The 278,345-nt window shown below is 44.6% G+C and overlaps 2 protein-coding genes and 4 pseudogenes across 9 annotated transcripts; 3 read left to right on the forward strand and 3 right to left on the reverse strand.

Moving 5' to 3' along the window:
• Positions 1-22,501: 22,501 nt before the first annotated feature.
• Positions 22,502-165,759, reverse strand: St6gal1 (ST6 beta-galactoside alpha-2,6-sialyltransferase 1). 8 transcript variants are annotated; one of them, XM_057764497.1, is made up of 8 exons: positions 165,306-165,759; positions 136,814-136,957; positions 68,514-68,649; positions 63,248-63,881; positions 57,772-57,869; positions 28,891-28,989; positions 27,364-27,538; positions 22,502-25,285 (listed from the first exon to the last, which is right to left on the reverse strand). In XM_057764497.1, exons 4-8 carry the CDS (start codon positions 63,831-63,833, stop codon positions 25,044-25,046), a joined length of 1,200 nt encoding a protein of 399 aa, XP_057620480.1. In that variant the 5' UTR covers positions 63,834-63,881; positions 68,514-68,649; positions 136,814-136,957; positions 165,306-165,759; the 3' UTR covers positions 22,502-25,043. The 8 variants fall into 8 exon arrangements, with proteins under 8 accessions (XP_057620480.1, XP_057620482.1, XP_057620487.1 ...); XM_057764499.1 differs by lacking the exon at positions 165,306-165,759 and adding an exon at positions 164,381-164,573; XM_057764504.1 differs by lacking the exons at positions 136,814-136,957; positions 165,306-165,759 and adding an exon at positions 131,767-131,785.
• LOC130871187 (60S ribosomal protein L21-like) lies at positions 69,378-69,881 on the forward strand (annotated as a pseudogene).
• On the forward strand, positions 165,423-184,211 carry LOC130871188 (60S ribosomal protein L35-like; annotated as a pseudogene).
• A 4,047-nt stretch (positions 184,212-188,258) lies between these two features.
• Positions 188,259-191,810, reverse strand: LOC130871304 (mitochondrial import inner membrane translocase subunit Tim29-like; annotated as a pseudogene).
• A 129-nt stretch (positions 191,811-191,939) lies between these two features.
• On the forward strand, positions 191,940-193,568 carry LOC130871305 (L-lactate dehydrogenase A chain-like; annotated as a pseudogene).
• Positions 193,569-255,881: 62,313 nt separating this feature from the next.
• Positions 255,882-264,764, reverse strand: Adipoq (adiponectin, C1Q and collagen domain containing). Its single transcript, XM_057766094.1, has 3 exons — positions 264,664-264,764; positions 258,150-258,368; positions 255,882-256,791 (listed from the first exon to the last, which is right to left on the reverse strand). The coding sequence occupies exons 2-3, from the start codon at positions 258,358-258,360 to the stop codon at positions 256,271-256,273; spliced, it is 732 nt and encodes a 243-aa protein (XP_057622077.1). The 5' UTR covers positions 258,361-258,368; positions 264,664-264,764; the 3' UTR covers positions 255,882-256,270.
• Between the last annotated feature and the right edge of the window lie 13,581 nt (positions 264,765-278,345).

The following is a 278,345-nucleotide window of genomic DNA, read 5'->3' on the forward strand; positions in this document are numbered from 1 at the left end:
GTAGCAAAGGATTATCAGGTTGTAAACTACATTTCCCCCTAGAATATCTTCTCCCTTTGGAGAAATCAGCTGTGTGTTTAACTTTTCCTGGCTTCTCCAGTACTTATCTGTGTACACAAGGATCCTTTTGCCCTCTACAGGGGATTCAGTGCAAACTTCTACCAAAAGAATCAACACCAATACGCCTCATATTATTCCACAAAATAGAAACAGGAGGAGCACTGCTTCATTCTTTTTAAAAGGTCACAGTTATCCTGATACCATAAGTAAACAAGGAAGGAAGGAAGGAAGGAAGGAAGGAAGGAAGGAGGGAGGGAGGGAGGGAGGGAGGGAGGGAGGAAGGAAGGAAGGAAGGAAGGAAGGAAGGAAGGAAGGAAGGAAGGAAAAGAAATAAAATGACAAGCTAATTTCCCTTATGAACATAGGTTTTTTAAAAAATTCTCAATAAAATGCTTCCAAACTGAACACAAGAACAGAGCAAATAGATTATCCATCATGATCAAGTAGGCTTCATCCCAGAGATGCAAGGATGGTTCAGCATTTGTAAATCAATAAATGTAATCCACCACATAAACAAGCCAAAAGACAAAAACACCTGATTATTTTATTAGATGCAAAACAAACAAAAAAAAAGACTTTGACAAAATCCACACCTCTTCATGATAAAAGTCCTGTAGCAACTAGAGATACAAGAGACATACCTCAACAAAATACGTGGGATCTGCAGCAAGTCCATCATCATTAGCCAGCGTCAACCTAGATGGAGAGAAACACAAAGCATTTCTAGTCCAATCAGCAGCAAGGTAAAGTTGTCCTCTTTCCATACTTATTAGATATAGTATTTGAAGTCTTAGCTAGAGCAGCAGACAAAAGAAGGAGATCAAGAGGATTCAAATAGGAAAGGAAGAAGTCAAAGATCTTTATATGCAGATGATACGATCGTATACATAAGTGAAACTCTATCAGGAAACTTTTATAGCAAATAAAAACTTTCTTCAAAATAGCAGAATACAAAACTGGTGTGTGTGTGTGTGTGTGTGTGTGTGTGTGTGTGTGTGTGTGTGTGTGTGAAAGATTTGTATAATAGAAAACTGTATGACATTAAAGAAAGAAATTGAAGCTACCAGAAGATAAAAAAAAATTCCCCTGCTCATGGATCGGTTGGATTAATAAAGTAAAAACGGCCATGCTACCAAAAGCAATCTAAGATTCAATGTAATTCTCATCAAAATTTCAACACAATTCTTCATGGAAATTGAAAGAACAATTTTCAGGTTCATATGGAAACAAACAACAAAAAGCACAACAAGCAAACAAACAAAAACATAATAATTCAAACAATCCTGAATAATTAAAAAAAAAAAAACTGCTGGAGGTATCACCATTCCCAATCTCAAACTGTATTTCAGAGCTATAATACAAACAGCATGGTATTGGCATAAAACAGATATATTGATTAATGTAATCAAATTGAAAGTTCACATATCTATGGACATCTGATTTTTAATTTTAAAAAGGACCAGAAATAAATAGAAAAAAAAAGAAAGCATCTTCAACAAATGGAGCTGGTCAAACTGGACTGCTGCGTCTACAAAAATCCAGATAGATCCATATTTACCACCCTCCAAAAACCTCAACTCTAAATGGATCAAAGACTTCAACATAAGGCCAGAGAGACACCCTGAATCCAACAACAGAGAGAAGTGGGAGATGGTCTTCAACTCTGACACAGAAAAGTCTTCCAGACGGAACACAGATAGAACAGGCACTGCCTTACAGTTTCCATTGCTGTGAGAGACGCCATGACCACAGCAACTCTTACAAGGAAAACATTTCATTGGGGCTGACATGAAATCTCATTACAGGTTTAGCTTATTGTCATCATGGTAAGAAGCATAGTGGTGTGTGGGGAGATAGTTCTAAAGAAGGAGCTGAGAGTTCTATTTCTGGATTGGCAGCAGCAGGAAAAGAAAGAGCCACTGGGCCTGGCTTGGACATTTAAAACCCCAAAGCCCAGTCTCGGTGACATATTTCCTCCAACAAGGCCACACTTAATCCAACAAGACCACATGTCCAACCTAATCCTTTCAGTTAACACTACTCCCTATGTGTCTATGGTGCCATTTTCATTCCAACCACCACAGCACCCAACAGCCCAGGGAATGCCACTTCCCACAGCAAGCTGAGCTCTACCACATCAACCATCAATGAAGAATCTAAGCCACAGGTTTGCCTGCAGGCCAATCAGATGGGGGCACTTTCTTAACCAAGGTTTCTCTCTTTCAAATGATTCCAGTTTGATTCAAATTGACACATAACCCGTCAGCACAATTGATCCACAACCCGTCAGCACAACTGACCCCTCGTTAACACACACGCCACTGTTCAGCTAGAACCTTTCCTTTCTTGTCCTTTCCTTTGTCCCTGAAATGACTTGTCAATATTAATGTCACAATATAAAATATTCCAACTTTTAAAAGTCCCACAGTTTGCCGGGCGGTGGTGGCGCACGCCTTTAATCCCAGCACTCGGGAGGCAGAGGCAGGCGGATCTCTGTGAGTTCGAGACCAGCCTGGTCTACAAGAGCTAGTTCCAGGACAGGCTCCAAAACCACAGAGAAACCTTGTCTCGAAAAACCAAAAAAAAAAAAAGTCCCACAGTTTACAACTTCAAATACTTTAAAAGTTCAATCTCATAAAACATCCAAGGTCTCTTTAAAGTTTCTATAAAATACCCAGTTTCTCTGACACATCCTGTCTCTATAAAATTCCAAAGTGTCTTAACTGTGCTCCTGTTTAAAAAAAAAAAAAAAAAAAAAAAAAAGTTACTTTCTTATTTCAAGAAGAAAAAACCAGAACACAGACACAATCACTAAAATCAAACTCCAACTGTGTAAATCACTCAGCATCCAACGGGCCCCATAGGTTTGGACAGTTGCATTTTTCTCTCTGCTATTCAGAGCACCTGTATCTTGTCTCCTAGGCTCCGGCCAGCCCAACTCCACAGGGGCTGCTGTCCCTGGTGGTCATCCCAAGGCACTGGCATCTCCAAAATGTTGGTGTCTCCATTGAGCTGCACCTGACCGAAAGCCTCTCCTGGTCTCTCTTAAGGACTCTGAACCTGTCACATGGTGTCAGGCCTCAGCTTCTCTCCATGGCCCCTTCCAATCCTGAGGGTTTCACTGCTACCGAGGTTTGACTTTCGCCAGTGGTGGGGTCATCTTTCTATCTGTTGCTTTCATTGGTTAATTAATAAAGAAACTGTTTGGCCTCTGATAGGGTAGAATTTAGATAGGCGGAGTAAACAGAACAGAATGCTGGGAGAAAGAAGCTGAGTCAGTGAGTCGCCTTGATTCTCCCACTCCAGACAGACACAAGTTAAGATCTTTCCTGGTAAGCCAGCTTGTGGTGCTACATAGAATATTAGAAATGAGTTAGCTCAATATGTAAGAGCTAGCCAATAAGAGGCTAGAACTAATGGGCCAAGCAGTGTTTAAAAGAATACAGTTTCCGTGAAATTATTTCGGGTATAAAGCTAGCCTGGTGGCGGGGGGAAGCAGCCCTGACGCTCCTACAACACAGAGCCCCTGTATCTTGTCTCCTAGGCTCCGGCCAGCCCAACTCCACAGGGGCTGCTGTCCCTGGTGGTCATCCCAAGGCACTGGCATCTCCAAAATGTTGGTGTCTCCATTGAGCTGTACCTGACCGAAAGCCTTCTCCTGGTCTCTCTTAAGGACTCTGAACCTGTCACATGGTGTCAGGCCTCAGCTTCTCTCCATGGCCCCTTCCAATCCTGAGGGTTTCACTGCTACCGAGGTTTGACTTTCGCCAGTGGTCTCTCCTGGCCTCTCACAGTGCCAAGCCTCGGCTGTCATCCATGACTCTTTTGTGCCTACGAAACAAATACCACCTGGGAGACTCTTATTCATTCCCAAGTTCAGCTGTCATCATGGTCTCCTCTGGACTAGGGTTTCTGGGAAAACATTCTCCCAGAAGATTTCATCTCCGTGGAACTGGTTTCTCCTTAGCCATCTCTAATTTCTCAGCTCCAGCTAACCAACACTAATTGTTCCAGCAAAGCAAAGGTTTCGTTTTAGTGATTCTGGCTTCTTGTTATCACAGCTAAGTCATCAGTCCCAACTGACCAGAGCCACAGATTCTGACTTCATAATATTTAATGACCTTGATAGTGTGTTAAAGGGACTCTCAAAACTTCTCTCTGAAACTTTGCAAGCCAGGCCTCTACCATCTGCCTTGCTCTTGGTAGACTTACTTCCCAAGCTCCCACAGAGTAGCCCCCTGAACTCTAAGCCCTCTCTGGATTTTCCAGCCCAAAGGGCTCTCCAAAACACATGGCCATAGAGAAGCTAAATAAGAAGGTGAACCCAAAGAAAAACATATAAGCATCCCCCTGAATATTAACCTTCATCAGGCGATGAAAGAAGACAGAGACAGAGACCAACATTGGAGCACTGGACTGAAGTCTCACGATCCAAAGGAGGAGCAGAAGGAGAGTGAGCACGAGCAAGGAACTCAGGACTGCGAGGGGTGCACCCACACACTGAGGCAATGGGGATGTTCTATCGGGAACTCACCAAGGCCAGCTGGCCGGGGTCTGAAAAAGCATGGGACAAAACCGGTCTCACTGAACATAATGGACAATGAGGACTACTGAGAACTGAAGAACAATGGCAATGGGTTCTTGTTCCTATTGCACGTAATGGCTTTGTGGGAGCCCAGGTAGTTTGGAGGCTCACCTTAATAGACCTGGATGGAGGTGGGTGGTCCTTGGACCTCCCACAGGGCAGAGAAACCTGCTTGCTCTTTGGGCTGAGGAGGAAGGAAGACTTGATTTGGGGAGGGGGAGGGAATGGGAGGTGGTGGCGAGGAAGAGGCAGAAATCTTTAATAATTAAATAAATTAATTAATAAAAAAAAGAATACAAGAACACACACAAAAAAAAAAAACACATGGCCAGCTCTGTCACAGCTGTACCCCTCAACCTAATGCCAATTCCTGACTTTTTGGGGGTTTCTATTGATGTGATAAAACACCATGCTCATGAATGATGTCTTTAAGTTTGTACTAAACACCATGAATATCCTTTTCCCTGCATTCCTCATCACTAAAGCCTACATGGAAGGGTAGATGAAAGACAGCTGAAAACCCCGGCCAGGACTAGAGCACATAATCCCCCTTTGCCGGCCAGCTAAGAGCTCAGAATGAGGGGCCAGCAGGAAGGTTAGGAAATATGAACCTGTAATATGATGAAAAACTGCCACCTCTCCAATATTAATCTCTTCCTTACAGTAATACTTATTTTCCTCAGGGAAACTGCTATTTGTCCTGTCTGTAATTCTAGGTACTTCTTATTAGAGTATCTTGGGTCTAAGGATGTAGTTCAGTGGAAACAGTAGCCTAACATGTGAGGTTCTGAATCCTATCCCCAATAAAACACACACACACACACACACACACACACCTATTTCATAATTGAGGCCTGTATAATCATGGCAGTCCATTTTTCCAGCTGCAGTGATTGCATGGGAGACAGGTATTAATCATGCCAGATCCTCTCTGCAATTTTGTATGAGTCCCTAAGGGACAGGCTTTCCATTGTTTCTGGGTTATGAAGGTTATAAAAGTAGGAGGCTGCCATATACTTTGAGAAACACTGAGGTCAGTGATAGTCTTCATAGCATCTTAAGGGCACAGAAAACAAAAGAAAAAAAATTGACAATGGGATTACATCAAACTGAACAGTTTCTGCAAAGCAAACAAACACAGTGAAAAGACAACCTACAAAATGGGAAGAAATGTCTGCCAGCAATCATCTCACAAAGGATTAAATTCAGATACACAGAGACCTCAAAAGATTTCCTAATAACTAGTTATATAATTTTACAATGTGGACTTGATCTGAACAGATACTTGTAAAAAAATAAATAAATACAAATGGCCAACAAACGTGAAAAACATGTCCACTGTTATTAGCCCCCAGGGAGCTGCAAACTCTAACTCGATACCAACTCACCCTCGTCACAATGGCTTCATCAAGAAAAGAACAGAGAACAAACAATTCCCATTGTTTGAAGAGTTCCTTTCAAGAACTCCTGCTACAGATGTGTTGTCTTACTCTGGGCTTTCATTGCGGAGAAGAGACACCATGACCACAGCAACTCTTACAAAGAATACTTTTCACTGGGGTGGCTTGTTTAGAATTTCAGAGGTTGGGTCCATTATCATTATGGCAGGGAGCATGGCATGTTGCAGGAAGCCGCTTGATTTGTTCCCGGCTGCTCAGCCCTGAAATAACCACACAGAAGCTGTATTAATTAAAATACTGCTTAGCCCATTAGCTCTAACTTCTTATTGGCTAACTCTTACATCTTAATTTAACCCATTTCTAGTAATCTGTGCATCACCACAAGGTCATGGCCTACCAGCAAAGCTTCAGCACATCTGTCTCCGGTGGTTTCTCCGTTTCTCTGACTCTGCCCTTCTTCCTCCCAGCATTCAGCTTAGTTTTCCCCCCTGCCTGGCTCTGTTCTGCCCTATCAACAGGCCAAGGCAGTTTTCTTCATTCATTAATGGTAATCACAGAGGGAAATCCTATGTCAATGGCAGTGTGCAGGAAGACATGATGCTGGAGTAGCTGAGAAGCCTACATCTTGCAGGCAACAGGAAGTTGACTGAGACACTTGTTGGTATACTCAGTATAGGAAACCTCAAAGCCCCACCCCCATGGTGACACACTTCCCACTCATAGATTAACAAATCTATGAACAGGACCCATTTTGTAGGTCTTGAAATAAGATTACCCTAGGTCAGTGGTTCTCAACCTATGGGTTGCAACCTCTTTAGGGGTCAAATGACCCTTTCACAGGGGTCTCCTAAGACCATCTGGATATCAGACATTTACATTATAATTCAAAATAGTAGCAAAATTACAGTTATGAAGTAGCAATGAAAAGAATTTTATGGTTGGGGGGTCATCCCAGCATGAGGAACTATATTAAAGGGTCTCAGCATTAGGAAGGTGAGATCACTACCCTAGGTGATCTTGGTAAGCCCGAATTCCAACAGTAGGAGCTCACAAAAAATAGAAGAACAAATGGATAGGAGAGGAGCAGATAGGAAAATAAAGAAACACTCCAGAATGTAAATATTGGGAAGAGCGTCTAACTAGAATCTCAACAACACAGAAAATATCCCTGCAAATATGATTAATTTATTTAAAAATCTTCCAAATAGCAGAAGAAGCTCTCAGCGGTATGAGCAGACAGCCTGCTGAATGGAAGAAAATCTTTGTTTGCTATACTTCAGCCAAAAAGATTATTATCTAGAATATATAAAGAACTGCAAAAATTAAACACCAAGCACCCTAAAACCACCTACCAATAAATGGGCCAATAATTCTCCTAAGAAGAAATACAAATGCCCAATAAAAATTTTAAGAACTGATCAACATCCTTTTGTCACAGGAAAATGAAAATGAAAACTAACTTTGAGATCATACCTCTCTCAAGTCAAGAAGGCTATCATCAAGAAAACTCACAACAGTGAATACCCGTGCCGATGTGAAGAAAGAGGAATCCTTACTGCTGATGGGACTGTAAACTGGTGCAGCCGCTTTGGGACTCAGTATGGAAGTTTCTCCAAACACTAAAAACAGAACTCAACTACATCACCCTGCTATATCCATCCAGGACGTGCACCCAAAGAGCTCTACATCCTGCCTCAGAGGTACTTGTTTGTACACCATGTTTATTGCTGTTCTATTCACAACTGTAAGGAATTGGAACCAGCCTAAATGTTCATTAACAGATTAGCAGGTTATGAAACTATGGTGCACACACACACACAATAGAAATCTATTCTGTCATAAAAAAATGAGTTTAATAAATTTTCAAGAAAGTAGGTGAAACTGGAAAAACATTGTATTAAAAGAAAATTTAGGTTCAGAAGGACCATTGCCTCCATTAACTCTCACATATAATATATAATTTTCATATGTGCGCTTATGAGGTGGGTGTGGACAGAGCTCAGGAAACTAGACGGGGGAAGTGGCTCTAAGAGAGAAGGTTGAGGATTGTACTAATACACATGATTTGAATGTGAAAGGGGAAATCGTCTGGATGGGGATGGAGACCTGGGAGACAGGGGACAGGAGCAGGTGTAAGAGATTGACCAAAACTAGGCATATAGAAAAATGCCAAAAGGAACCTTGCTACTTTAAATACTATTTCAAAAATGAAGAGTAAAGTGTGCACATTAAAATAACAATAAATAAATAAAAATAAAACTCAGTAGCCATACCACATTTCAATTCCTTACTTTTATTTTTAATTTATTGTGTGTTATTTTAGTGTATGTACATGACTGTGTGTGTATGTGTGTGTGTGAAGACCAAAAGTATCTTCATGGATCATTCTCCACATTAGTGTTTGAGACAGGGTCTTTCTGTCCACTCTGCTAATGGTTCCTTTTGCTATTCTGAAGATTTTAAAATTTCAGTTAATCCTATTTGCATGGTTGCAAGCATGTGCCACTATCACAGCTTTTTAGACATGGGTCTGACCCAGGTCCTGTGCTTCCATGGCAAGCACTTCCCTGACTGAGCCCTCTCGTCACCCTTATCCTTTTTACACTGCAGATGTGTATGCACCCACAATTACAACCACACAATATTTTCCTTTCCGATTCCTTTCTAAATTTGTGCTTTTATGTTTGGTCACAGTATTAGCATATAACTGTCATAAGTTCTTTATTAGTCTGTGGGCTCTTGCTCCTAAACCTGCAAGTTAAATATAAGCTCAGCCATCTTACAAGATCTAATGCTTTTGCTGTTCTAACAGCCCGTGAGGAGGAGTTGAGAGGCACATCTCACAAGTGAAACGATATGTTCTCAGTCCTCAAAGATTTACGCATCCAGATTAAACTTCTGCCACATTCTACCGTAAACTTTAATGATCTTGGTTACCAGGTACCTGGAAATGAAAAGGTCTTACTGTTTCTGGTGCCCCATCTAGGTGTAACAATGTATGCTTGTGTGTGTGTTTATGAAGTTTACAGAAATCTAGACATACCTGGGAAGAAGAAATTTTAACTGAGAAAATGCCTATAGGCCAGAGAAAACTGAATTGTAGGCAAGTCTGTATGGCATTTTCTTGATTAATGATTGATGTGGAAATGCTCCACTCACTGTGGGTGGTACCATTCCTGGACCAGAGGTCCTGGATGGAATAAAAAAGTAGGCTGAGGAAGCCATGAGAGGCAAGTCAGTAAGCAATGTTCCTCAATGACCTCTTCTTCAGTTCCGGCCTCCAACTTCCTGCCATGAGTTTTCTGTCCTGACTTTCCTTCATGATGGAATATGACCTAGAAATGTAAGATAAAATAAGCCCTTTCCTCCTCTGGTTGCTTTTGGTTTGGATATTTTTGCTGCTGTTTTTGTTTTGTTTGTTTTTAGAGACTGGGTTTCTCTGTGTAGCTGTGCTGCCTGTCCTGGAACTAGCTCTTGTAGGCCAGGCTAGTGTTGAACCCACAGAGATCCACCTGCCTCTGCCTCCCGAGTGCTGGGATTAAAGGCCTGCACCACCACCACCCAGCTGGTCCAGGTGTCTTATCATAGCTATAGAAACTCAAAGACAGATTCGTTACTTATTAGTTTGACATCTTGAATGACAACACCCTCTTCCGGGTTTCTATTGAACGATGCCAACATAATCTACAAACTCGGCTCTTCTCATGTCCCCTTTAAATTTCATTAAGGAAGACTTTCAGTCCCTGAATAGGTACCAAATAAGTGACAGAAGATGTATTTTCAGCTTCATAAACCCTGAAGATTGAGAGATCAAAGTCACAGAGGTGGACAACGAGGCAGGATGGAAACGTAGGAAAAATCACAGGGATGTGAGAAGGAAAAGAAACCTTCCACGGCCGAGAATAAAGAACCCCAACACAACAATATGGGCTTAAGTTCCTTCTTCCTTCCCAGCTGTAGACCTGCAGTGTTCCAGGAATCTCACCTGAAACCCCACTGAGAGCAAAAGGACTCGTCCCAACCCTTGGTGTGCCCCAGTGGCTTCTGGTCTCATCTTTTTGATCACGACTCCATCCAGAGCCCCTCTGGCACCACCCCATGGCAGTTATTGAAAAGAGGCTTAGAGGTGTGGGGGGTTGTTCTTTTAATTTAGCTTTTAATTTTAGAAGGTTTTTCTTTTTTATTTTCATCCTGACTTCAAGCAGCATTCTTATTTCCGTTCTATTTCCTCTAAACCATTTATCATTTAATTTCTGATTAAAAGTAGCTTCCTGTATTTCCAAATATGTGTTTGAAGTTACTTGATTCAAGCCTTGTTTGCTTTCCTGGCTTCATTTATTTATTTTGTCTCTGTTCCTTGCTTGGGGTGCATTGAGTTGCCGGCTCCTTCTATTTAAATGGTCTTGCAATGACTTTTTTCTACCCAATTCTTTGTGGCGCTGGAATGAGTTACAGTATTCTTGGATTAGTGGTGCCCTCTTCTGTCAACACGGCGAAGAACAATGATTTGTAATGATTATGTTTTGGATGTTATCCTCTATGTGAATCTAAATCTGGGAAATACTGAATCATACAAAGCTCCAATCCACTGTGGTCAAAATCACTACTTAAACAATAGACTTTGTAGGGATGGGGGCATTGGTAGGGATGGGAGGGAGAGAAGAAGCCAGGGGAAAGGTGACCGGAATACATTATATAAGGTATGAAATGGTCAAAGAATACAATTATTCAACAAAAAAGTTACTGTCATTTCCCACTTGTGGAGTGTGTACTTCTTACCCCTCAAACTCATGTTCAGTGAGTCTAAAGCCCTATTTCCTAGAAGATATAATAATTCCATCTGAAGATGCATCAAGAATCACAGTAAACGTCAAGCTTGGTAGTTAACTGCTTACTACCTGTAGATCAAAAGATGCAGACAGCCGTACTAACAGTCGGTGACTCTCAGCATCATAGCATAGAGCTGTGCTGCATAGCGAAAGTGGGGAGAAGTGTGCTTAGGGATCAGACAGTTCGCTGGGAACTTCTCATGGCTAACATCAAGTATAAGTGGATGACCACAGCAGTCATGGGCTGGAAAAACATGGCAACCATGGCGTGGGAACTCCCAGTTCTAAGGTCTAACAACTTCGGATCCATCACTAGTAGCTAAGGACAAGGAGAAGTCTGAAACAGGCACGTGGAGGGTGTGTGTGTGGGGGGGGGGGGTAACAGAGGAGGAAATGACAGTTAAATACCAATCAAAGATCAGCTGTAATGGTGAGGCCCATGGTTTACACTATTAATATAATCCTTGTAAGTGTCTCCCCTCAATCTTTACCCAACTGGAATTTTGGAAAGCTGTGTGCAAAGGTAGAATGAACTGAGGATGGGGAGAAAACAGCTTGTGTGGGAGATACAAGACAAACCAGCGAACCACCGCAGGACCCTTTGTGTCTCCAGACCCTCACGCTACTGTCTTCAGCTCTGTGTACCCATGCTGCAACTCTGCATGTCTTACTTAAGATAGTAACAGGATTGATCTTTAGGCATAGGAACTTGTGATGGTTGATCTTGGCTGTCAAACTGTTTGGATCTGAGACAACTAGGAGACGGGCTTCTGGGAGGATCTGTGAGGGTTACTCCGAAAAGGATCAACTCAAGGGGGCAGACCCCCACCTAGAGTGGGCAATGTGGTGGTCCAGGTAAAAAGAGATCAGAAAGGAAAGTGACATCACCTGCTTATTCCACCTTCACTTTGTCCACCCTACTGCAGCCACCGTCCTCCGCTGGCGTCAGCACCCAGCATCTTTGACCTGCCAATATTGACTGAAGACTAGCATCCCTCCAGGAATCCTCCAGGCCTTCAGAGCCAGATGGGACTGCTAAGGTCTCCAGCCTGTAAACTGAGCAGCTCCTGCATTCTCAGTCTCTCCAGCACACTGCCAGCCACTGTTGGACTGCCCAGTCCACATTATGTAAGCCAGCCCAATAATCGCCCCTGTAACGTATTGATCCTGTTTCTCTAGACAGCCCCGACAAACACAGAACATTGAAGGCCTGTCCCATCACTCGACTCTCATACCCAAAGTACCTGGGTATTTCACACCTCCACAAACACAAGGGTCCTTGTGCCAGTTACTGGCTGATAGGGATTCAAAACCTCAGTTTCCTTGCTTCCAGACAGGTTAAGGTACAATTTCCACTCTTGTCTTCTCCTTAAGCTCAGGTTAAGACTGGAATCTCATCTGAGAGTGCCCCTTTGCTGGCACTTTAGGTCTCTATCAGGCATCCAATTCCTTTGCTGTTGTCGGTGTGTGTTGGGGAGGGGGGGTTGGAGGGCATTTTTTTGTTTTGTTTTGTTTTTTCGAGATAGGGTTTCTCTGTGTAACCAACTATTCTGGAACTCACTCTGTCAGCCAGGCTGGCCTACAACTCACAGAGATTAGCCTGCAAGTGCTGGGAATAAAGGCGTACAGCACCACCACACCCAGCATGCACCCAATCCTTATCGATCCCTTTGCATAGGTGTCCAACCTTTTTGCCTTGAGGCATGACATTCTAATCTACAAATGTACTGGGACACATTAGCAACTTTCCTGGGACAGGTACAGGCCACAGGCTGCAGGTTGGACAAGCTGTTTTGGAGGGTACTTCTTCAATCAGTTGCAACCACCCAGCTCCTTAGCATTGACTTTTGAAAGCACCTAAGACAAATTCCTTTGCTCCACTTGAAATCATCCTATGTCATTCATTTGTCAGGTTTGGGTTGATACTTGAACCTGACTGTGTGAACCTCAATGTACATAGTATTGGGCATCTGACTACTCTGTGAATGCCTTTGATGTCTAATTAATCGGTCTTTTTGTCTGTCCAATGATGACAGTGTCTTCTCACGGAGTTTAATAACTTCTGATAAGCTCACCAACTTCTCAATAGTTTCTGGCAAGTCCCATCCAAGATCCTGTCAAGGATGTTACCACTGATACTTTTGCAACTATATCTTGGGGTACCAGATCTGAGCACAATACAATATATGTAGACTAATATTTGCTGGTTGAATAAACGAATAGACAGAAAGATGCACGGGTGGATGGATGAATAGGCGAACACATTTAATACTGAAAAATGTTCCATGCCAAAGAGCTAGCATTCACTTCCATGTTTCATAATAGAAAAATGTGGAGTCCTTCTAGATGGCCATCGAAAAATGAGTAGATAAGGAAATATGATATATGGTGGGATGATGGTCCTCCCAGAAGCTATAACTATAGGTTCTTAAACAAAAGACCCAGTGCCATGTGTGAGATAGCTCCCTTGCCTTGCTGGTCAATGGAGCAGAAATTCCCAACACAATGGAAGCCACCAACATTGTTTTTTATGGGCCACCGGGACTTAATGGTAAGACTACCACATATTTGGATCACAGAAAGTAGAGAAATCAAGCAGCTACTGACCTGGAAGCGTCCCTCTTTCTAGCCAGCTTTCAGAGTGTTATGTAGGCTACCGTGGAAGATAAGTCATCAGCTGGCTCATCCAGCCGCAAATCCTGCGACATATAATGATGAGCTAGCAAGAGACACTCATCGGCGTGATAGCAGTCTGAATATTAATGGACAGCCATCGGCTTTCTAAATGGATATAAGGCCTCATATAAGGATGAGAAGTCATCCCTGGTACTTCAAACTTGTGGTTGGGGAGATCACAGACCCTAGAGGAGAAACTATGACTACCATTCTGTTGAAAGGACATAGTATCAGGGCACCTTCTAAATACTCACCCTGATGCCCGAAGGTTATTGCAGCTTCCCCCACCAGAGATGCTTCTTTCTGTAGTAAGTGATGGATAATGGAGAATCACAACTGGCTTCCTCATTCCTAAATGAGACATCTATATCACCCTCCCTTCTCACACAGCTCAGGAAGCGTTGAGGAAGAAGGGCAGCAAGGTTGTAAGAGCCAGAGGGAGTGGACAACTGCTGGGAAACAGGGTCCTCCAGACACCGCAGGGCTGATGCACTTAGGAGCTCTCAGCAGCTGTCTCCCTCCCTGCACAGTAGAGGAAGTCCTGAGCGGGTGCGTGTGTCATTAATACAAGCATGGCTATGTCAAGGTCCCCATGCTTCAGAGCCTTGGGAACGCCAAAGCCTTCCCCTGGTCCAAGAACAAAAGCAGACCGCGTGTACAGAAAGCATGTTTCCCCGGTATCCTCCTTCCAGATGCTGACAGAGACCTCGCACCAGGACTAGCTAGCCCCTCCTCCTTGGGCTGTACCTTAGAAATGCGCTGAGTACACGTTTAGTACATAGTAGGTGGCTTCTATCAGCGTGCAGCTCACCCGCTGCCAGCTGTTCTGTATGTGTGTCTGTCAGCGTCTGTCGTGTCTCCAGTCCCATGTAACTCCAGTCAGGTTTCCAGAAATACCTCCTGCAGGATGCTGCAGGCCAAGTCAGTCAGCATTCCGGCAGGGTGGTAGAGAGACACAGGAGGCTCTACCTTTAGCTGAAGAGATCTTGGCAGATGGCTGTGGGGTGGGGGAAGTCTGTTTCCTGAGGGGTAAGGCATTTGATAAATTGGTCATGCTTCAGTGAAACGGTCCTACACCTACACAGATATGGGAAGCACTAATCGGACTCAGAGGGTTGTAAAAATTAATCATTTGTTTTTAATTATTTTGAAAATAAGTTTTATTTTATTATTTTATGTGTATGGGTATTTTGCCCGAATATATATCTGTGTACCTCGTGCATACAGGGCCCACTGAGGTCAGAGGAGGGCATCGGGATCTCCTGAAGCTGGATTTGGAAACAGGTGTGAACTGCCATGTGAAATCGAACCTGGGTCCTCTGGAAGAGCATCCAGTTTGCTTAACCATTGAATCATCTCTCTAGCCCCCCAATTTTATTAATATATATTTAAGACATTGAGTGGGTGGTTCAGGAAGAGTTAGAGCAAGAGACATGGTGGTGGATATTATCTATAAACATTGTTGACATGTATGGCATTTCCAAAGAATAAGAAAAAAAATGTGGTCTATATACACACACTGGAATACTGTGTACTTATAAGAAAGAATGCACTCTTGTTTGCAGCCACTTAGATGGAACAGGAAAACACAATGTTAACTGAAATAATCCAGACCCAAAGAGACAAGTGCTGTGTTTATCTCCCATCCATGGTAGATAAAGAAAATTGGCCCGAATATAAGATTAGTCTTAGCTAGAGGCCAGGAAGGGAGGGGATTAGATTAGTTCCATGTGTACTGTATGCATGTACTGAAATACAGATCTGATCCCCATTGATATGCACAATCCATCAATACTAACCAATTATACAACCTTTAAAGCTCTAAAGGAAAAGGATGGGAAGGTATCTGGCAGTGGTGCGGATGCCATTATAAGAATTTAAAATGCACTTATGACTTTAATTAGGGTTGTAAGCCACTGAGGTAGGCAACAGTAAAGGTTCCCATGTGAGGGCAGATTTGGAAAGCCAGCATAGCTCTTGGGAAGCAGGGCTGTTGTTCTTTTAGCTGGTAAATGTGAAATAGAGCAAGCAGTGTGGCTTCTGACGGCATTTACCATGATCTGATAACGAAGTATTTCTACTGGGGTCAGAGTGGTTCCCAAAGCCTGCAACTTGCTTTTCTTCGGCATTGCTTGGGGTGCTGCATCCAAGCTTGGCTGGATTATCTCATTAGAAAAGGGTCTGCGCCGGGGGGTTCCCTGTGGACTGTTTTCACTGGGACTCCTATTGAATGCCACTTTAGAACATCACTTCTCCTGAGCAGTATGTTCCAGGAGTCAGGAATTTCGCGCTGGCATTGGGGTCCTCAACACAGCTTTAAAGGGGTTTTTCTGTTGACCTCCTTCAACAGAGTCACAAAGTTGCCATAGCCTTTCTCGTAGCCTGGGCTCTTGGGGTTAACCAGTTTCCTGCCATCTTCCCAGCCGTATGCTAGTGTATGAAGATTGCTTCTTTTCCATCCTGTAACCAGGACGCCACAGGCAGCGTAGCCAAGTGGTTTTCAGAGCTTCCTGAAGAATCTCATGTATCCTTTCCCCACCTGCTTTAAGGCTTTCACAATCCTCCTTTGGCAAAAGTTTCAAAGGGACCCCTGAGGAGGCACCATTGAGAGCCTCTGGCAATGCCAGGCCTTAGGCTTTTACTCCTGGTCCCAATTTATTCCGCCGAATTGTGGCTTTCCTCGGAGCCAAAATATGGCTAGAAACAAAACAAGTCCTCGTCACCACAGAGAAACAGCTTAGACATAACATCCAGGAAAAACTAAAGACTTAAAATTCACTTTTTCAAACCAACCACACCAACTTGTGGTCCAGCGCCCACCCTGTATCCTGTCCCCATCCTGGCTGACCTATTTGCGTGCAAACACAAGGAAACTCTATGCACTTCTCCGCGAGGAGCCATTTTCACTCCCCAAGGTCTTGCTCCTATGGCTGGAAATCCAGTCCTCTCAATTTTTGATGCAAATGTGGCCAAGAGCAAGGCTCAGTGAGGCTTTGCCTTCATGGCAGCCATTGTGTTCCTCGGTTTTTGTCTGTTTGTTTTGTTAACACTAATGCTAGACACCAGATATTTTTGTTTCTTCTCCATGCTACCATATTCTGTTATTGGTGCTGTTAGAATGGTCATGCTATGCTAGAATTTCAAATCCCACCAGTCTGAAGAATTAGAATTTATAGATCTTCTGTTTGCTCTATTCTCAGGATGGAGAGACCCAATACAGCTACCGTCGCCCCCCCCCCCCCCATTCTATAGTCTCTTGAAATTGAGCCAGGCGGGTTTGACTCCACCTTCTGGGCAAATGGCTAGAAAGTTCCTTACCGATAAGGCAAACAGATGCCCCAAATCCCTCCTTCCTGTCTCTGCTACAGATCCAAATGGCTGAAAGAACCAATTCCGCTGAAGAACACCGCCTGTAACGAAATTATGCTCTTCAGTTTCAAACGAAGACATTCAGAGGCCTGACTCTGTGGAAGGAGATTGGATTCTTCCCCTGAATGAAACACCCTGGTCAGACACCCAAAGCCAGGTAGTAAAACAACAATGATCTTTGAGAACCAGAAGGCCATAAGCCTGGAGTCAGTTTCTAGAGACAGCAAATGATTGCCAAGAGGCTTAGCTGTAATCCTAGAACAAAGTTGAAGACATTTATCAGAATCCAAAAGTACATAGTAGGCAAAAAGAAAATATTTCCAATGACTGGCATCCATTCAAAACCTACCAGGCAGACACATAAAGAATAAAGTTATGCTCTTTCCAGGAAAGAGAATACAGCTGGAGATGGTTACCGTAAGTGAATTAAACCAATTTCAGAAAGAAAAATAGTATGCTTTTCTCTCATTCTTGGTTCTTAGATTTCATATAGATACATAAAGTCATGCATGTATCTGTGACCTGAGAGTAGAGGGAAGACCTTCTAAGGGACAAAGGGACTAACGAGGAGGTGGGGGGCGGGGGGGGACAGGAAGGAGGTGGATATATGTAATAAATATACACCTATAAGAAAATATCCGTCTGTAGCACAGCACCACCCACTATGGAAGTTTCTGGAAGTTAGAATTTATCACATATGCTAAGAAACCAGAAAAATATTTTTCACAACCAGGAGGAAAATCACTTTAAGTTGACTAGAAAAGACACACTTGATAAAATCTGCAGTCAAAAATGTTTTTTTTTAAAGTGGCTAAAACTATGTTTTAAATATTCAAGAAGTCAAAGAAAAGATGAAATCCTCAGTAGCCCAAATGAAAAGTACTCAGTCTAGGACTAATGGTATATTTGACACTGCAGGGGGCGGGGGGGGGGAGACAAACGACACAGATTCTACAAACTACCCCATGTGAAATGGAAGGAAAGACAACTGAAAGCAGAAAGAACGATTGGGTGATGGGATAGCCTGGAGGTGATGTGCATGTAACTGTCCCACAAGGGGAACAGAAAACTAGAACATCTTTGAGGAAATGTCTTGGTTACTTTTCAACTGCTATGCTAAGACACCATGACAGAGGTAACATATAAAGGAATGGGTTTAATCTAAGCTCACCATTTCAGAGAATTAGGGTCCGTAATGGAACACTATAGGCATGGCAGCAGGAACAGCTGAGAGCTCACATTTAATCCACAAGCAGGAGACAAGAGAGAGGTAGGGAGGAGACATAATGGGAACGATGTTAAGTCTTTTGAAACCCCAATGACAGTCCTCCTCCAGACAGGCCTCACTGCCTAATCCCAAACAGTACCAGCACCTCAGGACCAAATATTCAAACATAGGAGTCTATGAGGGCCATTCTCCTTCAAACCACCATGGAAGATAATAGCCAAACCCCCAAACAAGGCAAAGATTTTCGCTTTGACTCAAAGATTAAAATATCCGCAAACAAAGGATAAAAGGGGCCATACCATTTTTACTGGGTTGCCTCTCTCCAAGCTGGTAACACTACCACACACAAACAATTCCTGGATACCTTGGTTATTACAGGGGAAGGAGAAAATTAGAGGCAGACCTCGGTTCTCTGCCATTCTTGGACCCTTCTGAGTGGCATGGTCTGGCCTTATGGATGCCAAGGCTCAGCTGGAGACAAAGAATAGGGTGGGCTCATGGAAACCAGCATGTCAATCTTGGCAGTCACTTTGCATTCGTATCAGCAGGGAGACTAGCCAGCAGCAGCAGCAGTAGCAGCAGCAGCAGCAGCAGCAGCACACTTTAAGAAGCAGTCAATGGTCTCCCTGGCTCACACCTGCCTGACTTCCACACGTAGCCTTAATGCTCACCTTGGAACCTCCCAGGCCAGGGATAGATAAAGCCAAGCTGATCTTTATTCACAAAGGGAGCCTCACTAGACTACAGAGCACAGCCCGTAGTTGAAGTCAGCCTCATACTGTAGGTTACAGCCCAGCTCAGCTGGGAGAACGCAGGAGTGAAGTCCGCAATAGCTAGGTTGTGGGCCACCAACTAGCACCGCAGAAACCGAAGGCGAGACCAAACAGTGAAGACCTACCAGGATCAAAGGGCACAGTGGAGGCTGGAAGGGGTCGCTGTTTGTTTCAGTGCACAGGTGCTTCTGACAGAACACAAAAGACAGGAAATAGAACATGGCAGAAAGAAATAATTAAGTTCTAAAAGATAAACTCTGAAGAAATGGAAATGCATGAAATGACCAACAATGAATTTGGAATAGCTGATTTGTTGAAATTTTTCATAATGTCAGGATACTGAATTGTTATTGAATGACCTAGTATTTCCATTTTGGCCAAAGATGTCCAACTCTGTGCTGAAAAGAAGTGCCAACCATGCTATTTTCTTCTGAGTCTGAATCTTGATGGAAAGGCTTTAACTATCTGCCACTGAGAAAAGTGTTAGCTGTAGGCTTTTTCTGAAAAAGCCTTTATTATGGGGGATGCAGTTTTCTGTATCTAATTTGTTGGGGGTTTTCATAATGAAAGGATATTTATTTTTAAGAAACATTTTATCCACATCTAATAAGAGAATAACATATTTTTAATTCACTAGAAATATAAAATTAAAGTGACAGAGATAAGGAAATTAGAGCCCCTAGAAATACAGAATACAATAACTGAGCTAAATATTTTAGTAGAAAACATCAGCCACAGACTAGTCAAATAGAAAAAGTATCAGTGGATGTAAAGATAGAATATTTGAAATTATACATTCAGATATGCGCAAAGGGTGCTGGGAGATGACTTCGTGGGTAAAGAGCTAGCTGTCTAAGCCCGACTTACAGTGTTCAATGTCAGAAATCCACATCAAAAGTTGGATTAGGTGGCACATATCTGTAGCCTCAGAATTCCTATAGCGGGACGGGAAGTTCCTGGGCCGGCTAGCCTGGTGAACAAGACAGTTCCTGCCTCCCTGAAGACAAGGCAATGAGAGGAAGGAATGATCGCACCTGTAATTCCAGCCCACCAGTGGAGGGGGAAGAAAGCGAGGGGGAGAGAAACTGAAGGAAAAGAGGAAGACCAGAGGGAAAGAAAGAGAGAGGAGAAAGAAGGAAAAAAGAAAGGAGAAATCCTGCTGTGTTTCAAAACCAGCATCCACTAGGGCTTCCCTGTTCCCACTGACGAGAGTTTCTCTGCTCTCCAGCCTCCTCTAGGAACTTCACCTGCACTGCCGTGTTTGCGCTGCGCTTGGTGTGCGTACGTGTTTTCTCCGGGGCAGTTATGAATGTGTGCTCAAGAGCACAGTACTGTTGTCCAGGTTATCATGGCTGAAAATAGCTATACCCCGGCCGGGCAGGCCTGTCTTTCCAGACTTCTGCTCCTCGGAGGGCAGAAGCCATGAGACACAGCCTTATCTGCCCGTGCCAGGCACACAGCTGGTGCCCATGTGCTCACTAGACTGAATCGCATTTCTCTGTCCATTTAAACTTGCTTCTTTCTGGGCAGTGATGATGGCTCATGTCTTTAATCCCAGCACTTGGGAGGCAGAGCCATGGGGAATCTCTGAGTTTGAGGTCAGCCTGGTCTACAGATTGGGTTCCAGGACAGCCAGGGCTACACAGAGAAACCCTGTCTCAAAAAAACAACAGCAACAAATATTTGTTTGTCAAGTAATCCCAAGGAAGACAGAATATGAGCATGTGAGCATTCTTTCCCCTCCTGAACTGATGCCAAGCTCCAGCCTATGGGACTCTTGTCTCCCATGAGAGGGGACACCCAGCCTAGAGCCGTACAGCGCATGGCAGCACATGCTAGACACTGTGCTGAGAGCCACAACACCTCATGGAGGACAAGGAGCTAAGAATAAAATAGTGACAGCCCCTGGGACCTGGCAAGCCCTTCCCCCGATTCCTGGCTTTTGGCTCGGGGTCAGATTTCGGTGTGAGTTCAGGGCACTAAAAGTTTGTGAGATGGCACAGGAGAACATTCTCTAAGACGCTGAGTGCTGGGCTGTCAGTGAAGAGAGCCCTATGGGTGGGGGGTGAGCACGGAGGTTCAGGTGAGCCTCTCTCTTATGGAGACATGCTTCTTCCTTCCTACAATTAACTAAGGAACTGAGGCCAGAATTTCCACACACACCCCGTCACTAACATGTATATCTGAAAAATAGAAAAATGGGATCCGAGAGTGAGGAAGAAGAGAAAGCAGCCTCCAGGCAGAGGGAGACCCACCCGCCGGCTCAGCAGCCCAGCGGGATGGTCCTCAGGCACACGGCCACTGGACATTGGGCCAAAGAGAAATATTTCTCTGTAACTTTTGCTTCCAACTCCCATCTAAACAATGCTTCCCTATCATTATGGAGAAGAACGAGGCCAAGGAGATGACAAAGCCAAATCACTGGATATAGTGTCAGAGATACACTTCAGGGTTCTCTGGCCAACCAGGAGGACTGGGTGGCTGCTGAGGTGCCTGTCTTCCTGAAGAAGAAGACCCAGAGCCTCAGCATTACGGCTGTATTCCCCAGAGTCCTGGCTGGATATCAGGCACCACCCTCGAACGACAGTCTGTGGGTCCTTTCCCATCCCAGCTCAGGAAGCCGCAGCTGGGAGTGACAAAGGCGGGGGTGTGGAGGGAAGAGGCATTAGGCTTGATTTGTTAAGGGCTATAATGTGTAAAGCACCTCAAAGTGTGTGGCTTTGACAACACAAGTGTATTGTCTCAAACTTCTAGAAGCCAGAACTCCTAGATCGAGGGGAGTCCCTCTGAGGACTGTGGGGGCAGAAATCTGTTCCAGGCGGCTTCCCCAGCTTCTGCCGAGTTTCTGGCAATCTTCGGCATTCCATGGCTTATACATCACCCCGACCTCAGCCTTCATCATTACATGGTGTTTTCTGTGTGCGCCTGTCTCTAGATTTCTCCTTTTTATGAGGACACTAGTCAGACTGGAGGAGGGGCCCACCCTGCTGCAGCATGACCTCATCTTAAATAATTAAATCTGCCTTGATCCATTTCCACAGAGGTCCATTCTAAGTCCTGGGGTTAGGAATTCAATATGAAGGCTTTGAGGAGACGCCCTTCTCTTGTAAGCAGGCGGTTCAGGGAAAAAGAAACCCCCTCCAAAGCCACGGCTCCTCTTCAATATTTTTCTCTGAGCACTCTTGGTGATTCCCTTGAAACGTGATTGCCCTAAGGATGGAAGGGTTCTAGAAGCCAGAGCAGGGGTTTCTCCTCCCATTCCAAGCCGTCCTCTCTCCTAAGGTGTAGGGGGGAGTAGATGCATCATTACCTGTGCTTAGCAAGAGTGAACAGGAGAAGAATCAATAAACCATCAACATTTCCAAGATTCTGCCCTTTGCAATAAATACGTAACCTGAATACCTTTTCCTGGAGTGTTGAAAGGGAGATTAAGGCCAGAGACTGCTGGAGGAATCCAGGGGCTTGGCATTTCAGATGGGTCTTTTTGGGACACAAGCGTGGATGACTGTTCATCCCCTTTAGCAGGTATGAAGAGAAGAGGCAGATTTTTGAAAAAAATGATTTATTTTAAAATGTGTATGGTCTTTGGATAATTTAGAATCAACAGGTATGCTGTTAAAGTCTCTGATACTCTCTCATACCCCGAACCAAGAGCAACAGAAGATCTGATTGGCAGAAGGAAGGGTCCTATGACTTAGGATGCACAGATGACTGGTAAAGTCAATGCCCAGGTAGACAGAGGCTTTCAAAATCACACATTTTGAAACTGCCTGTCTCAAATATTAAACATATCAGCAAACACCACCACCACCCACATCCACACCATGATCTACTTTACTCAGGCCTCCACATTTACGGAGCACAGAGAAAGTTTTACAGACGCCAGAATCATATTACACTTAAATTAATTTATTCCCTCACGTTAAGAACAGTTAAAAAACTAGAATCTACCCAGTGTTGCCCCCATCCCTACGTCGCCATGTACCACCTGCTGACAGGATATCAGCCTCCTTGGCACTCCACCCCAGTCCTGATGAGTTAGAATGGGCGTATGAGCAGAACTCGAAGGAAGCCAGAGATGCCCTCGCATCACCCCACACAGCCGCCAAGCAGCCCAATGCTCAGGTGCACCCTCGAGCAGAAACAGACCTGAGGTGCGGGCAGCCAGGAGGGGCAGGCTCCTGGGTGTTGCGAATGAGGCAGTTGCCTCACAATAAGATGGACTTCATGTTCCTCTTCACCGCCCTGCTCCCTTGCAGCAAGGGACATTTCCTACTTCCTATGCACCGTGGACAGAGTCCAGCCATAAGCCTTCCTGTGGTTCCCACATGGCCCTGTGAGGTAGGATTGTCACCCCCATTGTACAGATATGGAAACAAAGGCCCGAGGAAGAGACTTTGTGTGACGTGGCACAGTGAGTCAGTGGGGGTCAACCTGAAAACCCAGGGCTTTCCACTTCAGGCTTCCTACTGTCTGCTTGTGTAAGGCAAGGGGTCAGCAGTAAACAGGCATCTGAGTTCAAGAACCGTGGGTCTGAAGCTCAAACACTGGAGCCCTGTGAGCACACAGGGCCAGGCTTGGGAGGCCAGTGGACTGTGTCTTAGTGACCTTGCTTCGTTCACATTCATTTTATTTCATTTACCATAAACAAGTCACTGAGCTGCTCCACACAGGGGCCTGAGTAGGCCATTGTGGTTCCCCACCAGGTAGACAGGTCTCAGAAAATTCTTGTAAGAGTATGCTTGCCAAACTTCCTGCCCAGAGACCAATGCCACTCCCATGCTGGGAGCTGGTGGAGCACAGGACGATCAGCAACCACACACCTCACGCCTAGTGAGAATCAGGTATGATTAAGATGCTAACCTAAAGTCCTGGAAAACGTAGTCCCCACGCCCTGAGAGACCTTCCATGGAGGGCCCATGAGGTCAAAGAAGTTGGGGGTCAGGATAATTGTCAAACAGAAAAATGATTCAAAGTAATCCGGCAGGGAGAGACTGCTTTATGGGAGAGGAATGGTAGCAGAAGGTTAGAGAGTTGACATTTAAAAAAATAAAATAAACTATAAAACGAGCCCCAGTCTATCTGATTCCCCCGGTGTCCACTGTGGGGCAGCACTCGCTGCCAAAGTGGGTAGGGGCTTCCTAACAAAAATATCTTAGCTTCCATGTCCTAAGAGGCCTTAGAGAATGAGAAAGGAAGAAAGAACAACACAGCTCTTCTGAGTCGGGTGACATCCGCTCTGTTTGGCATGTGTCCCTTTCCCAATGTCACGGCTCTACGAGAACATGGTGCTCTGGCTCCTCCCGGGCATACAGACAGCAGGCCCCTCCTCTCCAAAGCCCAGTGCCCCAAGCACAGGGAATGTTTGCATTCTAGCTTCCTGTTGGGTGTCACCTCTTCTGTTCACCGGTGAACAGGGTTGAGGACAGGGACGGGAGGTCTCTGTACCTTTGGTCTCCACATGGAGAAGGAAAAGGGGCCACTCAAGAGCCTTTGCTCCAAAGCACCCAGGCTTAAGCATCGGCCTAGCCAGACAGGGTGACGACAGGACAGTGTCCCCAGGGGAGTGCCCTTGTGGACGATTTTGCTTTGGAGTAACTGAGCAGGGTTCCTGTACCAACGATTTGCTTTCACTTCCCCAAGCCACCCTGCATCTGGCACAAACCAAGCCTGGGAGAGTTTCTTGGAGATGTGAAATCGCTATCTATGTAGAAATAGTGATATCTATGTAGGGGGCGGGGGAGGGGGTGGGGGTACAGGGGGTGCTGGTTTGTGAGGTGACATCATTCAGTTGGGAAAAACAAAGTCTGGTTTTAACAAGCCTGATGAGAAATGTGTCTCTTTCCCCTGCCCGTGTGGAAGGGGAGGAGGGTGCTCTCTAGGAGGAATGTGTGTGGCAGGAATCTGAGCTCCTATCCTCTGTAGCTGCAGGGAAGATCGGGTCTGCCTCCTTTGCCATCAGGCTGCGGAAGCCCAGGAGTTCTTGCCAACAAAATTCCCTAGAGTGCAAGAAGCAGGCTTGGGCCTGTTGGGGAAAACAAACAACAAACCGGGGTAACCAGGAGACCAGCCACATAAACAACCTAAGGAGAAGAATCAGAGTGCCCGGCTAGAGACATGTGCTCAACACTTAATGTTCCGGAAGCCGGACAGCGTGGCTTTCCCAAACAAATAAATGTCTTCATCTGTCCCCTCGTTGAGATGCTTCACCAAGTTCTTCTCGAAGAGGAGCGGGTGGTAGGCACCCATTGTGCAGGCGCTGTCGAAGAAGCTCTGGTGGTAGTAGCACATGTCGGTCTTGCGCTTGGATGGAAGGAACTCATAAATATCTACCTGGTCGCAGAGCGTCATCATGATGATGATACCTAGAGAAGGAAGCAGAGGCGAGTCATGTCCAGTAACCGGAAGCAGCCCAGTGTTCTAGCTATTCCTGAGATTTTTAGCCTGGGTTCTTTGTTTGTTTGTTTGATGAGTCAAGACCAACAGACTGATCCATCTCATAGTGCTGTGTCCCCAGTACCAAGGTTACAGTCTGGTATGTGTAAATCTTCTGCCATTCTATAGGGTTAAAGGGCTCCCTCGGTGAAGTTTGGTTAGGAGACAGTCATGAAACAATGCCGACACTTGTACTTAGCACTTCCAAGAGTTACTACACCCAGCCAAAGCCTCATGGAGAGCAGTTAAGAAGACTGACTCAGAGAATACCCGTAGGACACAGTTCTGAGGACAGAAAACTTCTTACGAGACCAGAGGAAAGCAGAGCCAATGCACAGGAAGGTGGCGCAGTGGGATGCAAGCTCATCCAGGCACAGGGGACTCATGGCCACCCAGACTTGATCCCGACTGGCTGAGTTGTCTTGTACCGGAAGCCATGTCTCTATGTGTCTCACATCTGCTCTACGAAGGAGGCCTATGCAATGCTTCTACTGTGTAGGTTACTGTTAGGGTTCAGTAAGACCGCAACTGAAGGAGCTGTTTTCAGTCACTAGTAATAGAGGGTATCTTTAAAATGGAGCAGCTCTCAAATCAGGGGTGAAGCTACAGATTGTGGCAACAGCTCTGTTCTAGAAGAATCATGTGCTGGAAAAAACACTTCTGACCGCCAATGGCTCCTGGCTCAATGAGGAAGAAAAGTTAGCTCTGTGACGGACGTAGGCACTACAGGAGCACCCCTAGGAATGTCAGGAAGGGACACTTCTGCTCAGCAAGGCCTGAGAGCACTGGGGTGGGGTGGAGGGGCAGCGTATATAGAAGGAAGAACAGCCACAGCTGGGACAACCCGGTCAACAGCAGGGCAATGGGGTAACAGGAAGTGTGTTCCTCGGCGTGTCAACTGTGGTTGCTCTAAAGGCTCCAGGGAGAACACAGATGAACCTACACCTGAAGCGAGGTTAGGGAGGGGATGCCATACTGCAAGCACGCGCCCTAATTTCTTTTCATCTCTGCCCCGAATAGAAAAGTTACTCATTTACCCCAGGAATATTTACCAATGCCAATCTCACAAGGATAAGTAAAACGCAGTTAGTGCCCCAGTATGGGAAGCAGACAGATGAATTGCACAGGGGTGGGTCCCTGGAACCATCTGGCTCAGTGTTCCAGTACAGGTACCCATGGGAAGAGTGTCCATCCCTCTGCCCGGAGAGTCTGCACACTCAGGGAAATGTCCCAGGGGTCCACCCAGAGAGAAAGGGAAGAAAGGATAGATGGGTGGTAAGAACTGAAGGCATGGGAAGAGCTCAAGAAGAGAGCCTTTGACCAGAGTTCAGGACCCTAATGCCCAGGCCATCCCAATTCAGCTCAGAACTTCCTACACAACCCCACATAGGCAAGCTTGCCCATCTTCTCTTAGGGTTGTGATGAAGACATCCTCAAAGCAAGAGAGATACAATTGCCTCGGGTTCCAAACATCGTTCTGCAGAGTGGTGTTTCCACTTCTGTCGATATTTGAGTATGTAACATTTTGTTCTTTGTACTTTTTAGCATTGTGAATTTTGAAGACACTGAATATCTTGATTAATAGTTTTACTATAAGATTAATCATATTCCTTGGTTCATAGTTTTGGCATACTCTCTAAATTGTAAACCTAAGCCCAGAGTCTCACTTCATCTGAGGCCCTACTCTCTCACTTTCTCTTTGCTTGTGCATCTCATACACTATTGCTCCATGTTAAGCCCTCCTTCTCTCCTCCACAGAACTATCTCCGACTGTCTAGCTAGCAGGGTTCTTCTCTTCGACAATAGCAAGGCCACTCCTCAATGTGGCCTGAGATGCCTGACTGAACTCCCTCAGCAGACGTCCTAAGAAGAAAAATCACATTTTACTTGAGATAGAACTTAGTACAGTGTACAAGCTGAACAACTGTTCTGGTGAAGGAATGAGACCCAAGAAGAAAGTCAGCTTCTTCTAGAAAACAACGTAGGACTTCTCCAGGCCCGGACTCACCCAGCATGCCGGAGGATGGGGGGTTTGGCTGAATCCAGTCTGGAGAGATTTCCTGCATGATGTCCCACAGTTCCCATGGCATCTGAGGCCTGAGCATATAAAAGGGCTGGTTGGGGTACAGCTTGCGATAATTCTTATATGTTTCGAAGAAATTGTAGTCTGGCTTCTTATACCACTGGGGGGAAAAAAAGGAAGTGGTTGGGTCAGTGAAGAAATGTGCTTCTTGCACAAACACTCTTTCCAGAGCATCAGCCTTGTCTTGCAGCAGATCATAAACTTCTCCAAATCACAGCATTCGTGGGTGGTGGAGTAGGGACCAGGACGTAGTCTATGCTCACAGCACTGTTGGACTGGTGACCTTGGAAAGGCCTCAGGTTTCAGAACCACCAAGCTGGGAATGGTATCAGCTGAAAGGGGGTCTCTGCACCATCTAAAATAGCTTTTATTTGCTGTTCGTCTGTTTGTTTTTGAGCCACTCTCACTATTTTTGCAAAAAGGCTGTCCTGAGCTCCTGGTCTCAAGTGATCCTCCTGCCTCAGCTTCCCCAGTAGCTAGGACCAGCATACCAAGGTACTCTTACTATTGAAGGAGAGAAAATTGGGGCCCACGTTGTTGCATTTGTGGGTTCAAGAGTCGTCCTTCACCCGACCAGGCAGACTTGGTTATAACCGAGATCCCTGGAAAACTGGAGACTTCAGAAGCAAAGGCACTGGTGACTATCACAGCCGACTAGCTGTCGGTGGACATTTAAGGATTTGGTGTGCCAAGAGAAGTGCTTTCTGTCCTGCTTCTGGAAAGCCATTCTCCTGAGGCCACAACAGCCTATGACAAGAGAGGCTAACCTACATCTATAACACAAAATGAGGGGACAGGAAGCCTGAGAAGCCAGCAGGCCCGTGGCTCCGATCTTCTACCCTAAAACAACGGACAATGTAGATCTGTGCCGTTGAGTTAGGAAATCAGGTCCTGGCACGGGTTTCGCCTTTCTATGCTCAGCTTTCCCATCACACTTCCACCTACTTCTTTTTTTTTTTTTTTTTTTTTTTTTTTTTTTTTATTCTTTTTTAATTAAAATTTCCACCTGCTCCCCGTTTCCCCCACCTACTTCTTGATAGGGTTTCAAGAGTGAGACGAGAAGACTTCTCGACGCCGGAAGTGAGGCGCAGAAATGTGGCCTTACTGACAAGAGTGACAGTAACTGTTCTTTCCTCACCAGGATTCATCAGGAGTAGGTGGCCTTGATGAGCACAGTACGTAAGCACTGATAAACAGATCTTACTGCGGGTGACCACTGGCCCAGTCTCCAACACTCTCAATATGCACCTTCTCCAGAAAATATGCAAATGGCCTTCCAGGGAAGGCACCCAGAGGGGCTGGTTAGGACAGGGGGGATTCTGAGTTTGCTAGCTCCCGCCCCCACAACCGTGTAGAGGGCTGCCTACAACCCAAACAGCCAGGAATGGCTCAGTCAGGTATGACTTTAAAAACATAGAAACAAATCAAAAGGCAGATGGGCGGTCCACTTACACTTGGGATATCAGCATGGTACAGAGATGGGTCCCACACGATGAGGATTCCTTCGTGGTACAAGCTGTTCTTCAGGAACTGCTTTTCTGTGGTGATTAACTGCCCGGAGAAAGAGACAGGATGTGACATAAGCACCTGTGTGTAAATATTTGGTTCATAATTACAATTGATACATGACCAAGTTGGTACCGCCTGAGACCTAAGCTGGTTTAGCGCTTCCCTTCAATGGAAAGACAGGAACGATGCTCGCGAGAACTGTGTTTACAGCAAGCTGTTAGGCAGGGAGTAGAAAGGGTTCTGCTCAGACCCTGAATCTAAAGGGTCACAGTGAAAATGGCACAGCACCCTTGTCCTATAGCTATACAGTGCCAGGAGTAGAGAAACAAAAAAAATAATGGCCCATTTTTCAAAGATGCCACAGGCAAGCTTGGGCCCAGTTACAGATATACTGAGAATACTAAGTCCTGGCTAGCGTCTGCCAGTCCAGCTACAGACCCAGGCCAAATTACTAACAGCCAAGCTTGCCTAAGCACCAGGGACATGACAAGGTCAAACGCCTGATAAGTTTTAAATAAACACTCGACAAATGTCAACAAATTTAACAATGAACCTACCCACTATCTTTGGTAAGAAATAGATAAACATAAGTAGCAGAGGGAAAGACAAGCCAGATGATGTGGACACTCACTCTGGATCGCTCAGCGAGTGAGGAAAGGGAGGAAGAATCAGGCTATCTGAGCTCTAAGTCTGTTCTCTGAACTCAGTCAGTGTGCCTGTCACTCTGGGCTGATGCCTGGCCTTGCAAAATCATAAAGTAATAAACTATCTGCCTTGCTTTGGCCACCCTGGGTCTCCAGTGCTCATATTCTGAAGCGAGGGTCCTTGTGCCTCACAGGAGAAGTCAGAGTGGATTTTAAGTCCTTATTAAATGTAATTGAGGATCCAGGAAAATCCTTTTAACCACCCACAAAGTCTAGTCCAGTCTGATTGCATCATCTTTCATAGCGGCCAACGCAGATCATAGTTTCTCTGTTACCAAGACAAGGTCACTTGGCTGAACAATAGAAGTCAGCAGCTCACGTGAAGGGACCAAGTATACTTAAAAAATAAAATAAGCGCACTTCAGATGCAGGTTCTCAGCAGACTGAGAGACATTCATCTGCCATCTACTGTGAGAGTGTGTCTCCGAGTAACATCAGAAGTTCCATCCACCTGTGACATCTCACCAACAGGACTGCCCAAACATGAGCTGAACAAGGAAGACACCAACAGACTTGTCAGCCTGGACAGGGACAAGCCCAGGAGGCTTCAACCCTACAAGAACTACAGGTGATGGAAGAAAGCTGGGAACAGGGAAGAGTATTCCAGTTGGTTGCCCAGCACTAAACAGTAGTTCTGAAAACATGCATACAAGTAACATTATATGGACTGACTGGATATTGAGGAATATATGTGAATACACAAATACATAGGCACATACATAACAGACAGTGAAGAAAGAGATCATGAATTTGAAGGAGAGGGAGTAGGAGTGTATGAGAGGGCTCAAAGGGAGGGAAGGGAGAAATGTGATTAGATTATTATCTCAAAAATAAACACAAAAGAGGAACTGCTTTAAAAATCAGATGTGGAATATACTTATACAGGAAAGATTAGCCCTAAAGGCTTACTAATGAGGAGAGCTACATCCTTTTAAAAGACACACGCATGCACGCACTCGTACGCACACATAATATGAGATAGCTATCAAACACTCATTGTAAAGAATAGCTCAGGCATGAGGTTCCCAGGTTAAAAATGAGCGGTGCATGTGGTAAAAACCCAGACTGAGAAGGGACTGAAAATGAGAGGAACAAAATCACAACAATCCCTTCTTATCTCGGTCACCAGTGTTAGGGCAGAGACCCCACAGCATCGCTACAGAGTCTGGCAGTGACACTAAGGGAGATCTACATATGGTACAAAGAATAGCAATTTCACGAAATTCCTATCCCTTCCTACGGATGGAGGACCCCTGGAAGCCTGTAGATAGCATCTTCTGTGGAGCATGCTCTTCTGTGAGACAAGAGTTACGGTGGTGAGCTCATGCTGGCCAGGATTTGTATACTTAGATCAGTTGCTAAAGAGCCAAGGGTTGCACAGACCTTCAGGTGGTCACAGCCTGATAGAGAAGGTCAACAATGAAACAATGGCTAAACACACAATAGTATTATGACACCAGAGACAGGGTAAGGATGACAATGGGGTGTTTAATCATTAGGGCATGGTAAATATGAACATGCCACACCATGGGGGTCAAGGGAGCAAGAATGTTCCAAACACAGAGAACAAACGCAGATCGCTGATGCTAGAAGATGTGAGAGTCCAGAAAATGGAGAGCTGTCAACACGAGCCTCTTCTTTCTTCCTTCCTCGGTAACCTCGGATATTTATTTCACCGAGTGACAACCTAAAAGAGGCTATCCGAAATAAATACTTGTCAGCTTCTCTTGCAGCTAAATGGCCAAGTAACTAATTCTAACCAATAATAGGTAAAGAGTATGGCTTCCAAGAGGTGATCCTCTCCCTTCGGCTGCCTGAAATATGGATGTGACCTCTGGAGCTTGAGTGGCCATCATGATGCCGTAGGCTGACAACAACAGTGAAATAAAAAGTAGAAGGACCTGGAACCTTGTCACAGCAGATAATGTTAAAGTCAGAAATGTCTACCCTGAACTTTCAGAAGACAGAAGAGTGAATACATTTGGCCTATACTGGAAAGAACGAAGCTCCTGTACGTATGTAACAAGGCAGTATGAACTGTCAAAGGATCCTGATGGGAGAGCGGTGAGACCATGAAGAGACTCAATCATCCCTATAGCAACAGAGCTTAGAGAAACAGCTAGCAAGAAAAGGCTACTCCGGGGAGATAGGCATTGCTGCTCAAAAGCAACCTTGCCAACCACAAAGTAATAAATACTAATGTATAGAAAATAAGTGTAGAACACACACACATGCACGACGCATGCATGGGGTACTCATCTATGATTACACATGATTCTGCTGCTCAGACCTTACCTCTGACTAGTTCTAGCTGTCACTCTTTTCTTTCCAGACCACTTTCTCTCCATGTAGAGCTGTGCCCTATTCAAATGTTGAAAATCTGATTCACGGTGTGCCTGTATTTAGAGACAGGGCCTTTAGGGAGGAACTGAGGCCATAGGGTAGAGCTCTCATCCACTAAGTGTGATGACCTTGCTAGAAAAAGAGGCACCAGAGTCTCTGAGCATGCACTAAAAGAAAGGTGAAGGGAGGACACAGCAAGAAGCTTGCCATGAACACACACAAGCATGTGTGTGCCCTTATAAGTATGCATTGTGAGATATAAAAATATATCTGAACTTTATAGAAGGAATCTAAGTGCTTGAAGCTTTCAAAGATTAAGGCAAATATGTGTATACGGATGTATATACACACACCTATGTGTATATATGTGAACACATGCAAATATGCATATACTATATATTTTCATGTATATAAAACATATGTGTATATATGAACATGTGTAAACGTGCACATACTATATATCTGTGTGTATATAAAACACACATATATATATGAACGCGTGTATATATGTATATAATGTATGTGATGTATATGTGTGTGTATATATATGTGTTTGTGTGTGTGTTTCTACCTGTACAAAGCATGGAGAATCAAGACTACTCCATCAGGAGTCAGCACACCAGGGTCAGAGCTGGGTTACCAGAACCATTTTTCAATAAAGAGGACCTGTGAGATTAAAAGAGCCTTAGAAGAAAACAGAAGTCCCTCTGCAACCAAGACAAGAGAGGGAAAGAAAGCTTTTTGAATTTCAGTACTCCGGAAAAAAGCCCCATCTTCACCAGTCCTTCATGTGAGAATCAAATCTTTAGCTGTTTTCTGAATTCAGGGCTCTGCCTTGGTACAGACAGTACATTTCCTGACTGGTCCCCATGAGGCCAAAGGTCACAGCCCACAGTACATATCTAGGGGGAGCCCTCTGCGGCCAGAAGACTGAGGTCGGGGTTTTCCTTCGTCTTTACGTTTCAAGAGAGGCCTGTGAACTTCACTGCCAATGGTTTATTTACATAGGAGTGTGTGGAGCCTAATTCAGAAGCCCATTAAAAGGGCTGGGGCAGCCACACCTGGTGTTGACAAACAGGGAGAACAAAACCACTTTCGGGAAGTCCTTTCTGGGGCAGTGGCTGACTGATAATTGGGGACAACTAACCAGCCTTTGGTCACATCACCTTCAACAGCACAGACTTAGGCAAACAGGGTCAACTCATCTATTTACCTTTTCTTTAGAGGCAAGGTCACTCTGTGTTGCCTGCCCTGGCCTTGACTTCCTAGGTTTAAGGGATCCTTCTACCTCAATCTCCCACGGAGCTGGAACTCCAAGTGTTTACATCTGCCTGTCATTTTTCACTGTACAATATTTACTAAGGAACTTATTTCTGATATCAAGTGTATCTCGTGGGCACATTCACAACCAAATTAATATTTAAAGTCAAACAAATATCCTGGAACATTTCACTATTCTGGAAAGTACAAGAGTGCTAAAAATGAATGAAGGAAGGAATGAAGGAAGGAAGGAAGGAAGGAAGGAAGGAAGGAAGGAAGGAAGGAAGGGGGGTGCAGAAGAAGAAAATGTAAGGATGTATATGTCACGAGGAACAAGAAACACCACTGGCCAGATCTAGAATAATTTGCATCAAAAGGAATTCAGAACAGCAATGAATTATAAACCACTGAAAAAATAACAATCTGTGACTCCTTAACCAGAAGAAGGAAAGAATAGAGGGAGGAAGAAAAAGAAGGACGAAGGGAGGGAGAGAGGGAGCTGTTTAGCTTGTACTGTAACAACCCACTTCTTAACCTGTCTATCACAACCTCGCCTGGGGTCGCGTATCACTGTGGGGATTTAAAAAATGAACAAACAAAACAAAGCAAAAACAATGTGGCAACAGGAAAAGGCTTCAGAACACCCAACAACCAAGAAATAGTCCAAAAGTCAACGTGTAAGGAAGCAGAGGTGTTCTGGGAACCACTCACACACACTACATGAGAGAGCATCCTGTTGTTGTGGGTGGGAACCCAGGACACTTTCCATTGCTGGCTGCCATGCCGAGCAGTGCCACAAACGGCCTAAACCACCTAGGCTCACATGTGAAGCTACCGTGTGCTGTGCACTGCAGCGCAGAGACAAACAGCAGTTATATGGTGGGAGAGCAGGTGATACTGCATCTGGGAGAACAAACTAAAGTCCACAACACGGCGAGAAGGACACAGTCTCCTAGGTCCTTGTGCGCACTGACAAGCACTGTGGAAACCAGGAATGTTAAACCCGGAGGGTTGGCTCTGCAAACGGAGAGATGTAGAACCTGTTTTCCACCCAGAAGACTGGGGTGGGTAGGGTTAATAACCCAGTGACCTCTGTAAGCCCAAGCCACATTGCCCAAACCCCAACACCTTCATTGATCTCAGTCAATCTTTGGCGCTACTTTGAGCCTGCTTCTTAGTTAATCTATGGAACCTATCTTTATGGAAGATGTGTCTTGCACTTTACAAGAATTGTAATGCCTACTTAAATATGCCTAAAACTACCTAGTGTTAGATTCCTGAAGTTTGACTCAACACCTGGCTACTGGGTCATATTGAACCCTGAACTCAGCTTCCTTCTTGCCTCCCCCAGATCGACACTCTGCTGGCCTTGGTCATAGCAAACAACTGCCCCCTCCGGCCATGTGGTGACTTGGGTGAGGGAAAGACACCCTCTCCCTGCCCTTGCTACCTGCAGAGGGCTGGCCCAGAGTCAGGAGAATAGGGAACCAGTCCAGCTCCTCAGCGGCTGCAGCACACAGGAGAGCAGACCCTCCATCCCGCCTAGGGAGCACACTAGAGCCAACCCTGTTTTTTGGGGGGGCGGGGAGGTACAGGTGAGTCAGCCCCGAGGGAGGGTGTGAATGCAGAGGAGTTGTCGCTGATCCCCTCATATGCTCTCTACAGCAATAGGGAGAGTGGGCGCTGCACCTTGCCTGGGCACGACAATGGAACTGGCCCTGGTGGGGTGATCATGAGTGAGCCAGACCTGAAGACCCAAAAGCAAGGAAACGGGACCCACTATTTGCTGCAGGCTGCCAATGGGTGGGCTGGCAAAGACAGTGCTGTCACCCTTGTGGTGACAATGAGAGAAAGCTGGTGGGTTGGGCAACCCAGCTATCTGCCAGGCCCAGAACAAGGGCTACGGGTTGGCCTACTTCAATATTCTCCATATCTATGAACTGTTGAGCATGTGAAGGGGACGAACCTACAGATGCAAAACTGCAGGATCTCCATGACACAGAACAGCAACAGGGTAGCCAAGAGGAGCTCCAGTGAGAGCCCATCATCAATGGTGAATCAGAGGCCAGAACTTCCAGCCAGACCAATGACTTGTGGCCATGAGCACTTACTGACAAGTGCAGGTGAACGGACTGAAGAGTGAATTGCAGGACACACTACAGCTTCCATGAGGAGAGTCCCTTTTTCTTGTGTTATTTTGTTTTTGTTTGTTGGCTTTATTTGGTTTTTCTTTTAAATTTCGTTTTGTTCTGGGAGGGAGACCACAAGGGCGGAGGGTGGACTGGTGGGGGGAGATGGGTGGGACTGGGATACACGATATGAAATCGGCAAAGAACCAATAAAAGTATGAAGGATAATGAAACACAACTTTTAATAATATAAGTGAATAAAAAAGGGGAGGCTTTGAATATATTCGCATTAAATGAGATTAAATGGACAAAATTGTAGTATCTTTCTGAGTTAGTACTGTAAAGGAAAGATATCATAAAATTAACAAAACCAAGAGACAGAAAAATAAAAGAATGTCATTAATATGAACTGGCGCTTTCCTGCTTGGACATCACACACCAGTGTACTTAGGGACTGGTGTATATCAAACGTATAGCATGTTGATAATCACAGTACTCGGAAAAGCCTGTGGCAGGAAGGTGAGTTTGAGGTTAGCTGGGGCTATGCACATAGGAAGATTCTGTCTCAGAAAAAGAAAAAAAAATCAAATCGAATCTATCTGTCCCTCAATAAACGTATAAAGGAGCAGACCATCTAGCAAATACCATAAAAGGCTACTTATAACTGAGTCTTGAAAACAGCATACACAATCTTTGTCTGATATGGTCTTGTAATATTTGAAAGGTTTGAAGTATTTCCAGATAAAGTGTAAAAATAAGCAAAAGAAATCTAGTGTCAATCACAGAAGGTTATCTAGCAGCTAGTACTCCTGTGGTGGTGAACTTCATGACTTGGCTTGGAAAGTAACAGGGCATTAAAGAGTTACATGGTTTCCTTTGTCAGTGAGGGGGTTTCCAGACATATTTAACTTAAGAGGAAGCTCACTCTAAATGGGGCTGTCATGAGTCATGAGTGCCAGACTGAATTAAAAGGAGGGAATGGAGAAAGGCGGCTAGGGACTGGCACCTCCCCATCTTGGTTCTGGGCCACTGCCACAGACCACGCCATTCCTGCCACTATCCTTTCCCTGGGGTGACAGACTATGTTCCTCTGAACTGCAAGCCAAAATTAACTCTTTCATTTTAAGTTGCCTTCTAGTATAGTGATGTGAACAACAGAAACAAATAAATAACAACCTCGACTGGTGTTTCCCATACTGACTGGCTAACTAATGTCATTCTCGACACTTTGATATCGCAGTGAACAAAATGACAAAGTATCACTCTCACAGATCTTATCTTATAGTGGAAGAGGGAAGAAATGACGAAAATGGGTAAACAAAGTAAAGAATGAGGGAAAAGAACTTGAGGATGTCTTTAGAAAAGCAGGGGAGTGCCTTGAACCAGCTGTCTGTCAGAGGGGCTATGTCCTATGCAGACTTTGCTACTACTTTTGATGCAATCTCTGCAGGTCACCTACCCCCACTCCTGGTGTAGGAGGTCCTTCTGTATTTATGTTGCTTTCATTGGTTAATAAAGAAACTGCTTGGCCTGATAGGGCAGAACTTAGGTAGGCAGAATAGACAGAACTGAATGCTGGGAAGAAGGACAGACAGGCAGACACCACGGATCTCCTGCCTGGGACGGACACCAGTTAGAATCTTGCCAGTAAGCCACAGTCAGGTAGCAATACACAGATTAATGGAAACGGGTAAAATTAAGATGTTAAAATTAGTCAATAAGAAGTTAGAGCTAAGCCGGGTGGTGTTGGCGCACGCCTTTAATCCCAGTACTTGGGAGGCAGAGGCAGGCGGATCTCTGTAAGTTCGAGACCAGCCTGGTCTACAAGAGCTAGTTCCGGGACGGGCACCAAAAAGCTACAGAGAAACCCTGTCTCGAAAAAAAAAAAAAAAAAAAAAAGAAGTTAGAGCTAATGGGTCAGGCAGTGTTTAAATGAATACAGTTTCTGTGTGGTTATTTTGGGAGTTAAGCTATCTGGGCAGCTGGAACAAGGGACCCCACTCTCCTTTTAACACATTCCCCGCCCCCTTCCTTCTGGTCCTCATTTGTACAATGAAATGGTTGGGTAAAGCCTGGGTAGAAAGCTGCTATTTCTGTCTGACTGCCGTTTGCCGCTGAGCTTCAGTGCCCCTCACAACCTGCCTCAGAGAATGCGGTCCATAGCAACTTCTGAAATGAAGAAACTGCTTTCTACCTCCTCTGTCTTTTAAAGCTGTGATTTCCAATAACCATTTGACTCGCCTCGAAGGAACTGCCATCTCTAGAGACTTCATGAGCACTTACAACAGTGAGGAAATATGAGGAACAACTTCATGCCAATAAGTTAGCTAATTTAGAAGAAATATGCACACTCCTTAAAAGATACAAACTACCAATACTCAGACAAGATGTGCCACATATCAAAGAAACCAACTTTATTGCTGAAACGCTTTCTACAAAGAACAAAATAATACTTGGGGGGGGGGTTGCATGCCTTTAATATCAGCACTCAGGAGACAGAGGCAGGCGGATCTCTGAGTTCAAGGCAAGCCTGGTCTACAGAGCAAGTTCCAAAGCTACAGTCAATATCTCTTCATGATAAAGGTGTGAACTAAAGTTCTCAGAAAGAGGACATGTCTGTGTTGAACATTCCAGAACTTTGGTGATTGCGGGGACTTACAGATCCAGGCCCTAATTACAAATGATCTTGGATTTCTTGGCCTCCACTGTCCCTCTTTAAGTATGAAGCAACATCTTTGAAACAATTGGGTAGATCTTTCGGAATCTTTAAATGGACCCTCATGCCCACCAACCGATGGCATCTGAATCATATAGCAGAATTTTCTGCTTTTTGTTGTGACCTGCCTACCCGGTATTACAGCAATGTGTTAAAAACCATGCTGGTTTATGTCTTTCTTTGCTTTATTATTATACAGACTTCATGAAACTGTTTCCACATTGGAGTAGGAAATAAGTTTCTGGGCCATGGTCACCTCATATTGGCTCCAGAAAAAAACTTCTGTATCGTTTCATTTGAGGTGAAAGCAGTGTTTCTTACATTGACCAAACACAGAAGGAATGTATCTCAACATAATCAAGGCTACATATCGTACATCCATGCCAACATCATGAAAAATGGGAAAAACTCAACGAATTAGAACTAAAACCAGGAACAAGACAAGAATCCACTTTCTGTCCTTATTCGGTCTGCATGTCTACCTACGGATAAACAGACAATGAAATGTGATATTTGTACCCCATGGAACTTTATTCAGATGCAAAAATATGATATTTATTGGAAAGTAGATGGAAGTGGAAAATGTATTAAGTGGGGTGGCCCAGCTCAGAAAGACAAATGCGCATTCTTTCATCTGTGATCCTAGCGTGTCATGTTTCCCTCTGTGTATTTCTGTGGGAGTGAGTACATGCTGAGCCTGGGAAACCAGAAAGGAGCTAACAAGAAGGAGACACCTGACTTTTTAAAGGGAAGCGGTGGGAAAGGTAACAGAATACACAGGTTTTGAAAGAGAAGAAGAAATGCCAGGGGTAGAAGGGCTTAAGGAGGGGTGGGAAGTAGAGGCATGGGACAGAGCAAGAGTGGGGAAGGGCTCAACAAGGTGTTACAAAACTTCCATAAGGAAACCTGCTACCTTGTAAAATAAACGAAAAACTAAAAATGTCAACAATAAGCGAAAAGAGAGCTCACTCACCTTATGTTCACCTCAGCTCTGATCATACACGATGGAAATGCACACACATTGCCCCCACCAACACCTGTCTATCCACACCTTGGGAAAGAAAGCTGGCACTTAAAGAATGCCACAGAGGCAGGGAGATGGTTGCGATAGGCACCTTCTGGCACAGGAAGAAACCTCAGATCTGCTCCCAATGCTGTAAAACTAATAAACAAAAACACAAAAGCTGCTTTGGGGTTTCAGGTAGCACTGGGAAAGAGACCACATTCAACCCCACCGCTGCTCTCTCTTGCTTACTTGCTGAGCCTCTCGGAGTAACTCTTACAGCTTGAGCCTAAATGACCTTGGGTAACACAATGATCAAGCTTCATATGTCGTAAAAATCAGGTGAGCCAAGATGTGGAGCACCTTGGGTGATGTTTAGTAAATGGGGCTATTATTTAGGCTCAGCCCCAATAATTATCGGGGATGACCTGGATGAACCTGTCAGCACACTTGTGCCTCACCACAGGAACGAGGCTCTCTCCCTAGGGCTCCAGATGTTTCTAAAGAAGCCACTATATTCTCTTGTCCTGACATCTCTCCTTTCAGGTCCCCTGTGCACAACAGGCGCACAGTTGAGTTTCACAGAAACCATCTCAAACTGAGAGTTAAAACTGGGTCAATGTATGGACCCATATTTAATAGACCACTTTCCTGCCAAATCTTACCACATCTGGCACGGGGCAAAAATGGGTCAGCTGAACCAAAACTTTGAAGTATGACACTCTTTTCTATAAAAAGTCATTTTCTTAATGAGAAAGGCCCCAGTTTGTTTCCTGTGGCTTTGTCACAACCCAGCTGTGTCCAATGCTAGCCTCTGCCACAAAGATGTGAGACTGGAGGAAGCTCAAACAAGCACAGGCCCAGCTTTGAAGAGAACTGCCCCACATGGCCTGCGAACCCCGCCCTGTTCCTCACAGTTGCCAGATCCCCAGTTCCCCACCCTGCACACTGATGCTGTCGGACCTTTCCCCAGCCTCCTCTTCTGACGCCTTCTTGTTCTCAGGCCCCAGCATCTTCCCCTCAGGCTCCCTAGGAACACCTCCTGCTACTAGTGGTCCTCCCTTGGGCGAGCTGCCTCTGTCTCGGTACTCATTTGTCTGCTCCTTTTTCCAGTATATTCCAGGTCTCCCCCATTAGATAGTTTCTCCTCCAATGAGGAAAACGAAACAAGAACACTTTTCATTTGATGAAAATATGCATAGCATAACCTCATGTTAGCCATTTTTGAAATACCGAGCCCAGTGGCATTTGGGCCATCTTTAAAGTCCCAAGCTCAAGAACAATCACGTTTTTGTGCACTTATTAAAACAATCCACCTCCAGAACTGTTTACTCTTTGCGAACTGAAACACAGTACCCATTCCCCAGTAAGTCCCACTCCTTCCCTGCTACTTAGCAGGTTCACCAGTGACCGCTACATCTGCTCTGCTAAGTGCAACCACACAGTAGGGATCCCACTGCGGCCGTCTCCTCTGCTCACACCTTTTCTCATTTTTTTTTTTTTTTGCTTTGTTTCATGTTTTGAAGCAAGGTTTTCCCAGTGTGACCCAGGGTGGCCTCAAGCTTGCCTTCCTCTTAAGCTAGAGAGCTTTCCGATTTACTGCTAGGATTATGCCACCAAGCCCACTTCTTCCTTTTCAAGTGTTTCCTTTCTTTCCTTTTTTTATTTTAAATTTATCTAGAAACATTCGGAATGTCAACAGAGCAGCTGCATTTAGCTTTTGGGGTTGTTTTTGGAGGCGCTGCTGCTTAAGATTTTGTTTATTTGTTTTCTTTGCAATTTCAAGGTGATGTTCGGGTAACAGAACAATTTTTGTCATACAAGCTGCATCAGAGACAACTGAAGAAAAGTACTGGCCCCATACAGAAAGGAACTATACAAGAACAGCCCTCTTTAGAGTTAAATGCCAATTTCCAACCCCATTCTGTACCACCGAGGTCAGTGGCTATTACAAATACCAGCAGAACAGGGCTACTAAAGGCACACGTGATAGGGTGTTAGATGTACCAAAAAGACACTACACTGTTGAAAAACAAATCTTACACAGTTTTATATTTTGATGTTTTTGAAAGGGTGTGAGGGCTGGAGAGATGGCTCAGAAGTTAAGAGCACTGACTGCTCTTCCAGAGGTCCTGAGTTCAATTCCCAGCAACCACATGATGGCTCACAACCATCTGTAATGAGATCTGGTGCTCTCTTCTGGTGTGTGGGAAGCAGAATGATGTATACATAATAAATAAAGAAAAAAAAAAAAGAAAGGGTGTGAGTTTCATGGAGGGCCCGATTGGGTTTGCTCATTGTCTTAGTCAGGGTTACTACTGCTGGGATGAAACACCATGACTAAAAGCAAGCTGGGGAGAAAGGGGCTTGTTTGGCTGACACTTCCACATCATGGTCTATCAATGAAGGAAGTCAGAACAGAAACTCAAGTAGGGCAGCAACCTGGAGGCAGGAGCTGATGCAGAGGCCATGGAGGGGTGCTGCTTACTGACTTGCTCCTCATGGCTTGCTCAGCCTGCTTTCTTATAGAACCCAGAACCACCAGCCCAGAGGTGGCACCACCCACAATAGGCCGCATTCTCCCCCAGCAATCAAGAAAATACACTGTAGCCAGATCTTCTGGAGGTTATTTCTCAATTGAGATTCCCTCCCTTCAGATAGCTCTAGCTAGACTCAACTTGACATAAAACAATCCACACTCATTGTTGGCGTATGTTGTATAAAAGTTCAGCTGTTTTCTATGTGTAGAATTTGGCCTCTGTTATTTTACCAAACTAGTTGTTAGCTCTAAGGGAACTTTATGGGAGGGCTGGGTAAAATGTAGAGCTTTTAATGTATAAAATAATATTTGTAAACAGATGAAATTTTTACTTCTTGCTTTCCAACTTAGATTCATTTTTCATTTTTCTTCCCTATTTTTTTCTGGTCAGGTCTTGCAGTGATATTTAAATACAATAAGCACAAACAGGTACCCTTGTCTTGTTCTTGATTTTAATGGAAGGCTTTTGGACTTTCATTATTGAGTGTGTTTTTTGCCTGTTTTACATAAATGGCACTTCTTATGCTAAGTGGTTGCCTTCCACTTATAGTTTAGTGAGTATTTCTAATCATGAAAAAGAACTACAAGAGCTAGTTCCAGGACAGGCTCCAAAACCACAGAGAAACCCTGTCTCGAAAAACAAAAAAAAAAAAAAAAAAATTATCATTTTCCCCTCATCCTATTCATTTAGCACATTATGTTATCAACATTTTATGTCAAACCATCCTTGCATCCCAGAAACAAATTCCACTTGGTCATGGCTGTAATCCATAGTCTCGGCCATTTAATAAAGCTTGTTTCAAATTTGGCTCAAAAATTTTGGTAGAGGTCTTCTTCTCACCCAATGGGATTAACATTTTCTGGCAGCCTTCAGTGAGATCAGACTATCCACCCAAATCTAAAGCCAGGCCTTCTCTCTGGGACTCTGGAGCTGAAGGGCCACCTTGGGAGGTGTGCACCTTGAGACGGTCCAAGGCTTCAAGGTTTGCTTTCAGTTCTGCAGACTAAGAGGGAACTGCTGAGCTGGAAAATAGCAAGTGTCTACGAAGACCTCCCATGGTATGTCATGGTCATTTACTGTGACATCTGGTTCTGCTGGGACTCCAATCTGGGATGAGGAGGGGTTCGATGGGACCCAACATCCTCCCGCCCGGGGCAAAAAGGCAAGACATCGCCCCCTTCCTTCTTTCTAATTGTTTGGATACTGGAAGCCAGGACAGAAATTGGTTAGGCCCAGTTAAATGTCACAAAGCTTTGTCTGTCTGTTTTGCATAGGCAGGTGGGTATGTGTTTTCTGGTATGCAAACATGGAAACCTAGACAGAACTTGATCAGGCTCAGTTGAATGTATGAATGGTGGTAGCCACCACATGTTTTTTTTGTTAAAAATCTGTAAAATCTATAACAAAAACGCTCAATTTAAAACTTGAGAAACAGGGCATTGATAGTGAAAAATCTATGCATAGATAATTTAAAGGAACCATGTGGCATGATTCCATTTCGGGATATAAGCAACACATGGCTTGCCGACGTCATTAGACAACCACAGGGCTGGTTGCCCTCTTTGCTAGGGCTGGAAAAGACAGATACTCTGTGACTTCACCACCATCTTGATTAAAGGTGACCAGGTAGAATGAGCCTATCCAAGAGATAACAACAGGTCTCCAAGTCATTTTGGATTAGGATGGACTTTTGTCTGATGTTAAAATTTTTATATTATATTTGCTACAATTAGTGTATATGTGGTTCAACTCTTGTTTAGGAAAACATGTTTTAAATATTGATCACGTGACTCTCCTCCATCTCTTTCTCAGTACAGCAGTTCCCTCTTAGCCAGATTTGAAGCTTTATTAAATGGTCAGGACTATTGACACTAACCAGGTCTACACCTGAGGTTCCCAGTATTTGGCTGCCAATTAGTCAGAGGCTTATAAAGGCAAAACCCACACAACCCACAAGACTATGTACTTCTCTCCTTTATCCAATTAGAGGCAAGCACACATCTTGACATACTTCCTGCCTATATACCTCCTGTGTGATCAAGCATGTCTTGTGCAGTTGCGGCAAGCAAGCGTTTATACAGAAGCAAAGTCACGTGACTTGTAACCTTCCATGAAAAGCAATCCCCAGCATCCCAGGAAGCTATCTGTCCTTGGGCAAGTGGGACTTACAGGTTAGAGGCATTTGTGTTCTATAGATCTCTTAAGCACAGAAATTTAAACTTAAAACATAACGTCAGCCCTCCCAGTAGGTCACACAACTTACAATCTATCCGGGAAAACATCCCATTTGCCCTTGAGAAGAATGTACATATCTTGGTTGGAGGACATCTCCACATGCCTATTAGATCTAGCTAGCTTACTGTGTGATTCTCCACATGTCCTCATCTTCCGTGTGTTCTGTCCTTTACTGAGAGTGTAGTATTAAAATCTCCAACATTCCTTTACAGCTCTGGAAACCACACAGCCCACTCTAATGGATAAAAGAAATCGCGAAAGTGTTGTGGGGTACCTGCAGAGAAAATCTGCCGAGTTCAACAGAGTCTTAACCACTGGTGGGACTTTCCCAAACAGGTTAGTGGGACACAGCCTTAACCTCCGTTTGACTCAAAGTTGTGAAAAAACACACAATTGCGACATATACAGAATGGACATCTACAGCAAGCAAGCCTTGTTTACTGAAGCGGAGAGACAATAGGTAATCTTTAGCTCAGGGTCGTATTGCATAGGAATTTAGGGCTAGTCCCGGGACCAGTTTTACCAAGATTTACTTAGCACATAAAGTATTCTTAGGAATTCTTTTATGAAATGGCATAACTATAGTTCAGTAGCCCCTAACAAGGGAGATCAGAGGATACTTAGAAATGATTTAAAACACAATGAAGTATATAAAACTTACAAGATTCAGTTAAAGTATCAGAAAAGGGAAATTTTTACCTCTGCTTTCTTACATTAAAAGCTGAGAAGATCGCAAATTAACATAACTTTATAACGTAAGAAGAGATGCAAGCTAAATATGAAGCTAGCAGAAGGAATGAAATGATAAAGATGAGAGAGAGAGAGAGAGAGAGAGAGAGAGAGAGAGAGAGAGAGAACAGTAAAGGAAAACAAGGACCCAGAAGTTGGTTGTTTGCAAAATTCAACAATATTGATAAATCTTAGCTCAAGGAACAAAAGTAAAAAGAAGGAAGCTTTCCACTATTAAAACCAGAAATTATACATTACTACAATTCTGCAGAAACTTATAAAAAAGATTATAAAAGACTTTATTATGAACAGTTACAGCAATCAATAGAACAGCCTAGATGAAATAACTGAATTTCTAGAAACAAAACCTATGAAAACTAAACGAAACATACTTAAAAAATAATGAAACATACTTAAAACTAGTAACAAAACTGAATAAATATTTTTTTAATTCTAGACAAAGTTCAGGACTCCATGAATTCATAGAGAACTATACTGAATATTAAAGTGCTAACCGCATTCCTTTTCAAAAGTTTTCCCAAAGAATGAAGAGGAAGAAAGACTCTAACCAATTCTGTGAACATTTCCCTCATAGTCCAACCAGCAACGACATCAGAAGGAATAAAAGCTAGATCAGTGTATCTCATGGACTGTTCCAAAGTCCTCAGTAAAATGCCATCTTGGCTGGCGACCTCATCAGGATACAGGTGGCAGCCATCTGTACTGTAGTTAAAGAGCGCACATCATACGATGCTTCTTATTTCTACTGAGCTCGCTGTTCATCGCATCTCCTTTTAGACTAAGGAAGCACAAATCTCAAATACTTTGGATCGGTAAGAACGTCTGTATGATGATAGAAATGTAAGGTTATGTTTGCTACAGCATGCTGCATATGTGGTTTAGAATATACTCCATATGGCGATATAAACGTAAGGTTATAAAGGTCTGTTCAGATTAACCAAAGCTGGCTTAGAGTTTTACACCCAAGTACTTACATCTCTGCCAAGTGCTCAACACCAAGCTTCTGGAGAACTTAGACAAGTGGCAGCATATTCTGATAAATAATGTATCGATAAATAAGATCTGTGGACTCCTAAGGTCCACGCAGGTCCACAGTAGCATCTGTCTACCTTTGTCTTTGATCACTCTAAGCTTTAGCTGTTTGGATAAACTGAGCCATGTAAAAAACTGCAATATAATGCAAAATCTGTAATGCAAAAAATGCAAACTATAATGAAGTGTTTGGTCCCCAAGAGGGTCCTTTTCCCAGTGTTGGTCACTTGGACAGGGGCCCCCATTCCCTCAAGTGCTTTAGGAAAGTTTCTGTCACCAGGAGAGGAGTCACTCTCCTTGCATCTGGCTGGGGCCCTTCCATTAACGTGTGACTGTGGTGCCTGCTGGCTTGTCACGGGTGGCACTGGTCTCTGGGCTTCCTTAGTTCCTGCTCATGGGCCCCGCCCCACCCCACCTCACAGGCCCCTTGTATCCAGTTCCCATTTGGCGCCAGGGGTCTTTACCATGTCGCTTTTTCTTGCATTCTCAGGAGACAGCCTTGGCAGTTTGGAACAAACTTGTTTTCACCCACAGAACAGCTATTTTGGTTTCTTTACTAAGCCTATTATCTATGATTAAAAGTTTTATTTTGATACTAAAAAAAAGTCTTCAATTCAAAATTTGATTTTTTTTAAGCTAAATCTAACAGAGATGGAAAATGGAGTGTAAAGTCCTATTCTTATAAAAGCTACTAACTCACTGTAATCTGTTAAGGATACTTTTTTTAAAATGCAAGTTAATGGTCAGTCACATTGAACAGGATGGAATGTACAGTCCCAGTCTTTAAAAAGCTGCTTGTTGTAGACTGTCAAGGAACACAAGTGAACAGTCAGTCACCTCATAAAGGATCTAATTCTTTGACATGTCCAGAGTTAGCGTCTTATATATGTTTTCAAAGTTAAGCCTGAAATTAGTAACTAGAAACAAGCCATGTCTGTCTAGTTTAGATATACGTAACAGACAATGGTCCTCAAACGCTGCAGAGATCTGAGAATTTGGCATTTATGTTTAATAAAAAGAAGCCTTTCATGAGAGACATGCCAGCTCCTGGCAGCACACCTATCTCTTCAAAAGAAGATGATAGGCGCAGAAGAACCTCCACCTGGAGCTTGCTTTAAATGTGGCAAAGCTGGCCACTGAGCCAAAACAAAACAAAAGGCCCCCCATAAAACTGCCTTTCACCTCAACTGCTGCCAAGACCCTGTCCAGACTGTGGACAAACAGGACACCGGGGAGTTGGCTGCGCTGCTTTACCTAGACAAGGTAAGTCGTCATCCCTGCCCCCCGCCCCCTCCTACACACACACACACACACACACACACACACACGCGCGTGCGCGCGCGCGAGTTCCCATGCCACAGGAAAGTCTGTAGGCTCTTCTGGCCCTACAGACAAAGACTGGTGCTGCTCTTAGACCTCTGGCCCCAGCCACCACAGAGGAACCTGGCTGGTGTTGCTGTCTACGCAGCCAGTCCCTGTCATTCTTAACAGGTTTGAGCTGCTTGGTCTACACTTGTGCTCACTCGAGTGGAATCTACCCTCTGAACTCAAACGGTATCTGATAACTAGGCCAGTGATAGCTTTGTCCGTTTCACAACAGCAACCAAGGCTTCAGCTGCCTTCTCAGGTCTTTTTGTGTGAAGTCCAAGCCACAGGCCTCACCCTCTTAGAGCTACTACTAGGCTGAGACACAGCTTACTGCATTACCAGACATAGAAACGAGATTCAAAGCACTCACTCTACAATGACTGCCCTCAGCAGTCAACCACCTGTGTCTCCCGGTGACTGATTAGACAGAAAGAAGGTGTTTTAAGGTGTGAAGTTTGAGAGGACGCGAAAGCTCCAATTGTGACGAGAAAGTGACTTTAAAGGTGTGTAGATGCAAGTTGTAAAGATCCGAGGGCGTGTAAGCTTAAATGGTGATAAGAAAGTGATTTCGGGTCTCTAAAAGAATGAAGTTTGTTTCAGATTTCTTCCCGTCGCTATGCTAATGTGGAATTAAGACTTCAAATGCTTAGTTCGAGACCAGCCTGGTCTACAAGAGCTAGTTCCAGGACAGGCTCCAAAACCACAGAGAAACCCTGTCTCGAAAAACCAAAAACAAAAAAAACAAAAAACAAAAAAGACTTCAAATGCTTAATTTTAACTTTAGTCAAAGGCATTCTGATACGCTGTTAGTCTCGCTCTGGTAGAGCTCCACTACTGTTAGCTAAGTCACAAGCCCAAGATTTCCAATTTTGTTGGGTTGTTTTCTAAGTATAGATTTAAAGGTGTTCCTAGTTGTTTTGGGGAATGCTATTTTCAGGTGTGTGACTTTTGTTTAACTCTGAAGCTGTAAGCCTTTGCCTTTCTGAAACACCTCATGGTCCAATAGAGATGAACGGCCGCTAGTGAGGCAGGAGCAAAGATGGGTGGGGTTAGCAGGCAGAAAGAATAAATAGAAGGAGAAATCTGGGAGGAGAGAGAACAAGGAAAAAGAGAACAAGGAGAGGAGGACATCAGGCCCCAGCCACCCAGCCAGTCACGGAGTAAGAAGGAAAGAAAGGTATACAGAAATAGAGAAAGATAAAAGCCCAGAGGTAAAAGGTAGTCGGGATAATTTAAGTTAAGAAAAGCTGGCAAGAAACAAGCCAAGCTAAGGCCAGGCATTCCATAACTAAGAATAAGCCTCTGTGTGTGATTTATTTGGGAGCTGGGTGATGGGGCCCCCAGAAAAACCAAAAGAGCCAAAACAAGAGAATATCACTGTGCTAAAAACATCTGTATAATCTATACACATCTAGTCTTCTGGATAGAGGAAAGAATGTTAATACTTTTAATTAGAATCATTTTTGGGTCTCTATGACTCAAAGGTATGAGTTTATTGCCTTTTTTACAATGTGGATTTCAGTACAGATTACAAACAGTGGGAATGCTAATGTGTCTAACACTTATTTCTTTTTGTAAATGCAAAAATATTCTTATCAGTTTCAGGGAGTAGACTTGGTTCTACCTCAAACAGGTCAAATGGATCCCAGATAAGTACTGTCAATGAACAGTCTAAGTTTCCCTATCTATTGCCTGTCTTGAGGGTGGGATCTCCCCAAACTTTTCCTGGTCTTGGGACTCCCCTTCCTCAATTACCAGGACCTAAGGAAACCCCCCAAATACCTAACTTTATCTTCTGCTCCACTAGCAGCCTGGTCCTCTCAAAATCTGCATCCCAGACAGCTTCGAAACGGCTACCCCCAAGTTCTCACAGACTGCTTCAACTAGGCCCACACTTCCCTAGTGCCAGACTGTCCCACAGAGCCTGGAGGTGAGTGAAACAGCCAGCTATAAAAGGACTTGACCAGCATTCCAGCTATCTCAAGTCCCCCAAAGATGCTGATGCCCCCAAACAACAGGAAGCAGTCTAGAGAACGCAGTAACTCCATTCCCGCCTCAGTGGCTACCCGCTTCCTAGCTCCTCACCTTTTAATAATAAACAAAAGGGAGGAACGTTAGTTCGTGCCATGGCAGCCACCTGCCTCAGCCACCGAGGCAGTGAGTTACATCATCACCCATCATCATCTGTTGCCATGTGCACCCCTCAAAAGTGTCTGCCAGGCACAGCTCTCTCTCTCTCTCTCTCTCTCTCTCTCTCTCTCTCTCTCTCTCTCTCTCTCTCCTTGCCTGTTCGTTCCATCTGTCTGTCTGTCTGCCTGCCTGCCTGCCTCTCTCGTGCCCCCACTCTGAGCTGGCCTATCATTTTTTTCACTCTTCCTCCCCCACTCCTCCAATAAGCTTTTTTATTGATTTTTATTGACCTCTACATTTTTCTCTGCTCCCCTCCCTTCCTCTTCCCTCCCCTTCAACCCACCCCCAAAGTTCCCATGCTCCCAATTTACTCAGGAGATCTTGTCTTTTTCTACTTCCCATGTAGATTAGATCTATGTATGTCTCTCTTAGTGTCCTCATTGTTGCCCACTAAACTTCTTACACACACAAAAGAGCCTGCTTTGCAGTGATTGCGCTAGCCATAGCTACTCGTGGACCTGGTAAATGATTAGTTGGAAAGAGAGGGGCTTAAAGTTGCAAGGGTCTAAGAAGGGGATTTCTGAGGATGTGGAAGCTTAAGTAGTAAGTTCTGCAGGTCTAAGGAAGTTATCTAAGGGATGTGAAAAATGAGAAGAGCTTCAGACTTCTTTCCTTTCCACTATGCTATTATTATACTAGGATGTCAAAAGGTCGGAGCTTTAACATTGATCAGTGGGGTTCTGATAAGCTGGTACAGCACTGACGCTATGCTGTTTTCAGTCACAAGTTCAAGACTTCAGATTTCCTTTGGTTGTCTACTAAGTATAGACTTAGAGGCGCTGTTCACTGGGCTGAAAGCATCTCTGTCCAATCTATCTATCCAGCCCTCTGGACAGACAAAAGGATGTTCATGCTTTTTAACCCCGAGTCCTAGCTTTTGCTGCTAGGCGTGAGTCGACTCCTGCAGTTTCACGGCATCGTTAGCTGCTTTTCTACAATGTGGATTTCAGTACAGATCGCAAACAAGGATAATGCTAACATCTAAAAGACGTTATCTCTTTTTTGTAAACTAAAGAAATTCCTGGAGGCGCCCAGGAGTCACAATCCACCTCCAACAGCCTCCAGAGAAGAAAGCCCAAGTTTCCCCTCCTGCCTAGAAAACAAGAATGCCTCTAACACCTAACTGCTCTCTAATACTGCATTTGCAGTAGTAAGAAAAGCTGCTTAAAATGGCCCCTAAATTGTTTTGAAAGAACTAGTTGTCAATAACTGTCTCTTGAAAGGATAAACGGGGAGACGTGGACTTTAAAATCTCTCTGGTGGAAGCTGCTTTTAACAAAGAAGAGGAAGTATAATGATGACGGCCATCACCCAGTACCTGTATCTCTGTGATACGAAACCACAATTAGCAAGACTGGATCTCTATCTACGCTAATCTAGGACTGTGTACACAGCTGCCCATCCTGGGGCTTAAGGATGGGAGGTGGGTGCTTCTAAATGCTAACAGTAGTGACTGGCCTAACTCAACTACATCTTACCATCCAAACCTTTCCCTGAATCTCTAAGTCACCCAAGACTGGCAAGACCCAAAACAGTGGGCTTCTACAGTGAACACAGTGGTGATCTGGGGTGGGGGGCAAGTTTGGGGGTTCCTCCTGTGCACCTCCCGAGAAACTTCCCTTCCAAACCTGCACTGGCTTTTTTTCAGCTCCATCCCATCTACGACATGGGAAGAGTAAAAATGGCTGTGCCCTGCTCCAAGTTATTCTGTATTGTATAAAACGGTGGTTTATCACACTGGACACTGCCCCGAGAGAAGCCATTTGCAGGTAATTTTTTTTTTTTTTTTTTGGTTTTTCGAGACAGGGTTTCTCTGTGGTTTTGGAGCCTGTCCTGGAACTAGCTCTTGTAGACCAGGCTGGTCTCGAACTCACAGAGATCCGCCTGCCTCTGCCTCCCAAGTGCTGGGATTAAAGGCGTGCGCCACTGCAGGTAATTTTTGGTACCCATTTTAAAGGGGGAGGATGGCTCGGCATCAGTGTGGATATGCCCAGTGCCATGCACACAGCACAGGATTAATAACTGATTCATTCCTGGGAACAGAAAGGTGCCGCCCTGTCAATTTATTGGGGCGAATGGAGAATGATGCACACGGGCAGATGAAGGTCTCATCAGGTGACAAACCAGACCATAGTTAGGGAAACCTAACACTACAATGGCAGTAACCCCCACCAACCTGTCAGCTGGCCACCTAATATACATGCCAAGTAACCAAGTGGCGGAGAACTCCCCGCTGTTCCAGAAGCCGCAGCTTGACTCAGTCTTGCTTTGGATGCGGTCTCCTGGAACTGCCATCTCCCCACCCTCCTCCCGTTCGCTCACCTGGAACTGCCATCCACCCGTCTGTTCCTTCATCTTGAGCTGGTCCTGCCCTTTTGCCTGAACAGCTCCACTAAACGCTATAGCTCAGCTCTGGTCCCGAAGCCTAACACTGGTGGTTTCTCCCGCTTGGGTTTGTTTAGTTACCTCATCCCCTGCATTTCTGTCAGCTTCCCCTCTTTATGCTTCATAGACCTGCCGAACTTCACCGCAGCCACCTCTTAGCCCTGTCTGTCACTCTGCAACCTGTGCCTGTGTATGTGTGTGTGTGTGGATGGACAGATTTACTGTATGAAGTGAAATGTGTAATCTAAGAGTTAATGTCAGTAACTAAGATGAGAATAAAAGAGCCCATGTTTGCTTTGAAGGCGAGGGCTGCCAAGGAAAGCAGAAGCATCTGGTAAACTGTTGTCCCTGACACCACAATGGTTTATGAACTGTTATTCAATAAATCCTGACATTGTGCAAAGCCACTGTAGTAGGCTACTGAACTACAGTTATACCATTCATGAAAGTACTCTTAAGGAAAAAAAACTCTAATTGCTAAAATTATTTCTTTCCATTTACTGGCTTACAGGCAAGTACATTCCTTATAGAGGGGGATTTTCTCTGTTCGAAATTTCTTTCGGCAGACTTCCTTCTCTCCTACCTATACTACAGGATGTAAACTCATCTGGAATTTCTAACCATTCCCTTCTCTAGTCCCTCCAGGCCCTGCAACAGGTTCCTTAGCATGTCTGCAAAACTGTGGGAGAAACCCAGCCAAGAGACTGGGACCCAGCCTGGTGGCACTGTCTCGGTTAAAAGACACCATCCAAAGACCCTTGAGCCTCGCTGGAAGGGACCATACCCTGTGGTTCTCGGTTCTCACCACAGCCACAGTTGTCAGTGTTGCTGGGATTACTCCTAAATTCACCACACGCAACTCAAGGGAGCAGTAGACATTCCTGGCCAGCAAGTGGACCGTGACTCCTTGAGAATATCCTTTCAAGGTGAAATTCACCGGGCCCCCCAAGGTGGAGCCCAGTCCACAAGGTCTACGTAAGACACAAAAAACACTTGAATACTATCAAACCCGGCTCTCCTTTCCACTATGTCTTCTCTGCCTTGACTGTCCAATTCTAGGGCAAAAAGAAGTAGAAATAAAACCTAGGACAGCATTTCCATTATACCACCTGGGTAAAATTAGCTCACGGTGTAAGTGCTACTGACCTCTGTCTAAAAGAGAAGTTAAAGGCTGAACGTATGTTAGGCATTTGTCTTATACCCATTTGTAAACCTGTCAGGATATTGCTAACCTAACCAGGTTAACTCTTCAACAGGTATCCCAAAGCCTGTCCCATTCTAAAGATTCTTACAACTGGGGAAGACTTTCTAACGGCAAACACTAGACACAGTAGAACACCGTACTCCCTGTGTTACAGGACATCCAAACGGCATGCGTGCTAAAATATAAAACTGAACCCAGAAAAGTTACACACCCCCAAGAGACAAATAAAATTGTTCCCACGCCAAGGCCATCCTCTATGGGCCAGCCATATTTCTTTGCCTGAAGGACGCCTTTTCGCTTGTGAACAATCCACCTATAACTCTATTCCTGTTAACTTGTCTCACAATGCCCACTGATATTTAAGGAGACTATTATTTTTCCAACAGTCCAGGAAAAAACAGCCTGATAAGACACTGATGTCAGAGACAGAGCGAGCTCCTGACTGGATACTAATAAAAAAAATAGTTCTTGTCTCAAAACCTGAGACTGTGGCCATCACCCTCTCTGCAAGAGGTCTCCCCAGTCTGGCTGTCTACAATAACAAGGATGTATACAACAGCTGGGTGACCTGTCAAACAGCTAATGGTTTAAACTATACCCCCACAGAACAAAAAGAACAGGAACAGGCTATACTAATTAACAGGGCTGCTATTAATTCCCTATTGGTAATGCGCCAACAACGATGCTGAGAAGTTAGGGAAATGTGCTGTTTTCATCTGACAGTGGCAATTCAGTTAAAGAAAAAAAAATCAGTTACAAAAACTTGCAGAAAGAATTACTCAAGACACGGCCTGGGATCTGAGGTCCCAGATGCTCAAGTCCAGGCTCAGAGACACAAAGTTCTTTTTCCGCTCCCTGCAGACCAAGATGTAGAACTCTCCACTCCTTCTCCAGCACCATGTCTGCCTGTGTGCCACCATGCTTCCCACCGTGGCGATAATGGACTAAACCTCTGAACTGTAAGCCAGCCTTAATGTTGCTGGGGTCATCATGTCCCTTCACAGCAACAGAAACCCTAACTAAGACACACACAAAGTAGAATTCAGGTAAGGGAGCACCACCTCCAAGATACAGCCTGTACAAGCAGGATGCTAAAGAGGCCTGTCAGAGCAAAATTTAGGATGCAAAGATGTGAATGCTGTTTACCGGGCTTGACCGACCATTGACACGGCACTGACCGAACAACCGTCCATTAGGCCTGTTCTCATACCAAAGGCCATGCCTCTAACAGGCAGCTCAAAGGAGCAGTTCTCTTCTTGAGAAAAACAAAATTCTGCCAGGAAGGCAAGATGACCCTGAGTAGCAACTATGTGAAAGGAAATAACACTGTGTAAACAGAGACTGCTCATTTGTTTCCCCACTGCCCAGATCCAAATAAACACACAGAAACTATATTAATAACAACACTGTTTGGACAATGGCTTGGGCAGATTCCTAGTTAGCTCTTACATCTTAAATTAACTCATTTCTATTAATCTGTGTATCACCATGAGGGTGTGGCCAACCAGTAAGGTTCTGGCGTCCTTCTCTGGCAGCGACACGGGTGTCTGCTTGACTCCACTTACTCTCTCTATGTATCTCTGTTCGGATTTCCCACCTGGGTTTATTCTGCCCTGCCATAGGCTGAAGCAGCTTCTTTATTGACCAATGGTAATAAAACATATTAACAGCATACAGAGGAGAATCCCACATCTCACACCGTCCTACTTAAAAGAATTCTTGAATCTACGGAACCACCCAGCTCCCCCCAGCAGCTCTCGAATGCATTCTACTCTAGTGCACATGCTTTTACAGGCAGCAGGACCCTCCTAACTGTGTCCCTCAGACCAAATGGATGACCGTGAGTTACAAACTGCGCATGGGACCATGGCAGAACTGTTCGGTAGTCTCTCCCACGTCCTCAGCAGGCTCTCATACAGGATTTCACACAAGCTGTTTCCACATCCATCTCATTATTATTTGCTCTTCCCTGAATACACTGCTGAGTATCACCTCCCCCAGGAAGCCTTCCAGACTTACCTGGAGTGCAGGGACCCCCTAGGCAGGGCTTTCCTAGCTCCATGCTCCTCCCTCCCTCAGTCCCTCCCCCACACCTCTGAAGTTCTCTATTGCAACTTTAGGCTTCTTGGTGGGAGTACTTGGTTTTACAGGTGGTCAGAGAAGAGAGGGGGAGACTTCTGTGCAGGACTGCACTCTCTACTCCAGCTCACATCCGCAGATACAAATAGTAAAAGCAGCTGACAATTAGAGACCTACATGACAAGTACAGTCGGAAGTGTTAGGAACTGCCCACACTCCAGAGCCAGGTGAGGCCCCCTCAGCCTGCCTTCAGTGACCCAGCACCAGCAGCCACCAAATGCAACACATTTCCTCTGTCGCCATCAGTCCACGCCATCATGGCCCTCTCTCTGTCTCTTGTCCTCCCCTCCCCAGCTCAGAGGCAGCCTTTCATGCATGCCCCTCTCTCACGTGAGATCTGTTGCATAGTGTACTCTTTTGCAGCAAAACCCTAACACTACCTCCCACTTTTTCTCATCTGTATTTCACAATGACTCCACAAGGAAAATACTGTTATTCTTTTCATAGAGAGAACTTAGGAATGACGATTCTGCTAGTAAAATAAAGAGCTGTCCTCAGCCCTCAGGCAAGTTAACTGCAGAGGCCAAGAACTAACTGCTATTACATACCGAATATTCTAAACACTCGCTGAAAGAATGGATGCACGCCTGCATCGCGTGCTGGGTGAACAGATGCGTGCCTGCATTGCATGCTGGGTGAATAGATGCACACCTGCATCGCGTGCTGGATGAAAAGATGCATGCCTGCATTGCATGCTGGGTGAACGGATGCACACCCGCATCGCATGCTGGATGGATAGATGCATGTATGCACAGTTTTTAGTCCATCTCACATGGAAGCAGAGAACAAATATCAGTGCTCCCTAAGGTGCTCCCAGCTCAGGGCAGGAGAAGAAACATAAGGGAATCCTAACTCCATACCAGAATTTCCAGAGGTGTAAATCTGAGTAGCTGGGAAGCCCAAGCTCATCCCCCTCTACCAGGCAATAAGAAACCTGTCACCCTCTTCCTTCAGGCCAGCCCAAGCTCGGAAGAATCTCTCACTTCCTGTGTATCTCTGCCCTGTCAATCCCTCCTTCAGGCAGGCCTCCCTGTTGATATTTTTCCAAATCCAGCCCCTTTTAAAGTCAAGTTCAGAGACTCTTGTTAACCAACCCATTTCTTTAACATTTATCTCTTTCACTGTTTTTTAAAAAAAAAAAAGTGATATTAAAAACCCCAAAATCTAAGGCTAGCTAGGGAGATGATAAAGTGCTCGCTGGGTGTGCACAAGGACATACGGTTCATTCCTAGCACCCACAAGAAAAGACAAGAGCTTGCTCTTGTAACTTCAGTGCAGGGGAGGCATAGAGAGAACCCTGGGGTTTGTAAGTCAACAAGTGCAGTTAATTTGCAGCCCTGGGTCCCTGTGAAAGATCTGTCTCAGAAAAATAAAAGAAAACCCCCTAAGTAGAACAATAGAAACACAGAAAGTACCAGGACATTGGAGACAGCTGCCAGAACAGAAATTAAAAAGATAATAATACAAAGGGTTAAAACTAGGCATTGTGATTCAAGCAGATAACTCTCGGCACTAGAGAGAGGAGAATTAAAAGTTCAAGGTTAGGCTGGACAGCATAGCAAGATACTGTCCCCCAAAATAATTTTACAGGGAAAAACAAAAAAACAAGAAATAAGTTTGCACGCACAGCAGTTCTGTTCCTTGGCCCCCCTTCTTTCGACTGTGGGCCTCAAATAGAAAGAATGCTACACAGGAAGCAGTACAGGGCCAGCTGGATGGTCCTGCAAGTCAGAAAGCAAAGAGAAAGAGGTACACTTCTTTCCTTTGCTATGGACACATCACAAGGCTGGCCAAGGGATCGCCGTCCCTTCTTCAGTGACATATCTGGGACCCAGGAGATCAAGAAACTGATCAAGCTGGCAGTTTTGATGTGGACACACTCAGCACTGGGGCCCTGCTGCAGGAAAGAAAGCAGGTTCCACGCCAGCAAAGTGCCAGAGGGGCTTTTCTGATGCTATGCAGGCCCTGGAGTGCTAAGAGGCAAACAGAGATTACACACGTACAGAGAGGAACAGCTAAGGGACCCGCGTTTGCTCAGGAAAGAGCAAACCTCACTGCCAAGACTGGAGAGGTCCCAGCTCAGAATTTATTTATTTAGAGATGGCGTCTTAATCCTGTCTCAAATCTCCTGGGTGGCTGGGACCAAGGCTGGGACCACATGCACATAGCGCTGTGCCTGGCTATGGGCTGTGTGGAATTCAGCTTTTGTCACTATATTTAGTAACAGGACTTTTGGCAAGAGCATGTCTAAAGTTCCTGCTGGTGTTGGGAAAGCAGCATGTCTACTATTCAGAAATACTTTGGGGAAGGACTGAGGAAACTTATGAAGTAATGTGTGGATTCTGGTACACAGCCTAAAGACACCTGGGGCGCTGGGGCTGTGTCCTATGCTGAGCCGCGTTTTATAGCCCAGCTCGAGCTCAGGGTATATCCCTGCTTACTTTTCACAGCCTTTTTCCATCTCCTTCCTTCTCCCCTGGACAACCTGTGCTCCACTGTCTCTTGTCCAAAACTACAGGCATGATTACCTGGTTACAAGAAAAACCCGAACCCCATTTCCCTATATCCTAGGCAGCTCCATCAACACACACTATCAGAGTGGAAATTATCTTAAGGACACATCACAAGGCTGGTCATGGGATCATGGTCCTGTCTTTGGTGGCATATCTGCGACCCAGGAAGTCTAGAAACTTAATCAAACCGGCAGTTTTGATGTGGATGCCCTCGGCACTGGAGCCCACAAACTGCAGCCGTTTTCATCTGGTGCACTATCTGGAGGAACGAACTCTTACCTGAGGTGTACTATCTGCGGAAGAGAACTCTTACCTGAGAATTCATCAGGCGGATGGTGGTTTTCGTGCCCACATCCTGTTGGAAATTGTCTATAGGTGCCCCATTAAACCTCAGGACTGCATCATGATTATCTGTAAACCACAGGAAACGGAAAAAGGGGGGTGAGTGCTGGCAACATGTAGGAAGAGAGAGAAGGGGAAGGGAGGCATTGGGAAGATCAAAATATACGTCGTCTATCTCATGACGCACAGAGGAGGTCGGAATCGTGAGTCTGGTACCTGACTGCCAACCACTGCCGGAGCAACAACGTCCGGCCACTGATTATGAAGATCTTTCACTAGCACCAGTGTGCTGGGACACGGCAGAAAAATGAACAAGGCCAACGTGCTATACTCATCCGAGACTCCTTTCTCAACTGCCAAAGGACCAGACTACACACACCCTCGGCATCACCAGGAGATTGTGTTTCTAGCCCTGCCAGATTATGTTGATTCTGTCTCGTATGTGCGATGTAATCCTCGCACTCTGAAAAGTACACAATGCTTAGCACCTACAAGGGATTCGTTACGTCATCCAAGGACAGCCCTGAAGTACCTGTTCCGTTTAGGAACCTGAGGCCCACAAGTCTGGTGTGGTGGAAATGGTGGAAATAGTGCCGCTTAAATTCCCAAACTGCAGGGTTGTACTTTGCTCTTTAATTAAGTGCTTTGCTAGAAATCATATACTTCATTAACTCTAGTCAAGGTCAGACAGACCATCTCAAAAGCACACAGTTACTCCCTGGTCCCTGCCTTCTTTAAGCATGATTTGCCATGTTTGCGCAAGTCTCTGAATCTAACATTTGATTCATCTGATGGAGGTGACAAGCGATGGTTTTTAGGTACCATCCCCATCCCTAGCCTCTGCGATCCTATGAGAGCTCACGCCAACCTCACTTTCTCAAACAGGTTTGGGGTTTGTTAGTAAAACCTGCACCAGACTGGAGACCATCCATTGTTTGAGTATTTGGTTAGGGCTGCTCAATATTTACACAGGTCAGATGAGAAGAACAAAAGGCATTCAGTTCTATCGGAAATGACCTGTGAAGGAGAACGTCTCCAGAATTAAGCAACGCAAGTCCTTATCTTTATTGCAATTCTTCTATTTTTTTCTAACCCTCAGGAATCCAGACACCTTATTCATGGGAACAGCAGAACTCGGTTCCTAGACAACATGCCTTTGGAATGGTCTGGAAATGATACAGGATGAACATAGTCCAAATCTTATCAGCTTCCAGGCAGTGCTCTGCAGGGAGGGCGCAGGTCCACCTTACACAACACAGTCCAGATAGGTTCCCCAGAACCAGGCACGGGGTCGAAAGTAAGCAGTAGAACCCGCAGGAAAAGCAGACCTGTGAGAAACTGCGCAGCCTTCCCAGTCAGTTCCCAGGAGGAAGGCAAGTGCTGTTTACAAGGCTGAATTTGAGGAAACCAAACTAACACCTCGGGCTGCCTGCAGCTGTTTCTACCCCAAGGGATACCACAGCAGGAGGAGCTGAGGAAGATCACTGCCACCAGTTGTACCCTGCAGGAGAAGAGCACCCTTCTGCTAACATCCAGCCACCTTGGGAATCATCTCTCCTCTGCTTCATCCCCTGATCTCACAGGACTGGAGGGAAATGAAATCAAAAGCAGAGTTGGAAAGTCTCATCTGACAGGAGCTGAGACTTTCTGATCCCAGAAAACAACAGCCAGAAGTCATTGTGGGGGCACTAAGTGACCCTGAGCTGAGTCCTACCTTCTTCTTTCCCAGATACAAGCCAGTGTTCCCCTCAGCTGGTTCCAGACAAGCCACTGACACAGTTCAAGATTGCAACTGGTATTATTTTCGTGGCTACTTTATAACTGTAGTTTGCTGCTGCCACGAATCGTACTGTAAATATTTGTGTTTTCTGATGGTCTTAGGCCACCCCTGTGAAAGGGTCATTCCCTCCCCCGCCTGCCAAAGGGGTGGCGACTCATAGGTTGGGGACAGGGAAATGAAGAGAAGAAAAAAGGTGCACAGGTCAGCACAGAACAGCACAGGACAGGGGCATAAAGTCTAGATTTAAAAAAAAAAGACGAAAATCCAAAGTTCCAAAGTCCTTATTGAGTCTGTCACTTCTCACCACTGATTCCTGTGATTCCTGGAGCTCTTTCTGGCCTAACCCCCCCCCCTTCTCCACCCCCTGGCCCCCACAATCCAGCACACTCTACCCTTCTCCCTGCAGCTTTCATTTCTTGATTTTGCCTCAGGCAACATTGTTTTTCTTTCCACTGGGGAAGCAAGAAGAGATTAACCCAGCCAAATTCACTTGAGGCCAATATTGTTAGGAGGCGTAAGAGAAGAAGGACCAAGTAAGGTTATCTTTGGGTCATGTGACCACTTTCAATCCCTACTCTGTTGACAAGCAAGTTGTACAAATCTCTCAGGCCTCCACAGTTAACTCCCAGAAACTGTGAGGGGTCTAAGCCAGCAGGTACTGCACAAGACATAGCCAGTCCACGGCCCAGCTCGCGGGGATGGGGTGGGGAGTGTCCCTAGCTGAAAACCCGTGAAGAGCTCATGGCTCTTCTAGAGGAGAATGAGTCAGTTTTCTTTAAGGGTGTAGCCCCTAGTGGGTAGAAGCTGCAGTGGATGGCTGGCCCCACACCCATGAGCATGTGAGCAATACAAACTGGAACGCAGAGAGTTATTAAAACAAGAAGAGCATTAGAAGTTAGGAGGAGCCAGGGATGGATCTAGCGGGGGAGGGCGGGGTGTGAATATGTTCAAAATAAACTATGTGCATGTACGAAATTCTCAAAGCATGAACAAAAATATATTTTTGAAACTCAGGGGTTGGAGAGACGGCTCAGCAGTGAAGAACACTGAATGCCCTTCCAGAGGATCCAGGTCCCGTTTCCAGCATCCCCATGGCAGTCCACCACTATGTGTGCAACTTCAGTTCCGGGGATCTGATAGTCTCCAAGGGCACTAGTCATGTACATAGTGCATAGACATACATGTGGGCTAAACACCCAGACACAAAACTAAATTTAAAAAGAAGATAAAAAGCAGGTATGCCAAGCACACAGTGAGTACACAATGTATTATTTCTATTGGTGATAGTATGTTAAAAATATGCTGTTATTTGAAATAAAATTCTCAACTTACCTACATAACTTATACACATTAGTACACTATCAATAAATAATAATAATAAATAATAATAAAAAGGATCCAATGATTATGGAGCCACCATAGTCTGATTTGTGGGAGTACTGGAGGCCAAGACATTGAGGAGTCTCTCTAGTGAACAATTTTGTCATGAATGAAAAGAGAGCCACCCCTTTGGTGGCACTCAACCTTTCCAATGCCACAACTCTTTAATACAGTTCCTCATGATGTGATGACCCACCATAAAATTATTTTCATTACTACTTCATAACTGTAGTTTTGCTGCTATTATGAATTATAATGTAAATATCTGATCTGCAGAATATTTAATATGTGACCCTGCTGGGGGTCCCAACATGACAGAAATCAATCACATTTCGTTTCTAGAAGGCAGTCCAAAGAAACCAAAAGGGCAAAAGCTAAAGTTGGGGTGGGGCTGGCCATTTTAGGGACCTCATTAGAACCACTACAGACTGGGAGAAAATGTGATTTCACTTCTTGCTCTAGAGAATCCAGTTTGGGTCTGCATTCCTTCTTTGCAAGTTTGTGCCTGGCTTCAGGCCATTCTCCCTGGCAGTCACCAAAAGGAAATTAAAAGGAGTAAATGACCTCACTTTCTCCAGGACCCCAGCCTGATGGTGAGACTTTCTCTATAGCCAGAGTTCTCTCAGAATAACAGAAATAAATGGCTTTGCACAAATTGGTTAGCTCTCAGTTGCAGGTCTGCCAATATGAACAGACTTTGGCTCTTTATTAGCTGCTACGGGTTCATGAAGAGCAAGCCAGTGTATTTTGATCTGGGGTCTCTTTCCATCACAGAGACCTCTGAGAATCAGGCACAGGATTAGGAGAAGGCAGGCAGGCTTGCAAACACCTAACCGCTGGGTAGCTTTGTTGGTAACTTTCAAGAATCATGAAACATCTGGTGCTAGCCTATAACTTTAGGAGTTCCTGCTGGAAGGTCTACAAGGACTCATCAGCTAAAGGCACTCACTGCCCAAGTCTGGGAACCTGAGTTTGATCTGCAGAACACACATCGAGGTGACAGGAGAGAACTAACTCCACGAGGCTGTCTCCTGACCTCCACACCCACACCCAGTACAGACACACACGAATTGCTGCTGAGTTAATATACATTTTCCCTTTTTTCTTTTAAAGGTGAGACTTAAAGGAATTTACCACATAGCAGACTCATGACTCAGACAGCTCAGGGGGTAAAATGCAAGCATGCAGCCACGAGGCCAAACTCTCAGGACCCACCTGAAGCCAGACACAGAGACAGGAGATTCCCCAGTAGCTCACAGGCCAGCTAGCCTGGGATACCCAGCAGTGGTAGACCACAGAAAGACCCTGTCTGAAACAAGGTGCAAGGGGACGGCCAATGCTTGAGGCTGACCTCTGTGGTACATGGCTGCCCACTCTTCATGTGATTTTAAACACAGAGACATGAGCTTAAATACTGAAACCAAAGTTGAGTTGTATGCCTAAAGTATTTTGGGGGGTCAGCTGTAGGATCTTGCTTTTTGGCAACACTACAACTCTTTTTTTTAATGGAATACTCCATAGAGCACCAGTATTTAAAACAGATAAAAAAAAAATATTCTAATGGAGAAAGATACAGGAGACCTTCAAGTGATGTCAGGGAGGGGCTAGAAAGACTGTAAGCGCCAGAGGCCAGGGAGGACTAGGGCAAAACAGTGGCTTCTAGATATGACAGAATCATTGCACTGTCCACTCATGGCGGCTGCCGTTGCCTACCCAAGACCTATGTAAGCTCAGTAACCTCAAGTCAGCATGGGTGGGGGAGGGACACTTGAGATCCCACCCCAGGGTGGGGAAGTATCAATAACTGGTGGCTTCGGGGTGAAGGACTTGGTTTTCTTCAGCGGTATGGGAGCTGGTAGGTTGCCCATGCTATAACGGAGGACCGCACCCATGTGCCTATGGGCAGCACTCATCTGACTCAGGTTATAAAAGAAAAGGGGGAGAAAGGGAACACGGAGGTGGGAAGGGGATGTGGTGGGGAATCTAGGGAAAGGAAGAAGGAGGGAGTGGATTGAATATAGTTAAAAGAAATATACTGCGTACATGTGGGAAATTCTCAAAGAAGCAATTCTTAAAATTATATTAAAAGAAACAATGCTTAAGCCTTGGTCTCTTTCTTTTCCGATAGATCTTTGGGGACGTTTTTCACTTGAAGAATGACCACTGAAAACGCTATCCTGGGACAACTCTACCGGTCCTCTGAGCTATGCACAGGTTCTTGCTCTAGCGCTTTGAAATCCCCTAACCAGTCCCAGAGCATCAGGCGCTCAGAGGACGCTCGACATACCAATCTCTTTGCCCAGCTGGGAGGACTTCAGTGATCCCGCGGAGGAGACCACGGCACACCTGCGCCATGGCCCAGCCTTGGTCCGAATGTTCTCTTTGGGCAGGTAACCCTTCCATTCACTAGTGTTGAAGGGAAAATCTGTGGCCTCTACCATGGATACGTTCACGTGGTCTCGAAGGTGGCAGCGCAGGGTCTCTGCACTGAGCTTGACTCCCGGCCCTGGCCCCTTGTACGACACTTTATACTTGTTCATGTTTAGATAATTCTTCAGGATCTTTTGCAGCCTGGGGTTCAGGTTTTTGGCTGAGGAGTCCTTGTCCCACACCTGGTAGGAGGAAGGTGGTGATTTGACGTTGGCCGTGCCCCTGAGATGACGGAGGATGTGACTGTCCTGCTTAGGGTCTTGCTTGCTGCTTGTAGACATAGACTGGAAACCAGATCCCATGGCCAGTCTCGACTTCTGAAATTCCTTGGCTTGCAGTTTAAGAGCCTCATAGCTCCCTTTCCTCCACACACAGATGACTGCAAACAGGAGAAACACCAGGACGAAGTAGCTGAATTTTTTCTTCAGGTTGGTGTGAATCATAATGGAAGATAGAGCCAGGAAGGCCACCGTTCTGAGCAGGAGCCAAGCCTAAGAAAAGTAGAACAAGGGGAAGAACAATGATAGAGAGGATATCCAAAGCAGCATGCAGGGGGGTGATGAGCCAAGCAAAGGATCTAGCATAAACGGACTTGAAGCCCAGCTCCGATGGCCTCCCACCAATGATGCATCCTTGAGCAAGCCGGGAGGAGGGGCTCTGAATGTAGACAGTAGACAGCATTCCTCTGAACTCCTCCCTGAGCCCTGAGCATTTATACATCTTCCCCCGCCCCATTTAGTCTGTGCACTGTGACTCTGGAGCTCTGGTATTCTGCTCTAGCTCCTGTCGACCGCCTTGGCGAGTTACTCTGTCTAGGGTCTGTAACCCGCCTGGCTGGTCAGTTATTCCAGGGTCACGGAGAGGCACCACCTGAAAGACATAGGCTGATAGGAGGAAGGAGGCTAGGCAGATTTGTCGAAGCCTCCGTTTATTAGAGTCATGGTTGCAGCTTATATAGCCCCTGGATGAGGAGCTTGGGGGGCTGGGGCACGGGATCTTGCCATGTGGTCCAAGCCGGTCACATAGGCCAAGAGGTTACGATTGGTCAGGTCACGATTCCTTGGTCAGGAAGTCACAAGTTGACACACCTAGTTCTCTAGATAGTTTGGAATGTGAGGCGAGTTTCGCTAACAGCTCTCTATTAACAGTTAATTTGGGTGTGGGATAGGTTTTGTCAATAAGACTATTTTCAATACAATTGGGAAGTGGAGTCTTCTGCAAAACTCCTCACGGCGGTGATTCCTATAATAATTTTGGGGGGACATGGCTCCTGACATATCCCCCTTCCTTTTATAAAGGCAGGCATCTATCAAGTGGAGGGCACCAGGTCAGAGTCTAACCCTGGTGTCAGATCTAAATGGGAAGAGACTGGGACAAGGAGGGACCCTCCTCTCGAATGGTGGAGCAATTTACCTCTCCTGGGAACAGAGGGGTGCCTTATGAGTCTAAGGTCGAGTGGGGACCAGGTCTTTTTTCCCCCCTTACCCGTCCTCGGGTTCCCAGGACCTGTCTTAGGTTGGGGGAGGTTCTGCCACGAGTCGCCCATCCTTGGAGCTCCTCAAATAAAAGGTATCTAGCAAGACCTAAAGTAAGCAGATCTTTGACCACAGGGCACCCTGTCTTAGGCCATGTGGAGGGCGATCCTCGTGCCTGGCACCATGCCATGTTGAGCCGGTTTCTACAACCTCTGTATGGTGTGCTATTTAGGCGAGGGTCCACACTAACTCCCGTCATTGGGCCCCTGTGTCTATCATTAATGAAAAGACTGTGAGGAGCTCCTCAAATAAAAGATATAATGATATAATTTGGGCACCAATAGCTCTAAAGCTTAAACCAGACTCTAGTATCATTCCACTCCTGCAGCCCATGCTCTCTGTGAAACAAAGACGCAAATGCTTGACAGCCACAGTAACAAGAGAGCAGACTGTACACAAGACCCAGCCTCTCAGAAGTCCTACATCAGTTAAAAGAGCCAGAGAAATTCCCCCATGCACTTGCGATTCACTCCTGGAAGACCTACGATCTGGGGCTTCTAGACAAGAGTTAGCCTCACAGGCCAACACTCCATGTACCCGAGTAGCTAGATCATTTTTATTGCAGAGGATAGGAAATCTTGGTAAGATAGAAGAGAGTTCCCTTTCTATCTGGGTAAAGGGTTACTTTGTTTTCTCAAAATCCACTGTGTAACTAAATGGAAGACGGGAGCACTTTGAACTCAAACAAGGTCTGTATCCTTTGGAAAACACTAAATTCTTTCTTCTCCCGAGTTTACGCCCTGTGCTGAGTCAAAGCCATTGCCCCAGGGGCTTTGCTTGTACTGGGAGTCTGACGTCCTTTCCCACCAAGCTTGTTCCTAAGGATGCTTGAGATAAAGCAATAGAACTACTAGACGGGAAATTATTGAAACCTGGAGTCTTGATTTCTTTCTTAGGGACCTTGACTACATCAACACCTCTACCCCGGAGCATCTAAGGAATAGTCCTGTCTGCGCATCTCCTCTGTGGTGTGTGGGCAGTGTTAAAGGGTGTGCTAGCCCGCTGGCAGGTGGGCAGCAATGGGCTGAGTGAGAGGCAGAATGGGGGTTATTTTAGAAGCGATTAGAATGTGCTTAGAGGGAGATTTCAGATGCAACCTCATGACGTAAGAGACCAAAGGCTTGTTACACCTTTGAAAAAAAATTAAATTTCTCCAGACATTCACTAGCACTAGCATTAACCACGTGACCATATGACAGCTCAAAAGTCACTAGAGGAGAGATAGCATTTAAGAAATCCTACTACAGCTTAGCTGCGAGTGGTGGCTCACGCCTTTAGTCCCAGCACTAGGGAGGCGAGGCAGGTGGATCTCTGAGTTCGAGGCCAGCCTGGTCTACAGAGTGAGTTCCAAGACAGCCAGGGCTACACAGAGAAACCCTGTATTGAAATAAAATAAATAATAAATAATAAAAGAAAGGAAGGAAGGAAGGAAGAAAGAAACCCTATTACTCAAGCACTGTATCTGCAATGTCTCACCAAACAGACACTACAAAGTAAATTTTTCCAACTCTGTGGATGAATGAAGACTTTAATAGTCTTCTCCAGTGCCATCAGCTCACCACACTGCTAGAACAGGGATTCCAATTCAGGCCAGTCTGTTTCTAATGGTGAATAGCAGCGGTTCTCAACCTGTGGGTGGAAACCCCTTTGAGAGTCACATATCAGATACGCAGAGTATCAGCTGTTTACATTAGGATTCGTAACACTAGCAAATTCACAGTTATGAAGTAGCAACAAAATCATTTTATGGTTAGGGGATCACCACAACATGAGGAATTGTATTAAAGGGCCGCAGCTTTTGAAAGACTGAGAACCACTGGTTGATAGTCTTTACACTGAAGGAGAGAAATCTTCCATCAGGATCAGTAAACAGTAAGTGTTGACCATCAAACTCAGAAACTAGAGTACCCAAGGATGAAACTCTCAGGGCAAAGCATCCTGCATCAGGCACCATTGGTGGGCTCTTTCATATGAATTAAGTGTTATACTATTCAGGGTGGTGCTCCCATGGACTCCATGTGTAGGCTGGGTGAGCGATTCTGAACTCATGTGAATGGCATAGGAATGGTGAGCTGGAATGTGACTTACAATCCTAAGCAAGGGGTGAAGGCAGAGAGAGCCCCACTTCACTATTCTAAGGGTGGAGGCTCAAAGGAGGCTGCCATTCCCTTTTCCGGGATGTTTAGGAAAGAGGAGTTTCCACAGATGGTCATCTCAGAGCCCTCAGCTGGCCTGGGCTTTCATGGACTTACCACACTCATCTGGAACCTTCCATCAGTGCTTGTGTGGTCTCTCCATATTGTCTTCACCTAAGGTCAGCCGGGGTTTCCAGTATGGCCACTTCAAGCTGAAGGGTCCATTCTCACTTGCCTAGCTCTTTGAGCAAGACAGACACAGAAGAAGGCCTCGCCTAACACCTACCTCAGGGAAAAGAGAGGTGACTGAGCTTTTCTCCAAAGAGTTTTAAAAACCAGTATATGCCTTGATTTTTTTTTTCTATCGCCAGACTTATTCTGGAAGCTGCCAGGCTTTGCAGCCAATCAGTTCTCTGCCTTTGATTTTCAGCACAATTTCTACTTGTTAGGAAGTCATGTCTACAAAGCTTGGATGTTGAGCCTAGCCCTTATTCAGAGGAGAATGCTTCCTGGTATTGGGTCTGAATAATTGGCCCCAGAACTGACCCTGGAACAGTGCTGTGGGACAATGGTTTTACCCTGTAAGCATTTGTTTCTCGTACTTGTTTAATAAAATGCTGATTGGCCAGTAGTCAGGCAGGAGGTAAAGGTGGGTTGACCAATGAGAACAGGAGAATTCTGGGAAGAGGAATGAGTCAGTCTGCTGCCATCACCCAGACAGAGAAGAAGCAAGATGTTACTGCCTTGCCAAAAAAGGTACCAAGCCACGTGGCTAACACAGACAAGAATTATGGACTAATGTAAGTTATAAGAGTTATAAGAAGCCTGAGCTAATAAGCCAACCAGTTTATGATTAATGTAGACCTCTGTGTGTTTCTTTGGGGCTGAATGACTGCGGGACCCGGCAGGACAGAAACCCCAGTCAACAGAGTAGAGTCATGCTCAGTGAGGGATTAGTGAGCTCACAAAGCTGAATCCAATGAACCCTTATACCCGCAGGAGGCTTCTAGAAAAAAGAATACTGCAGCCATACACATCAGCACCTACAGAGACTACTATAAACATTAAAGATAAGCTCTGTACGCAGAGATTTCTGCCCCGTCTACTTTTTTTTTTTTTCTCGAGACAGGGTTTCTCTGTCCCATCTACTTCTTAAAGCATGTTTAATGTCATATGCAGTGCTTGGTCTATAAATGCTCTCATAAAAGGCTGTCAATTATACAACAATACAGACTTTATAACTGCAGCTCCTGGAATTGGGCAAGCCTGTTATGGCTACCTTCTTGGTCCTCACTGAACAAGTGCTTAGGAGAATAGAAAGAAACAGAGGGAAAGCAGTGAAGCTTGGTGGGACAAGGAAGACCTGAGTCGCTTGCCAGCTTAGCAGGGCCCACGTTGTTCCACTCAGGAAAGCCACCCCTCTACGTTTTTCAAACTTCTGGGAGCATCTTACCTGCTTCTGGCTAATCCCTCTGGGGCTGCAGGCCCTCCAGGTCCTCACGAGCCAGCACTATTCTCCATTGGAAAGAGGTTTACTTGATTAGGTCTGGAGGCCAGGGCTCATTTTTCTCAGGATGATCAAAAACCATCTTAAATGCAAACACAAAGGGGAGGTTAGAGTGATTTTTCTAGCAGGGTAGTGTTAAATATTAACAGGATGGATGGGCACTTCTGTAGCTGTGGGGTACGGCATATTCCAGGAAGCAGAGCACGCAGGAAAGGTAAAGACAGATTACAGAGGCAACATTCGATATCCGTGGACAGTGCAGAGAACCTAGAAAACAAATCGCGCCAGACAGGGATGCTTTAGAAAGATAAAGTGGACACTACAAAGCCATCGGGAAAGAAGCCCGTGATTAACACCTCCTCAAGAATAAATAGCAAAAAGCTTCACCCCCCCGCCAAAATGCTTCGGATAGATATTTTTAAAAATTATTTATTTTTACAGAATATTTAATGACATGGGGAAGGTCAATTCATATACTTTTAACACGGGTTATGGAACTGTGAATACTATTCAAGTTCAGAAATAATACTTTAGAAAGAAAAATCAAGCACCAGGAAAGAGTGGTGCCTTGGACTGTGGAATAAGGGACGTCTCCATCTTTGACGTTTTGTGTGCATGCACAAATATCTAAAATAGAGATGAATTACTCTTTAAGAAAAAGAATGAGCCAAGGAACAAAGCTAAGTGGTAGAGTATCTGTATGGTAAACTTACAGCTCTGGGCTTGACCCCCAGTGCATCAAAAGATAAAATCCAAGTTTTATATGGTTAGCATAACATATAAAACATGTCTAGCTTTCGGCTGCGGTAGCCATCTTTCAGTAACTCGCCAAAATGACAAACACAAAGGGAAAGAGGAGGGGCACTCGCTATATGTTCTCTAGGCCCTTTAGGAAACATGAAATTGTTCCTTTGGCCACGTACATGCGAATCTACAAGAAGGGCGATATTGTAGATACCAAGGGAATGGGCACTGTTCAAAAAGGAATGCCCCATAAATGTTACCGGCAAAACCGGAAGAGTCTACAGCGTCACCCAGCATGCTGTGGGCATCATTGTAAACAAGCAAGTTAAGGGCAAGATTCTTGCCAAGAGAATTAATGTGCGGATTGAACACATCAAGCACTCGAAGAGCAGAGACAGTCTCCTGAAGCGGGTGAAGGAGAATGACCAGAAGAAAAAGGAAGCCAAAGAGAAGGGCACCTGGGTTCAGCTGAAGTGCCAGCCTGCTCCACCCAGAGAATCACACTTTGTGAGGACTAACAGGAAGGAGCCTGAGCTCCTGGAGCCCATTCCCTATGAATTCATGGCCTGATGTACAAAAAGAAATAAAAGACCTGGACTGTAAAATAAATAAATAAATAAATAATAAATAAATAAATAAAACATTTTTAAAGCTAAAAACAGAACTCACTCTATATTTATTGAGTCTTTCTCATTTTATATATATATATATATATATATATATATATATCTCAACGGAAAATCTAAATGAATTTAATTGTAAGAAAATTAAAAAAATAAAAATAAAGAGGGCTAATATGGTAAAAAAAAAAGCCTCTCAAAAGGAAGAGGAGAGCAAGTAAGAGAGATAAATCATAAATTAAAACCAACAGTTGAGAAGCATACAATATTTAAGGTTGTTCTTAAGTGAGCATTAAAATAATAGTTTACAGACTTGTCAACACTTGGTGGTCTTGAAAACAGTCTTATGCACTCCTGGGTAAGCCACAGTGAAGTTTTCAGGCCACTGAAGGAGGAGGACGCAGCTGAACCCTTCTAGAAAAGTACTCAGGCTTTAAGATCTAGTAACTATTGATCAAACTGCCACAAATCTAGGGCTGAAAAAAACAAAAAAAGAAAAGAGGAAATGTGCTTTTCAGTCTCCTTAAATGTAAAATGAGTTCCTACCTCCTACCCCTGTGGGGATTAAAAGAAGATTAATGAGGAAAGAATGTGAACTCTGTAAAGCCATAAGTGTATAAAAAGAAGAGGGTTTTAATCTCAAACCTATGTATAACGGTGAAAACCTATTGACTTAACTTCTAAACACCCCTTAAAGTTATATCCACGTTTTGTAACTAGAGAAGAAAACACTTAAAATATTTTAATGGAAACACACAGAACATGCCATCTGTACACACATGATCTCAATTACAGGTCATATGCATGGTCAAGGGTCAGGCCTGGAAAGTTGGTGAAGAGCTGGCATTCTTTCTTTTTCTGACTCTGTTTGTTGGGTAACTAAGGCGAACTCTTGGGGACAATATTGAAAATACACTTCATCCTGTGCTTCAGTTGGCTGCATAATTCTGAGCTGGCCTAGAAGCGTATTTCAGGAGATCTAGCGTTGTAGACTATAACCTTGGGCTAAGGAGTCTCCTAAGACTTAGCTAGTTTTCCTGTAAAATGGAACCCAGAAGAGATCCTATCACAATGGACTAGCCACACCCACAGGGTTAACCTCGGTACCCTAACAACCAGCATTGCCAGCAAAATGGAGAAGATGCTCCGTTGAAGACTACGGGCTCTGGCTGTAAGAAGATGATACTGTCATGAGCAGGAGCAAGACAGAAGGCAGGCTCTAGGCATGGCAGGAGCACATGTGGAAGAAGCCATTTTGTCCTTTACCAAAGAGTGTGGTGGTGTTTTATTTGTGCTTTAGCAAATAAGCTTGCCTGAAGATCAGAGAAGCAGAGCTGCCAGCCATTAGTTCTTACCTCTACGAAATCCTCAGACTGAATGGGGTATCCTGTCTCAGCAAATCCTCAGACTGAATCCTGAGCTCCTGTCTCCTCCCACCTTATATTCCTCTCTCTGCCCAGCCATATCACTTCCTGTCTCCACCTCCCTCTCTGGGATTAAGGGTGTGAGCCAACACCTCTTGACTCTGTTTCTCTTTTAGACTGACTCAACCTTCTGTAGCCCAGGGTGACCTTGAACACACAGAGATCCATCTACCTCTGTCGGTCTCCCAAGTGCTGGGATTAAAAATGTGTGCCACCAATGCTTAGCTTCTATGGCTAACTGACATGGCTAGCTCCACACTCTGATCTTCAAGAAACCCGTATTTGTTATAGCACAAACAAAATATCACCACAAAAGAGTTCAGGACTGGGGTTGGGGATTTATTTAGCTCAGTGGTAGAGTGCTTATTTAGTAAGTCCAAAGCCCTGGGTTCAGTCCTCAGCTCAGGGGGAGGAAAAAAACATTCAGGGCTTTCTTTACCAATTCAGAGAATAACCGGATATGGAGCAGTCTCCTGAAAGAATCAGACAATGTCTCTGACAGTTCCCCCTCCATTCATAAGTTCCTTTGTGGTATCAGTATTTACCACTATATATGCATTCATATTCATTTTCTGGCTTCCTCTTTCCATTACAGTTATAAGAGACCTTGTTGGCTTTCTTTAATGCTATTATTATCAGTGAGTAACTCCAGACCCTTGGGGAGCGTTGAGCACATAGTAGGAGCTCAGCAAGTGTCTGCTGGATGAAGCAGGTCTTCAAACAGGTTTGCTTACTCCAGGCATTGTGGACGGAAGAGGCTCTTTCATAACCCCCTCAGAGAGCACTGACCCTTGGATGAACCTCTTGCCTACAGATGAAAGTTCCCTGCCAATCTTAACACACAAGCTGTTGGGACATGTGATTTCTGATTGGGTAACACCCTCAGACATCAGAAGTAGCCACCTACCCCAGTTCTTCCTTCTCCATGTCAACTGAATTTCCTCAGAAAGCCTTGCTTCCTAAAATGATTAAAAGCCAAACCTAACTTGATCCCAAAAAGTAAACCAGTTGAGGACGTCTATCCAGATCTATCATGGGTCAAGAAGGGGCTTCCAAAAGATTCACTGCCACTGATGAGATGGTGAGAGTCTGGTGATCTTCAGCCAACTGCAAAAGTGAGTTCAGGCCGGGCGGTGGTGGCGCACACCTTTAATCCCAGCACTCGGGAGGCAGAGGCAGGCGGATCTCTGTGAGTTCGAGGCCAGCCTGGTCTACAAGAGCTAGTTCCAGGACAGGCTCCAAAACCACAGAGAAACCCTGTCTCGAAAAACTAAAAAAAAAAGTGAGTCCAGGACCCTTGGCTCTGAACGACAAACCAACCACTGTGATAAGGACAGTGACAATTCATTTAGCATTGGGTACATGCTGAGCACTGACCCGAGTTTACTCAGAGCACATTCCTTGATATCGGTCTGATGGGGCGGGGGGGGGGGGGGGGGGGAGTCCATGCTCTGCCTCTCACCAGTCCAGTGATCTTGCTTAACTCAAGCCCCAAGACTTGGCTAGCACATGGTAAAGTGAGGATGGTGACTGATCCTATATCCCAGGCTTATTTTAAAAATCAAGTAAAATGAGAGGCCCCTAGGGACTGCAACAGCCACAGTGATAAGTGTGCGCACATCAGTTCACTGACATCACCAGTCCCTACTCTGTAGAGGCCAATACTATCCCAATGTTAGGGAAACAGACAAGAAAAAGAAATAATTTATCTAGAGAACTCAAGGAAAACTCTCAATGTTCCAGGCCCCTTTGACCTTTAACTTTCCTTCTGTGTAGACCTGTCTTTCATGTGGGCCATGCCTACTTCACCTTCTAACACCAACTCCTATCTTTTAAGTTTTCCTCATTCTTGGTTTTGTATGTTTTTGAGTCAGGGTTTCTCTGGGTAGCCTCGGCTGTCCTGGAACTTGCTCTGAAGACCAGGCTGGCCTTAAATTCATAGAGATCCACCTGCTTCTACCTCCTGAGTGCTAGAATTAAAGGCGTGCACCACCACCACCCGGCTCCTCATTCTCATAGAGACCAATGATTCTAATGTGCCTATTCCAGTCCTCTTCAAACTATGGAACAGCTCCCTGATTGCAGATCTGTTGACCACATAGAGAACTTCTCCCTTTCAGACATCTCTGCCTCCCTTCACCTAGCCAGTAACTATGAAAGACTCAGTCATTTTTAATGAAAATAAATTGCCTTTGGCACAGCCCCATCAACCCTTCCCAGGCTGTTGCTTCTCTCCATATCTCTCTTTGACTAGTGTTGCCCTAGCAGCTTCCTTTTCAGAGCCTGGGCATAGACCAACCAGCTGCATCCTTGTGTAGTATAGGTCAGTGGCAGGGGCAGGAAGCCCTGGGTTTGAGTCTCAGGACACAAAGCAACAAAAGAGCACCTGCAGTGCTTCTTAAATGCATACTGCTCATCCCCAGCACAGACTCCTTAGATCAGAATTATCTAGATTGCTAGAGTTCCCTTTCAAGCATTTTGCAGATGTGCTTTTAGTCTGTGGGTTATTCGAGATGACAGGAAGATTTCCACCTCTAGTGGTACATGGCTGTGCAAGCAGAAAGACTTGAACATGAAAGAAAAATCACCTTCCCGGTAAAAATACAGCCAGCGGCTTAAGCTCCGCTCTCTGAGCCATGTGAACTCAGAATGACAGCCACTGACACCTGCTCAGCACATGGACCTGAAGGCTGTGGGAAGAACCCTTTCATAACATCCTTGCAGCAAATACTCTGCATGGTCTATGCCATTGACTTCTGCATCCTACTTACTGTTGGCATCTTCTCTCTAATCCAGAAAAAGATGTTCCTTTTCAATCGGGAAAATTTTTTCTACTGACTCACTGTCATTTTCTCCAATACTTCGCCTGTCTTGACGCTCAGTGATATTCTTCGCTATCTGAACGTACCCTAGTCCCCAGGCCTCACAGTTCTTTAGTCTACTCTGCTGTAGTTGATTGAGATCTCAGCCACTCCCACTCAAGGACAAAACTCTGGTCTCATTATTTCCAAAGAAATCTACCTACCCAATAACCTCAGTTTAAGACATCCTCCTTCCAATCATCACTCCAGTCTTTGGAGCTTACTCTAATGATCACCTCAACCCCAATGATATTCTCTGGATGCCCTCCCTCTCCCTTCTAGTTCTCATGTCCTCCTGGCCACCTGAAATTCTAGGGTCAATCCTAGGATGTCTTTCCTACTGACTTTCATTACACACAGTTTGTTAAATTCCAATCCTGGCTAAATGAAACTCTCCTAGTCCACCCCAGCAGTCATGCAGCTGAACTGATGAGAAACATACACACAGAGACACATGGACACACACACACACACACACAGAGAGAGAGAGAGAGAGAGAGAGAGAGAGAGAGAGAGAGAGAGAGAGAGAGATTCATTTACTGATTTCATTTCACGTTATTGCTCACTGACAGCCAGTCTGTACTTAAGGCTGTCGGGAAATGATAGTCTTTTCCCAATATACTCATCTCCCACTCTGGTAGAGTTCTGCTTGATCACCCTTGCTAGTCTCACTCCACTCAGATAAACTTGCTGCTTATTTGTTAAAAAGGCAGAATGTTCCAGTACAGAACTTGCTCCCTGCAGTCACAGCCCTCATTATCTGACTTCACCCACATTCCTCTTGTTATTTCAAAAGAACTGGCCCGGCCTGACATTTACAGTGACTACGACTTATCCACTAGATTCTATATTTAAACCCCTCAAGCCACACGAGTGGCCAGACCCCTCCCCTGAGAACCTCTAATGACCAGGTTCCACCTGTAAGCATTGCAGCTTGGATTATTAGCACAGCAGTTTACAGCCCTGCTCCAGGGAACCCCAGTGTAGTAACTCTGTTCCGCAAGGGGAAGGTTCCCCCACCAAAAGGGTTACCTACAGATCTGCTCCGCTCCTGGCTCTGGTGAAAATTGTTACTTCTCTGCTCAGCTTCAGAAGAAAAAAAGGTCTCGCCCAAACCTCATTCAAGAGATTTATTGGGAGGGAAGAATCCAGGAGGGTGGCTGTCTCTGCCAGCATTGAAAAGGGCAGCCCAACAATTGAACAGGCGCAGGGCTTATATGAGGCTTCTTAGGGGTGGAGTTTTTCCAGGGTGAAGATTTTTCAGGGTAGGGATTGGCCAGATTTCAGTTGAGTTTGCACAACCTCAGAGATTGGCTGGATTTCATGCTCAGGGATTGGTTGATTTGGGGTTCAGGGATTGGTTGGTTTTTCTGCTCAGGGATTGGCTAGTTTTTGTGCTGAGTTGGTCAAAGGCAGAGTTTCTTGGCTCTGGTTTCAGGGTCAGTGAATTGTCTCTAGTCTCAAGATCAGCGTATTTTTCTTTGGATGGCCCTTTTCCTCTATACCACCCACAAATCACTCTAACTGCCCTAACTTCTGGACTCTGCTCCTACCATACATAGTAAAAATTCCAATCTCTGAACATGAAATCCCCTCCTTCCTGGAAAGCTCCATGGTGGAAAGTTCTACCCCCTTCCCAAGAAACTCTGTGTAAGTCTTGTATTCTGTTCGATTTGCTGCTGTTTCTAGCCTAAGCAGAGGCAGCCACCCCCTAGTTTTTCACCCTCCCAATGAATCTCTTGGGTGAGGTTTGTTGTGTGTTGCGACGTTGTGGTATTCCTTGCCTCCCAGCTGCCGAGATATCTTTCCATTTGAGCTGTAACGCTTATACTATATTCTCCTGCCTACTTAAGGAAATCGTTTCATGAGGTCCTCCCCTTTTCTTCCACACTGCTAAGTATCCCTTTCTCAAAGGTGACCCCATCTTTAGATAACTGCACTATTATTCTCCTATCAAAAAAAAAATACTAAACAACGCAAGTCATCTCTCATACAGTGGAGTCCTGACATCACTAACAGATGACCTCATTTGCCCCCAGTAGAAGACAACACAGAGAACATTCACTGCCTATGAACACCCTGACCACAGATGTTTAATCTATATTGTCAGGGCTTCAAATGAAATTCCAGTTATTAGGAAATTGGAGTGGGGGGGGACTTAAAATAGTAAATAGGGAAGTTCACAGACATTTCTTACCTACTAATTCAGAAAATAAGATTTCTATATGACAACCGAACTGGTTTTATCAGCCAATCAATAGACATATGAAAACTAAATATCTTTAAAGATATAATAATATACAATTAGACTGTGTTTGAACCTTAATTTGGACAAAAAAAAAGTTTTGAGGAAAAATGGGATTACTTGTAAATGTATATGCATATGTAGTGGGTGTTTTTTGTTTTTGTTTTACTTTAAAATGCTTCAGAAAAAACCAAACCATGGATAAAGCATACATGGGGAAAATATTTTTCAAATTTACTTGCATTACATTATATAAGGAACAAGACTGGTCCATAAACTCTTGACTAATGGCTATGATTTGGGAGTGGAATGAGTAAAAACTGGAAGGTTATAACAGGTAACAGTTTCTCTTTGGCTGAAGGAACTCACTGTAAGGTCAGATACAACTTTTTTATAAAATCCCACCATATGGTTCTAAATAAATTCAGTGTATGGCCTCTCTCCCTCTACCTCTCAACCCCATTGCACTTCTTAACTGTGGCTCTCTTATCCTCTGCAGTCAAACTCTCTGTTCCCCAATACCCATCTTCCCATTCTCACTTCATCCCCGGACTTCATGAACCTGCTCTTGTTAGTGGCACCATGACCTCCACGTTGCCAACCAGACAGTCTGCGCTCCGTGTTCCTTTCACTCACCCATCAACAATGCTCTGTGCATCTGTATATCCTCCTTCTTGCCACACAGCCTTCACCCCCCTTGGGTTTTCTCCACCTTATTGGTCCCACCACTCTGCCGCCCAACCAGCAGTCTGTAGTGAGCTTCTCCTCATCTCCCCCATCTCTAGGCTCTGAAATGCCCCTAGGTTATGTAGGCAATCTCCACTCGCTCTAAGCATCTCACAGTCTGATCTCCCTCTACCCAAAAGGCAGTTGGCACCCCAAACATGTTCACTAAAATACATCAAAGCAGGTTCTGGTGGAGAGAGGTGGAGGGGGATATGAAAATAAAGAGTGCGGACTGACAACAGGGGAGCAGGAACCAAATGTGGCAGCTTCTCTTGACCCTTTCATCTATTACCCACGGACGCAATAATACTGCAGAGAACTAGGAGTCTCCGGAAAGTTCGCAAAACGTCCTGTCAAAATGGAGCCTCCTACCTCCTTTTGTGATCATTGGGATCTAAAGAGTCCGTGCTGGGGATGAGAAGTGTGTGTTTAAGAAGCACCATGGGTGCTCTTTTGTTGCTTTGTGTCCTGGGACTCAAACACAGGGTCTCCTGCCCCTGCCACCGACCTATACTACACAAGGACGCGGGCTGGTCTGTCTATGCCCAGGCTCTGAGAAGGAAGCTGCTAGGGCAACACTAGTCAAAGAGAGGTGTGGAGAGAAGCAACAGCCTGAGAGGGCTTCAAAACATTTTATACCTGACTTACACAATAAGACTTTGGAAAATGGGACTAATATTCTGAATATCCTTTCTTTGTATATTTACTCTATAGGCTATGTTTTTAATTAAAAAAAAAAACTATGATACATGAGAAATAGGGATGCTAATTGCAATAGTACTTTATCGCAAATAGATAGAGATGCCACTCTGGAGAAAGCATTAGCTGGAGCTACGGTCTCAAAACTCCAGACTTAAATGCTGACTTTTCTACCTGTCCATTTAGGAAACCAAGTTCCGTAAGCCTTGCACTTCATCTGCAAGACACAGTTATACTTCGAAGTCACCTGTACCAGGTATGGTAACTATTCAATGACATGTTTATACCACACTGCCTCATATTCTCCAGACAACAATACTTGAGTGCTGTCTGTGTGCACTCTGTGTGCCTGCAACGTGGTGGGGCTCACGCAAGGACCACAACCACAGGAGTGCCTGAGGGAATACAATCAGCACCTGGGAATGTACTTCGGCTGTCCGATTCCAACACCCGAGCTCCTAAAGTTAGAAACCCACATGGGTCAAGATTAAAACTTTTCCTTAAGTGGAAGCCCGCGTGGGTCAAGATTAAGACCTTCCTCCGAAACACTTCGGACAAGTCACTGTTTTGCTAGCAAAGGCACATGATAAACAGCAAGAAAGTGAGTGATAGCTGGGAAATCTGAAAAATGAGTTTAGTTCTGAGCCATTTGCAATCGGAGGGGCAGCAGCCTTCGTAATGTTTACCCAAAGCCAAGCATAATAAAGCTAAGTGGGGGTAGGGGTGGGCAAATCCTGCCAAGACCAAAACTTTGAGGAAAAAAAAAAAAAGGAGCTTTCTAAAAGGTAGGTTCAGGCTTCTAAAGGGTTCTCTTACCAGAGATCTGATGTTTCTCTAGCCTGGCGGACAAAGACGGAAAAGATGCCAGAGTCTTCAGAAACACCCGGATCTATTCCCACAGAGATTGTCTGACAGCCTAGCAAACAGAACTCGTGGGAGAAGGGCACTGACCTCGTACCTGTAGTCCCTGACCAAAGCCAGTTAATCTGAACTGATAAAACACCTCCTGGCCATTTGCTGCCTTCAGCCTTGTACCCTGCAGGCAAATGTTTGCCAGTCTGTTGCACAGGTTCTTGATGAAAAGCTGCCCCTCGCGCCCCATTAGCCCTCCTTCTACAGAAGGCGTATCACCCACTCCCCAGGGCCAGCAGCAGATGCCATTCCCCCCAGAGGGCATCTCCCCCAGTCTTACCACACCAAAGACCGAGCTGCATTCTGCTCCATAATCAAAGGGATAAGCAGAGGAGGACGGCACAGAAAGAGCCCATAAAGAGGACTGAGCAAACACCATACTGCTAACACATCCACTTCTTTTTCTCCACTCCTCCCCTACACCACACCACACCCCTAAGCTGCAGGAAAGTAGAAAATTCCGGTCTGTCTTCGCACCAGGAAGAGGAACTGTTTCACTTCCTTCTAATCTTTACTGCCCCCACTGTGTGTGTGTATGCATGTATGTATGTATGTATATATTTTTCTTCTTCTCAAGTGCCTTAAGGTTTCATATCAGTTTCCCAACCCTACAGCTTTTATTGGCTGGGGTTCTATGAGGAGACTGAGTCCAAATAGCCCTAAACATTCTTTGTTTATAATATGTAAGGTCATATTATAACAGAGATCTAGAACGTATTAACTTCTTAAAGATGGCTCTCCCTGGCACTCCTCACATTCTTCTTGCTCTGAAATCCTCAAAACTGAGTGTCAGATTTCAGACCTTGAACTGATACCCAATTATTTTAAATTCAGCAGTTCTCATGTATTTCCTCATTGCTACTCACATTCTTCTGCTCTGAAATCCTCAAAACTGAGTGCCAGATTTCAGACCTTGAAATGATACCCAATTATTTTAAGTTCAGCAGTTCTTGTGGTTTTTCTCATTGTTGCTCTGGTTTTATGTCTAAAAGGATTTAAGTCCTACCATCTAGGAGCATAGAAGTAGGGAGTGGGGCAGCTTCTTCTACTTTGCTGTAGTCCAAAAGTGTGAAGGAAACATACGCCCAGTGCTCACAGTGGGCACGTTCAACCAAGAAAGATGGAGAGGAGGGAAATCCTAAAAGCCAGAGATTCCCATGCCTAACATTCGCCCTGTAGTTAGGGGGAAATAAAAAAAACAAAACAAACAAACAAAAAAAAAACAAGCAAATACATATGCAGGTAGAACTTTGAGACAAGATAACGCTTTTCTGCAGGCAATTAGAGTGGGCAAAGAGACAGAAATTGGCTGAGTGGACAATAAACTGGGTGTGTAAAAGCTCCCCCCCCCCGACAAAAGGGCATCTTCACAGACTGGCAGGAGGTGCAAGGAGGGGACCATGCAGTCTTCTCAGAGAAGAAGGTTCTACACGGAAAGAAGGATTCGCAGATAGGAACTAGGCTGTCATACTTCCACAACAATGCAAGGCCTGGAGCAGAGCGTGCATGCAGAGAGCTGGGTCCTGAGAGACGTCAGAGTCCGTGGGGCTTTAAAATGACATAAGACTTTTCGCTTGCCCTGGTTGACATGATGGAGGTTGTGGTGGTTATGATGGTGGTGGTGGTGGTGGTGGTGGTGGTGGTGGTGGTGGTGGTGGTGGTGGTGGTGGTGGTGGTGTTAAAGATGAGGGTGGGGAAGGGGAGGAGGAGCTACCACTGCAGCTCATAGACTGTAGCTCAAAGAAGACACATAGACTTCTTTACTGAGGTCCTACTGTGTGTTAGCTTTTTATGTTATCAAAATTGATCTTATCAGCCTAGGAGCAAGGGTATTGACAAAAGGTCAGGGTTTTCTTTAGTGAAGAAATGAGGTTCAGAGTTTACACCATCATTTTAAGATGTCTTTGTATATTATATAGCAGTTTCCTCCAAATTGGAACATTATCAACTCCCCCACCACTCCAACCCCAGGAAGAAGGGGGAGGCTCAGGAGATAAACATATCTGAGATGTCCCACTCCCCGGAACTACACAACGACCACTTGAACTGCTAATGGGAGGTCTTGAGCTGACAATGGGAGCATCTTGAGTTGCCAGGCTGGCCTTTTCAGTGACACTGCTACATGTGAGTCATCCTTGCTCCTGTAGATAGCCCCTCCCCCAAACTCCAGTTAGTAATCCTAATAAAAACTCTAAAGTTGAACTTTGGTGCAAGCATCCCTTTGGTCTGTTGTGGGCTCTCTTTCTGGAGTGAATAGATTCGTGTGCAGAGAAAAGCTCTCTCTCTCTCTCTCTCTCTCTCTCTCTCTCTCTCTCTCTCTCTCTCTCTCTCTCGCCAGGTGGTGGTGGCTGGTGGTGCAGGCCTTTAATCCCAACATTCTAGAGGCCGAGGCAGATTGATATCTGTGAGTTCAAGGCCAGCCTGATCTACAGAGAGAGTTCCAGGACAGTCAGGGCTACACAGAGAAACCCTGTCTCAAACAAACAAACAAACAAACAAAAACAAACCCCAAAACTCTCTCACAACACTATAGTAGCCCAAATGAAGTAAGCCACATTATTCTAACAGACGAACTGGCTGTGTTCCCATGCGTGCCTGTCATTGGGTGACCAAGTCATGACTGCTGCTGGCTACCGCCTTGTCCTGATTTGTCTCCTTAATCATTTCATTAGTTATCATCAAATGCTATACAAAACAAAACTGGTCACTTCTGGGTCAGGGTGATTTAGAAATCTGTTGTACCGACCATGTTGTCTCGTTAGTTTGTAGCAACAAGCATTACCCTGAGAGCCACCCAGCAGAAATGGCCTGGAGGTTTGTTGCTACTGATGTAAGAACCTGATGGACTGTGCAACTACTGATCGACTCTTCATGCTTCTGCCTTGCACACAGCATTTCACTAGAACCACAAACTAACAAGGCATTAGACAGAGCCAATGGCTCCTAAACCAATTCACGCCAAGTACTTTTGTATCTCGTTTTAGCCTGCTACAATCGCTAGAGTTTGACAGCTGTTGTTAACTAGGAATCTCAGTTCTTGGATGCTGTTAAATAAGCAAACATCGCTCCTGTAAGAGGTCTGCCAAGGAGATGTTCATCGTTAACAAATCGCAAATAAAAGTTCAGCGCCACACACAGAAACCCAGCTTCCTTGCTATGCAGATTTACTGTGGAATACAGTCCCCACCACGTTTCTTGTGATACTGGTTCCCAGGAGACCTTGTGCAAGGAATAGTGGTTTTCATAGCTCACTTTAAGTTTATCACCACTCTCTTATCTAGGACCACAGCACCTTGAATGCACTCAGTTTCGCTTTATGTAATGATAATTTCCAGCCCCCACAGTGGACATCAGCACACCTCCCAGAGAGCAGGTTTCCATAGTTGGATCAATGGTCAGCAGGCACTTAAATACCCCCAACTGCCCCTCAGTTGGCAGGGGTAATCCATTCTAAGTTTATCCAGAAGAAATAGAAAGAGTGCTTAGAAATCAGAGCATCAAGTTAAAACCAGGATTTTAGCGACTGCCTGACCAGACATGAGCCTCCCTCCCCAGCTCAGCACTCAGCGTGCAAATGCCTTGCAAGCAGCACCTATACCAAAAAGAGACCTCGTGTGGGAAGCTTTCAGCACCAGATCTATGCAAAGGGGGTTGCGGTAAAGACATTGCCAACAGGACTGGTTAAGGGGAAGATTTTTACTGTAGATAAGGGGGAGAAAACAGTCAGAGGCATCTGGGAGAGTTCAGAGCAGAGAGAGAAAGAAGTAGGCTGAACACGGCAGCAGACGGGACACGGTCAGGGTTACCTGCAGGACTAGGGAGAAGCAGTGGGGAGAGAACAGAGAGAGCACGGTGAGAACGGCAGGGGCCGAGAACAGTGAGAAAAGAATAGCCGGATTATAGGAAGGCTGAGTAGCTGCCGGAAGGGAAGCCCCTGAGCCTGGGGGAGTTTAGGCTAAAGGAGGAGATGAGAAGGACCAGGATGCTAGAATGGGCTTTGAAATGTAGAACAAGTACTTGTGAGTAGGGGGGTTTGGAGGCCAGCATGGACTTTGACACATTGATAGGAGTCACAGCTATGTGATATTTTGAGAGCCATGTATCCCTTTTGCCAGAAGTAAGGGAACGGACTCCTTTTGGCAAATGGCAAACAGCTTCACTAGTTCTTGAGAAGTTATTTAACTGCCAGGACTCCTCCTACAGCTCCTGTTGAGCTGGGTTCTGTTTTGGATGAGTCGGTGGGTCTGTCTTTTACTGGGGAGGAGATGCCCTTTGGGTCTGAGAGGCCTCCACTGTGGACAGTCAGCAGTGTAGTTACAACAAGCAGGGGAATGGGCTGCTGACAAGTCCCATATGCTAAATCGCAAGAGGGTCAGATGGCTGCAAAGTTAAAAAAAAAAAAAGAAAAAGAAAAAAGAAAAAAAGAAAGAAGGAAGAAAGGAAGTCAAACGTCAAGAATTTTCTCTTAAATCTTGGACATGTGTGATGGTATACAAAGCAATCCCAGAGGCAGAAAGAGGCAGAGGTAAGAGGATAAGAGTGAGAGGCCAGCCAGGGCCGCAGGGTGAGGCCAATGCCGCAGAGCAAGGTCCTGTCTCAGAATCAGAGTTCTCTCCTAAACCCGAGGTCATAAATTTCTCTGTTGGAACCTGAGTTTAACCGTGTCTTTTGTGAGAACGTTCACCTGGAAGCGTTGTCTTCAGCATCATTTCACCCAGAACGTCCACGTGCAGGGGTCATGTCAAGGGCTGTTGTTGCCTTCTATTGTGTCCTTGCCCATCTGTGCAAAAGGAAATCAAGGCCAGAATCCCCTGGTCTTGTGTTAAATTGTTTCGTGTGTATGGGTGTTTTGACTACATGTATACCTGAGAACCATGGGCATGCCTGGTGCCTATGGTGGTGAAAAGTGGGCATCTAGAAGGCTATGGATCCCTTGGGACTAGCATTATAGGCAGTTTTGAGTTGTGGATGTCGGGAATGGAGCCCAGGGTTGTCTGGAAGGGGAATCCATGGCTTTAACCTTGAAACCACACCTCCAGTGGACATTTCCTAGATGCCACAGTCCCTGAATACAGTTAACCTCCCCTTATGGTTTTGAGCTCTCATCTTGGTAAACTAATATCTTCCCTAGGACCAGGCTAAGCCCACACAGAGCACCATGCATGGAGAAAGGGGAAGTAAATTGGAAGGGGAAAGGCTTGCTCAAGTCTGCTCACAGTATCCGGGCAGCAGTGTTAACACTGGCGCCCAACATTACTCTCAGTGGAATCTGACTGAACTGATCAGAACCTATAGGCAGTAAAGCATGTTACAACTTACAATAGTGTGGCCTTCACAGATGGGATGAGGCCACAGCTTTCCCGAGAGGAGCAGGAGCAAGAGCAATACCAGCTCAGCCCTGGGCTAAGTAAATCCCTCGCCAGGCACTAATTACTACAGACTCTTCCAAAGGCTTTCCTGCCGGATCCACATAACAGTCCAGCTCTCTGGACTTCATGTCATTGACTCAGGGCATCCAGACACAATGGAGGCTGCTGCTTCAAAATCTGCACTCCGTCCTCACCACAGGACTGCAAAGTTGGTCTTTCCAGCCTGTTTCACGGGTCAGAAGGTCCTTGAAGGGTTTCTGCTGGTAAAGGGCGGAGCCAACACTTGAACCCAGGATCTTCTGAACTCAAAGCCTCTACTCTGTGGGTGTATTTGTTCTCATATTGAACTATTTTATTAGCTGCCATTTTCAGGTGTCTTTGAGTCACATGAATTTCTTTCAATAATTTAATACTATTTTTGTAAAGTTCTTTTTATTTAATTTAGCATTTTATATTTATTCTTTGTATGATCTGGGAAGTTGGCATATAAATAAATGAGTTTTGCCCCCCGACCCCACCTCCCATGATGCATAAATCCCATTCTCTTTTTTCAGCCCCATTTAGATCTCTTCCTCTTTGCTCTCTTGGCTTCCTTCCTTCTTTCCTTCCTTCCTTCCTTCCTTCCTTCCTTCCTTCCTTCCTTCCTTCCTTCCTTTCTTCCTTCCTTCATTCTTTCTTTAGTTTTTTGAGACAGAGCTTCTCTGTGTAACAGCCCTAGCTATCCTAGAACTAGATCTGTAGACCAGGTTCACCTCGAACTCACAGAGATCCACCTGCCTCTGCCTCCTGAGTGCTGGGATTAAAAGCGTGCGCCACACTGCCCTGCCCCTTCCTACTTTCATCTGAGACACACACACACACTTAGAAGCTGTATATAAGAGAAAAATGAAATTTGCCTGAGTCTGGCTTATTTCTTTCAGCACAGTGATCAGTGACTGTCGGTTCCACCTTGCTGTCTTTTCTTTACAGCTGAATCAAAGTCCACAGCATCTAGGTATGTCATTTTCTTTGTCCACTCATCGGCTGATGGACGTTTAAGCCGGTTCCATGTCTTGGCTACGACGCACAGTGCAGGACTATGCACAGACGTGCTGGAGCTACTGCAGCGTACTGACTTCCCATTCGCTGGCTCTGCACCCAGGTGTGGCCCAGCTGAGTCATACAGGAGTTCTATTTGTGGCCTTTTCAGGAACCGTCATATTCATTTCTGTAGAGTCTGAACCAAAATACATTCCCACCAGCAGTGAAGAAGGGCTCCTTTCCCACATCCTTGCCAGCTTCAGTTGATTGTTTTCTTGATAATAGCTATTATTGGTCACTCACTCTTATATCTTCTTTTGAGAACTATCTATTCAATTCATTAGCTCCTTTCTTGATTGAGTAGAGGGGGGGGGCACCTAATAGTTTTACTTCAAACACTTTAACAGCTCAGTCTCAACCATGCAAGTTCTCTCTAAAATATCCAGTTTAAAAAAATCCCCCAGTCTCTTAACTGTAAAATTCTGTAAAATCAAAACTAAATTAAATAATTTTGCCCCAAGAAGGAAGAGCCAGGGCACAGTTACAGTCCGAACAAGGTAAAACCAAACTGTAAGGGTAAATAACTCAGTGTCCAGTGTATGAGAGTCACTCATAGCCTTCTGGGTTCCAGAGCAAGCCAGACAGTCGCGTCTCTGGCTCTGCCATTCACAGCACACACAGTTTGTCTCGTAGGCTCAGGATGGCTGTCTTTGGCAGTCATCTAATGGTTTGGGTATCTTCAAAATACTCCAATAGCTTCTCCTGGGCTCTTTTCAAGGACTCTGACCCTGCCACATAGTGCCAAACTCAACATCTCTCCAAGACACCTTCCAACCTGGGGCTTCGACTACACCTGAGATTACAACTTCACCAATGACCTCTCCCCAGGGACTCCAGCCCGGCCACAGAGTGTCAAGCCTCAGCTGCTCTCTAGGACCCCTTCCTACTGTCAAAACTGGTACCACCCGGTGACTCTTGCACTACCAAGTTTGGCTGTCAGCATGAGGTACAACCTTGGCCGCCTCTGGACACAATTTCTGTGTGCTGAATGAGGAAACATTTCCCAGGTTTCACCTCAGGGATGCTGGTCTATTTTCTACAGTAGTTGATTGCTCAGCCCCAGCTGACCAGCATCCATTGTCCCAACAAAGCAAAGATTTCAGTTTCATTGGTCTCTTGTTATCACAGCCATTTCTTCAGTCCCAGTTCATCTGAACCACAGATATTTAATCCAAAGTAGCAAAGGCCTGGATAGATAGTCTTTAAGGGACTCCCAAACTTCCCACAGAGAGCCAGGTCCCATGATCTTCATGTCTCTCAGCACGCTTACCTTTCTGACTTCCACAAAACTGCCCGCTAAACTCAACGGACTCAATAGCTTTTCCCACCCAAAGTTTAAATGAAACTACAGTCCTCCCCAAACACGTAGTCAGGTCTGTCACAATTCCTCAAGACCTGGTACTAGTTTCTGTCTTTTGCTAAAATGAAACACCATGACGAGTTAGGGGAGGAAAGGATTTATTTCAGCTTCAACTCTTAAGTCACACCCCATCACTGAGGGAAGTCAGGGCAGGAACTAGAGGCAGGAACTGATACAGAGGCAATGGAGGAACACTGCTTTCTGGCTTGCTCCTTGTGGTTTACTTAGCCTGCTTTCTTATAGAACCCAGGACCACCATTCACAGGAGGCACCACCCACCATGAGCTAGGCCCTCCCACATCAATCACTAATCAAGAAAACATACTGCAGACTCAGCTACTGGCAGATATTATGGGGACATTTTCTCAGTTAAGATTCCCTCTTCCAAAGTAACTCTGGCTTGTGTTAAGCTGACATTAAAAAATTAGCTATCCAGTACAAAGCCCCAGCTCAGTGCATAGGGAGTTCACACTGTCAGACCAGGACCTAGGTTTTCAAGTTCTCCATAACCTCAGTGTAGCCAGAAGTGAAAAGTAACTGCTTATAACCCATGACTCCCAAGGACACCCAACAGCTTGTGTATGCTAAGGGTTTTTGTACTTGGGGGATGAATCTCATTCAACAGATAGAGACATTCCTACATCAGAACACCCCAGGATTTATTTTCTCCATTGTAAGATATATGCATGTGGAGCCCCAGCAAGTAGGTAGGAGTGACAGGAGCCCAGAACCTGGCTCAGCTGCTGTGGGGTAAGAAGTCTTCCTTTCTGAGATGAGATGGTATTTCTGGGAGTGCCATGAGTCAATATTTGCCTTTGGCTTAACCCAGGACCTAAATGTTCATCTCAACAAAACCAATATTTGCCCCCTCTTTAAATTTCTCCTGTTTCAAAAACTGCCCCACGACAGAGGAAACAGAACAGAACAGAACCCTTAGGGGAACCAGAGACAGAGTAGATGACGTTGAAGCCAAGAAAACTGAACAATAGAAAACTAGACACATATGTAGGCTGTGTTTGCTCCTGAATCAAAGCACAGTCTCCACATGCTCCTTCTGTGTCTACTTGGAAAGATGAAAAAGCCCCTATCTCACAGCTAAGAGCGGTACTCAGGAAGCTGAGTTCCTGAAGCCCAGGAACTCAAGGCAAGCCTGCCACAAACTGAGACCCACATCTTAGGTCTGTAATTCCAGCACTAAGGAACTAGGTAAGACAGTCATGAGTTCAAAGCCACCCCTTACTTATGTAGTGAGTCTCTGTCTCTCTGTTCTCTCTCCCCTCATTCTTTGTCTCACGTGCGTGTGTGCACACACATGCATAAAACCAAAATAGTAATAATACTCCCTATTCACATGAAACACAAAGGAAATAACAGACATCAGAGTATATCAGATTGACATGTGAAAGTTGTCTTACTTTAAATTTTTCCAGTCAGTGTGTCCAGAAGCCACAGACAACAAAATATAGACAAAGTTCTGTCCAGTTTCAAACTGGTCCATGCAGGAGACAGAGCACTGGAGGCTCCTTCCACAGCACTGGAGGGCTCCTTGCATTAATTAACACACTGGGTAATTGTGAACTGGGGCAAACACTGCTGGCAGAGTCACTTCTCTACCATAGGAGTCACTCACCATAAGAGAGTGTGACCTCTTTCACCCTGTTTGTGTGCCCACATCACGGCATGGAACAGAAGGTATGGCCCACTCACAACAGAAAAATACTGTGTAATTGTGTACCCAACTCCTCAGAGAAGAACCAATCAACTCACTCTGGATTTCTCCTTAGCTTAGAAATCAGAACAGTCACACCTCCACCATCCCCGCTTCCTTTAAGCTCCTGCCCAGGAATGTGTCCAGGAAGACACCAGACATCAGTGAGCTGACCCAGGGAGAAACCAAGAAGCCCAAGGCCTCTCAGTCCTGATTCCAGGAGAGTTCAGGGCAGGGTTGTAAGGCTGTTGACTCCACCACTCACTCTCCATCCAGATAATCTCAATGATACTTATTACCCTTAGTGATGCCCAAATCCTCACCAAGAGGTCTCTCTTGGTCTGCAAGCAGGCAAGTTAGAGGCAGCTCCATTTTTTTTCCAGTGTTTGCAATCTGCAAGTATGTACCTTTAACAAAAGCATGTTCACCCCTGAAACACCGAATCTGGGCACAGAAGAGCAAGGCAGGAGGAAGCTTATCAACTGAAGTAGGGGCTTTAGCTTGGCGGAGTTACCCTGCAAAGACCATGCTCCAGGGCTGAACCTTGCTCTAGTACATAAGGCAAGGCGCTGTCTCACAAACTCACCTGAAATCCTGCACTCCTCCACACCAATCACTGTGAAGGGTGTTCCTACTATTCCGAAGAGCCATCAGTGATCAGAATAAGTTCCCAGACCATCTAATTGACCAAGATGGATTTCCCCACCTCATGCCCAGGGGAAATGAAGGACCTAGGACTACCAGGTGGTGAAGAAAGAGAGGCGAAGAGGCAGTGCTCCAAATACCATTAGTGATTTTTGCAGGAGCCTTCCCTGCGAGAGGGAGACCAGTACTCAGGCAGCTATGGTGAGTCGGCATTGTTTATCCTGAGGCTTCAGCAGCAAGGACAAAACAGCTACCATTTCCATTCTGCTCACTGGCCACCAGGCTTACTCCCCATAAAATGCCCATAGAATTCTGCTGAACAATGGAGGAATGAAGTGAGAGGGTCTCCAAGCCTTGAATTTCACCTCAGTTCATTTAAAACCTGCAACAACCCTGACCCAACTGAAGAAGAATCATTGAACACGTGGACTATCCACAGGTGGAATATAATCAAACAATTACAACCCACATTTCTGAAGAGTCTTTCAAGTTTCCTTTAATGACAAGGCCACATGTATAAAGCAGAAGCCTACTGGCAACTGCTCATGGCTACCCTTGTCCCTCAGCACTGCCCACCGCAGGCAAGCTGAGCTGATCCTGGCACAGTGTCATCACGCCCACAAATGTCAGCAGGCCTCCTTGAAACATATAATAGAGTGCCATCCTCAAGTTTAAAAGTTTTAATGCATTAATAACTTTTGTTTTGTTTTTTGTTGTTGTTTGTTGTTTTACAAAATAAAAAAAATGCCCAGAATATAATGTAAATTAATGAAATAAACTCACAAACCCCTATAATCCTACTTGAAAGGAAATAAAAAATGGAAGAAAGGGGTCAGGAAGGTGGGTCCTCAGCTAAGAGCACTGACTACTGTTGCAGATGACCTGGTTTCAGCTCCTACCTATATCAGGTGGTCCATAACTACTGGTTCATAGCTCCAGTGGTTGCCATGCTGCCTTTGGCCTCTGCTGGCACTGCACATATGTTCTGCACAGATAGGCAAGCATACATATAGATAGATGATTGATAGATAGATAGATAGATAGATAGATAGATAGATAGATAGATAGATAGATTTTAAAGGGAAGAAATAGTGAGAGGAAGAGGAAGAAAGCAGAGGAGGAATGGAGGAAGAAAGAAATGAATGGATCAAACACCCAAGAGACAGACAGACATGTCTACTCAATGAGAAAAATGAATTGAAATGCACCCAGAAATATTGGCACTTCTCTGTGGTCATTGTGTACATAAGGTCACAGGCATTTTGCTTATTTTTATATGTGTTTACTAGGGAACATATCAGTTACATTTCTCTTTTTGTTCTATAAGTTCAAACTTCCCAGCACTCCCCTTTGTACTAAAGAGCTTTTAGAATTCAGTTAGGAACAAGCAGACTGACAACAGAGCCTTGGAGCTGGGTAGCAGTTTCTTTTAAAATTGGAAGACTGCCGGGCGTGGTGGCGCACGCCTTTAATCCCAGCACTCGGGAGGCAGAGGCAGGCGGATCTCTGTGAGTTCGAGACCAGCCTGGTCTACAGAGCTAGTTCCAGGACAGGCTCCAAAGCCACAGAGAAACCCTGTCTCGAAAAACCAAAAAAAAAAAAAAAAAAAATTGGAAGACTGGGCTCCCACAAAGCCATTACGTGCAATAGGATCTTCAGTTCTCAGTAGTCCTCATTGTCCGTTATGTTCAGCGAGACCGGTTTTGTCCCATGCTTTTTCAGACCCCGGCCAGCTGGCCTTGGTGAGTTCCCGATAGAACATCCCCATTGCCTCAGTGTGTGGGTGCACCCCTCGCGGTCCTGAGTTTCTTGCTCGTGCTCTCTCTCCTTCTGCTCCTCCTTTGGATCATGAGACTTCAGTCCAGTGCTCCAATGTTGAACTGAAGAACAATGGCAATGGGTTCTTGATCCTATTGCACGTAATGGCTTTGTGGGAGCCCAGGGAGTTTGGATGCTCACCTTAATAGAACTGGATGGAGGTGGGTGGTCCTTGGACCTCCCACAGGGCAGAGAAACCTGCTTGCTCTTTGGGCTGAGGAGGGAGGAAGACTTGATTGGGAGAGGGGGGGAATGGGAGGTGGGGGTGGGGAAGAGGCAGAAATCTTTAATAATTAAATAAATTAATTAATTAATAAAAAAATCAAATCTGAATAAAAAAATTGGAAGACTGAAGCATTCCATTCTTCACAAAAGCACCTTTGGACAGAAGGCAAACAACTTAGAACGGGCTCAGGAAGTTCCTGAAACTGACCAGATTTCCTAGGCTCTTCCCTCCCAAGAGTAAACAGTACAGACTGCTGAAGAGTCACTCTCTTTGTAGGAGCCAAGTGGCAAAGAAGAACCTCAAGCCAGGCCAGCCGCCTGGAAGAAGCAGAAGTCAATGAGCAGCCTTAATTATAAAGCAGCTCATTGACTTCACTCTCTTGGAATTACTGACAGAGTCTATAGTTTGTACATTTCTTTCTCTGCACTTGGGACATTTTTAGCCCTTTTTCAAGTATTTTCCCTACACCAATATCTTTATATTCAACTTCTAGAAGGGACTCCAACAACACAAATTTCCAATCTCTTGATATTATCTTATGAAATTCTGTTTCTATAATATTATTTCTACGAAACACTGTTTTTTCCAACTTTATTTGTCCTGTTTTCCATATGGTAAGATTTCTATCCATCTACCTTCCAGCTCACTGATTCCTTTATCTGTCATCTTCATTCTGCAGCTAAGCCGACCCAGTGAATGAGTTGCTTCCGAGGTCATTATTTTGGTTTAAAATGCCCATCTAGTTGTTCTGCACTGGTTTTGTTTCTCTGCTACGGAATTGGGTGGTTTTTCCATTTATCTCAAGACTGGAGAATGGATCCAAGGACTGTCCCAACACGGTCTGAGTCATCCCTGAGTCGGTTTTGCTTAATTGTCTTTCCTTTCAATACAGTTGGACTTTGTCTGTTTTTTTTTTTTAATATTGAGTAAACGCAAGCTGAATTATAGCCTGGACACTTTAACACTGTATTATGAGATGCTGGTACCTGTTGAAATCCTTTGAGAAATGTGGGTTCTGTCTGTTTTGGCAGGCAATGAAGCTGCTGACACTGCCCCTTCCCCTTTTACAAGTGGCAGCTGACATCAGTTCAGATTTCAAAACCTTGGCTACACTGTTCATATTTGCATATCAGGAAGCTGTCTAGGACTTGGTAGTGGTTAATACCACAATTGTATTGTCAAAACTTCTAGAGTCCATCTTTAGATCTGCTCCAAGAAGGCACATCCCTAGAGTGCCCAGGACCTCTCTGCCTCCATGCCCATCCCTAGAGTGACCAGGACCTCCCTGACTCCATGCCCATCCCTAGAGTGTGCAGGACCTCTGTGACTCCATGCCCATCCCTAGAGTGCCCAGGACCTCTCTGCCTCCATGCCCATCCCTAAAGTGACCAGGACCTCCCTGACTCCATGTTTGTCCCCAGAGTGCCCAGGACCTCTTTGCCTCCATGCCCATCCCTAGAGTGCCCAGGACCTCTCTGCCTCCATGCCCATCCCTAGAGTGCCCAGGACCTCTCTGCCTCCATGCCCGTCCCTAGAGTGACCAGGGCCTCTCTCACTCCATGCCCATCCCCAGAGTGACCAGGACCTCCCTGACTCCACGCAGAGGTTATGTTAGCAAGCTTCCTTCACCGTCTCTCTTCTCAGGCTGTCCTCAACACTTGCTGGTTTCCAGTGGCTTCTTTTCCAGGTCCCCAGAGCTAAAATGACAGTGGTTGTGTCACTGAAGTCCAGCCTCCCATGGTGTGATTCTTGGAGATGGGGTTGTCATAAGTTCACGTTCCGACTCCAGGACCCCATTCTGTCTGTTGTTTTCCGGCATTTCACATGTGACTGAGTTTTAAGAAGCTATGGCAGAAAGCCAAAGCTCCCAGTTTCTTCTTGTCTTTTTCATCACCGAAATGCTGCACAGATCTCCCTGCAGTCAACACGAGCAGTTCTACCACAGACATCAGGGAAGTGTCCTCTAATTCCGTTCACTCTGACAGCTGTCGGCCCTCAACCTTCTTAACCACCTTTATACTTACAGACTAGGCATCTAGTGAAGATGCGTGTGGGGAAGAGACTGCAGAGTTAGGCTGCCTGAATCCCAGCTCTGATAACTAGAGGATCTGTGACCTCAGGCAAGGCAACTACTTCTACAAAGTTCAGTTTCTATAAACTACAAATAAGGATGGTAGTAATACTTCCCAGAGTTTCGGGGGGGGGGGGGAGGGATATTAGATAAGTTATTGTCTAATCATCAGAAAGGACCTAGAAAAGTACCCCAGGTATATATCCTCTGGGTCTCAGAGGTCGCCACAGTTGACCCTGCAAAAGAGGGAGCCCTCTGTAGAGAAAGGGGCAAGAGCATGCAAAGAGTCCTTCATTCTCACTTCCTCCAGTTTGCTGAAAGTGAAAGTGACTTTTGTTTTGAAAAAGCCCACATTGTTTATCTGTGTGGATCTTCTGAAAAGTCCCCGTGGCAGAGGGGAGGAGGGCAATTATATAAGGCCGATCAAGAGATCTGTGGTCTGGCATGGTCCTCCTTGGTCTGAGCTGTCTGCTCTAAGTGGACACACAGACAGTGCACTCCATATACACGTAACTGACAGTGACCTTTAAAGTCCAGTGGGGCAGGGTCATTTCTCCATTTACCCTAAAACCCTAAGCAGAGAGAAAAAAAATCTCAGTCTTTAAATTATCTCATCGGACTTAACGTGATTTTTGCTCCTTTTGTTTGTACCCTCATTTTCTAAGGTCGCTCTCTTAACCCTCGCTTTCCACCATGCTGAACTAAGGTCAAGCTACCTGCTTCCCTCCTCACTGAGCTCAAATGGCTTTCCATGTGTCTCCCTTCCCGACAGGGCGCTTCTGAGACTTTTCCAGAGAAAGTGACCCTCCTGCCCCAATACTTCCACAGCCCGGGGTCACTTTACAGTGTGGGTGATTCTGTACAGCCCACGGTCACTTTACAGTGTGGGTGGTTCTGTACAGTCCACGGTCACTTTACAGTGTGAGTGGTTCTGTACAGCCCACGGTCACTTTACAGTGTGGGTGGTTCTGTATAGCCCACAGTCACTTTACAGTGTGGGTGGTTCTGTATAGCCCACGGTCACTTTACAGTGTGGGTGGTTCTGTACAGCCCACGGTCACTTTACAGTGTGGGTGGTTCTGTACAGCCCACGGTACACAGCCCAGGATCACTTTACAGTGTGGGTGGTTCTATGCAGCCCACAGTACACAGCCCATAGTCACTTTACAGTGTGGGTGGTTCTATATAACCCAGGGTACAAAGTCCACGGTCACTTTACAGTGTGGGTGGTACTGTACAGCCCACGGTACACAGCCCATAGTCACTTTACAGTGTAGGTGGTTCTGTACAGCCCACGGTACACAGTCCACGGTCACTTTACAGTGGGTGGAATCTCCTGGTCCATGAACTTTTGTCTCTATGCCGACACCAGCATTTTCCAAAACAGGTATCGTTTTACTATCTCAAAGTTAAGGTGGAGTACATGGCCACACCATCCTGATACACCTGATCTCGAGTCAAAATTATAGTATAATAACTGGTTTTATTTTTTTAAAAGAAAAAAAAGAAGCTATATGATTAAATATCAGAATTCACCAGATATAAGGACAAGCAGTGTTTCATGGAATTTTTTCTCCAGTAGATAATGAAAAAGATGGCGATGCATAGATGATCCTTAGAGAACTCCCATGGACCAAAGCCAGTGAGCAACTCACGGACATTCTTGTGTGCAGTCCTGTCTACTTCTGAGTCATCTAGCTTATTTTTAAACAAATCTCATGAGTTATTCCATTCACAGATACTTTTACTGTGTATGTCTTTAAAAACAAAGCTTTTGTTGGGTGTAGTCGAGCACGCCCTTCTCCCAGCACTTGGGAGTCAGAGGCAGGAGAATTTAATATGAGTTTGAAGTCAGCTTGGTCTACAGAGTGAGCTCTAGGACAGTCAGGACTACACAAAAAGAACCTGTCTCAAAAAAACAAAACAAAACACAAAAACTTTTTAAGGACAGGCTCCAAAACCACAGAGAAACCCTGTCTCGAAAAACCAAAAAAAAAAAAAAAAAAAAAAACTTTTTAAAAAGCAACCTTGTTGCTTATTGTTTGTAGAATTTAAAGTACAAAAGTTTGTATGACTTACAGCTCACCTATGTCTGCGTCCACGTGAGGAGAGTGATAGAAGTTGTAAAGGAGAAGAAAAATCAGTCTCTTCTCTTTTAGCTTTGACCATTTTGAATGTGCTACTGATAAATTTCTCAAAAGCAGAGAAATAAAATAAGCACCAGCTCATGTTTCTCAACCTCAACAAACCCCTGGATAGCTAAGGCTTTGGTACCTAATGGCTAAGCCTTGGGGTGCCTGCGACACTTGACATTGTTTGCAGCTCTGTTCACCACATAAAAGCATTTGTCCCTGCCTGACTCACTGCCCAGCAGGCCAACGGTGTCCCTGGCTTCCCTCCCTTTTCTAGGACTTAATAGATAACCCTTGACTGTACTTTCCCTCTCCACTACCTCCTTCTCTCCCTCCAGCATCGTCTGTGAAGGCCCAAGCTGGAGAGTCTCCACCAAGATGAAGCCCTTATGCTCAGTAACAGTCAGAGTCATCTCCATGGAGAGCGGCTTTGGTACAGGAGGAGGGCCTCTCTCAGGAAATGTTCTGGGTCCTAAGGCTGATGTTGCTCCTTGCTAAGTCACTCCTAGATCACACCCTTAGTGTCATTTTTCTGCCTGAAAGCAGTCCCTCTGTCTCCCAAGAGCCCTTGTCAGGAGCAAAGGAAGAAAATGTTTTGACAATAATAAAACAGCACACAGGTGTAAAGAGCACTTCAGAAATTACATATTACACCCTGCAAAGCGCACCTACTCTTCACTGATACTCAGAAGGCTGACAACCTTCATTTGGTCTTCTTGTTGTTGGGTTTTGTTTGTTTGTTTGTTTGTTTTTGAGACAGGGTTTCTCTGTGTAGCCCCAGCTGTCCTGGAACTTGCTCTGTAGGCCAGGCTGGCCTCAAACACAGGGATCCACCTGCCTCTGCCTCCCAAGTGCTGAGACTAAAAGCATGCGCCACTACTGCTCAGCCTGACAGTCAGGCTCTTCTAAAGACTCTGCATAGGGCGCTGGAGAGATGGCTCGGCAGTTAAGAGCATTGCCTGCTCTTCCAAAGGACCCGAGTTCGATTCCCAGCAACCACATGGTGGCTCACAACCATCTGTAATGAGGTCTGGTGTCCTCTTCTAGCAGGCATATATGCAAACAGAATATTGTATCCATAATAAATAAATAAATATTTTTTAAAAAATTTTTTTTAAAAAAAGACTCTGCATATAAGTCCTTAAAAGTGTCAGTTCACAGATGCTTGGCAAATATAGTTTCCACTGCACTTTGAGTCGCGCAAGAGCCATGTACAGTTCTGGAATCTCAATCTGAAGAGGCGGTTTAATGAAAGATGGATATCTTCTTCCTGAAAACTACAGAACATCCTGGGGGTCATTATCAAAAATAAATGAGTATATATTTATGTTCGTGGTTTTGAAGACTTGGTTTTTAAAACAGTTTGCTCCCCTATTGGTTGTGAGGGTTAGTTTTATATCAGCTTAACTACTCCACATGTGCCCAGATATCCAGTCAAACATTAGTCTGGATATGTCTGTAGGGTTTGGGTGAGACTACTATTTATATCAGTAGTCAGAGCACAGAGAATTTCCCTTCCCTGGAAAGAGGGCCTCACCCAGTCAGTCAAAGGCTCACACAGAGTGAAAAGACTGACCGGCCCATAAGCAGAATGCTATTCCTCCGGCCTTGCGCTGGGCCACTGAGGATTTTTCTTGCCTGAAACATCATCTCTTCCTGGGTTTTCTGCCTTCCAGCCTTTGGTGGAGAGACACCATCATCACTGCCAGTTCTCAGACCCGATAAAGGCCATCACTGCACCTTGAACTCTCTTGTATCTCTGGCTTGGCAGCTGCAGATCTGGAGACTTTCCTGCCTTCTCAAGAGCGTAAACCCATGCGGAGAACACACAGCTGCTTCTGTTCCCAGCTTACTACTTTGGTCAGCAGCTTCAGTACACTCTCAATCAATCAGTCAGCTTCAGTACACTCTCAATCAAACAATCAGCTTCAGTACACTCTCACCAAAATCCCAGCTCCTCATTGGTGGAAACCAACAAGCCAATTCTAAACTAAGACAAAAGCATTTTAAAATCCAAAGTGGCAGTCTTCAGAGAACAGTGGGAGGGTTTTATCGGACTTCTCGTGAAACCTACCATAACCACGCAGAAAAGAACAGTAACAGACCCTCATAAGAACAGATTCTAGTCGGGCGGTGGTGGCGCACGCCTTTAATGCCAGCACTTGGGAGGCAGAGGCAGGAGGATCTCTGTGAGTTTGAGGCCAGTCTGGTCTGCAGAGTGAATTCCAGGACAGGCTCCAGAGCTACACAAAGAAACCCTGTCTTTAAAAGCCAAAAATAAATAAATAAATTAAAAAATAAACAGATCTAGAAAGATGACCTCACACCTATATTCATTTACAGGAACCAATGGAGTTCCATGGAGAAAGAAAAGGACTTCTTAATAAATAGTTCTGAAAAATAAATAAATAAATATAGCTTTGGTAAGTCTAGACAGCTAAACAGAAACAGATTATCCCCAACTGCTCTACAAACAGAATATAAATTTGAGGTGGATCCCCAGTTGGTCCCTTTTCTCTTTGCTGTGACCAGATCCCTAACAAAAACAACTCAAGAAGGAGGATTTCCTTTGGCTCAAGGTTTCAGTCCATGATCACATGACTCCATGTGGTCAGAAAGTCATGGTGGCAGGATATATGGCAGAGGTTGCTTTCATGTCTAAGAAGCAAAAAACAGAAGGGGAGCATGGGTAGCGACCAGGGCAAGAAATAGCTCCAAGGACATAGCCATGGTCAAGTACTTCTTCCAACCAGGCCCTACTTGTCTGTACCTTTCACCACCTCCCTCCAATGCTGTCATTTATGAACCCATCAAGGGATGAACTTACTGGTCAGACTGAGCCCTTTTGGTCGGTCTCTGGAATAGAGACACCCAGACAAGCACTTCACAAATCCCAAGGTGTGTCTTCATCCAACCCGACTGACCATCAAGATTAGCCAAGATTAACGCCTATGCTGCCTAGTGCTGGATACAAGAGAGAACTGTCTTGATCTGCGCAGCCTGTCTAGGCTCCGCATAGCATGAAGGCCGAAGAAGGAAAGGGTCTTACCTTTTATGAAATGCCCAAAGTCAGCTTTGAGCCACAAAACAGAGGCAGACCCACCCAGAACATTCTCTGGCAAGGGACACTTGTACAGAGAGGTGGTTGAGGTGGGTGCTGAGAGCAAGGAGCTACTTAAGCTTGTGAATGAGCTGTAATAATGATTAGCTAATGATTCACAGAGGACAAGGCCATCTGAGCAAGGGGAAAGTCCTTGGCATTTCTGGGCATAATTACTGCTTTTACTTTTTCATAGCGTGAACGGATATTGCTACTTACCAAGCCCCAGCCTTCCTTTGCAGAGCCACTTGTCACGATTACCCCGCTTCCAGCATCTCAAACAGATACTTCCAAGTTCATCAGCAAAGCCAACAAACACTCATGACCAAGCCCTTATCCCAAACATTACTGCTTTCCCCAATGGCTCAGCTCCCAGGGGAGAGGAGCAAAGAGGGAGAAACTTACCACTGCAAGGTGTTCTACATTTAAAGCGGCTACAACCAGGTCTAGATGTTCTTGAAAATGCTCTTGGGGACGCACAGCTCAGCCCAAATGTAAAGAAAGGGCTATCGGGCAGATGGGGAAGGCATAGAAACCTCTTCAGTCATTTCTCTGTGCTTTCTCGAGAATATGTCTTTCCCCTTTTCTTGTAGACATCTTTGATAAGTGTTACTGAGCTAAACACAAGACATTTTCCATAAACCTGAGAGTTCCTTTGGAAGTTGCCTGCAGAGAAAGTCACTAAACTAAGGAACATAGAAAGTAAAACGTTCTTTCTATGAAATTTTGCATTGGTTACCTCAATGAGACTTAGTTAAAAGATGAAAAAGAAAAAGTCTTGATCTGCTGCCCATTTTGATTTGTGGAACACACCTACAATGTGGACTCAAAAAAAAATAATCCACAGAAACAAATACCACCAAAATCAACATGACCGCTGCTTACACTGTGTAAGGTGGGAACATCTTTTTATAAAGAACAACATAAAACCGACAATGAGTGTCCTTTCGGTGTTGCACCTGCATGCCCTGGGCATGCAGGATGTGGCATGGGGTGCTCTGAGTACGTGACGTCACTCACACACCTCCGAGAACACGAGTACCACAATTTCACTTGCAGAAGGCAGTCCAAGGGCAGTCTCCGCAAAGTGTCAGAGGAGAGGCAAACCTGTACCCGCGTGCGCTGAACATTGCACTAGGACTTTCCTTATAACAGTATAATCCTTACAGCAAGACTGTATACAGAGACATGGCTGTCATCTCTATTTTATTTTGAGACACGATCTTCTCATACATTCCAGATTGACCTCAAATTTAACGCCTCGGCATCCAAGTTCTAGCATCCATGCCTGCTCTTTTCTCTATTTGGGAGGGGGATGAGATAAAAAACAGAGTAAATAACCTATCCAAGGACACACATCTCTGCCTCCAGAGCCTGTGTCACAGCCTTATGCAACAGGGCTACAGAAATAGGTAGGTCACCCCTTTCCTACAGCTATGTACCATTAGGAATGAGGCTCCTCCCTCTTTTTTTTTTTTTTTTTTTTTTTTTTTTTTTTTTTGGTTTTTCGAGACAGGGTTTCTCTGTGATTTTGGAGTCTGTCCTGGAACTAGCTCTTGTAGACCAGTCTGGTCTCAAACTCACAGAGATCCGCCTGCCTCTGCCTCCCGAGTGCTGGGATTAAAGGCGTGCGCCACCACAGCCCGGCAAGGCTCCTCCCTCTTTCTGGGCAGCTCTTAGACACATGCTATGGCCGGCCCAAAGACCCTTATGGCCAGTCTGCAGAGCAAGGGTGTCCAATCAATGTTCTAGTGAAAAGGTCATTCCCCGGCTGGTTGTGGCTTCAGCTGTCGCAGCCTTCACCTAGTCAAGTGATTCTGTACGAGGCTTGTGGGAAAGGACACCCAAAGGCAAAACACATTCCTTCACCAAAACTGAACACAACTCGGAATAAATTTTCATACCCAGGGCTAATAAACTAGCAAAACTGGGGCCCCTGAGTGTCACACAGAAGTAGAAAGCATAAGATACACCCCAGTAACGTCTAAAAACACTGAGCACTCTCGAGGTGCTAAATACAAAGGCTGTGTGTTAATTATAATATACGGTTTAAAGGTCAAAGGGGATGTTGAGTGGGTGGTTGCCTACCACACCATCAAATGTGCTATCAAATATCGAAGCACCCTTAATATTTATCTACAGAAAGAAGCAAATTATAATATAGAATTCAAAGTCATCCTAGGAAGCTGCTCGCCTATTATTACAGGCACTACATGACTGGGAAAAGTTTATGACAAATGAAGAAAAAACAAAATGAACTTTTCATCAAGAGTGCATCAGGGTGTCAGGATTCCAAAGTCTACCTTTCCCTTACAATTTAGCATTGAAATGTTTAGGAACCGAAGCAGAACCACAGTGGTCACCCACAGAATGGCAAACCTGCTGTGGTCTTCCTTGAAAGGACTCTGCGGGCCTCTTCTGGAGGGTCCGTAGTCAGAACTCACAGCCTGCAATAGGAATTCAGCACCAGCAACAGCCTGGCCTGGCACGGATGAGCTGTTATGGCCTTGCGGGTCATCTAACATCTAAAAGGAAAGCTGTTCTGAGGGCTCAGGTCCTTTAGAGAGGAGTCGTGACTAGTCAAAGGTCTCCTTTACCATTGTCACATGACCTTGACGGCAATGGCTCGCCTTGCATCTTCTGACCTGCCAACAATAGGTTGAAGGGCAGCTGGGTGGCTGGCTACCCCTGCTTCACCAATGGGTCTCCTACCTCTTGTACACTATAGGATCACCAGCAACTTTAGCCCTCAGAGACAGTATGGCGACACCAGGGCCTCTGTTTGCTTCCCCTGTCCCGCCCTCCCCGTTCTTCTGGACCCAGATAAAACCACCATGATTTGCAGTCTGAAGAGAGAGAAAACAATGGCCGCCTTTGGCCCTTTTCAGCTTCACTTTGTGACTGACAGCAGCTGACCTTGCCTCACCTGGCTTCACTCCCTAAGCGACTAGGTAATTCAGTTCTGCACATGGTGCTGAGGTATATGCAATAATCCATGTCAAATGCGGAGAACTTACAATGCTGTAGTCCTGGCCACACGTGGCTATTCAAACAGACATGCTAGCGGGGGGAATTTTCTCACCCGAATTCCTGGATTTCACGTGGAAAGAAAAATCTAAAATGCCCAGTAGATATTTACACTAATCGCTTGATAGAGTAATATTCTGAACATGTTTGAGTAAAACATCACCTACGTTACTTTTTCCTGCCGTTTCTTACTTTTTATGAAGCTCTTCCAATTTGGAAACACGGATACAGCTGACATCTGTGGCTTGCTGTTGCCATCAGATAGCACTGGTTGGGAGAGAGCGACAGCCTCGGTGTGAGCTCCCTCTCTGTTTCTCCCTCCTGCTTGTCGGCCACGTGACCAGCTCGGCATTTTCGGCACACGTGCAGGCCTTGGTCACCGTGGCAGCACTGGGTGAAGGGTTCTCCTTTCCAGACCCAAGTGTCCCACTTCAAGTTTCCATCACTGCGACCACACATCATGACCAAAAAGCAAGTTGGGGAGGAAAGGGTTTATCTAGCTGACACTTCCAAATTACAGTCCATCATTGGAGGCAGGCAGGACAGGAACCCAAGCAGGGTAGGATCCTGGAGGCAGGAGCTGATGCAGAGGCCATGGAGGAGTGCTGCTTCTGGCTTGCTCCCATGACTTGCTCAGCCTGTTTTCTTATAGAATCCAGTACCACCAGCCCAGGGATGCCACCACCCACCATGGACTGTCCCCCCAACCCTCCCACTGACACCCCCCCCACGCTGTTGGTCACTGAGAGAATGCCTTACAGCTGCATCTCATGAAGACATTTCTTCAACTGAGGCTTCCTCCTCTCTAGTGAGTGTGTGTCAAGTTGGCACACAAAACCAGCCTGTGTACCAGGCTACCATAAGAGAGCCATGAAGGAAAACAGAAAGAAAATTAGAGCAAAACTCAGAAGGCAATGCCCCAGCTCTCTACTGCTGTTACCAACTTTCAACCTAATGCTACATTTTCGAGGCACAGCCCTGTCATCAACAAAACCAAGGGTCACGAGCCCTTATTCCTTGAATGCGGGACTATACACGCGGTGCATGGTAAACCACAAAGGACTTTGGGCAGGATTAAGAAGTGTCACTTGCGGGATCACTCTACTTTCGATGCTTTGCATCCTCCAGAAACGAATTTCCTCAGGAATATATCGCCTCCTTCCTGCCTGCCCTCCCCACAACACAGTCGGTGCTGCAAGCAGAAGCCCCTCGAACCCCGACACAATTCCTGAGGAGGCGGGCCTGAAGGAGCTCCAGGAGAAACGGCCTCACAGCAAAATGGCAGTATTGGTAGGTAGTGCTTGTGACGGAGTGGTCAGCCCAGAGGATTGAGGAGTGCCACAACCGGACAACACGGAGGACTCTGGGCCACACCCTTGGACAAACCAGACGATGCAAAGGTCTGAGCAAGCCCAGAATGCACAGCATTTGCCCAGCGTGTGGGGATACAGTGGCTGCTCGGTGGGAATTGTATGGTGAGTGGCGTCTGGCCGCAGGTTTTCTCTGGGGATGGGAAGCTATGGCTTCTCTGCCTGTGCTGCTCCGGCCTCCCCCAGCTCACCCCACACCCCACTCGGGGATGTATGTGGTAAGCTTGAAGGCCACCTGTGACATCTGTGCAAACCTCAGCTATTTTCACACAGAAACTGGTGAGTGCACGAGGGCCTGTCTCAAAACATCCTGTTCCTGCCAGGTGTGGCGCCACCTGGACCCCCCCCCCCCCCCCCCCCCCGCATCAACACTCAAGCTACTCATTGCTGGGGCAACGGGTTTATTTCAAAGCCAGCCTGGGCTGCACAGCAAAACTCTGTTTCAAAATAGAAGAAAATTTGAAAAAAAAAAAAAGCTAAACTAAAAATAGGTAGAGGTTGGGGTGGGGCAGCTACCCTCAGCCTCTAGAATTAGAGTCAAGAGTGAGTGGTGAGGACAGTCACAGAGGACCACATAGAAAGATGCAGATGCTGACGGGCTTTGGTGACACAGCTCGGTCTACCCATGGGAGCAGAGGATCAGCCACTATCGTTATGTCCTTAGCATTATGGGACCATTACCATTGTTGCAGGGAGCATTTACACAAAGGACACAAAGGACTCTACTGGGCACTTTATTAGAAACCTGCAGGCAAATGATTCTACCTCTGAGGAAACGGGAGCTCCCAGACAGTGAGTGATTCCCCAAAGGCCACCCAGGAGAATGGCAGGAGAGTTACTTCTCATTCTCAACCCCAGCCCTCTCCTCCTTGGCGTGCTACAAGGTGGAGAGCGGGCCTTTAAGGTAGCTATTTCCTCGGACATCCTTTATCTTCTAACAATAACACACACCCAGTTGAGTTGTCTAAGATGCACAGACCATCCCCAGTCTGTGATAGTCATGGGATGGGGTCTATAATTTTGTAAACTTTGCTGTTGTTGTTCTTACAATCTGTTGAAGGCCTTCCCTTCAATTCTCCTGATATGCTTGAGAAGGCAGAAAATTTAGACTCCATTTAGACTGAAAACAGTACAGGTAACAGAGCTAGGATTAAAAGCGGGAGGGGGAATAAAAAAAATAAAAATTTCTTTAAATTTCAATCCCATTATTATGGATTATTATGACCCCTTTGTAATTGAATCGGCTTGGCTATTCACAAGAGAGATCCACAAAAGATGTGTTCCAACCAAAGCCCAATCAAGCGGTGACCACAGAATCTCCAAGGCATTGGAGCTGCTGATTCCTTTGTGAACTGTTCCTGGGAGTCTTCCCTAAGGAAGATCAACCACCTGTGAAGGCAACCTCCACCCCAGGTGGACAGTGGGGCATCTGCCTCAAGTGAGAAAGCCAGCTCACAGTGAGGTCCAGCTCTCAGAACCCGGGGATGCTATCCTCTCCGTGAGGATGCAGCACTGTTACCCCAGGAAGACCCCAAGAAGATGGGCTGCAGTGTGGGGCAGGAACAGATTTGTGGGAGCCATGACACTAGCTTCTGAGTGTCACGGGGGCCATATCCACTGTGCCTTGGTAGTCCCCTAAAGAGTGCCCCCCCAAATTGCTAACAGCTCATTTTAACTATGGTTATGTCCTATGTTTAGAACTTTTAAAGATACTTTTAGTTAAATACTGAAACTCTCAGGTGCCACGGCAGTTTGAAGATTCAGTTTGACTTTTTTGGAGGGGGTGGGGTGATGGGGGAGTAGGACCCACAACATCATACGTGTAAGTTGGGAAGCGCTAGAGATGGGAAGTGCTAGAGATGGGAAGTGCTAGGATGGTACCCAGAAGCTCTCAAGTCACCTAAAGAATGGGCATCCCCTAGGACTGCAGTCCTGTCACCTTTGAGAAGGACCCAGAGAAGCCCTACTCCAGCTGCTGTTATAGGATACTGTTATGGCTTCTACGTAAAATGTCCCCCATCGGCCTTTGGGCTAGAACGGTTGGTCCTCAGCTGACGGTGCTGTTTGGGATGTTGTGGGACCTTGAGAGGCTGGAGCCTGGCTGGAAGAAGTACGGCAATGGGCATAGGTTTGATGGTCCCCAGCTGACGGTGCTGTTTGGGATGTTGTGGGACCTTGAGAGGCTGGAGCCTGGCTGGAAGAAGTACGGCAATGGGCATAGGCTTTGAGATTTTCCAGACAGGTCCTACTGTCTATGTGCTCATTCCCTGTCCCCCTCCCTCCTTCTTCTCTCTATCCCTCTCTCTCTCTCAGGACTGCCAATGCCACCTGACGGGTGGGTCACATGACTCTGCTGCTATGCCTTCCCACCAGGATGGAGCACATCCCCTCTGGAACTTTAAGCTAAAATACACACATCCTCCCTTAAGCATTTTTTGGACAGGATATTTTATCAGAGGAATATAAAAAATAACTATGAAAGAAGGCAAGCAGAGTCAAGTGTGCTCCCAACTGTCTACATGTCCGATAGCTCCAGACACAGCACAGGCATTATGGGAGCAAGGAAAGCATGATGACTGGCTAGGGACCATCATGGAATGTCTGGAACAGCTGACATCCATGCTCAGTCTGGGGTGAAGCCATCACCTGAGGGGTCCATGCTTCAAAAATTACAGATTATATTTATCCATGAGTTCTGACAGATGAAGAAAATGATCCCTTAGATGAAGAAACTGAAAGACTATAAAGACCCACACATACACACACACAAAAAAAAAGAGCTGTAAGTGCCTTTCGACTTGTTATGTGAAAAGCATCAGTGGGTCTTTGTCTATAGTTTGTTGAATATGGGGAAATTCAGAGGTCATTCCCTGTATGAGGAGCCCCTGCCCTGTATGCTCACACATCCTGGGTGAGGAGGCCCTGGTGTGTATGCTCACACATCCTGGGTAAGGAGCCCCTGGTGTGTATGCCCACACATCCTAGGTGAGGAGCCCCTGGTGTGTATGCCCACACATCGTAGGTAAGGAGCCCCTGGTGTGTATGCTCACACATCCTAGGTGAGGAGCCCCTGGTGTGTATGCTCACACATCCTAGGTGAGGAGGCCCTGCCCTGTATGCTCACACATCATAGGTAAGGAGCCCCTGCTCTGTTTGCTCACACATCCTAGGTTAAGCCAGGATGCGCACTTTTCCCACAGTCTCTCTGTTCATCTACTTGACCAAGCGTGGATTTTCAGAAAGGAGGAATCTCCTGAGCCTTCTTAGAGGCTCAGGCAATTCGCGCACTTCTCAGCCCAGGCTGCGTCCCATGATGTGGCTTCTGCACAGATGGAATGAATGTTAACAAGTGAGCTGCCCACCAGCAAATCAACCACACTTCCTAAAATCCAAGGCCTAGCTGGAGAGCCCAATCACGGCAAGGACAGGAAGCAGCAGTGGGCAGGCACCATCTGCTTCTTCCCTGTTAGAAATGGAAAGCTTCAATGCGAGGTCCTGACTACTCCAATAGCTTAGTTACTAACAATAACAAAGGAGGTGACTCATGCCTGTTCTGTGAAACTGGCCACTATTTGCAGGGTGGAAGCCGGGCTATAAAGCGAGCCCAGTAGCTAGCGGTGGAGTGTCCACTGGAAAAAATATCAAAGCTAGCTGCTTTGGAATAAGGCCAGAATCTTGCTCATACAGTCATGCCTGGGGGGACATCCTTAGAGAATTAGGTCCCAGCACCCTCCAATGCCAAAACTTACAGATACTCAGTCCCTTATACACAACGACATACTTACATACCATCATACACATCTTTTCACGTACTATAAAGTTTTCAGTAGGTGATGGTTAATAATACCTAACACAGTGTATATGCAGTATAAATAGTCATCAGACTGCATACAGTCAATACAGACAGAAATTTTTTTCCAAATATTCTCTGTCCAGTGTTGACTGAATCCATGGCTGACAACCCTCCAGATACAGAGGAACATATTATGATTGTCCACAGTTTCTTCTAAACATGAAATCAGGAGAGATATCACACGGGAAAGGGTTGTAATGGTTTGAAAAAGAAGAACCTTCTGTCAAACCTCAACTCATCACTAGTAATGCTCAACACAGGGAACTCATCCCCAGCAGGTAGCTACATGCTGGAAGTTAGGTCTGATGTCAGTCAACCATCACCATCACGAATTGGTGAAAATGTCCTTGTTATTCTTCCAAGGCGTCTATCTCTTTCTATCTTACACTACCTGCACGGTAAAAACAAAGCCTGTGTGTTTTATAAGTAGAGGTTAGACTCTTTAATCCCTTAAGACCATGCAATTAATGCATAACTGAGACCCAGACCTATACCTAGGGCACACTGAAGACAGGCCATTCTTACAAGGAAGGTTTCCTGTGATATAGTGGGGATTGGGCCTGGACGTGGTTAAAACAGTGCTGACCAACAGACACCCAGAAGGTGCTGAGCATCCCCGAGGTTCCCTGGGAGGAGATACTCAAAGGCAAATGCCCAAGAGTTAGCTGGTGTTTTCAAATACGAAATACTAATTCTCTTGAGCACTTTGCTATACTCAAATCAGTGGATTCTCTATGCTGAAAGAATGGCGTGCTAGACTACCCTGAAAGCAAGGCCAATGCATGTAGATTTGGATCACTAGTTCTACATCTCACACCTTCTGCACTATGTCATGACTCCTCCCTCCTCCCCCCTCCCCCTTCCCCACTAAACCACCACCACCCTGCCTGCCAGCAGTCCCTTCCTGGATTGCACGCGGCAACTGAGACCATGGCCACTCGGAGAGAGAGCATTATTACGACGGTGGTTAGAAAAGACTGTAGAAGACAGTCTGGCCACCGTTCAAGCGGTGAACACAGTTCCACTCAACTGGAAAAAAAGAAGAAGAAAGGAAGGAAGGAAAGGAAAGGAAGGAAGAGGGCAGCTTACTCCAACTTAATGCCCAGAATAATGACAGCCCCTAAACCACAGATAGCCACATCCACTTATGAAACACATTTTACTGGCACGAGTCTGAACTCCTCCCTGGTGACTTAGATGAACATGTAGGGGGCGTCTTGATCACATTCCGGGGGATGAAAAGCCCGGAGGACTTAGCACATGCTGTGTATGCTGGGTCCACATCCTCTGTATACTTAGGCTGGAAGAACTATGGAAAGAAAGGAGACTTCAGTTCCCAATGTTGGTTCTAACTCTGCCCTCCAGATGGAAATGAATGCTTCTTAAGGCAATGCTATGTGCCCAGAACCTTTCCTTTCTTAAGATAAATACTCTCAGTCTTTAAAGTGTTCCTCATAGTTTCTGAACTCCTTGATCTCCTCTGGCCTTTTTCCATTGGTCTACACCTGTCTTCAAGGACCCAAACACAGTCCCCAGGTATGACCGAGTACAGAAAGGATGGTAGCACCTTTCCTGCCAACTATTAAGTTTCTGACTAATTTTTATTGGGTTCACTTGAAGGACTCTCATTTTAGTATCTCAGACTCACTGGTTTTTCTTCCAAGTCCTGCTCTTCAGCCAAATCGCCCCCTTTGTCTCTCTTGGCTATTAGTGGCTGGAGCCTATGGTGCTTTGAATGAGAAACACCACCCTCCCTCCCCCCGCCCCCCCCAAATCTCATGTTTGGAGAGGCTTAGGTAGTGTGGCTTTGTTGGAGGAAGTATGTCGCTAGAGGTGGTTTTGAGAATTTAAAGGCTCCGACGTCATCTCCAACATGCTCGTCCTGCTTCATGTTTGCCATTCAAACCGAGAGCTCTCAACATCCTGTTTCTGTTGCCATGCCTGTCCCTAGCTGCCATGACGGACTTGTACACCTTTGGAGCTGTAAGTCAAATAAACCCTCCCTTGTGTAAGTTCCCTTGGCCACAGTGTTTGATGAGAGCAAGAGAAAAGTGACTCACTGAGCCCACAGACAGACCCTCGTATCCACCTCAGTGTCTTCTTTCTTCCCATTAGTTCTTCCAGCCTATGTATACAGAGAATGTGGACCCCGCCACTTAGCATGTGCTAAGTCCTCCCGGCTTTGCATCACCCAGAATGTGATCAAGACGCCCCTATACATTCATCTAAGTCACTGGTTAAAGGTGAGGGAATGCAGTATCTCCATGTGTACCCTTTGAGGTAACTGGCACATGCTACTCATGTGCTACATTTTTAAACAAATAAAATCGTCTCCCCGTCCACATCTTCCATCTTGTAGGTAAAAAGTGCCGTGAGCCACACAGTGGTGGCGCACGCCTTTAACCCCAGCACTCAGAAGGCAGAGGCAGGCAGTTCTCAGTGAGTTTGAGGCCAACCTGGTCTACAAAGCAAGTCCCGGGACAGCCAGAACTGCTACACAAAGAAACCCTGTCTCAAAAAACCAAACCAAAACAAAACAAAAAAGTGTGCCTTGAGTTACTACACAGAGAAGATAGTGTCTCACAGAAGAACCTTTTAAACACAAAGCATGATGTCACATACCCGTAATTATAGCACTCAGGAGGCTGAGTCAGGAAGATCTTGGGTACCAAACCAGTCTGGACTACATAAGGAACTCAAGGTTAGCTCAGTGGTAGAGTGGTTGCCTAGCAAGTCAACCTACAATCCCTAACACTGAAAAATTTTCCAAGTCAGCACCATCTTGAAACATAAAGTTTCTCTAGGTTTCTGTGTTTAAAAAGTGGTTGGGTTGGTGGGAGATGGGTGGTGGTGGTGGTACACGCCTTTAATTCCAGCACTCCTGAGGCAGAGGCAAGTGAATCTCTGAGTTTGAGGCCAGCATGATCTACAAAGTGAGTTCTAAGACAACTTGGGCTACTCAGAGAAACCCTGTTGGGGGAGAAGTGGGGAGTAAAAAAGTGGTTTGGGATAGCTGGCATTATCTGTGAAGAATAGGTTATGGGACTTCATGCAAATTTCTCTGAAGTTCAGGGTTTTGTTGTTGTTTTGGTGTGTTTGCTCGCTTGCTTTTTGAGACAGGGTCTCTCTACATAGCCCTGGCTGCCCTGGAACTCACCATGTAGATGAGAGTGACCTAGAACTTACAGAGATCTGCCTGACTCTACCTGCCGAGTGCTGGGATTAAAGGTTTGTGCCACCACCCCAGACCTATGAAAAGATATTTTAACCGGAGAAAAACTGTAACACTTCCCATCACTCAACTCTCAGCATCCCGTCCGGGTGCGAGGAAAGTCAGTGGGCATACATTTATGTAAACCTCAGAGTTATCAGTATTGGTGATATTGATTGGTATTGGATACTGCCACATGCTGTTCACTAGACATAGGTCCTCTGAACTCTCTACTTGATATTACTCATTTATAATTTTCTTTTGAAAAATGTATTCTCTTCTCCCCCTTATTCTTCCACTCTCCACAAGACCCGGAGTACTTCCACTATACTTCAGCAAAAATAAATGAACAAATAATAAAAGCCCAGCAGTTTTCTCCAGGACCTGATAATCCCTTCAATCAATAACTATTTCTCAAGATTCTCCTAAGGATAAGGCATTGTGCTAGCTGCTAGAGAATCAGCTGGCTTTTAGCATTTATGTCTCTTAGATTCGCTCTTCCATTTTCTCTCCTCATGGCATGTCCCTACCGTTTGTCACGTGCCTTGAGGAGGCCGCTGCAAACACTGACATCCTACCCCTCCCCCTGCAAGGATGGCTGTAAGCTGCACATGTGCCTAGCCCAGGTCTGGAGACACAAGACGCATAATCACCCTGTGGTTTGGTTCCAATCTTTCCTTTCTCTCCCTCTTTCTCGTGCAGTCTGATAATGTGTCTCTTTTCAGAGACGATGAGATTCAAAGAGAAGCTGAACAGTTCTGCTTTCCTGCAGGATGGCTGCCAAAGCTGCATCATCTGCTCCCACTGGGGAACTAGATCCTGCATCCTCAGCACGTTGCTTCCTTAAAGGGGCAAGGGCTGAGAATCTCATGTGTTTGCAAGTCATGGCTTCTTTCAATTCCCCCCCACCCTCGTCCTTTCCTCCACTATTCTTTTCATCAAACCACAAACAAATTACCTGAGATCATTCAAGTCCTACCTTTCAGAGGAGTGGCTCAACTTGTTGCAAGATGGAGCTGGTTTGATGCCAGCCTCTGACCTGAGTCCCGAGGCCACCCCACCATGTTTGGGAAACTCTCATCCCCTTGGCTTCTCCACATTGACTGTAACATTCTCTCGTATTCATGAAGGAATAAACATTATTCTAGTCATGCAAGTGAGCTGCCTGGAGATTAACCTGTGAAAATCATAACCACTGTGCAGTACAAAGGAAGCTAACAAAGTCACATATGGATGCTCGAGGCACCAAGAGGTACGATGCTAAAACACCTAGAGCCATCCCTCCCATTAGACACGTTTGGTTGGTGTTCATACAGTGGCCTGCTTCTACGTCTACAGTGTTTAGTGGACTCAATACCTTTCCTTGCGGACTTACCTTATGACAAACATGGTGATGCGGCCTTGACCAGAGCAGCAACCATTCAACGTGGAGCAAATTTCCAGGCACAATTGGCTGATATTGCAGAAGTCAGTCAACATGTCATCTGTTTATGGGATGCTCCTCCCCACTGACTTCCTCAAAGCTAAAGAAAAGATGCCTTTTCTGTGGCAGGGTGTTCTAAATTGTTCACACTTCCCCATTTCCCACAAATAATTGAAGTTAACTCATATCGTTCCACTGAGATTACTTCCCTAATAGCAAAATCTAGAGACCACCCCCTTCCATGTCTTACCTCAGTCAAGCCTTGATGTGCCACCTTCCGACTCCCTCCAATTCTTTTGGGGTGTCCTCCACATTTCCCTTCCCTGCCACTGTCTCCACGCTGACCAGCTCCCTGACCACCACTGCATCCACGCTGACCAGCTCCCTGCCACCACTGCATCCACGCTGACCAGCTCCCTGCCACCACTGCATCCACGCTGACCAGCTCCCTGCCACCACTGCATCCATGCTGACCAGCTCCCGACCACCACTGCATCCACGCTGACCAGCTCCTGCCCACCACTGCATCCACACTGACCAGCTCCCGCCCATCACTGCATCCATGCCGACCAGTTCTCTGCCTACCACTGCATCCACGCTGACCAGTTCCCTGCCTACCACTGCATCCACGCTGACCAGCTCTTTCTCCACCACTGCATTCTCACTGACCAGCAACCTGTTGACCCAGAAATGCTTACTTCACTCTACCTCTTTCATGAAGATTCCTATATTCAGAGCCCTGGCATTGCCCACGGAGTCCTCTAAAAACGTCCAAACTGGAAACCCACACAGGAATGTTACGTTCTATATTTACTCATTTTTAAACACATATACATACACACTTGCGCACACACACCACACCCACATTACACACATACACACAAAACACACCAGTGCACACACATACACACACATTGCATGCCACACATACATACAGACCACACACAGAGACATACGCAATACCAGCATAAATACTACATACACACACATATGCACACACCACACACACACTTTATACATATTAACTACTTACTATGTGCCAGGCACGATTCTTAGTGCTTATACTAGAACACAGAATAAATAATATGACAGCCACCGCCCTGACAACGCCGTAGTTCAGCAGTGGGAGACACAAAACAAGTCAGAAGTGCCTCGGTGGGAAAGGGATAGCTGACGCAGGGAAAAACGTAGATCATCTGAAGCAGAGCACCTGAAACAGAGAGGAAGGGTGTGTGTAAAGCCCTGAGGGCTGTGTCTGGTAGAAGGGATGGAAGGTGATGGAGAACACAAAGCCAGAGGAGTTGGGAGGTGCCCGCTCAATGGTGAGGACAAGGAGCAGAATATCAAGTACATCCTCCGAGGGCATCCTGTGGTCATAGAAGGGCGGTAAGCACAGGCAGAGCCCTCTCTGACCTAATGCCACCAGAACTACTCAAGTAAGTCACTGTGTGGCAGGGACAGGAAGATGCACAACAGCACCCGTGGCTTAGACTAGGCTGTCTGTAGCGCAGCTGGTAAGGAGTGAATGTATATTAGATGTGCTTTGAAAGCATGTGGTCGCAAACTAGACAGTCAGAATGACTTCAAGATCGGGACTCCCCAATGATAAGGGTGGTCCCGCGTCCAGTGGAAAATGAGGGGCCAGAGAAAAGCAGCTCTGGGCCATCCACTGGAAATACAACTTAGGTTGGTCTATCAAACAGAGCAGGCAGACTGAAGTCCTCGAAATCTTCAGGTCAGGGGGGAAGGGGGGGATGCCTGTGTTGGTGATATAAAGGGGCATTCTTGACCAGGTGGCTATGTTTTTCTCCACAGGCTACACAGTGTTTCTCTGATTTCCCGAGTTTAAACCGAGGTTACTACTTAATAGTTATGCGGTCTTGGGGGTGCTCAACAACTCCTGAAAATGTAAGTGCACCCACTTCCTAGGGCGATGGTGAAAAGACCGAAGCCCTTTGCATTTGACACCCTGCACACTGGAATAAGCACGTGATTAACCCTCCTCTCTCTCTCCTCACCCTTCACTGTATTTTGCCAAACATGGGATCTAAACTCTTCTTTCTGACCTTGTATTCAAGTCATCCTGACCCACAGTGCTCCTGGTCATTCTGTCCTACAGTGCTCCAGGTCATCCTGACCTACATTGCTCCAGGTCATCCTGACCCAGAATACTCCTGGTCATCCTTACCCACAGTGTTCCCGGTCATCCTTACCCACAGTGCTCCCGGTCATCCTGACCCACAGTGCTCCCGGTCATCCTGACCCAGAGTGTTCCTGGTCATCCTGACCCACAGTGCTCCTGGTCATCCTGACCCACAGCGCTCCTGGTCATCCTGACCCAAAGTGCTCCTGGTCATCCTGACCCAAAGTGTTCCTGGTCATCCTGACCCACAGTGCTCCTGGTCATCCTGACCCAGAGTGTTCCTGGTCATCTGACCCACAGTGCTCCCGGTCATCCTGACCCACAGTGCTCCTGGTCATCCTGACCCACAGTGCTCCTGGTCATTCTGTCCTACAGTGCTCCAGGTCATCCTGACCCAGAGTTCTTCTGGTCATCTGACCCACAGTGCTCCTGGTCATCCTGACCCAGAGTGTTCCTGGTCATCTGACCCAGAGTGTTCCTGGTCATCTGACCCACAGCACTCCTGGTCATCCTGACCCAAAGTGCTCCTGGTCATCCTGACCCAGAGTGTTCCTGGTCATCCTGACCCACAGTGCTCCTGGTCATCCTGACCCAGAGTGTTCCTGGTCATCTGACCCACAGTGCTCCTGGTCATCCTGACCCAGAGTGCTCCTGGTCATCCTGACCCAGAGTGCTCCTGGTCATCTGACCCACAGTGCTCCTAGCTTACAGTGGCCACTTCAATACCTAATGATTTTACAGGAAACCCAGAAAAGGTGTGGAGTCCATAGTAATGGATCAAAAAGTATTATTTCTGATCTAAACATATTTTGGAAATTTGCCTACCATGTCTTTCTTTTCTCATTACTGACATATTGCTTAAATCTCACATACATACACACACACACACACACACACACACACACACATATATATACAGGGCCTAACTGTGTAACCCAGGCTGGCCTTGAACTCATTATCTTCTTGAACTAGCCTCCTGAACTGGGATTTCAAGGGTGTGCCACCAAGCCCAAACTATCCTAATCATAGGAACATCACTTTAACTAGAATGGGAACCTAGAATGGCCACATGCATATGCTTATAACCCCAGGTACTCAGAAAGCAAGGAGGGAGTTACTCAGCAACTCGAGGATACGCTGCGCTGCGAGGTTTAGTGAGCCTGTCTCAGACTCATGAAGTACACCCACAAGCGGACTCCTTTCACAGCTGCAGCAGGATCTATACACCAGATAACTTGAGCTTGTGTATACAGAAATAGGCACTCAGATGAGCTCCCGAGAACCGTGACTTTGGTTCCCAGACAAACCGGTTCATTCTGCTTCCTCCTCTCAGCTGCCACCACTCCTGAAGGGCGGTCCACACCTTAGCCCTCTTTATCTTTACTACAGAGAGCCCAGTGGCAGGCACACGTTCCTCGATAGCTGGACACTGTCTTAGTTACTGCTCTCTTGCCGTGAGGAGACACCGTGGCCAAGGCATCTTCGAGAAGGAAGCATTTAACTGGGAGGTTCTTACAGTTTTAGAGGGTGAATCCACAGTCATCCGGGTGAGGAGCATGCAGGCATGGCAGCAGCCCTGCAGGCATGGCAGCCGCCCAGTAGGCATGGTGCTGAAGCAGTAGCTGAGAGCTCACATCTGATCCACAGGCAGCAGGCAGAGAAAGAGAATGCAAGACTTGGCCTGGAGTGGGTTTTTGAAAGCTCAAAGACCACGCGCCCCAGTGAAAAACCTCCTCCAAGACGACACCTCCTAAGCCTTCCCAAATAGTTCCACTAACTATGGACAATCATTCAAAGATATGGGCCTATGGGGGCCATTCTTACTCAAACCACCACAGGCATCATTATTAACATTAACGGAGGCTCCTGAGAACCATAGGCCAGCATTCCATCTCTGCCGCAACCATCGCATCCATGGTTCAAATGCCGGAATCACTTCCAGTGCGAAGACGGAACCCCCACCCAAATGCAGTCTGTTCAGATCTTCAGTCTCACATATGAATCAGAGCAACTAATCCCCAGTTTCCTCCTTACTCAAGGGAACAAGACATGACGTATTCCAGTAAATGACACAGGCAGATGACAATCTCGCCTGTGAGTCACAGTGGCCTCAGTGTAAAGTCCAGAGCCATTCGTGGCACTGTTACCTAGGGTAACCAAGGTCAGTCTGTCGGTCTCAGCTTCCTTGTTTGTAAAACAGTAATCCTACAATCAGGATTAGAGAGTTAGTATAATGAAAAAATGAGAAAGAGCCCAGGCCACCATCAGAGCAGTGGTCCTAATGGACCCTAACTCCCAGGTAACCCTGGCTCTTTGGGATAGAAATATCTGAGGATGCTCTTTCTTTGGGTTTCCTTTCCTCTATAACAGCACCTTTCATGGCATTCCTATCCTATAGGAAGCCTTTGCTGAGTTGTCTTGTATGCTGTTGGAAACAGAAAGTGGTCTAGGGTAAGAGATGGAACCTCTCACGGAACTCTGATGGGGACACTCCCCTGACTATCTCCTGTAATTAATAACACACAAGATGGGCCTTGAGAACTAAAAAATGGTGGATAAGAGAGGCATCATCCATCCGAGTCGCTGAGAACACAGTGCTTGAGTCTGCTAGTGGCCCGGCTTCAACTCCAGAGGTTCAGAAACTATACCTGTCAGGGCAGGTTCCGAGGACCTGAAGCAATGGGTGACAGCAGGATGTGATCTACTCACTGCAGCATCTGCCATACTTCTGTCAACGCCAAGAGGCCAGAAGCCTGCTATTATTTCTGTAACTGGAGCTCTTATGTAAGCAAACCAAAAGCCAGCGTGTCAGGAGCCATTTTCCCAAAAAGTATAGTAGGGACTATTGTCCTAAGGATGTTTGTGGAGAGCCCCACACCCCAACTGTATTGATAACTATTTGTTGGTGGAGCCCACCCCACTCCCAACTATCTTGAGAGCTATCTGTTAGCGGAACCCGCCCCACATCCCAACTATCTAGAGAATTGTTTGTGGTTGGAATCACAAAAGGAACGATTCTGCTTGCATAGAGAACACTAGGTGTGTTGACTCCTGACCGACTCGTGACCAAGTGTCGACTCGTGACCATTGCGGCAAGATCCCTTCCTGCCCTTGCCGTGCCCCTGCCTCCATCCCAAGCCAAATTCCTCATCCAAGGGCTATATAAGCTGCTGCCATTACGCTAATAAACGGAGGCCTTGACAACAGATCTTGCTTGGCCTCGTTCCTCTTTCCCACCCATGTCTTTTTCAGATAGCGCCTCTTCGGGACCCTGGAATAACTGACCCGCCAGGCGGGTTACAAGCCTAGAATAACTGACCAGCCAGGCAGGTTACACCAGCGCAGTGCCAACGCTGGACTGCAAACAGAGATGTCACCAATCCCACGCCTCCTGCTGGCCTTCACAAAGGGGCCTCTGCCCCGACCTTTCAGCTTTGCTTGGCTGTCTCATTCCTGAGCAGTCCACGAGACCCCACCGGCCTTCTCTGGCTCTACCGCTGCCCCGTTGCTATTACGTTCATTTTGTTTTGAATGTCTGACACTCTTTCTCTCGCAGAGATGCCATTAGCCCTTACTTAGCACACTGCTCCACCCCTGGAGTGCAGTTGCATCCGGAGCATCCATGGGGGAAAGGCCTACTTTGCATAGGCAAAATATGGGCTGCACATTAGCCTCCCCCATCATCACCCCCAGACCCAGGTAGCCCGATGGCAAATGAAAGAGTCAATGGAAGGCAGCTCGTTCTACTCACACACAGTGATGGGCTTAGACGTTCAGAGTGGCTACTCACTAAGCCAGAATCTATATCCTCTTTAAGATCAAGTCCTAGGACTAATGAATTTTTTAAAAGATAAATACCTGTTCACAGTCAAGTTTCTTTTCAATCATAACACACTAGCTGACAAGAGGGCCCACCACAAGCCATACCTTAAGAGGCAAGAAGTTATCATACCGTATTTCTAAAACTTGGGATCCTGTGATTACGGGGGTGCCGACCTTCCCAGCTGGGCTCATTTTTAACAGGAGACCCAGGGAGTCTTAGGGTCACTTAGCCTTGACAAGCAAGGGCATTGTAGTTCAGGAGATGCACACCTGGTCCACAGCATAGCAACTATCATTTGCTCATATTACTTTGGGCAGCTTAACTGTGCTGAAGTTTAGGTGTGCATCTACAATGTCGCAGTATCACCAACAGTGTCTTTCGGGGGATCCAGAGGCATCAAGAAGGCAATGGTCATAATGGCTAGCTCAGAAAAACTCTCCTTAGAACCAGCAGCAGCCCGGGGCCTTAGCAAACAAGGTTCCTCCACCCTTCTCAAAGCAGCACAATGAGCCATTAGAGTGTCTATGTCCAGGCTTCAAACTTCGATCTGGCCATGTGCAGAAGACGAAGCACTGACTGACACCAGGAACTTCCCATTGGCCTCAGAAGTAGGCGGATGCAGATGGGCAACACGCCAGCCAGCTAGAACGGCCCATATGAGCAGTCTTGGCTCCAAGTGGAGACTTGGACACTGTTCATGTTGCTTCCTTGGGAGCTGCTCTGAGGGAGTGGCAGCAGTCAGCAAGGTGCCCCTAATCACCGCAGGGAGGAAGGGAGGCTGGCCTTAGGCTTCCTCTAGCTCCTGCTTTTATCCCCACCCTGCACAGCTTCCCCCCAACTCCCTCGGGGAATAGTCAGAACTCCCACTCTTCCTCCAAAGCCGTACTCAGCCCTGCCTCATGAGTACCCACTCCTGGAAGACAAGACTGGCCCGAGGCTGGGATCTCACTCTGCACAGTCCCTTAATAGGACAGGGGTGGAGACTGGGGTTATGGGAGGGAAGGATGTTTTTGGTGCTCTGCTTGGCCTTCAGATCAACCAAACCCATTATTTCATTTGTCTCTCCACTATTCAGCCTCTAAGAGTTTGATAAAAAGTAGTTCACTTGCGATCCACCCATGAGTATGTAACTTATTAATCAATTCTTTTTGCACACAGATGTGTCCCAGATCAGGTGACTCAGGAACAAACAGAATTCACCTTCTGCTGCTTAGGCCTTTGGGGAAGAAAAAGACCTGATGGTTGAGAAACTGTATGAAGCATTAAGAACTGAAGGCTGGGGTGGGGTGCTGTCAGCATTGTTAGAGGAAGTCAGAAGAGGGACGGCTCATCCCGTCTTGAAGGATGAATAAGTGTTTACCAGAAAGAGCAAGGCAAAGCCCAGCTGAGGACAGCAAGGCCAAACTGGGTCATGGAATGGGCCTGTTGTACTCAGGGCTGGGGAAGGCGGGAGAATAGGAAGCTCCATGATTAGTACCAGGAGTCATCAGTGAGGACTGAAGGGCTGGCTCCACTCCAAGCCGGGGACATCATGATATGTCTTTCCTTGAAATCAGCGGTTCTCAACTTGTGGGTCGAGACCCCTTCAGCAACCCTCTATTTCCAATTACACACACACACACACACACATTACAATTCATAACAGTAACAAAATTACAGTTACGAAGTAGCAACGAAAATCATTTTATGGTTGGGGGGTACCATAACACAAGGAACTGTATTAAAGGACCACAGCATTAGGAAGGCTGAGAACCACTGCTCTAAACTGGGATGAGCTTTGGTGGAATGTTAAGAGCCAAGGACATAGCAATCCAACAGAGAGCAGGCGAGGTGTGGCCCATAGACTCCCACCAGCACCTCAGTCGTCCTGACCAGCTGGTGTGGAACTCAGTCGGGTCCGCACGTGAACGCCAAGGTTTAGTCACAAGGACAGAGGTAAGCTACAAAGGACACTGTAACTGCCCTGAGAGGAAGGAGGACATTTTAAAAGAACATTTGGGGCTAAGGGAACAGTAGGTGGAACTCACATCTTGTCCAGGATTGCTTAGTACACACACTGCTTGACACCTGTTTTTTAAGCCTTAGCGGCATCTTCAGTCCCAAAAATGAACTGGGGGAGAAGAAGCCAAGGGATCTTTGTCTCTTTTCCCAGGCTGTTGGGGCTCAGGAGCTCGCCCAAAACCTCAGTAACAGGACCAACAGTGGGGACAACCTGAGAAACAGTTATGGCACGAGGCAAGAAGTCCTGAAAGTAACCTCAACAACCCACACCTGGCTTGCATCCCTCGGCTGCTCTTTACTACCCACACAAGCTTGAGTAAGAAACTTCTTCTTGCCGGGCAGTGGTAGCACACGCCTGTAATCCCAGCACTTGGGAGGCAGAGGCAGGCGGATCTCGGTGAGTTTGAGGCCAGCCTGGTCTACCAGGACAGCCAGGGCTGTTACACAGAGAAACCCTGTCTCAAAAAACAAAACAGAAAAACCCACCAAAACCTGTCTTCTCATTTTTGAAAGGAACACAAATACATACATACACACACGTGCTTGCTGGGCCCCCACAGCCTAGTTCTGAGCACTAAAGCTAATTTCTTTCAAAGTGGGTGCTGTAAGCCGCAGTGCCTCTCGGTTGCCTAACTAATTACTAATATCTTTGTTTTTATCTTGCTGAGGCTTCAAAGGGCCCCACAGGGAGCAGGTGGAGTCCTGTTGCCCAGAGGCATAGCCCTGCTAGGTCTCTATGGGAGACAGAAGAATGCTTCCAAATGCTTTCTGCCTCCCCTGCCGCTCTCCACCTCGGCAGGATCAAGTTTCCCCCTGACCTGGTGGGTTCAGGAGCGTTCTGGGTCTCACATGACAGTCTGGCAGGCGCAGCTGTTCCCAGTGAGGGCATTAATAATACAGGCCTTTTTCCGCAAACTCTGGCAAACTGTCTGAAATGACAAGTGAAAACACTGTCCAAATTCTCCCTGGGACGCAGGGCGGGGTGGCCGGAGAAACTCACCTTTATCAGGAGGAACTTAGTTATCTGGACAAGGCTAAAGGAAATGGGGAGGGCTCAGAGGGAGGGGCCGTTAGGAGAGCTTTCCAGGGAATGTTATAGAAGCCAGAAGCAACTACAAATCACAATTCCAGAGAACCTAGACAACAATGCGGACACTAAGAGAGACGTACAGAGATCTAATCTACATGGGAAGTAGAAAAAGACAAGATCTCCCGAGTAAATTGGGAGCATGGGGACCTTGGGGGAGGGTTGAAGGGGAGAGGAGAGGCAGGGAGGGGAACAGAGAAAAATATAGAGCTCAATAAACATCAAAAAAAGTTGTGAAAAAAATTTTAAAAAATAAAACTATACAGTTAGCAAGTGGAAAAAAAAGGCAGAAGCAAGAGGATACAGCCCTGTGACTTAGGGTCCCAGTGATGACCAGAACCATGGATTTCCTCTTAGCAATAGCAGACTACAACAGCACAGTTGCCTGAGACAGGAGACTTGGGGGAGTGCTGTGGAACCTTCCTAACTGTGTGAACATGTGCTACATTTGTTTATGTTGCAGAGCATTACTGTAAAGGTGTGTTACATTTGTTTATGCTGCCTTTGTTTAATTATGTAAGAGTGTGTTAAAGTAGAATGAAAGAAAGAAAGGAAAAGAAAGGGAAAAGCCCCAGGCAAAACGTAGGTGGAGAAATACAGGTTAAGTTATAAGAGCTAGCAAGAAATGAGCCCAAGCTAAGGCTGAGCATTCATGATTAATAAGAAGTCTCTGTGTCATGATTTGGGAGTCGGTTGGTGGCCCAAAAGAAAGCCTGGTACAGGAGAGCACCCCGGGGTAACGGACAAAGGACTTGCAGGCCCTTTGTCCATAAGGTCTCTGCACCCAAGATGGTAAGGCACTCAGCGAGTACCAGTGCGCAGGAAGAAAACCCTAGCTTTGCGTCCACAGCAGCAGCCTCAGTTTCCTCATCAGGAAAATGGGATGGCGCCACACAGGTTTAAAAGTTCTTTTACAAATGTGATGTAGAACATCATACATTGCCCTGAAGTGATACACAGAAACAGCGGGCACCCCATGATGGACTTCTCTCCTTCAGATACAGAGCAGACCCCAACTGCCAATTCAATTGCATCTAGCATCAGTTGCGGGGGGGGGGGGGGGGGGTGCGTACACACGACTGTAGGGAGGTGAACAGGGTACAAAACACTTGTCTGTAGCTCCTGGGGTCTTGCTATTAGTTGGATCTAATCTGTGATCTGGATTTTGGAAGCCTCCTAAAGCAGCTCAGCTCTAAGACATCAGTGCTCAGCAGGCCAAGACTTTGTCGTGAGCATCAGCACCCTCCCAGTTACCACTGTCTTCAGGGACTGAAAAAGTACACTACGTGGGGTTGCAAAATCAAGGTCTCTACTTGCTACAATCATGGAGCAGAAAGCAAACACCAGCCCCACACCAGACAGCCAGAGAGCCAGGTCAGGGTTAAACTTGTCTTTAGTAAGAGAGCCAGGTCAGGGTTAAACTTGTCTTCAGCAAGAAGTCAGCAAGCAGCAGAAAAACAGCCACCACCGGCATCCGTTTATCTCTTTATTCCCTTTTTGTACCTAGCCCAACTATGGTCTTCAGCAGGCTCTCAGTGAATAATTGAATTAGTTAATGAACGGGATCTTCATGCTGGCAGCACAGTCCCCGATCATATGAAAAATAAAAATATTCTTGTCTATTGTTTGGAAAGATGACCCAAGGCATATAAAGATGCATAACAGAATGTAGCGACACAGTAATTTACTTTAAAAAGAAAAAAACATCAGAGTGTTTCCTCTCCCCCCCCCCTTTCCTGTCTCACACACTTATTTCTTATGCACTTACTTTGTGAGTGGATCGTGGGTGCGTGTACCATAGCACTTGTAGAGGTACCTCAAAGGACAACCTGTCTGTTCTTCTTTTCCTATGTGAGTTCTGGGATGGAACTTGGGTCATCAGGCTTGGTAGGAAAAGCTTTTACCCACTGGGCTATCTCTGAATCATCATTCTTCTAGCCTGGGTCGTCTTCATGGACTGTTGATTAACCCTATAAATCTGTTTCAAAACTCTATCTATTACTCCCTAAGCCACCATGGTGGCCCTCTAGATTTGCTGAACAGAGTCATAAACACGCTCTACAATAGAAAAAGACAGCTACTCCTTGAGGCATAGTCTTGGAGATGCCCCTTCATACCCATGGGTACATTAGCAGGTAAAAGGCTGGACATCTGCAACCTTGTAGAGCGGTCTGTGTTGAGGCGGAAGGTCCTGCGTGGCCAAGCATTGAGCCAGACACCAAATACCTTCTTGAATATCACACAAGGGCTCCTCTGCCTGTGGCCAAAGCTAAGGCCGAAAGCCCTAGGTCAGGATCACTTTGTGGCGAAGTGTCCTGTCTCTCAGACTGTTTACTCACACACCTCCAGAGTTCCCCCCTAGAATTTGTGACTTCACATTTGTCGGTGTTAATCTCTCTCTCTCTCTCTCTCTCTCTCTCTCTCTCTCTCTCTCTCTCTCTCCAGGTAACCTATGTGAGGATGAGGACTGGACTCATGTGCTCACATGGAACCATGTGATAATGTGATATACCATGATATAAGATATACCAACAGATGTACCACGAAGTAAGTAGATGGCAAGCTTCGCCACATGGCCAGGGGAGGCTCACATTCAGTCTTGTGTTCATGCAGGGACACCTGAAGGACAAGCAGCCAGATCTAACACTCCCCAGGGGCCATGCACCCCCACCGCCCCAATCTCTCCTCCTCTCTGCTCAAAAAGCAGCCATTAATCCTGTCTTAATTAGAAGGAAGTCTACTGGAGCCCAGACTCCTCAGAATAGACTACTGACTCTCTCCCAGCCATTCCTGATAGGTAGAAATGATGTGGGGGAACCAGGGGGGAATCAGGTGGTGGTGGGAGCAGTCTCTACAGTTCCCTCTCAAGGTTACCTCTGCCTGGGCCCATAGTTGAGAATCTTAGCAGTAGTGAGGTCACATGCTATCTATCCCCCAGGTCAAGGACCAGTACTACCCTCCTTCAGCCTCTCCCCAGAGTGTGTATGAATGGGCCCTGAGCACACAACCGCTTCAGAGACAGAGTTGCATCTCCCGCCCCCAGGTGGGTGTGGTATTTGAAACCTAAGCTCCTCGGACACCTACACAGAGTGGAGTCCCACCAGCTCTCCAAGGACATTCCTGTCCTCCCGGGAAATGCATTCACTGCCTTCAACCAAGTTCCTTTTCTGTCACAATACCCCAAATTGCTTCAGCTCCAGCAAACACTGGCCGCAAATTCTCTTCTCCGGTGAGTCCCTAAGGGGAGACCCGTGACCGTGACCTTGCAGGCACACAGCAGGTGTCCTCACAGAGTCAGGTAGTGTTCAGGGACAGCAGCAGGAACGAGGCAGCTGTCACCTTGCTGGAGTCACAATGGCTACCTTGTGATTTGCTGTAAAACCTTTCTGCATGCCTGCTTCTCTGTGTTCAAATATTTAAACTACGCCCTTCTTACATTTATGGTGAAGTTAAATGAACTAACTGGGAACAACACTTGGGGCCCAGGATGTGAGGATGTTATCATTGTCACATGCCTATGTTCTGTCTGCAGCGTGCAGAAACCACCTCCGTGCCTAGAGGAAAGAAGAGCAGAAGACACTGGGTCTGAGGTGGGCCTGAAGATGGGTGGCTGCTCTCAGCACCGTCACCCCAAAATACCCTGAGAAAGCACCCCCCCCCACGCCCGGGCCAGTTCCAGAGGGACAGACGGCGGGACACTGGTGCCAGAGAGGCGCAGGGTGAGACCACAGCAAAAAAAAGCACTCGGAGGTTGTTTGCTCAACTCTGAACAAAAAGGACAAAAACAAAACAAAACAAAAAAACCTGTCCTCCCTGGAAAAAATAAATGGCTCTATGAAATATCTCCTTCCTCAGCCACGCAGAACAATGAACAAAGAGGGAACATGTCCGGGGAGGTTCTGGAAATGGTGAAAGAGAAAACCCATTAGTGGGCACGCTAGGCTGTAGGCCGGAACTGCAGACAGGTCTGAGTTCAAGCAGGCAGATCTGAGAGTCAGGAAAACAGGCAGTCGGGCACAGAAGCTTCCCCTGCAGTGACTGGAGGAGTTGAAGAAGACACAGGTATCACCCGGTATAGGCAGGGAGATGGGGGGGGGGCCGCAGGAAGGCCGTTAGGCTATCAAGCTACAAAACATTCTGGCAGTCTCAAAAAATTAAACAACATGTATGCCATAGAATCCACTGTTTCTAGTCTTGGACACTTGTCCCAGAAAAAAAAAAAAAATGAAACTTTATGTTCATACAAAAGCTACAGATATCAAATCAGTCCCAAGTCTAAAAAGCCTTCAATGGGTAAAGGGCTGTAGTGAATGTGAAATTTGTTCCCCACAGACTGGAGTATTTGAACACTTGGTCCTGGGTGGTGGCCCCGTTTGGGGAGGTTGTGGAACTGTTTGGAGGAGCAGCCTGACTGAAGTAAGGTGTTTTGTTAAGGAAAGGTTGAGAGTTCACTCTTTGCTTCCTTGATGTGGCTGAGATGTGAGCTCTCTGTGTCCTGTTTGTAGTGGCATTTCATTTGTATTTTATTAAATAAAGTTTGCCTGAAGATCAGAAAGTCCAACAGCCCCACTGGTCAGCCTTACTGTAATGAGCATGGAAACAGATTCCTCTGAATGAATAAAGGGAAATCTGTAGTGTAGATAGAGCAGGAAATTTATAGAATAAGAATGAATGTAACTTGGTGTAATGTAAAAGCATTTCTTCTTGTGTGTGGTGTGGAAAATTACTAAGGTGAAATATTAAGAGAACATTTGCCCGCTTGAAGGCTGCCACACCCATCTGGCCCTGCCAAATGTGGGGGCTACACCCAGCAACCATGGTAACGAAATAATCTTGCCACACAAGAGGGACCCCCACTCTTCTGTGGCCAGTCAATACTGATAACCTAGGATACCTGGTTATTGGAAGGATCAAATGAGGGGCAGTTTCGAACTGACTTAAAAGAGGAGGCTGAAGGAGGATGGTTATCCCACTTCTCACAATGGCTCTGGCATCAGGCCTCCGTGGAAAGAGAGATCCTCCAAGCCTGCCTCCTGAAAAGCAGAAATATTAAACGCCTTGCCTAAACATTTAATGCTCTGTCTCCCGAGTACAGAGCTTCATCTCCCGAAAACAGACATTTAACACCTTGCATGCCCGAATTCAAAGCCTCATTCCCTGAGAGTGGACATTAAAGGTCTGTCTCCCGAGAACAGACAAGATACTCTACCTTTCAGAATGCTTTGCCATCCCCTTCGTCCTCTGAGCAGACAGAACGCTTTGCCATCCCGAGAGCAAAGTTTCGTCTTCGAAAAAGCCTTGTCTCCCGAGACTCGGTCACCCGAAAAGTCGAGTCCAAGACCCTACATTCTGATATCGGAATCTTATCTCCTGAGTGCAGACTACAGGGTCAAGAGTCAATCTTCGCTACCTAGCCCCCAGTGCAGACAAGAGCCCAGCCTGAAGAAATTCAAAAAGCCCTTTGTAAGCCAGGAATACCAGGTCGTATGATGCTATTTCGTGTGTGATTGATATGTTAAGAGAAGAGCATAGACGAGTTAATACATATGTTTAGTGCGTGACATGGTAAGAAATATTTTATGGATAATTGATAAGACTAGGAAATGTTAATGGATAAGTTAAGGTTAAGAAGTGTTTTATACATAAGTAATGGATAAGTTGTATTAAGGTTAAGAAGTGTTTTATGAATAAGTGATAAGTTAAATTAAGGTTATAAATTGGTTTTATGTATTAGGTTTAGTAGGATTAATAATTGTGATATTGAATTGCCTGTGTGTTGCCCATCATCAATCCCCCAAGCCTATTAAGATTGTAAACCCCATTGATGCATTGGATATTGAAGTTGCTAGTAAAGAATCATTATAAAGACAATTCTCTTGCTTGGTCTGGTCACTCATTGCTCTCTGGGGAGAAGGGCACAAAGTCCTCATAGATATTATTCGAAAAGAACCTGGAGCTGAAGTCCCCCAGCTTGTAACACTTACAGACCAGGCAGTGGTGACACACACCTTTATTCCTGGTAGCCACACTAGCTGCTGTAGAAAACTGGGCAGTGCATGCCTTTAATCCCAGCCCTAGAGAGAGTTACAAAATGGGAGGAGACAGCTGTCAGACACAGTCTCATTCTGATTCCTGGAGACAGGATTGCCATTTCGGACTGAGGTCTAGGTAAGAACCAGTGGCTGACTGCTTTTCTTTTCTGGTCTTCAGGCTGAACCCCAATTTCTCTTTCTGAGTTTTTATTGACTGTGCGTCACCTGTTCCTGCAGCATGCCTGTCGCTTGCTGCCATGTTATCCCTACCATTATAAACTCTAACCCTCTTGAATGATAAACTGAAATAGGCCTTCTTCCATGACTTGCTTCTGGCGAAGGTGTTCTATCGCAGCTACAGAAAAGTAACGAATACACAGGTTAGGATATCTTACATCCATACCGTGGAATAGTACTCAGCCATGAAAAGAGAGAGAACAAGCGACAGCCAACAATGTCGGTGGGCTTGAGGGGCACCTAAAGTGCATCTCTGAAGATTCCATATTGTGTGAGACAACCATCCAGATGCAGAAGTGGGAGGAGCCAGTGCGATGTCAAAAGCAGAGCAGTAGGGAGGTCTCTGTGGTTACAGACCACTTCTGAATCCCGATTGCAGTGGTGGCTGCACTGGTCTCACAGAGCAGAGAGCACTGCCTGGTCAGCACAGTGCTTTCGGGACCCACCCTTCCCAGTGCACTGTAATTACACAGGACGGAGCAACTGGGGAAACCACAGCTGGGTCCTACCCAGCTCTGAACCACTTGTGCAGTTTTTGGTCAATTCTGTAATTATTTCAAAGCGAAAAGGACTGGAAAAGAGGAGTATAATCAGAGAACTGGGATTGCCGACCGCCTCCACCGACTCCAAACCCTACTGCTCAAAGCAGATCAAAGCACCCTTAACTCTGTCAAGCCGCGGCCTCTGCATCACCTCTACACACAGCTAACTCTTCGTGCCTGTGAAACCATCCATTCTCCCCCAGGACACGTCTCACGTCAGGACCGCTGGTTCCTCTTACCAGAACGGACGTCATACTTACTCAACTCGGTTATAATTATTAGGTTATTTGTATCTCCAGCTCTATGCACAGCACAGAATTTGAGGAAACATTTACAAAACCTAGCTAATAAAGCTTTGATGGGAGAATATATAAGCCAATCTTCCAATCAAACTGTAAAAAGAGATTCAATGCAATTTTTAATACAAACATTTGTTTTAAGATTTATTTTATTTATTATGTATACTGTGTTCTCTCTGCATGTATGCTTGCATGCCAGAAGAGGGCATCAGATCTCATTATAGACGGCTGTGAGCCACCATGCGGTTGCTGAGAATTGAACTCAGGACCTCTGGAAGGGAAGTCAATGCTCCTAAACTCTGAGCTATCACTCCAGTCCCATGTAAATAATCTTTTTAATAAACGCCCAGAGACTTAAGCTGAAACTTCATATAAGGAAATATGTAGCTAGTAGATGCATACATGAAAAGCAGCTGAACAACATTAACCTGGAGGGAAATACGGACTGGACCGCAGGAAAGACGACCCAGGGAAAGTGGCTGAAGCTAAAAGCACCTGACTACAGACACTGGCAAGGCAGTGGAGCAGCTGCGGAGCTATTCTAGAAAACAGTGTGCAGCTTCCTAAACAGCAAACACACTCCAACTGCTCGACACAGACATTGTCTACTGTGGGTTTTCACAAGAGAGATCTATGTCCACGACTGTATAAAGATCCCCCCACGCACAAATTCCTGATGAATAGTTCAATTTAATAGTTGCAAATTGAAAGCAATCCAAATATTTGCCTAAAGGTCAGTGGTTAAACTGTGGGACACCCACACCCTTTCAGCAACAAAGGAAGAAATGACTGATTCGCATAACAGAAATCAACATTATAAAGGTGCTGAGGGATCGAAGGGTGCGTGTTACAGAACTCCACCCTCATGAGGCCCAGGAAAGGCACACACTGGGGTGACAGGAAGCAGATTTGGTCGTTGCTGAGGTGGAAAGGTGACAGAAAGGAGCAGGAGGGACAAATACAGCACAGAAAGAAATGTGGAGAGGCGGGCAATCGGCTGTGAACATTAACACGGTTCCCAGGTGTGTAGACATATGCCAAAACGCCTCATGTTGAGTAATTTAAACATAGACAAGGTTGTTGCCTATTAATCAATCCTAGGTAAAGGCAGATGAAGCATAATAATGGAACCATGTAATAGGCACCTCCTTTCAAAAGAAAAGCCTTATGCAAATTACTATTAATTTTTATTCATGGTAGAAATTCTTCAAGCTATCTGATACTGGAGGAAGCTGGGTTAGAGAGCCTCCAGGACCTGGGGGTAGACTGCAACTGTCCTCAGGTCAGAGTCTAGCCTCAAACCTTGCAAAACTGAGCACTTCTGTGTGAGAGTTCAATGGCAAGTTCCCCAACCAGAAGACTTGGGTGGTAGATCCCAGCAAAAACACACACTAAAGGAGACAGTGGGGTGGAGGGGTGGGGAAGGGAGGAGCGGAGAGGCAGAGACCTCTGCTAACTAAGGCACCAGCTCCCCATCCCAGCTTGTCTTTGCTACAGATGCCTCTAGCGGCAAAGCCCTCTGCAGACTGAGACAGGAAGGTGGCGTGCAGGCCTCCAGAACAGCCTTCTTTTTGACCAGAAAGTTTGATGACCCTGGTCAGTCAAGAGACCAGATCCCAGTTCCACTTGAGCAGTGGACAAGGCCTTCCCCTTTCTGGGCCTCTACTTTTTCCAAGGGAGGAGGTGAAAGAACTCATTTAATCCTATTTTATGTTCTCTGGGTGCCCTGCAGGACCTTGCTTTTCCTCCTTCCCAAGGTGCAGGGGTGCCACAGTCATAGGGAGTCTTGATTCTCCGCGAAACTGGCCCCCTTACTCTACCAGTCCAAGCTTGGAGCAGAGTACCCTTCTCCATCTGACAGTGACTTTCTAGGCAGCCGCTGGCCACTCTGCCTCCTCCCTCAGTTGTCCCACGGTCCCCGTGTCCTAGTCAGGGTTTCTATTGCTGTGGTGAAACACCACAGCCGAAAGCACCTTGAGGAGGAAAGGGTTTATTTCACTTGCACTTTTTATAGTTTATCAGAGGAACCGGTGCAGATCTCAAAGCAGGAACTGGAGCTGATGCAGAGACCATGGAGGGGAGCTGCTGACTGGCTTGCTCCCCATCGCCTGCTCAGCCTGCTTTGTTATAGAACCCAAGACCAACGGCCCAGAGATGGCACCACCCTCAGTGAGCCAGGCCCTCCCAGATCAACCATCTATCAAGAAAATGCATGCCAGGCTTACCCATAAGCCAATCTAGGAGGGGTATCCTCTCACTTGGTGACTCTAACTTGTGTCAAGATTGTGGAGGTCCAAAGAGGCCAAAGGTCAGAGAGTTTGGGGACTTGTTTTTAGTTGAGATTATTGTGCTTCTAACTCAAAAGGTCTCACCTAGTGGTAAATTAGAGTTCCACTCTCTCAAGGCTATTGTAAACAAGTGTGGCTAGTTTCCAGACCTCGCTCCTGAAATAGGGAAGTAGTTGGTTCCTATCTAAAACAAAAGTCTAAGGGTCCAGCCAAATTCTAGTTCCCTTTATGGAAATAACTTGGGATTCTACCCAGGGAGCGGTTTGTCTACAGAGTAGTCTAGGGCGTGAGCGACGAATGTGCCCGGTGACTTTCAATTTCTATGTTAATGCAGTCCTTTTGTCCTACTTCTACCTTTTGAAGTCAGGGGTATCTTAAGATGTTGGAAATTAAACATGGACGAATTTTCAGTACTCACTAAAATTCCCTCCCAATACTATCCTATGTGTTTCTGCATTTTATAATTTTTGTTCGTGTCTTTGTATTCCTTACTATATTTCTAAATTCCCACGCCTCCACTCTGGAAGAAGGGTATTTTTGTCGAGGCTGCTCCGACAGGCCAGTGCTCCATGTGTTGCTTTGTGTGCTAGTCACAGACTGAACATTTCAAACTGAGGGTAAGGGGCAGAGTGCCCTGGGATGCACAGTGGCTTCGGATTTGGTTCTGCCTTTGGAGTCCTTGGAAGACAAGCTGGAGGTGCATGGCTCCAGCAGAAAGGAGAGCCTATGTCCTATAAGGTCTTGTTTCAAGGAAGTTCCTCCCCCTTGTCTTTGTCAAATCTGTGTGGTGCAAGCAAACTGGGCCATTTGGCTGCCATGTAGTAGACACTCAGTAAATATCTACGAAACTACATCAAAGTCTTCTTGCCTGGGATTTTTTGCTGAACAGGACTTCAATAGCACAAGAAATAATCCTCTGAGGGATGAAATGAAATCAAGAAGCTTCCATACAAAAAAGAGAGCAAACACTGGAATGAATGGGCAGCCTACAGAACAGGAAGAACTCTTTACCATGGTCACCACAGGCAAGGGATTTAGTATCCAAAAAACAGAAAGGATGGTGAAGACTAAACACACACAGTCGGTGAATGTGTCAGTGAACTGAACAGGCAGTCCACATAACAAACACAAACAGTTGAGACCTGCATTTTAATATTGTCCAATGCCCTTAGCCACCAGGGAAATGTAAATTAAAACCACAAATCTCACCACAGTCGAGAAAACAAACAACAATAAATTATGGTGAAGACATGGGGCGAAGGACCCATTATTCTCTGCTGATAAGTATGTAAACTAAAACAGCCATTGTTGAACCCATATGGAGGTTTCTCAGCAAATTGACATGCAACTGCCAGACGAGTCAGCTGTGCTGCTCTTGGGCATATCCCCGAAGGGTTCAGTCAACACATTGGAGAACAATGCCTATGTATCTATGTTTATAGCCACACCGTTCATCATAGCAACTTTATCTTTCAACTGGGGAAAAGATAAAGACAAGTCTGTCTACACAGTAGAATTTTATACAGCCGTAAGGAAAAATGAAATCATGGCACATGCAGAAAAATGGGCAGAACTGGAAATCACTGTGCTGAGCAGACTCCACCCCCAACCACAGAGGAAAATTAAGTCTATTCATCATACTCTGCCCCTTGTAAAGACATCTGAGAACTCAGGGGTCAAAAACCCCATTTCTAGCCAGCAGGGAGGGCTGGGACAGTTACAGCAGGCTCACCACCTGGGGCATCAAGTGGAAGCTGCAGGAAGGGCAGGCTCCCTCATCTGACTGATGGTCTCTCACCCTACAAGAAAGAGCCCCTGGGATTTAGCAGAGCAGCTCAGAGAGTTGCAAACTCCACTTTGGCTGTTCCAAGGTGAAGCCATACTCCTTTAGGGGAGGAAAGGCCTGGCAGAGCTAGAATGCAAACCCCCAACCTGGAAGACCACTTGCTGCGAAGGGCACTAGGCGACTCTGAGAAGATCTTAACTATATCAGAGCTTAAATTTCCATATCGGAGACATGGGTGCAGACACATGCTGCTGGAGACAAAACACAGAGCAAGGCCGTGCTGGGCGGGGGGGGGGGGGGGGGGGGGGGCTTCCATCTACGACCTGCTCTTTCTTACCTCACAAAGATTCCTCATAGTCTTCAGAGTAAGGCCTTGTTCTCCTCCATTGTCTTTGAGAAGGGAAACCAAGCCCTTGATGAACACTTCAGACTGCTTCTGAAGGGTACTAGAGCTTTGGCCACTGTGCAGAGGAAGGCCTGGGAAGGGCAGGGGCAGGGCTAACAGCCGGAAACATCAGTCATGGCCACTTGTTGGTTACATACAACAACAGCTCAGGGGTCAGGCAGCCTCAGGGACCAAGCCTGCCCCAGCCTAGCTCTTCCTCTCCAGTGGAAGGAGAGAGGCCACTTGTTGGTTCCTGGCCACTTTGCCCCAAAATAATCACACAGAAACTGTATTAATTAAATCACTGCTGGGCCCATTAGCTCTAGCTTCTTACTGGCTAACTCTTACATACTAATTTAACCCATTTCTATTAATCTGTGTATCGCCACGTGGCTGTGATTTACTGGCTAATGTTCCATCTGGCTCTCGCAAGGCTACATGGCTTCTCTCTGACTCCACCTCCTTTCTCCAGCATTCCATTTAGTTTTCCCCGCCTACCTCTTATTCTTTTGCCTCACCAGGTCAAGCAAGTTTTCTTTATTAATTAACCAATCATATTCACAGCATACAAAACATCACTTCCCCTTTTCTGTTTAAATAAAAAGTAATGTTTTAACTTTAACATAGTAAAATTACATATACAAAATGGGTATCAAGCAAGAGTTACAGTTATAATATTTATATCTACTTTATCTTTTATCATAACTAAGGAAAACTATAATTATCAATTCTTGAACTCCATCAAAGATCACAGAAGGATATAATATTATCTAAGTAAACAGAAAGTGCATTGTAAGCAACTTCCAAAACTCTAGAAATGACAGAGACACCTTGCTGCCTGGACAGTCACTCAAAGTTCTTCTGTACAGTGGGGGCACCCATCTTCAGCCTACAGGCCCACCATATCCAGCAGACTTTTCCACAAAGCAGAAAATTTCAAAAACAATTCCACCTATATTGGCAGTTTGTCAGTCACTTTTTTCTGTGTCCTGCAGAATGTGCAGACTCTTTCATGAAACAGAAACCCCGAAGGCCCTTTCTCACCATTAGGCAAGTTCAACAGTCATCTCTCTGTGGGTCCTGCATGTCCAGTTCATCAAGCAGTCTAGGTAAGTGTAGCTTCTTGTCCAAATGGCTAACCAACTCCATAAGTAGCCTCTCTGATGCCCATCTTCCTCTTGAAGTAATTGGTGCTGCCAGGAGCAGGTGTATCTCATTGTCATAAAAAGTCCTAAGCTCTTAAAACATTTTAAATGCCATATTCTGAAGGTCTTTGAAAGATTTTAAGAATAGCTAACTAAAATATATTTCTATATCTATAAAACCTAACTAACATGACTACAAGCTTGACTATTACAGATGATTATCTATTAACCTATATTTCTTAATTTAACATTACATTTTTAAATGAACTACACAATCACAATACCTTAATCAAGAGGAGAAATATACATATAATAAGATTGACCTTAAATTTGCATCAATAAACCAAGATCCATACCAATGCAAGTCTTATAGCATAGCCCCCTTTAAATATAAAGAAACATTTATAAACAATATTTGGGAATTTGGGTATAGTACTCTCCAAAGTACTTCCTGCTGTTTATTGGGTGAAGTAATTTTTTGAGGAGTATTCAAGGCAACCTTTCAGGAGGTCTTGGTCCATCAAACTATATTAGCCTGGAAGCAATCCACAGGTTCTCATCCTCTGTGGAAACAAAAGAAGAACCTCTTTTCCAAAGCAACATATCCTTAGACTCAAATTTTGAATTTAAGATTCCTTTGAAATATATATGTTGGCTTAGCTTAGCAATCTCCAGGATCAACGGTTTCTCTGCTGTCAAAAATATTTTTTGCAGTCAAAAAAATTCAAAGATAACACAATAATATACATAGTGCAAACTCTCTGTGAATTTTCCATCTTTACGTGGTTTATTATTACTTAATTCTTTAATCTATGATGGTCTGTACTCTGTCTCTTTAAAGACTTTGTTTTATTTTTTAAAACCATTTACTTCTTTTCCAACTCTCTATACTCTTTTTCTTCTCTCTCCCAAGTCTATGTACATTTATCCAACACTGTGACCCATTTAGAGGTCTTTTATGTCTGAGTCTGTCCTATTGTGTATCTGTAATTCTTTACTGTCTAGAAGAGCTTTTAAAATGGTAAGCAGCTTGGTTGGAAATGGTAGAGGTACCATTACTCCTACTCTGGGACTGCCAGGTAGGAGCCATGCTCAGCACTTTAACTCTGAGAATGAGCATGCATTATCTGAGTAATAGCTAGATATGCCATGCAGAGCACTGTGCGGCCTGGAAACATCTCTGTGTATGGCAGCAGGAATCCGCCATGCTCTCCTGCCTGTGTACTCCTAGCAGTCCTGATCCTACTGCCTGCCCACCCAGGGGGTGCTGAGCTGCGGGCATGGTCTCAGCTACTTTCCCAAGTGGGCATACAAGCACCCGGGCCCACAAACCCCATTCAAGTGCTCCATAGCTGGACCTCCAGAAAGAATCAGAGTTCATGCTGACAGCACAGCCCAGAAAGCTGACATTTCAAAAGCATGTCTTCCTTTTTCCTACCACTGAATCAGGATAACCTCTCTTAAAGGAGCCGCAGTGTGCCAACAGTAAGCAAAGCCCATTCGAGAAAATAAATGCAGCAAAACTTTGTTTTTTAGTGCTTAGAGTTCCTTTTCAAGTTCTCTCAGGTTTTACAAAGATTTAATCCACCACGTTGGCATGCCAATTTGTAGGAGGGAAAGAGGCCACTTGTTGGTTCCGGGCCATTTAACCCCGAAATAATCACACAGAAACTGTATTAATTAAATCACTGCTGGGCCCATTAGCTCTAGCTTCTTATTGGCTAACTCTTACATATTAATTTAACCCATTTCTATTAATCTGTGTATCATGTGGCTGTGGCTTACCGGCTAATGTTCCGTCTAGCTCCTGCGGGGCTACATGGCTTCTTTCTGACTCCACCTCCTTTCTCCCAGCATTCCATTTAGTTTTCCCTGTCTACCTCTATTCTTTTGCCCTATCAGGCTAAGCCATTTTTCTTTATTAATTAACCAATCATATTCACAGCATACAAAGGGGAAATCCCACACCACTCCAGGATCCCATAGCTTCACCACCACCAGCTGCTAGGTGGCCTGGATTTTTCAGATGAGGGTGAGGGCCCTGATGCCCGCTGTGACCCTTCCCACCTTTCTCATTTTCTGAACCACAAAAGGAAACTGGAATGTCACCCATGTCTCACCCTGTCCCAAAGCCCTCTTTTAGGAAGTGCAAAAAGTGCAAAGTTGGAGCCAGAAGACTCAGAAAGAAGGGCAGAGGCCAGGACTCCATTATGCTAATTTAATTAAGTCTAATCTGCTGACAGCAGGGTGGGGGTGGGGGCCTTGAAGAAAGAGGCTTTTGTTGAAGCCTCATGTTTGGCAGGAAGTCACAGTCACCCTCCCTCAGAGATGGAGAGTCAAAAGCTCTGACTGGGTCCTGGCTTTCACATCTAATGTTGCTAAGGCTTTCTTTCCACACTCCCCTGGCCAGCTCCTCAACTTTTCCAGGAAGAAAATGTACCCCAGATGTTGGTCAGTAAATGGAGGGCTTTCATCCGCCTTTATGAAAGAGTATCAATAATTCAGAACACCCCCCCACACACACACACACATGCAAGATGTCCATCAGAGAGAGAAATGCAACCAGTTTCTCTCCATCAATAAACCAAAGGTTTCCTGGTAGCCTAACCCCCTCCCTGCAGAGGTCAAGCAGCCTCCCCCGTATCATTCTCATTATCATTATGTAGCTATCATAATAGCCACCATCATAGCTATCCGTGAGAGACTGCGCACAGATCACAGACCTTGCCCTCTTATTCTCCCGGATCCCATGTACTGACCACCTACTATTCATGAGTAGGAGATTCAGAGTCAGTGGTCCAGCCCTTGCCTCACATGCTCAAGGCCCTGGGTTGATTCCCAGCACCACCAAAAGAAAAAAGTCCTAGGAAGCATTTGTAGCTTCTCCATTTTCCATGGCAATATGTCACTTTCCCACAATGGTCAATTTTAAGCTGCCAACTGTTTTATATTGATTTGTCTTTTTTTTTTTTTTTTTTTTCTGCACTTCTTGGCTGACTTGGTGGGGAGGAGAGTATAGTGCTTTGTTTGGTTTTGTGTTTGTTTGGTTTTCTGAGACAGGGTCTGTCTGTGCAGTCCTGGCTGTTCTGGAACTCGCTCTGTAGACCAGGCTGGTCTTGAACTCAAAAGATCCACCTGCGTCTGTCTCCTGAGTGGTGGGATTAAAGGTGTGCACTACTGCTTTTTAACAACTGGTTTGTAAAATTCCCCGATGCTTAGAACCAACTCTGGAGACATTCTAGACTGGGTGAAAGCTCTCCTCCCCTCATGGAGTCATCCTCCACCTCCAAGCAGAAGGCATGGGTATCGCATGGGAGCCAAGGGGGAGCTCGAATAGAGGGCTGTTTTCAGACCCTGCTTTATTTTATTCCAGATGTTCGAGGTGAACTTTTATAATCAGAACACATCTAAGTTTATTAAAATCATTTTTGGTAAACCTACTGGAACGCTTTGCTGTAACCGCCCTGCATAATTTTTGTCATCTGTGTGTGTGTCTTGGATTGGTGTGTGTGTGTGTGTGTGTGTGTGTGTGTGTGTGTGTGTGTGTGTGTAAGCGAGCTGTCTTTCCTGGGCAGAACAGAGCACAGATGCATCCATCTAAATCTGGTCTAGTTAATCCTCTTTAGGGTTCAAGTTTCCTTAGCAATGGAGAAAATGAAAGATTCTGGAAGTTTTGCCCTAACAAAGACTCTTTGGCCTCCAGTGCCTTTGTCTCCTCCATGTGAACCGGGATGGAAGCAGATGCTTGGAACTAGAAATAACTGCTCCTTCTTCCCTGAGCCTTAGAGAATTGCCCTGGCTTTCCCCAAAGAGGCATTCTGCCATCTCCACAAGCTGGATTTAAGGGTTCTTACCTCAGCATTCGGACGGAAAGTGGGGTGCCAGGTATTTGGGAGAGGCTCAAAGAGGCCAGTTCATTTCAGTTGGCTTCTGTGGCACTGATTGCTTCCCTCTGGGCCGCTGGCTGCTGAGTTTGGCACAGTTGGCTCTAGGCTTGCCTGCAGGGAAAAGTGAGACCACAAGCTGAGCTCACGAGTGTAAATACAAACAGTGAGAGGGAGCGCCCTTCCCCTCCCACCCCTGCCACCACCTCCCTGCCCCAGTAGCTCCCAGTTCAGAGTCCGTTTCAGGGCACATCACCCCCAGGAGGAAGCTAGCCTCTTCGCAAATGACCTGAGCTGGCCGTTTGCTCACCCATATCCACCTGTTCTTGCCCAGTGTGAGTAACAAATTAAGGAAAGCAAACATTACTGGAGCCAGTGAATCCTGATGCCACCTAGATCCCGGGAGAAAGGCGAGGTAAGACATCTTCCCACCCAGCCAGAGTCCTGTGTGCAGACAAAGCCTGAAGCTTTGTTGCTCTCATCAAACCTGCTCAGTATCCCAACCCAGAGCACACTGTTTCTGCTTTTACAAATACGAAAGTTCTCGTTCACTCTGTAAGCACCTCTAACAGGGTCTGCGTTTTCAATCCAGAGGCTGCATCTGCACAGATAAAACTTAATTAACTGCATTTTACCTTGGGTCAAAAAATTCAGGTTTCATTTATACATTTAAAAGAAGAAAGAAAAAAAAATAGCCGGACGGTGGTGGCACAAACCTTTAATCCCAGCTCTTGGGAGGGTGGATGGCTGAGTTCAAGGCCAGCCTGGTCTACAGAGCAAGTTCCAGGACAGGCACCAAAGCTACACACAGAAACCCTGTCTCAAAAAAAACCAAAACCAAAGACAAAAAAGAACAAAGAAAAGAAAACTACCCATGATAGGCCTATATTTTCTGATTTTGGGGGGGGGGGGGTGTCTTTCCTGTTAGCCAGATTTTTTTATGAAGATGGGAAGGGGTAAGGTGTGACTTAATGTGAGCCCTCCCAGTGTTCTGAGTGTCATTTAAGGGCTATATAATATGCATGTGCCCCGGGTCCCCTAGAATCCACGTGTGGTGCCCTCCATAGTTGAACTATAAATTCTACATGACTCTCAAAGGCTTGGCATTTAAGTCCCCACAAATTCTTTTTGTGATAATTACATATAGTATTTGAAACTCTATCCCCTCAAAAAAAATATTTAGAAATATATCAAAACAAAGAAGCAAAAGACGTCTACCATAAAACAGGTCCAATGCAATACCTATCAAAATTCCGATACCATATTTGACAAGTTTAGAAAATAAAAACCATTCAAGAGTTCATATAAAGACACAAAAGACCATGAATAGCTAAGGCTATCCTTAAGAGTAGAGCGTAGCTGGAGGTATCGCTATACCTGGACTCAAATTCTACACTACAGCACAGTAATGATAAACACAGTATGATAGTGGCATCAAAATACACAGGGAGACTGATAGAATAGGACAGTGGACACATAAATAAATGACAAGCTATGACTAAGTTTTGACAGCAGAGGTTAAAATAAACACACCATTGGGGGGCGGGGGTGGAGATAGCCTGTTCAACAAACTGATGACAAAGCTGGATTTCTGCCTGCAGAAGATAAAATTAGATCCGCATCTCTACCTTATATAAAAATCCCTTCAAAGTGGATCAAAGGTCTTCATTTAAAACCTGAAACTCCTTGATTTTGAGAAGGAAGCCCAGGGAATACTCTTCATGGGGGCAGGCAAGAACAGTTTACATAGAACACCCATAGCGCAGGCTCTACTCCTAGCCACTAACAGACGGACAACATGAACACAGAAAGTTTCTGCAAAGCAAATAACCAGCAGGGCACACACACAGCCTACAGAGTGGAGAAAATCTTGGCCAGTCACACGGCAGACAAGGGGCTGAGAGCCTGAATTACAAAGAATCGCATAAACCAAAATTCACACGAACAAAATTGCCAATTAGCAAATGGGCCAACAAACTGAATAGATGGCTTTTGGTACAGGAAAAGAAAATAAGAAAGAAGCACAAATGGCCGATAAATATGTTTAAATGGCTTCAATATCCCAGCCATCAGGGAAATAGAAGTGAAACTACTTTGAGATACTATTTCATCCCAGTCAGGAAAGCTATCATCAACAAATGTTGAAGAGGATGTGGACAGGAAGGAATCCTTGTACGCTGTTGGTGGGAAGGCAAATTAATACAGCCACTGTGGAAATCAGTTTGAATATTAAAAGATTAGATACAGAACTAGCACATGACCCAGCCGTTTCACTCCTGGACAAATACCCAGAAACTCCTTGCCTTACCATAGAGATATTTGCACATCATTTTATTGCTGTTTTGCTCACTCTAGGAAGCGATTGGAACCAATTTGCCTATTAACAGATGAACAGATAATGAAAATTGTGTGTGTGTTTGTGTGCGTGTGTGTGAACTCACAAAATTTTCATAAAAATGGAAGAACTTGGAATACTTAGAAGAAAAAACATTAATAAGCTCACATAATCTCAGAAAGAAAAGAAAATACCCCACATGTTCTTCAAATCTGGAGCCTAGGCAAGCAATATATGTTCATATGTAAACAAATGTACTTGTGGGCACAGTATGGCGTGCAGACAGGATAACAGGGAAGGGTAACAGGTAAGAAGGAAGGACTGAGTGTGTGCAAGGGCCCCAAGTTATAGCTTCAACTCTGTCATGCATTTTTCAGGTTTTTGGGAGGGTTGGAGGATATGTGCATAAAATATATTTGATACTGAAAGCTTAAAATCTAATGTGAAGCTCCACAAGTTCGGATATTCTAACTGTACAGAAGCTCACTGAGATGTTCAGACTTCGCGCCTGTTTAATTTTAGTGTAAGGTATTTTTTCTTTTTCTTGCAATTGTGTGTGTGTGTGTGTGTGTGTGTGTGTGTGTGTGTGTGTGTGTGTATTGGAATAAACCCATAATCAATTCCTTAAGTAGCAGTCTGGCAGATCAAATTGCTGGGTCAAAGACTTCCCAGGGGTTTGCGTAATGGAAACAGCAACCTCCAAGGCCACTGTGCCAGAGAGGAGTGGCATCTCTCCCACGGTGCTTTCTCCCACACATCACAATCACACTCGTGGAAATGAGGATGGGGTACCAGGAGTCTGGATTATCCTTTCTTGTGCTCACAAAAGCTCAGCTTCCATCTCAGAGAAGATCTTTGATGCTAGTTCCGGGGGGTGCCTGAGTAAGAACCGGCAGGGAGAAGTGAGGAAGCCATATAGAGCAGGGAAAGGGGTAGTCAGATCACAAAGACAAGTGTCCAGGCTGGGGGACAAAAGTCTTACAGACAAAGGGAAGCAAAGGCCATGCTTTTGACAGAGAGGACAGAGGTGAACGGAATCTAACTGAAACCAACCTTGCTATTTGCAGCGCTGGTGAACAGCAAAGGCAACAGGTGATACAGGTATAATTAATGTCAACAAAACACCAGAAGCCAGCCAGAGGCACTGGGGCGAAGGCAGGCCGCCAGTGGTGCATGCTCACAGCCAGCCAGAGATCAGTTGCAGGCCTGCCGGAAGGGGCTTTCCAGCAACGGGAGAGCCTTAGGCAGCTGGCTCACCAGCATCCCTAGTGGGAAAGCCCCCCCATCCTACACTCCACACCACACACACATATTTTCTCTGTAGTCAACCTGCTTGCCGTCTTTATTCTAGGCCACCTTTATTTAGTGAAAGATAGATAGTAATTCACCAGCCAATCTGGCCACACAAATGGCTGGATTTCTGAGACCCTGATGTCCCAGGCAATGGGGAGCCCTTCTTCTGGCCTTTCCTAGTTGACTATCCCTGTATACTCTGCACTGTGGCAGGCCCCTGAGAGGTTTGTGGGCTCCCTGGGTGTTTTTTATTTTCTTCCAATTTCTTAAGTAAATACCTTGCAGGTTTCCAACATTAATAGTAAGTCACCCACACTCCCAGGCCTACCCTGGAAGATAAAGGAAAGAACTTTAAGGTCAATTAAAGAGAGAACGTAGATATTGTTAATAGACCCTGCTAAGGTAAAGTTGCAGAACCTGAGATAAGCAAATGACACATACAAGATCAAGGCAAGAACAGTAGGGACCTGCGGTAGGATGAAGCTGGCATACAGTGACCCAGGCAAAGGCTGGAAGACGCAGATAGCACATGCTTGGTGGCCACAGTAGCAGTGAACTCTGCTTTTCTTTTGTTCATCCTTTATCTTTCACAAAACCCCCTTTGGACATCCTTAGCCATCAGAGAAATGCAAATCAACACAACTCTGAGATTCCATCTTACACCTGTCAGAATGGTCAAGATCAAAAACACTGATGACAGCTTACGCTGGAGAGGATGTGGGGTAAAGGGAACACTCCTCCATTGCTGGTGGGAGTGCAAACTGGTATAATCACTTTGGAAATCAGTATGGAGATTTCTCAGAAAATTAGAAAACAACCTACCTCAAGACCCAGCAACCCCACTTTTGGGTTGATGGAATTTGGGTGAGTTAAATACCCCACAATCTCTCCCAGGCTCTAAGTCTGGACCTGTGAACCAACTGGGGTTGCTAAGTACTAAAGATGCTAAAGGTGAGTTTGCCAAGATTTTTCTGCCCACACTGGGGAGGTCACTGGTCCACTTGCATAGATCCCTTATCCCATTTGTTACCCCCTTATCCCCCCATGGTGATTGTTTGAAAGAAAATGGCCCCCAAAGGGAGTGGCAATATTAGGAGGTGTGGCCTAGTTGGAAGAAGTGTGTCACTGTGGGGATGAGCTTTGAGGTCTCCTATGCTCAAGCTACTCCCAGGGTCACAGTTCACTCTCTGTTGCCTGCATATCAAGATATCGGCCTGCATGCCACCATGCTCCCTGTCACGATGATAATGGACTTAACCTCTGAAACTGTAAACCAGCGCCTCAATTCAATGTTTTTCCTTATAAGAGTTGCCGTGATCATGGTATCTCTTCACAGTGATAGAAACCCTAACTAAGACACCCGCCGTGTACATCCTGGCACTTGCACGCAGCTCTCATTTAGTCCATACTCTCAGCTCTACCTGTTTATCCCAGCAGCTCTCTCTCTCCTCTGGCCACCCTCAGATCCCAGAAGGGTCACTCACTGAGTTTGACATCTGAATTGGTTTCCAATTGTTCTCCTGGGCCCTAGCGGCCACGGTCTTCTTCCGGGTCTGGTCTGTCTGAGTCTTCCCACCTCACTGGATGCCCCCCATCTCGTTACTCTGGTAGCAACTCACTCTTCCATCCAAACGACAGAAGAGGAGTGCAAGGAAGGGACCGCCTCGGTGATGTGAGCCTTTGGGAGTGCTTCCCAACCCCCACAATAATGCTGCATGAGGAGGTACTGGCCGTAGATCACAACCAAGACTTCAACTGCTGACGGTGCCTCTTGCCCAAGAAGCCCGCAAACTGAGCAAGAACGTACACTGATAATTTCATGGTCTCGGCTTGCGAAGCAGAGCAATGCTAACAAGTCCTTTTTCCAGTCAGGGTGCCATAGCCTGCCTGTCACAGGACTGGAGCATAGTCCTTGGCATTCATGGGCAGCCACCACCAGGCACTTGAAGCCTAGGGTAAAGGAGTAGTTGTTGACCCTGGAGTCATTGTTCTACACTATTTGGGGTGTAGGTCGTTTTTCAGGTAACATTTCGCCATGAACATAAATTAGCTAAGTGCTTTTATAGATTCTTACACAGAAGACATCCCAAGACCTGAGCCCCGTGAATCTGCCGGGCTCCTATGAGAAAACACTGTATTGGAAGTTCAATAAGAACATCTGCTGAGTTCAATGACTTATGGTACAGCCCCTACCTCCTCTACCCGTTCTGCCCCTCGAGCCCCTCCCAGGACCCATGCTCCCCCTCAAAGGTTCGTCTGTAAGGCTCCAGCCCAGCATTAATGGGATTCCTATCTCAGACCAAGGATTAGCTGCAGCTGTTCCCCGTGGGTTTTCTTCTCAGTTAGGTATCAGCTGCCATGCAGGACACTCTGTGTTCTCAGGGACCTCTTTATCCCTCACATGGTCCTAAGAGGCAAGGAGCGTTCAGCCCATCTGCTGATGAAGTGACGGGTGTTTCAGTAAAAAGCCTAGGCACAGAGTTTAAGAATTTCACTCACAAACCTGCCTCCCAAAGCTCACTCCAAGTCGAGAGCTGACATTAAATCTGAGCTGAACACAAAATCCAGGAGTGGTTTCTCATAACAGAGAGAAAAAACTTAGGAGTTCCTTTTCAGAGCTAAGCTCCTCTGATACCACCACAGAGGAAATACCCTCAAGGAGAATATACGTGACCATGCCATGAATGTGGCGTCTACAGCCGTCACTGTCCTGATTTCAACACCCATCCAGATACTGGAAATACTGAGCCCGCTTTTCAATCAAAGCAAAACACATCCATGACCCTTCCTGTCAAGGCATCCCGTCAGGCTCACAGTACCAGCAGCAGCCCCTTCCCACACCTCCATTGCCTTGGTTTCTGCGGCCCAAACACAACAACTTTCATCTCTTGGCTATGTCTACTCTACTGCAGTTTCTGAAAACCACACATTTATATGGTTCTTGTTTTGAGCACTAGGTGTTGTTAGTCACGGACTTCCTATTACCCAAAATAAAAAATTCAGTTCTCTTTGAGCCCACATACTCTAACGAAGTTACACCGTTCCTATTAAGTCAACCTCAGAGCTTTTCATTATGATGACCATGAGGCTATGCTCACAGTAGAGCCATGTGGGGTGTCATGGCTCACGCCTGTCACACGCACCGCTTAGCTGTCATTTCTGGAGTCCACAACTGTCTTCTCTGAGAACGCCTAATTTTCTATATAACGATCGCTCACAGATTCAGCCTTATTTTTCTCACAAAACTATATGACTCAGAGTACAGCCCCAAACTGTTATGTAACCAATACGTTTCTTTTGTTTTGTTTGTTTTTAATTTCTTGAAGTTCTCCCTTCTGGAAATTCCTCTCCTCCTACACCAAACCCAAACTAGATGGCTTCAGGGCTTAATAGGCAATCCCGCTTATTCTTTCTGGTTTACTCCCTAGTTGGTAAAACAGACGGCAGCCGTAGCTTCTCAGAAAGCCTCTGTGGGAGGCAGGAAACGGGCACATCAGACAGCACCATCCTGCCGCCCACTCATTTTCTCTGGCAGTTTCTCAGAAGTCATCTCCTCTGGAAATTTTTAATATGTAAATGCATTTGCGTATTTATTTAGTGTGCAGGTGCACACGCAAGGATACCATAGTCCTTGTGTATTACTTCTGAGGGCAAGATGAAGGAGTTGGTTTGGGGGTCCTGGGGATTGAACTTGGGTTATCAGGCTTGGTGGCAAGCACCCCCCCCGCCCCCCAGTTTTTGGAGACAGGGTTATTCTGAACTAGCTCTTGTAGACCAGATTGGCCTCGAACTCACAGAAATCCGCCTGCCTCTGCCTCCTGCATGCTGGGATTAAAGGTGTGCGCCACCACCACCCGGCTGGTGGCAAACACGTTTATCTGCTGAACGGCTCCGCTCTGAGAGCTCTCCTTTCAAAGGTCTGGATTCAGTGTCTTCTAGCCAGTGTTGCCATCCTTCTCACGCAGAATCACTCAGACTCCGGAGTTTCACATCTCACCTACTGATTTGCATGCACAGGCTATTTGTGCCCGTTCTTCCACTGGTCACGCCCCATCACTGTCTAGAGGCTTCCATCTGCCTGCGTCTTTTTTTGTTTCCATTTGTAGCCCTTTGTACCCAAGTACTCCGGTCAAATAGTTTCAACTCTGCAGTTCTCTCTCTATTTGTATGTTTCTGGTTTTCTTTTGTTGAAATTAGATTTTTTTTTTCATAAAGTGTATTCTGATCATGGTTTCCCCTCCCCCACCTCCTCCAAGATCTTCCCAACCTCCTCTCTTATTGGGAATCCACACCCTTTCCGTCTCTCCGTAGAAAACAGTCATCTAAAGAATAATAATAAAACAGACGAAAAAAATTCTTCTCTGTATTTAGTTATTTGCGTATTTCTTTTTTGAGACAGGTTCTCATGTAGCCAGGCTGACCTCAGGCTTGCTAAGTAGCCATGGATGACCCTGATTTTCTTATCTTTGCATCTCCAGCCTTCCAAGTGCTGAGATTAAAGGCCTGTCCTGCTGTGCCTGCTAAGGTGAGAACCCAGGACCTTCTGCACGCTAGGTAAGCGCTTTCCCAATCAGCTGCCTCCTCAGCCCCAATCCGTTTTTCTTGTTATTTCTAGGATGCTTTCTCCTTCAGGATCCCTATTCTCTTGTTCTGTACATCTTACTAATTCAGATATTGGGCTTTTTAAGAATAACCCAGTCATTTTCCATTCCTCTGCCTTCTTTATTTGTTGCAACTTTCTCATCCAAACCCTGTAGCTATTTACTTCTGCTTTTTATTCCAGGACTTCATTCTCCTTCTCTGAGCTCTCCTTGCTACACGTACCTACACCAAACCTTACTTCTGAGTCTAGCATCACGGTTTGGGGGTGGGGGTGGTGATTGGTAGGCTGTTCGTTTCCTGTACTGTACCACTGAACCACACCCCAGCTCTGAAGTTTTCCACCACTCTCTATATTGCCTGCATTGCTTGGTGCTGTTGCTGTTGTTGCCTCTTGGTTTCTGTCTTTCATATCTCAGTTCTCCTCAGATAGCTTAAGCTCCTTAGATATCCTATTACATTCAAATATGAAGCATGAAAACCGTGTGGAGGCGTGGGCTCTGAGCTGGCAGGCCGTAGCCCAGAGATGCTGAGATCACTCTATACATTTTATTGGGGAACTCCTAATCTATGCATCTGTAGGCCTGTGGGCCTCTCAGTTCTGACTATTCTCTCTGACTGCCAACAAACAGAACATCACCCTGTCTAGCCAGTGTGGGTGGTTGGCCTGTCTCAGTGAGGACCTAGCAGGCTCCCACCTACTCCTTGCCTCTGGGGCAGAACAGTAGGTCACACATACCCCCTCTTATCTTGGCCTTCTATGACAGATTTTGTTTTTTAAAAGGACCGATTTCTTTTTATTTTCTGTGTGTGAATGCTTTGCTTGCAAGTATGCCTGATGCCCACGGAGGTAAAAGGGAGAGCATCAAATCCCCTGGAGCTGGAGTTATGGATGGTTGTGAGCCACCAGGTAGGTAGTGGGACTCGAACCCTGATCCTCTGCAAGAACAAATGCTCTTGACCACACAGTCATCTCTCTAGGCCCCTGTGAGAAATCCTCGTCAGCTCGGAAGGCTTAATAACATTCCTGGAAAGAGCTTTAAGGAAAATAATGTTACAAAAATTTGCATAGCTTTATATAGGCCCTCACCTCAGTCTCACCAAATGAGCTAACAATATAACTTGATTTCTGCATAGAAATTACATACATGGCATCCAATTTCAGCTTCCGATACCTCTAGTCACATTCAAAACATTGTTTGCAGGGATCTTGTTATTCTGTGGGGGCCGCTTGCCCACAGCATGATGCTGAAAACTGAGGCCTCTTAAGGGAGTGGATGCTAGGGAAGCAAACTTGCCAGAAAGATGGCAGATGACGATGACGAAGTGGACACTGGGAAGATCTCAGTCTTAGCTCTGTTCTAGCAAGCTATGATATTTTCAGAAAGTCACTTTCCCTCTCTGGGCCTCAGACTTCTCATCTATAAACTGGGTTACTCCGGTTATTCTGAAGTGGTGTTGGGAGGATTTAGTTAAATTCAGCCCACTAGTGTCTTATTTTGGATCTGGGTCCTAGGAAAATAGCTATGGAGAGAAAAACACCTTTCCTTGGCCTCATGAAAAGAACTCTCTAAAAGAAAAAGAACGGAAGTAAATCAGTAGCTTTGTATGCTACTAGAAGACAGGACAACTGGCTAAAGAAAGAGAGCCAGGTGTGAGAGTGGAGGGGGCAGATCATTATTTTATTTCAGGCTGTCGGACTGTCTGTCAAGAGGACATTCACACACAAGCCTGAAGAAGAAAGAGGTGGTCAAATCACAGGACTGTGTGCGGGAACAGCCTGGAGGGACCAGCAGACAGAGAGGCCCTGAGGCAGCCATATATATGCCTTATGTCTGAGGTGCAGGCCTCAGTGAGGAGGCAAAAGGAAGAGGTAAAGAAGATGCAACGTATGGGGGCCAGACATCTAAGAGAACTAAGTTAGGTGGGAAACCTTTACAGCTTTTGAGCAAAGAAATTATGTGTTACAGGGCTGGAGAGACGGCTCAGCGGTTAAGAACACTGGCTGCTTTTCCAGAGGTCCTGAGTTCAATTCCCAGCAACCATATGGTGGCTTACAACCATCCATAATGAGATCTGGATCCTTCTTCTGGCCTTCAGGCCTGTACACATAATAAATGAATTAATTAATTAATTAAATCTTAAATTTAAAAAAAAGAAAAAGAAATTATGCATTACTGCAACTTTTGAAATGACCAATCCGATGATTTTTGAAAACAAGCCATAGAAGCAAAAACATAAGCAGGCCCAGGCAGAAAATTATCCTAAAGATTCAAAATAGAGATGAACCTGTCCTGCGCCAGCAGGAATTTGGTGAACCAAATAACCAATCTGTCACTTGATTTACTACAAAGGTACAACCAGCGTGGTTTGCGCTCGTGAGCGTGGCATGGAAGAAACATCTAGAAGGACTCGGGTGTCCTAAGTTCTGACTCTCATCTGCCGGAGTAGAGTAGTGACTTCAGAGAAGGACAGCAGCTCACTTTCAGGCTTGTTGTAACTGGGGTATCTGCCACACGACCGAGAAAGCCTGTTGGTTGAACATATGAGCATGGGGTTCCGGGGAAAGGTCTGAAGTGTGATACAAAGAGAGGCTTTTCAGTATAACAGACTGAAGGAGATTGGTAGGGCCAGAGAAGAGGCCAAAGTGATCAATCAGGAGATGATGAGCCAGCCACAGAAAGTGAGGGAAGATGGCTCAGAAGAGAGCAAGGAGAGGGTTCCAAAAGCCAGGAGAAGACACCTTTAAAATGGGGTGGGACCACCTTTTATACAAGCTCCTACAGAGAAGCCAAGACAAGGCTTGAGATATGGCCATTGCTTTTGGCAGATTATTGATGTGCCTTATGGGTAGAGGCTTGGAGAGCAACAAGAAAAAAAAATTGATGCTCAGACCAGACTTAAATGGGAGTGAGAGAAGATAAACCGCAGGAAAGAAACAGAAAATTATTTTCAGGAGCAGAAAAATAGGGCAATTACTAGAATGCGTAAGAAAATGGGGGAAATGTGCAGGCATTCACAAATGGGTAGCGGAGAGACGAAGTGGCCATTCAGCGATAGGTTGATCAATAGATGGACAACTAGGTAGATACATTAGAGCGATGGGAACAAGTGGAATGTTACAACAGAAAAATAATATTGGAGAGGGAAGAGTTGCCAGAGCCACACCTTTAATTAAGATAAAAGAAGACAGATTCACAAATGAGCAACTGAGAGTGTGGAGGTTTGAATGAGAATGGCCCCCACGGGCTCATATATTTTAATGCTTAGTTACTATGGAGTAGAACTCTTTGATAGGATTGGAAGGATTAGGAGGTGTAGAGGAACTAGGAGGCTTAGAGATTTCAAATACCCAAGCCAGGCCCAGTGTCATTTCTCTCTGGGCCTACAGAGCAGGACATAGCTCTCAGCTACTTCTCCAGCACCACATCTACCTGCATGCCGCCATTCTCCCTGCCATGATGAGAACAGACTATATCTCTGAAACTGTAAGCCAGTCCCCAAGTAAAGGCTCTTTTTATGAGTTGCCTTGGTCATAGGGGTCTCTTCACAGCAACAGAACAGTGACTAAGACACGGGTGCCCCCATGCCAACAGGAAGAAAGGAGACCATATGGGCACAAATCTGATGATGGAGATGTGTTAAAGTCTCAATATCTGCATCCCCAAAAGCTCGTACTTTGAATTCCTAACTTTCAGCACAGTGGTATTAGAAGCTGGATCTCATGAGGTCTGGAAGGCTCTGCCATCGCAAATGGCATTAGTGCTCTTATAGAAGAGACCTCAGAGAGACAGCAGTCCCTTGCAATATACCAGCTGGGATCTAAGAAGTAATTTTGCCAATGCCTTGATTGTGATCTTCTTAATCTCAACGGTTACTAAGACAAACAATGAGAATGTTCTCTTCATCCACACCATTACTCAGGCAAATGTGAAACCCTGGCTGTCAAGAAGGTGGGATGAGCCTTGTGAAGAAAAGGAAGACAGTGTGAAACACCTCTGCAGACGACAAGACAACAGTTCCTAGCCATGGCTGCCTGGGGATTAACCACAGAGCTTTAAGAAAAGGATACTGCCCAGAGTCATCTGACAAAGACTTCAATTTTGTTAGCTTGGAGCAGAACTGGGGCTACATTCAGGTACACTAACGGTGGGCAGAGGTGAGAACACAGGACCAAGGGGACCGCATCTGAGCTAGTGAGACCAGGAAGATGGGGTGAGTCACCACCTCTCACGCCACATTCCCATTTGTGGAGCAGGTGTGGTTCTGAGTACTGGATTTAATGGGGATTGAAGGAGAGAAACGTGAAGTTCATACTGTCTGGAGGAACAGTGCAGAGTTCAGCAAAGGAAACTTGCTGCGTCTGCTTCTGTTATCAGTTAAATGGCACCCAACAGCCCGGCAGACTAAGCGTCTGTTCTTATCTCATCCAAATGACTCACCAAATGTCTATCACATGGCTTTACATTTGTCTGTAGATTACTGAGACCCTAAATACCAAGGGCACCCGTGGCTCTTTTTTATGTAAATGCTGCGCACGAGGTCGCCCGAGTTCCCAGCAACTGCAAAAGTCCTCTGTCCACTGAACTCTTTCCCAACTTGCTATCAGCACTCGAGGGCTCCTGGGCCATGATGCCCTTCCTGCCCACGCTCCTTGGATCCTGCTCTCTGCATTCATAGATCCCAGTCGAGTGATGAGTCTCATGGCTTGAGAGAGGCCCACGTATGACCTGAACCCTGAGCCTGGGAAGAACTCTGTAATGACAAGTAGCTCATTAACACCCTCTTATAGTCAGGCTTGGCCGGGTTCCCTGCCCATGTCCTCCCACCTGACTACCGACCTTGCCCTAGCCCGACCTGAGTGGGCTCAAATGCCAGCAGGAGCCGAAGCCCCACGGGTTTGCTTGCCAAGGGAGCCTCTACCAGCAGCTCCTGCCTTCCTTGTGAGGAAGTCTATGGCCAAATTCCAACAGTGCCGCTTCTGTCTGGTCCTCCTACTGTAAAAGCCTAGAAAACTGCTCTCTCTTCCTTATAGTCTTGTGGGTGGGACAGGATTCCCATCGCTTCTCTGGCCTTGTCCTTCCTCTCCCTCCATCAGCAACTGGTCCACTCTTGTGCCTCACTGCACATGGCCCCCTCTCCACACAGATTGAAGCTCCTCCAGAGAGAAACTGTTTCTCATCCGCCTTTGTGTGTGCAGTGCCTAGCATAATCTGGCCCATTAGGTGAGCAGTAACTGAAAATAACCATTAAAAAGAGCTACCATACTTAACTTTGAAATTAAAGTCACACTTTATCTATAGAAATATGATTTACAAGTTAAATAATATAGTAATAGATATTTGATATGGTATAAACAAAGGAAAAAAAGGAGAAAATATCAGGTTACAAAATCCCTCTCCCAGAACACCTTTTAAGTCATGTATTCAGGACTACGGAGATGGTCCAGCATCTAAGAGCACTTGCTGCTCTCACAGAGGACCAGGGTTTGACTCCCAGTACCCCACATGGCAAGGCATAACCATCCTTACCTCCACTTCTAGAAAATGGGATGCCTTCTCCTGACTTTGTATGTTCAAGCAATGCCCAGCGTGGCACTTGGTTTCCTTCTGCTGCCTGCGGATCAAGATGCAGAACCCTCAGCTCCTTCTCCAGCACCATGGCTGCCTGCACACCGTCATGTCCTGCCATGATGATAATGGGCTGAACCTCTGAAACTCTGAGCTAGCCCCAATTAAATGTTTTTCTTTATAAGAATTGCTGTGGTCATGATGTCTCTTCACAGCAATAGAAACCCTAAGACACCACTCTTATGCCTATTTACACACACACATGCATATGTTATAGGCTAGACTCCAAGTATGAGGACAACCATGGTTTGTTTCCAAATTTGAGTCACCTCACTTGATATTATAGTTCCTAGGTCCTTCCATTTTCCCATAACTTTCATTTTTACTTATTATGCATAATAAGTACATTTTCATGATCCAGTCATCTTTGACGATCATCTAGGTTGGTTCTGCTTCCTTGCTATTGTCAAAGGAGCAGCGATGAACATGGATGCATGTGCAAGCATCTCTGTTGGAGGGTATGGAATCTCTAGGTATATGCCCAAGAGTAGAATGGCAGTGTCATGTGGAAATTCTGTTTTTCATTTTTTGAGGGACCCCCATAATAACTTGTGCCATACTGATTTGACTGTATAATTTGCACTCCAACTAGCAACGAATAAGGGTTTCTCCTTCCTCTCTGACATTAGTTATCAGATTTATTGATGACAGCCATTCTGATTAGGATGATATCGTATCCCAAAGCATTTCCCTAATAACTATGGATGTTGACCAGGTTTTAAAATATTTACTGACCATTTGTGTCTCTTCTTTTGAGAACTGCCTATCCATTTCATTAATCTATTGCTCATTGGTAGTCGTCTCCACGACTTTGTCTTTTGCAGCACTTTGTAAATTCTGGGTACTGGGCTGTGGTCTTTAAAACAGCCATTTGTTGACCACGGTCACGTGTTCAACTCTAGTTTGAGCATGCATGTCAATGCTATAACGTAGGAATAACTAATGCCAGTCACGATGCAAAATGAGGAGCTGAGAAGTTCACGGAGTGAACAAACAGCACTTAAATTTAAACAGTTTAAATCTGAAATTTAAACCCAAGTCCATCTAGCTGGAAATCATGTGACTCCCCACCCCACCCCTGACCTCCAAATGCTAAGGGCTTCCTGAGGAAGTGAGACTGAGAAGGTAACTGGATGGCAGCAAGCTGCTCCCCTCACCTTGTGAGTCACCAAGACTATCTGTGGAGACCCAAGAACTCTTCGGGTACGGGAGTGCTGCCCTGGGCGAGGCTTTGGGGCTCCTCCTTGCCTGGTCTCCCTCCTCTAAACCAGCTCAGGATAAGATGCTCATTGTGAAGATGAAAAGAGAAGCCGCCACATGCCCTCTAGCAGGAAGCATCCCTGGGGAATGTACTCCTCACGCTGTCATTAGCCTCCTCCTCCAGCTCAGGCCCTGGGCCAGCATCCTCCAGCCCCACAGCACACTGCCTGACAAAGGCAGCCCACAGATGAATGACTCAGTCCCATGGTTTTTGTCAGCGCGCCAAGCTGGTTGCTTTCCTCCCTCGCTCACCTGGAACAAACTCCTATGGCCTTGGTTCCTAAGAGGCTCAGACCAACATGGCTCCAAGCCTGGATCCCCACCAGAGTTCATAACCGTAAGCCATACCAGACATGCCCTCTCTCCCATTTCTGCTTGCTTAACTGATACTACCTGGCTTGACTCTACGCACAGATGCAAGGTGTCGCTTGCCCTGGCTGCTACAGCTCCAGCTACCAGCTCTCTTGGCCTTCCCTGCAGAGCTGCTGTTCACGCGGTATGGCCAAGTGTGCCCTATGAGCACCAGGCAAGCTGAGCTCATTCCTTGAGATGGCCCAGAGCTCTGTTTTGTGTTGGGTTTGGGGCTGTGCACAATACCTACTGCCCAAGAAACCACAGTCTAACAGATAGTCCAAGAGATGAAAGTACTCTCTTCTCTGTGGGCTTCGGGGGCTTCATTTGAACTAAGGTTAAGGCTGTCTGTCATTGAGTATAGAGACATATGGCCTGGCTCTCACGAGGGGATACAGAAAGGTAAACTCCTTCAAGTGTATGGAGTGTACTGGATACTTACATCTATGCGACCACGCCCATACAGGTGGGCACACATTCTCCTACACTAAGGATTTTGAACCTCCAGACCATGACGGAACCCTCTCCAGACCTAGAATGATCCCGTTCTTTCGAGAGTAGAAGTAAGATGGGTGCTCCAGGCCACGCTACATCAGCGGTGAGATCTCAATGCCCTTTCACCTAGATTTAGTTTTCCCAGGCCCACTCTGTCCTCACAGGTATGAGGACTATCACCACGGTTCCTGACAACCCCATCTTGTCTCTTTCCCAGCCACCAGCCTCGCCCAGATGTGCCAGGGGACTGCTAGCCTGGCAGCTCTCACATTCCTCATGGCCTGGCACGTCTGGACAGTCTCCTCCACCTTCGCCAAGCTGTTGACAGTCATCCAGACCAACTCCCTAGCCCAAGCATTTCCCAGCAACCGGAAAGGCTGGAGGAACAGTCTTTCACCAGGCCAGGGCAGCACCCGTGCCATCTCAGCTTTCTCCGCTGCCTCCCAGAGCAGCCCAGGGCAACTTATCTAAGTCAGGACACAGTGCCATGCCTCTTGACCAAGTTGCTTGTTTCAACGCTTCAGAGGCTCTGTCCCTGGCTGTGAGCATTCCCTCAGGCAACTGCTGGGGCTTTAGCCATTGTATACTTTTAGGAAGGCAAAGCCCAAGTCCACAATAATCCCCGTTTGTCCCATGACAGCTGCAACCTAATTTAAACATAAAACCTCCTGAGACTAGGCAGGGGCACAACTCTCACCCCCCTTTTAGGAACAAAGAAGTTAGGGATGTCATTAAGTGACCAGATGCCAGAGTCTAGACCATAGATAGTTATCAGAGCTAAAGTTTTAGCTATCCAATGTACAGCTTGTGGTGGTTTGAATAAGAATGGTCCCTATAGGTTCACATGTTTATATGCTTAGTCACCAGGGGGTATCACCCATTTGAGAAAGATTGGAAGGATTAGGAGGTATGGCCTGGGGGGAGGAGATGTGAATTTCTTTGAGTTTCAAACGGCCACACCAAGTCTAGCATCTCTCTCTGTATATATCTGCTGCTGGCAGATCAGGATGTAAAGGTCTCAACTACTGCTCCAGCGCCGTGCCTGTCCGCTTCCCATTGTCATAATCATGCATTCACCCTCTGAAACTGTAAGGCAGCCCCCAATTAAATGCTTCCTTTACATCGGTTACCTTGATCATGGTGTCTCTTCACAGTAATGGAACAGTAACTAAAACGCAGCTAAAGTATACTTTATTTTATAGGTAAACATAATTAGGCAAGCACATAAAATGTTTACCTACAAAACAAAATACATTTATTGATAAAATGCAACCTGAGAAATACCTATTTCACATTTGTCTTGCGTATTTTTTGTTTGTTTGTTTGTTTGTTTGTTTCATTAAGATAGCAATCAGGTCTCTTTGTAAATCATAGCACAAGAGCAAACCACAGCCTTTGACATTCAGAGAGCCCATGAGGTACAAATCACAACTTCACACGGCATGATTTTTGGTAAACCACTTTCAACCTCAGTGTCCTCCTCCGCACAGGAGAGACAACAATGCATCCCACAGGGCTGCTGGGCTTTCAGACACTGTCAGGTCCACCAAAATCTGGCACCCGCTCCCCTCTCCCAAAGGAACCATTTCCTAATCACTGTCAAAGGGGGCAAATGGCTTTCTATGGTGCCTCCTAGCCTACCAAAGCACATGCTGGCTCCAGGCTCACTCAATATCACAAGTACCTGTTATCACATCTATGCAGGCATTCTGGATCTTCTCACCCTGCTCCCTGCCCTAAACTTCTCCAGCTCATGGGCTTCCATCCCTCAGCTTCTCATTCCTATAAAAACCTACCGTTTGGGGCTGTACATTCTCTCTTTTGTCTTCTCTCTAGTTGCCCTCTCTCTTGGTCTCCTTTGTCCACACTCTCTCTTCCCCTCTCTCACTCTCACCATTTCTCTCTCCTCTCATGGCCAAGTCCAGTCTGGGGGCCATGTTCAATCTACTACTTTCTCTCTCTCTGCTCCAGAGTCTTTCAGATGCCTCGCATCTACAATAAAACCTTCCCCTCAACCATACCTCAGAGCGGTCAAGTCCTCAGCTTAACATCTGGTGCCGAAAGCCTCGATTTATACAGCCACGTGCTTGTCTTCTGGCAGGCTGAGGCTTCAGAATGAACAGTAGCTGTTCTTTTATTTGTCTTCCCAGCCACAAGTTACTCACAATGACCCAGGCTTCCACTCCCCCACAGTGTTTTCACTACCACCCTGGGTCAGGAATGTTCTTTTCCCAAAGCCTAACCTCAGAACTCAGCTTCAGCACCCAGCCAAACTATCTCCTCTGTGAGGCCTTTTCTCCAGCAGCTTTTGGGTTTGATGATCAATGCCAACCTTTGTTTTGCTCGGAGGTGGGTGTTTATGTCACCGACTCCCAAATACCCTACGGGAAGACACTGACAATGTCCTATTCATCTGTTTGCACCTCACACCCCACTCTCCACCCTCCCGGCACTAATGTTTAGGGACACCATTTTAGATGAGCCTAAGTAGCTTCTCCTGTTTTGTATTAGAGACACGGTCGCCCAGGTCATACTGTCTGGTTCAGAACTCACTCGATGAGCCTTCTCTAGTCCCAACCCCAGAAGATACACAACACCCAGCTGGAGACTTGCTAGACATCTTTGCAGCCACGTGTGGCCACGTGACCAAATTTTGGACAACAAGAACACGAACAAGAGTGACATGCGTGCCTCCACATGAGGGTTGGAAGGGAATGTGCCCAGAGCACACTAGAGGCTTGCATGGAAGTGGCTTTATGAAACCCTGCACGATAACATTTTTGAATAAAATGTAGAGATAATTTTTTTAAAACTCCCCTGTTGTCACTCTAAAGGCTCGCCTTTGTACGGCCTTCAGACGGCAGGCATGCGTGTCTTTGCTTGGTCCTCAGTGTGTGGTTTCCCTTCTCTGCCACCAACTTGGTTTTTAACAGAACCGGTGCAGTTCCCTTCACAAGGTGTGTGTGTTGCTGGGGTTGAGCCCGGAGTTTTACTCAGCAGGAAAGCGCTCTGTCGCTGAGCTACTGTTATACTCACAGCTCTATCGTCTGAGTTTTCCTCTATTATTTCTCTTGTAATTCTATATAACCTTATTTCAGTCCCCATTTTCATCATTCTGTCTCTGAGGTCTCACTTTAATTTTCAGTAAACTTTGCTTTGAACAATAACCCTACAGTTCCTCCCCCTAGCCCAAAACCAACAGCAAACCAGAAACCAGAAACGATCTTGGGAGATGAAGACAACAGCGGAAGAGCCCATTCACCTTTGGGTAAGACAGCAGTTTTGTTTTTAAGTGAGCTTTGTTCCTTTCCAAATCTTTCCTACCTATCAGGTCCGCTGAAGACCCTTGCCCCGCCCACCTCTCCACCCCATATGCCCCCCCATCCCAATCCCATAGGCTTCACAGGTAACGCTTGAACTCCCGTATGAATCTGGAACATTTTAAGAAAAGTAACAGTCTTTGTCACACAAAGGCTTCTTTGGAGATTTCTCATCTACTGGTTGGCTGAACAGATAGGAGGGCACCAAGGATCAGGCCACAGGGAAAGTCTACATCAGGCGACAGGTCTTGGTGAAGCAGAGGTGGGTTAACACCAGCACACAGGTGGAAGAATGAAGGTTTTGGGGGGATGCGCCCCTTGAAAGACAGAAAGAAAAGGAATGGTATCTCAGGCAGCAAGTCGGGGCTCAGCCTGCCCCTGCAGGCCTTGGAGTGGAGGCCAAAAGTCTGACTGGAGAGCAGGATGTGCACACTCAAGTCCAAGCAGCTCAGTCCACTGAGTGACCTGCCTTTGAATATGTCGCCAGGTTGCTTTCGGCTTTTGTTTCCTCGCCCACGAAACAGGGAATAATGGTGTATAGCACATGGGGAGTGAGGGAAGACTGTCCTTCATGCTCAATTAGAGGCTCCCCACAAACAACAAAACCAAGCATTTCTCAGACCCCAAAAGACTGGAGAAAGCTGGCATGCTGGCAGTGAAGTCAGCTGCAGCTGACTGTAGAGAAAGAGCCACCTCCTCTCTAGACTGCACCCCAACAGCAGCAGGACTGTGGGCAAGTCTCTGGCCAACTCTGGAGCTTAATTTTCTCATCTGCAAAATGGAGCTACTAGTGCCAAAAAACAGTCTTGCTATCAGGGTTGGGTAGAAAACACACACACAGTGACTAAAGAGAACCAAGAGCACAACAAAACCTGTGCCAAGTGATGTGGGATTCCCCTCTGTATGCTGTGAATATCACTGGTTAATAAAGAAACTGTCTTGCCCTGTTGCTAGGGCAGAACTTAGATAGGTTGGGAAAACTAAACTGAATGCTCGGAGAAAGAAGGCAGAGTCAAAGAGAACCCATGTAGCCCCGGCAAAGACAGACACTGGAACTTTAGCAGATAAGCCAGTCACGTGGATATACACAGATTAATAGAATGGGTTAAATTAATATGTAAGAGCTAACCAATAAGAAGCTAGAGCTAATGGGCTAAGAAGTGATTTAATTAATACAGTTTCTGTGCGATTATTTAGGGTCTGAGCTGCCAAACAGCCAGGAAACAAACAAGCGGCCTTCACTACAACAGCCATGCTTCCCTCATCAGACTAAACTGAAGCTTAAGCAAAATGACATGGCAGGACTCTCTGCTCCAGCCCAGAAGACCATCAAGAGGATACAAGCTGCTTGAGGGGCTAGCTGTCCAACTTAACTGGTAGAGTACTTGCCTTACATGCATGAAGTCCCAGGTTTGATTCCCAGCCACGCAATTTAAAATAAATAAATAGATGAAGCAGTAGCATCAGAGCCCTAAAACACTACAAGCCAGAAGAGAGAGAGAAGCGGATTTAGAAAGGTTCTAATGCGGAGAACTCTACAGTGATCCTCCCAGGACACATAGTTCTCTCCCAGTTGCCAGGTTTCCTGGTCCTCTCAAGTGTATGTGGTATATTTATTCATGTGAACATAATTTATGAATATGAGGTCAGGCCAAGCTGAAGTCAAGGACAGAGCAGTGGAGGATTGCCAAGCTCCAGGGGAAACCACAGTCAGGCCTCTTTGAAGGCCTCCACCTCATTCCACACTGCCGAGGAGATAAAAACGGGCATTTCTGTCCTCGCCTCATCCCATGGCCTCAATCCTGGCATTCATCTTTTGCTCTTTCCTACACAGCCAAGGACTTCCTCACCTTCTGCTTCTATCCGGTTCTGAGGTGTCTCCCTGAAAAGGGGTTCTCCGCCTTGCAGCCTAGCTCCCTCCCTAGCCGCCTGGGCAGTTCTGTTTCCTTCACCTACCCCTCCCAGCCCACCGGTTCCTCATCATGGTTCTCCTTTCCATACCAATCACTCAGCAAGACTCTCCACAAAAGGAGCCTCTTGTTTTTCTTTAACTCCCGAGAGGATCCGTCACCAGTGTGTCATTAGCACCCACCTTGCGATAGCTCCGCCTCTGTGTGAGGAACTCAGGAGGCAGAGCCTTCTAAAAGCAAGATGGAGCAGAAAACCCCCTCCCTCAGAGCCTGGAAACAAACATCACCTTTTCTCACTTCTCCCCCCACCCCCTTACTCTCCCTAAGATCCCCAGACCCGACCCTGAGAGCAGAAACAGGCGAAGTTGACTCCATGGAGTGGGGAAGAAGGTGATGACGCAGCTCAGATTTTGCACTTGCAGCTGAGGGCACCCAACCAGGTCAGGCTAGTTCCAAAAATATCTCTTCATCCAAATACAGTCTCTAGCATTCTGGGTAGCCTTTAGTCCAGTGTTTCAGGGTGGTCCTCGATGTCCCTGTGACCCTGGGCTCCTGCACTTGCCACCCTCCCCAGAGTCTGGTGAACCGGCTTCTTGTAACTCACTGACATTTACAAGCAACTCAACGTGTAAACACTGGAAATATGTTTTATGAAAACAGACGAATATATCTGCCAGCAGAAGATAGGTTAAGTAAGTATACTCAAAAAACAGACTTGTGGTGCAGACCTTAAAAAAAATAGTAGGTGTACACGGATATAGAAAGCGTTCCCTTGCACACAACTGAAAAGACTCCTTTGTAAAGTGGCAGTCACGACGTCATCCATAAACTGGGTTTGTAAAGTACATCTGAGCCAGGCAAGCATGGTGGCCCACAACTTTAGCCCAGCACTGGGGAGTCAGAGGCAGGTGAATCTCTATGAGTTGAAGGCCAATCAGGGCAACACAGTGTGAGATCCTGTTTCCAGAAACAAGCAAACAACTAAACAAAAAACGCGTTTGCATGGGACCATGGGGCAGAAAGGGCTGGAAGGGAATCACTGTAAGGAGAAATCACTTTAGGGAAGTGGATGAGCTGAGGCCAGGACTCAGGGATCCCTTGCCTGGGATGCATGCAAATGGGTTTGATCACCAGGGCTGCAGGCAAATAAACAAACAGTGTGGGAGGAACAGCATATGGGAAGTTGGTTAATCCCTTATTATCTGAATCTTACAAAATAATTTCCCTTACTGCTTTTGTGAGAAAGCCTTTCAAACTGGCATACAGCTGGAATGGGGACAGGGGAGAAAATCAACTGTGGAGTGCCTGGCATACCCCAAGCTGTACAGAGACCACAAGTCACAGGCTAAGCTCAGGAATAATGAGAACGCCAGCAAACCGAGACCTTACTGATTACCACATCAGACCCTCTCTCTTCCTCCTAGGGTCCAGCACCAGAAGAAACCAAGACTCACTGAAGTCAGAGATAGATAGGCATGAACTCTTGCCCCTTCTCCTAATAAAGAGGGGCTTCAGAAGGACATGTCACTCAAGGAATGAAGGGCAGAACCAAGATTGTCTCTGTCCCCATCCGTGAAGCGGGGGGGGGGGACGGGGGGACCAGAAGAAAGAGTGACAAGCAGAGTCACTGGAGGTCAGCTGTGCATCAGAGCAACCACACCTTAGGACCTTAGGCACACCCCACAGTAGAGCGGGACAGGGAGGGTGGGGCCCTCCCCAAACCCTCCCCAACTCTCACCTCAGGAAACCTTGCCTCTCAGAAAGGAAGGCCAGGCTTGAGCATGATTTAGACCTAACTGATACTGGCCATCTGAGGTTACCTTGGACAGTAGTCACCAAATTTTTGTAAATGTGCTGTAAAAATAAATAAATAAATAAACAAATAAATAAATAATTTTTAAAAATCCAAGTCATTTGCCAAAAGCAGACAACTAGTTAAGATAAGAGGTGGAGTCTTGCTTAAATTTGGGTCTCCTGATTCTAAGTTCTGTGTCCTGTATTATCTGTCTTTGTCTTTTGGGGACATGGCATGACCTCCATATTTGAGCAGCAAAGCTTAAACAGTTCCCAGGATTACTGTACCCTCCCCTCCTTGGCCTGCTCCCCAAAAGCTTGAACGGTTCCCATAATGGCAAGAGAAGAGAAAGGCCCGAAGCCAACACAACTCAATCTGCATTATCAGGCTGAGTGAAATATTTATGGCTTGGCTAATAAGATATCTGGGACATGCTTCAGAGTAATGAGGTCAAGGCAGGGTCCAGGGTTTCTTCAACAGCCATGCCTTTTACAGCACGACCCGATAATCCAAAGGTCGGGACTCTATCCTGTGGAGATGCAGGAAAGAAAACTGGAACCAGTCTGTTAGCATGTTAGTTGCAATATCAGCTGAAACAGGTAAAACTGACTGCAGGAGTGGCCTCCACAGCCGTGTCTACCGCTCTGCCCGTCATGATGGGTTCTCTCCTCAGTGATCAGCACCATCGGGCACTGGTCTCTTGTCACACGGGTCTCTCTCCTCCTTTGGATTAGGAGGCTTTTACTCAGTATGTCAAATGAGGTAGTGAATGGCCCTGGAGTTGTTCACTGGGCATTTACAGAAACTTTGCTATTAAGATTCTGGAGGTCACAAGAACAAGACCATAGTTCAAGGCCATGCACAGTGTCCTTCCAAGTCTATTGTATTGCCAGTGCTTCTGAATTTCTCGAAGAAAAACTGTGACTGATGTTTGAAGACGTGAGGCACGGATGGGATAGGAGAGGGAGGTGGAGGCTTCTTCCTCGGCATGCCCTCACTGAAACAAACACTGAAGTGGCCAGGTCTCATAGGTCCATGGGAACTTAAAGGTGCTAGCAACTGATGTGGTCATCGTCAAAACTTTAATGTAAACTGAAATAAAAGAACTATAACTATACATACAATTATTCTCAATTATTTTGAAAAAAATCAGTTTTTTTCTGCTTGGTTTGTTTGTTTATGAAATACAGAAACAAAATTGCCAGATAGTACAAGGATGTTTGGGACAGTGGATTTTTTTTTCCTGTTTCTCAATCCTTTTTGGCATGTTCTTCAACGGGAATGTCTTATTTTTATAACCAGAACACTTCAATTCAGAAAGCTGACATTACTACTTTCCTAGTAATGACTTAGGAAAACCATCCCTAGTATGTACCATGGAACAACACCATTACAAAGTCTGTTAGGGCTGAGCATGAGCTTATAAAGACACATCTAAGGAAGTCAGAGGGCTACCATGAAGTGAGACCGCATGCAGGTAAGCAAGACAAACAAACAAACAAACATGTTTCCCCAGAAGGCTAGGGTGGGGATGTGACCAGGAGGGGTCAGGTAGGGGTAGGATGGAGGAAGAGGATACCGAGAGAGACAACTGGAATCTGGGAGCATCTCTGAGACAAGCTAGAAACCTAGTGCAATGGAAACGCGCAGCAACCTATGAGGGCCAGGACCCAGAGTCCTGGGATAGAACCAGACACGACTGTCAAAAAATAAATAAAAGTCAGTGAAATGATTCCTAGTGATATTCTGCTATGCTAGGAGATCGGTACCCAACTGTCAACAGAGAGGCTTCATCCAGTAACTAAGGGAAATACGCAGACACTAGGGGGCATGCCGGAAATCCTGTGGAAAAGGGATAGGAAGGATTGTAGGAGCCAGAGGGGTCAAGGACATCATAAGAAAATTCGCTTAGTCAACTATCGTAGGCTCAAAGGGACTCACAGAGACTGAACCAACAGCCAGATGGCCGGCATGGGACTGATCTAGGCCCTCTGCATATATGTTACAGGTGTGTGGTTTGGTCCTCTTGTGGACTCCTAACAGTGGGAACAAGGGGTGTCTGTGACTCTTTTGCTAGCTTTTGGGACCCTTCTCCGCAACTGGATTAGCCTTGCCCAGCCTTAATACAAGGGGAAGTGCTTCATCTACTGCAACTTGATATGCCATGTTTGGTTGATATTCGTGGGAGATGTGGCCCTTTTTGAATAGAAATGGAGAAGAATTGGATAGAGGGGGTTGGAGGGAAGAAACTGGGAGGGCAAACTTGGGTCAGGATGTAAAAACATACATAAATAAACAAACAAACAAACAAACAAACAAAAAAGTTATTGCACTAAATACGCAAAACAACAACAACAACAACAACAACAACAAAAAATAACCTGTTTTCCTAACTAAGTTCTTCTTATCCAAAAAAAAAAAAACCACACTGATGCCAGGTATGAGCTATGAACCATACGTGCAACCCTCCTCAGGCTCTAAGTCCTCCAGCAGCACCTACTTCCCTTCCCAGGAGAGCCAGGACAGACTCTGGCAGATCCACCCGGAAAGAGAAGAACAGAGCCCAGCCCAGAAGCTAAGGAGTCTCTGGTCTTCTGACTTCCCATTGTCCTTTGTTTTGCAAATATCTGCAAAGCAGCTCCCGGGGACAAGCGCAAAGTGAACCACAGTCAGCAAGTCAAAGGAAACTGAACCTCAGTGTTAACTGCCACAGTCTACACTGGAACAGCATCCATTCCTCTGCTTACCAGCCAAACCCATTTAAATCCTTAAGGAACTCTTTGCCTTACTTTAAAGAGTGTTGTTATAGCAACCATAATAACTTTGGTTTTACTCTGGGGTACCAACAGCAGTTTGTTTGATGCAACACCTTCCCTTTGACGCAAAAATAGACACTAAAAATCGGTTGACAGTGTTTCTGTGTACTGGGAAGCAAGTAATTTCTCTTCTTGGGTCCTTAATTTTCCCATGTGAGAAGCAAAAGGGTTGAGGAGCCTCAAGTTCATTATAGGGGTAGCATTCTGAGGAGACACGGGCACCTAGCTGTAAACCGTCTGCAAGGACCAATTGGTTGATTAGAATTCCAGTGTTGTGAAGATTGGAATTTTGCAGGTTCAGAGGCTAATTACTTTATCCTGGACTCAGTTCTGGTCCTCCGGGAAAGCCATTCCTTGTACCCTACCCCACCCCCATCTCGCCCATTCTTTGCCCCCTACCACCACCCCTCATGCCGAAATTAACATCTTAAAACTCAAGATAAAAAGCCTTTTATAATCTATTAACTTAGCAGGAGACTAAAAGCTAGGAATGCCACCAGATAGCATCTTGAGTCTACAGAAAAGCTTCCAGCATTTTTTATGTAGCATTTCTATATACCTGCCTCTCTGATGGACCTACCAACGTATTTTAAGCTTGACTTAATTTATGACTTCCTCTGTTCTGTAAAGCTAGACAGGCTCCCTGTAACCTCTTCCACGCTGGAACATGGAATTAGGGGGTCACCTAAATCTGTGTTCCCAGGCCACGGCTGCTCAAAGTGGCTCCAGAATAAACTATCCTTTATCTGTAAGTTGAGAGCTGTGGTTTTTACGCTGGCATTACAAAGTTAAACCATCTGGAAAGCAAGGGGTGGGTAAATACACCTAGGAGGTGAGGGATGAAAGGAGGGGCCACAGATCATAGCTAGCTTTGGGAAACTGGCCTCAGAGTTCTTTCCTTTGCCTGCTTCTCCTCTGCCAAACACAAAAAGCACAGTTACTTCCATGGGACTTATAAATAATAGATAAATTAATTAAATAAAATCAATGAAAACAGTGCTTTGTTCTCCAGCGAGGGGCTCAGGAGCAGCAGATTACAAGAGACACTTTCCTCCCAATGGGGCTGATGTCAACAGCCCCTGCTCCTGCCCAAACAAAGGCCTCTTAGCGCCGGGATATGAGGCAAAACATCTAAGGCTCTATAGTTGGCCCTAGTTCAACTTGAGAACAAGGGGGGCAGCCAGGAGAGCAGAACAAAGTTATGGAAGCAGGATAGGCTGACGAGCGGGGAATTTCTAAATCTCTCTTCTCCACTGCACAGGGACCTCTTGAAAGGCATAATGGAAGGGTGCAGATCCCAATTTGAATTATTTTCTTTGTTTAACTCTCAACTGCTCTGCCTAAGGCGACTGCCTTTTAAGCTAACCGCAGAATCCTTCGGATGAAGGCAGAGCAGCTGGAAGACCCACACTCAGGAGGCTGAACTTTCAGACCTTAGCTTCCTGCCTGTAAAATACAAAGTTCTCTAGTTGTCGCCTGGACCCTTGCAGTAACAATGGTCCATGGCTGGAGGCTGTCCAGCTCTCCTCAGAGACCGCTTAGCCTCTAGAGGAACTATCCGAAGTGAAGCATCAGTTAGGCGGGGTGCTGTCACTCCTGCACAGGTCACCCAGGATCCGTTCACCCCACCCGCACCCCATCCTCAGGGCTGCCAAGCCCAGATCTCACTGAGTAAAATCTGGCTGCATGAGCAGACAGAAAGTAAAGCGAAAGCACTCAAACAACCGACCTACCTCCGCGAGCCTCGGAAACGACAAGAGGACCTAGGTGGCCTTGCGTGAAGAGGAGGAGCCAGTGACACCTGGAGGGTCTAGGCACAGGGACCTCCGAGGCGAAGTGCAAGCGAAACCCAAGACCTCACTGGTGAATTTGGTTTAAATTGGACTATTCTTTTGGTAGGCTAGGGAGGCGCTCGAGATTCCCCAGAAGCAGTCGCCAGAGCACGGGGACAATGGTGTGTCGGACAGAGTCTGTTTTAAAGGATAACTACAGACTCTTGGTTCAACCCGCATCTCTAGGAAACCCGGGGGGGGGGGGAAGAGGTGAGGGCTTGTCACCACAAGGCACGTGCCGAAGGGTAGAACACACAAGTGGGGGTGGGGGCTTTGGTAGTCTCTTTCTTGATTGTTTTTCATTTTAAAATCTACAGGGTTAGTCCGACAGGACACCTTTTCGAAACACCTCTCGCCCTCCAGCAGTGAGTGTCGTCTCCAAGCACCGCACCCATGGGTTTGGCTGGGACAATAACCTGCCCGCAGGCGGCTCAGCAGGGCTGTTGAGCAAGGCTAACAGCACCCCCCAGATCCCTAGCGGGGCACACGTGCGTTTGTTGTGGTGCATGTGCTCCCTCTCCTTCCACCAGGCTCAGTCTCTGTTACCCCAGTGGGCAAGATCGGAAGGGACCCGCGTTCTGCAACGCAACGCTTACACAATACAGATGCTGCGTTGTGGGCTCCTGCGTGCCCCGCACACGTGGATTTGTTGTGGGTGCGCAGACTGGCGAGCCGCGGGAGGCCAGGGTGCCTGCCCCTCCCCTGGGCCAGAGACAGACACCCCCAGCCCGGGGCGGCGGCTCTTGCCCAGGCATCGGAGGCTGCCCCTCAGCTCACCCCTGCACCCCTCCTCCCGGCCAGTGCCGCCCGCCTCGCCCGTACTCACTGGCAGCACTCTCAGCCAGGAAGGCGGCGGCCGCTGTGCCCACCGCGCGCTCGAGCCGGCCGGGAGCTCTATTCCCTTTGTTAGGGTCAGGCAGTGCCAGGGCGGCTCCCTAGCCCGGCTTGGTCCTGGACACACACCCCCAGGTGCCTCCGAACCTCACCAGGCCGGGGAAGAAGAGTCCGGCACTCAAGCTCCGAGTGAGTCCGCTGAAAAGGGGGTCTTGGGGGAGCAGTGAGGGACTGGGGGATGTAGTAGCAGGGGATCGGAGAAGGAGGGAAGAAAAGCTCTGCAGACCGGCGGGAGGAAGCTCAGTCTCCGTTATGCAAATAGAGTCGTTAAAACTAGAACCAGAGTCCTTATTCACACCGGTCCCCAAACCATTCTGGCCCTCTGGGGGTCGCCAGTGAGCAGGCTCAAGGTTAAAGGTGCCTGCTTAGGACTCCCTGTAAAGCAGGAATCTTGTAGGCCCCCTACAAAGAGCAAGGCTAGTGGGGCGGAGCAATGCGTCAGGCAAGGAAGCCCAAATGCTGTCTCCACCCCTACCCCACCACCTCTGCACGTCCCGAAGTTTTGGATTCGGTGTGGTCTGGGAAAAACGCTCTTAACAAGGGTGCCTGGGCTGGCCCCACGTAATGACCCTGATCAGGGAAGTCAGTTTAACCCCTTTGAAACTCGATTTTTTTGTGTAGAACACACACATTTTAGACTCTAAAATTTAGAGTTTAACGAAAATTTCCCAGCATCAAACGTAGCCAGTACACAGCATCCTCAAACATTTCTTTTATTATTCTTTTTTTTTTTGAAAGGAAAAATATTCTGGAACCCGCGACCAAGAACTTTTCTCTGCAGGTATGCAAGCAGACAAGCCTCCACTAAAATGGTAAAGGCAGGCTTCCTTCCACTAGGATTAGGATAAGATTACTGGAGAAGTCAGGAGGAAACATCTTGTTCAAGAAGAGGCTGGCAGGCTGACCATATCTGATTACCCAGTGGCCACTTCCGAAAGACTGAAAATGATCTATATGAGGCCTGGAAGCAGGCGTCAGGCTACTCCTTCAGTTCTTCATGTATTCCAGAGAAGAGACGCACCGTCCAGAGGCACTAATCCCATCCCAGATACCTGCTGAATATCCGCCTCTGTGTTGAGAGGGAGATGAAATAGAGCACAAGGGAAGTGGACGACTGCTGGGCTGAGGATTCTGGGAAAGCAAAATGTCTCCTTGGGAAGACTTCTTGAACCCCAGCACCAGAGTGGGTCTCTTCAATTCCAGGTAGCCACCTCCCACCACCCACCTGGGAAAGGAAAGATTGCATCCTCCTCCCCAGCATCCTTCTTTCAGACTGTGCTTCCTCCATCCTTTGATTCCAACTCGCTCTGTTGTTGTCCCTCCCCTAGCCACTATGGAGGCAGTGACTTAATCCAGAGACCTGAATCAGAAAGTGCCAGACAGTGAATTCAGTTTTGGGGCCAAGCAGCTATTTGTTCTTGGGTGAGTTCCATAGTCTCCCTGTGCCAGTCTTTCCTCTTCTGCAACGTGGAGATCTAGGGCACAGTACTGTTCTCATGATTATTTGAAATGACTTGTATGAATCGAGTCACTTCGAGTCAACATAACTAGCATGTTCAGAACAGCACACTCTAGAATGTGACTAAACAGTGGCACACAAACTCAGATGTTGGAAGGAGGTGGCTTATTTCGTTCCTGGCTGCTCAGCCCTGAAATAACCACACAGAAACTGTATTCATTAAATCACTGCTTGGCCCATTAGCTCTAGCCTCTTATTGGCTAACTATTATATTAATTTAACCTATTTCTATTAATCTGTATAGCACCACATGGCAGTGGCTTACCAGCAAAGTTTCAGCATGTCTGACTCTGGCAGGGGCTCCATGCAGCTCTTTCTGACCCCACCTTCCTCCTCCCATGCTATAGACCAAGTCAGTTCTTTATTCATTAACCAATAAAAGCAACACATAGACACAAGGACCTCCCACACCACTCAGATTTTTTATTTGAAAGGGTGCTGACAATTTTCTTCTGCTACATTAAGAACCTTTAAATGACATTACCCATGACATCTTTGTGTTTTACATTGATTCTCCCGCTGCCATGCTGGAAGATGAAAGCAGGAGCAAGGGGTGTGGGTGAGAGGAATGACTTGGAAACAAACATCAGCAGAGATCGAAGAAGACCCTCAGCAGCAACACTAACTGAGGAAATTAAGAAAGGGCATCTAAACAATAGCTACCAGAGGTGCAAAGCTTATGGCAGTGTCTCTTGTGCCACAGTAGGTGCTAAGCCCGTTCATGAATGAGGAAATTAGGCCACCCAAGGCCCCTGGAGAAGGCAGAATCCCCCACATTCACTGAAAACCTCAATCCATTTTTTCAACCTCCTTGGTTCAGCTCAACTTAGGAACTAAGACCCAAGCAATAGGAGAGCAACCATTTTAAAATGTGGTACAGTCCCTAGTCTTGAGTTCTATTTTCTAGATCTTTGGCCAGTCAATGGAGAAAATAAGGGAAGGGGATCTCTTGGGATTTTGAGCTTGCCGGACTTAAAATAACCACACACTGTGGCAAGCCTAAAAAGAAGTTCTGGGGCTCTGGGACAGACGAGCTGATGCAGAGGGGTATTCCCAGCAAAATTTCAGGGTGGGATAACCATCTGGTGGCTTTCCCAGGGTGGCTCTCTCATCTCCTGACCTACAAGTGAGAGACGAGATGAAATACTAACTCGGAGGCTATTGTGTAGTCTGTGCCTTGACTGGTTGCTTTCCTTAGACTTTCCAGCAACTTAGGCTCCACCATCTGAATGTACCCTCCTCCATTCATATGTGGAAATCTCAAGCCTGCCTCTAGAAATAGCAATAGGAGACAAGGCCTTGCAGAAGCAGAGACGTCATGAGGGCAAAACCATCTTGAAGGAGACCGATGTCTTTACCAAGGAGACACTGGCATGTCCTTCTACCATGTTAAGATGCAGCTAAAATGCACCAGCTACACTCTGGACACCTGTCCTCACTAGTCATTAAAGCAGTAGTCACCTAGACCTTGAACCTACTAGACTTCAGAACAGTGAAAAATAGATTTCTAGTGCTTTAAATAACCTATTTTGTATATTTGTTGCTGCAGCCTTAATAGACTAAGACAGCCCCTCAGAGTCTTGGGTCATGCCCTTCCCAGTCATCTCTTCAGGCAGTTGTAGTAATGAATATAAATGAGGTCCTTCTCTGTAATAGTCAGTTACAACAAGCCACTTGCAAACAGTATTTACTTGACACTCTTGAGAAATATCCTGGGGACAAAGGATATGGCAAGCGATTAGAACTTTCCTCCCAAATCCTTTTATCCAACCCCACTGTAGATGCTCACGAAGACCTGGAATAGATTTTCATGGTTCTTCTGAGCACCTCAGCACACATTGTCCAATGTGAGGTTGACTCTGGGACCCAGGAAACTGCGATCTGCCTGGGCTGCCCATGTTGACCCTCAGTGCTGCCAAGCTTGAAGTTGAAACTCACACGCAAAGGGGAGAATACAATGGCCAAGCAAGAAGGCAGGAATAAAATAACAAAAACAACAATGTCTCTAAGCACACAAGAGTTCAGCATTTGGATGCAAGGCAGTTTGTGTAAGTATTCTCACTAGCCCTCTCTTTGTGAGGGTTGTCCTTAGAAGTCCAGTATTCTCCCGTCATCCCTTGATGCTTTCCCTAGTTTTGCCTGAAGTCAATCTTAGTATGATGTTCATACTTGTGGGTGGGGAGATAACTACAGATCTGACTTCAAAATGTTTTTTAAGAATTATTTTATTTTTAATTATGTATAAGGGAGGGGGTTTGTAGGCTTGTGGACATAAATATACCTCAGAGACCAGGAGAGAGCATCGGGTTCCCTAGAGCTGGAGTTACAGGTGACTGACAGTCACTCGTCATGGGTTCTGGGAACTGAACTCGGGTCAATATCTGTTCCTAACTGCTGCATCTCCATAAATATTCAAAAAATTTAATTCCAAACAATGTGTTGCAGCTCTCTTGGATTGGAGATGATATTATTACAGAAAATATGTGTTCTCAAGAAGGTAAAATGATGTCATGTTTTGACATCACAAGGCAAGACTCCCAGGTATTCACTGATAGTGAAACTTTAAGATTCTCTAGGTTGCCAGTGGTGGTGGTGCATGCCTTTAATCCCAGGACTTGAGAAGCAGAGGCAGGTGGATCTTTGTAAATTCCAGGGTAGCCTGGTCAACAGAGTGAGTTTCAGTACAGCCAGGGTTGTTACACAGAGAAACCCTGTCTTGAAAAAAAACCAATCAATCAATCAACCAACCAATCAATAAAGAAATTTCTCTAGGCAGCCTGGTCTACCTCCTACATTCCCATGCCTCCACCCTCAACATTCATCTACCCAGATAGTCTCATCTAGACGGCTCTATTAATTGTATTCTTATAGAAAATACCAGTTTTCCTTGACATTTCCTAAAAGAAAGAAAGGAAGGAAGGAAGGAAGAGAGAAAGAGGGAGGAAGGGAGGAAGGAGGAAGGGAGGGAGAAAGGTAGAAAAGAAGGAAGGAAGGAAGGAAGGAAGGAAGGAAGGAAGGAAGGAAGGAAGGAAGGAAGGAAGGAAGGGAAAAGGAAAGGAAAGAAGGAAAGAAAGACAAGGGAAGTTGGAGCTGGAGAAATGGCTGAGATCAAGAGCACTTGCTGCTCTTGCAGAGGAACCTAGCTTAGTTCTCAGCACCCACAAACATCTCTAACTCCAGTTCCAGAGGATCCAGTGCCCTCTTCTGGCCTCCATGGGCACTGGCACACAAACGGTACACGCATATATAGGAGCATTCGTACACATACATAAAAACAAATCTATATGAGAGCACTCACACAAATACATAAAAGCAAATCTATATGGGAGCACTCGTACACATACATAAAAACAAATCTTATATATAATGGAAGTAGGAAACTATCAAAAGGACAATTCACATGAATTGGTATCTTCACATTCGCAAAAGGTTTATATATACATGTGTTTTTACATACTTTGTGTATTTACATATTTGCATCTATATAAATACATCTTTTTTTTCCCTGCTCATGACCTCCCTTCAGATTCAGTTGGCTGTGCATACAGGCAAAACGCAGACTCAAAGGCAGACGCAAGTGAGCATCTGAAGTCCACTAGTGAGTATTAAGTTGAATCTTGCCCCTAAGGTCTTTTTCTTTCCCACTACCTCTGCCCCCTGCCTGCCAAAGGACCAGTCCCCATGGTGATGCCCACCTTTGTTTGATCCCAGCACTCTGGAGGCAGAGGCTGGTGGATATCTGTGAGTTCAAGGCCAGCCTGGTCTACAGACAAATTTCCAGGACAGTCAGGACAGTTACACAGAGAAACCCTTTTGTTCAAGGCCAGCCTGGTCCACAGAGTGAATTCCAGGACAGCCAGGGCTACACAGAGAAATCCTGTCTCTGGAAAAGGCAGAGGGCTGGGAGGCAGAGACACCTTATGATCTATAGCTGCCAGAGATGCTGTGCTGCCACCCTGGAGCGAGCCTCATAAACTGCCCCGGCTACCAAACTCATCAGTGATTCCAGTAAATAAAGGTAACTCAGCACATTCGAGGAAGCAAAGGAACTTGTAATAAATTCTCTTATACAGAGCTGGAAAATCGCCTTCCTCGGGGGACTTCTGCAGAGGATGCAATCTGCTGTCTGCTCTTTGTTCTGAGAGCCACTGTCAGAATAACTGGCAGGGTAGTTCAGGCTTTGCGTAAGAGACTACGTGAGTTCTAGAAACTTCTTTGAAGCTAACTAATGCTTTAGGGGAGCGATGGATCAATACTTTGTGCCTGTTGATCATTTGTTTCAAACTTGCTTCCTTGCATGAGGCCTCGTGTTATTATGGTTTTTTTATTCATTTATTTTTATGTTTCGCTGAAACCTTTGCTCACTGAGATGTCTAGACATTGGGTCTGGTTCCTTTCAGTGCAAGATGTTCTTTATTTCCAAGTTTTTAATGGGGGGAAAAGGGGGCATTTTAAAAATAAACTTTGAAATAACTTTTTTTCCCTTTTTCTGATTTTCCCAGTAACATGCACTTTAGGAAATTTAAAAAAGGTCCAGTGAATATACAAAGCAGAGAGGAAAATCATCAGTCTATCAGTCACAAGCAAAGCTAACCTTTTGGCCTTGCTCCATCCAGCTATTTCCTGTGTGAGTTTCTTGGGCTTTCCGTAGCTAAGATTACAGTGTGTATAGAACGATACCCTGCATTTCCCCTCATTGAGAGCATGCCATCAGTATTTCTGGTGTGAACTCGAGAGCAGATATTTTTTTAAAAATCCATTTTAGCCTTTACTAGAGGCAAAGCAAAGTCTTCAGGCAAATTATTTGTGGTTATCGAGCTGGCCTTCAGCCGTAGGATAGAAGATTGAGCTTAGTGGTGAAGTATCCTGACTCTGTAAGGGGCTGTTTGAATTTGAAGCTTAGCTATGCTTTGTAACCTTGGGGGAAAACATTACTTACCCTCTTCTGGCTCTTTCTCCTGGCTGTAAGATGAGGATGGTAGTGCCCACTTCATGAGGCTGTTCTAAAGACTACGGGAGTTGATTGTAAGAGCAGTGCTTACAGCAGTGCCTGGCATAGGTAGCACCAAGAGAGTGAGGATGTAGCTATTGGAGCATCGTTCTAACCAGCCCTCTCCAACAGCTGTGCACTAAGGTTGTTTACAAAATTCCAGCTAGTCTAAATGATTTGCAGTAAGTCTTTTGCCAAATGCACGAGGGGAAGAAAGATGAACTTATGTCTTATTGGGAAAAGACCAGACATCAAGATGTGATTAAGAAATGTAAGCTCAAGGTTCTCCACTCTCTCCATATATATTCAATATGGTTTTTGAGGTTCTAGCTAGAATAATAAGACTACAAAAGAAGATCAAGGGGATACAAATCGGAAAAGAAGAAGTCAAATCTCACTATTTGCTGAGGTTGTAGGGAAAAGGGAACACTTCTGCATTGCTGGTGGAGATGCAAGCTTGTACAAACCCCTTTGGATGTCAGTGTGGTGATTTCTCAGAAAATTAGGAAACAACCTTCCTCAAGACCCAGTAATACCACTTTTGGCTATATATCCAAAGGCTGCTCAATTGTGCCTCAAGGACATGTGTTCAAATCAACCATGTTCATAGCAGCTTTGTTTGTCATAGCCAGAACCTGGAAACAACCTAAATACCCCTCCATCGAAGAATGGATAAGAAAAATGTGGTACATTTACACATTTTTTCTACACAGCAGAAAAAATTAACGACAGCCTGAATTTTGCAGGAAAATGGATGGAACTAGAAAACATTGAGTGAGGTAACCCAGACACAGAAAGACAATTATCACATGTCCTCACTCCTAGGTGGTTTTTAAACATAAAGTAAAGAAAGCCAGCCTACAAACCACAATCCCAGAGAACTTAGACAATAATACGGACACTAAGAGAGACTTACACAGATCTAATCTACATGGGAAGTAGAAAGTATAAAACAACAAGATCTCCTGAGTAAATTGGAAGCATGGGGACCTTGGGGGAGGATTAAAGGGGGAAGGGGAGAGGCAGGGAGGGGAGCAGAGAAAAATGTAGAGCTCAATAAATATCAATAAAAAAAGAAAAAAATAATCTCACCATAAAAATGTCCTCCTAGAGGCAATAATGGTGACATTTTTGTAAACTTGATTAAAGTTCCTTAAGATTGGGGCCTGTTTCTCATTGTCTTTTGGTCCCTTCACCTAGCCTAGATCCTTTCTGGCTTACTGAGTTTAGTAGATGTCAACTGGATAAATATTACTGTGGTAGTTTGAAAGAAAATGAACTCCAAAAGGATTGGCACTATTAGGAGGTGTGGCCTTGTTGGAGGAAGTGTGTCACTGTGGAGGTGTGCTTTGAAGTCTCATATATGTTCAGGCCACGCCCAGTGAGACAATTCACTTTCTGTTGCCTTTGGATCAAAATGTAATGACTCTCAGTTCCAGCACCATGTCTGCCTCAATGTTGCCTTGCTTCCCAGCAGGACCATACTAGACTAAACCTCTGAACTATAAGCTGCCACCCCAGTTAAATGTTTTCCTTTATAAGAGTTGTTATGGTTATGATGTCTCTTCACAGCTATAGAAACCCTAACTGGCTCATGGAGCCTGCATGGGACTGACCTAGGCCCTCTGCATGTGTATGACAGTTGTGTAGCTTTGTCTGTTTATAAGACTGCTAGCAGTGAGAGCAGGACCTGTCCCTGGTGCTTAGCTGGCTTTGAGAAACCTGTTCCCCTTGCTGCATTGCCTAGTCCAGCCTTGATGCAGGGGGAGGAGCTTGGTCCTACCCCACCTTAGTGTGTCCTGCTTTGTTCAAGCTTATGGGAGGTCTGCCCCTTTCTGAAGGGAGACGGAGGAGTGGAAGGGGAGGAAGGTAGATGGAGGTGTGGGGGGTCAGGAAGAGAGGAGGGAGGTGTATCTCCCTCTCCCCCCTCCCTCCCTTCTTCCCTTTTTCCCTGTTCCTTCTTTTCTTTCTAGTTTTGTTTTTCTTTTTACAACTAGAGTTTCTTTGTGTAGCCCTAGTTGTCCTCGTTGTCCTACATTTAACTGTACACCAGGCTGGCCTCAAACTCACAGAAATCCTCCTCCCTCTGCCTTCTGAGTGCTAGGATTAAAGGTGTGTGCCCGGCTCCAGCTTGCATTTCTTTTCTTTCTTTCTTCTTTCTTTCTTTCTTTCTTTCTTTCTTTCTTTCTTTCTTTCTTTCTTTCTTTCTTTCCTAACCAGTGGCCAAATTTCACTCTGTCCTCCTCGTGCATTCTTGAGACTTACCTCCATGGATATGTATCTTTTCTTAAATTTTTTTTATTTTTCTCAACTTTCAATCTTTTTAATTGATTTTATTGAGCTATTCATCTTTTTCTGCTCCCCTCCTTCCCTTTTCCCTCCTCTTCTGCCTTCTCCCATGGTCCCCATGCTCCCAATTTACTCAGGAGATCTTGTCTTTGTCTACTTCCCATGTAGATTAGATTCATGTATGTCTCTCTTAGGGTCCTCTTTTTTGTCTAGGTTTTCTGGGATTGTGAATTGTAGGCTGGTTTTCTTTGTTTTATGTGTGAGCACATATGATATTTGTCTTTCTGGGTCTGGGTTACCTCACTCAATATGATATTTTCTAGATCCATCCATTTGCCTGCAAATTTCAAGATGTTGTTATCAGTGTCTTTGATCTTGGCCCTTCTTACAGGTGTAAAATGAAATCTTAGAGTTGTTTTGATTTGCATTTCTCTGATGACTAAGGATGTTGAGCATTTCCTTAAGTGTCTTTCAGCCATTTTAGATTCCTTTGTTGAGAATTCTGTTTAGATCTGCACTCTATTTTTTTATTTGATTATGTGATCTTTTGGTGTCCAGTTTCTTGAGTTTTTTGTATATTTTGCAGATCAGACCTCTGTCTGATGTGGAGTTAGTGAAGATGTTTTCCCATTCTGTAGGCTGTCGTTTTGTCTTATTGACCATGTTCTTTGCTTTACAGAAGCTTTTCAGTTTCAGGAGGTTCCATTTATTGTTTCTCTCAGTGTCTGTGCTGCTGGGTTCTATATAGGAAGTGGCCTCCTGTGTTAAATCATACTTCCCACTTTCTCTTCTATGAGGTTCAGTGTGGCCGGCTTTATGTTGAGGTCTTTGATCTGGTGAGATTATTTCTAAGGTCACTCATGTGGATAGAGACCACAAAAATGCCCAATTGTGACCAACCATAGGTACAACATTGATTCTTCCCACTCTCTCGTAAGGAAAACTCTATTAGCAATGCCATTTGATAGGACTGTTGTGGATACCAGGGACAGCGTCCATAAAGTACACAGGAACATATGTTTTACCGTGAGTCGTCTAAGCCCAACAACAACCGTGATCCAGGCACTTTGCTGAGCCCTTTGCTGTTTGCATCACTTGAACCATACGAGATGAGTGCTATCAATGCTATTAGTCATAGTTTACAGCTGAGGAGACTGGGAGGTAAGCAACATCACCGGGGCCACACAGAAGTGATGGCGTTGGATTTGTAACCAAGACATCGAACCAATTATAGTAAGCTGATGACCAGAGGTGAGCGTCGACGGCCTTACAGGTCCTTGCTTATCCTCATGAATTTTATACATCTCTTCCTCAAGGAAGAGCCGCTCTTTCACAAAAGCCACACCTTACACGGTGGAAGGGAAGGAGAAAGTGTGTGACATTCTACCCTCGGTTCTCACGGCCCACCCTGCCAAGATATTCCCTTCTGGGTCTCAGTTTTCTACTTTAATGAAATAAAGGCAGGTAGGTAGTCTGTTGTTTCTGAGCTTGGCTGACCAGCAAGAATTGCATTCCCCTCCTCCTCCAGATCCAGTGTTGTCTGTGGGTGATATGCTTCCCCCGGTGAGAAGTTGACCAAGTCAGTATGGTTCCCTCCTTCTGACTCCTCTCAGAGAAGTTTCTCCACACAGAGAAAAGTCAGTCCCAATGCCTGAGGACAGAGGAACTTTGTAAGAAACAGGGCTCTGTGTCACTGTCCTTGAAGGACTATGCCACTGTATGTTCAGGCTATTGAAACAGCGGCAAGGCTAAAGCCTCAGCCCCATTCTTCATCATAACCATCACCCAAATTAACTGGGCAGAAACAGCAGGGCAAAAAACCTTACTTTTTAATTATTGTGTGTGTGTGTGTGTGATGTGTGTGCACACACATGTGTGCCATGGTGTTTATGTGGAAGTCAGAGGATAATTTTTCAGTATTGTTTTTTTTTTTTTTCCTTCTGCCTACATTCCAGGAATTGAACTCTGGTCGTCAGGCTTGCTTCTGCAGCCAATGCTTTTACACACTGAGCCATATCACTAGTCCAGTAAAATTCAGGAAGAAAAGGCATATTTCTGCTTCACTGGACACTTCCCTAAAGTTTCCATATTTCCTGGGAGACCACATCTATTTTCTACCCTGTCTTGTACAGGTCTTAACATAAACCTTTGACAGCTTCTAATTAGCTCCCTGCACGTTACAGTCATGTCAGGCAGGGACAGATGAGAGTTTCGTGATTTGAATTAATCCACAACCAGCTCAGCGAAAGTCTAAGTGTGTGACACATCAGATATGCATTTGGGAATCACTGGCAGGCCTCACTGCCGGAAACAGTCCCTGCAGGATGTAGCATTACCCATTACAGCCTTGCTTGGTGATGTCATGCAACATTCAACTGTCTGGTTCAATTAGCAAGCCGAGAGCTCATAAGGATGAGAGCAACCTGATGGTCTCGGAGCACTACAGGTCATGACCCGAAGGCTTCTATCTGAAAGGAACAAGCTTCCCAACATGACCACAGACGCTGACAGTTTCTGAGCGTTTGTGCTGGAGGACGCGGATGCAGGAACATGTATTAAATCTACACAGCCATGCTTAAAGGCCCACATCGCATCTGTGTGGGATCCTAGTAGGTGACTGTCATCCTGGAAAGCAAGGAACACCATCTGTCTGACACCTTCAGTCAGTTACTCCGTGAGACATTTTTCAGACTCTTAGGGATGAGGGATACTGAAATTTTTGCCTTGCTCAGAATAGATCTCAATAGTCACAACCTACATTCGGAGTGAGCTACTGAGGAGAGGTTTGATGATGGACTCTGAGCCCATCGATGCTTGGCTAAAGAGACATGAACACAAAGTCCCCTGCCTCCCCTCTCTAACCACTTCCCCCATCCCTCCCCGCCCCCCACTCCTGCCATCTACTTGTTTTGATGTTCATTATCCATTTGAAGGATTCCCAAGACACTCCTACAGACATCTTCCCGTTTATCCATATCCTACAGATAAACCAACTAAAGTCCAAAGCCTACAATAGCCTGCCGAAAGCCACCTGGGTAATAAGAGGCAGAGTTTGGCCAAGTACCCATATCTTCTGACCCTGTTCGAGATACTAATAAGGAGCCAGAGGGCAGATCCCCCCAAATACCTGTAGAGCTAAAGGAGAGAAACACCAGGAACTTCTGAGGATCTTCCATAAGGGCACCTCCAGGAGAAAAGAAAACCTATTCCCAGCTTTCTGACTTGCCCTAGTGCCCAGGGGTCAGAAGGAAGTTCTGGAGCCCACCTCTTCACAGTGAAGGGAAAGGGGCATAAAATGATAGCCGGAAACTGCGGAGCAGGTGCAGAAAGGTCTGAAGGAGATAAGGGGGCCAGAAGATGGGAGCCTCTCATCAGGAACGTTTATGTGGCGCTGGGCCTACACCAGCCCATTCCTCTCACCCTGCTCTTCTCCCCATGAAGGATAAAGTACTTTACAACTCTGTGGTTCTCATCAGCTAAGATACAAGTCTTCAATTTTTGGGTCCTGAAGGGAAATAGAGCATAGTCAAGTTAGAATCTGGGATCTCCAGAATGATCAGAGAGATGATAATAACATCCTCAAATTACTAAGCCAATAACCGAGCTATGCATCACTGAGAATTAGATAACTAAGGCTTAAGGAATTAGAACAACTGCCAAAGGCTTGTAATTACCAGCGCTGGTGACCGAACTAGGATGCGAGTGACTGCAAAGCCATGCTTTACCCACCACACCCTTCAGGTTTTACCTTGCATCCTTGTATGCAAAGATGTGTCTTTGACATTGGAACATTCTTAGACTTTTCCATCCCTCTGACTCACCTCATCCCTCTTAGCTCTCACGAGTACAGCCCATTTCCCAAGGCCTGGTTCATCTCTGAATTCTCTGGGAACCTCAGATCTGCAACTCTTCATGCCTTCAGCAAAGTATTCAGCATGCGCAGAATTTCCCGAAACCATGGCCTTTCAATTATTGTTCCTTTAAATTCTTCATTCAGGGAACCCTGCAGAAAGAGGAGGCAGAAAGAATGTGAGAGCCAGAGGGGATGGGGAGAAACAAAGAAACAAGACCTTCTAGACACAGCAGGACAGTGCACACACGTCCTCTCAGAGACTGAGGCGGCTTAAGCAGGGCCTGCAGAGGTCTTTACCCGATGGGGTCCTACAGCTGAAAGAAGCAGCCACATGTCCCCACCCATAAGCCACAGGCTATTTCCAATTGACAGCCACTTGCAGATGAAGGAGTAGTTTTTTTCCAAGAGGAAGCAAACAACTCTTAAGGGTAGGCCCCATCCCCAGCAGGCAGATATGCAGCAGAAAATAAATGCAACGCTACTTTGTTCCTTGTCTCATGATTCCATGTCAGGGCTGCTTTCTTTCCTTTTTTTTAGTTTTATAACTTCTACTTTTATTTATTTTATTTTCTTTTTTGAATACTACAGCCCTTTGCATATATGTTATACTTCTGGTTTTCTGTTTTATGGGATTCCTGCGTGTATAAATAAATGGATCTCTGCAGATATATTTGTTTCTTGTGCCTTTTCTTGGAATATTTTCCTTCTGTTTGTTTGTTTTGTCCTATTCTTATGTGTTAGTTTTTTATCATAATATTTTATATATTATATTATATTTCCTTAGAAGCCTGTTTGTTCTTATGAGAGACAGAAAAGGGTTGGACCCAGAAGGGAAGAAAGGTGGGGAGAAACTGGGAAGAGCAGAGGGAGAAGAAACCAAAACCAAGGTATATTATATAAAAAAAAAAAACTATTTTCAGTAAAAGAAAAATAATAAATTATTCATTCAACATATAACTATGAAATTTTGATTTTATGGGCTTTTAAGTGAACACATAAAGTGAATACAAAGTGTGCCATAAAACCCACTTTGCTTCATTTAAAAATATAACACAAATCATGATAAATTTTTATTTGTCAGATTTAGAGATGTGAACTCACTCAGAACAGAAGCATGGCTCCTATCTCAGCCATGCCCCCCTGGGTAGGGACTGCAGAGCATCTGTCTCCTCGTTCTTGGCCAGCACCCACAGATAAGGAAGGACACCCTTCCTGGCTCCAGCTGCAGCCAGAAAGCAGATTTGTTCCTCTTGGCCAGTTTTTCTTCCTTGATGCTGTTCCACCAGGCTGGTGACATAGCTTATTCCCTAAATAATGAGGCAGTCAGTAACTCAGAGTCATGGTGGCAACCAGAACACAGTTTAAATCCAGGTTTGCATTTTACTAGCACTGTACAGTTTCTGAGAAAAACACAACCTCTCTGGCCCTGAGGAGTAAAACATCACACAACAGTGCTGCCTGAGATTGGGTCCTTCAGTATTCCACTTTGGATGGGGGTGAGGGGAAGGAGAGTCTTTTTTTTCAGTAGTATAACCACTGGCTAGTGGCCCAAGATCTAATAAATAAGCATCCCTAACCATGCTCATGGGGGCAACCTTAATAAAACTCAGTGGGCCACAAAACAAAAACCAGAAAGACATGAAAGCAGGAGGTGAGCTTGTTGGGAAGAAACGGATGTTCAGAGGGAGTGGGTGGGTGGAGAAAAGAAGAGGGTAATGTGTGTAGGAGGAGAGAGCCATTTGTTGGTTCCCGGGCGCCCGGCTAGCTTAGACCCAAAATAATCACACAGAAACCATATTAATTAAATCATTGCTTGGCCCATTAGCTCTAGTTTCTTATTGGCTAACTCTTACATATTAATTTAACCCATTTCCATTAATCTGTGTATTGCCATGTGACAGTGGCTTACCAGCAAAGTTTTGGCATGTCTAACTCTGGCAGTGGCTCCATGGCATCTCTCTGACTCCGCCCTTCTTTCTCCCAGCATTCAGCTTAGTTTTCCCCACATAGTTCTGTTCTTCCTTGTCATAGGCTCAAAGCAGTTCTTTATTCATTAATCAGCAAAAGCAACACACAGACAGAAGGACCTCCCACACCAAATGTGGGGTCAGAGAGATGGTCTAGTGGATAAGAGCACTTGCTGTTCTTTTAGAGGACCAGTGTTCAATTCCCAGCACCCATTTGGCAGTTCACAACCATCAATAAATTAGCTCCAAGGGATCTGACACCCTCTTCTGGCCAACATGGGCATTAGGCATGTATATGGTGTACAGAAAGGAAGGAAAGAAGGAAGGAAGGAAGGAAGGAAGGAAGGAAGGAAGGAAGGAAGGAAGGAAGGAAAAGGGGTAGAAGGGAGAGAGAAAGAAAGAAAAAGAAAGAGAAGAGGTAATGAAAGTGGCTATGATCAGAAACATTATACATATGTATGGAAAAGCCAAAAACTACATTTTTAAAACTAAGTAACCATACTAGAGAGGCAGCTCAGCAGTTGAGGGTGTGTACTGCTCTTGCAGAGGACTGGAGTTTAATTCCCGGCATCCACATCAGCAGCTTTTAACTACCTATAATTCCAGCTCCATATGAATGTGATGCCCTCTGCTGGCCTTTGCAGATACTGCATGCATGTGCACAACACACACACACACACATAACTTAAAAATAAAAAAAACATTTTTTGTTAAAACTGATAATAGTGGGAGATTGCCCCACACTTGTAGAATGCCAAAGATGATCTTGTCTCCCTTGCAAAGAAGGTGACCCCAGAGTGGTCAAGAAACCACCCTGTGTTTAACAGTTACTCATCAAGCAAAGCCTGGTCTCCATGCTCCAGCTCTCTTTCTGCCGCCTTCTAGAAACTGCTAAGGTCTTGCTGAGTACCGCCTAGAAACTGGTTACATGCTGCTTGGAGATGGAAGAAGACAAAAGGCTAAAGCTCGGACTTCCAAAAGCAGACTGAATGGAGAAACAAAGTTGCTTCCCGACAGCCACAAAGATACTTCAGAACTGCAGAGCTAAGTGGGGAATACTGGTAATAAATACAAACACTAAGTGGACAGCCCAGACTGTAAGCAACCTCCAAGAGACAAGTATTCAGCCAAGAGTCTGTCAATAGCGGGCTCCATCTTACTGGAGGACCAAGTTTGTCACTGTGAACATCAGAGGATGTATAAACCTAGATAGTGTACATCTATCACTGGATGTGACCCCTTAACACAATCGAGGGACACTGTAACAAGGTGTATGAGGCTGCTACTGTTCCAGGCTCTTTGAATCCACAGAAGGGCACAGTCAGCAATCACACAGGGCATAATACAGCAAGGGTAAAAGCCGGTTATAGCCCTTTGCTGTCGTTATCAAGTGTTACACATAATGTAGAATTGCATCTGCTGTGCTTGGACACAGTTAGCAGCGAAATGTCTTTGCTTCCCTCAGGGTCACCACAGACACTTGAGGACTGTATCCTGGTACACAGTTACAACAGCTGTGGTGTCAGTAGCCTGTCCTAGTCTGAGGGCACCACCACGGTAGTTCTTCTAGCCAAAGTGCTACCGAGAGTGCCATTGCTTTGACCACTTTGTCATCCCTGGAACAGCCTGGCAGAGGCAGCAGGTATAACCATCAGTGCAGTGTGACTCTGGAGTCACCGAGGCTGGGACTGTGCTTCAGGTTTCTGTCGGTAAAATGGGTGGTACTGGGAAGATAAACTGAGATGATCTTTAGGAAGTACTGATGAGACTTGGCCTTGGTTACTATACTAGACAAAACTATTAGAGAATGAATTGATACTTGACAAGCACATACATTCACAAGGGCTTATTTTAGTGACTGTCATTGGGGTCACAGGAAGCAAAGATTCCTGCAGGCTAGAGTGTTCAGTGAAGCTTTCCTTCCGGGGCCAAGTATCGAAGTTACTGGAGGATTCAGAACAAACGCAAAGACAAATGTGTCCATTCTCAGAATCTCTCTTTGATAGACACATTAAAGCTGGTTCTTTTTTATTGATCTCTACATTTTTCTCTGCTCCCCTCCCTGCCTCTCCCCTCCCCTTCAATCCTCTCCCATGGTCCCCATGCTCCCAATTTACTCAGGAGATCTTGTCTTTTTCTACTTCCCATGTAGATTAGATTCATGTATGTCTCTCTTAGGGTCCTCATTGTTGTCTAGGTTCTCTAGGACTGTGAACTGTAAGCTTGTTTTCTTTGTTTTATGTTTAAAAACCACTTATGAGTGAGTACATGTGATATTTGTTTTTCTGGGTCTGGGTTACCTCACTCAAAATGATGTTTTCTAGCTCCATCAATTTTCCTGCAAAATTCAAGATGTCGGTTTTTTTCTGCTGTGCAGTACTCCATTGTGTAAATGTACCACATTTTCCTTATCCATTCTTTAGTCAAAGGGCATTTAGGTTGTTTCCAGGTTCTGGCTATGACAAACAATGCTGCTATGAACATAGTTGAGCACATGTCCTTGTGGTAGGATTGAGCATCCTTTGGATTTATACCCAAAAGTGGTATTATTGGGTCTTTAGGAAGGTTGTTTCCTAATTTTCTGAGAAATCACCACACTGACATCCAAAGGGGCTGTACCAGCTTACATTACCACCAGCAATGCAGAGCCTCTCCAGCATAAGTTGTCATCCGTGTTTTTGATCTTGGCCATTCTTACAGGTGTAAGAATTTTGCTGGGCATTGCATTGAATCTGTAAATTGCTTTTGGTTAAAGCTGTTTTTTTAATGTATCAGCATAATTATTGTTGGAAACTGCCTCAAACACTGAGCTATTAAACACAGTTTTGTAAATCTCTAAAATACATGTATCCATTAAAATATTTTTTAACAATGCAATATAAATAGTGCCATCTCAAGTTTAAAAATTCTACGAGGGAAGAAGAGGCATAAGTGACTCTTTAAATCTTTCTTAATTTTTCAAGTTGTCTACAGCAGACATCTAAATATAACTTTATAATAATTTCTTTATTGTGGTAATACATATCTAACATAAAATTTGCCGTTTTATTTTTTTCTTTAAGTCAGGGTCTCACTATTTAGCCTTTGCTAACCTAGAATTCTCTATGTAGATAGTTCCTACTCTGGCTACTGAGTGCTAGGGTTAAAGGCATACCTTTATCGTCTTAGCCATTTTTTGAATATACAATTTAATTAATAATATATTTGGTTGATCAGTTACCTTTAAACAACAGAATCCAGAAAACAATTTTAAGTTTTGTTTTTTAAATCCACTTATCATCTTAATATGCATATTCGCTTGGAAACACACATAACTGCACTCACAAATAATCATTTTCTGGCTGAATGGTGAGATGTGATTCTCAGAGCCCTGCAGTGTGAGGTGAGGCAAGCATGGCCACCCAAGCCTCGCCCTTGCCCACAGGCCTCTCCACTGTTTGCCCTCACAACCCCTCACCGTCTCTTCATGCTTTCCTCTTCTGCCCAGACTTGGTGGGCTGGAGAGGGGAGAGCAGGGTGCACTGGGAATGGGAACAGCAGGATCGGTTTGGTCATATTTTAGTAAGCCCCAGAAAGCTGGCAGCTCCTTTAGAAAGGACAGTACCTGGGCCTACTGTCTTGACTGCTGGCCCAGCTAGCCAAGGCGAGAAGGAAAGCCCTCTCAGCCTTCTAGGTGAGGAGCAGGAGAAGACATGAGCCACCGGGGCCATGAGGGCTAAGCTTAGAGAGAAAAAAACCAAGCCGTATCTCAAGTCAGCTGAGTTGGTTCTTCAAAGGGCTTTGTGCAAGAAAATTATATCCGGCTCTTTCTCTCGGACCAGGTGGCCTCAGCGGTGAGCAACACAGCCATGGCCAAGATTAAGGCTCGGGACCTTCGCGGCAAGAAGAAGGAGGAGCTGCTAAAACAACTGGACGATTTGAAGGTGGAGCTATCCTAGCTTCGCATTGCCAAGGTGACAGGCAGCGCTGCGTCCAAGCTCTCCAAGATACGCATTGTCCGCAAATCCGTCGCCCGTGTTCTCACCGTCATTAACCAGACTCAAAAGGAAAACCTCAGGAAATTCTACAAGGGCAAGAAATACAAGCCTCTGAACCTGCGACCCAAGAAAACTAGAGCCATGTGCCACCGGCTCAGCAAGCACGAGGAGAAACTGAAGACAGAGAAGCAGCAGCGGAAGGAGAGGCTGTACCCGCTACGCAAGTATGCGGTCAAGGCCTAATGGAAGGGCAATAAAGTACAAAAATGGCAAATATATACATACATACATACATACATACATACATACATACATACATACATACATACATACATATCCGGGTTTCAGATGGGAGGTAAAAGGTAGCAAAACCCACAAAAATGCCTGAGGAGGGAAACGGTGAGAACCTGCGTCAGACACAATGGAAAGAATAGTCTTTGCTTAATAAAGATACAGGCTTGCTTTGGGCTGGCTTTTAGAGTTTGGAGCTGGCACCTCTGTGTACTACTGTTCTGCTTTGGGAACTGCTGAAACCCCCTCTTCCTCAAACAAAGGCCCGGAATCATGACAGCTGAAGTTGTCAGCTCCTGTGTCGTCAGGACCCACAGCGGGTCTCCTCCCTGCCCTCCTGACTCTCTGGCTGTAGGCCGGCTTTTCCAGAAAACAATAGTCTTCTGTGTTTAATAGGAACCAACACTTCTGAGCCCAGGAGTGTAAACATGGGATCTGGCCCTAGGACACGGAAGTCTAAGATAGAGGCCTGACAAAGTTTGGGCACCTGCTCCGGAGCTCTGGGGTGATACCTGCGTGGCATGGCTCACATCAGTTTCATGTCCTCCCTTCATGAGTCATTCAATGCAGGACCCCAGGAAGGGCAGGGGTACCTGGGAAGCCACTCTGCGGTAAGACCGTCTAGAAGTCCAGCCGGGCTGCAGGGCAGCAAACCTTCCCTCGGGGCAAGTTCCAAAAAATGTTTCCTCAACATCATTGCACCTACCCATCCCTGACCCCTTTGAGCTTCTGGCCAGGTCACCTCTTTCTGTCTCCCTCACCACCTCTGAGAATCAAATAGAAAATCCAGGGAGGCTTGCCAGCATGGCCTCAGAGAAGTCAGCCGGAAGAAGTTTAGACGTGGGAAAAGCTACTTATCTGTAATTGTAGCCACAGGCATCCATAATTAAGAAGGCAATTTACTTCCAAGACAATTGTATAATGCCTTCCTTGCCGAAGGATGTTTTAGGGGTTTTCTGCTGTGCCAAATAATATTCGGTTCCCACTTCTGCATGAAGTCACCTAAAATCGAGCATGTTCAATCAAGAATATAGAAAGGCTTGGTGAGATGTGGGCATGCTCTGTCCACCTAGATTTGGGCCTCACACTCAAAAGGGCTCGCTTGTATCAGAAAAGCTCATATGTGGGTTAGGAAACAAATGATAACTGCTATCTGAAGTCCTCTTGGGGTGTTGTGCAGAATCTGCAGTCTGTCCCAAGCCAGGGGCCCAGGAGGTGTTCCTTTAATGTTTGTTGAATGAAGCTGCTGTGCAGACCTGAATCTGCTATAACTGCTGTCTTAGTTGGGTTTCTACTGCTGTGATAAAACACCATTACCAAAAGCAATATGCAGAGAAAAGAGTTTCTTTTATTTTCAACTTCCAGTTAACAGGCTATCATGGCGAGAAATCATGCCCAGAATTCAAACAGGGTAGGAACCAGGAGTCAGGAGCTGATGCAGAGGCCATGGAGGGATGCTGCTTACTGGCTTGCTCACCATAGCTTGCCTTGCCTGCTTTCTTATACACTCAAGGATAACGTGCCCAGGAATGGCACTTCTTGCCCAGGAATGGCCTTCCCCCATTAATCACTAATTTAAAAAATACCTCACAGGCTTGCCTACAGCCCCGTCTTATGGAGGCATTTTCTCAACTGAGAGTCCCTCTTCCCAAAGGGCTCTAGCTTGTGGCAAGATGATATAAAACAAGCCAGAGCAAGCTTCCACAGTTAACCACCTACCCTCACTCGTAAAATTTCTCCAAAGACAAAGAAGCAGACTTGAATTTCTAGGAAGGTGAACAAAAAGGCTATGTGTACTGAGGAAGAGAATAGGCAGAGGCAGACTTAACTTCCTGAAGGGTGAGTTCTGACCTCAGTTGATCATCCCAAGTCACAAACTGCATAAAACTTAGGTGGAGATGAGCCTGGACATCTTAATTGCTAACCAGGTTCCTTATCCTTTGTGAGCCTTAATTTCTAAAATAAGTACATTCCTGCTGCCTTAATCACAGGATAGCACGAAACTGGAAGACATAAGAGGCCAGGTGCCTTAGCTGCCCTCAGCCGTGAGAAGTGGAGATCAGCATGTTGAAAGGGGACACATGACTTCACGGTCCAGAAAGGAAAGGGACATGGCCAGCAGATGGTCATGTGCTCTGCCTGCCAATCAACTGATAACTACCAAGTGTCAAATGGACCAGGCATGGGCCCAGCTGCCTGAGATTCATCTATGAACAATATGGGCAACAATTCCTGGGAATAGGCAAGAAAATGCACAGTGTGTTCAAAAATATTAAGTGCTATGGGGGTAGGGAGTGGGGGAGAAGAGGAAGTGCGGGGGGGGGTGCATAGAATGGGATCCAGGACTGAGAGAGTGACTGAAGAGCTGCCCACAGATTGTCATCACCAGTGCAGGGGCTAAGGTCGGTAGGCATCCCTGAAGCAAGATAAAGCCAAATATAGAGACCGAGGGCCCTTGATACCTCGGGAGGGCAGCCTCGCCCTAGAACGGCTCTCAGTCCTTCTCCATGCCCTTCCTCCCACACCCCACCTCCAGAGAATCAGAGGAATTAATTTGAGTGAACCAGAAGCCCTGGAGCTCAGACCAGTCTCAGCAATGGGGACATTTCTCAGAAAAATTCTCAGCACCGTTCCGTGTGGCTGACGTAGAGGAATCTGTCCCAGGATGGATTGTATAATTTTCTCCGAGACAAGTCTCAGAAGGTTGCTCCTGGAGGTCATACACATACACACGCGCGCGCGCACACACAAACACACACACTCAAAAGGAGACCAATCTAGATCTGTCTGGCTAATTCTAATGCCTATGATATTGAACTGTGGCAAAGGTTAAGAAGACTGCTTGGTCGTGGGCTCAAGCCAAGAGAAAGTCTTTGCTAGCCAGCCAGCATGTGCACCACGTGTTTAGGGTCCCAGTGTAGCGCAGAGCCTTCCTCAGGGCAAACTTGTACACACAATAAACCTTACTCTTTGTTGACACACTTCAGTTATTAACAGGAACACTTAGCCAGATGTAGAATGACAGAAGGCAAAAAGCGAAGTTAACCCATTTAGAGACTTTCCCAGAACCACGGACTTTGATGAATTAGGCCTTTGTTTTCATTTGGCTGGTGGTGCTGTTTATGTGTTGAATCTTATGGCCCAAATGGTACTCCTCCTTGTGCTAAGGTCTGGGGGCCTACTGATGTCTTGGGTCCTGTTACACCAATTGAGTTTCAAGAATCTGTGTCACTTACATAAGACATAACCTTCAAAGGCAGACATAGCTTTTCTCTTCACCTGTTGACGGACTCAACAGCTCCCCTCTGCCAGGACCAGCAGGGTCATAGCTGCTTGTCCAACTTCCATGAGGCACAGAAAGGAATCCCTTCTTGTTGTGAGCTAACTGTATCCCCTTCCTCGGCTCAGACCCACCCACTGAAATCCAAGCTTCTCATACTGTAGAATGGGACTAGATACATCTGGAAATAATTTTTTTTTAAGAAGAGATTCCGGTGAAGGACCACAGGCATGTGTTATCCTTATGTAATTAGGACAGATACACAGACAGAAGACTTTGTGAAGACAGTGGGGGAGGCCATTGACAAGCCAAGAGAGAGAAAGAGAGGGGAACAAAGTCCCCAAGGGACACCACGATCATTTGTTTTTTTTTTTTTTTCAGAGGCACTTATCTGTGAGTTGAAGGTCAGACTGTTCTTCATAGCCAGTTCCAGACCCTGTCTCAAACCAAACCAAAACCCACAACAAACAAAAACCCAAACAAGCACATCTCAGCTCCAACTGAAAAAGAATCATCTGAGGTTGGCCACTGTGGTACATGATTGCAGTCTCAATCTTGGAAGGCTGTTTAGGAGGATCGCTTTTTAAATGTGTGTGTTTTGTCTGCACACAAGTCTGTACAACACATACCTGACTAGTGCCCAAGGAATCCAGAAAGGAAAGGTCGGAGTCCCTGAACTGGAGCTATAGATGTTTGTGAACCTCTATGAGGACGGGGAGACGTGAATCGAGGCTCTCCCCTGCGGAAGGGAAGAGCAGTCAGTACTCTTGAATATTGAGCTATCCAGCTCCTGGAAGGTCCACTTGTGCCCATGAACTCTAGACTAGCCTGGGCAACAGAGCCAGATCTTCCTTAAAAATTCATATAAACACTCGAAAAAGAATGTGAATATGTGAACGGTCTTAGCATCTTGGGAGTCACTGGAAATCAGGATGTCTTTGTAGCCCCATGAACAGGACTTACGCGTGGGCTACGTATGTACACTGTGGTGGACTGGAGTTCAGGAAGGATTCAGGGGCAGTCTAGGCTGTATGGGAATCCTGGCCTCAAAAACCAACCAAATAAACAATAACCCCAAAGCAAAAGTTCATTTTTGTTCTGTTTTGCAGTGCTGAGAACAGAAGCCAGACTAAGCTAAGCTAGTGCTCAAGCACTCAAGGACAGGTACAACAGGCTACACAATACAGGCTCCCTACTCAGCCCTGGTGGTTAAAGAGAACAGTCAAGTGCTCCATCTCCAAGGCCAGGAAGGCTTTCAATCAGCTTCAGCTACTGGGGAAGCAGTCCCTCAAAACCACAGTGAGTGCGGTTCATCTCCATCTCATTCACTGCATCATCCATGGCCAACAGTTTGCCTGAGCATGGAGATGCGGGGGCTCCTTGGGCTTCATCTGGAAACCTCGGATTGCACCAGTGAAGCAGCCTCGCTCAGCGCCAGTCTATCCTTTCTCTCCTTCTGCAACACCTGCTCTTCCCACAGCGCCTAGTCCACCTGGTCATCGGTGAGCACGACCTGCTTGAACTTCTCCTCAAACAGCCTCTCGTTGGCCTCAGAGTGCAGCTAGTGGGGCCCGACAACGCGGAGATGTGCAGGCAGGTGGAGAAACTCGTCGTCGTTGATGTCGCAATCACGCATGCGGTTCTCCAGGACCCACCAACGGCCCACGAAGCCCACGTCGAGGACCCGGCCGGGGAAGTCGATCCAGCGTGGCTGCAGGTAGCGGCAGCAAGCCTGGTAGAGGCTGGCCTGGGCATCAAAGGGCGCCTCGTACACCAGCGAGCAGAGTCCCAGGTTCACGTGGCGCAGTCGCCCGCGGCCTCTCAGCCACAGCAGGCGTTGCAAAAACGCTTCCGAGTGGCGGTTGCGCGTGGTCGGCGCCAGCAGCAAGAGAGACCCCGACGCGTCGAGCAAGGCCTCCTCAAAGGCCGTCTCACTGGGTGCCAGGGCACAGCAGGCCGCGGCGCCGCCCAGCAGCCCAACATACAGTGCCGCGCGGCCAGGTCGGGCACGGGCCGCGGCCGCCGCGTCTCCTCACGCCTCGGCGTAATCTCGCAGCAGCGCGCGGGCCCAAGTGCCCAGTCGCGCCCACATCCCTTGGCTTTGCCGCCACCGTCGCGGAACCACTCGCTTCACTGCGCCCACTGGACCAGCGACACCATGATCTTGAAGTTCTAGAATTCAAATTGATGAGAAATATTTCTGTCATTAAATCACATGGTCTGTAGTAGATTCTGAGGACTTCAGCTGCCCTAGCAACAAGCTAGAAAACATTGCACATATACATAAGTCATAAATGGATGGGAAACAGGCAAAGAGTCCTTTTCATTCACAACTCTTCTAGATGATGGTACTGCGAGGTACTTCACATGTTTGGTGATCACTGCTGTTTAAAGCTGCGGCTTAGTCAACATTCCAAGCCAGTATACATGGAACTGCTCCATTTTTTTGAAAATCCACAAAGTTTTTCATTGCATGGACACTTAACAGTTATTTAATCCTTCCTTTACTAGTTGATTTCAAGTTGTTTACAGTTTATTTAATCCTTCCTTTACTAGTTGATTTCAAGTTGTTTCCAAAAGAAACCGTGAGGGTGGCAAGCCTGGCAACCTGAGTTTGATTCCTGAAACATATATAAAGGAGGAAAGCAGGAACAGACTACACAAAGTTGTCTGCATCCCACCCACACACACACACACCATGCACACACATGTATCATAACAACAATTGATTTTTTAAATCTCTGATGGGGCTGGAGAGCTGGCACAGCCCTCAAGAACACTCGCTGCTATTCTACGGGACCCAGGTTCAATTCCCTGCACCCACATGGTAGCTTACAACAATCTGTAACTTCAGTCCCATGGGCACTATACACACATGGGGCACACAGTATGTATACAGGTAAAATGCTCAAACATAAAATAAAAAATAAATAAGATCTCAAAAAAATTAAAAATCTTAGGATGGGTAAATCTACCTGCACTTCACTTCACACCTGTGTAAGTGTGTTAGCCTGATAAACAATGACTGACTGGCTAAAAGTAAATAGTTTTTTGTTTGTTTTTTGGTTTCTTTGAGACAGGGTTTCTCTGTGTAATAGCCCTGGCTGTCCTGGTACGCACTATATGAACGGCAGACCGTGAACTCAGAATCTGCCTGCCTCTGCCTCCCAAGTACTGGGATTAAAAGCATGCACCACTACCTTTAGGCTCAGATTTTGACAGACACTCTCAAGTTGCTTTCTAAAAGTATTGCATCATTCTATCTCCCATCAGTAAATGCTCTGTCTCTCCTTAACATTACAAAAAGTATTGTGCCATGAAACTTTTTGATTACTTCTAATATCATAGATGAAAATAGCTGGGTGATGGTGGCATAGCTGGGCAGTGGTGGTGCACATCTTTAATCCCAGCACTCAGGAGGCAGAGGCAGGTGGACATCTGAGTTTGAGACCTGCAGTGCATCACGCCCGCCTGCGTTCTATGCGCTACCATACAGTTCGTGAACCAGGCAAGGGGCTGGAGATTGAAACACACGAAGACTCACAGACAGAGACACGGGTCATCTTTGAAGCAAGAATGCCCCCCTATTGTGTACCAGAGCCATTTATATAGAGATCCTTAACTGACAGCCACGCCCCAGCCAAACCCAGCAGAAATCACTCCCCTGCCATCAGGAGGGTCTCGTGCCCAGAGCAGTTGTAAGCATTACAAGTTGTTTACCAGAAATTCAGGATCTGGGGGGTTCACAGCTCCCAACAGAGACCAGCCTGGTTTGCAGACTGAGTTCCAGGACAGCCAGGGCTACACAGAGAAACCCTATCTTGGAAAAAAAAAAAGAAAAGAAAAGAAAAGAAAAGAGAGAGGGAGGGAGGGAGGGAGGGAGGGAGGGAGGGAGGGAGGGAGAAAGGAAGGAAGGAAGAAAGAAAGAAGAAAGAAGGAAGGAAGGAAAGAAAGTAAAGAAAGATAATATCTCAGACTCCTTGTGGGTATGCTTGAGTGATGATGTCTCAGAAGTTCAGATCACTGTGTAACTTGAAGATTGTGAGCATTTTCCTTTATTCTGTGTAGACATCTAGGGAGCAGAGCACTAAGCTGGTGTTAGCTGTTTGACACTTTTTGTTCCCATTGCCAGTGGAATTTCCCATTCCTTAACGTAACAGGGTGCTTTTCCTGCCTGCTCCACAGTTGAAATCACCACTCCATAGACGTCACTAGGACACTCACAGTCGAGCTTGGTTAGCAGACTTAGGAACAAATATTGGCATGTCCATGTCTATTGGAAAGAACGGGGGAGAGTTCAAAGTGGAAATTATATTTAAAGGTACTGATTGCAGCCAGCCACCGAAGACGCCACTCTCAGCATGAGACAGTGCCTAATACTGAGTCCGGTAGGTACGGATATGACTCGAGTGTGTTCCTCAGTGATTTCAGATATTCAAAAATTTCTTCCAGGGTGTGTATTTAGGAGTGAAGGAGGAGTTGGTGATATCCCACACCTGTAACCTCAGCATCTAAGAAGCTGAGGTGGGAAGACCATGAGTTTGAGGCCAGTCTGCGCTATGTGGAGAGTCTCTGTCTCAAAACAAAACAAAAACAAGTGAAGCTTTAAGTAGATAGAACCGGCGCTGGAGCCACTGTCGCTGAACCCAGACCACTCTGCTTCACGCCTGACACCGCCCAAACAAGATCACTACCGTTGGCATTGACGCTGTTGGCCTGGCTTATACCATCCGTAACATTTGTTTGCTTCTTTGGTTTGTTTGTTTGTTGTTTCTCAAGGCAGGCTTTCTCTGTGTAGCTCCGGCTGTCTGAAACTCACTCTGCAGACCAAGCTACCCTTGAACTCCCAGAGACACACAGGCCTTTGCCTCCCAAGTGCTGGGATTAATGGCACGCGCCAGTATGACCGGGCGGTGCTATCTGTATCTTAATGAAGGACTTGGCAAGATGAGCTTGCTCCTGTCGATGTCACGGGAGACAAATTGAAGGGAGAGATGATCCATTTTCAGCATGGTAGCCTTTTCCTTAGAATGCCCAAAATTGTCTCTGATGAAGACTGTAGCATGCCTGCAGACTCCAAGCTGGTCATCATCACAGTGGGGTCCTGTCAGCAACAGGGAGAAAGCTGACTCAATTTGGACCAGCGAAATCTGAGCATCTTCAAGTTCATCCTTCTCTGTGTTGTGAAGTACAGGTTAAGATTGCGAGCTGCTTATTGTTTCTAACCCAGTGGGTATCTTGATCTTTGTGATTTGGAAAGGAAGTGCCTTTCCCCAACACCAAGTTATCTGATTCCAATCTGGAGTCAGCTCAGTCCTGTTACCCGATGGGAGAAAGGCTGGGCGTACCATGGATGAGTCCTAAAGGAACATGGAGACGCCACTGTGCCCATGTGGGGTGGCATGAGAGTTGCCAGAATCTCCCTGAAGATTCTCAAGCCAGAACTGGGAACTGATGCAGACAAGAGCAGTGGAGTGGCTGGGCGGTGGTGGCGCACGCCTTTAATCCCAGCACTCGGGAGGCAGAGGCAGGCGGATCTCTGTGAGTTCGATGCCAGCCTGGTCCACAAAGGGAGTTCCAGGACAGGCTCCAAAGCTACAGAGAAACCCTATCTCGAAAACAACAACAACAACAAAAAAAGAGCAGTGGAAAGAGGTTCATGAGCAGGTGGCTGACAGGACCTATGACGTGATCAAACTGAAAGGTTGTATAGCCTGGGCCATTGGCCTCTCCATGGGAGACTTAGCCAGAAGCGTAATGAAGAATCTTAGGCAGGTTCATCCCATTTCCATCGTGATAAAGGGTCTCTATGGAGTCAAGAAGGATTCCTCAGTGTTCCTGGTGTCCTGCGAACAAATAGATTCTCAGATGCAGTGAAGGGAGTAAAGGAGACCGGCTTGAAGAAGAGAACAGACATGCCCTGGGGAAGCCAGCGAGAGCTGCAGTTCTGGAGTCCTCAGACATCCGAGAACTTCCGTCCAGGCTGCAGCAGGGCTTCTCTGGAGAACATGCTCTGTCTCCTCGTCTGAGCGGTGGTTAACGCTGCTGTGTTTCGGTGGCCTGGAGAAAACCTCAGTTCCCACAGCTCTACCCCAATACGAAGTCGTACTTGTGTGGTGGTAGCCTGGTGAATGTGACAGTCCCACTATCCCGGAGACACACTGCCAATTGTGTACAGGCTTCAGTTACCCTGGGAGCCTGCTGGGGCGTTGTTCTGTGCACCCTCACCAAACACACCTAGGCCAACGAGTTCCCTACTAGTCATACCCTGGCTCCGGTGTCTAAATCCAGTATGCGTATCCTGTGCTTGGCTATCCTAAAGGATGTTACTGTGTGTGTTATTTGTGTCTGGAATGTACATTGTATTATTATGTAAAAAGTAAGTTCTGAATACGGATGATGCAACCAACTACCCAAGTGTCGTGCCAACGAAAACACCAAATAAACTTTGAACAGAGAGAGAGAGAATCTAGTGGGGTTTAATTAGTTAAGTAATGGGACAGCCTGTACCTGGAAAACATATTTCCTGACGCAGGTCTGCTGGCTCAGCGTGCCCTGAAGGCTATCTTTGTTTTCTCACCTTTTCCAGGGAACGTTTTTTTAAGGATGTTGGCATGGTTACACCTGGGAATTTTTAGTGGTTGGCAGTCGGTAGGGTCCTGGGCTTTCCTGTTGCCCTAGTGCAAAGTGTACTGGTTTCTGCTTAATTCTGGTAATCACAATAATTAGAGCTACTTTGTCCACACCCTCTTCCATCCTGTCTTGACACTTGGGCCTCCTTCACACTCTTTTCTTTGTGAACCCCCAGTTTTTCCATCTTTCTACTTTGAGTGCCCACTGCAGATCTCACAAAATACAGTGAGCGGTGCCCATGGGCGCCAAGCTGTCTTGCCCGTGCCGAACGATTTAGCTCATGACTTTTAAACCACGCACGGGGCAAAATACAACCAGATTCTCCACTGAAATGCTTAAGAACGGCTTGAAACTAAGTTCCCTGTTCCTTTCTGGAACTTTCTGCTCCTGGCTTTCACTGTCCACATTTCTCTCGGCAGTTTAGCCTCCAAAACTCTCGCACCAGAATGTTCCCATAAGAGATGTACGCTCCGCACTCTAGGGGTTCTCTGGGTCATAGCTCCAAACTCTTCTTTATTCTTTCCACAAACCAGTTCCCAAGGCTGAGAACCCACACCGTCAGGTTTACCAGAACAACGAACCCTCTCTTGGGACCAATGTCCTGTAATAGTTGCTTCTTTCATCCCTGAGAATACCCTGAGAAGGCAGGGTAAGCATCAGTATTTGTCTCTCGTTGCTTACTGACTGCAGACACAGTTTAAGCATCGGTTTCCCGTGCCTGCTACCATGGCTTTCGTGCCTTGGTGGTCTATACCCTGAAGCTCTAAACCAAAGGAACCCTTCCTTAAGTCGCTTTTCTCAAGTATAGTTTATCACAGCCATGTGACAATACACAGGTGGCTAAAGCAGTGTGAGGTGTTTTCCTGGGTCGTTTGGATTTGGCCGTATATTTGGGCTGTTTTTGTGTGTGTGTGTCAGTACCGTGCTGTTTTTATTATTATGACTGAGGTATATTGTTAAATCCAGCGTCACACTCTGTGCGATGAAAGAGATGTGATCCATGGTCACAGCTGCACTCTAAGACAGACGAATGATGGTACTCTAAATCGCTGGGTACACCTCTAGTGATGCTTTAAGTGCCATGCAGTGTCTTCCATATTTTCCTCAAACAGAGCATCCAATTTCAGTCATCTTTTAGCTGGCATTTCAGGACTCTAGGAAGTACCACTGTTGCTGCTTCGAACCAAGAACCTTTAAATGCAGAAGCCTTCTTCCACTTTTAAAAACTTTTAATTACCCTCTTAAATGAGTTGCTGGCCCTGCTTTTGGTACATTTCTATCAAGAATTAAAAGATGGAGGTTCCAGGGGCTGAAAAGGATAGGAAAAGTATAAGGTAGAGTAGATAAAAAAACTGGCTTGGGGAGTCTTGTACACACTGTGTCTCATGCCAAATAAGCTTCTTAAGAAGAATAGCTTTGGGCTGGATAGATGTCTTAGTGGTTAAGAGCATTGACTTCTCTTTGAGGGGACCTGTGTTCACTTACCAGCACCCACATGGCAGCTCACAACTACCTGTAAATCCAGTTCCATGGGATCTGATACCATATTGTGGTTCTCCAGCTCACCAAAGCTCTCAACTCATCATCGCCCTGCCGCACCAAATGCACCACAGCACTGGAACCCTGAATTCGCCTTTTAGTTTCTCTATTTCAGTCATGACTACTCTGATCTCTACTGCTTCCTGATTCCTACTGCTTTGGGTTTGGCTTTTTTTTAATTTTCTAAGATCTTGGTATGTATTTATAGGTTATTTACTTGGTATCTTTCTATATGTTAAATGAAAATTGTACTTTAATTGATTCTGTCGATTTTTAAATTTTCTCAACAAAGCACTGATTATTAATAAAAGTAAAGTTGGGGACTGGAGAAATGGCTCAGTGGTTAAGAGCACCTCTGCTCTTCCAGAGGACCCAAGCTCCATTCCCAGTCCCAACATGGCAGCTTTCAACTGTCTATAATTCCTGTTCCAGGGGATCAGACTCCCTCACACAGACAAACATGTCAGCAAAACACCAATGTACATAAAATAAAAATAATTTTTTAAAATGCAAAGTTCAAATAGATGCATACATTTTCAAAAAAAAATCCTTGCAAACTGAACTCAAGAACAATCAAGATCACACACCACAACCAGGTTAGTTTCATCATAGTAATGAAAGACTCATTCAACATATGCAAATCAATTATACAGAAATAAACTTAACAAAACTTACATCATCATCTTGATAGATGTAGAAAAGGTATTTGATAAAGTTCCACATGCCTTCATGATAAAATCCTAAAAGAGATTAAGGATGGGTTGAGCATATCTGAAATAATAAAGACAATATATGACAAATATATTCCAATATTATATTTAATGTGAGCAAAACTGAAAACATTAACAATCTGTAATGAGAGGAAGGTACCTACTCTTTCTACTCTTACAATATAATGTTTAAAGTCTGAGCTCAAACAATAAGAGAAACAAAATAAATGAAAGGGAAACAAAAAGAAAAGATAAAATTATCTTTATTTGTAAATGACATACTCCATATATAAAAAACCCTATGGACTCCTCCAGAAATCTTTTAGCTCGGTTAATCTTTCAGTAAAGTTGCAAATATCAAAAATCAACACACAGAAAGGAATAGGAACTAGGGATGGCTCAAGAGTTAAGAGCACTTGTTCTTGCAGAGAACCCAGGCTCAGGTCCTGGCACTCACATGGAGGCCCACTCCAATTCCAGGGGATGCAACACCCTCTCCTGGACTTTGTAGGCACCAGGCACACCTGTGGTACACATGCATAGGTAAAACACACAAGCAAATGGTGTAGGAGGGTCTTCTGATCATGTGTTGCTTTCATTGGTTAATGAATAAAGAAACTGCTTTGGGCCTGATAAGGTAGAATTTAGGTAGGCAGAGTAGACAGAACTGAATGCTGAGAGGAAGAAGAGAAGAGTCAGAGAAGCCATGGATCCTCTGCCTCAGATGAATGGTAGTTAGAATCTTACCGGTAAGCCACAGCCACATGGCGATACATAGATTAATAGAAATGAGCTAAATCAAGATGTAAGAGTTAGCTAATAAGAAGTTAGAGCTAATGGCCAAACAATGTTTTAATTAATACAGTTTCTGGGTGGTTATTTCAGGTGTAAGCTAGCTGGGCAGCTGGGACAAACAAGGGGCCCCACTCCTCATATAACAAATAAATAAATAAATAATAGTTTTTCTATATACTCAACAAACTTACTGGGGAAAAAATAGGAAAAGTATACCATTCACAGGAGATCAATCAACAGAGTACCTGAAAGTAAAGCTAACTAAGGAAGTGAAAGACCTTTAAAATGAAAAGACACTGAAAAAATTAAAGATGATATTGGATGGAAGAAAGATAATCCATGATGCTGAATTGGCATAATTAGTATTGTGAAAATAACTACTAATAAAAATAATCTATAGATCTAATAAAATCTGTATCAAATACCAAAGACTTTCTTTACAGATTAGGAAAAAATATCCTAAAATTGATATGGAAGTACAAAAGACCATGACTAGCCAAAGTTATTCTAAACAGAAAGATAAATGCTGGGGATATCATAATACCTGATTTTTAATTATACTACAGAGCTATAATGTTAAAGACAACATGGTACTGGCCCCAAAATAGACATGTATATCAATGGAACACAATAGAGGACCCATAAATAAATATATAGAGCTGTTTCCATCTAATATTTGACAAAGGTGTCAAAAACATGCAAAAGAATGAAAGAGAGCCAATTGAGCAGATGCTGAAGGCAAAACTGGACATTCACCTGTAGAACAATTAGATCCACATCTCTTACCTGAAAGAAAAATCAGTTCAAAATAAATCAAAAACTTCATTTAAAACAAGAAAAGCAGCCGGGCGGTGGTGGCACACGCCTTTAATCCCAGCACTCGGGAGGCAGAGGCAGGCGGATCTCTGTGAGTTCGAGACCAGCCTGGTCTACAAGATCAAGTTCCAGGACAGGCTCCAAAAACCACAGAGAAACCTTGTCTCGAAAAACCAAAAAAAAAAAAAAAAAAAACCAAAAAAACAAAAAACAAAAACAAAATAAAAAAACAAGAAAAGCAGAAACTGGTACAAGAGGCTTTCATAGTGCTAGAGGGGCCTATGCAAGCCTCTAGAGGAAAAAACTCATCAATGGTCTTATTCCATGATGGACTCAACATGTTAGAATAACACCTGTCAAGCAAGATGTTGTCTACTGGTAAAATAGTGTATTGTTACTGAGGTAACAAACCACTTTCTGGCTGTGTTTGAGGCCTGCTTTATGGGAGGAAATTCATGATTTTTGTTATATACTCAGCCAAAAGCCCATGGCTTGAGAGTTGAAAGGTCATAGCAGGGAATGTACTATTGTTGTATATACTAAAGGACATGTTATCAAACTGCCTTCTAAATATTTATGCTTACACTCATAGACTAGAGCTGCTCTCAGAAGAAGTCAAAAAAGCTTCTTTGTTGCAGTGGGCAGCAGTCTGTGCAGAGATTTATAAGTGACAAAGTGCTAAGAGCAAGTGACTGTTAAATACTTATCTGTGGCATGAATAATAAAAACTCAGAGACAAATATTGAGGTTCAAACCAAAAGATCAGAGAAGCAAAGTAGCCAACCACTAGAGAGGTCTTACCTCTATAAAACCTTCAGACTGAAAAGACAGCAAGTTCCTGTCTCATCTTGCTTTATAGTCTTCTCTAGTGTTGGGATTGAAGGCATGCACTACCACCACCTGGCCTTTATGGCTAACTAGTGTGGCTGCTGGTATTAAAGGTCTGTGCCACCACACTGCCTGGCCTATATAGCTGACCAGTGTGGCTAACTTTGCACTCTAATTTTCAGGAAAGCTTTATTTGTTAGATCATAAACAAAATATCACGATATTTCCTCTTTCATGTAATATAAAAAAGAAGGTTATATCTAATATAAGAGAAACTATATACAATAAGTACAATATCTATATATAACATATAAGGGCAATAAGTACAACAATGTCTAATCCATTCGCATTTGTCAAATTCAGAGAAAATATTCCATTATCTATCCTTTCTTGATGAGTGCAAGTCTTATACCCAATTTACTTTCTATCATAACTTGCATTACCACCCAAAACTACCTTTTGATAGCTCCCAACCATATATACACTTTAAACTTCTTTAGTAAATTTTTTCTGAGTCTCATAAACAAGGAAAACTATAACTATCTAGTCTTCAATACCCCAGACACTCCAGAAGGAAATAATATTAACTGAGTAAGCAGGAAATATAAGCAAGCAACTTCCAAAAACAATGTGAGAAATTACAGAAACAGTTGACTGCCTAAACAGTCACCCACAGTTCTTCCGCAACATTGGGCCATCCATATCCTTCAGCCCAAAGGCCTAGAATATTTGAAAGATTTTTCTATGAAGCAGGATTTTTGAAAGACTGTCCCACCTTGTCTTGATAAGGTTTGGCAGTCACTCTCTTTTGTGTTCTGCTTGTCCAAGTAGAACAGCACACTGTCTTCAGTCAAGGCAAAGCATTTTCTTTCCTAATGGGGATGCATTACATTATTAAGAGGTCTTAAATCTGTTACCAGTATCCAATTTCCAGATTTCTTTTTAATAACAAATACTGGAGAATTCCAAGGGCTGGTTGATTTTTCATTATGCTGAGCATTTAGTTGCTCCTGTACCAGCTATTCTAAAGCCTACAGTGTCTCTGTTGTTAAAGACCATTGCACATCCCATACAGGTTTGTCTGTCAACCATTTTAAAGGTAGGGCTGTTGGTGCCTTGGAAGGTCAGCAGTTATTGTGTCCTGTTCTTGTATAACCTGAATGGTTGGTGACTGTTTTTTATAATGCCTTCTAACATTTTCCCTAGAGACATATGTTAATTTATAGTTTGTTTATAAGATTGGGGGAATATTAATCTGAGTATTCCATTGTTATAACAAATCATGTCCCTACAAATTTATTGCTATGTTAGCAACATTTGGCTTTAATTTTTCCTTCTGTACTTCCAGCCCTATACATTCAACCCATCTCATGCTCTGTTTTCCCTGAAATAAAGTTCCAGTCCCTAAAAGCTGAACACTTACTTCCTGAAGAAGCCCATTTGGATGCCAAGATTCTGGTGAAATTGTTGTTACATGTACACCTATGTCTACCATACCTTTAATGATGTCATTTATTTTGCATTTTTAATTTTGGTCTTTAATTTGTTTATTTATAGAAGTTTGTCAAAACACTCACTTTATTGTTTCTCCTGAATTTTTTGTTCCTCTTTTATTCTATTATCCAGAGGAGTATGGTTTCTTACAATAGGCATTAGGTTTTTTAATTGCTCTGAGAAGGAGTTTCCACATGGCAGGAAACAACTAAACTGGATTTGGCATCGGAGGCTTTGAGAGGCCCCTTAAGGAATTTACCAACAGCAAAGGGTTACTTTGAATATCTCTTGTTGATCTATATTTATTAGTTCAATGCCTGCCTTTGCCACACCTTCTACATAATCCAGAAGAGAAGAATGTTCTGTTTGGATTATCCTTAGAAAAAACATTGTTTTTTGGAATACCCTGTTTACAGTCTCTTTTAAGGTGACCTTTTTTGCCACAATTATAACACTTGACAATGTCCATTTTTCCTCCAACCTCTGGAAATCACTTCTACTCTCTAAGCAATATCATAGTCGTGAGATTCAATATTGATTGTATCTCAGATCCTTTCCTCCAAAGGTGCTGACCTTGCCTGTAAGGCCTAATTATCCTTTTGATTTGAGAATTAGCATTTTCAAAAACCAGAGATTCAATTATTATTTGTCTAGCTTCTGAATTTGGTATTATCCTATTTACTGCAAAAGTCAATCTTTGTAAGAAATCCATGGAGACTTCCTTTGGGCCCTTTATAACTTTAGTAAATACTCAACTTTCTTTCCTTCTTCTCCAATTCTGTCCCAAGCATTCAAAGCTGCTGTGTGGCATAAAGCAAGAATGTGGTCATCATATAAAGATTATCTTTCTACAGTAGCATAATCTCCTTCTCCAAGAAGTTGAACTTGGGAGATTTCCATACCTCTAACTTTACTCCATTGTTCAATAGTCCTAGCCTCTTCTGTGAGCCAGGTACTATATTGTAATTGTGAACCAGTGTTGACAGAGATTTCTCTCCTACCTGGTCCCACAGCCATTCAGTCCCAAAGAAACACATAGAGGTCTACATTAATCATAAACTGGTTGGCCTATTAGCTCAGGCTTCTTATTAACTCTTACATCCTACATTAACCCATAATTCTTGTCTGTGTCAACCACGTGGCTTGGCACCTTTTAGCAGCAAAGCATTCTCATCTTACTTCCTCTGTGTGGGTTATGACTGCAGAATCAGCCTTTCCTCTTCCCAGAATTCTCCTGTTCTGGTTGTCCCACCTATACTTCCTGCCTAGCTACTGGCCAATCAGCATTTAATTAAAGCAATACAAGCAACAAATCTTTACAGGGTAGAAGACCATTGTGCTGCAGCAAAACAGGCTCTAAAACAGCCTTAACTAAGTCTATCCAGTCTTTAGAAATAATTCTATTACAAACTGAACACAAGTTTAACATTTGCTTCACAAAAGGTGAATGCATGTCATAGGAGACTATCACTTCCTTGACTCTCTTTAAATCCAACATTTCCACAGGAGATCATTTAACTCTAACACAGCTTTAGGTATAGCTATCATTTTGGCAATTGTTCCTGTAAGATTGCTGGGTATATTAAGGTTGGTTGTTTGAAAATCTTGGGCTGTTCCTCTTTAACCTTATAATGCAATGGTGAAATTGGCTCTTCATTAAATTCCTCTGTCTGAAACTAAATATTTCTATGTTCTGTTTTATTAAGTTTTTCTAAGACCTGTATCCTGCCTGTCAATCCAAACAATATCTTAAGAGATGAATCAAGAATTATCAAAATGACAACAAGGATTATCAAAATGATAATTAACAGTATATCAATCCCGGTTAAATTGATTATCCCTTAATTTAGTTGTTCTAATTTTAAATCATGCATTATATAATCTAACTTTACCTATTGTAATTGTGTCTTCCATTTTTTTAAGATGGGAAAAAATTCTCCTTTTAAACTAATTCCTTCCTTAAAGAATTCCAAATTTTCTCTTCAAATCTGCCACCAATGATGATAAAGTTGTGAGACTTATTGCTGCTGTGTAGAACAATAAAAGCCCATTGGATTTCAAGGCAGCTACCTGGTTTGGTAGCAGCCCAAGAAGGGGGCTCAGGGAAAGCCCACCAGGAGAGTAGGAAAGAAAACCTAGCTGGTAGTATAGTGATTCCAGTTGCATGGAGCTCTGACTTATGTCAGTGGCCATAAAGCCACAGGCAAATTACTTTTTCATGAATTTGTATCCTAAAAGGTGGGTTCCAGATGTATAATGAATAAAAAAATTTCAGAAACAAATATTGGAGTTCAAGCAGAAAGGTCAGAGAAGCTAAGCAGCCAACTACTAGAGAATTCTTACCTCTTTGGAATCTTCAGACTGAAAAGAGAGTAAGTTCCTGTCTCGTCCTACCTTATATTCCTCTCTAGTGCTGGGGTTACAAACAAGTACTACCACCGCCCAGCCTCTATGGCTAACTAATGTGGCTGCTGGTATTAAAGGTGTCTGCCAACTACTGCTTGGCATATATGTTGACTAGTGTGGCTAGCTTTGCACTCTGATCTTCAGGCAAGTTTTATTTGTTAGAGCATAAACAAAATAGCACTATACTTTTCCCTATATGGAATATCTTACATCAATCTTGTGAAGGGTCAGGAAGTCTTGTAGAAGAGGAGACGGGAAGAAAGTAAGAGCTGAAGTTTATGTGAAAGTGCTCTCAGCTGATGCAAAAAAAGTTTACTGCCTTCCAGGATGAGGTATAAGTACCTGGAAGCAGTCCTGATATTTACATCAAAATAGAATCTCTTGTGGGATGTCCTTTTATCTTTTAGCTGGGAAAATTATCTGATTTTATCCTTTGAAGAAGATGCTGTAACTATTTTTAAACTTCATTTATCACAGTTAAAAGTCTCTTACAATATTATGTGTTATTTGCTCATCTGATACACCAAATTTTATAAACAGTTTTAAACATTTGTCCAGTAGAACAAAGTTTATAATAACTATATAATTTAGTAGAAATATTTTAAGTAGGCATCTATTTTAGGGTTTCTATTGTTGTGAAGAGACACCATGACCATGGCAACTCTTATAAAGGAAAAACATTTCATTGGAGCTGGTATAAAGTTTTAGAGGTTCAGTCCATTATCATCATGGTGGATCATGGCAATACACAGAGCTGCAGCTGAGAATTCTACATCTTGCAGGTAACGGAAAGTGGACTGAGACACTTTTTTTCTTCTCAGCAAAAGAAACCTCAAAGCCCCCACCACAGGCTCTCACTTCCTTAACAAGTCCACGCCTACTTCAACAAGGCCATACCTCCTAATAGGGGCACTCTTTTCTTTCAAACTGCCATATTCTACACCTTAGCCCCAAAATCTTGCAGCCATATTATAATGCAAAAATGCATTCAGTCCAACTTCAAAAGACCTCATAGTCTATAGCAGTCTCAAACTTATTTATAAGTATAAAGTTCAAAGTCTCTTCTGAGATTCATGCAATCTCTTGACTATAATCCCCTGTAAAATCAAAATCAAAAAGCAGATCACATACTGCCAATATAGGATATAAATTACCATACCAAAATGTAGGGAAGGAAGCAAGTGAGCAAATAGTAGACTAAAGCTGGGCAAACTCTAAACCCTGAACATCCATGTCTAATGTCAAAGCGCTCTTCAGATCTCAAACTCCTTTTTTATCTTTGTTGACTACAACATTCTTCTTTTTCTTAACAGGCTGTCCCCATTCCATGTTAGCGGCTTTCCTTTCCTTGTCAGACATCTCATGACTCTGCTATCTCCAGTATCTCAGGGTCCAAGGCAATTGAGGCTTCACCTTCACACAAGGCCTTTCTAGGCCTCCATTCAGGGACATTTCTGACACAGCCTGGCCTTAGTGGCTTTCCTTAGTCGTAAAGAAAGATTCCATAATGCCTTTCTTATATTGTTGACTCTAAAGCTAGAACCACATGGTCAAAGCTGTCAGGTTCTGCTGCTTGCAGGAACTGAGACATGGGCCCCTCGTTAAATTATGTCTTCACCAGCCTTCTGTTCTTCACTGTCTAAATTTAGCTGTTCTAGAATTTGCTGGACTGAAACTCAGAGATCTACAAACCTCCACCTTTCAAGTGCTGTAATTAAAGGTGTACACCCAGCTTTAAGATTTTCTTTAATTCCTTTTCAGAAGTTGGAAACTTAACTGGGTCAGATCTTGCCCTGAAGCTACCAATCCCTTTATTCACTTTTTAAATCTGCTTATGTTCTTGAACACAGGACTTAGCTCCATTCCACTTTTTGGTGCTCCTCTTCTCCTTAAATCTTACATTTTATAATGTAACCTGCTCCGTTTGCTCCTTTTCATTACAAATCTTCATTAGAGTTACCACTAATAACCACACAACAAAATCAATACTGTTGAGATTTACTCTACCAACAGAATTAATCCAAAACTGTTCCTTTAGCCTCAGGCAAACTTTACAGAGAAGAGCAAAAAAGCAACTACTTTCTTCACCAAAATATTACAAGAACCATCTCTAGGCAGCACACTAAAATTCTTCACCTCTGAAACCTCTTGATCCAGCCCCCAACAGTTCAATAATTCTTAGCACCTCTGTCTTCCATGCTCCTACTAGTAGTGCTGAAAGCATCCCATTGCTTTCCAAAGCCAAAGTACCAAAGTCCATATTTCTCAAAACAAAAGCATAGTCAGGACTTTCACAGTAATACCCTAGTCTCTCTTACCAACTTCTGTCTTAGTTTGCGTTTTTGTTGCTGTGAAGAGACATCATGACTGTGACAAATCTTACAAAAGAAACACATTTAACTGAGGTGGTTTACAGTTTCAGAGGCTCAGTTCATTACCATCATGGTAGGACATGCTAGTATACAGGCAGACATGGTGCTGGAGCAGTACCTGAGAGTTCTACATCTCGCAGGCAACAGGAAGTGAACTGAGAGTCACAGGGAGTGAAACTTGAGCAAAAGAGAGCTCTAAGTCCACCCTCACAATGACACACTTCCTCCAACAATGCCACACCTATTCCAACAAAGCCACACCATTTTAATAACACCACTCCCTTTGGGGGCCATTTTCTTTCAAACCACCACAGCATCATTCTCAAAATTAATTTTATCCTTAAATCAATGACCATTTAAAAACATAAAAAGCCTTTGTCTAATAAGAATATATATTTAGTCAGGTAGTAGTGGCACACACCTATAATCCCAGCACTTGGGAGACAGAGCAGGACAGTCTTTGAGTTCAAGGTCAGCCTGGTCTACAGAGTGCATTCCAGGACAGCCAGCTTTCAAAGGTAACATACATATTATGTTATTAACACAAGTGTTAATAACAAGTGTTAACATAACTTGTGTTAATAACTTAATTAATTAATCTGCATTAACACAAGTATGGACAGTGCTTTGTACACAAGCCAGCCAAAGATTTTTTTGTTTGTTTGTTTTATTTTTGAGCAGGTAAAATATACATCACCTGTTTTTTTTTTTTTTTTTTTTTTTTTGCAAAGTGCACATTTTACACTAAGTAGTCTTTTTTTTTTTTGGTTTTTATACCAACTTTCTTTTCTTTTTTTTTTTCTTGCTGATTTTTTATTAATTAATTAATTTAATTATTAAAGATTTCTGCCTCTTCCCCGCCACCACCTCCCATTCCCTCCCCCTCCCCCATTCAAGTCTTCCTTCCTCCTCAGCCCAAAGAGCAAGCAGGTTTCTCTGCCCTGTGGGAGGTCCAAGGACTACCCACCTCCATCCAGGTCTATTAAGGTGAGCATCCAAACTACCTGGGCTCCCACAAAGCCATTACGTGCAATAGGATCAAGAACCCATTGCCATTGTTCTTCAGTTCTCAGTAGTCCTCATTGTCCGTTATGTTCAGCGAGACCGGTTTTGTCCCATGTTTTTTCAGTCCCCGGCCAGCTGGCCTTGGTGAGTTCCCGATAGATCATCCCCATTGCCTCAGTGTGTGGGTGCACCCCTCGCCGTCCTGAGTTCCTTGCTCGTGCTCACTCTCCTTCTGCTCCTCCTTTGGATCGTGAGACTTCAGTCCAGTGCTCCAATGTTGGTCTCTGTCTCTGTCTTCTTTCATCGCCTGATGAAGGTTAATATTCAGGGGGATGCTTATATGTTTTTCTTTGGGTTCACCTTCTTATTTAGCTTCTCTAGAGTCACGAATTATAGTCTCAATGTCCTTTATTTATGGCTAGAAACCAAATATGAGTGAGTACATCCCATGTTCCTCTTTTTGGGTCTGGCTTACCTCACTCAGGATAGTGTTTTCAATTTCCGTCCATTTGTATGCAAAATTCAAGAAGTCATTGTTTTTTACTGCTGAGTAGTACTCTAATATGTATATATTCCATACTTTCTTCATCCATTCTTCCATTGAAGGACATCTAGGTTGTTTCCAGGTTCTGGCTATTACAAACAATGCTGCTATGAACATAGTTAGGCATATACTTTTGTTGTATGTTTGGGCATCTCTTGGGTATATTCCCAATAGTGGTATTGCTGGGTCAAGAGGTAGGTTGAACCCGACTTTCCTGAGAAACCGCCACACTGCTTTCCAAAGTGGTTGCACAAGTTTGCATTCCCACCAGCAATGGATGAGAGTGCCCCTTTCTCCACAACCTCTCCAGCAGAGGCTATCATTGGTGTTTTTGATTTTAGCCATTCTGACCGGTGTAAGATGGTATCTTAATGTTGTCTTGATTTGCATTTCCCTGATTGCTAAGGAAGTTGAGCATGATCTTAAGTGTCTTTTGGCCATTTGAACTTCTTCTGTTGAAAAGTCTCTGTTCAGCTCAGTGCCCCATTTTATAATTGGATTGATTAACCTTTTACGGTCTAATTTCTTGAGTTCTTTGTATATTTTGGATATCAGACCTTTGTCAGTTGCGGGGTTGGTGAAGATCTTCTCCCAGTCAGTGGGTTGCCTTTCTGTCTTAGTGACAGTGTCCTTTGCTTTACAGAAGCTTCTCAGTCTCAGGAGGTCCCATTTATTCAATGATGTCCTTAGTGTTTGTGCTGCTGGGGTTATACGTAGGAAGTGTTCTCCTGTGCCCATGTGTTGTAGAGTACTTCCCACTTTCTCTTCTATCAGGTTCAGTGTGTTTGGACTGATATTGAGGTCTTTAATCCATTTGGACTTGAGTTTTGTGCATGGTGATATATATGGATCTATTTTCATTCTTCTACAGATTGACTTCCAGTTTTGCCAGCACAATTTGTTGAAGATGCTCTCTTTTTTCCATTGTATACTTTTAGCTCCTTTATCGAAAATCAGGTGTTCATAGGTTTGTGGGCTAAAGTCAGGGTCTTCTATTCTATTCCATTGGTCGACTTCTCTGTTTTTATGCCAGTACCAAGCCGTTTTCAGTACTGTAGCTCTGTAATAGAGTTTGAAGTCAGGGATGGTAATGCCTCCAGACAATCCTTTATTGTATAAGATTGTTTTGGCTATCCTGGGTTTTTTGTTTTTCCATATAAAGTTGATTATTGTCTTCTCCAGATCTGTGAAGAATTTTGATGGGATTTTGATGGGGATTGCGTTGAATCTATAGATTGCTTTTGGTAGAATTGCCATTTTTACTATGTTGATCCTCCCAATCCAAGAGCAAGGGAGGTCCTTCCATTTTCTGGTGTCCTCTTCAATTTCTTTCTTCAAAGACTTAAAGTTCTTGCCAAATAGATCTTTCACTTCCTTGGTCAGAGTTACCCCAAGGTATTTTATGCTATTTGTGGCTATCGTGAAAGGTGATGCTTCTCTGATTTCCCTCTCTGCTTCCTTATCCTTAGTGTATAGGAAGGCAACTGATTTTTTGGAGTTGATTTTGTATCCTGCCACATTACCAAAGGTGTTTATCAGCTGTAGGAGTTCTTTGGTAGAGTTTTTGGGGTCGCTTATGTATACTATCATATCATCTGCAAATAACGAAAGCTTAACTTCTTCCTTTCCAATACGGATCCCCTTGATCCCCTTATGTTGTCTTATTGCTATTGCTAGAACTTCAAGCACTATATTGAAGAGGTATGGAGAGAGTGGACATCCTTGTCGTGTTCCTGATTTTAGTGGGATGGCTTTGAGTTTTTCTCCATTTAATTTAATGTTAGCTGTCGGCTTGCTGTAAATAGCTTTTATTATATTTAGGTATGCCCCTTGTATCCCTAATCTCTCCAAGACCTTTATCATAAAGGAGTGTTGAATTTTGTCGAATGCTTTTTCAGCATCTAATGAAATGATCATATGGTTTTTTTCTTTCAGTTTATTTATATGGTTGATTACATTGATAGATTTGCGTATGTTGAACCAGCCCTGCATCTCTGGAATGAAGCCTACTTGATCATAATGGATAACTTTTCTAATGTGTTCTTGGATTCGGTTTGCCAGTATTTTATTGAGAATTTTTGCGTCGATGTTCATGAGTGAGATAGGCCTGTAATTCTCTTTCTTGGTTGGGTCTTTGTGTGGTTTTGGTATCAGGGTAACTGTAGCTTCATAAAAGGAATTTGGCAATGACTCTTCTGTTTCTATATTGTGAAATACATTAAGAAGTATAGGTATTAGCTCTTCTTGGAAGTTCTGGTAGAATTCTGCATTGAAACCATCTGGCCCTGGGCTTTTTTTGGAAGGGAGATTTTTGATAACTGTTTCTAATTCTTCGCGACTAACAGGTCTATTTAGATCGTTCACCTGGTCTTGGTTTAGGTTTGGTATATGGTACTTATCTAAAAAAGTGTCCATTTCTTTTGCATTTTCCAGTTTTGTGGCATACAGGCTTTTGTAGTAAGATCTAATGATTCTCTGAATTTCCTCTGTGTCTGTGGTTATGTCCCCCTTTTCATTTCTGATCTTATTTATTTGCGTGTTCTCTCTCTGTCGTTTAATTAGTTTGGATAGGGGTTTGTCAATCTTGTTGATTTTCTCCAAGAACCAACTTTTTGTTTCATTGATTCTTTGGACTGTTTTCTGTGTTTCTATTTTGTTGATTTCTGCCCTCAGTTTGATTATTTCCAGTCTTCTACTCCTCCTGGGCGTGTCTGCTTCTTTTTTTTTCTAGAGCTTTCAGGTGTGCTGTTAAGTCCCCAATGTATGCTTTCTCCGTTTTCTTTAAGTGGGCACTTAGTGCTATGAACTTTCCTCTTAGCACTGCTTTCATCGTGTCCCATAGGTTTGAGTATGTTGTCTCTTTGTTTTCATTAAATTCAAGGAAGACTTTAATTTCTTTCTTAATTTCTTCCTTGACCCAGGTGTGGTTCAGTAGTTGACTGTTCAGTTTCCATGAGTTTGTCAGCTTTCTGGGGGTAGCTTTGTTGGTGGCTTCTAACTTTAATCCGTGGTGATCTGATAAGACACAGGTGGACACTGATATTTTTTTGTATCTGTGGAGGTTTCTTTTGTTTCCAAGTATGTGGTCAATTTTCGAGAAGGTTCCATGAGCTGCAGAGAAGAAGGTGTATTCTTTCCTATTTGGGTGGAGTGTTCTATAGATGTCTGTTAAGTCCATTTGATTCATTACCTCCAACAATTCTCTTAATTCTCTATTAGTTTTCTGTCTGATTGACCTGTCCATTGGTGAGAGAGGTGTGTTGAAGTCTCCTACTACTAGTGTGTGTGATTTGATGTCTGCCTTGAGTTTTAGCAATATTTCTTTTACATAAGTGGTTGCTTTTATATTAGGGGCATAGATATTCAGGATTGAGACTTCATCCTGCTGAATCGTTCCTGTTATGAGTATAAAGTGTCCCTGTCGATCTCTTCTGATTGATTTTAGTTTGAAGTCAGTTTTGTTAGAAATTAGTATGGCCACACTGCTTTTTTCTTAGGACCATTTGCTTGAAAAACCTTTTCCCAACCCTTTACTCTGAGTAGATGCCTGTCTTTGTGGTTGAGATGAGTTTCTTGCAAACAGCAGATTGTTGGATCCTGTTTTCGTATCCAATCTCTTAGCCTGTGCCTTTTTATTGGTGAATTGAGACCATTAATATTAAGTGATATTAATGACCAGTGGTTGTTAACTCCGGTTATTCTTACTGCTTTTGGTAGAAGAGTTTGTGTGTCTCCCTTCTTTGAGTTGTGCTGTTGAAGGGTCGCTAGATGCCTGGGTTATTGTAGGCAGTGTTGGCAATGTTGGATTCCTTGGGTTGTGATTTTCCTTCTATTACTTTCTGTAGGGCTGGATTTGTGGCAACGTATTGTTTAAATTTGTTCTTATCCTGGAATGTCTTGTTTTCTCCATTGATAGTGAACGATAGCTTGGCTGGGTATAGTAGTTTGGGTTTGCATCCATGGTCTCTTAGTTTCTGTAGTACCTCTATCCAGGACCTTCTGGCTTTCATAGTTTCCATAGAGAAGTCAGGTGTAAGTCTGATTGGTTTACCTTTATAAGTTACTTGGCCTTTTTCCTTTGCAGCTCTTAATATTCTTTCTTTAATCTGTATATTTTGTGTTTTGATTATTATATGGCGAGGGGACGTTTTTTTTTGATCCAGTCTGTTTGGTGTTCTGTATGCTTCTTGAATATTCAAAGGAATATCTTTCTTTATGTTGGGGAAGTTTTCTTCCATAATTTTGTTAAAAATGTTTTCTGAACCTTTGAGCTGTGCCTCTTCTCCTTCTTCTATCCCTATTATTCTTAGGTTTGGTCTTTTTATTGTGTCCCATATTTCCTGAATGTTTTGTGATGAGAATTTGTTGGTTTTGGTGTTTTCTTTGATCAGTCCGTTTATTTTCTCTATGTTGTCTTCAGAATCTGAGATTCTTTCTTCTATCTCTTGTATTCTATTGATTATGCTTGTTTCTGTAGTCTCTGCTCGTTGACCTATATTTGCCATATCCAGCTGGTCCTCAGTTTGTGTTTTCTTCCTTGCTTCCATTTCAGTTTTCAATTCTTGGACTGTTTCCATTACCTGTTTGATCGTTTTTTCTTGGCTTCCCAGGGTATCATTTACGTATTTACTCATTTCTTCAAACTTTTTGTTATACTTCTCATCCATTTCTATGAGGGCGTTTTTTACATGTTGTTTAAGGGACTCTATTGCTTTCAAAAAGTCAGTTTTTTCCTCTTCTCCTGTGATAGGGTGTTCAAGTCCTTGTGTTGTAAGATCATTGGGTTCTGGTGTTTTCATGTTGTTTTTCAGATTGTTGGGTGAATTCTTGCCTTGGCGTCTGCCCATCTCCTCTTACCGATGCTATCTATTGGGTTTGATTTAATTGTAGCGGGGCAATCTGTTCTCAGTGCAGGCTTCACTGTTTCTTGCCCGCACTATCCTGCATCCAGTGCCTCCGCCGCCCGGGCCTGCCTGCCAGTGCCTCCACCACCTGGGCCTGCCTGCGCGCCGGTGCTTCCGCCGCCTAGGCCTGCCTGCCGGGCCTGACTGTCGGTGCCTCCGCCACCCGGGCCTGCCTGCACACCGGTGCCTCTGCCGCCCGGACTTGCCTGCGTGCTGGTGCCTCCGCCGCCCGGGCCTGTCTGTGCGCCGGTGCTTCCGCTGCCTAGGCCTGCCTGCCGGGCCTGCCTGCCGGTGCCTCCGCCGCCCGGGCCTGTCTGTGCGCCGGTGCTTCCGCTGCCTAGGCCTGCCTGCCGGGCCTGACTGCCGGTGCCTCCGCCACCCGGGCCTGCCTGCACGCCGGTGCCTCTGCCGCCCGGACTTGCCTGCGTGCTGGTGCCTCCGCTGCCCGGGCCTGCCTGCGCGCCGTTGCTTCCACCGCCTAGGCCTGCCTGCCGGTGCCTCTGCCGGCCGGAACTGTCTGTGCGCCGGTGCTTCCGCCGCCTAGGCCTCACATCACCTGTTTTGTAATTATTCCAGGTTTATTTCTTTATGTCTGGAACCAGGATTTTAAGGGGGTCTTTCCCAAACAAACCTGAATGCTATTAGCCTTAAATAAATTCACAGTCTTTCATCTCCTCTGGAAACAAAAACATATTCTTCCTCCAAACAATACATTTTCTTTTTTACTTCCATTTTAAAGTTAAGGCATTCCTAAAATATCTAGGTTGGTTTAATTCAGCAGTCCTTGTTCCAGTCCCATGTCTCTCAGTAGCTGCTGTCAGCTCATCAACATTCAAAAACTTCTAAGTCAATACAATTCTATACAGGATCTAGAATACCTGTGTATTTCCCATCTCTATATAAGGCTTTTTCTTTTTTAATTATTTATAAACTATTCTTTTTATATGACTGTCTATATTCATTTTCTTTTTTTTTTCTTTCTTTAAAAGTATGAACATTTAAAAACACACTGTAACCTGTTTAAAGGCTTTTTCTTGTCTGGATCTGTCTTTACTGCTTATCTCTAATCTTTTCTTGCCACTAGAGCAAAACAAACTACTAAGTTCCTGCTGGGCCCTCTGCTGGGCCCTCTGGAAGCTAGTTGTTCCCCTTTTCTGGTCTGTGAGAGTGGGGCCTTAACCTTGCAGGCCCAGTCCAGAGGTGTGTGACCAGGAACTGTTTTCATTACTCCCAGCTCTGGAATGCTGGCGCCCAAACTACAGAAGGCATTTTTTACATAGCTTTTTCTTTCTACTTAGCTTACTGGCTACTCAAGGGCTCACTGTATGGCAAAGACTCTTAAAGGAGCCATGTCTTTTTTTTAAACTTTTTTTTTCTTCTCAGCATTGTCAGGCACTAAGCTGAAATATGGGCCCAATTGGGTGCCAAAATGTCCCAGGCACCAACCAGCTCCCAAATCATGACATGAAGACTTATTAATTATGAACAGTTGGCCTAGGTTAGGCTCATTTCTGGCCAGCTCTTTTAACATAAATTAACCTGTTTCTCTTTATCTACCTTTTGCCTTGGGCTTTTTATTTTTCTTTCTTTCTGTATGCCGTGTCTGTCTGACTGGTGGTGACTGCCTGGCTTCTTGCTCTGGATGTGTCCTTTGTTCTCTCCTTATTCATTTTGTTCCTCTCTTTTCTTGAACCTAGATTTCTCCTCCTATTTATTCTTTCTTCTCAGCAGCCCTGCCTAGTTCTTTCCAACCTAGCTATTGGCCGGTCCGCTTTTTGTTAGTCCAATCAAGTCCCTTAGGCAGGCAAGGTGAAACAAAGGCAACACATCTTAATTAATTAAATAATTAAACAAATGAAGCATAAGCAAAAACAACACAGCTTTAAACAGTGAAAGTAATATTCTGCAACATAAACAAATGTAACGTATCTTTACATAGTTAAGATAATATTCCACAACATAACTACATGTTTGACTATTATAGGTGACTAACTACTAACCTGCATTTCTTAATTATACGTTACACTTTTAAATGATCTGTATGAGCACAATACCCCAAACAAGAGTAGAAACATACATACAGTATAATAAAAGTAACTTTAAATTTTTATCAATATACCAAAATGCATACCAATATAAAATCTTTGAGGTTAATAGTTGTCTTTTTAAGGCCTTTATTATTTTTACATTATTTATTTTTTCCTATTACTAACTATACCCATTTTCATTTCTTTCTTAAGTACCTATACACATTTTTAAGCATATTTAAGTCTAGAGGTTTTTACTTTTTTTTTAGGTCTGGATCTGCTTTACTGTGCCCCTGTAGCAGTCGCTGACAGCATGAGCCAAATTTTAAATTTGACAGCATAACTTTGCATAGGCGCCACTCTGCTTGGGTTCATAAGAGCCAAGCTTTATGTCCAGAGGGCCTGGCCAGTAGCTACATTTAACCAGGAGCTGGATTTAACTACCCCAGCTCAAGAAGTAGGTGTGGGCACTGTGGCAGGTGTTTGTTCTACTTACCATACCGCTACTCAAGTGCTCACTGCACAGCAGAGCTGTGCCTCTGTACACTATGAGCACCAGGCTACTAGAAGCTGTGTAGAGTTTTTTTTTTTCTTTTTTGTCCCTAGCTTTCTCAGGCCTTACTTAGAAATTTGTGCCCCACATTGCACACCAAATGTAGCAGGCTTTCTTGGACCACTTGCCCCCAAATCATATCATGGAAACTTATTATTAATTATGAATACTCAACTTTAGCTTAGGTTTGTTTCTAGCTACCATTTTTTTCTTTAACTTAAATTAAATTATTTCTATTAATCTATGTGCTGCCCCAAGGCTTGTTTACCTCATCTGCATATCACCCATTCTGCTTTCCTGATTCCTCTATGTCTGACTGGCTGGACCTCTGTAGGCTAGACAGCTGCTGGCTGGCCTCTGGCTGACTGGCTGGCTGGCTCCCCCTCTCTCTCTGCCTGTTTAGCCCTACCTATCCCTCCTCTGCTTAGCTATTGGTCATTCAGCTTTTTACTGGGCAAATCAGGTGCCTTAGGCAGACAAGGTGAAACAGCAATACAACTTTACATAGTTAAACATATTCTGCAACATAAATAAATGCAACACATCTTTACATAGCTAAACAAATATTCTATTCACCACCTCTCCATCTCCCCCTCCTCTGTTCCTCTCTCCCTGCCTGAGGATCTGAGGTAGAAGTGGCTTTTTTATTGTGTCCCAGTCTGATTTTTAGAAGATGACTTGACAGTCACAACTTATGCCACTCTTCCACAACAAGCCAAATAAAACAACCAAATTAAAGGTAGAAAGCAGGGTTGGGGAAGGAGATTTATCTAATGTGGTCACATTGGTAAATAGGTTTCAAAGATACAGAAAACCCCTCAGGTCTACCTTCTCAGTCCTGAAGTAAGACCCAAGTTTAAATAAAAGGCTAGGGATGTGCACATTAGCAGTCTTGATCATGGCCTTCATTGAGTCATCATTACATGAGTTTTTATCTAATGCAGTCAATGGAAAACTCCCTCAGAGAAGTAACTTCACCCTCTGCTGATGCACTTTCCTTTGCCAGCATAGAGGTTCCTGGGGAAATTCCATTATCCTTGGAGACCATTGATTCAATAGTTGGATAGTCAGATGGGAGACATGAGAATCTCTTGAGAATGTTTATACCTGCCAGACCAGTTCAGAGTCAGGGGATCAGTTTCTAAGAAGCCGGTACCCAGAAAAGTCATGTGTTACTAGCTATGACCCAGGAACAGAGAATGGATGTAAAAGAGGTTTATTTTTGGTAGTAGTACTAAAACATTTAGTGGGCTTCTTGTTAGAAAAACAGAAGCAATGGGACGTAAAACTCATGTTTAAGAGGTTGAAACAGTCAAATAACAGACAGGGAAACTTACCAAGACGTTTGAAGATGGGTCTCTGTATAACCCCAGAACGTTAAAGCACAAATATAGACTTAAGTTCCTTTGGTTATTCTGACAGCTTAAGGCACTCCCCTGAGCTGTAGGGACCTAAATGAGGGCCAACCTCAAACCATTAACTTTAAGGCCAAAAGGAATTTTCTGATTAGTTTGTATAATAAAGATGCTACTCAAGGAAACCTACAAATCAAAGACAAGGAAGCAAAACTAGAGAAAGAGAAAACCAGGACTTTCTCCTCCAACTGATTGATATAAACCCCAAAATTCCTTTTAATTAATTTTTTTATTTAGCATCGACTTTAACTCACATATAGTTTTCTTTTTTGTTGTTGTTATTTTGATTTGGTTTGGGTTTTTTTTTTTCTTCAGTACAGGGTTTCTCTGTGTAGCCTTGGCTGTCCTGGAACTCACTCTGTAGACCAGGCTGACCTCTGAGATCTACTTGCCTCTGCCTCTCAAGTGCTGGGTTTAATAGCATGCCCCATCACACCTAGCCACAGGTAGTTTTCTTTAAGAGCTCTTAATTTTTATGCATTACCAATTTTATCAGGGTTTTTGTTATTGTTAGCAGATATACTACATTTTAATTAAAGCAGGCTGCCTGTTAGTTATTTAAAAGAAAAATCAAATTTTATTGCCTAGGACTTTGTTAAGTGCACAAGATAAACAAGTTTGGAGATGTTCCCTTTCCATTTCAAATACTTGCAAGTTAATGATTATCACACATAAAGCCAACTAGAGCACCTGATCATGGTTTATCTCAAAACATCTCCTCCTTTTGGAAAACTTATATATACACACACCTACTTGTTGTATGTATGCATATGTGTGTATACATATATGTATGTGCATATATGTGGGTTTGTGAATACATATGTGCATATGAGTGTGTATGTGTGCATAGATATATGTATATGAATATATATGTATATATTTGTATGCATATATATGTATGTGCATAGATATGTAGTTTCCTATAGATATAATGTTTTCCTTTTCTCCTGAAAAGTTGCCTGTTTATGCTAGCTTGGGAATATATTTTGGGTTAGTTTTAGGTCAGCTGCTTTTGGGATCAATTTTCTTCATCTGTCCATACTGGCTCTCCGGGTTATCCTGTATGCTTATAACAATACCAGAGGACTCAAGACACTGAGTGTGACTTTATATGTCCCTCTCCAAGCTAGCTAGTACAGTTCCTTCTTATTAAGGAATGGGGTCTGTTTTGGGGGTTTCCTTATGAGGCTAACACACATTGTAGGACTGTTCCTCTGATATCTCCACAGTTTTGAGTGTGAGGAAACAAGTGTCTCCTTTCTTCAGTGTCTTTATTACTGGGTGCTCATAAGACTAAGGTAAAGACTTGAAAAAAATCACAGGGAAGCAGTAAGAAAACATGAGATTATGCATTTGTGGAGGAATGTCAGGAGGCAAAGGCCAGCCAATAATAAATCAATACACTGGGGGCTGGAGAGATGGCTCAATGGTTAAGAGCACCACCTGCTCTTCCAAAGGTCCTGAGTTCAATTCCCAGCAACCACATGGTGGCTCACAACCATCTGTATTGAGATCTGGTGCCCTCTTCTGGCCTGCAGGTAGAGCACTGAGAATACTGTATACATAATAAATAAATTAAATTAATTAAATAAATAAATTAATTAAAACACTTCAAAGACAACAAAAACCAAGACAAACAAAACAAAAACCAAAATGTCCTCATGGTTCCAAAAGTAAACAAAATATTTGAAAACCAGTTTAACAGCCAAAATCCACAATGTCTTTGGAGATCTAAAGCAAGCCTGTAAACAAAGCCAAACATCTAGACCAAAATTCTTTCAAGGCAAACAAACAAATTAAATGCCTTAAACTAAATACTACGAAAGCAGACAAAAAAAAAAGATATCAAAATAGGGTCCTTCTTAAGCAGCACATCTTAACTAACCATTAGACAAAATGGACCAAAGACCAAACCAAGAAAGGTCTGAAGCCCAGAAAGAACTCACCAACAATTCACCTTAGGAAATAACACCAGATGGTACAGACTCCATAGGTCCTGGCTTCCATTTAGGAGATTCCTCCAATAAAAAGTAGTCCAGCTCAGGCCCCAAATTGGGCATCATAACTATTGAAGCAAAAACCACAGTTCTCATTTTAAAAGAAATAAGAAATAGCTTATTCTGGAAACATTTTGAGTGACCATGGTCTGAGAATAAAGATTTAGCTTATAAAATTACAAAATTCCTTGTTCCAATGTGGAAGCAGTTTCATGGAGCATGCATAGTTCTACAGAACAAAGAAAGCGGGTAGGTGCACAAGAGAGGCGGGTACAAAAATATGGAGGAGTTACTGTCTAGTCCTAAGATGCTACCTGATGACATTCTTAGATCTTGAATTGGTGGAAGCTGTGTTTTATTAAGTTACTAAAACTTCTAAGAAGTTTTTATTTATTATCATGAGATGTTAATTCAGATATAGAGTTGGCTATGCCAGAAGGCCAAAACTAGCCCAAGATAAAGTAATTAGCTTCTGAATCTGCAAAATCCCAATCTCTCCACAGAACTGAAATTTCTTTCCATCCATTAGTCTCTGAAGACACAAACTCTTTTCAGAAATTCTTCATCAATAGCCAGAGAGAGCTTCTTTCCAGGAATTTTCATTCACAGACTCATCTTACAACATACAAAAATGAAAATAGAATGAAGCCTAAATATTACAACTGAAACTAGTAAAAACTCTTAGAAGAATATGAAGGGGTAAATTTCATGACTGTTGAGTCAGCAATAATGCCTTAAATATGACACTACAATTTTAAACAACAAGAGCAATATTGAATTTCCTCAAAATGAAAAGCTTCTCTTCACAGGACAGGTCACACACTGAATTGTTTGCCTGCCCCCACCCCGAAGTTGATATGTGGAAGTCCCAGCCCCATACTACCTCAGAAAATTAAATAAAACCACTTGAGTGGGTCCCAATCCCAAATGACTTGACTCCTGATAAGAGAAGGAAATTTAGATGCAAACAATGTACAGAGGGAATACAATGTGAGGGTCTAGGTAGTAATCAGATATCCACAAGATAAAGAGAGGATAAAGAGAGACAGATGGAATAGATTCTCCCCTAGTGTCCCTCAGAAGAAACCATCTATCCTATCAAAATCCTGATGTTGGACTTATGGTTTCCAAAATTTCAGGAGATAAACCAGTCCTGTGTCAAAGCTGGTTATGATGACTCTGGAAAATGAAAACCGAACACCAGTAAAAGTCCGAGAAACTCCCCGAACCATATAGGCTATTGCTGTTGCCCTTGATTGCTTCCCAGAATTTAAAAGTAAGTCCCAGTTACTGAAGACACCAAACACTGAAGACAAAGGACTTGGAGGAATACAACTGCATCTGGAATCCTCCTCCCTGGGAACTAGCTTTCACAGTATCAAGAGGGGGCTCTACAAGCTACCAAGGGAGAAAAGCATCAATAATCTAGTCCTAGCCAGCTGTGACACCCACAAATCACAACAAGGATAGCATGGCAAGCTTCCATGAGCACACAATAGCAGCATTTACAGCTTAGGAGCAAGCAAGAGTTGTCTAATAGGATTTAAAACCTGATTAACAGGAAGGAATTCATCCCCAGAACTGGAAACCTAGCCAACTACTCATGGCAGGTGAAGCTATGGAACCCAGAAGAGAATCTACTACTGCCATTACCCAAACCAGCATAATCCCTAACTGCATTCTTATGTGTTTTTATTTTATGCACATTGGTGTCTTGCCTGCGTGTGCATCTGTGCAAGGTTGTCAGATGCTCTGGAACTGGAGTTACAGACAGTTGTGAGCTGCCATGTGGGTGCTGGGAGCTGAACTCGGATCCTCTGGAAGGGCAGCCAGTACTCTGAACCACTGAGCCATCTCTTCAGCCCTTCTACTGGCCTTCTTAATACTTAATCCTACCCACACAGAGAAGTATGCTCATCCTCATCCAAGAAGCTTCCTCTTGCAGCACACAGAGACAATTGCATGAAGTCACAACTTGTCAAAATGCAGAGAAGAAGTGACTATGTAGTGCCTAGCCCTAGTTGATAAATCAACAACAAAATCCTTATGTCTAAGGTTCAGGATATTGGTTGCAAGATTGTGCCTTCTATGTATTACGTGGGAAGCTGCTCCCATGAAATCTCAACAGTATGGTCACCTAGACAAGACCTGAACAATGATAATATCAGTTGACAAGCCAAGCTCGTGGAGGAAATCTCAGAAGACCCTGCCCCTAGACAAAGAGCTTCAGGAAATTAACAATGGCTAAGAGAAGGAAAACCCGTCTTCTCCAGGAATGAGTCCCCAGTTGATTACCTAACTAACACCAAATGGCCAGCCCTAAAAAGCATATACATGCCTGCACCAATAAATGCATTCAGGAATGAAAATAAAGCAACTTCCCCTTGTAGGAATTTGACCAAGAGTTGAGTCCAGTCCAATTCTCCTATGTTTTCCATTTATCTGGAGTTTGGGCTTACTGGTCTGTAACTTGTCTGCCTCTCACTTGTATCTGATCTGCCTGTCCCTGTTGCCTGTGTGTGTCCTTATCTGTTCTGTATCTGTCTGTCTGTGTGTCTCTTGTGCTGTGTCTGTCTGTGCTGATCCCTATCAATGGGCTTTGCTCTACATTTATTTAACAGCTCAAAAAACACAGTATGGGAAAAGATGAGAAATTCTTTACAGAAGTCTTTAACAGAATTTTACAAGAGAAGTTACTTTACTGACCTCAACTCCCCTCCCCCACCCTTTGGACAGTTCTTTCTCTCTTCCCTCCCACCTCCCCTTCTTCTTTCTCTTCCTTCCTTCCTTCCTTCCTTCCTTCCTTCTTTCTTCCTCTCTCTCTCTCTTTCTTTCTTTAAATTTATTTTTTAAAACAATCTTTTCTTATTTTACATACCTATCCCAGTTCCCATTCCCTCTCCTCCTCCCACTCTCTCCACCTTCCCTCCACCCTAGGCTCCCATCCACTCCTCAGAGAGGGTAAGGCTTCCCAACTGGAGTCAACAAAGTCTGGTACATCACTTTGAGGCAGGACTAAGTGCCACACCAACTCCAGTGTTGTCTGTGTGACATAACATATGCCATTATGCTGGATGGGAGCTACATGTCCCATGGGACTAGGCTTCCTGGAGGTCAATGGCAGACAGCCCGGCATTAGCCGTCCTTGAGGCATAGACGGGTTTCTTGATTAGCTGGCTTTGCGAGATATGGGCTTTGCACAATCTCTTTTATAATAATGATATTCTATATATCTACAAGACAAGGATTATCTCTTAAGGAACAGCTCTGGGATAGGGAAGCACAGTATGGGAATGTATAAGACTACAGCAGAACCTTTGTCTACACGGGGGTGTATGATGAGCAAGGGAATAGATGGGTTAATGTTGATGGGACAAAGAATGTTATATTATACTTTGAACTTTATGGATAGGCTTGCTAGATCCGAACCCCCATGATGTCTGCTGCATAAGAGGGTACTAAAAAGTATAGTTCAGCAGGTGCAGATAACTGATTAGGCATATTTGGTCACTAGATGAAATAAAGGGTTAGAAAGTGGAAGGGCCATGATAGTGATAATGAGACAGAAACTTTCTATTCATAAGATGAAACCACTTGTTTGAGGTTTATGTTCTCAAGGACAAGATTTCCTCTTCTAAGGATGCTTTATGTCTAACACCTGTTCCTGATAATATACTTTTCTTAAATATCGCTGATGTGACTAAAAGAAGCTTTCATACTGTGCCAACCAATGACACATGACCTTCTGATTTGTTCTTTGTTTGAATACTATATAATGAAAACATGAATTCAGTAAAATCGCAGCAGATTCCAACCACTCTCTTGTGTGTTGTGTCTGTCTATCATTTGCTGAACTTGTGCCTTCCTGTTACCAAGACCCTGCTTCTCCCATGGTCTGAGTGGCTCCCCTGAGCTGGTCTGTGGCAACTGAGACCCTCCCCACTATCTCCAGGCTGAGCAAGGTATCTTTCCAAAAAGAATGTGCTTCAAAGCACTAGGTATAAATCCTGGTCCCACTACCGGTGCCTCCATAGACTGTCCGAGCCACACAACTGTCACCCATATTCAGAGGGCCTAATTTGTTCCTATGTAGGCCCCACTATCAGCCCTAAGTCAGTGAGCTCTCATTAGCTCAGGTCAGCTGTTTCAATGGGTATCTTCTCTTCTTTTCTTAAAAATACTGCTTATTTTTATTTCATGTGCATTGGTGTTTTGCCTGCACATGTCTGTGTGAGGGTGTTGGGTCCCTTAGAACTAGGGTTACAGATGGTTGTGAGCCCCCATATGGGTGTTAGGAATTGGACCAGGGTCTTTTGGAAGATCAGTCAGTGCTCTTACACTTTGAGCCATGTCTCCAGTCCCCTTCTTTCTCTTTTTTAGACAATTTCTTTAATCCAATCAGAGAAAGGGGAGTTGAGAAAAACTGAACCCACGTCCTCAAAGACCTAGATTGTGGCTTGCAGCATCAGAGACTTTAGAAATACAGGAAACTCAGGTACCACCCCAAACCTATTGAACTAGATCCTGTTAGAGAGAAACCAGCCATCTGTGGTAAGAAGCCCACAAGGGAAATGCACAGCATTAGCTTGAGAATCCCCAACTTGGGTGGAGTTTATAGAGCTGTCAGTTCAAGCCTGTTTAACCACGTGCAGTCACATGTGAACGGATGCAGAGCTGCTGCTAATCTTTTCTCTCTGCTCAGCAGAGCCTTGGTGAAACGCCTTTGTTTTGCATGCTTCCTGTTTTTCTCATGTGTGTCGGTTGATCTCCTGTGTCCTCTGCTGTTCACTGAACTTTTCATAAAGAAGCTAAAGTCATCCAAAAAAAATTTATAGCGACATAGAAGATTAAAAGGTTGGGGTTGTGCTCTCCCGAACCATGGATCATATTATCATCGCTGTTTCTTTTGCAAGAGCTTCACTGAAGTGTAGCATCATATAATTCAGGCATCTAACCTGGTCCTCCTCTTTCTTTGGTTTTTAATGTATTCACAAGGTGTAGAACCACTACAGTACTGTGCTGTCTGGTTTTGTGTGCCAACTTGACACAAGCTAGAGTCATCAGTGGAAGGCGCCTCGGTTGAGGAAAGGCCTCCAGGAGATCCAGCTCTAAAGCATTTTCTCATTTAGTGATTAATGCGGGAAGGCCCAGCCCATGGTGGGTGGTGCCATCCCTGGGGTGGTGGTCCTCAGTTCTGTAAGAGAGCAGGCTGAGCAAGCCAGGGGAAGCAAACCAGTAAGCAGCACCACTAAAGGCATCTGTATCAGCTCCTGCCTTCCGGATCCTGCCCTGCTTGAGTTCCTATTCTGACTTCTCTCAGGGATGTACAGCACTACGGAAGTGTAAGCTAAACAAACCCTTTCCTCCCCAACTTGCTCTTTGGTCATTGTGTTTTGTCACAGCACCAGAAGCCCTAACTAAGATAAGTACCTTTCAGAACATTTTTATCACCTCTGGGAGGAAACTGGATACCCATAAGCAGTCACTCCTTGTTTCCTCCCAGGCCCTCCCTCCGAGGCTACTGCTCGTCTATTTTCTGCTTCTCTGGATCAAATTGGCCTGGATATTTTTTGTGACATCACACAGAGATGTTTTGTGATCAGCGTCTTTTATTTAATTTCCTGCTTTGAAGATTTATGCATGTTATAATATCAACAACTGCCACATTCCTTTTGATTAGTTAATCTTCTATTATGTGAACATCTTAAATTTTGTTCCCCTATTCATTAATTGAAGGACACTGTATATTTTCACTGTTTTGTCTATTGTAAATAATGCCACCATGACCATTTGTGTACAAGTTTTATGTTTACCCATATTTTCCATCCTCTTGATTATGTATCTAGGAGTGATAACTGTGTTTATCCTTTCAAATAAATACTGCATCATTTTACAAAGTGATTGTACCAGCACTTTCCTGGCAACACTATGTGGGAGTTTGAATTTTATGATACCTCCACCAAAATTTGCTAATGCCTGGGTTTTAAGAGATAACCATCATCGTGAGCGTGAAGTGGTATGTTCTCGAAGGTTTTATTTGATTTAATCCGATCTTTAAGGAATAATAATGTTACGGGTTGTTTTGTGGCACCGACAGTTTAATAATGTGCAGAAGTTTCCCGGGTAAGACTGTAGTTAAAGGTATGAGGAGTCATAGAAACTGGCTGAGGCTTGAAGCTGCGAGATGCCAGGAGAGGCCGTTAGTGAATAGACAGCCTCCGTTGAAGGAGAATCTCTAGAACTGAGGAGTTATGAGAAATGTTGAGGCCATTCAACAGAATGGCGCCCACATGGACAACTGCTTCCACATAAAGCCTGAGACAGCTTGGGAAGTAATTCTAGAACAAAATGACAGTGTTGTGCATGATTTCTTGGTAGCAGCAATTTCTTGGGTCTGCTCTGCTTGCTAGAGGCAAGCAAGCACTCTCATTTAAAAGAGGCTTCCTGACTCAGCTTTAGCTGCAAAACCCTGCAGCTCTTTTAAGAGGTCCTGCCACGAAACACTTAAACAGTGTTGGTGAAAAGCTGAATAAAGTATGCTTTTTGGTTTTCAGCCGTAGCAGGAAAAAAGTTGTGCTGTTTTAAAATGCTGGCATTCTGGGCTGTCCTGCCAGGGCAAACTCTGACTTTTTTGGGCAGGCTGACTGAGTGTGGTCTGTGAGCAGAATGCTGCAGCTTGCTTGCTGGCAGGGACCTTGAAATGCCACAGAGTTGTGGCAATAAAAATGGCTACAGCCTGTACCTCCACCATGAGGCTGGAAAGCTAAGAAATGGGCTGGATCTAGCTGGCAAAGCCACGGCTTTAATCCTACCCATATTGCTCAGTAATTTAAAGGCTCATGAGGTCAGAAAAAAAGAGAGAGATACAGTAAAGAGAGATTCAAAAACAAATAAACAAAAAACCCTTTAAATGATTTACAGTATGTTAAAAATATATGCAGGCTAAAAGTTAAAGTTCTTAAAGTAAAAAACAAAAAAAAGGAAGAAAGAGAGTAGTTGGGTGTGGTAGTAGACACCTTTAATCCCAACACTTGGGAGGCAGAGGTAGATTGACCTCTGTGACTTCAAGGTGTGGCAGGACACACCTTTAATCCCAATGCCCGGGAGGCAGAGACAGGCGGATCCCTGAAGAGAGGCCAGAAGTGACAACTGGTGAAGTTGCAGTAGAGGCCCCAGCATTTTGGGATGTTAGTACCGTGGGATGACCAGCAAGGACAGCAGCTGTGGAGTAGACCTGATCTAGCCTAAGAGTCAAGCTGGACATGCTGCAGATGGCAGAGCTGGAAAAATGGAGCTACGGTGAGGATCTCAGAGGACCATGAGTGGATCCCAGACATCAGGCACTGACATTTTTATATCTTAGAACTTTGATTTTATTGTAACTGTGGTCTGGTTCTTCCCTCTTGGAGGAAGAAGGTGCCTAACTTATTTTTAATTGTTTAGGAACTCAGAGTCAAGAGACTTTGGCATTTTAGAGGGGCTTTAAATATTCTAGAGAAACTTCACAAGTTTGCAGAGACAGACGTTTTTAAAGAGACTGAAATTTTAAATGTTTGAATTTTTAAAGTCTAGATCTTCTTAAAGTTATTTCTGTCTTATATTTATATTATATTCATATTTATATAAGATCTTTTTGGATGAACAAGAAAGGAAAAGTTATGATTATCATTAATGTTTTTGTGTGTTAAGTTGGCAAACGATCAGTTGTCCTGATTAGTTCTCTGTCAACTTGACACAAGATAGCGTCATTTGGGAAAAGGAACTCTCAGTTGAGAAAAAAAAAATGCTTCCATTAGATCTGTCTGTAGGCAAGTCTAAAGTGCTCTTTAAAAAAAAAAAAATATATATATATATATATATATATATATATTATTAACAATTGATGGTGAAGGACCCCAGCTCACTGTGGGCAGTGCCACTCCTCTGTAAGTGGTCCTGGATTGCATAAGAAAACAGGCCGAGCAAGACGTCAGGAACAAGTCAGTAAGCAGCACCCCTCCATGACTTCTGCCTCTGTTCCTGCCTTTAGGTTCTTACCTTAGCTACCTGCACTGCCTTTAGGAATTGTAAACTGAAATAAACCCTTTATCCCCAAATTCCTTCCGGCCACGGTGCTTTATTGCAGCAATACAAATCCGAACTAAGACAACCCTTCGCAGCCAAGTTAATAATATGCCTTGAGATCATTTAAGACAAGGTATTTAATCAGCTGTCCAGCTGTCTACTCAACCTGTTTATGTTTAGTTTGCCTTGAGTAGAACAATGTGACCAGCCTTACTATGTCTTGGACTTCCCATGTAATCTACTTTTACAAACTAAACTAAATGCATAGCTTTAATCTTACGCAATGTAGTCTTCCATGCCCCTGGCCCAGAGTAATGTATGTGTATATTGTGGTAATCATTTGCTAAAAGCATCCAAGAGGTTAAAAGCAAACAAATAAAATACCCTATAAATGTTGAAAGCAGCGTGTGGATATAGCTTGATGACATCTGTTTGTGGTTTTCTCTCTCATGTGGGGTTCCAAGTCTTCAGATGTGAGTATACATCCTGGAACAACTGCAGAGATCAGAAAAGTAAATGGGGCCTTGTTGGAGAGGGAGATATAGGGTACAATAGAGAGGGGAGTATCAGGGTGCAAGTTATATGCTTGAGGAAATGGGTGAAAGGGAAGACATAGGGGTACAATAGAGAGGGGATTATCAGGGTGCAAGTTATATGCTTGAGGAAATGGGTGAAAGGGAAGGCGCTAATTAGGGAGAGCAGAGGGAGATAAGGAGAGAGAGGGATAAAGTAACAGGAAGGATGTCTGGGAAAGTCATACTACTAACAATCTACCTAAAAAATACGTCTACGAATGAATATACAAATACAGTTTAGATGAAAACTTCCCATCTGAGCTGACAACACTCCCTCCAAGAGTCAAAGACCATCTAATAAAATCCCCAAAACCAAGCATGAAAAAAAAAAAAAACTCTTTTTCAGTTGTTGGTTAGGTTGTCTGAGAGACTTCCCAAACATTACAGACTATTGTGGTTGCTCCTAGTTGCCCCAGAGGGGTGAAAGATAGGTCCCTTCTGTCACAAACACCATATACTTCAGAGGGCCCGGAGGCCTCTGAGCTGGAACTAATTTTAAAGTCACCTCCCTGAGGGACTACGTTTCATGGGTACCAGAAGGTGAAGGGAAGCAATCAACAGCTCTACCCAGCTGTGACGCCTATGCACAACAATGAGCAGCCTGGCATGATAACCCTCCAAGTGCAGTAACAGCATGCATACCGTGGTGCTAGCCAAGAGTTTTCTAACTGTACTTAAGACCCACTCAACAGGAGGGAAATCAGGCCTGGGATTGGAAACCTAGGGCAGGTGACACCATGGATCCTGAAGGAAAATCTATAACCACCTCTTTACTAAACCAGTGCAATCCCTAACTACCTTCTAAACATTTGTCCTTATACCCACAGGTAAGTATCGTCCTTACTCCCAATCAAGGAATGTTGTTTTTGCAACAAATGGAGACCATTACAGAAAACCACAACAGACATGCTAACTTGGATAGGGAAAGTCCATGATGCTTCAACCCTACACAAACAACTACAGACAAGGAAGGAATGCTGGACATAAGAGGAATAGTCTTCACCATGGAACAACACACAAATGGGTCATTCAGTACCAAATAGTCAACCAAGAAAATATACATACAAGTAACACTATATAAACTGAGCAGGTTGTATTTAGGAATATACATTTCCATACACTTATGCATATAACAATAATTAGCGAGAAAAAGAGGCCATGAATTTGAAAGAGAGCAAGGAAGAATATATGAGAAGGGTTTAAAGGGAGGAAATGAAAACGGATGTGGTAAAATTATATTATAATCTCAAAAAGTAATTTCTTTTCCTCTAAAAGAAAAGAAGAGAAATGGAAAAGGAACAAGAAGAAGGAAGAGGAACATAGGAAGAAAATGAGGAAGAGAGGAGAGGGGAAGGAAGAGGAGAAGGAGGAGGTTGGAGGAGAAGTCCTCCAGATTTTGGTCAAATTAAGGCCTTGCATCAGTCAGGCTTGCTGGCCAAGATTCCCAAGAATAGCTGTCTCAGGTAGCCAGGAAGAGCAAGGCCTTTTCTGCATGCTCTTGTCTTGTTTTACCACTTGTAAGATAGTTTCTCCCTGGGTAATCGAGGCTGGCTTTGAACTCCAGATCCCCGTGCCTCAGCCCCTCCGGTGCTGGAATCACAGGGGTGCACCACCATGCCCCAGCTCTGTCCTGCAGCTCAAGGCTCCATCTCACACCCTTGTTGCTCCTTACAGCAAGAACAACTCTTGCAGTTTTGCTTGTCCTGCCTTTCATTACGTTCAGAAACATTCTTTCTTGACCTAGTTTTCTCTATGGGTCCTCCCTGAAAACAGGGGGAAATAGTGAATGCCATTACTCCTAACCCGAACGCTTTAGAACAGTGGTTCTTGACCTGTGAACAATAACCCATTCAGGGGGTTAAACAATTCTTTTTCGGGGAGGGGGTGGTCGCATATCAGATATTACGTTGCAATTCTTAAAAGCAGCAAAATTACAGTTATGAAGTAGCAACAAAATAATTCTATGGTTAGGGGTCACCACCACCCAAGGAACTGTATTAAAGTGCTGCAGCATTAAGAAGGCTAAGGACCACTGCTTTAGAGCCCGATTCTTGGAGAATGCTTCTCAGCAGGACATCCTTGAAGAGAAAAGGGCATGTTTTTCACCTACGGCTTCAACTTTGAAAGAAATCTTCTTTCATACCTGCAACTCAGACCCCTCCACCCTCCGACACCCACTAGACCCACTAGACCAGTGTTTCCTCTCTAGATTCTGGTAGGTTGATCTTTTCCTCATCTAGACCTCCAGGGGCATCCTCGTTGCTGACTACAGGACCACGGTCTCGGGCACTTTGGTGTTTGCTAAGTGAGGGTTTCATTCCCACTGTCTACTCCAGCACCCGACCTTTGTTTCACTGTGTCTTCTGCCAGGATATAGAGAGGCTGCCACCCCACTTCGGGATTGAGAGAGAAATGAAACTAACTGTTCTTGTGTTTTTTTCAGACCCCTTGAATGCTTTAGAAAATCTGTAGTTTATTCTCATTCACTTTACCTGCTCAAAAATGACTTTTTCAACCTGATCAGTTACTGGTTTTGTCAACAGGATTTTGCTATGCAACCGGGCTGACTTCACACTCGAGGAAGCCTTCCTCTCTAAGAGTTTCATAGATATGTGGATTACAGGTGTATGCCACTGGCCCAGCTGCTAAGTCTGCATCCTTCTTTTCATCCCAATTGTGCATTCTTTCATGTCTTTGTGCAAAATGTGTGCCCTTATTCAAAGTGCTGTTGTTTTCCCAGCATCCGTAGGAAGAGCAGAATAAGTATGTGCATTCTTCCTGCAGTGTCTAAAGTGTGTGCATGTTTTTCCTAAAATATGTAGACTATCTAATGACTCTGAGATTCACCAAATCTGTACTTATGGCTTTAGGTCATCCAAAAATCGCTATTCTATAGTATTATATCATTTATCTGTGCATTCTACTCCCATAACATTTTACCCAATTTATGCACATGTTGGATTCATGCAAATTTTACTAAAAAGCAGTATCTCTATGAAAATTCTTCCATCTGTCACCTGTGTAAAGCTCTCTGTGAGTTTCTCTTAAGAAGGAGAAAGAGGGGAGTTGTAAAATATACTTCCTTCAGTGCTACAAATAACAGGGTAAATGTAAAATTTCCAATGGCATTAAACGATTCATAACACAAGCAGTGGGTACAGCTTTATACTTCTTTTAATGCTCTGGTACTATCATGCTTTAAAATTTATGACAATCTAGAGATTTTAAAATGGTGTCTCCACGCCAAGGAAACAAGTTGTTAGGATTTAGTGGCAGAAGCAATGTTAGGGTTCATGTAGCAGGAGCACCTTGGCGGTCTGAGCAGAAGTCACAGCATGCAATAGATCTAACAGAGAGGTTTATTTGAGAGTGGGATAAAAGGCCTTGGAGCCGGGACATGAGAGAGAGAGAGACAGATGCAGAGACAGAGAGAGAGACTGGGAGAAAGAGAGAATGAAAAAGAGAGGGTGTGATATCCAGAGGGACCTTTTAAAGGGTACTGGTGTCACATAGGGCAAAAATGCAGCTCATAGCGATGGGAGGAACGTGTCGTATTTGGTGGCACTGGTGCTAAGTCCCTGAGGGCAGGCCGGTAGAGTGCCTGATTTCTAACACAAATGACTCTGGCACAGATCATCAATAGAAGCGGAAACTATGACTTATGAATTGGGAAGAAGGAAAGGTATGCTTACTGTAGAAAGATACAGGCCTCGCCACATTAGCTCACCACCTAGATTTGACATCACTGATTATGGGCATTATGTCTGTAATGCCAGACATTACAATCTCCATGATATGACATGACATGACATGAGATATGATGATATGGTACGGTATAATATGGTATTGATATAATGATATGATATAATGAGTGATAATATGAACTGTAATGATAAGATGATATGATGTGATATGTATGATATAGTATGATATGATGGTATGGTGTGGTATATAATGATATGATATGGTAATATATGATTTGATGGTATGACATGATATGATTTGGTGGTACAGTATGGTATCACATGATGATATGAACACCATCAACTTACCTAGGAACAATTCTTGCCTGACATTTTAACTTGCCAATCAAGCCCTCCCTCTGTAAAATTTCCACATCATAAGAAGGAAAGGAGACAAAGTGACTTTATAAGCAACAATAGAAAAAGCAGTTCAATCTAGGATATGAGGCACTCCAATTTGCCTACTGACTTAGAAAGCTTGTATCATGTGGGAGGAAGGCACCAGTGTTAGTCTCTTTTCTGTGACTGTGATAAATAACCCCCTTATTATGAGAACACACTGATCTGAACTCCCGGTTTTAGAGGTTTTGGTCTGCAGTGGGTTTTCCACATTGCTTTGGACCTGTGGGGAGGCAGGGAGTCACTGCAAGACAGTTGCTAACATCTCCCAGCAACACAAAGCAGGTACCAGAGGTGTTCAAGGGGTGGTATCATCCAGACCATCACACTGTTTCAACCCTACATCCAACAGAGGGCTGATCTCCAAAATTTATAAAGAGTTCAAGAAACTGGTCATCAAAAGAACAAATAATCCAATAAAAAAAATGGGGCACAGACCTAAGTAGAGAACTCTCAACAGAGAAATCTAAAATGGCTGAAAGACACTTAAGGAAATGCTCAACATCCTTAGTCATCAGAGAAATGCAAATCAAAACAACTCTGAGATTTCATCTTACACCTACAAGAATGGCCAAGATCAAAAACGCTGATGACAACTTATGCTGGAGAGGATGTGGAATAAGGGAACACTTCTGCATTGCTGGTGGGGGTACAAACTGGTACAGTCCCTTTGGATACCAGTATGGTGATTTCTCAGAAAATTAAGAAATAATCTTCCTCAAGACTCATCAATACCACTTTTGGGTATATACCGAAAGGATGCTCAATCGTACCACAAGAATGTGTACTCAACTATGTTCATAGCAGCATTGTTTGTCATAGCCAGAACCTGGAAACAACCTAAATGCCCCTCAACTGAAAAATGGATAAGGAAAATGTGGTACATGTACACAATGGAGTACCACACAGCAGGAAAAAAGTAACATCTTGAAATTTGCGGTCAAATGGATGGATCTAGAAAATATCATACTGAGTAAGGTAACCCAGGTCCAGAAAGACAAATATCATATGTTTCTGTGGAACAATGGTATGTACCCTGTCACTTGTATTTTAAATAAACGCTGAGGGCTGGAGAGATGTCTCAGTGGTTAAGAGCACTGCCTGCTCTTCCAAAGGTCCTGAGTTCAATTCCCAGCAACCACATGGTGGCTCACAACCATCTGTAATGAGATCTGGTGCCCTCTTCTGGCCTGAAGGCATACATGCAGACAGAATACTGAGAATGCTGTATACATAATAAATCTTTAAATAAATCTTTAAATAAACGCTGATTGACCAGTAGCCAGGCAGGAAGTATAGGCAGGAAAACCAGGCAGGAAGTAGAGGTGGGGCCAGGAGAAGAAGAGAATTTTGGGAAGAGGAAAGAGTCAGGCTGCAGTGGTCACCCAGACACAAAGGAAGCCAGACACAGCAAGCAAGACTGTGACGTGATATGATGTGTCGCCGGAAAAGGTACTAAGCCATGTGGCTAACATAGACGAGAGTTATGGGCTAATATAAGTTATAAGAGTTAATAAGAAGCCTGAGCTAATAGGCCAATCAGTTTGTAATTAATATAGACCTCTGTGTATTTCTTTGGGGCTAAACAGCTGTGGTATGACCAGGTGGGACAGAAAACTTGGTCAACGATATGTGCTCACTTATAAGTGGCTTTTAGATATAAAGCAAAGAAAAAACAGCCAACAATTCACAATCCCAGAGAACCTAGATAACAATGAGGACCCTAAGAGAGACATATATGGATCTAAATTACGTGATATGTAGAAAAAGACAAGATTTCCTGAGTAAATTGGGAGCATGGGGACCATGGAGAGGGTAGAAGGGGAGAGGAGAGGAAGGGAGGGGAGCAGAGAAAAATACATAGTTCAATTAAAACAATAAAAAAAGAAAAATTTGAAGTTTGGTGTTGTACTGCATGCCACTGAGTTCTCTCTCACTCTCTTTTTCTCTTTCTCTTAATAGTTTTTTGAAATAGGATCTCACTATGTAGCCTTTGCTCACATGGAACTTGCTTTATATTCTTGGCTGACTTTGAGCTCAAAGAGATCTGTCTGCATGCCTTTGATGCCAGTGCTTGGAAGGCAGAGACAGAGGCAGGCAGATCTCTGAGTTCAAGGTCAGCCTGGTTTACAGAGTAAGTTCCAGGATAGCCAAGGCTATACAGAGAAAAAAAAATCAACAATCAAAAATTAGTTATTAATTTACTCAGCTATAATATATATAAACATGGTAATTATAATAAATACAATTAAACACTTTATTAACTCCAGTATATGTTCTTCCATGTTTGATGTAATAAATGCTAAATCTAGAAAATTTATAATAGAGTCAAAGGAAAGAATTGGATTATCCTTTACAACTTTTATATCTGGAACTTTCAATCAAATATAATGTATGTAAGTGATATCACTATGATTTTTATAGTACATTATATATTGCATAAACATTACCATTTCAATCACTTCAAGAATTCGCTGGTACTGGACATGATGCCACTCACCTATAATCCCAATGCTCAGCAGCCAGAGATAGGCAGAGACAGCCAGAGACAGGCAGATTCCTACGAGTTCAAAGTCAGCCAAAAACACATAGCAAGTTCCACGTCAGCAAAGGCTACATAGTGAGACCCTGTCTCAAAAAACTACTAGAAGAGAGGGAGGGAGGGAGGGAGGGAGGGAGGGAGGGAGGAAGAAAGAAAATTCAGTGGCATTAAATACATGCATATTACTGTACATCTAACTGTGTTTTTATCAAGTTAATTGAGATAGAATCTATATGCTATAAATACATAAAATTCCTCTGGGCAACACAGTGACTGCCCTGCATTACAGTGCAGATTTCCATCCTGTCTGAGTTCAGGCAGTGCCGCTCACTAGCATCTCAGACAGCCATCACTGTGCACAGGTCCCTCACTGTAGATCACTGAGCACACGTCCCTCACTGTAGATCACTGAGCACAGGTCCCTCACTGTAGATCACTGCGCACGCGTCCCTCACTGTAGATCACCGTGCATGCGTCCCTCACTGTAGATCACCGCGCACATCCCTCACTGTAGATCACTGAGCGCGCGTCCCTCACTGTAGATCCATTCTCTTTTACACTATCACGTCAATGGAGTCGCACAGTGTCTGGGTTCCGAATCTAGCTTTGTTTGACTCCACATTTTCTCCATTGGTTATGGAAGTTTGTTCCTTTTGATTACTGAATGTCAGTCTCTTGCATCAGTAAGCATTCAATGATTTGTTTATCCATTTACATGTGGGCGAGCTTTTAGGTTTTCAACCCAGAGCTACGCCAGTTTACAGCTAAGCCTATGTGAATATTCATCGGCAGCTCCTTTTATACACAGGTGCTTTCCTTTCTCTGGGTTGTGTGGTTAATACACACCTAACTTTACATGTAACAACCATACTGCTTTTCTGTAGTGTTATTACAGTGACTACACTGTCGCCCTGTCAGACTTCTAAAGGCTAAATAGCTATTTTAGTGCCTATAAAGTAGTACTATGAATTTTAACTAATATATTTCTGATGATGGATGGTTTTCATGATTTTGTGGATATTCGTGAAGCTTTTTGACATTTTACCTCTTTTTAATAAATTTTGTCTTATCTTAGTTGAGCTACTAGTATTCTGATGTGTAAGTCTAAGTTCTATTTTTAATTTTTAGCTATTTATTTGGGGAAAGGTGGGCATGCAATACAATATAATACAACACAACACAATACGATACAATACAATGCAATGCCTACCCTTGTGTAGTCTTCTTGGGGAAGTCAGTTCTCTTTCCAACCCATGGGTTCCAGGGATTAAACTCAGATCCTCAGACACAGCAACAAGTGCCTTTACCTGCTGAGCCATCTCACTGGCCCAAAACTGCTTTAGAAGCGGGACCTTTTTGTTCGTTTCTCATCAGCACTAGGGCTTGGACCTAGGGACCTTTGCACGCTAGGCAAACATGCCATCACTGCGCTGTATCCTAGCCCCTCTATTCTTACTTACTGGTCTGTACAACCAGGTTTCTACTAGTACATCACATTCTTTGATCTTTGGGAGACCCAATATTTGATCTAAAGGAGAAAACAAACAGCATTTAACATCTCAAAAACTAAGCTAATGCTACAATCTGCACGATTCCCCAAAATTTCTATGTTGAGTCCTAATGCAGCGGTGTCTGGAGGTGGGGCCTAATGAGAGGTCCTTGGGTCTGGAGGATTCCACACTCATGTACAGATTCGTGACATTACAGGAAAAGCTACAAGAGGTTTGTTCTGCTGTCTGCCCCAATGACACACAGAATTCCTCCCATCTAGAGAACACGGTATTCAAACCACTGTTCTGGGTTCAGAGGCCAAACCCTGATAAGATATTGACAGATGCCCCAGATACCAGAACTGTTAAAAAATAAATTTCCCTTTCTATAAATTAACCAGTCTCAGGTATTCTATGGGAACATAACAAAATAAACGAAGACATACATCAACTTTAGGACCACTCTTCACCTCAGAAGGATGTCAGGACGTGACAGTAAACCTTCCAGGCAGAATACTGCAACGAAAAGGCCTTCACTCTGCAGTGGCTTTAACCTTTCCTTTTGGAGACAAGCGGCTTGCTAATTAGAAGCGTTCTTAGATAAGAAGCATATATTTCTGGTCCTAACTTTTTTTTCCACTTGAGGAGAATGCTGCTCTTCCCATGTGACTGTAGGTGGCTACTTTCATGGAGAGTCTTTTGTTCACTGGTGTCCTGTCCCCACAGATGGCCCTACGGGGAGGGAGAGCTAGTCAGCTGGGGACCTGAGGCACATCGAAACTTCTTTGAATTCCAGTTCCCTCACCATGGCCATCCTTACTAAATCGCCTGCTCGATTTGACGTTTGACTGCTGGAAGACTTGGGGCCAGGACAGGAAATCATTAGGGAAGTGTTGACTCAGAGGAAAAACAGGGATAAGGAAAGGATGTTTACCCAACCAAGGAGGAAGCCTGAGTCTGTGGCCAGCGGACAAAGGGGAATGGTACCCCTGGTTTATCTGGTCAACTGCCGTTGCCATGCACACTTCCTGACTCGTTCTTGGAAACAGTAATTAACTCAAACATAAAATGTGGATAAGAAAAATCATAATTGTGGGAAAAGGCTCATTGGTTGGCCTCAACTCCTAAAAGTTCTTCATCGACAGACCTCTCTCAACCTTAGATGATGTTTTCTTAAGACTCAAAGTTACACAATTCTAAAAACCTCATCCTAACCCTTCCTAATAATATCCTTCAGCACGTAGACAGTCCTAGATTAAGATACCGCATGGAAATTAGAGGTGTCAGTTATTAAAGGCAGTGCCCCCAATACAAAGGCAACTTGCAAAGACCGTTTTTGTACTTTCTAGAGGACTTAGACTGCTTCTGTCTCCAATTGTCCAACTGGCAAGGAGCTCACCCAGTATTTTCCTGACTGCCCTCACAGACACACCACTTTCTCAAGAGCACAGCACTCCCTTGGGCTAGAGAAGAGACTAAACGCTATGTCTGTTTCTCTGTAGTGGAGGCTGGATCCCTCACCCTACCCAGCACACCCTCACCCTCCCTCCTCCTTTCACTTGACTAATAACAGCAGTCTCACTGATGAAACAGAGAAGTTGAGTCTGTAATCTCCTATTCTAAAACAGCTGTATCTCTGGACCTGAGTCTTTCCACTCAAACTCAATTACCTCTGCTTGTTGCAGGAGGCCACTTGTTTGTTCCCAGCTGCTCGGCCCTGAAATAACCACACAGAAACTGTATTCATTCGATTACTGCTTGGCTTATCTCCTTATATTATGCTCTTACTTTAAAGGTCTTTATCTTTCCATCTGAAATGTTCCTTTCCAGTTGCCTTTCTGTGAGGCCTTTTCTCTGCCCTGTTTTCCTCTGGCTGCCCTGGGCTTCTCCTTTTGCTTTGTCAGCCTATCTCTACTCTTCAACTGTTGTCTGCTGTGAGTGGCTGTTCTTTCTGCTGGCCTCAGTTTACTCAGCACCTCCTTCGAGCGGTGGTATCTCTGATGCAAAGACTTCCTGACTGACCTGTGGTGGGGGCCTAGAACTCCTTTCCTAATGGAAATCATATCTTATACATTTTATGGAAGCAGTTTTAAAACACTAATAGCCACATGGCCTTCTTGCAAGAAGGAACCCTTCTCTTAGGCTGTTCAGGAAGTCTGGCTAACCAGTTTAGCTCTAGGGTCAGTGAGAGACCTTGTCTTGTGAGAGAGGTAGAGTACACACACATGAACACATACACACAATACTAATAATAGTAACAATAATGATAAAGCACTGAAAGACAGTTCTCTCATGTTCATTGATAAATACAAGTATACTGTTAAAATGCCCGTATTACTCAAGGTAATCTATAAACTTAATGTAATTCTCACCAAAAATGATGCCATTCATCATAGAAATAGAAAAAAAATGCCAGGTTGTGGTGGTACACACCTTTAATCCCAACACACTCAGGCTGCAGAGGCAGGCAAATCTCTCTTAGTTCAAGGCCAGCCTTGGTCCACAAAGTGAGTTCCAGGACAGATTCCAAAACTATACAGAGAAACCCTGTCTTGGAAAAAAAATAAAAAGAAATAGAAAAGTTTAATCCTGAGGTATAAGGGCAGGATTCCTACATTGTATGGCAGTCAGAATTCTGAGCGACCTACAAAGCACAATTTGCACCTGCCACACAGCAGGTTGGTTGCTTAGCCTTTTGATAGTGAAACAGCCTGAGCAAGTGGCCAGGATATGCTAATGTCGTTCTGCTCCTTCTATTGTAATCGAGGAGGTTGCTTGGGGAAGAGGTGTTTTTCAGTCTATGTGACAAAATAGGCTTGGGCACAGATGTGATAAAAGAGACATAGCTATGGACATGACCTAAGTCCCCCCACCCCAGCTACCTAGGAAACAGAATACTAATGAATTTCCCCCTCATGTTTTGATATAGAAGCAGTTTGAATAATAAACACGGGTGATCTTCAGGATTTGAATGAACCCTGACACTCCCTCCTGATATTGTTTTGTGAACTGTGCCTCATTTATTCCCACAACTCCACTCTGGTACAAGAAATGGTTTATGTTTGGGCTGGCCCCCAACACTGAGGTTCATCTGAAAAAACAAGACCCCAAATAGCCAAAGCGATCCTGAGCAAAAGCCAGATTTGGAAGTATGGCAGCACCTGACTTCTAACTATTGAACTATAATAACAAAAGGGCATGGTGCTGATTCAAAACCAGACCAAGGGAGTGCAGTGGAAGACCCCACCACAGCCATCTGGATCTCGCTAAAAGTGCCAATATAAACTTGAAAAGACAAGCCTCTTCAATAAGTGGTACTGGGAAATCAAGCTATACACCAGTCTTTCAGAATATGCAAAAATCAGCTCAAAGGTGACTGGCAACCATACTGCAAGACCTAAAACTCTGAAACAAGCAGAGGAAAACACAGGACAACACACAGGGACTGCCTAAAGGGGACCTGCAGGGGCTCAAGAGCAAGAGCACAAGCTGACCAGTGGGGTTGACAAATCACAAGGCGAAAAAAGCAAGTGACACCGTGTGAGGGCAGCCTGCAGAATGGGAGAGATTCTGTCCACGGTCTGTCTCACACAGCTTACCCAACATGCAGATTTAAGAACTCAAAAATCTAAGTACTGTTCATGAAAGAAACAGCTCTTCCCATGAAGGAAGAAAAGAGATGGTTTTACCTCGAGCCAGATACGAGTGACCATGGCCCAGGAACACAGATTAATTCCCCAAATGACATGTTCCAATGATGTGGCTATTTCATGAACTTTTTAGAGTAACAGAATAAAGGAAGTTGTATAATAACACACTTTTCAAATATACTGATGGATGCATTCAGTAGGCACACTATAACAGAGCAGGAAAAAGTCTGCTATAGATCTTAGATGCTAAAAAAATAAAAATCTTAGCCCTTTGATTGGTAGAAATTCAAGGTCGGCTCATACATTCCAAAGGACCTACCTAAAGGTCACAAGAGTTGTTAAATCATTTTCTTCATTTGTTTTCTATTGCTATCATAAAGACCATGGTCAAAAACAAATTGATGAGGAAAGTGATTGTTTCTTCTTACAGCTTATAGTCTATCATGAAGGGAAGTCAGGGCAGGAAGGAACGTGGAGGGAGGGGAGAAACTGAAGCAGAGACCACAGAGGAAACTGAAGCAGAGACTCACTGACTGGCTCTGCTTGGCTTGCTCTACCTGGTTTGCTTGGCTACCTTTCTTAGACATCCCAAAATCACCTGCCGGAGGGTGACACCACCCACAGGGGGCAGGGCCCTCCCACAACAATCATTAATCAAGAAAATGCTCCCACAGACTTGCCTACAGGCCAATCTGATGGAGGCATTTTCTCATTTGACTCTTTGTCTTCACAGATAATCCCAGTTTTGCCATTGACAAAAATCTAACCAACACAGATTATTAAACAAAAACCACAATACAGGTATGCAATACCTTCCTTCACAAGCTTTTAGTCAGGGAAGCCTCAGAGATCTCCAAAACTGTAGATGGAAGCTTCTGTCCTGCCTGATTCCTGCAGCTGTTTAGTCCCAAATAAACACACAGATGTTTATATTAATTATAAATTATTTGGCCTATTAGTTCAGGTTTATTATTAACTAGCTCTTACAATGTAAATTAATTCATAATTCTTGTCTATGTTTAGCCTCGTGACTTGGTCCCTTTTTTCCGTGAGGCATTCATCTTGCTGCCTTGGCATCAGACTTGTGACTGTGTCTCTGCATTTCCTCTTTTCAGTCTTCTACTCATCTGGTTGCCCCACCTGCCTGGCTACTGGCCAATCAGTGCTTTATTAAACCAATATGAGTGACAAATCTTACAGTGTACAGAAGCATTCTCCCACAGCACAAAACAGTGCTCTCTACTGTCCTTGCTCTTGGTTACCCACCATAACTACATGGCAAGATCCCATTGTTGAAGATACCACACACTTTGACTGCAAGACCTAGAGAAATCAATCTCAAACTAACCAAGAAGCTTCCTACCTATTGGTTAAGCATTCCTGATGCTGGAAGATGCTCTACAGGCTTCTGGGAAAGAGACCTTACCCAGCCCTGGACCCTGCATGTTTTAATACCAACCTACCAGGCAAGATGTGTCTTCTGGAGCAACGGAGCAACAGTGGCACAGCTGTTATGGAAATAACTGACATATTTCTTGTTTGAAGCTTGCTTCACAGGAAGGAAATTCATGCCTGGTACTGTCATGCAGGACAAAAGCCCATGGCTGAGGAAATCAGAGATACTGCAGTAGAACCTGCTGTTGATACTTTGCTAAATGATCTTGCTGTCAAGTTGTCTTCTAAATATTTGTGTTTGTACGCATGGACCTGGGCTGCGCCCAGCCTTGGTCAGTTAAATTTCTTTCTGCACAGTCAGCGGTCAGTGGAGAGATGCGTCACTGGTCAGAGGGCTGAAAATGACCTGACCGACTGGGCGCTCAGCCCTAAGTGGACATCTAGGTCAACCCACCACTGCCAAGGCTCAGGGAATTTAGCGGAAGAGGAGGCACAATTTACTTCCTAGCTTCTCTGTATGACTAGCCTCCTTATCCCCTTGCCCACAAATGGGTTTATTATCCTGTGTTTGGCCTCTTGGTATATTTACTTCCTGGCTTCTCTGTGTAACTTGCCTCCTCATCCCCTTGCCCATGAGTGGGTAGATTACCCTGTGTTTGGCCTCTTGGTATATTTACTTCCTGGCTTTTCTGTGTGACTTGCCTCCTCATCCCCTTGCCCATGAGTGGGTAGCTTACCCTGTGTTTGGCCTCTTGGTATATTTACTTCCTAGTTTCTCTGTGTGACTTGCCTCCTCATCCCCTTGCCCATGAGTGGGTTTATTATCCTGTGATTGGCCTCTTGGTATATTTACTTCCTAGCTTCTCTGTGTGACTTGCCTCCTCATCCCCTTGCCCATGAGTGGGTTTATTATCCTGTGATTGGCCTCTTGGTATATTTACTTCCTAGCTTCTCTGTGTGACTTGCCTCTTCATCCCCTTGCCCATGAGTGGGTTTATTATCCTGTGATTGGCCTCTTGGTATGTTACAGACATTAACTTGGCACACTTATTGCAAATAACTCCAAGTTTACTGGCTGCCTTATAATTTTAAACATTTTTTAGGTTTTTTTTTTTTTTTGACAGTTTCATTCATGAGTGGTATTGTGCAGTGTGAGGGAGAGTTGGGTTGGGTTTTCTTTGTGAAACACTGGCTGTCTTGAAACTCACTTTGTAGACCAGGCTGGCCTCAGGCTCAGAGACTGGTCTGCCTCTGCCTCCTGAGTGCTGGGATCAAAGACGTGAACCATCACTGTCTGGAAGATGAGTGATGTATTTACATATGTCTACTCCTTCTACCCCTCCGGTTCCTCAGGGGTCCTCCCTTACTGCCTCTCAAGTTCATGACCTCGTCTTCTATGATTATAGTCTCTCTCTTTACACACACACACAGATACACGGGGGAGGGAGAATGAGAATGATAGATACATGGCCTACTGAGCCCGTTTAGAGCCTTTTAAAGGCAGCGAAGCTACGTTTCTCATTAGTAGCCGTATCTCTCTATCTTTTCTTCTACAGCAGAGGTTTTCAAACTGTGACAGGGGTCGTATCAGCCATGCTGTTTATCAGATATTTACATTATGATTCATCACAGTAGCAAAATTGTGGTTATAAAAAGCAGCAACGAAAATAATGTTATGGTTGGGGTCAGCACAACATGAGGAACTGTGTTAAAGGGTCACAGCTTTAGGAAGGTTGAGAGCCACTCACTGCCCTACAGTCTTTTACACATTTTCTTCTCTGACCTAGAGATTCTAGAATCAGTTTTATTTAACTATTTGAAGGATTTTTTAAAAACTTTTGAATCCTCCCCTCTTTTTCCCCCCTGACAAGGTCTTGCTTTGTACCTAAGTAGACTAAGCTGACCTAGAACTCACAGAGATCCTCCTGCCTCTGCCTACTGAATGCTGGGTGTACAGGTGTTGTATACAATGACACATAGCAATTTTTTGAGACAGAATGTTGTGTAGCCCAGGTTGGCCCAGAACTTAAATTTGCTCTGTTTAGGGACGACCCTTAACTTCTGTGCCTTCTGTCTTTACATCACAACTGCTGAGCTTCCCGGTGCTCAGTCTGTGGGTGTTGGGACTTCCTGTGCGGTAGGCAAGCTATATTCCCAGCCCTACTGCAAATTACTTTCCTGATCAATTTGCAAGATTGCTCAGGCGTTTCTTAAGACAAGACTCTAAATAAGTGGAAGATATAAGCTTCACTTACAAACCTATAATTGTAAAAACTCTGCTACAGCCTGCCTACTTAATCTTGGGACAGGAGTGAGTCACCTGGTTTGCCGTGGTTCTGTGTCCAGGCCAACTCCGTGTTTGTCTCACTATCCCACCCATGAAACACTGTTCCTTCCTTTCTTTCTTTTTTTTCTTTTTCTTTTTTTTTTTAGAAGATCTCTCACTCTGTAGCCCTGGCTAACCTGGAACCCAGATGGAGATCAACAACGCCCTTACCTTGGACCAACTTCAATGGGATACACTTTCGCTTGCTTCACACTACTCCAGATTCTTCATTCTTCATCATGTTAAGGAAACTGTATTTTATTTTTAATTCTTATTTTTTAACTTTACATTTAATGTGTAATTTAAAAAGCATTTTATTAGTGTTTGAAATAAAGAATCCTTGACATTGACCCAGCCTTGTTCCACTGGTATAAACAAACTCCTTGGGCAAGGGACATGCCCCTCGTGTTCCTCGCGTCACACTACAAAGAACCCCAGTGCTTCAGAGCTTGTCTGTCTGAACGACGGTTCAGACGTTCCCTCATCTTTCCTAATAGCCAGACTCTCTGTCATATACCAAACTCAGTGACTCACTTTCCAAGGTGAGATTTTCCACAAGACTGTGACTATTCAAGCAAAGGCTCCTATGAACAACCCGTGCCCCAAATGTCTCAGCCCTAGCAGGGGACTGGCCACCAGGATTCTTCCCCTCTACAGTATGGGCTCTGGGTGGGAGCCCTTGTTAGACCATCTGTGGCTTTGAAGCAATTAGTTAGTTTCTCTGACCTACAGCTTTCTTACCAATCAAGTCGGTTGACAATATTTAATTTATAAAGTGTCATGAGGATTAAATAATGTAATACCTTTTAGGAGTTTCAGTAATATTCTTGATATTTTTCTCATTGTACTATGTCTGGACAAAGTAGCTGCTGAATAGATATTTGCTGAATGAATGGAGGGTTTCTGTAAAGGCTCCAGTGTTGAAATGGAGCGTTTCACGGGGGATTCTAAGCAGGGTGATTTAATGCTAATGAACAAATGGGAAATGGCAATTCTTTATTTTTGCCCTGTGAGGGTCTAATAATAGTGCCTTTATTGCTCTATTAACTGATCATTTGCATGACTAGACCTCAGCCTGGTCCCTGGACACAGTCACGGAATAATTCCTGGCCCCTCTATCTTTGGATACACATAAAAGAACTCAAGCCAAGCTTGAAAGAGAAATTGTGTAAAACTCTAGAAACTGTTGTCTCAAGGACCCCTGAGTAAAAACATAGGAAACCCTTCAGAAAACAAAGGAGATGTCTCCTCTCTCTCTCTCTCTCTCTCTCTCTCTCTCTCTCCCTCCCTCCCTCCCTCCCTTCCTCCCTCTCTCTCTCTCCTTTCTTCCCTTAATCCCCCCCCCTTTCTTCTCCATCTGTCCCTCCTCTCCCCATTTATTTCTCTGCAGCCTGGCTTCCTTTCTTGCACTGCGTGGTAGAAGACAGCTACCCCTGACTTTTAAGTCTGCATAGTGTTTGTCCTAATCTGCACTCATGAAGGAATCTGGCTGACCTGGTATAATAGTCTGTCTGGAGAGGTTATAACAGGATTCTACAGCCCGGGTAATTCACGAGACAGAAATTAGCTCTTTATAATGGCACACATCTGTAATCCCAATACTCGGGAGGCTTAGGCAGGAAGATCTCAAGGTGGAGGCCAACCTAGGTTATACAGCAAACCGCTTCAGAAACACTCTTTATTAGTTCAAATTTCTGGAGCATGGTTAATCTAAAATATAGGTGTGTGGCCAAGTCCTTCCTGCTGGCCAGTATCCCAAAGCAGAAGCTGTCACATGGCAAAGAGTCAAAACAGAACAAAACAAAAACAAAAGGAAGAATGGACTCCCAGCGTGAGCGTGTTAATCCTTCCATTAAAACGGAGCCCTTGTGACCCCGTCACCTGTTGCAGACTGTGTCCCCTAATATTCTTAACAATGGTAACTAAATCTCAACACGAGCTTAAAGAGCACATTCCAACAGGCCCCCAGGCTGCTTCCAGTGCCCACTCAAGGCCATTCAAAGGTCTTTAGGAGAAGAAAATCATATTGCATTCAAGGGGGCCAGAAGAGCAGTACCAGGAAGCTGCCCACTGCTGAGGGACAGATAAGAGAGCATCCAAAAGATCCAGCAGGTGCCCACATCAGAGCCCTGACTCTCACCATAAACTGAACCACAAATGAACCTTTTTTGGTGTTTTTATTAGAATTTCATAAATGCATACAACGTGTTTTGATCCCTTCTACCCTCTCACTCCTCCCCTAAGTCCAGGCCCATTTTTGCCTCCTCCCACATTCACCGCACCGTCCACTTAGTGCTTCCTGGATGTGCGCGAGTGTGGGACCACGGAGCGAGTGTGGGATCACGGAGCACGGGCAGTCTCTTCATGGACCGCATCTCTGAAGAAAATGGATGTCCATACCAGTTGCCAGCTGCATCTCGGCTAAGGGTGGAAGTTCTTGAGTCTCTACCAACCCACTGCAGATAAACCTTTCATTCTACCCAACGCCTCATTGTGCATAAAGTCAATTAATACAGTGATGAGGGCTTGGCAGGGCTGGGCATGGGTGGCGCTCGCCTTTAGTTACCCGACTCGGGAGGCAGAGGCAGAGGCAGATCTTTGTGAGTTTGAGGCCAGCCTGGTCTACAGAGTGAGCTTTAGAACGGTCAAGCCTGTCTTGAAATAAACAAACAAACAAACAAACAAACAAACTGGAGGTCTCTGAGCTTTTATTACTTCACTTACTGTGAAAAATAATTTGTTGTTTAAATAATTTGTTGTTTAAATAATTTGTAAAAATAATTTGTTGCAGTAAACTGTTCAAAAACATGTTTATTTACAGGAAAATTCTCAAGGAGGGGGGTAGAAACTCATAACTTTAAAAAAAATAAAACAGTAAATAGTCTTAAAACCTACGGCCCAATCTTCTTAAGGAAAGCACTTCTTGAATACGATTTGAGTTCAGAAGTAAATATTTCCACTTTGGTTCCTGCTTTGGGGTAACTTGTTAATTTCTGGAACCACATCTGCGTTCTCCCCAACCACCCGTGCCTCAGCAAACAGCAGGGGCTGGGTCACCTTCCAGAATTTTCTCTGCTCCGGCCTCCCTCCATCATGGACCTTTTTTGGAACCTTCAACATTTTCTCCTCAATAGGAGATTAGCTCAAGATTAGACTTATTTTCTCAGACTTTTATCAAGTTCAGCAAAATCACATGCACTCTTGGGGGTACCCGTCATTCCCAAACTCCTTCCTTTTCTTTTCACAGGAGTGTTAGTACAGGTGGGCTGTCCTGTGCCAGCCAAGCCGAAGAAAGCCAGCTACAGTTTACCTTGCCCACTGATTACAAATAATGCTTTGAACAAAGCGCAAAAGGCAAACCCTGAAGGAGCCTGAAAGGTGAACAAGTGCAGGCCGACAAGTTTGAAGTCAGAAGCCAAAGAAATGACAATCTAGTCGAGCATTCCGAGTGCGTTTGTCTTCTTCGCCTCCTCGACTTAAGGCAAAGGCAGGTCAGGTTCTAGAACTATCAAGAAAGTTCCGTTGCAAACCAACAAGCCAAGAAAAGTAGCCTCTGTACCGGAAACAGTAATTGAAACTGCTGACTTTCTGGATGCCCTTTCCAGCCTCCCAGCCGTGATGCTGCAAGGGCTCCCGGGCCTCAGCAGCAGCATTGACAGGAAGTAGCAACAGCAACCGAAGTAAGCTTGCCCTTCAGCCAGAGAGAAGTAGGAGGGAAGGTGTCGCCTTTCAAACAGTTCAAGAAAACCCACTGCTTCTTTTTCTTCTGTTTTATTGCTTTACTCTAAACAGGCCCTAGTCACACAAAACAGCACCAGATCGCAGGGATTAATAACTGTCAGAGTTCCCCCAAACTCCTGTCCATTAGAACCAGGAATGGGAGGGTCCTGGGAGCTGGAGGATGCCAGGAAATGCCAGAGAGATATTGAAAAAAGCTCCTTCTTACTCTGTAAAGGTCCCTACATAATTCCCAAACTCAATTTCGGCTTGCACAACACGGAATAGATCCAAGGGCACAGACCAACAATCAAGTCCTAGAGTAAATGCCACACGGGAACACACGGAATGGAAAGTGTTAACTGCCAGGGCTCGGAGCCTGACCTCCCAGAGGAACCACACCCATGGAGGATGAGACACTGTAATCTGTACCTAAGCCAGTTAACTGTTCACACAAACATCAACATTTACGCGAGGATTTTAACAGGACCCAGAATATGACTTCACAGTGCCCAAATGTGCTAGATCCAATACAAAATTCCAAGTCAGTCCAGTGGTAGGAGGCCTATGGAAGGACTATGGCAGTCGGAGGCCAAGTTGGGCAACCCAAGGAGACCTTCCTTTAAAGGAAAAACAAAACAAAACAAGAAAAAAAATCATCATTTAATGCTCTAAGAGCCTAAGAAATCTCAACATTCCAGAAGAACACAATTACCAAAAGATGCTGTCCTGGTCTGTTTTGTTACTGTGATGAAGACCACGAGCAAAAGCAAGTGGGGAAGGAAAGGGTCTATGTCAGCTCCGAAGTCCTGACCACAGCCGCTGGTGGTCGGAAGTCAGGACAGGACGTGAGGCAGAGATAATAGAGGGATGCCTGTCGCGGGCTTACTCCCTCTGTCTTTCTCAGCCTGCTATCTTACACAACTCAGGACCACTGCCATCCACAGTGGGTTGGGACCTCCCCCATCAGTCAACAAATAGAAAATGTCCCACATGATACAAGCAGAAAAGGAAGTCTAAGAATCTTTAGGTGCAGATGGTGTGATCTGATACATAAAAGACCCTGAAACCTCCACTAGAAAACATCTACAGTGGGTGAACATTTTCAGCAAAGCAGCAGGATACAAACTTAACACACGAGAATCAGTCGCCTTTCTATATATAAATAACAGACAGAAAAAATAGGGGCAGCAGGAGCTTTCACAATACGCTTAATAGATAAATATAAAAACCTTGAAATAACTCTAACCAAGCGAGTGAAAAACCTATATAATAAAAACTTTAAAATATTGAAGAGAGAATAAGATATCAGAAGATGTAATGATCTCCCATGTCAAAGACTGGTAGAATTAATCTTGTGAAAATGGCCACCCTACCAAAAGCAACCTATTGATTCAATACAATTGTTTTCAAAATTTCAGCACAATCTTTCATAGAAATTGAAAAAAACATTAACTTTGTATAGAAACAGAAAACACCCAGGATAGCAAAACAAACAAACAAACAAAACAAAACCTAAATAAAAGAATTGCTAGGCCGGGCAGTGGTGGCGCACGCCTTTAATCCCAGCACTTGGGAGGCAGAGGTAGGTGGATCTCTGTGAGTTCGAGACCAGCCTGGTCTACAAGAGCTAGTTCCAGGACAGGCTCCAAAACCACAGAGAAACCCTGTCTCAATAAATAAATAAATAAATAAATAAATAAATAAATAAATAAATAAATGAATGAATTGCTGAAGGTATAAACATTCCAGGTTTTAATCTGTATTACAAAGATATAGTAATAAAAACAGCATAATATTGGTATAAACACAGATACATTGATCAATGAAATAGAGTCAAAGACCTGGATATGATTCTACATACCCACAGAGAGCTGAGTTTTGACCAAGAAGTCAAAAAGAGACACTGGAGAAAAGTCAACATCTTTAATAAATTTTGCTGGTCAAACTTTATGACTACATGTAGAATAATACAAATAGATCCATATTCACCCTGTACAAACTCCAGTTCCAAATGGATTAAGGACCTCAACCTAAGACCGGTACACTGAACCTATAGAAGAGAACGTGAAGAATAGCCGTGAACTCATTGGCACAGGAAAGGACTTTCTGAACAAGAAACGGCTAACGCAAACACTGAAATCAACAAATAATAAATGAGAACTCTAAAAAATACTTCTCTATAGAGTAATGGAGTTGCTTATGTAAAACAGCAGCCTGGAGAATGCAGAAAGATCTGTGTGAAGTACGTATCTGAATGAAGATTAATGCCCAAAATATATAAAGATTCAAACAACTGAACATCAAGAAAATAAACAACTCAATTTAAAAAAATGGGATAGTGAACTAAACAGAGAGTTCTCAAAAGATGAAAGACAAATGGCTGAGGTTTCAACATCCTTAGCCATCAGGGCAATGAAGACTAAAACTACTCTGAAATGTCTTACACCAGCCAGCCAGGCCAAGATCACTGAAACAAATGACAGCATGCTCTGGCAAGGGTTCAGGGAGAGAGGAAGGAACACTTATTCATTGTTGGTGGGAATGCCAATTTATATAGTCACTATGGAAATGGGTGTGGCCGCTGTTCCTCAAGAAGCCAGGAATAGATTTACTTCAAGATCTGGCTTTATGACCCTCAGGCATGTCCCCATAGGACTTCACATCTTATTCATCTGTGCTCGTTGATACTTAATTCATAATAGCCAGAAACTGGAAACAGCCTAGATGTCCATCAACTAATAAATGGATGACAAAAATGTGGTACATTTACACAATGGAATATTACTCGGTTATTAAGAAAAATGAAATTATGAAATTCACAAGTAAGTGAAAAGATCTGGAAACAATCATCCTGAATGAGGCAACCCAAACTCATTGCTTGTTTTCTCTTATATGTGAATGTTAGCATTTAAGCATTTGATATGTGTGCTACAATACATATAACCATAGAGGTTAGGTACCTAGTAAAGGACTAGGGGTGAGGAGAGGATGTCCCGAGGATGAGGAAATAGAATATATTATTATAGAGAGACGGGGGAAGCTAGAATAGGAGGACTTACTAGGGAGGGGGCTGAAAGAGAAGGTTAAAAAAGGAAATACAGAGAGGGGCAACAATAAAAGCCATACAGAAACCATATGGAAGCTGACTACTGTAGATGCTTTCTAAAATATATACATATATGAAGGAAATCTAAATGGAGTCACCAAATAGAGGAGACAATGATTCAACTATATAGCTTACAACATCAAGTAAAACCTCCATTGCCAAGAATGGGTTACATCTAGTTGAGTCATTTTCCAACAACGCCCCATGGAAAAACCAAAACATCACAGTCTATATTGCCAAAGCTGTTGGTTACTTTCCACAGCCTGATGTGTGTTTGGTTTGAAAGAAAATGGCCTCTATAGGTTCCTAGGGAGTGGCACTATTATGACCACAGCAACTCTTATAAGAAAAACATTTAATTGAGAGGGCTCGCTTCTAGTATCAGAGGTTCAGTCCGTTATCATCACGGCAGGGAGCATGGCAGAGGTGTGGCCTTGTTGGAGGAAGTGTACCATTGGGGGTGGACTTTGAGGTCTCAGATGCTCAAGACAGGCCCAATGCCTCATTCTCTCTTCTTGCTGCCTGAGGATCCAGATGTAGACCTCTCAGCCCCTCTCCGTATCAGCCTGTGATCCACCATGCTTCCCCCATGACGATAATGGACTAAACCTCTGAACTTCAAGCCAGCCCCAATGAAATGTTTTCCTTTATAGGAGTTGCCATGGTCATAGTGTCTCTTCACAGCACTAGAAAACCTAAGACATGATGGTAAGTCCTATTAGGGCTCCATGATCTCATAGGGAGTGGCACTATTAGGAGGTGTGGCTTTGTTGGAGTAGGTATGACCTTGTTGGAGGAAATGTGTTGTTTAGAGGGCAGTCTTTGAAGATTTCTATGCTCAGGATACCACCCAGTGTCTTCTTAGTTGACTTCCTGTTGCCTGCAAGATATAAGACACTGCTGTTCTTCCAGTACCACATCTGCCTGCATGCTGCGATGCTCCCTGCCGTGATGATAACGGACTGAACCTCCGAAACTACAATCGAACCCTCTCAATTAAATGTGTTTCTTATAAGAGTTGATGTGGTCGTGTTGTCTTTATTATGTTGAAGTATGACCCTTATATTCCTAGGATTTCCAGGAATTTTTATCATGAAAGGGTGTTGGATTTTGTCAAAGGTTTTTTCTGCATCTACTGAGATGATCATGGGGGTTTTGTCTTTCAGGTTGTTTGTGCAGTCAATTATATTTATTGATTTACATCAATAAATGAACCATCCCTGCATCTCTGGCATGAAGCCAACTTTATCATGGTTGATTTTTTTATGTGTTCTTGAATTTAGTTTGCAAGGATTTTATTGAGATTTTTTTGCATCTCTGTTCATAAGGGATATTGGATAATCTTTTGCCAAGTCTTTGTGTGGCTTGGGTACCAGGATAATTCTTCAGTTTCTATTTTGTGGAATAATCTGAGGCATGTTAGTGTCAGTTCTTTGAAAGTCTGGTAGAATTCTGGTCGGAATCCATCCGTCCCTGAGCCTTTTGCGGGGAGGGGGATTTTAATAACTGCTTCTATTTCACTCAGGATTATGGGCCTATTTTAATTGTTTCTTTTTTCTTGGTTTAGCTTTTTAGGTCACATATCGAGAAATTTATCCATTTTTTTTTATTTTCCAGTTTGGTATAATACAGGTTTTTATGGGTCTCTGAAATTTTTTGATAGCTGCTGTAATGTCTCTCTTTTTATCTCTAATCTTATTAATTTGGATCTTCTCTATATATTTTTGCTAATTTGACTAAAGGCTTGCAAATCTTGTTGATTTTCTCAAAAAAACAAAACAAAACAAAACAAAAAACCCAGCTCCTCGTTGATTCTTTGTGATTTTGTTGGCTTGTTTATATTCATTGACTTCAGCCCTAAATTGATTTCTTCCTGTCTACTCTTTTTGAGGTATTATTTCTTCTTACTTTTCTAGAGCCTTCAAGTGTGCTATTATTTTATGATAAGTTATACTATGTCTCCAATGGTTTTGGTATAGGCACTTAGTGCTATGAATTTTTCTTTTAGAACTGCCTCCAAATGCCCCATTGTGTTAGATATGTTTTTTCATTCAATTCTAAAAAAGTTTTTAATTTCCTTATTTCTACCTTGACTCAGTTTTCTTTTAGTAGTGAGTTCTTTAGTTTACACGAGTTCATGAGCTTACTGCAGTTTCTGTTGCTGGTGTCCACCTTTGACCTCTGCTAGTCAGAGAGGATGCAGGGTGCTGCTTTAGTTTTCCTCTGTCTGTGAACTCTTGCTTTGTTCACTAATACGTGGTCAATTTTGGAGAAAGTTCTATGGTCTGCTGAGAATAAAGTGTATTCTTTAGCCTTGGGTGGAATGTTCTGTAAATGTCTGTTTGGTCCATTTAATTTATGATGTTATTTTTTTCGATTAATTATACATGTATATCCACATTCATACAGAGACACATTCACACACACAGACACTTACTTACCCAGGCGGGAATTGAACCGGGGACCTCGGGCACTGCAGGCGGCGCTTCAACCTCTGAGCCAGCTCTCCAACCAATAATTTATGATGTTATTTAACTGCATCATTTCTCTGTCTAGTTTTTGTCTGGATTCCCTGTCCATTGGCAAAAGTGGGATACTGAAATCACTATCGCTCATTAGGGTCATTACGTGATCTTAAATGTAGTAATGTTTCTTTTTTGAACTTGGATGCCCTTGTGTTGGCACATGAATGTTTAAAATTGTAATATCTTGGTGGATTTTTTTCCAAGGAGTACATAGGGTCCTTCCCCATCACTCCTGATTGGTTTTGTTTTGGAGACTACTCTACTAGGTTCTACGACAGCTACACCTGCTTGCTTCTTGGTTCTATTTTCTTAGAACACCCTTTTCCATCGTTTTATTCTAAGGTAAGGTTTGTCCCTATTTGTGAGGTGTGTTTCTTGAATGCAACAGAAAGATGAATTCTGTTTTCTAGTTCAGAAGGCTAGTTTGTGTTTTTTTTGGGGGGGGGAATAGATGCCATCAACATTGCTAGTTATTATTCAGTGGGGTTTATTAATTCTTACTATTTTGTTGTGGTAGTATTTTTTTTTCTTTTATCTGTCGATTAACTGTCCTGGGATTATTTATCCCTGTGTCCTCTTGGGTGTGTTTAACCTCTCTTCATACTAATATTTTCCTTCTAGTGTCTTCTGTAGAACTGGGTTGATTTTAAAAAATTGTTTAAAATTGTTTCTATCATGAGATGTTTTTTCTTTCTCCCTTGGTTGTGATTGATAGTTTTTCTGGGTATAATACCTTGGTTGGTATCTGTGGCCTTTCAGAGGTTGTAGAACATCCATGCAGGCCTTTGGGGCTTTTGGCCGGTGTCATTCTAATGGGCCTTCTTCCTATGTGAGTTAATCTTTTCCTCTTGCAGCTTTTAATATCCTTTCTTTGTTCTGCACATTGTTTTGTGTAGTATGTATCCTGATGACTTTCTTGTCTGGTCTTGTCTATTTGGTGTTCTGTATGCCTCTTGCCCTTTGCTGAACATTTCTTTCTTTAGATTGGCAAAAAAATATTCTATGATTTTATTTGAAATATTTTTATAGCTTTGATCTGATTTTCTTCTCCTTCCTCTATAATTTGTAGGTTTTGTCTTTTCACAGTGTCCCAGATTTCCTGGATGTTTTGTGCCTGGAATTTATTTTAGATTTAGCATTTTTGTCTTACTGATCTATCCTCAAAATCTGAAATGCTCTCTTCCATGTCTTTTAATCTGTTGTTGAAGTTTACACCTGAGGTTTCCATTTTTTATTTCAGTTTGGTTTTTACTTAGTGATTCTATTTTTTTTTTTTTTGCTAAATTTTGCTTTCATTTCTTAAATGATTTTCCTCATTTAATTCAACTGTTTGTATACTTATAGTCTTCAGTCGGGAATTTATTCACATACTTTTAAGTCCTTGAACAAATTTATAATTGCTACTTTGAAATCACTGTCTTGCGATTTGAATAAATTGGTTTTCTCAGGGAATATCATAGTGGAGTTGTAGGCTTCTGGAGAAGGCATACTGTTTTGATTGTTCACATTTTTGCCTTTGTACTAGGAATGGGCATCTGCAATCATGGCAACCATGGTATTTCTTGGTGTAGATATCTTATCTTACTTTTGTTGAGTGGATGTTTGGTTCTTTGGTTGCTCTTGCCCCAATCTGACAGGTTTGGACCAGAATGATGCTTGGTTTTGGGTCATTCTGGATTTTAGGCTTCAGACTGTCACTAATCCTAGATCAGAAGTACTTGTTGGATCTCTAGGTTCATGTCCAAATAGTCCTAGATAGTACAGTGGGTCGGTTGGGTGGGTGATGGAGGAAGATTTGGGGTCCAGCTCTACGAAGAAAGGCAGAGACCGAACGAGGGGCATGCTGGCTCTGGGTAACTGTGGTGAGCTAGAAGGAGGGACTGAGGAAGACAGGTCTAATTATTCTAGAGAGACCAGCATCGGGGAAGGGAAGGAGCACAGAAATAGTCTTGCTGGGTCCCGGTCAAGTGCCGTATTAATTTTTGCCAGCCTTGTTTGAGGTTGAGTATTCAGTCACTTGAAACATAATGTTTATCCTTCTCTCAACCCCAAATGCTTCTCCAGAATAAAAACAGAAGCAGTGCACAGCATATAGTTTTATCTGTAGCTTTGGAATGGATCTTTACTTGTAGAAAACAACAATAAGCGAGCACTTTAAGAGACCAAGCCTCCAGTGTCCTTACCAAAGGGAATCATCCAGAGCTTAAACTTGAAAACAAAGCCACATTTGCAGAGCTATTTATTCTTTTCCTAAGCCTTTAAAGTGCTCCATTCAAGCAGTTTCCTCCTAAGGGAAAGTCTACCACTGTGAGCCATTTGTAGCTCCTTTTGTAATTTATACAAGAGACTTTTCCTAATGAGCATAAACAAAATCATTTGAAGTCATCATTTCGGTTTTTTTTCTTTCAATTTCCAAACATCTTTTGGCTTTAAGGATCAGTTTTAAAATATCCAAATCCAGGGCTTGAGCTCCAGCTCAATGGTGAGCACTTGACTAGTGTGGGAACACTGGGTTAGTTCAGTAACACGTGGCTGCCCAGGGGCTGCGTATGCCCACTGCTCACAGACAGAAGGAACAAAGGAAAGGGAAGCCAAGGAGGCCTATTCATATCCTCAACACACACTGAGAGCCAGGCAGTGTGTCAAGGTGCTCCTTCAAAGGCCAGTACTAACCAAGACCTTGGGCCAAGTGTATTTAACAGCTCCTAAGGCAGAGTTAGCGAAGGGCTTTGCCTCTTATAGAGAACCACCTGTTTTAAGGCTTATTTGTTTATTTTTATGTGTATAAATGTGTGCCTGAATATATTCAAGAGCGCCATGAGCATGAAGTGTCTGCAGAAACCAGAAAAGGACATAGGATCCCCTGGACCTGAAATTATAAGTAGCCATGAGCTGTCCAGTATGGCTGCTGGCATCAGAACCCGGGTCCTCTATGAGATCAGCAAATGCTTGTAAACACAGAGCCGTCTCTCCAGCCCTCCCACCTGTAAGTCTTGGAAAGTAAGAACTAATGCAGGAGTGCCAGTTCTTCCTCTACCCTGTCAGTGCTTAGGGAAAGAATGAGGCAAATACTTCTGTGCTTTGTGTTTCTGGCTGAAATTGAGGAAGAATTCTATGGGTGTTGTAGAAAGCACAGGCATCTTTCGCCTCAGTGGGAAAGGATGAAGCTGTCCACTTGAACAGGGGCTGGGGTCTTCAAATCACAATGTTTCTAAATGAGATGGCTCTCTGGGTAAGAATGAGTACTGTAGAAACTGAACTGAAGTAAATTATGGACAGCAATGTGATGCAGGATTCCCCTGTGTAAGCTGTGAATGTTTTATTGTCATTGGTTAATAAAGAAGCTACTTTGGCCTATGACAGAACAGAGTATAGCAAGGCAGGAAATCCAAGCAGAGATAGCAGAGGAAAGAAGGTGGAGTCAGGAAGATGCCATGTAGCTGCCAAAGGAGAAAGATGCCAGAACCTTACTGTAGGTAAGTCACAACCTCGTGGTGATACACAGATTAATAGAAATGGGTCAATTTAAAACATAAGAGCTAGGTAGGAATATGCCTGAGCTATCAGTCAAAGAGTGTTGTAAATAATATAGTTTTGTGTGATTATTCAAGTCTGGGTGGCGGGGAACCAAAAGTGCAGTCTCCACTTACAGCAATGGTATTCAGGAGACTGCTTGCTTTTAAGCAATTGTCAAGGACCTTCAGAGGATTCGGTGGTGGGAAGCTCAGCTTTTTTGTTTTGTTTGGTTTTGTTTTGTTTGGTTTGGTTTGGTTTGGTTTTTCGAGACAGGGTTTCTCTGTAGTTTTGGAGCCTGTCCTGGAACTAGCTCTTGTAGATTAGGTTGGCCTCGAACTCACAGGTTAGCCTGATCCTCCTGCTTCTGCTTCCTGAGTGCTAGGATTAAAGGCATGCACCACCACAACCACCACTGGCCAGCTTGGGGGGGTCAGCTTTAACAAGCAATTGCTCCTAGGCTAAGGAGAACACATTTCACACAGAGACTTTCACCTGTGGAAAAACACAGAGCAGTGTGGAAGGAGATCACATCAGAAAATCTCCTATCCCGGCAGCCTTAAGGGACAGGGAACAACCCACAGGTGGAGGTGGAAGGGATTTCCCTAGCTGGAAGGAAGGGCATGAGCACAGACACAGAGAAGCAGATGGCAGAGTGGGGAAGGACTCAATAAGTGTCAGTCCAGCTGGAATAGGACCTGGACATAGGACCATCTTCTCTGAGAAAGCTCTACTGAAGAAAAGTCTTGATGAACCCTCAAATGAGGTGGTCAAGAGACCTCTACCAACACTCCAAACAACCATGTGGTTTTGAAAAATGGTACTTTCCAGTAAGCCGTGCAACTTAGATAGAAAGGTACCCTGGCAGTTGGGAGCCAAGGAATACCACAGTCACTGTAAGCGTAGCAGGGAAGGGCTTCCCCAGTGAAACAATTCTGCTCAGGTCCCCCAGAGTGTAACAACTCTGCTCCGCTAGGGGAAGGTTTCCCCAGCGAAAGTGTTCTTTCTGCTCCACTCAGCTCCCCTCTGGCTCCTGGATTCTTCCCTCTCAATAAATCTCTTGAATGAGGTTTGGGCGATGATCTTCTTTTGCCAGAGTGGAGCCGGGCAGAGAAGTAACAACTTTCACAGGAACTGGCCCTTTTAACCTACACTTCCAATGGAAACAGACCCTGCTCTGGTCTCCACTTTTAGCTCTGCCATTTTAATACATTTAAGACTTTAGACATTCATAAACTCAGCCTAAAGACCCCAACTGTAAAAAGAGGAGATACTGTATTTCATATATAAACAGTATACAGAGGATTTGTGTGAAGATCAAGAGAGACAGTGAACACAAAATAGCATTATCTACTTCTTCATAGTCAGTGGGAGCATTGTGAAACTTCCCCCTAAATGTTATTTTTATTCTATGATTGCTACTATGTAAGACTTGTGGAGACCAGGGAAGGCTTCTTTTTCTGGACTAAGAACACAGCGATGATTTTTTTTAAAAAATAAAGCCATTTCATGAATGAATGAGCACACATGCGGATAATATTCAGAACCCTCAAGCTCAACAATAAAATCAATCTTTCAAACTATGCTGGAAGCCTGCTGACTGTTCCTTGATTCTTGGGGTACTTAGGCCATTGGGAGCTCTGAGTTAGTTGGTATCATGGTACAGGAGGAAGCCAGTGAAGGTGCAGTCATTGACATTGTCTGCATAGAGTCCATTATGATCCCCATCCCCATACACCTGGAGCCAGACTTGGTCGCCCACCTCCAGGTGGAGGAGCACAGAGCCAGAAGCCTGGTCCACGTTCTTCTCCTGGTACTGGTCGTAGGTGAAGAGAACGGCCTTGTCCTTTTTGAAGAGGCCCACCTTCACGTCCTTCAGGTACACTGTGATATGGTAGGAGAAGTAGTAGAGCCCGGGGATGTTGCAATAGAATTTCCCGGTGCTGCCGTCGTAGTGGTTCTGTTGGTTGTAGAAGATCTTAGTAAAGCGGATGGGAACATTGGGCACCGTGACTCCAGTCTCCAGCCCCACGCTGAATGCTGAGCGATACACGTAAGCGCCTTCTCCAGGCTCGCCTTTCCTGCCGGGAATTCCGGGAAAGCCTCGGGGCCCTTCAGCTCCAGTCCCCCCAACATCTCCTGTCTCACCCTTAGGGCCAAGAAGACCTAGAAGGTGAGAAGAACTCTGTGACTGCTGAGAACAGAGCTGCCCAGGTGGTTTCCAGGGCCTCCACCCACCATCCATGTGACAGGACAAGGAAAGATGTCATCTCCACTTCATACACCCCAGTGGGTTCCTATAAGTTCATCTTCAACCATAGTTTTTAAAGTTATGAATGAATTAAAAGATAGGTGAGAAAACTGACTAATGCAGAGAACTTTCTCGCTAGATAGTTCATCCTGGCTCATTGTTCTTTGCTTGACTGGGCCTGGTAGAGGCTTTGAGTTAGTAGTAGTCACTTGGGGTCAGAAGATGTTCTGATCATGATGTATTCATCTACTCATTCATCCATTCATTCCTTCATCTCATACCTTTCCATACTGCCCCAGAAATTCATCTCCTGTAAGTATCCATCACAGTTAACTTGCCCAACCCGTCCCTTGTGCACTGGCTAACCAACCATGCGCTGCCTTCTATCCCCTCTGTCCAATGTCCTCCTTCCTCTATTCTCTAAAGTCATCCTTTGAGGGATGGCTCAAGCCCAGTCTCCTCAGCACAACCTGAATCTGCATCCTCTCTGGTGCTCTTCTTCTGTATTCCATACCTTCAGCCTTTGTACGCATTCATATTGGTGTGTTTGAAGACACTTTGTCCTCATAACCACTACCCAGAGTCTCGTACATTAGACTTGTCTTCCTGACTAAACCAAGCATTCTCTAAAAGCTGCCAGGTGCTACAGGAGTGTTCAAAAAGGACAGATGACTGACAATAGATAGAGCAAGAATTCGGGGGAAAGAAGAAGAACCCATTGGGAATATGGACATGGGTAGGCAGAGAGGAGAGACAAATAGAGGGAAGTCGTGGATACCTCCGTAGGTACCACCTCATCTCATTCAAAGAGGACAACTCAAGCTCCGGGATGCTTATGAACCAGATAAGAAAGGTTTTGCTTTTTGCCTGTGTCTGGGCCTTAGTAACTGGTATCACATATCCTGCTGATGTGGGATGTCCTTCTATATATGTGTTGCTTTTATTGGTTAATGAATAAAGCTGCTTTGACCTATAGCAGGGCAGAATATAGACTAGACTGACTATAGCTAGACTGAAAGAGGTGGAGTCAAAGAGATGCCACGTAGCCATCAAAGGAGACAAACCATGAGCCTTGTGGTGAAATATAAAATAATAGAAATTGGCTAATTTAAGATATAAGAGTTACTTTATAAGAAGCCTGAGCTAATAGGCCTAGCAGTGTAGTAATTAATATAGTTTCTCTGTGGTTATTTCAGGTCTGGACAGCCAGGAACAAACGAGCAGTCTCTACCTACACTCTGCAAAGCCCCACTCTGCCCAGGACTCTTCATACCTGCATCTCCTTTCTCGCCCTTCTCACCAGGAGTACCATCTCTGCCATCACGGCCTGGTGTTCCATTGTGGCCAGGATGTCCTGGGATGCCTGCCATCCAACCTTCACAAGTCCCCTTGGGAGGAGGGAGTGGGACTCCTGGTTCTTCAGCTGTGGTAACCTCAGCATGACGGTGCAGAACTAAGAGCAGCAGGACAGTTTGGAGCAGCATCCTGAGCCCTAGAATCAACAAGTGCATAGCCATGGGACGGGCAGACACACACAGTACCTCCAATCAGCCTGCATCGTTCCATCCCTCTGACTGGAGTCTATTCCAAAGATCTGCACCTTTAATACTCACCTCCCCAGAAGGCCTTCAGTGGCTACCCCAGTCCTCACCTCTCCCAGAAGGCCTTCCATGGCTACCCTGGTCCTCACCTCTCCCAGAAGGCCTTCAGTGGCTACCACAGTCCTCACCTCTCCCAGAAGGCCTTCCATGGCTACCCCAGTCTTCACCTCTCCCAGGAGGCCTTCAGTGGCTACCCCAGTCCTCACCTGTCATGGAAGGCCTTCGGTGACTATCTCTGTCCCTACTCTCCCAGAAGGCCTTCACTTAGAGTCCTTCTCTGAAATTTGCACTGCATAGCATAATCTTCTGCACATTATCTCCTTTAGCTGCCAGATTGTAATTTCACAGGCAGCAGGGATGATCTGCTTCTAGTCTCCTCATCCTGAACACAGGCCCAGGCACAGGGAGCTTTCCGAGATCCTGTCCTGGGTTTTCTGGCTGTTCCATTCAACTCTAGACAGCTTCTTACTCCCTGGTTCTTCTTTTCCCCCTCATTTTCATATACACGTGTACACTTGTGAGCACTTGTGTGTACAAACACAAATACCCCACACACACTCACACACACTCATTGGAGACTACAGAAAGAAAGCAACTAATTCCAAAGGATATGTTTATTCTTAAAGAATAGCAAAAATCATTCTTCACCTGAAACACTGTTTCAGTTTCGTCATTTCTTGTGTTTATAATCATCATCTAAAATATCTGCATTGCCAGGCCAGTAGGAGCTACACAGTGAGATTCTGTCCCAACAGTAATACCAAAAGATGTTGTTTAGTGAGCGGAATAAATGGTTTCCATTCTCCAGTCACTAATAACCTGTACAATTTATTGAAACGGCTATCTCTTAACCCCCTCACTAAGTATCTCTGTGAGAGTTCTCTGTTGGTTAAATTACTAGCAACACAATGTGTTTCTTCTGCATTTTTGTTTATTTGAACTGTTTTGTTGTGGAGGACACTATCTGGAGAAAGTGTTTCATGTAACCCAGCCTAGCTCCAAACCTACTGTAGTAGGAGGAGAGGGCCAGAGACAACCGCCTGAATCAAGTGCCGCTCCCGGAGAGGCCAGCGGGCACCCAGACTGCCTCGCTGTGGGCCTTTGTCGCCATCTACTGAATCTGGAGGGCTCAGAAGCATAGTCTCAACAATGGCTACAGGGAAATGAAAATGAAGCACTTTAGGTCTGACTAGTCCCGAGAGCAAAAGAGGCAAGTTAGAGAAAACCAGAGGAAAGTCCCCAGATGTCCCTCTTGTATTTACAGAGAATGCTTGTCCTGAAACTTTTTTATTACCGTCAGTCAACTAGCTAGGCAGGTTGGTCAGTAGGTGTGTGTGTGTGTGTGTGTGTGTGTGTGTGTGTGTTCCTGCACGCGTGCCTGTGGGTATGTACCCACAGAAGTCAGAGAGCACCTTGAGCGGGTCAGCTCCCTCCTTCCCCCAATTGGGTCCTGGGGAACGAACTGGAGTCATTAGGTTCGGCACCTTTACCCACCGAGCGATCTCACTAGCCCTTGCTTTGAAGCTTTACAAATGTCATTTATCTTGCTTCGTCTCTGCCCCTTCTTCTTACAGCCTCAGCAACCACACTCCTGAGAAGGTTAACTCTGATCTCCCCCCCTCCACACACACACACACACACACACACACACACACACACACGAGATGCGAAGAAGGAAGAGTCTATGATGTGCCAATCTTTCCAGCGGGAAACAAGAAAGAATCCAGAATTCGTGTGGACTAATGCCGGTAGTTTAGAAGGACTCTGGATAAAAGGTGGCCCAGGACTTACCCTAAACGTTGGGAAGGGAGGCAAAGACAGACCCCTAGAGTTTTCTGGTTCTCCCTTTCTGCTGAAAAAATCAGCATCCTTTCTCACCTAAAAGAACACATTCTTCTCCAAGGCCTCTGTGTACCCAGCACTTTTCTCTACTCACAGGTGCTGTTCCGGGATCCCTGAGAGTGGCAAGGGGCGGAGGTGCCAAATAGCACATATCCTCGGCTGTTTCTTTTTCTAAGATTTATTTTTGTTTTTTTAAATTTGAATATGCATGGGGGCGTACATCCGTGTCCAGGCGCACTTGGAGGGCTGAAGGCTTGGATCGCCTGGAGATGGAGTTACCGACAGCTGTGAACCAGGTCCTTTGCAAGATGTCTCTGCCAGCGTTAACTGCTGGACTCTCTCTCCAGTCCCTAAACATTTGCTAAGGACAGCTCCTAATTGAAGAAGGCTTCATTTCCACCTGATTCTGGGTAGAAAGTCAGCTATGGATAACCACTGAAGGACACAGAATGCATCTTTTTTTTTTTTATTTGAAATTATTTCGGTTCTTTACATAAACAAAGCAATTGTTACACTTTGATTTTGAAAGATTTCTATTTCTATGGGGGGAAACACTTGCCTGGAACTGAGTACTGGACATGATCTATGTCCTGCCTTTTAGTACCCCTCCCCATGGAGGGGAGAGGGTGAGAGACAGAAGGTTGCAAATCATATGAGCTGGCTTCTCAGCTAGCCTCCTCCTAGTTCTGCCCACATCTTCCTCCCTGGCTTTATGCTCTTTGCCTAGACATATGATCATGAGACCCATTTGGCAGAAAGTAGGGAGTATTTTATAACCTTATGATCTGCTATACTCATAAATGAGACAATGGAAGCAGACAAGTGTTTATGGATGACCTGCTCTGGAAGGCTGGCATTTTATTTCACCCACACAGCACCAGGAGGGAGGGCTCCATGTGAGACATCTGAGGGCCAGAAAGACTCAGTCATTTCTGCCTAATCATAAGAAGCAAAGTAGAACCAGATCACCATACTGGCCTTCCCTATAGTTGCCTCGCCAGCAAACCCCATGGGAAATGTGCAAAAGGATGGTTTCCATGTTCCAGGGACCCTAGAGGACCCTAGAGGACCACACTATAGTGAAATAGATGTGAAATCCCACTTTGACCCGCTAGCATTTCAGTAACAACAGAAGAATCTTGTGAAACGCAAGGCTGGGCTTTCCTCTGGGACTAGCAGAGATGGCTACAATGGGAGAAGAGGTCACTAAATATGATTGCAATACCAGCCAACAAAGGCAACAAAGGCCACGAGAAATGCCAGAGCCAAGAGGGACCCCAAGAGTCCTCCCACCGTTGGTTTTAGAAACAGAAAGGCTGGGGGTGCACTCGTACATCCTCTTGGGACAGCTCCATGCTAGAAGGTTGGACATGTTGGTTATTTTCACCTTCATGAAACAAAGAAGGAACATAACTGCACAAAACGGGGGAAGTTGAAAAAGTAGGAAAATGAGCATTGAGAGATTTCTGACTCAGAAACCATTATGGTTTGCAGCACTGCCTCTAAAATGACCCACAGATCTTGGGCCCAGTGTCCTAACCTGCTCAGCAGACTCCTGTGAGATGAGGAACTCAACTACACTTTGATACTGGTGACAATTCTGTGTAGTAGAATTTATGTAAGGTACTTCTTTTGTTTTATGAAACAGAGGGTCTCCTATGTAGCCCTGGTTGTCCTGGAACTCTCAATGGAGACCAAGCTGGCCTTGAACTCATAGAAATCCCCCTGCCTCTGCCTCCTGAAAGTTGGGTTTAAAGGTGTGCTCCACCACAACCACTACAAAGTACTTTTAGACTTTATCTCATTTAACCCTCCTAACCAGTACTTGCTTCTTACTGTGCTAAACAGGAGAACCTGAGACTTGAAAAAGCCAAGATATTACCTTACGATCATGCAGTCTTAGCCGGGTGGTGGTGGCACATGGCTTTAATGCCAGCACTCAGGAGACAAGGGCAGGTGGATCTCTGAGTTCGAGGCCAACCTGGCCTACAGAGTGAGTTCCAGGACACCAGGGCTACAGGGGGAATTCCTGTCTCAAAAACCAAAAACAACAAAAAGATCATGCAGTCTTTGGGTTGAATGTCATGAAATGGCCATTCTTAAAGATCAATAGTGGTGACCGAGGCTAGAGCTCATTTAGTCTCTGCAAAACCCTAAATTCCACCCTCAGTACCACAAAAGAATGGGTTAATAATGTCAATTTCACAATAGTACAACCTGATCATAAATGGCAGGGCCAGGAGCTGAGTCACCTCTGTCTAATTCCTAAGACGATTATCTGGAAGCTTTCACTCGGTCTTAGAGAGCTGTTTACATTCTCATGTCCTTACACACATGCACACATTCAAACACACATGCACACATATGCATACACATGCACACACATACACACACGCACACACACACACAAGCAAGTTCTCAAGAAACTGGAAAAGCAGAGCATCCCTCCATCAAGTCTTTAGGATGAGCTCCTGATTGAAGCTCTTGCTTCCCAAATGTATCGGCCCCTAACTTCAGCAGAGCACATGGAGCTGCTGGTCCTCTGGGTGGACAGCAAAGGGAACATTTGTCTCTGAAACCTTTTTTTAAAAGACAAAAGGCAGGAGAGTCGTCCCAAAGCTCATAGACCAGGCAGCCTGGAGAACACCGAGTGGGAGAATCAGCAAGAGAGAACTGCCTCAAACAAGGTCGGAGGAGAGAACTGACTTCCAAATGTTGTCCCCTGACCATCACATGCCTGGTGTAGAATGAGTGTACCTGTACACAGGCGACACACACACATGCACCCATACACACACACATACACACACATAAATACACAAATATTTTTAGATCTCAGGAAATGAAGTTGATAGAGTACTTTCTGTGTAACCATGATGACCTGAGTTTCGATGCCCAGAACCCATGTCAAAGCCTGTCATCCTTAACCCCAACACTGGGTTGGGAGTGAGATGACAGAGACAGGAGCCCCCCTGGAGCTCCACAACCAGTGAGTCTGGCCTTCTTCATGGACCTCCAGGTTCAGTAAGAGACCTTGTCTCTCCTGTCAAAAAATAAAGTGGAAGTTAAGAAAACCTCTAACTTCCATGTGCAATCGCACACATGTTCATGTGCACAAGACAAGAAGCAAGCCGTGTCTCTTAGGATTCCTCAAGACATGGGGACGGAGGCATCAAGGATCTCTTGTTAAGCTTTGGGAACCAAAGTGCTCCAAGAACCAAGCTACACTCGACCTCTTCCTCTAGCCCTCTTGTTCCCAAAATCCATCTGACCAAATTATCTGCCCTCATTTTTAACGGAGTCACAAGGAGTGAGATGGTTGTGCCCTTGTCTTAAAAATAAATTCTCCAGCCGGGTGATGGTGGCGCACGCCTTTAATCCCAGCACTTGGGAGGCAGAGGCAGGCGGATCTCTGTGAGTTCGAGACCAGCCTGGTCTACAGAGCTAGTTCCAGGACAGGCTCCAAAGCCACAGAGAAACCCTGTCTCGAAAAACCAAAATAAATAAATAAATAAACAAATTCTCCAGATAAGGGGACTTACATCTCATGACACACAAGAGGCTCCCTGAACTTCCCAGCCCTCCCCACTTCACCCATCTACCACCAGGGTTCTGATGCCATGTTCACTAGGACAAGAATTAGGTTTGGCAAAGACCAAGCAGGCCCAAAGTTTCTGTCAGAAAACATCTTTCAAAATATGACTTTCTATCCAAATTGCCACTATATTCCAGACCTCTTAGTGTCACCCAGTCCCCTCACGCATCCTCAATGGCTCATGCTGACAGATGTCCCCAGCTCTTCAGACAACAGCAAGACCACACCTGTTTCTTCCCCTCAGTCCTGACTGTTCTATGGCATCTACTCTGCTCATTTCTGCTGAGTGGAGCTAAGCAGTAGAAATGGATTCTAAACTCGTCCAACTTCAGAACTCAACGTGGCTTCCCCAAGCTGTCTCTCTGTCTGCTTCTTTATCATATTAACTCATAAAGCGGCGAGGCGAGATATCCCCTTTTCCATCGGAATTGCATCTGAGGATGAAGCCTCCCACTTCACTAACTCCAAGTTTTTGTTTTGTTTTGTTTTGTTTTGTTTTTTTCTCAGTGAGCACCTTGCTATCAAATGTACTGAGCAAAGTTCAGGACAGTCTCAAGCATTTGGGCCAAAAGAGACAATTCTCTCTTAGAACTCTGAACAATAGATGAAGAGCTCAGTGGGTGCTTCCTTGGTCTGAGTTTCCTCTACATCCATCCTTACACTCCTGTGGAAAGCAAAATCTAAACACAGCCCAGCCAGAACTGGCATTTCTATGCACGCAATCAGGAATTCAGTAGAAGTATTCTTACCTTCTGGTGTAGTCAGATCTACTGGCTATCGTACAGATGAAAACGAGGAGAAAATGGCCTGGTCTTATGAGTGAGACCGGTACTCATGGGGACAAGCAGTCCCCATTTCACCATTGGCCAGCCCAGCGAGGGACAGCAGCCAGTGACCAGCGCCCCTTGCCCCTGGCAGCTGCCTTGAGTCTCCACCCCAGGGAACTCGGTTTTATCCCGCTTGGGTTTGGGAAGCCAAGTAGAGCTTCGGTCAAACTCTCATGTGCCCAGGCTTTGGCCGTGCTCTTCCAGAGCAGATGGGGCGAGGGTAAGGACTACAATAAAAACAAGATGTCTCCAGATGTAACGAGAAACATCCTCAAGTAAAACAAATTGTTCCGGGATCAGGAGACCTCCCTGTCCCGGAAGTTTGCCTTGGTAAGTCGACGACACTAACTCTCGCATCGTACTCCTGCTTATTGTGTGGAACTCAATGTGAGGCTGTGCGGTTCAATATTTCAGCAAGAATGATGAGGGACCGCCCTAGGAGAAAGAGTGGAAGGGATCCTCCCCTCTCTGACCGGGAAAGACCATGTGTTCCAGTGATTCTCAACCTTCCTAATGCTGCAGCCCTGCAATGCAGTTCCCCATGTTGTGGTGACCCCAACCACAACATTATTTTCATTGCTGTTTCATAGCTGTGATTTTGCTATTGTTATGAATCATAATGTAAATATCTGATGTTTCCAGTGGTCTTAAGCAATCCCTGAGAAAGGGTCCTTCGACCCCCAAAGGGACTGTGATCTACAGGTTGAGAAATGCTGATGTGCATGACCTCTGAGAACTAAGGTACAGGGAAGTTCCTGATGTGGTGTGGGGCAAGTTCAAGGCCTTTGGCAGTTCCGAATTCCAAAATCCCCAGTCCTTACATAATTCAAGCCCAGTATCACAGAAAACTTGCATTGACATCAGAGCACTGTCTTTTAAGATTTCCTGGTTCCAAATGTCAAGATAAAGTTTTGAAAACTAATTTTCTGTGTAGAGATAAACCTTGTTTTCCCAGTCTCCTAAGTACACACCTCCTCCATCTATTGGCAAGCCCAGGTCTGGGTTCTAGGAACCCACTAAGTTGTTCCTAGAAGGTTTGAGGTTGGAAAACCAGTGCGAATCCATGTCTTGTATTTGAAAGCCCAGAGTTGGTTCTCAGGAGCACAGATTTGAAGAACTGAATCATGCTTCCAGACGGAGCTCTGGATGCCAGGAGTAGCTTCAGTAAGTCCTTTAGAAATAGAATGTTCCAAGCACAGGGTGGGCAAGTGTCTGCTGCTGCCAACTACAACCTTGCCTGGCCATACAGAGCCTAAAAGTCTTGCTTTTACTGGTAGATGGGACAACATTGTCAACCCCACCGAGAAAGGAAAGTCCAAGAATGCCCTTACAGTGTGTCTTTCTATTCATACACAGATGTTTAAGAGTAAGAGAAGCATACCCGGGGCATGAAGCTGGATCTCTCTAACTGCAAAGGGCATATGCTTACTAATGCCTCATGGCCTTCACCTCTCCTCATTTATACACTTCATGGTAGTTTTGGTCACCTGTCCCCACCTTCCATATTCCAAATCTGATTTTAGCAGATTCTAACCATTGCACAAGGCGGCGTGACTTTCACCCCAAAACTACACCAATACTTTGCTGGGTCTGGGAGTCAGCCAGCTGCATTGTGAAAGCCTGTCATTGTATGAAGCCTCAGGAGAATCCACCTCCCACCACAGAGGGCATGATGTGGAAACAAATGCTCGCTAAGAGACTAAAAGGGAAAAACATTAAACCACACATGTCTTGAGCCTAGTTTTTCTGAGGATAGCTGTGTTACTGCCCAGAACAAAATAGCCACAGAAATTTGGTCATTTCCTTTGGGCACTCTGTCCACAGTTCAAGCCTTTGTCTCCATGTGAAGTGAGACACTAAAGTAAAAGGCCAGATGCCCAAGTTTCCGTAAGTGTGGCTAAATTTGGATGTATATTATTGCTTAATCATGACTTTTAGAAATTTCTCACTGAAATAACATAAAATTGTATTTTGAGACATAATACTGCGAAAGAGTGGTTCTCTCCTGCAGCACCCCGAATCCCTAGACATTCAAGAAAGAAATGTCTTTGTCTAAGAAGAATAACTCAGTGGTAGAGTGGTACGCTGACTCCCGATCTCTATCCTTGGTACCAGGAAAGAAAATAAAGTTAAACAGCAGCCTATGTTGTATACAAAGACCGGTGGTCGCTCTTCATTCAAAGCGGGTCTGATGGGCACTGAGGTGCCTGTGGCATCAGTGTCAGGGACAACATTGCCTTTACTAACAGACTGCTGCTGCCTCGGGCCTGCATGGCTTGGACGGGCAACCTTAGGCTCATGTGTTGAAACTCCATGTCCTCTTTTGCATTTTGCTTTTTAAGTTTTCATACAAAAGTATAGTCCACTTGGAGCACATTCTTCCTTTTCTCGCCCCCCCCCACCACCTTCCCACTGTGCTCTTTGTCCCCTAGACACTCTCACTTGTGTTTTCATTGTACGGAGACATAGAGGATCTTATGTAAGCCTATAAAACCCAGGACCGCAGATGAGGGAGCACACACACGCAATCTGCCCTTCTTAGACTGGCTCCGTTCCCGGGCTACAGCTGTCTTCAGCTGCACCCGTTTCCCTGCACATGACAGAACCTGATCTTTCTTTACAGCGGACGGAAAAATTCCCCTGAGCGCATGCCACCATTTTCTTTAAGCAGTTTCTATGCTGGACACCTAAATTGGTTCGCTAGACTGGAGCTGCCGTACACATGAGCGAGCAGCCTCTGCGAGGGGCTGGTCTGGGTTAACTTGCAAGCAGCGGCAGAGCCAGGCTTTGTGTGATAGATCCAGTTTTCTTTTTGTGAGAATCCCCGAGACTGATTTTCGTAGAGGCTGGACTAGCTTTCATTCCTACCAGCAGTGTGTAAACGTTCCTATCTGTCTACAGTCCTTGACAGAATTCATCCTTATCCGTTTTCCTACGAAAGCTATTCTGGCTGGGGAAAGATGGAATCACAAGGTTTTGATTTGCATTTCTGATTACTGAATTAGAGTCGTTGGGGAAGAGCGCCTCAGCTGAGGAAATGCTCCCACCAGATGGCACTGTAGTCAAGCCTGTGCGGGATTTTTTTTGTTGTTGTTGTTCTTGATTATTGCCAAGGGAAGGCTCAGCCCGTGTGGGCGGAGTTATCTCTAGACAAGTGTTCAAGTTCGGTATTATAAGAGCAGCCGGCTGATAGCTGGGTGGTGACGGCGCACGCCTTTAATCCCAGCAATCGGGAGGCAGAGGCAGATGGATCTCTGTGAGCTCGAGGCCAGCCTGGTCTACAGAGCGAGTTCCAGGACAGACTCCAAAGCTACGCAGAGAAGCCCTGTCTCGAAGAAAGAGAGGGTGGGCGGCAGGAGAGAGCAGACTGAGCTGCAGTTCCTGCTACTACGTCCTACCTTGACTTCCTTCAGTGACCTCAGAGTTGGTCACTGGTGTTTTACATAGCAGTAGAAACCCTGAAGACAGTTTCTAATGGATGATGGAGAAAGCAGAAAAAGACACCAGGGAACCCTGAAGAACTCTGTGGAACATCCTTTCCTGTAGATCCTGCAGGTCACAAGAGGCAGAAACACACTTTTTGTTTAAGTCGTCCCATCATTTTTTCTTTCTTATAGCACACTAGTAATACGTGGCACATGACTTTGTACAAAAGAAATAATTTTGCATTCCAAGGGTTAGATAAATAATAGGAATTTTTAAGGTGAAAGGTTCTGGTGAACTCAGTGGTTGAGCTCTCGCCTACTATATGCAAGGCTTGAGCTAGACCCTTACCTGAGGTGAGGATAAAAAACAGAAAACTGCAGAGAGGAAAGGAAGGAAGGAAGGAAGGAAGGAAGGAAGGAAGGAAGGAAGGAAGGAAGGAAGGAAGGAAGGAAGGGTGGAAGAAAAGAAGAAAGAGAGAGGGAGGGAGGGAGGGAGGGAGGGAGGGAGGGAGGGAGGGAGGGAGGGAGGGAGGGAGGGAGGGAAAAGGAGGGTAGAAAATTTCTCTGAGCCTGGATAGTTTTTTGTTTGTTTGTTGTTTTGTGTGGTATGATGTGTGTGTGTGTCAGTGTGGGAAGGTGTGTCTTTTCCTTAGGGAAATATAGGAGAATCACTGACCTCTTGAGTTTTCAGGCTAGTCCTGAAAAGTTCTAGAAATGTTAATTTGGTTTGTTTTTCTCTAAACAACACATAAAACACAGCACTTACATTCAGAGCACCAAACTGAACAGAATTGGGGGCCTTATTCATGTTCTCTACTTCCTATTGGGAACAGGGAGGCAACTTTAAAAGCTGTAGCAGGTCTGAATCATAACAACTGACGCCCTGATGGAAGTACCATTCAGGCCTTTAATCCAGCAGGTAGACAGCAACACCTGCCAAAACAAGAGCAAAATCTAATCCATCAAATCCGTAGTTCTGAAAACGTCCCTACATGTACTAACCTTGCTTTTTGGCTTCTCTAGTTCTGCTTCTGGTTAACTGTTCTTGCTAACCGAGGTGTGTCAATCCAGGACATGATTGTTGTGCTAAAAGCTCACCCCGATAAAGGCTCAGAACGGAACTCGGTTCATGAACACCCAGTGTAGCTACTGGGCAGCTAATAAAGGCTTCCTATTGCCTTGAACCCAAGTCTGAGCAGTCTTCTCTGGTGGCTAACCCACCACAGAACAATTCTTTCAAAGGGTTTAAGAGACTTTCATCTTACTTTCCTGTCTTACTTTTCATTTAAACAAACAGAAAAATGTGGCAAACGTTTTACTCAGAGGGTCATCTTTTCATCTTACTTCCAAACTGCTTTAATAACATTACCACAGCAACAGTCCAGCAGACAGCTGTTTTCTGAATGGCTACCATGCTCAAGACCCTGGAGAAGAAGACACAATATCCTATGGACCAGAGTGAGTGTGTCTCGGAACACTTGATGAAATACCTGGGAACATCATTCAATGACTGGTATGGGAAGGCTCCTCTGGTCACACACCTGTGCCATGTGACCATCAGAGATGCTCCTCTTGGTTGGTCCAGGTGCTATGCCCTCGGCAAGCATCATCAAACACAGACACTTTCATGGATTCAGGGAAAGGCTCAGGTTTGGAATATTCTGTACCGTGTAGTAAGAAACGATTTATTCAATGATCAAACCAAGTGATCCACGGAGCATTTCCTGAAGCAAGTATTCAAAGTTCTGAAGGTTTTTCTATTAACCCATAATATGCCAGCTGAAGCTGTGGCATATTCACATAAAAATGGCTATATCGTAACCAACAGGATAAGCACATGGTCATCTTAGGTCATCTTTGTTTAGGCTGTTGCAACAAAACATTATAAACTGAGTAGCTTGCAAAACACCAAATTGCATTACGGTCCTGAACTAGGCAGTCAAAGGTCATGGATCTAGCAAGGGACTGCTTTCTAGATTGTAAGTGGCAACTTCCTGCTGCTTTCTCACATAATGAAAGGTGCAAAGGAGTCTCTTGACCATCTGCGTGGGCACCGTTGCCATCCTAATGCCCACCATACCTGTCACAGCTTCAGCCTATGGATGTTGGAGGACTGATGACAGTCAGGGCATAACAAAAGCCAAAGCATGCTGCAAAAATCTTAATGTACTCAGTGGGCAACTCAATCCCCTCTCCTCTCTCTCTATCTCTCTCCTTCCCTCCCTCCCCCTCTCTCTCTCCTTCCTTCCCTCTCTCTCTATCCCTCTCTCCTCTCTCTCTCTCTCCTTCCCTCCCTCCCCCTCTCTCTCTCCTTCCTTCCCTCTCTCTCTATTCCTCTCTCCTCTCTCTCCTTCTCTATCCCCTTCTCTCCTCTCTTCCTCCTCTCCCCCCTCTCTCTCAGACACACGCACACAGAGACATACGCACAATTAAGACAGATAGTATGAGTATATATTATAAAAAGTGTGAAAATATGCCCTCATCAATTGTGCGGACTACACTCTTCTGACTTGACAGACTTGTCCATGTTAACACACCAAAGCACTCTGCCTGTTTTCCTAAGCTGTTGAATTCTCAAGCTGGGTTGGATCCGGTTAGATTGGGATTGATGGAGGTGACATGGAAATAAAGGAAAGACAGCACCTCTGGAAATAGAACTATTCTTTTAATCAAAGCTGAAATGCCACAGTCTCTCTGTTGAAGCAGAGGCTATGAGCGCATAAAGGGAGGTGTCCACCAGGAAGGAAAAGGGGGCTCTTTTAAGTCATTTACTCTTCTGATCCGATGAATTCCCTTCGAGGATGGCACACCCCCACACCCCGGTCTTTCAAAGTTTCCTTAAAGGAGCTGGAGGAGCTCATGTGTAGTTCAGGTCAGCATTCCAAACAACCCACAGGTCCTCATAGCAACTCGAGCCGCCCCTCCCCTCTCTGTGGGCCTGTCAGTTGGTATTTACCTCCCAGGAGACTGCTCTCAGCCTTCCTCTGTCTACATTCTATGGATGTGTGAGAAACAGGGATGAAAAGATGAAGAGGGTAAGTGGACCTGAAGATAGGAGAAGGAAAGAGGTGGAAGGAATTAACCGTGTGGCAAGCAAGGGGGTACTTGTCAGGTCTTTTACTGGCAGGCTGCATTTTGCAGTTAGAAAGAAAGGACCAATTACTTTATTACTTACCTTGAAAGATAATCTTATAAGGAATCTTTTTTTTTTATTTTTTTCTTATAAGGAATCTTAAGGAAACCACAAACCTAAACTTTTTTATCTGAAAAAGAATCAATAAGTTCTACTTTAAATCTTTAAGATAAATATTCCTTCATTAATATTTTTTTTAAAAAAAATTTATTGAGCTCTACATTTTTCTCTGCTCCCCTCTCTGCCTCTCCCCTCCCTCCTTCAACCCTCCCCCAAGGTCCCCACGCTCCCAATATACTCAGGAGATCTTGTCTTTTTCTACTTCCCATGTAGATTAGATCTATGTAAATCTCTCTTAGTGTCCTCATTGTTGTCTAACTTCTCTGGGATTGTGGTTTGTAGGCTTGTTTTCTTTGCTTTATGTTTAAAAATCACCTATGAGTGAGTACATGTGATAACTGTCTTTCTGTGTCCGGGTTACCTCACTCAAAATAATGTTTTCTAGCTCCATTCATTTTCCTGCAAAATTCAAGATGCCGTTATTTTTTTCTGCTGTGTAGTACTCCGTTGTGTAAATGTACCACATTTTCCTTATCCATTCTTCAGCCGAGGGGCATTTGGGTTGTTTCCAGGTTCTGGCTATGACTAACAATGCTGCTATGAACATAGATGAGCACATGTCCTTGTGGCACGATTGAGCATCCTTTGGATATATACCCAAAAGTGGTATTATTGAGTCTTGAGGAAGGTTGTTTCCTAATTTTCTGAGAAACAGTCACACTGACATCCAAAGGGGCTGTAACAGCTTGCATTCCCACCAGCAATGCAGAAATGTTCACTTTTCCCCACAACCTCTCCAGCATATGTTGTCATCAGTGTTTTTTTGATATTGGCCATTCTTACAAGTGTAAGAATGGAATTTCAGAGTTGTTTTGATTTGCATTTCTCTGATGACTGACTAAGGATGTTGAACATTTCCTGAAGTGTCTTTTAGCCATTTTAGATTCCTCTGTTGAGAGTTCTCTGTTTAGGTATGTACTCCATTTTTTTTTATTGGATTATGTGTTCTTTTAGTGACCAATTTCTTGAGTTCTTTGTATATTTTAGAGATCAGACCTCTGTCTGATATGGGGTTAGTGAAGATATTTCCCATTCTGTGGGTTGTCGTTTTGTCTTGTTGACCATGTCCTTTGCTTCACAGAAGCTTTTCGGTTTCAGGAGGTACCATTTATTAATTGTTTCTCGCAGCATCTGTGCTACTGGGATGATATTTAGCATTTCACCCACAGCTCCACAACATATCCCACCTACTGGAGAATCCACAGCTTTATTCGATTTCTGCCAGCTCTTTCTATATCATCAGCACATCACACTTCGACTGGGCAGGATCTAGGTTTGTTTAAGTCTATGAGAAAACTAAAGTTCAAAGCAAATTCGATCTTGCTTAAGGGCACATTGTAAAGTAACAATTCTTGATATTACGTGCCTCATACGATCCATTTGAGACCATGGGAAAGCACATCGTTACGTGTATCACTGTCCCAAGAGACAAAACAAATCTGAAACAGCTAAGACATCTTTTAAAATGCATCAAGCTCGTGGGAAAAAAGTCTCACACAAAACTTTAATTTCCTGTACATACTCCTGTCAAATGAAACTATTTCCTGTACACCACTTCTTTAACCAACTGGTCTTCTTCTTCTTTTCTTTTGATGTAGATGGTCTCTGAGACCTAGAGAAGGATAGAGATGGCTTGTAATTTCTCTCACAAGACAGAGAGCTTTCTCTTCTCCTGTCTCTAGAAACTGACCTGCTCAGGCTTCCAGAGAAGCTTCTCCATGGAGAATTGCACCAAGGTGGCACACTCCTCCTAGGTAATCATCTCAAGGGGGACGACCCAAGAGGGAGGCAGGCCACGATTTCGACATCTCTTCAACCACTGGACAGTTCCACACAGTGTTCTTCCATCTAGCTTGCAGACAGCATCAGCAGCATCTCGGGGATCCTCAAACTCAAGGAAAGCAAAGCCAGGAAGGTTTCGAGCAACCCACACACTCCGGAGTAGTCCATCAAAGCCAAAAGCCCGTTCTAAGGCAGTCTTGTTCCCGTTGTTTCCAAGATTAGCTACATAAACTATATTGGGGACCCTTCCCCAACTACCTCAGCTATGAATGACCCTGGGTAGTGCCACAGAAATCAGGACACAGGGGATGCAGAGTAGGAGATACAACTGCATACTTTATTGCAAAGCCAGCACTCTTTTATAATACTCAAATCACAATCCAAGTTAGGTTCTCATAATATTTGGAAATAGTTACAGAAACTAACAACTTTGTTACAAATTATTTCAAGAGCTTTGTGCCTTCTTTAATCTAAACAAGAAGCCTATTGTTATGGGAATATCTTTTGCCGTTATATAATATATAAAAACACTTCATCAGGAGATAAACCACAACCTAATTGTAGCCTTTGAACTACAGTGCACTCAAGGACCGACTACTGGCAGGACATTCTACTGATAGAGAAGGTTTGCCTCCTCCTTACCTGGCCTGCCAAGCATGTCAGCAAGAATGCTACTTCAAGTCAGCCCTGCACAGAGTTTCTATGCAGTTCAAAGCTAGCCCTCCACAAAACCTCACAGTCCATTGGAGAGGAATCACGATGCATTTCAAGATCCTGGGTTCAAAGAGCAGAAGCTCCAATCCTAAGGTCCCAACAGGGGCACCAGCTCCCCCATCTTGGCTTCCACACATGCTCTCTCTTCCCTGGTGTCCACAAAATGGTGGAAAACTATTTGGCAGGAAAGGAGTCTGACTTCGGAGAATGCAGCCACCAGTCAGTGAAGTTCACCATGCAGGCATGCGCACAACAGAGACCTTACCCAAAAGGGCCTGTTCTTATTCCTAAGGTGAGAACAACTCTGTCTGGACAGTTGGAAGATCGCAAAGCACATGCGACAGTGTCTGACACATCACAGAAGTTGGGGGAGGTGAGCACCTGCCAGTGTTGTTAACAATAGTAAGAGCCTGAGTCATCCCCCAGGCTTCACTAGACACTAAGTATGCTGCTTCTCCTGCCGCTCGAAGGAGACTTGGCTACCACTGTCTTCATCCTCGGAAGCACAGACATTCTCACTGACACTAAGGGAACGCTCTTAGAGATCAAAACATGAGCCACATGCATACACCAATACTTTAAGGATTTGTAATTTTTTAAGTGGAATAGTTTTCTTTATGGTTTTGCTCAGTGTTTTGGAGGAGATGTGACCCTCAAGAACTTCAGACTATTTCTAGTCTTGGTGCTAATGTAATTGCGAAGAATGTCAGGGGAAGAGGTTCACTAGAGTGTCCCCTCTCTGTTTCTCACAACTGTGGATACAATCTAACCAAGCTGCCTTACACTCCTTGCCCCCATGATTCCCCCACCATGAGACTTTCACATTTGAAGGAAGGGGGAAGACCAGGTAGAAGAAGACACCTTGGGAGGGTGCGGGGTGATGAGAACTGGAATCGTTCCCTCTACAGTTTTTATCTTTGTAGCTCCTAAGTACAAACATCTTGGAAAACTTGGCTTGGGAGCCTAAGGTTTAGGATATTGAATTGTTCTTCTTGCTACATACTTCAGCTAGTCAACTCATCAGCAGTCTTGGTAAAGGTTTTAACTACATGTATTAGTCAGGGTTCTCTAGAGTCACAGAACTTACAGAATGAATATATATTCATATATATTCATATATATATATATATATGAATTTATTGGACTGATTTACAGTCCAACAATGGCTAACTGTGAATGATGAAATGTCCAAGAATCTAGTGGTTGCTCAGTCCCACCAGGCGGGGTGTTCCAACTGGTCTTCTGTATATGCTGGAACCCCAAAGATGTAGGCTCCAACACCAGTGAAGGAATGGACATGCTAAGACGAGGGGAAGCAGGCAAGCAATGAACAATCCCTTCCTAGTGTGGGAAGGTCTTTATTGGTTAATGAATAAAGCTATTTTGGCCAGTGGCTTAGCAGAATAGGGCAAGGCAGGAGTTCCAAGCAGTAGAAGATGAGAGAGAAACCATGTAGCCACTGCCTCCACAGGAGACAGATGCCCCCACCCGAGCCTGCCGGAACTTTGCCAAGAGGCCATGACCTAGTGGTGATGCACAGATTAATGGAGATGGGTTAGTTTTGAATATAAGAGCTAGTTAGAAATATGCTTAAGCTATTGGCCAAACAGTATTGCGAATAATACAGTTTCTGTGTAATTATTTTGGGCCTGAGCAGCCAGGAACAAATGAGCAGCCTTCATCAACACCTTCCTTCTTCCACTGCCCTTATATAGGTTTCCAGCAGGAGGTGTGGCCCAGCTTAAAGGTGCGCCTTCCAGCTTCAAGATCCAGATCAAAAGCCTGTGCCTCCCAGACTTAAAGTCCAGATCAAAGGCACGCTGTCTTCTGCCTCACGATCCTGATCACAAGCACGGCCTCCATTTCTGGATTGGAGTTCATTCCAGATATAGTCAAGGTGACAACCAAGAATAGCCATCATGCTATGCTAATCAGAAAACACTTAGTAAATGACAATGACAGCAAAATCATAATAAAATAATTTTTGCTTTGGTCTGGCTTTTTTTTCTTTTCTTTTTTTCTTTTATGTCTTGCCCACTAGATGGCAGAATGAAGCCACAATAGTCTCCCAAGTTTTAACAGGTCAAACTATGTTTTTGTTTGGTTCCTTCTTTTATCTAGGGGGAAAGAAAAGTAAAGGTCGTACATACAAATACAGATAGTTTTCTAGTATATAAGTGAGACGTATTGACTGGGATACTGGAGCTGCCATAAAGACCCTTCTCATGGTAGCATACACCTATAACCACAGCTTTTAGGAGTCTGAGGAAGGAGGATGGAGATCACAACACTATCCTGGTCTAAGCAGCTTCAAATGCACAGACAGACCATGTCTAAAAAGAACCCCACCACCATCCCAGTCCTTGTCTGTCTGCAGCTTCAGTACAGGCTTTAGCTTTTGTTGGCAAATTGATGGAGCTATCATAAGACCCCACCCAGGTGAAACTCCCTTTGAGTGCAGTGCTATGCTCACAGCTCCGGCGCACTTCATCTCTACACGGAGATCACATACTTTCGCCTTCATGTTCTAAGGCAATTACAAATTTAGAACTCAGGGATTAGGATATAGAACAGTGATGAGCAGGTACTTAGTATGTATGAGGCCCTGATTAAGTCTCCCACACACAAAGGAGGGAGAAGAGAAGGGCAGAGAGGAGAAGGGAAGGAGGAGGAGGAGAAGGGGAAGAGGACTAGTTTAAAGTACAGTGCATTAAAATAGCTTACCCAAAAAGAGATCTGAGTTGAACCCGGAGGTGCAAGACCTTGCCCGCTTTCTCTTTATTGACGCTCCCACTTCTGGCCTAGGAACCTTGGAATAATCTAAATTCCTAAACTGGAATCATATTTTCAGAGTTTTATTTATGAGCCAAAACTTTAAACCTGCACATATTTTGAAGTATGTAAATCCTAGTTACAAATAATCACTAGGAGGAGTTTGGTATACTTATCATAAAAATTAAAAATATTTTGTAGCCAGGCATGGTAGTACTTGCCTTTCATTCCAGTACTCAAGAGGCAGAGGCAGGAGGGTCTCTGTGAATTCGAGGCTAGCCTATCTAGAGCGTGAGCTCCAGGACAGCCAGGGTTTTATAAAGAGACCTTGTCTCAAAAAAATAAGTAAATAAAGAGAAAAAGAAATAACTGTATAATGAGATAAGAAAATTAATTATTGGCCTGCTACCTCTGAGACTTGGAGGTGCCTCTATCTTTCCTTTATGTCACCACCATGCCATCCAGACTGAGGAAGACCCAGAAACTCCAGGGCCACGTGAGTCATGACAGCATTGGTAAACACCAGAAGCATCGAGGAGGCCCTGGGAACGCTGGAGTCAGCATCACCACAGGACTTACGCTGACAAACGTCACCCAGATGACTATGGGAGAACTGGTATGAACATTACCATTCAAAGGGGAACCAAAGCTCCTGCCAGGCTGGCAACATGGATAAACTGTGGGCACTGGTCAGTGAGCAGACGCGGGTCAGTGCTGCAGAAGAAAGAATACTGGAGATGTTCCCATCATTGATGTGAGATTGGGGTACTACAAAGTTCTGGAGATGGGAAGCTCCTTAAGCAGCCTCTTGAAGGCCAAATTCTTCAGCGGAAAAACTGAAGAGGCGATGAAAGGTCTAGGAGGGGTCTGTGTCCTGGTGGCTTGAAGCCACCCAGGGAAACTCATTAAATGCTAACATTTTCAATGAAAAAAAAACAAAAGAAAAAAAGAAAATCAGTTATTGACGTGAATATTTAAGGCATTTACTGGGAGCTGGAGAGAGAGCTCAGAGGTTAAGAACATTGACTTCTCTTCTAGAGGACCTGGGTTTGATTCCCTGGACCTACATGGCAGCTCACAACTGTCTGTAACTCTAGTGCCAGGGAATTCAAAGCCCTCTCCTGGCCTCCATAGGCACCAGGCACACAAATGATGCACAGACATATGTGCAGGCAAAATAATAAAACAAAGTAAATATTTTGCTATTTCATTTCAATAAAACAATCATATTTACTCAAGTCAACAATTTTGCATGTTTCATACAGTTTATTTTACATAGAAATGAAGAAGCATCTTTCATTTTTGAAGCCAATGTTAATTTATTTTGCACACATATACACATCAACAGTATTAAATGAACCAGGTCACCACACAGATGAAATACTATAGCCATGTAATTAAAGGTATATATTTGAATTCTCTCTCTAATCCCCTTTCTCTGTCTCCTATTTAGAAGTTCCTGACTCACACAGCCACTCTACCATGCATCCTCTCATCCTGCCACTGTTGCTCACTGCCTAGTATAACACTAGAATAAGGGTGATATCCAGCAGTTACAGTTGTTCTCAAAGTTAGTACTCTACTCAGGAAGTAATATAGATCCCACACCAAAGCACCCTTAACTACTAGGTTAAGGAACTGTTTTCTGAACTATACAC

This window comes from Chionomys nivalis, chromosome 3 (assembly GCF_950005125.1).
Source record: "Chionomys nivalis chromosome 3, mChiNiv1.1, whole genome shotgun sequence".
NCBI classification, from domain to species: Eukaryota; Metazoa; Chordata; class Mammalia; order Rodentia; family Cricetidae; genus Chionomys; species Chionomys nivalis.

Excerpts from the sequence above, each read along its gene's own strand:
- St6gal1 (XM_057764497.1), bottom strand. The coding sequence starts at position 63,833 with ATGATTCACACCAACCTGAAGAAAAAATTCAGCTACTTCGTCCTGGTG. Across the intron at positions 28,990-57,771 it reads TCCGCCTGATGAATTCTCAG|TTAATCACCACAGAAAAGCA; the intron begins GTAAGAGTTCTC and ends TTCTCCGGGCAG. Across the intron at positions 27,539-28,890 it reads ACCATGCTGATATCCCAAGT|TGGTATAAGAAGCCAGACTA; the intron begins GTAAGTGGACCG and ends TTTTCCCCCCAG.
- Adipoq (XM_057766094.1), bottom strand. The coding sequence starts at position 258,360 with ATGCTGCTCCAAACTGTCCTGCTGCTCTTAGTTCTGCACCGTCATGCT. Across the intron at positions 256,792-258,149 it reads GGGCGAGAAAGGAGATGCAG|GTCTTCTTGGCCCTAAGGGT; the intron begins GTATGAAGAGTC and ends CTCACCTTCTAG.